This window comes from Paramormyrops kingsleyae, chromosome 19 (assembly GCF_048594095.1).
Source record: "Paramormyrops kingsleyae isolate MSU_618 chromosome 19, PKINGS_0.4, whole genome shotgun sequence".
In the NCBI taxonomy this organism is placed as follows: Eukaryota; Metazoa; Chordata; class Actinopteri; order Osteoglossiformes; family Mormyridae; genus Paramormyrops; species Paramormyrops kingsleyae.
The window spans coordinates 11687445-11971044 of NC_132815.1; the positions used below are offsets into that span (position 1 = coordinate 11687445).

Here is a 283600-nt window from a genome sequence, read left to right on the forward strand (position 1 = left end):
CATCCGGGCGAGCATTGGGGCTGGCTTCATCTACCCGCTGGTTGGCACGGTGAGTGGGCAAGTGGCGGCCCAGAACGTGGAGGTAGGGGGCGGGGTGCCCTTCATAACTCAGACAGGGGGGTCTGGTTCCTTGACCACTACGCCCCCTGCAGCTACACCATGCTTTTGCCTGAAAACCGTTATGATTCACGATTGAGCAGCTGTGGAGGGCCTTCAGAAAGGTGGGATTTTCCCATCATCTGGCATATATAACAACATGAGCCTTTGAACCTGATTTAGTATGTTTTCATGCTGCTATCCATCTATGGTACTAAATAAGAGGGGGAGAAACGGTCATGGGCGAGATTAGGGCTCCACAGAATGTGGCCCGTCTTTTGATGTTTCCACAGTTAATATTTAGCTACACGGCCCATTATTGTGGTTTCCCGAGACAGCAGATCTGCCGTGACAGCGTCGGCTGGAAGTGTGTGACTCGCGACGCCGGCCGCCTTTTACATGTAGCCGATGTCATGGCTTCTACGGCTGTCTGTAGGACAGCGCCCCAGGGTGACCTCCATCGCCATCATGCCCCACCTCCTGTAGCCAGATGACGCGGCTTTGGAAACACAGAAGACGTTAGACGTGGTTAGACATGGCCGTTCTCCGTTCCCCAAGTTGACTTCCGAGGTGGTCTTTAATAAAGCCACTTGCTTTCTGAAAACATTTACCCAGCCCTCCGGAGTCGGACCTGCCAGCTGGATCGGTTTCAGTTACATCAGTGTTTTCTTGCCGTCGTCCCCGTTGTTTTTTTGAGGAGGGGGTGCATGGTGGATTAGGGGAGAGGGATTCATAGCGATGACCTCAAACCATGGCCTCGGGTCGGGGTGGGGTGGGGGGCCTGAAGAGCATCCTGTGGAACATACTCCATAAGTGTGAGAGGAGACACGTTGACGTGCTGGGAGGGGACCGTTAGGCTCGACATCTGCTTGTTTATATGGCTGCACCCTGGCCTTTCATCTCAGGTAGCCCAGGGAGAATCTGCACGTTTGTGGCCCCCGGAGAACTGCCAGGGCCACTTTGAACTCTCACAAGCGCAGCTACAAAACCCCCCGTTCTGTGACTTGGGAGATTCAAAGGAAAGACTTCCGCTATTTACCTTGCATTGTTTCATGCAAAGGCTGAGAAATAGTGAGTTATGTTAGCGAGACCCAGTCAATGTGTTGGTGTTTTTTTTTACTCCTCTTCACGGTCGGATGCTCTGAAAAGCACAAGGGGTTCGACTTTAAGTTTAAACGTCCCACCATGGATGCAATATTTGTGCAGGTCAGGGAACACTAGTAAACTGCTTTTAAATGACTGTTTTTACATGTCAGGCTGCACCGCATGGGGGCAAACCGTCGGCCAGATAAAGCGTGATCACGGAGAGTGGTGCTGGTTATTTTCCCATTTAGCTTTGGGTACAGAATTCCTTGAAGTTTGATTTTGTTGGCCGTCCTGCTGTTCTTGAAGCGTGATTCCCAGCCTGTCTCCACACTTCTGCGTCCCACCGCGGCCCCTACGGCCTCAGCTTCATCTTCCTGCATCTTGTTGTGTTTTGTGTTAATAATCAGCAGGATGATGCCATTGACCGGCGGAGGGGGGGGGGGGGGGGGTTGTCAGAAGGGGAAGGTTTCAAAATTCCTCTCTCCCCCCACAGCCGCGTGTTCCCAGGTACACAGCAGTTTTATCGCCAGCCCCCAGCCTATTTTGGGCCCCCCACCCATGCCTCGCCCCTCGCCGCTAGCTGACTTCTGCCTTCACGCGTCTGCAACCCCCCCCCCAAATGCTCTCGGTGGCAAGGGGGGGTGGTGCCTCATCCAAGTGAGCACGGCTGCGACTTTTAATTAGCGCTGCTGTGGTTCTTATCTCGGCTGCGTGTCATCCTGACCCCCCAGGTTACAGTGCCCCCCCCACCCCTGCCCCCCAGGTGGGGGGATAATTAGATATCCACCCTTTTGTTTTTTTTTCCTGAGCATTCAAACCATTTGCAAAACATTCCCTGTGATATTCCTAACACTTTGTGTGTGTGTGTGTGTGTGTGTGTGCGCGTGTGGATTATGTTTATATTACATTGTGTGGACCAAATATCCCGCACAATGTGATAAAAACCAGTTATTTTGACGTTGTGGAGACCATTTTTCTATGACTGCAATATTTTTGAGATTTTTTGGTACTAACATTTCAGTGATAAGATTTTTTTTAATTTGAATATTTTTGTTTGTCAAGATGTGATAAACAATGAATATCAGTCTGGAATCTTTTTAAACTTCTTGTCCTTTGTCTTTTGTGATCCGCCAATTTTGGTTCACTCTGTTATAGGTCCACTAAGCCAGCTGCGGGTGTCATTTGTTATTGACTCTGACTCAGGGAAGGAGATCGAGGGTAACTGATTACTCCACACCCAGCGGCCCCTAGTGGGAATCGAACCTGAAACACGGGTCACGTTTTGATGCCCATCCGGCATCATTGTTTTATGTTGGGTTTGTAGGACAATAGGACTTTGTCTTTTAGAATAATACATAATGTTTTAGCTGGTAAAGCAGGTGGGCTTTCTCCACAAACTCTCTATGTCGGGCTCGGTACCCGTGGGGGGGCAGAATGCCCAGCATTTAGGCTTTAGCGAAACCGTCCAGCTAACCGGTGTTCTAACCACAGCTCATGTGCTGTTTGCGGCTGGGAGAACCGGAGGTATTTATATTGAAGAATATCTTTCACTGATTCCACGGAGCTCTTTGTCAGATTACCGTTTCATGTCAATACTTGGGGGTTTTAGCCAATGCTGCCGCGATCTTATCAGCTTCCCTGGAAGCCCGGCTTCCACTCACATGGCGATAAGATCTGCACCGCCTTCCGCCGAAACGTCAGCGCCGATGCTCCACGGAGCGAGCCTGTTTACACCTCAGCCCGTCCCTGTCCCCCGACAGGCCGCTGTGGACCCGGTTGGTCTGTTGTCTGTGGCTGTGTTTGGTACGTGCCAGCATGGCTAGCCAATGCGAAGCCGTTTTCTTTCCTGCAGCTCAAAACTATTTTTACATAATTGTGAGAACAACTAAAAAATATATGCGAGGTATGTACAATAGAAATGTCAAAGGTTTCAGACATTGTTTCCAAAAATGTAAAGGAATTTAGATGGTAGTTTAAATGAGGAAATGGCCACTCGCTATTGACCGAAAGGGTTAGGGGGTGGAGTTAAGGCGGGGCTACATATGCACTCTGCCAAACACTATTGTATGTTGGATTTGAATCGACAGAACAGAACAAAAAATTAGCGCAATTTACACAATGGGGCGACCGCAGCCTTAAATGGGCGTGACTGCTAATGGCTGCTGACAGGGAAGGTGGGGGGCCGCAGTGTGGAGGGTCGGAGAGGCTTGGTGGTCTGCCTTCCATCTGTCGGGGGTCCTCTCCGCGCAGTTAGGCAACAGGTCAAAGGTGCCATGTGCCCCACACCCCTTCCCCGCGCTGCGCTGTCCAGGGCAGCAGTGGGCTTGCAGGATGGTAGACCACTTGCAAGAACGGGAAACAGACTGTTCAGAGGGAAATAATTAAAGAAAGTTTTTAAAATTGGCAAATTAAAGTCAACTGACTGGTCAAGTGTTGTGCGGGAGAAAACGGGATGATTAGTCAAATGAAATTTAAGGATTAAAGGGGGGCATGTGAACAGTCATGAGTCTGGTAAACAAGCTTCGAGCCCCCCCTTAAAGTGACCGATTCCACCCCCATGAGCGAAGCTGAGAGCCCATGGCTGAGATCCACTGTGTCCTGTGAAGTCTCTCTTCTCCTATCCCCCATTACAAACCCGCAGTTCTAACTGGGAGCTTCTTGACCATTTTACCTCAGCCATTAATGATGATTGAGAAACACACCGTTACTGATGACAGATGTGTCCTTCCGTTGAACATCTGTGCAGTGCTGACCTTGGTGGGCCTTAAAGATCAGGTATTAATGGCATCATAAACCCTAGGAGATGTGACACACAACATGTCTGTGGAAAATTCAACCCTATTATCCAGATGGTTACGTGCTCACCTTGTGTCACTTGACTACAGGGGTCTTCTTTACCAAAAACCACACCAAAGTCCCCCAGATGACATGTTACACAGGGTTAATATTTGTCACTCACATCAAACCACTTCTGTGCCAATTCTGTTCCATGATGTGACAACGTAGCTTGAGGTCAGGCATTCAGGGGTGTCCATGCTAACCCTGCCCTGTTTCGGAGCAGGTTCTGGTGAAAAACCACATCTCCAGTTAGTTGGATTTATACAATAATATACAAGACCATTAACATTGCTCAAAGTCTAACTTAAACTCATATCTTGAGTGACAACATTGCTTATCTTTCATTTGTGCAAATTTCATCTTATTGCTGACCAGGGAACAGTCTAGAGATATTATATTTTCCTCGATAACAGATGTTTCCAAATTCCAGCTGGTTATGTATGCAGTCGAGCAGACGGCCTCTTACTGGATCTTCACCCACCTCATTCACACTGTAACTGAATTCTTCTTGTTTCTCGTCAATTATTGAACACCTATTGGGCTTCCTTCCCGCTCCAGCCACACCACTGCATTCATACACCAGGAGTTTATTTCCTAATGCACATTTCGCAGCTTTTTTGTAGTCATTGCTGCAGGCCAGTAAAAAGATAATGTTATTATTTTTTGTCTATAGACTTTGTCTTGTATTAATTTATAGGTTTTCTGTCAGGATCCTTAAGATCTGATAGACCATTAATTCTTTGATTTTTTATTTTGGACTTTTTTCCAATCATATCAACTTCTGTGCTGAACGCTGTCTGAAGGATATGTTTTTGATGACTGAACATGCCGACCATTAGTCGACCTCAATGACCTTTCAGTGTCTCAGAGATGTTCAGCATGATATGGTGTCCAGTGGGAAGAACCTAGAGCACAGACATGACCCCACCAGTGCTAGTGGCACCAGACCTGACTGCTGGTTGGTCGGTTTGTTTACATCACAGCAGTGTGTCTTTCGACAAGAGAAGTAATCTTTTCCCAGTCCAGTTATGTGGTGGTTCCCAGTTTGACTCTGGCCTTTTTGAAGACACCATTTCACATCTCAGTTAGTTTGGGACTGGTGCCGCTGCCAATCAGATTTCCCGGATTCCTCCTTCGCTCCATTGCTCAGACGAGACAGCAGAGGCGCCTGGCGCTCTCTGAATCACGGCGCGGTGATAAAACTCAATAACTGCCTGCAAGATCCCCCCACCCACCAAAACATGGGGGGCCTATGTGGCATGATAAGAGCAGGTGATTTCAAGGGAGCTCGAGTGTAGCAAACATTTTGGCCAGAAGAAACCCCCCCCTGAGTTTGACATTATCAGCAGTGCAGTTTATACTGTAAAGACAGTGATAGTGTTGATTTCATTCTTGGTTTCTTCATGTTAGTGGTGTTGCCATCATACTTCACTCACCTTCAGAAAGAATGAGTTTGCAGCTCATTCATTGGTATTAGTCGTTAAAAGCGTTGCTGTGCTAAAATCATGGCTGTTTTGGAGATGGCGATGGAGGGGCTGGGGAGGGCAGGTACACTGACCTTCTGTCTGGCCCACAGATGAGCACCATGCCGGGGCTGCCCACACGGCCCTGCTTCTACGACATCGACCTGGACCCAGACACAGAGGAGATCTCTGGACTTTTCTAAGAACCTGCCTCGTCGGTAAGTTCCAGACGCTCCCACATCCCTCCTGGACCTGTTACACAAATCCTTCCCCGTGTATCTCTCAACAAACCTGAATCTTTAACTATTCATCTGTGTTAGATGGGCTAAACCTCCCTCTCTGCTGACGTTGCATCACACCAGATGCTTCTGTATGAACTCAGCGATCGATCGTCTGGGTTTTTCAAGGAATTTAATGAAAGTTCTTTGTTTTTGGATGCTGGACAATGTCAGCTTCTTTTACCGCACCAGAAAGTCTTCTTGTTTAATTAAAAGCAGACCCCAGCCAGGATATTCCACCCTTCCCCCCCCCCCCCAGGGACATCAGTATGATAAATAAAAACAAAGACACAGAGTATGCAGGCAAAGTGGTTAGATGTGAATGGGCTGGCTGGGTGCGCCCGCGGCTCGCCGTCATTGGCCGGCTTCCCAAGCAGCATGTGATCGTCACCATGGCAAAGTCAGGGAACACGTGTTACAGACCAAAATCTCCCACAGTTTCAGAGAGACTCTCTGCCGTTCAGCACGTAATAACAGTGTTTTTCTCAGACATTTTTGTCACACGGATCTCATGTGTGGGTGTCTCTGTGCTCAGGTCAAAGGATTCATCCCTGTTAAACAGCCATTTCTCTCCGCTTTCCATTTTGATATTTCAGCTAAAAAGCAAAAACTGTTTAAATAGTCAGTCAAAGATATTGCAATGGCACAGACCCCAGGATCATCCTCAACCCTGTACTGGATAGATAGCATGGAAGACAGAAGAGGGGTGAATGGACAATGTATTTCTGACCAAGCCTTTTTTTAGATGATTCATGGTTGTATAGACAAGGCCACAGAGGCAGGCTTGCAGTTGTGGTATTTGCGGTGCCACCAGGTGGCGTAGTGGTTAGGGATCTCAGTCCCAACACTAGGAATGACGTGGTTATTCAGAAATGGTCATAAATCCCAGCGGAAAAATCCACCCAAATCACCAGAGAATGCAAAGCTGTAAGTTGGGTAACTTGGGTAAGCTTGATAAGCGTCTAAATGGCAAGGCGGTAGGCGAGTTCAGGACACCTGCTGGTGAGCGGCAGCACACTCAGCCAAGGCCAGTCTGGCCTGGAATCTGTCAGTTATTGGAACCAGGATTCTTCACCCGTGTGAATTCCCTAGGATGACAAAGGATGTTGTCTAAGCATTAGGGGCCGCGGGGCTATTTCAGTTACCAGAGACCCATACTATTCTCTATGATGGTGTGAATCACCCCAACCCACCTTTCCGCAGGGTCCCTGACAGGAGAAACAGAACCACAACACTACATAGCTCATCCCAGCCTCTTCTGGGGTGGGGGGTGACATGGACAGCGGCTTCATATCTCCTTTGTGTACGGGGGGGGAACGACAGACAGGCGTGTTCTCCGTCATCCCAGCAATCTGTCACATGAAAACACAGCCCCTGAAGGTCTTTTACAGTGTTCACCACAATGTCTTAACTGTGTGTGTGTGTGTGTGTGTGTGTGTGTGTGTGTGTGTGTTTTGGGGGGGTGGGGCTCTGGAGTGGTAACTACATCCTGTACCAGAGGGTTCTTATACATTTCTCTACATGTTCTGAGCTATTTACATAACCAGTGCTTATATTAATGAAACCTTATGCTTGTACAAATGTTCTTAGTTACATTTATAAAAACACTTTCTTTAATCCAGACCATGTGAATGAATGTCTGCTGTAGCTAGATACTAAAGCCAGGCTGCCTGCTCCATTTTTTTATTGACCTTAATACCAATAAGTACGTTAATAAAGAATTTTTGTTAATCCTGGAATTTCTGGTGTTTTTTGTGGGTAAATGACTGCTGGTTAGTATGGAGAAATGCATGGATTAATTTGCTCACGGACGTACGTGGGAAGCAGGGCATCATAAAGTAGGTCCTCTTGGCTGCTATGGAAACAGGCGAGGCTGGGTCGCACCCGTGTCAGGCGCGTGTCCGTTTTATGTGCCCCGCGGGCACGCGCCCTTCTGACTGCCCTGTTCGCCTTCCCTGGAAACGGGCACTCTTCCCGTTCCAAGGACAACACTGACCGCTCGCCAAAGCCAAGCTGAAAAACATGTCCCAGGGAACAGACCCAGCGTGTGGAAACTGTCAGCCTCCCTTTCGTGTTACTCAGTGTTTTGAAATATAATCAAATTCATTGAAATTATTTGTGTTTGATGACCAGTCCTTCTTAATTTATTAGTCTATTTGCATTGAACTAAAACCAAAATGAATTAGAAAAAAAAATCATACCTGTCAGTTAAAGATCCGATTTGTTGAAATTGCACAGTTCAGTACCAAGGACAGATCTCACATATGGATTTTACTCTTTGGATGTTAGACGGTGTCCAGGTACTAATTCTGTAATGTTGAAGACCTCAGGAATACTCGTCAAAGCAGCAATCAGTTCTGATCTGTGATCAGATCTTCCAGGTGCATGCTGGGAATGGCGGCACAAGTATTTTGTTATTCCCACACACAATGGACGTCCAGGCAGAATGTGTGTGTAATCCCTGCCTATTGTGTGGGTGCCCATACAGGCCATGTGAACCAAACCCCCCCCCCAAACCTTTCGAGGAAGTGCTTCGTTTGTGGATTCGAACCCCACCATTTGGCGCTGCCCCCCCCCCGAAACTAGTGAAAAGGTTTTTGTGTCCCACCTGCACCCCCCCCTCGACATTATCTACCCTGCCAATCAGAACGGTGGGGTTTGGCCCCACGAAGGGCTGATGGTAATTAGTTAGCATTATGCTGGTCAGGGTTAGCCCTCAACAAACCCAACAGCAGTGGGAACAGGGGGCCGGAACAATGAAGCGGCCTGTTCCTGCGGAGTGTTGGGATTTGTATTGTAATCCTAAGCCGTCTTTGGACTGGGCCTCGTCTGGATTCGAGGAAGGGATTTAGCCTCGCTTTGGCCCAATGACGGCCCCGAAGACTGAGCGTCCGCTGGAGTTGGGAGAGAGTGCTGATGTCAGCGGCCTGAGAGGGCTGCGGCCGCTGTGAGAGCTTCACATCCAGCGCTTAAACCTCCAGACCTGAGGCCTTGAAGCATACATTCTGTCCCAGCAGTGCATGTGGCCTGACTTCTGTGCGTCTCAAGCAAAAAGACTCACATAGAATCGAAATGGGAATGGCTCATGCGCTGGATGGTGAAGTGGACAGAGTGTCGGAGGCGGGCCGAGAATTCAGAGCGATAGGGGTAACTCCTTCGCAGGGCGTGCATTTGTAGGGAGCCGGCTATCCGCCTGGTTACACGGTTAAGGCCGGTCAGGCAGGGTGAAGATCACTCCTCCCCAGGGGTGTTCTGAAGCTCACAATCCTTTAAACTGCCACCTCCGTTTTCATCCAGAGAGCAGTGACAACACTGCCCCTCCCAAGAAGAACTCGGAGAACCGCTGTTTGGCACTGGTAACGGAATCCAGATGTGGGCCGTGCATGCTTTCCCCCCGAACCCCAACCTCAGAACGGCCTCGCTTCAACACGAATGGCGGATCAAGGCGCAGGCACAAAAGGTCCTGGCAGAGTAACAGCTGGAACATGGTAATTCTGGTCTGACAGATCCACTCTATAAGTCACCACACATAGCTTGGTTTGAGAAAAAGTGAAATAATAATGGATCTGATTGAAATGGAAAAACAAATTAACACGTTCCGTCTGCGTGTCCGCTATGTTTTTAGGGATAAGAAAAAAAACACTGGCCATAATTTGAATTTCGTCTTGAATAACTGGGTAATAGAATAATATCAGGTATCTGCTATCAGGAAACTGACTTAATTCACTGTGGCTTATTCCGGATCCATTTAGTCAAAATTTGCTCGGCGCCCATGTGGACTGGAGAGCGTCCGTGTTTTGCATGACAACCGTGACGATTTGACCCCGAGCGCCGAAGGACGCCTGTCGGCTGCTTCTCTGGCCGCTTTCTTTTCATGCTCCCTGGGGGCAGAAGGCGGGAATCGAAATGTGTGGCCTGATTCACGGAGAAGGAAGTTATTGTGTGTTTCTGGCGGCCGTGTCACAGCGGTGAATCATACTCCATTATCCAGCCAGTGACACATAGATACATATTCCGCGTCCCTCACGACATGACGGTCAACCCCCCACCCCCTGTTTCGGGTCTGAGACTGTGGGCAGAGGCACCTGGTATTCGTGCCAAAGGAAACTGAGCTTTGCAGAGAGTTTGGCGCCAGAGGTCAGTGAAATGGTTTCCTCTCTTCCTTAAGGGGACGGCAAGGCTGGTTGGAAATCATCGCGCGAGAGCGAAGGGTCAGTGACTCAATGGCACTTAATGGATACTTTGGCCACTTTCACATAATTGGCTTGTGTTATTTGCTACACATATTTTGTCTTAGTCAAGTCGATGTGTGTCTGCATACTTAACAAGAGGACTGACAGTCAGATCTCTCCCGTGTTTCAAAAATGGGCTTCTTTTAACTTCCAATGAAAGTCTAATCCCTCATCCCATAATTCAGTTATTGGTGCCCTGCGGGGTGGATGTGAGTCAGTGGGTGAGGAGGCTGCGCCTGCAATCGGAAGATCACAGGATCCAATCCCCAGGCCGGCTGACTGATGCTGATTTGGGCCCTTGAGCACGGCCCTTAACCCCCAGCTCCAGAGGCGGTGCACGCTGGCTGACCCCGCGCTGTGACCCCCAAGCTTACTCTCACCTGTGTAAGCGACTACATGTCTCATGGAGAGCACGGTGGTGTAAGCGATGGGGATCAATAAGATATCACTATTCTATTCTGCTGCTTTTCAGATACGTAATCCCAACAGAAGGTGGTGTGATCAGGGGCGTAGCTAGAAATTTTGGGCCCCTTGCAAATGTGCCCCCATAAATTTAGCATGACATGGGGGGGGGGGGTGGTACATATTGGGACCCCTACAAGGTGCTGGGCCCCCTGATTCTGCTGGGGTCTCCATGTCCCCCTGGGCATGAAGGGCAACACTGTCGCTTCACACCTGAGGATCTGAGTGCTGCTCCCGCCCTCTGCCTGGGTGGAGGTTGCTTGTTGTCACTGTGTCGTGTGGTTCAGCTCCATGTACTCTGGGTCCCTCTCACAGACCAAGAAACATGATTAAGAATCAAGTGACCTGTCATCCTGGCCAGGATGGATGGATGGATGGAATCAAGTCGATGTGTGTCTGCATACTTAACAAGAGGACTGACAGTCAGATCTCTCCGGTGTTTCAAAAATGGGCTTCTTTTAACTTCCAATGAAAGTCTAATCCCTCATCCCATAATTCAGTTATTGGTGGGTTGCGCCCAAGAAGCATAACCCCCGCCCATAATCCCTGTTCACTGGGTTAACGAGGCAGTTTCTTACATCCGTCATGCATGCTTCACTATACATACTCTGTGGTCAGGGCATATCTGCAGACAAAACCTTATTTGACAAACCAATTCAAATCTATAAAAAGCCGTTTGAATCTTGAATTAAAAGAAACCAATTGTAGCTGTAGGTGATTATGAAAACTGTATTTTTAACATTCAATGTGAAATAATACCCAGCTTCCATGCCTGTTTCACAGGTACAAGGCACCCATCCCAGTAAGCAATGGGCATCCCAGTAAGGTCAATGAGCAGCCTGGATGGGATGCCAGTCTGTCGCAGGGCACCCACAGTACTGGCAAAGCAGAGTCATCAGTTCAGCTAACTGTGTGTTTTTGGACTGCAGGATTAAACCCCCATAATCACAGCTGGGTTCAAATCCCTCTGACCTGGAGGTCTGGGGCTATACTGATAACCACTACACCCTCCCGCCACTACATCATGGGCTTTAATACACTATATGGGCACCCCTGTGAATTACACAAAATAGCTGACTGCAAAAGAAAAACAAAGAAAGTATGGTTTTTGGTTAAAGTATGGGGTTTAATTATATCTTTCTAAGTTACTGCAAAGTTATATTTTCTCTATGATTGTGTTCACGAAGCTGGTCTTTTACCTGTAGATTAACAATAGACCATAATCAGTATGTTTCCAATAAAACTGACAAAGTGGATGATATTGCTATTTGTTTTGTAATTAGGGTAGAAATGTGACCTTTAGACATACGGTGTAGGGGGCTACTGTGAGCATGCGGTAAGCCCAGCTGCTTTATAAACTGGCTGGGGAGTGTGATTCTGTGTGTGGATGTGTGTGTATGTGCACTGCAATGGAGTGGCATTCCATCGGGGTGCAGTCTGGCCTTCAGCCCTGTGCTGCCTGGGATTGGCTGCTGGCAACACTGTGCAAGAAAACAGCTTGGAAGACAGGTAGATGGATCTCACTCACTGGCTCATTAACCCAATGGAAACAAATAAAGTAACCAATTAGATTTTAGTTAATCTGACGCCAACCCCGCCCACTGCGAGTACTGAAGTCTCATTTTCTCATCACTGCATTGTTTCCCGTAACAAAACTGACCATCAGGATGTACGTCTTCCGTCAGATTCCCTGGTCGCTCCATCTGACCGCGCAGTAATTCAATAATCCCCAGTGAGCTATTGCAAAGCGCTGTAGCAGCTGCTGGTGATGCTGTAACAATTTTTCATTGGCTGCCTCCTTGTTTCCAAATGGTGACATCACTTCCTAGTTAACCGTGAACCTTTTCTCCAGAACTCCTCTGCCCGCCCGGAAACTAGCCGTTACCCCAACAGCCTCTTCAGTCACTCTCTGGAGATCCATGTGGGGCTGATATGAAGTCAATATCCAAGCATTTCTGTACTTGTTTTGCATTTCGGCTAAAGACAAAACCATCCATCATTATTCAAAGATGTCATCACAGAACTGTGAAACCTGATTTAATCTCCTGCTCAAGGGCTGTTGAGACGATATATTTAAACCATTTTAGCATTGTTTGCATTTTTGTTTTTCCTTATATACTTTATACTTTTTTCAGCTTATTTGGTTTTACTTGTTTGCTAATCGTTTGAAAGTAACCCTTAAGTCTGCTTCAGAAGACAGGTTGTATACACTGGTGTTTAAGGGCAAGTGCATAAGATAGGAAGTTGATTAAAATCAAGCATTCATATATACATGCTAAAGTTTTGGCTTCCGCGAGGGTCCCTGTTGCATTTCCCTTTCACCAAAGTACTTAACCTGAACAGCTCAGATGAAAGTCTCAGCTCTAAAATGGATTTTAAAAGCGTCGTAAACAACGCAAAAATATGTCTTGTCTGATGCCCTTAATAGGTCTGGTCTAATACGAATCTTAATACAATTTGCATGCGTAAATCAAAATTCTTATAATAAATTCTTATAATAAAAAAATCTGATGAAATTTTTGCAATACATTGTAATTAACTTACTCTCTGCTGGTTTGTATGGTGTTTAATGTCCAGACAATTCAGAAATAGTAATAATGTGTTATCCGCACATGTTTCCAGGTCCTCATTCTCGCTTGTCCTTTGATGCCGCAAGGCGTGCCAGTGACCTGTACATGTGATAGCGGCTGGGGGCGGGGGGGAGGCGGTGGTTTCCTAAAAGAGTTTGCAGGGAGCTCGTTTGCATCACTTGAGAGCCTGAGTATCCCTGGAGCGGTCGGCAGATACATTTCTGGCGGTGGGGATAAACCGTGTGCCTTAGACGTTGCTTTGTCTGCCGGACGGGGGGAGGCTGCGGTACTGAATCATGGGTGCTTCAGCCTCTGCGAGACGGAACGGCGAGGGTCCCGACGATGCGACAGCCGGGGATCAAAACGTGGAGGCGGTGGAGGTGCAGGAGGGGGAGGACGCCGATGCCAAGGTACGGTGCTGCGGGACAGGCTTTTTCTCGAAGTAATGCGCGTTTTGGAAGGAGAGGGGGGTCAAAATAGATGCCATTTAACATAAAAAGTCTGGGGCGCCTTACTGCTAATCAGATGAATTTAAGTGCATCCGATCTGCACTTAAAAGGCGCAAAAACATTTGCCTCTGCCCGCGTGATGCCTTAAAAACTGCGCCTCGGAATTGCTGTCAAAGCCCTTTCTGTGCTGCCAGCGGCGGTGCAGAAGCGACCATGGTGCCTTATGAGAGGCGGGTGCTGATTTTTTTTTGCATTCTTCATTTATTTATTTCATTTTATTTTTTTGCTGCGTAACGATAAGGAGTTGGGAGCACAACTCCGCTTCCGCAGTAATAAAAGGCGGATTTACGGAATTACAGCGGAGGTCAGAGAGGCAAACATAACCGTAAATGGAAAATAATGATCTTGATCATATGTGAAACGTTTATACAGCCTACCTATTTTCATTTACTCATTATTAATATTATTACTATTAATAACACCAATACTACTACTAAAAATAATATATTGGAATAAACATAGCGAAGAAAACAACGGATTTTTGTAACGCATCCTTGGCACTGTAACGTGTTGACAGATGTTTATCTGATCGTATTAGGCTACGGTATAGCCCGTGCATTATTTGTGTGCAGTGATATACTTTTTCGTATTTATAAATGGAACATAAAATAAACACACGAAAAGCAAGTTAAGTGTCGTCTTGATCTAAAAGTTTTTAAATGTGCTCTGTGTACCATGCAATACAGACGTGAACTGGGGGGGGGGTGAAAATCACATGGCAACACAAGGTATCCAGATCAACTCACCATAATTAATTAAGCGCTGCCTTGACATGTGGCCTGCGTGAATTAGGCAGTTAACTTGAAAAACACATTTCATGCAGCCTGTCAGTGTGTAAACATGAAAACAAACGAAAGCAGGTGGGCGGCGTATGTCATCGGAGCCGGATATCTGCAAACCGGCGATCAGGTAACGGGGATCCCGGTAGAGAAACGGCGCGGTAAACCTGCGGGACACGTTTGTTTTTGCCAAGGCGTCCTGAATAAGCCTTTTGTTGTGCTTGTGTAAAAGGACCGACTCCGGCTTCATCGGCTCAGCCTGCGCGTTTGAGATACTGAGCACTGCTTCAAAAACACGGACCTGTCTGACTACAAGCTTTTAGCTATAAACTTAATGATCTGCACCGTTAAAACTGGCAGTTATCCCAGCCTGTGCCTTCTATAACAGCTGCTGTAGTACGCATTTGCGGTTGGACATGTTATAAACAGCCATACAGCCCACTTACAAAATAAAAACAATTCTCATTTTAAGCACAGATGAACTGTTCGCTATAATTCCTTAAGTTAAATGGGCAAGAGGTACAGTAGAGGTCAGGCTATGTGTGTTCATAACCTGACAGTAGTTGTGTAAATCCAAGAAAAGACCCAGCTTCTGTGTGATCCGTGGTGTGAAATATTGAACTGAAACAGACAGCTGTAAGTTATGGCTCTAAATTGCTTCAGGTAAGTGTCAGTAAATAAATATCAAAAGATGATCCTGAAGGTCATATACGCCGTGGCAGAGTGTCTACAGGCCGTTTAAAGGTCTTTCCTTAGCAGGATGGAGTCTGAGTCGTCCCTAAGAGGAAGGTGTTCGTCGGAAATGATAGAAACGTGCATTTCAGTCGAGGGGTAGTAGAGTGTGGTAAGAAATGTCTAGGGTATTGGAGATGATCACTGAGCGCTAGAGGGCCACTTGAAATTTCAGCTTATCACTTAATGGTTATTTTAAGACGGGCTTGATTGCTTCTGAAGTGCATGCAACGGTGTTACTTAGTAAAGCTAATAGTTGGTTTCCACAAAATAATGTCGTAGTTCACTCATGGTTGTTTGAGCAACGGGGATAGTGCGGCATTATGGAAATTGCGTTTTTGTTTGTATTGTATGTACACTCGGATGTTTATAGGGTGAAGCTCATACTTGGGTTACGAAGGTGACGTCTCCCCAGTGTTGGTTGAAAGACTAATTGCCCAATAAGCCACATATCTGCCGGTTCAGTCCCCATTCAGGGTCGCAGGTGTAACAGCTACATAAGGAACTTTGGAAAGTCTGTGCCTGCAGGGGTGACGGCAGAGATGCGAACCCACAACTCGCTCAACTCTGTAGCTACTGTGTCATTTTGTGGGTTGTGAGTTTTTGTCGGGCTCACATTCCAGTGTGTTTGGTAACTGCTGGCTAGATTACGCCGTGTCACTGAGCACAAAACTGGAATTTCCGATATAACGTGATCAGGAGGGGGTGGGTGCCGTTGTTGCCTCACACCCCCAGGGTGTTACGGTTTGAAATCTCACCCCCGCTCTGTGTGCACGCCGTTTGCATGTTCTCCCTCTGTCATTAGGTGCCTCATGCCACTGAAATGCCCATAGTGTGTGTATATGTTTGCAGATGTTTGTATATGTGCCCAGACTTGTTTTGATCGCAGTGTTGACCAGAGCCTCTGGTGTAAAACACAATAAGGGTACATGCTTTAAGTTTACACAATTCCCAGAAAATTTTCACCGCCAGTCACAGCCTTGCTCTGGGTGAAGTGGTTTCCTCCCGCTGATTAGAGTGATGCCATTAGGCTAATTTGTGCCTCTGAATTGCTTGTGCTTGTGTGCGTGTGTGTTTCCTGTGACGGGCTGGCAGTCAGTCCAGTGTGTGACCCAACACTGTGCCCTGTGCAGCCTGGCATGGGCTGTCGCGCCCTCGTAACCCTAATCAGGATGAGCATTTGGAGCGTGGATGTATTCAGAAATGTTATCTTCAGTGACTAGAATATATTGCATTTGCATATTAGAATTAAAACTAAGGCCTTAACTTGGAAAAATAGCACCATTGATACCAGGTTGTGGCCAAGAATTCATTCCAGTCCATTACCGAAATAAACATTTTTCAAGCATTATTTTACAGTTTACAGAGAAAAGGAACAGTTTATTCTGGACAAAAAAGCTTCTTTGTTACTGTATTGCTAAACTTATAATTCTGAGCATTAGTAAACAGGAATGTCATTAAGAAAACATTGTTAAAATCTTATCTAGCTCTGATTTAAAGGAACCCAGGGTTTTAGCTTTCAGTACACTAGCAGGAAGACAATTACATACTCTAACTACACGCTGTATAAAGAAGTGCTTTCTCAAATTCATTTTAAAATGGCCGTGAGTTCTAGTATTTAAACTAATATTGAAATAGCCATTTGGCTGAACAGCATCCAGACCTGTTAGAATCTTATATACCTGGATCATGTCCCCCCTTAGTCTCCTTTGCTTGATTCTTGCTTTCCGAGTAACACCGATGTGTTTTTTAAGGGTGACCTTGTGGGTCTGTGGACAGTCTCATGCCTCTGGGGCTGTTGGCTTGATTGACTCCCCTTCCCTTCCAGGGAAGGGGAGTCAGTGAAGCTGGATATTCCAGCTTCCTTCAGCAGCAAAGGCATGTGTTTTAAGCGCGTTGATTTCTCTAAATTATCTGCAGCATTGTCCATCTGGATTGCTCTTCCAGAGGGAGCAAAAATGTGGACTGTCTGACAGGGAGCTTGGAGGGAGCAAAAATGTGGACTGTCTGGCAGGGAGCTCGGTGGGAGCATAAATGTAGACTGTCTGACAGGGAGCTCGGTGGGAGCAAAAATGTAGACTGTCTGGCAGGGAGCTCGGTGGGAGCAAAAATGTAGACTGTCTGACAGGTAGCTCAGTGGGAGCATAAATGTAGACTGTCTGGCAGGTAGCTCGGAGGCAGCAAAAATGTGGGCTGTCTGACAGGGAGCTCGGAGGGAGCAAAAATGTGGGCTGTCTGGCAGGGAGCTTGGAAGGAAAAAAACGTGGCCCAGCTGTGGGTCCCCGAGGAACGGATTGGGAAATGCTGCCCTATTATGAATCCAAATCTGTGCTTCCTCTTGTAGACTCCAAACTCACCATGACTCTACTCTGGACCACTGATCATAGAAAATGGTGTCTGTTATAGGGACTTTTTGCTTTTATTCTGTTTTATCTTTCATTGCAACTGCAGTGATTCACCATGGAATGTACTGCCTGACGCTGAATATTAAATATCTTTGCGTGCCAAAGTTGTGACTTTGGTGCGAATTGCTAGGTGGGTGTTTCTAATTAAGGTTCTAATTTTTTTACGGATGATGTGTTGGGACCGTGGAACAGCCTGGTCCAGTGCAGGTGTTTATCTTATACAGGGCCAGTAATCATTTAGATTAACGAAGTAGGAGTGTTAATCCATTTCTGCCATAATACAGTTATTACTTCTGCCAGGCCTTCTAATGGGCGAATGTCATAGTGATCGATCAGATGGGCGTGGCTTAAAGCAATGTTTCTCAAACCCGTCCACGGGGCCCCCAGACGGTCCACGTTTTTGTTCCCTCCCAATGCCCTTGGATTGCATGGGTCAGCAAGTCGTGTTAGACGTATGCAATGTGTACAGGAGGTCACATGATTTGTAGCTCACTTATGCTGGAAGTCACATGACTTGTGGTTCATTTATGCAGGATTCCCCGCAGCGAGAGTTCAGTTGATGGGTAGAGCACATAAACACAGGATATTCTTGAATCCTGCATCTGTGGTACGCTGAGGTGCTGATTGTAGTGTCGGGATTAAGGATTAGGGAGTGACCCATGCTGAAGACCATAACCCAAGCTCTTCATGCAGTTATCCTTTGGAGCACTGTCTCCCAGTCTAGTCCTCAGAGACCTGCACGTTAATAATGTGGACTGTCTGGCAGGGAGCTCGGTGGGAGCGAAAACGTGGTCTGACTGGGTCTCCGAGGAGCGGATTGAGAAACACTGCTTTGGAGACAGGCATGCTGTCAAGTTCTGGGAAATGGAAACTATTCCCAATTCTCCTGTCCTGTCCCTGTTTGGGTCTGACGCTGCCAGATGGTCAGAAGCTCAGCGATTCACATTCTGGTCCTGCTAATTTAGAGAAGTTAATAAGTAATATTATGTTACATATGATGAATTATGAAGTCATTGTTAGTATTTAACTGTGTTGCATTGTAAATGAGTTATGAAATGAACGTGAAATCACTCAGCATATCTGAATTTATAGGGTTTTTTTCCCCATTAGTGGTGTTAAAAACGCTGTTATTTCCAAGGCCCCAGAAGTGCTGTTTTATCAACACACTTAGGGTTGACCGCTGTAGCTGGGGGCCGTGCGGAAGTGAGGCCCACACCTTGGCAGTTCTGATCCTGGCTGAGGCAGTCCGGGCCCTGGGTCCCAGGCATGGACCCGGCAGCGAAAGCGTTAGCATGGCCGCTGAGCCGTGGAGCCCTTCGCTGGAGATGCAGCCGATAAACATCCTCTCCGGCGGGCTGAGGAATGCGAGAAATTCCCCTCTCGCTGTTGGAAAGTAGGTCAGTGGCATCGCAGTGCAGCACTCTTGGATGGTGCGATTTGGACGGCCCCACTTACCTGCCCCGTCTGCCTGGGGACCGCTTTGGCTCTTAGGGACACCGCAGGCGGTGGATAAAGTGTCCCCCCATTTCTCTCTTCGTTTGTGCCCCGAAGGACCTCAAGATTGGAAGGTGACTCCTGATTTGGCCAATGACGTTGAACTCCACTTTTGTCACTCGTAGAGTAGCACTGAACAGAAACAATACCCTTTATTGGATAGAGATGCATGATGGGGAAAAAATCTTTCTGAAGACACATCAGGGCTTGGTTCTGATTGATTAATCGGTCTTTTGCTTTCTTCTTAATGGCTGTGCAGTTGAGTGTGTGTTGACAGTGCGCACCATCTTCCCATCAGACACAACGGACTCTCTGGATGGGCAGAGTAATCTTATGTAAGGGAGTTGCGGGTTACGTAATAGGCCACGATCACCGTCGGCCCAGAGTGCTTTGAGGACCAGCCCGAACCTGTGGCAGGGGACGGGGGCCCACCGGGGGCTGGCCGCACGCAAACAGAGAGCCCATTGAGGGCGGGCATGTCGGGCAGCCCCCTGGGCAGAAGGGGGCGGCGTGAGCGGGGCGGGCTGGGACAGGAAGCCAGAGGCTGGGGGCCCCTCACCAGCCTTTGTGGGGGGGGTTGTGGGATGAAGGGGGGTGGCCTTTGGGGCCTAACAAGGGTGACAAAATGATGGATCAATGGGGACATTGTGTCCGGGACCAGAAATAAAGAGGGATGAAGAGACATGAGCATTTGTTTCTGAAAGTGAAATCTGTCCAGGTCACGCTGAATAGAGAGCAATGTAAAGGGCTGCAGGGGGTGGAGCCCCCACCCCCCCGGCCTGTCCTCAGGTAAGCTGATGGCACCCAGTCACCGCGCCTCAGGTTCAATAACAACCGCCCATGACGTCAAGCCAAAAAACAGAAAAACGATGATTTTCCTCAAGACTTGAGGAAAAAAAAACATTGTTGATATTTGTGGAAGACCAGATAACTTCCTGTTCCTGAATTAGCATGAAGCTTAATCACGCGAACTGATAACCGTGATGGCATACCTCACAAAGTATCGGGGATGAAATGAATGCCCTATGCTATGAGGAAGGAAGAGATCCTACTCTTGTGGAGTTGATCTACTGCCCAGATCTCATTGTCACCTTTGCAGTTATCAGCTTATTTGGGCAGCGTTTAATCAGCCTGCTATGACCATTCAGGTAGCCTGTGTCCCTTGCAGAGTTATCAGCTTATTCGGGCAGCGTTTAATCAGCCTGCTATGACCATTCAGGTAGCCTGTGTCCCTTGCAGAGTTATCGGCTTATTCGTTCAGCGTTTAATCAGCCTGCTATGACCATTCGGCTAGCCTTTGTCCCTTGCAGAGTAATCGGCTTATTCGGGCAGCGTTTAATCAGCCTGCTATAAAGACCATTCTGCTCACCTGTGTCCCTTGTGGGCCATCAGCCATTGCTGTGATGTTGCCCTCTCAGCCCCAGTAGGAAAGCAATGGGAAGAAGCTATAGCTTGTTTCCCCTCTCTTACGACCTGCTGACAGAACCCCCACCCTCCCCAAACCCCCACTTTGGCAGCAGAGGGGGGACCGGTTTATTTGAGGATGAGCTGACTCCTTCTGATTCCATTCCTTGTTGTCCAACCTAATGAGATCATCTTTTAGTCATGGGGGTAAGTGAACTGTACAGAATAAATGCGAAAAACAGCAATTAGAGCGCAATTAGGGGCGGTGGGGGTGGGGGATGTTCAGCGCCTGCCCTTCAGAAGCCAGAATACAGATGCGGATCCGGCTGGTTCTGCTCAGGATGGGCAGCCCCACCCGCTGCCGTCTATCATTAGATGTGAATGAATATTGCATGAAAGAGGACACATCGGGGATGAAAAAGGGGGCTGTTCACGAGCAGTGCTGAGTCTGTCTTGGTTTATTTCTGGCACTTGCCCGCCCCCCCCCCCATCCTTGCTCTCTACCCCATATTGTTGTCTTTTACACAAGCAGAGTGGATGGGTAAGTGCATTGAAAGGGGCACTGGTATAAATAAATCCTTAATACCAGTACGGACCCTTTAGGAAAGAAAGACACATTGTTCACGGCGATAGTTTGTGGCTGGGGTCCAGAGAAGAGGGCTTCTGCTCCGGACAAGCTAGAAGATTATGATTCTCCAGGGCCATATGGACTGCCTGGTATGTGTGTGTGCACTTCCATCATGAGTCTGAGTACGAGAGCTCGTGGTACCCAGGTCAGCCTCCTGCCTCGGTCCTCGACTGACAGAAGTACCACAGTCAGCCCTGGAGAGACGTCTCAAAGCCGACCAGTGAGCAAGAGGCAGGTTAGAATATCCTATTCAGACTCCATGGGTTGGGGACAAAGGCGTGGTTGATCAGGAACGTCCCCAGAACGTCCCCGTTCCTGTGTCCCTTCTCTGCAAGGCTGCCGTTTGATGTGGTTCTCCGTGCATCCAGGCTGTGGTTGCCTCTGACTGTGGCCTCAGTGAGAGCCTCGTCCAACTCCATACTCAGCAAAAGCAAACAAAGGGGGATTGGTTTTCATACTTGGAAAAGAGGAAGTGGGTTGTGAGAAGAGTGTGCTAAGCATTTTTTTTGGGGGGGGGGGTGTTGTTAACCATGCAAGTGTTCTGTTTTAGCAGCTAGCAACATCGAGACAAATCAACTTAGCTGTGTTTACTCTAATTGTTTACAAAGCGATCAGGGCAGTTTTATAAATGATGTTAGCTGTCTTGACACCCTTGATGCGCCTTCCCACTCTTGTTACTTCCAGCATGGAGCGTGTCTTCACAGGAGATCCGTCCATGGATTATTTAGTGCTTGAGGATATACCAGAGAGATACCAGAGAGATACCTGCATTCCCAGCTGAGGACGCTAAAAGCTCCTGGGCACATGGTTTGGCTGCAGCTTCGCGATCCTGGTTTATGTCGTGGATGGAATTTATTGCCGTGATGGCTTTAGTGCCCGCCTTGCAGGAAGCTCCACTTATTATTCCTGAGACATATTAACGGTTACCGATGTATTAATTGTCTTGAGTGGCTCTAGAAAGACGTTTATGGGTATTTATGAAAAAAGAAAAAGGTTTGGCTCTTCCTGACGCAAGAGGAATCTTGGGAGAGAGGCAGGTTCCGTCCCGCGGAGCCGGACCAGAGACATGTGGTTTTGTCGAGCCCCTCTTTGGCGGCGATCTCAAACCACCAGTGAGGATTGTGCACAAAGGAAACGGACGCTTCATGCACATCCTGAACCGCTTGTGAAAACAGAAGTGCCCTGAACTCTCTGATTTCTAGGCAACTATTTATTTAAGCAAGTCTTCTTCACACTTAAATTAAATATTTACTTACAAATTGAAAGTTAAATTGTGAAAATATATGTAAGCAATGTTCATAGAAAATGACACGCATATATAAACCAGAAAACCTGTGATATACATTCAGAGCATACCAATGCGTTATTTTGCTATAGAATGTCATAGTATTCATTACAAAATATGCATATTTTGCGTATGCAACAGCAATTGAGATAGCATGAATTCTAATATACTGTATACAGTCTTAGGCAGTCAAAGGAAATGCTTAAAGCGATTTATCTCAGTACTAAGTGCATATTTGCTCAGAACAAACACACAATTTAATATTGGAACATATGTAAGTTAAGAGTAACACAACAAAAACTAACAAGATTTTCTTCCTTTCTCTAAAAAGTCACTGATATCTAGTTGGATGGCGAGATGAACACCAGCTTCAGGTGCCAAACCTCTCCTCAGGGGCACCTCAGCCGTTCCAAGTATTTGTTACATTTCACATCCAGCTTAATCAATTAACGAAGTCAATTATTGTTAAAAAGTCAGTGAAGTATCGATTAGCCAAACGTGCGCTTGATTAGCTAAATGTGCTTCCGGTCGATTAAAAAAATACCTGGATGTATTTGACAGTCGCCATAAATACTGGAGGTTTTGAAATGGCTTAGCTGACACAGTTTGACAGACACAATGTCATAGTTATACACCAACATGAAGATCATTTATATGTAATTTTCTTGGACCGCCTAAGACTTTTGCACAGTACTTTATATGACCTGATTGTCTTTGTAAATAATTTATATGCCATTAGTGCAGTTTCAGAATTAATTCAGTACTGTTTTGATGTAGTAAAGTATAACTTCATTGGACTTTTCATCCAGGCAAAGTCCCACCCACATCCTGTACAGCAGAGCCATGCCCAAATCCCAGCATTTCTGGGTCTGGCTATGTGCCAGCGATGTTTTCTCATCCCCTGACACTGACCGGCGCCTCAGCCTGAGTATCCGTTTGGTGACGGGGTGCGAGTGCTCATGACCGAGAGAGTGAGAAAACGGAAAAGAACGCCATTCCCACAGCTTCAGGAAGTGGTCCTGGGAAAGCTTCGGATTCTTATCAGCCCTTTGAAGCTGCGATGTCAGTATCCGAGAGCCGGTACTGTGTCGGACCCACGTGCTCACAGAACGGGGCTCCGAAGTTCTGAGGCAGGGATCCGGTTCGCTTGGCCACGCCGCCCGTGTGACATGGTCGAAGGCATCTCCTGGGTTCACTTCCCAATGTGTGTGAGGCAGGTGCCTTTCGGAATGATTTCACCTTTTGGAAGAGGCGGAGCCACACCCCCCCACCCTGGTGTCAGGCTATGGGGTCAGCTTTTGATCTTGCTTTTAGCATCGTTTTATCCGTCCGAAGCGCGGGGAATTCTCCCTGACAGAGAGGCACCGCAGTCGTGTAACAGACTCTGGTGTCTGCAGCCCCTCAACCAGAACGGGCTTCTGTTCCCGAAACAAGGGGTCGCTTGTTCCCAGCTTCCTTTTGCAGGACCTTCAAAATGCACGGAGACGCATGGCGTGCAATGAGGCCGACTGGCGGCAGCAGTGGAGCTCCCTTCCTTTACCGATTCTGTCCATCCTCGTCTCCTGATCGAGCCACGCTTTCCGTCACACGTCTTTTAACTGAATGTTCCCGGGTGGGTCCGTGATGTCGGGTTCGAGATTGGCATGGTTTCACCTGTAGGGGCAGAGCGGCGGCGAGTGGTGTGATGTAGTGTGCTGGGGCGTGTTCCCGCCGCCCAGGCTGATAGTACCCGAGTGGTTCCTGAGTGCCTCTCACGCGGTGGGAGCTGGCTGGAGAGGGAGCCTGTGTTTTTGGTAAGGAACAGGGGGCTGTTTTTATTTTCATTTTTGGTCAGGAGCCCAGATCTTGACCCCCCCCCCCCGAGGAGGCCCCTGCTGTGGGCTGCGAGGGCCGTTTCCATCGTGCTGTGTTGCAGGGTAGTACTGGGACCAACTGCTGAAGTAAACTCAGGAGGTGACCGAGACCAAAGACCAGTTCGCTGGCCCATGAACGCCCCCTCCCCCCCCCCGCCAAGGTCGGGTATAGGCCCTCCCACCCCGAAAATGTTGCCTGACCCCCCCCCAGTCTTAAGAATCCTCAGGAAGCTGAGCTGTGTGAAGTTTAGAACCCATAGTCCTGCTGGGCCGAATTAAAATGTCCTGGTAAACTGAACAGAACTGGAACGGCCCTGGAAGCTGTTTAAAGTGTAACGTTTTTTATAAGAATAACATTCCCTGCAAAAAAGAAGAAAAGCTCCTTTGCATGTCAGGCACATGAACACTCAATTACGACGCTACAAATGACGACCTTCTGGTTCCTAGATGCTGTGATCTGCCATGAGCGATTTTTTTTGGGGGTGGGGGGGGGGTGGGTGAGAGATTAGTAACATAATTTGTTCAGGTCCTTGCTCTAATCAGTGTCATCAGATAAACCTTTTCTGTTTACTGTTTATTTGTGTTCTATAATCTATTTGTTTAAGCTTTTCTCCCCCTAGAGGTGGATACTTGCAGCAGCTCTTCAGGTTAGGAAGAGCGGTTTGAACCCACACCCTGCTGGTGATGGGTGTAGGTCTGCTTACCTGCTGTATCTGGCCGTGTACCTGTGCACCTGGCCTCGCAAAGGAGCTCTTAAACAGTACTTAAACCCCAACCCCCCCCCCCTTCCTAGCTCAGGTTGGAGTGTTTCATAGCCTTCCAGTAGGGCCCAGACTAGCTCAGCTAATGGTCTGCGCTAATGTGGGGAGAAGGGGCCTCCGCTGGGGATCCGGCACATTCCACAGATGGCTGATAAAACCCCTGAAGGTGTAAACCGATCTTTGGTGTGTCCGTTGAAAGCTGGGTCTAGGATGTGGCTTTTTCTGTGAGAACCTAATAAAACTGTATATATGGCCTGGATCTAAAGTGGCGAGCGGGGGATAAATGGCCATTGAACTGAACCATCTAGGAACCTCCTGGGGGGGGGGACTGGATGCTCTTACAAGTTAATTTTCTTTTCTTTTTTTGCTAGTATTTACAGAGGCATCCATAAGCGAAGGAGAATCGTAGCCTGAAAATGTGAATCAGCTAGTCTGCTTATCCTGTCTGCAGATTACATTACGATACATATTTGGCAGATGCTTTTGTCCAAAGTGGAATACAGGCGAAGCAAATATCACATTACAAACATTCATGCTGTCAAGAAGTCAACCAGCATAAGTGCGGCGAGGCTGAGCTTGCAGTGAACGTCCAGGTGCAAGTGTAAGCAGGACTGGAGCAGGAGATACACAGCAGTTTCTAACAAAGCAAGATTTGATTAGGCTGCCAAGGGCCAGGAGTGTAACGTAAGAGCATTTAAAGAACATAAGAGGCATCAGGAGATACAGGCGTCTAGATCTAGCAGACATACTGAACAGCTCTTTCGGATGGCAAAACACAATCCTTTTTTCAGCTTTTAAAGGTCCCTGTTGACGTCTCGGCTCAAAACGCGACACCAGGTCCTGCAGTTGTGCGGTTTGTTATTCCCAGTAATCCCGACTGATGGAGAGCGTCACATTGCGGTGGGAAAACGCCCCCGTGATTAATGGCACGTCTGCTGAGCGATGCACGTTTAGACACTCGCATGGTTCCTGGGGACCTGCCCTGGTGATGCTTTCTGGAATTCCACGGAGTGGGGGAGGGGGAGTGAGGGGGTGTGACTTTTGTAGGCCCTGATAATGACTCTTGTAAGGAGCCCAGTATGAAATCTTAATCCCCGTCGGCGATCTTTTGGATCACCTTCATCCTCCACGCTCATGAATCATAGCTCCTTGGAAACGGCCAAGTTTGTATGAAAGACGCCTCTCCGTAGCTCAGCCTTCCAGGTGGGCTTCTGAGCTCCTAGTATCCCATTTAGGCGTCCCTCACGCGGCGGGCGATTGCGTACCTAAAATGAGGTTCTCTGGACAATTAAAGACAACAGCTCACTGAAACAGAGGGTGACCACGGACAGCAGGAACTTGTTGAGACAACTGGCCTCATCCCACCAGGATTGAGTTCAGTGGTGCTGAAGGGTGTTATTCCAAATGTGTTTGCTTCTGCGGCCTGTTGCTGCACTCAATTTAAAGGCTGTGTCGTTCCAGGCAAGATCGGAAAGAAAGCACAGCAGAGCCCAAATAAGTACGAAGGATGCTTCTCTCGCAGACGGTGAGGTGCCCTATATAGCGCTCGAGACTGAAAATGGACACCGGTACTCACTCCTTTTTCTTATTTGCTGTAGAGGTGAGGTCAGAGGTCACGGGATCTCGCCCTGGTGCATCAGAAGCGGCGTTTTCACAGACTCCAGTCCTGCGGATGACAGTGGCCAAGCCACGCATTTTAATGGGCATAGTAAAGAAACTCTAAAGATGTTTTGACTTTAATGTGGTGTCAGCTGGGCCCAGAATGACATTTTAAATGCATCACTTTTTAAATGCCTTGTGAACGTGTGAACAGGATTCATGGCACTGGGTAAGGAGGAGGTGGATTCCATCATTTCATCAGCCATCCGGGACCTGTGAAGGAATTATGGGGATCCATCTGTACCACTTTGGGGGGGCTCTGGTATTGACAGTACTGCTGTGGGCTGAATCAGACCCCGTTTCAGGTTTGCAGCTGGTGGCTGGTGGCCAGTTATGGGATGGCAGAGCCAATGAATAGAACTGATTTGGCTAATAGGGATCAAGTGTGATTTATTGGTGATCGATACGGTGGAGAACTGAAGGAGGAAAGCCCACAGTGAGCAGGGCTGTTGGCCGGCAGCTTGGCTTGATGCAAACCAGAAGGAGGTGGGTTCAAACCCGGTCTGTGAGTGAATCTCCAGCACCGCATTTAAGTTGTATCACCGTTGATTGCGATTGACAACCGGCAGACAGATAGAGTTGCCGAAGGGACCTTCCCGCCACGGTTTACCCTCATTCACGCTGACAGAATTTAAAAGTACATAAAATACACTCTTGCTCTGAAACGTGTCTGATTGAATTTGCTGCTGGTTCTCACTAACCATGGCCGATAATAAAATCATGACCAGGATGAGCAAATTTAGAATTGATTGACCTTTTACCTCTATACTGTAGATCGAGCAGTGGAGAATCAGGTGCCTCACAGTGTGGACAGCAGGGGTACGAATGACAGCAGAACAGATGCCTCCCCCTCCCCCGGTGACACCCTGGTGCAGTGGGCCCTGAAATAACAAACAAATACTCACATGATGCATGTCACATTCTTGGGGGGGAGGGGGTGGGTGTTAAGTGATCTTGATGGTGCCTGTTTGGCTCCATTATTTGTGGAGTCAAGTCTAATCCAGCATTACTCACCCCTCTCTGGCTTCTTATGGGGACAGAAGCATTAATATTAAGGATCCAGTCTAAAAAGCTTTTACAGGAGGTCTGTCGTCCCATCTGGCAGTAAGTGCGTGTAACTTGGGCCCATTAGCTGCCTGAAGCCGGCCTCAGTCTCCAGGTGGCTGAGACCAAGACTCACCCTGTGAGCCTATTTTTCTGGCTGTGAGGCATCTTCTCTTGTTTTGTTCTACACCAGAGCTTCTGGTCGACACTGCGTCCAAAATGATTCTGGGGACACTGTCCAAAGATCAGAAACTCGCTGGACAATAGAGTCACTCCATGTTTAAAAGTGAAACAGATTCAGCTACGTTGAGCTTCAAGTTAGGCAGATGGTCATCTGCTGGCTTCGTTTAACCTGCGATAATTAATTCTCTGTCCACATTTAGTGTGGGTTGGCGCCCCATTCTGGGTCGTTCCCTGCCTTGTGCCCATAGTCTCCGAGATAGAATCCGGACCCCCTGTGACCCTGAATAGGAGAAGTAGTTTCAGAAAATGGATGGATGGATGGATGGATGTTGAGTGCTGGATATGGCATGACAGCTGGTATAAATGTATTCATATAATGTCCTGTATAAGATCCATCTTCCAAATGAATATCCTCAGCAGGGTCACTGGATCCCAGGCTGCACAAAGCTGGGTCACACCCTGGAAGGTCATGGTGTAACAATGCATTAATGTTAACACTAGAGGGCGCAATAGGCATAATCTCAGTTTTGCTTTGAGATTTTATTTTTGCATTTTGCACTGCAGTGTTGTTGCGAGAAAAAAGAAATCGTAAACAGCTGTTTTTATTTGTTGTATGTGCCTAAAGGGAATAAAGAAGAACTTTGAGATTTTAGTTTTTCTGTCTTATTTTGTTGAATATATTGTTAGTGTATCGAACTGTGAGCTGTGAATCGTCTATCGAACCGTATCACCGGTAGACTGTATCATTATAGCCCCCCTGGACGGGATGGCATAGGCAGGCACACACACTGTCACACGCTACGGGCTTTAGACTGCAGGAGGAAAACAGCATGTTGCCGATAAAAAACAAACAAAACAAAACAGCCATAATTGAGATGGGATTTGGTGGAAGGCTGCTGTTGCCCTGCACCTTCTGGGCCGTGCTGGAGAGGGTCGTCCACAAATCACTGCAAGCTTGGGTCCTAATAAACACATTAAAAACACCAAGTTGAGGATATGAGACTGGTTTAATGCGGCAAGTTACATTTCAATTTACTGTCTTATACTACAATGTCAACTGTCAAGTGACAGGAGGGGTGTGTATGTGATCATGAAGCCAGATTAACCATTCACATGTCATAGATTGACAACTAGTACAGTTATGCACTTTTTACCCGCCCAAAGCTATCATTAGTTACAAAATAGAAACCGTCAAACTGACTTTGTTATTCGCGGGCCTGTGATCAGAAGGGTGTTGGTTTGAGTCCCGTGCTCAGCAGAATAGCCACATCTTCGCTGAGCCCTTGAGTAAGGCCCTGAATCCCCCCCAAGACATGCTTCTGGGGTACTGGATGGACAGAAGACCCCAAGCTTTGCTCTGACCTTCGGGGGGGAGGGGGCTTTACATTTCATTTTAATTTATTTTTTAATTCCTGTTGCATTACCTGTACTGCAGTTCTGCACGGCATTCTTAATGCTAGCTGCTTTACAGACGCACCCTCCCGTTCCCTATGAACCTAAATGAATCTGTCCTGTAAACAGAGAGCATGCATTTCACACTGGGTCTGCTGATGTTACCCTCCAACCATTTGGTGGAGAGACTCTGCTCCCCTCTGCCATTATCTAATCAGCGGACGGCTCCTCTTCACATTCCACTGTAGCTGTGATGGTATGAAGTAGCATAGCTGAGCCCCCCCACCCCCCCCCCCCCCAAAACACACACACAAACCAACACCACCTTGCCAATGGAGCCACAATTCAGGTTGAGTGTTTATACAGCGTGAATGGTCTGGAAAGCTCAGTATGTGCCTCCACACACACACACACACGCGCACACACAGACTTGTACTCATATCTTTGTGGGGACTCTCCATTCATTTCAAAGGACAAAACCCAAATCCCAAAAATGACAACCTTAATGCCTACCCAGCTCTAACCATAGCCACAAGTAACCAAACAAAATACAACTCTTTTGGCATTTTTATTTGTTTCATTGCAGTTAAAGATTTTTATAAAAATGGTCCCCACAAAGTCAAAATAATAGGTATTTTATCACACTGTGAGGACTTTTGGTCCCTAAAATGTAATGTATACCTGGACAACACACACACACTTTTTTGGACAGTCTATGAATAGGAAATGGTTCATCTGACATCCCGCCAATTAAGAAGCCCCCCCCCCCGAACTCTCCACATACTTCAGAAAGTCCACGTGAGTTAGAGTCTGTCTGGATGTTTGCTACGACATCACATCAGCAGCATAGAAAAAAAATTGGATAAATACAGACTCGGGATCCATTAACTATAAGTAATTTTTGAAAAATGTATATAAGTCATTGTGAGTGTGTGTGTGTTTTTTTTGCATTCCATGGGAGGAGTAGTCGCCGCTGTGAACGCAGTGATTGCACTCTTGGCCTCACAGGGGAATGTTGTCTGCATTATTTTAGGGGACCTGCAAGGACGGCACAGAGGGACGGGTGCAGAACCGGGACTCGGGGCGTTGGCTGAGTCGCGAGGGGCACAGAGTGTGGAATGCTGGGAATGGCTGCCATGTCATGGGTGGGGCTAGGCTTTCTCTGCAGACTTCTGAGCTTATTAAGACCTCTGAGGGAAAAAGAATTCCATAATAGCACTCTAGGGATATAACGGACGCTTGTCATTTCATGTGGGGCTAGTGGCACAGGCCCCAGAGAGTGTCCAGGAGATAAAAACAGAATTGTGTGCCACATCCATTTATGTTCAGATGCCTTGGGTGTCTTTATCTTAGAACAAAAAGTAGTTCAGAATATTTCTGGGTTAAAACGACCTGCAGGGATTATGGAGCTGAGTCTTGTGTCTCAAACACCCCCCCCATCTTCTCCTCCTGCCCCCACCCCCCCTTCCCTGAACGCCTTCCAATCTGCGATCGATCCAGTGAGCATCTCATCTTCATTCCCGAAGGAGAAACAAGTCTCACCAAAACACAAGGTGCTGAGTCAGAGCCGCTGTGAACAGCAGGACTCCCTTGTGTGTCACTGTCCTTGTGCATTTTCCCCAGTTTGTGTAGATCTATATATTTTGCTGCTTTTCTGTGTGTTTCTCTGCGTATCTGTATTTCCTTGCTATTCTACACATTTCTGTGTGTCTGGATTTCTGTGTGCTTCTGGGTTATTTTCTGTTTCCTGGGTCATTCTGGGCCGTTCTATGCATTTCTGTGTGTTTCTGAACTATTAACTATTCGATGCATTTCTGTGTTTGAGCATTTGAGTTTCAGTGCATTTCCGAGTGCCTGAGGTCATAAAGGGGGTGGTTTAATGCAGCCAGCTTCTCCCTGGGGGTGGGGGGGGGATCAGTCTCTAAGCGACCCCCACTCCCCTCCCCCTGTAAGAGTGCCTGTTCTAGCCACACTGGGCTGCATACCAGCTCCACAGGGAGACCCCAGGAAAAAGCACTTCTCTCTCCCCAAGCCTGTAAATTGTAGTTCTGCCTCGACCGTCTTGACCCTTTGGGACGAGCAGCTCTCATTTCAGGCAGCTTTTAAGGCCCGTGTCACGGGAATCACGCGGGTCACGTTCAGCGGGTGGTCAGAATCCATTTCTTCTTGTGACTGAGCTCCTGGGCTCACCGCAAAGGCTTGGAGAATTTCCATCAGCGTTGGTTTTACATCTTAGCTGGGTCAGATCTGTTCACCGTGTGTCGTCCGCATTCGTGGCTAATGCCAGGCTTGTTTTTACTTAAAGTAAAACTTTTTTGTTTTTACTCTCCGGTCAAGCGAGGGTCTTGAGGGAGCCATAGCGTTCAGACTGTTACCAGAAAAACACCCCGTGTCTGGTTGAATGTTAAATCAAGTGCCAAGCAAGCAATCATCTCTTTATCTTCCATAAGTAGAGACCAGAATAAACGATACAGTGTTTACCAAACACAAGGTAAACAGCCACCATTGCCATGGATACTGTTGTCCCTAAGATGTCACATCTTGCCCTTGCAGCTCGTGCAGAAGAACGGTCAGATCTCCAGCCTGAGTGGTAAAACAGAAGATGGCACGGGGGACTTCAACGGCCAAGCTGGGGAGAAGGGCCCAGAGGAAGGTGGGGGCAGCGGGGGAGTCTGAGGAATGCTGGGGAGGGTGGGGTTCTGGGGCCTCTAGACAGTAAACGCGGTGGGGGGGTGGGGGAACCATTAAACTGAGCAGTGGACATATTTAACCGTGTGGGAGTTGGAGGGGGTGCCAAGCTGTCATGACCTCCTGCAGGGGGTGACTCTCCTCCCTCCAGGGGGCTTCTAACATGCCTTCATAGCTCATCATGTGATCCCAACACGCCCCTCTTTGCCTTACTGTGCAGCCTCTCCTTCCGGCACATTCTGCTTTCTAATGCTCATAATTGCATAATTGTATGCGACAGTTAATTAAACTGTTTGGTGTAACAATGCAGTTCCATAAACTGTTTGGTGTAACAATGCAGTGGCATAAACTGTTTGATGTAACAATGCAGTGGCATAAACTGTTCGGGATATTATAGTGGAGGGGGCCTGGCTTTGATGTTCTGTGAATGTGTTGCTGCTTTGATGTACATGCATTTTGTACTACAGGGCATATTTCATGAAGACCCACTTTTCATCGTATGTCATTTGAAAGCATGTAGGAGGCAGGTTGTAATAACTGAGTCTCAGGCGTATCGGAGAGCTGAGCTGGCATCATGGGTAGGTGAGGTGTTTGCTTAGTGGTATAGGACTGTGCCTGTGACCAGGTGGTTGCCGGTTCAAATCCCATGGCTGGAAGCCTGGATTCGTCATTGGATCCTTGAACGGGATCTTTAACTCTGTTTGTTCCAGGGACCGTCTGCCCCTGCTTTCTCAGCTGTGCGTCACTTTGAATAAAAGAGTTTGCTATATAAATAAATGTAAATGTATATGTGATGGTGGGGGCTGCAGCTGTGTGTGAAGGCTGGCTCATCGTTTCTGCTGATCACCCCCCTCCAGCGCTCCCCCCTTCTGGCCTAACTCGTCACACACATACCTTTTTTTAGTAGTCTGGCTGTAAGTACGGATTTTACATATTCATGGAGAGCGAAAAGGCACAAAGTAATGGAGCCATCCATCCCGCTCAGGGTCATAGGGGCCTGCAGCTGAACAGGTGGAGCTCTATGATTAAAATAAAGCCAGTGTGCGTTGCTGTAAGCCAGCAGGTTCACATGCATCCAGAGGAAGAACAGAAGGTGCAGACGGAGAAGGGATAAGTGAAGCCGTACCTGCAGTTTCAGGCTGTACTCTTCTCAAATGAAGCAGCTGTAACCAACATGAGAGCATCCATCCATCCAATATTCATTCCTCCATTTAACCATCCATCCATCATTCCTCTGTCCATCATCCATCCATCCATCCATTCTTCCTTCCATTATCCATCCATCCATCCATCCATTCCTCTGTCCTTCAGTCCATACATCCATTCCTCTATCCTTCCATCCATACATCCATCTATCCATGCATCTTCCAAAACTGCTTCTCCGGTGCAGGTTTGGGGTTAGCCTGGAGCCTATCACAGGAAGCACAGGGCACACAGTAAGTGGATGCCCAGCAGAGGACCTCCGGTCATCGTGGAACACACACTCACGCACACAATCACAGACATTTAGGGCAAATTAGACACACTAATCCCCTGCAAACCTGCACCAGGAAGTCCAGGCCAGCTGAGAGATCACCTGAAATGAATCCACGCTTAAGCCGGTCAAGGTAAACACAGCTTACCTAATCTCTGTGCAGCTGGTGGCTAGCAATACAGGCTTACATAATCTTGCACACGTGTGCTTAATTTACGTTGACGTCAAGCAGAAAAGCTCTCTCAGAGTACCAGTTGCTAAGACTCACAGAGACAACCCTCGAACAAACAAAAAATTGTTTTAGGGACGTATGAAGAGCTAACAATGAAGTGCGACGATGTTTACATTTTATAAGGCAGTATTTTCCTTTCTATGGAGACACAAATCCTTTTGCGGTTTCCTGCAGCTGTCAGTATGACACGCCATGCAAGCCAACAGCACAGGTTCACCAGGGTGCCGGAGAGAGCCTGAGGTCCAAGCAGGCCCGCAAAGCCTTTTCACTGTGAGTTCTGCATCAAAACTAAGAACTTGGACCAAGAATGCTTACAAGTATAGGTGGTGATAAGATTGAAATATGAGACACTGGCAACAGAGCCTAAAAAGTAAAGATGGGATATCAGAGGCAAACTCCGTACTGTTCAAAATAAACTCATTCTCAGTGATGAAGTACTACTTCACCGTAACCATGGCTACCAGCTGTTGCATGGTTACGTCAGTCTGTCAGTCAGCCATCGGATTCCTTCATCCATCTGTTCAACCGCTTACGTTATGAGTCAGGGTCACGACCCATTGATTTTCTTTTTATGGTCATTTTGCACAATATTGCAAAAATTTTAAAGAACAGTCAGAGAAGATAAATACAACTTGTCTCATAAATATAATATATTCTCTTGGGTAACCCTTAACAGTAACAAAACGACAATACAATCACTTATTAACCAAGCACACAATACTAAACTGAAATTTCTATATAATACACTATTCAGCCATTTTCCATGACTCATGATCTAATGCAGGGTGAATTTGTAGCCAGTAACACTGGACACACTGTACTGAATGCTACTTATGTTACTTATAGAATATTCGACTGTAAAGGAAACCCGCCGGATGTTTACGTTGCAGCGTGTCGTGTAGCTGATGCTCATATCTAAAGCAGCCCACAGATATCATGTGACTGGGTATTTTTTTACCGTAGTCAGTCATTCCAGCACTGAAGGTCAGGGCCCCCCCTGGGATGTAAATTGGCGGCATTTTGAGTCCGTGTCCTTCACCGTTCTGCCACCTGCTGCTCGTGAATGGAGCTCCTGGCACGGAAAACATCGCTCAACCGAGCCAAACCACGCTGACTTCATAATATTTAAAAATATCTAAATATTGAAATATTTCTCAAAATATTTTTAAAATCCATTCTTTCATAACTGCTTAGCCAGTGCAGAGTTACAGTGAATCTGGAACACAGGGTCCAAGTGTGTATGTACACACACATGCAGACACACACGCAGACACAGACGCACATGCACACACACACGCAGACACAGATGCACATGCACACACACATGCACACACACGCAGACACAGACGCACATGCACACACATATGCAGACACAGATGCACATGCACACACACATGCACACACATGCAGACACAGACGCACATGCACGCACACATGCAGACACAGACGCACATGCACGCACACATGCACACACACGCAGACACAGACGCACATGCAGACACACGCAGACGCTCATGCACACACACGCAGACACACATGCACACGCAAACACACACACACACGTTTTACAGACACTGATTCCTTTGAATCTGCAGGAAGATACCCATGTGTCCCTGAGATGAGACCCAATCACACAGCCCTGCAGGCATGAGGTCAGGGTGATGCTCTATGAACCACCATGATGCCTCTGAAAAAAGCCGCGCGTGCAGGCAGATGTAGCAATACAGCTGGAGAGGAAGCTCAGTCTGTACGGCAGCCCTGAGAAACCAGTGAAACCAGTGAAACGCTGAGTGAACCATCCGGGGCGCCATCGGAGGCCTGCTAACAGCCGTCTACAAGATAGTGGGAGAAATGGGAAAAATAAACCGTGGATTTCTTTACCAGTTTAGCAGCAGGAGGAAAAGCTCTGTCGCCGCATTCTTCACTTACCTCCCCCCCCCCCCCCCTCCCATTCCCATTACCATATCCTCTCAGGTCCTCCTTGTCCCGGGATCAGTTTAACTGGTTTCTGCCCAGCAGGGTGCGGCTTGTTGCTGCTGGTGAACGTGGGCAAGCTGCCAGCCTGCAATGCAGATGGTGTCACTAGCGCTCTGTCTGCATTTAAGACGTTGCCTGGCTGTTTTATTTTTCTTTACCATATAGAGCATTTACAGCTGACCTGCATGTATGTGGACACTAAACATCATGCTAATCCTTATTCTCACGGCCCTAAACTTGCTGAAAAACAATAGGAAAGCAAACCAGTGAAACGCTGAGTGATGCTCCCTCTTTAAAATTTGATCGTCCTGTTATTTTGAAGCCTGCTGCCAACAGCTGTTTTTATATCAGAGTCTAAGTTTCGAAGAGTTTGAAATTCAAATGACAACAGAACCATTGGTCTGGTCTTGATTTTTGGTAATGTTTGGTAATGTATACAAGAGCTACAGGACATAGAAACTACTGAATTTTTATAGGTGACTGACTGTGTTGCTGGACCATCGCTGATGCATAATTGGTGGGTAAACTTATCCTGTCATCACTGCCGGATGCCGATTTGTTGATGACATAATTATTGGCCAGACTTTTTGCCCATGATTGGTGGAAACTTATTGTTCAATGATGGTTATGCTGTCATTGGTGGATAGTGTTACTGTTTAGTCATCGCGTGAGAATGGGATCATCACTGATGATCAGGCCAGTGGGTGAACAATTGTTTAACTGCTCATGCCCTTTGACCTCAGGAAGCTTCTGCTCCTCTGAATGCTGTGCCAGAGTTTGCCAGAGGGCCCAACGCATGTCCGTCCGCTATGGTTCACATCGAAGATCTACAAAGAACTTTTCCTCTTCTTTTAAATTTCCTTTCCTGTAACCCCTGCTGGCCTGATATGTGGAGGCCTGGGGGAGTAGAGGACTGACCACCCCCCCCCCCCCCTAAAATATTTACCAGGCTTTGACCTCCTGGGCCAACAGGAAACAGGATTATTTAGTTGGTCATTTCAGGCAGACGGGACACCCTGCTGCGAGGCTTTGTAAACTGGAGGGGAGCGTAGCGTAAGATAGGAGTAGAATAGTCATCTGGCTTCATTTTGAAACCTAAACATACAAACCCTATTGCCGTGTTCAGATGCATTCTTCTGTATAGGTGATTATATGAAGCCAGGACATAGGAATGTCTGGTGTCTTCAGGAAAACATGAGACGCAAGCCAGGGTGTGTGATTTACTATGATCATTTAAACAAACGTTAAGTCTCCGCTGTCAGAAAGTAAGAGAAAGTGATCAGTCATACTCAGGGACGACACACAACGATAATCCAGGGTAGAGTGATTCTTTGAAGCCAAATCAAAGAAAACAGCTTGAGGGGTCCAAGGAGGTTCACCGAAGGCAGTGGCAAGACACGTCGAACACGTCCCGTCGGAACAAAGCCGGCGGTAGGGTGGGGGGGGGGGGGGTGGCCCTGCCATTGTGTGTGTAGCAGGTAGGGATATCGCATACTCGCCGTACCTGCGTGACGGAGGTGTTCCAGGAGGCGTAAATGGAGGAAGAAGAGTCTGCTGTGGGGATGTGGAGGTCGCGGGCATCACGGGACAGGAGAGCACGTCTCGCGTGCGATTTAACGCGAAGAGGAGATGATCATAAATAAATGTCACGCTGGCGGAGTCGGCTGTTCATATGTCCTTAAGATCTGCTCCTTATCACTGGGAAGGTTGGGGGGGCGGATGACTGGGGGAATATGGGCGGGGGGGGAGTGAGTCTGTAGATACGTCTCTGCGCTCTGTGAATTTAGGGCGGCTTTTGTTCTAACCCAGTAGGTGGTCTAGCGGCCTGACTCCCCACTGCTGTCGACAGATAAATAAAACACAAAGGGTTTTTTATGGGGGGGGGGGGGGCGTAACTGATAAAACAACACCTGAGGGGGAACTTCAGTCCAACCAGGGAAGGGGGGCCTTTGGGGGGCCCAGCTGTCAAAGCCAGTTTCGTATTTTCAGACTTAAAACTTATATGACAATGTGAAAATATTGGATATTATGTAGGGAAATGATGCCCCCCACCTGTACTTCAACCATCAGAGGTGGAAGTACGGGACTGATTGGGTGGGGGGGGGCATTACAGCTGACATGGGCCAGAAAGGTTGAAACTGCACACAGTGCATTTCACATAGTGGATGGATTGATAAACAGTGACTCCTACACACATATAAGTTTTATGTTACTTTTGCCATGAATGACCAAGAATAATTCACATTTGGGGGAGGGGATTGAGCTTGCTGTATGACATCATGCCTGATCTAATTTACTGGAGAGGATCCAGCTTCTCCTCCCGTCTGGAAAGGGAGTGTAGGGTGAGGGGGGGGGGTTTGCTTGGATTGAGAGTACCCCACCCTCTATCCCGCGCCGGCTGGCTCTGGGGAGAGAGGCGCAGCCTCGCCAGAAGGTTTCATCACTGCTCTTTGGACAGGGATGGCGCTTTTCCGCTGAGCAGTCATCCAAGCAGCTGCTTGCTGGAGCTCCGCCTGCCGTCATCAATCCGGGCCGAACTTCCTGTTATTATTTATTCAGATTGTCCAGGCTCAGATCAGAGGCGGGGGACCCGGCCGCAAAAGAGCACAGCGCTGGTCTGTTTGAAGGCAGAACAGCTGTTCGTGCCGGACAAGGAACGCCCAGCTCCATCCCTCAAACAAGCTGACGAGCGGTAATCAAGGATTCCGGAAGGATCTCCTGAACATTCCACAGGGCAGGTTTCCACTCAGAAATATTTTACTAGAAGTTTACTTTCCACGGGTTTGACTTCAACACAATGCTAATGAGCTTATTCCTGAAAACTTCCGGAACTTGAAGAGAATTTAAATTTTCTCAGTGGATAATGGGATTAAGCAGAAAATTTCAACACACTTCTTCAGGAAAAGTTGCCCAAGGATCACAATGGGTTTTTTTTTACCCGTTCGTTTAGAGGCATCAACATTTTTGCGGTCTCACACATTACCTATTTATACAGCCCAGTGTTTACTGAAACTCTTTGGCTTAATTACCCTTAAATACCCTCACTTAAGCTTCTCCCAGGACAATTGCCCTACATCTCCATTTTATTCATACCCCCTCCCTCCACCCTGTCTCCCATCCCCCACGACCTGCCCAGAGAGATGCAAGCCATCTCGCACTTCCCCTGACAAAGTGACCGCCCTTGTTTCACATGCATGTCCGTCTCTAAAACCAAAAAAGCTTCACATTCCAGTGGGGGGGTGGGGTGGGGTTGGGGGGGGGGGGGAACAGCTCATAGCTTAGCCATGTGTGACTCTCCCACTGACCCCATAGGAAGGAACCGCAGGGACACGCTGGCCTCCACACGTCAGCGCCGTCTAAGAAGCGGAAGTTTAGTCCGGCACGTCGCCGATGGTGCTGACTTCCTGCCCGATCCTAAGCCGCATTTACTGCGCTACCAGCAGGGCTGGGGGGCACGATCGTCGCTGGATACGGCCCTGGCCGTCGTTTCCTCTTCCTACTATTATGCACACATGGCCTTCCTGTCCGTGGCCGGCGAGCGTGAGGCCGATGATGTCATGAGGCGGGCCCGGGCACTCTGCATTCCGGCAGATGCATTGTTTGCGTCTTACGAGGCAGGGTGGCGTGGGACGGGATTGGACGCCACACGCATCCCAGGGGAACGCGGGAACGGGGTGACAGGAAGCAGCGGCTTCTCCGATAGAGATCTTGCTGGGAGGGGGCAGGGGGTGACCATCTGATGGGTCACCATCTCTCCTTGGACTAGACAGGGACAGTTGGACCCTCTGCACTTTTGCCAGCTGGTGCCCGATCCCAAACGCAGCCTCTCTTGCCTGCTGTCAGTCACTCTGCTCTGGTACTTCTCAGAAATCCATACTTTGTTCTATTTTCAGTCTCACATATGGGCTTAGACCAAACTATTTATTTGTATCTTCTGGGAAAGATGCTCTGTGATATAAAATACAAACACATCCCCTCTCGTGCCCCAGTTCCCTTCCTCCCTCACCTGCCACCCCGTCAGCAGAAGCGGGACCGCGGCCTCACACTGATGCCCGCTCGCGTGAATGTAAACAGCGGCAAGCAGGAAGTGCTGTGCAGGCAGCGTGCGGAACCAAGCCTGTCGATTCCTCGATGGAACATATTTCCGAGGCACAGAGTGAATCGCAGCATATACATGCTGGACAGATAGTTTTGTGTTTTTGTTGGTTTATGTTTGCTGCATAATACGATGTTTAACAATTGCCAGACTTTCAATCCAATTATAAATCCAGTTGAGCATGGTGTGTCAGTGAGCGGAAGGTCACCGGTTTAAATCCTGGGCTTGACAGTGATGTCACCATTGGGCCCTTGAGCAAGGCCCTTAACCCCAATTGCTCCAGGGCCTGGCAGACCCTGCTCTCTGAATTATATGTTGCTTTGGATCGAAGTGTTTCCTAAATAAATAAAATGTAAAAGATTTCAACATGGGAATTTGCTGCTTTTAAAAATACATTTTATGGACGTTTCTGGAGACTATAACTGTCTTTTGCTTGATGGAAGATCTGTCAGCATTCTTATTCACTCTAATCGCTGAACCCTTCAACACACCTTGAACATCACTCAGACGGGAATGCACCCGGTAGAGTTTGCAACAGTTTACTGCTTTTATTCTAAGCAGCATTCAGTTGAGAAAGCTGGGTCGACCAGTCCCAGTCCCAGGAGCGGTTTGCGGTTAGGGGCTCTGCTCACAGGCCTAACGGTGAAGTCGCTCTGCCAGCCTGGGGATTCAAACCAGCGATCTTCCAATCACCGCCACGCGTCCCAACCCACACGCTGCCCCAACTGAGCAGCTACTGGGGAGGTTTCCGTTAACCAAGACTGGCTTGGAAATGTCTGCCATAGCTGAGGGATGTTAATCTGGGAATGTCTGCCATTCCTGAGGGATGTTAGTCTGCGACTGGATGACATTCCTGAGGTGTGTTGGCCTGGGAGCGACTGGCGTTTTTTCACAACATGCTCATGGACTGTCAGGACCTGGAATTTACGCGGACTTTGTACTTAGATTAACCGACAATTCCATCCGAAGCAACTGTTCATTTTAGCCATTTTTTACAGCTAAAGATATTTTACCAAAGCGATTCAAGTTAAGTTCCACACCTATAAATTTCCACCACCCTTGGTCGTATGGGATTAAAGATCCTGATTCTGATTCTACCACCTCCTGCTCCTTGGACGAGAGCTACGCTTGAGATGTATGATCTGCCTCACTTCTATGTCACTTTTGACAACATAAATAAATGCAAATAATGAGGTCAGCTGTGCGCCCACTTGGCAACTAGCCCTAGCAACAATGTTAAAGGAATCTAGTCTGAGGTAATCGATCCATGCACTTACAGTTATTTAATCTGCCGACTTGGCCATCCGCAAACAGGCAGATGTTTGTGATTTGGATCTCGGGGAGTGAGGGACGCGCATGACAGGGAAGGGGCCCCAATTTCCCCCAGTGAGTGCTGGGATGGAGTTGCCGCCTCGTTCATTTTCAAGAACCAGGAAAACCTGTCCTGTGGGGGGCACAGACAGTCTTAATGCCCCCCCCCCCCCACACACCATCTACTCCTTGGCAGAGGATTGCGACCCCCCCCCCCCTCCAAAAAAATAAAAACTCCTCCACCCCAGCTGAAGCTAGGCTTCCAGGCCACATGGGGTGTTCAGACACAATGGGAAGGAAAGGGGGCGGGGCAAAGGCTTCCCTTTAATGATCACATGATAAGCTTTGTCACTGCGCCATAGACAGGCTCCGGGTAGGAAAGGGAGGGAGGGCCGGCCCACAGCTCTGCAACCACTTTCAACGGCAGAGAGCAGCTGAAACCAACAGGGGGCGGACGGGGGTGGGGTGGGGTGCTGTGTGGGGGGGGGGGAACCCCCACTAATGGCATGTATGTCAGTGAGGCAGTTGAAAAGCTGCAGTAGGTGGCTGTTCCCTCAGAAGCAGAGCCTGTCGCTGGCCGCTGCATAAGCTCGCCGTTAACCCTCCACCCTGTACGCCACAAAGCGGAGCCTGACGTGAGCGAGGACGAGGAGGAAGAGCACGCCGCTGGCAGCTGAGATCCTTAACAGAGCTTTCAAAATACTTTGCATTTTTCTTCTTTTTCACTGATCGTTGGGAGGAAGAAACTTTTATTTATCAATGTTGGGGACAATAACTCTCACAGGTAAGAGATGGTTTGATGGCACTGGTTTGATGGCACTGGGATGCGCTCGCTGCCGGAACAAGGAGATGCTAAAGTTTAGTGAGCAGATGTTTGCTGTGATTATCATGTCCACTGTAAGTTTGGCATAAGCTTTCTATATGGTTACTAAGTAGTTTAAAGAACAGCCGAGTTGTAACCCTAAAAACCGCAGCCGGTATGAAGCAGCTGAAGACTTTGGTGGCTTCAGGGTGTGGTTTATAGAAATGCTTTACAGCTCCTCTCCTGCACATCTCTGCTGCTTCTCTATTTCTCCGGCAGCCCCTTTGATTTATCAGTGTAATTTCTCAGGGTGACTTAAGGTACTTTTTAAATAGTTTTAAGTTTTAAGACTATTCATCTACGGCTTTGAGACCATGGAAAGTCACTAAACTTTGCATCCCTGTGGAATATATTATTAGAAGAGAATATCTTTTTTGTCATTGTGCATTTACAGCCTTTACAGCAACTCTATGTGCTTCTTCTACAAATGCTACATATTATATATAAAAACAATAATTATTAAAAAAGTGAAATTAAATGGGTTACTGCTTCCCTACATATTACATATATCTAAAGTCATTATTCCCACTCTAGATATGATATTTAGCAAAGCAGTAACCCATTTTATTTCACTTTCTAAACTTTAAGTCATTATTAAGTCATTACCGCCACTCAGGTGACAATACAAGCCTGTGTATGTACTGAAATGTGGAGAGGGAAGCCTGCTGTTCCACAGCGAGAGAGCGCACGTCTTAAACCTGCTCATCAAAGTTATGGTCCCACTCTGATGATGGATGATGTTCAACATACTCCCACCTTAAATCAGCCATTAATGACGACAACATTTAAAGACCATGTTTGGTCTGCCTGGTCTCTGGGGAACTGCCTGCTTGCCAGTTGGCGAGTGCAGTGCTGAATGTGTAATTGATTGTGAAATAGCGACGTAATCGAATCGGGGAGCCGCCGTGCGCGGGAGGGAGGCTCTGATTGTGGCTGTGTGTATAATCAGCTAATGCCAAGCCTTTGTTAGCATTCATTCATGATTATCTAACTGTATAAACAGGTAAAATGGAAGCTCCATATGGTAATGAAATTAAAACATCTTCTGTAAGCAAGTTTAGAGTGATGACACTTCTCAGGACCACACCTAACTGAGCAGACCTGCCCAAGTGGGTTCCTTCGGTACAGCCAGAGGCAAAAAAACGGCATGGGGCTCTGGGGAGCTCTCCCACGCGCCTCACTATTGTGGCGGTTTTCTGGAACCTCTGGTGTTCTTACTCCTCGCCCAATCGGCATGTTCGCTCTGTCGCCATCCTGTTCAGTCCTCGTTCGTGTCGCCAGCTGTTGCCCACAGTTGTATTAACGTCAGGGCAGGAATTCCTCCCTAAAGAAACTGCTGCCGTTTCCCTCATAATAAATATCAACTCCGCGGTCCATAAAACAACACGTTAATGAGCCCCTAGCTATTCAGATTTACCATCCGGGTCAAAGCACCCCCTTATCTCTTCAAAGTGCTGTTTGCTTGTTTTATAGTCTGGCTTCTTTAGTTTGTGTTCGGCTGTTTGCCTATCAATGGCCTGGCATAACAAAGTAACAACTATCTTAATAATGGCAAGTATGTGTAAGAGTGACTATGGCTTACAAGGGGGTGCTTGAGGGGTGGGGTCCTGCCTTGGTTACACTCGGGCGTCTAGTAGATGCCTGTGGGGAGGCGGCTGCTTTATAGCCGTTACTGCAGACTCTTATAAGTGTCTCCCACAAAGTTTTTTTTTTTTAATCGTGGTTTGCAGTAACCCGGCCGTGGGACAGCTGTGGTCCACCCCTGGTTCTGATACTCGTGGTAGAACTTGAGAACTGACTGGGCCAAGAACGGACACACAGGACAACTGTATCTGTGTTGTGGGGGGCAGGGGTGAGGACAGAGGCGTCTGCAGCTGTGATGCGGGCCGAGGGGATGCATTACAGAATGCCAGTGGTCCTCGTAAGGTTAAGTCCTCCAGTTTGTTTATCCACAGAGCTTACAGCTCCATGCCTTAATTGTTAGTTTGCCTGGATGTTTTGCTGAGGCTTAACCACCCGTCTGTGCCTTGTCAGTCAAACCACTGAGCTGCTTTCTGAGAATAATTCAAAAGCGCCTAAAGACGAAACTGCTGCCGCACCATGTGACCAGGGTACCTAACACCTATTAACCTTAGCTGGTTAACTAGGTTAACTAGCCGATCTGGAAGTTTAATGTCACTTTTAGCGAGAAGGAAACCAAACACTTATTTGTGTAATTCTTGTCTATTAATGTTGGGATAGGTTATGAAACTTCAAATTATAAATTTAGACAGATAATTAAACTATGGAACCAGAGCCCTCTATAAACAGCTGCAGTACCAGAAAGTGCTTTGACTTATAGGTGTGAGACTTAAACAAATATTTCAGGGATTACACTGTTTGAACATCACTCAGTGATTTCAATTATTAATTAAATACACATTTTTGCTGTTTGCACAGAACCTCTCAGATCAGTATTTCCTTTATAAGAATATTTTGGTTGCTTTTCAGGTTAAGGCTGAGGAATTTTAAGTGCAGTGTGGTGAGTGCCATTGTGCAAAATCACACAAAGGGTTCTATAGGGTTAAATGCTACAGAAAGGGGAAATGGGGAATATGGTTAGGTGTTAATTATGTGGCCATAGCCTCATAGTCAGTGGAGTGATAGACCAATTTGCGAATTGGTAATTGGTCGGAGATTAAGGATGTGTAAGGTGATATTCGGAGAATTTGTAATTGTGGAATTCTTGGAATTTGTATGCTTGGGCCGGGGGGGGGGGGGGGAGGTAATCAGAGGTAGGGGTGGGGGCTGGTCGCCGTGGGAACTCAGATCGAGACCCAGATGTGTTTCCGTGTTCTGTGGGGATTAGGGGTGGGGGGCACAGGGCCTAACAGTGCAACCTACAAACCCCACTGTCAATCGTCTTATGCCTCACCCCCCCACACCCTTCTGCCTCACTCAGAACACTATTTTTACTAGATCAGACTGAATAATAATCAGATTAATCAGAGTGCTATTATCCCTATCCAAACTATTATCATATATGGGCATATCTTGCTTATGGCATTATTGGTATGTATCTCTTACATATCACCTGTTTCTGACACCTTGATATACTGTACAACCAGCAGAGATTTAGTGGAGATGCATATTGTGTAAGTTACAGTGCTGTTCTCAGGACCAGATGGGTTTTGCCCAGAGTTCTGCTCAGTATGAAATCAGCCTGTGTGCCTGCATGTACACCAGTGTGTCAGAAGCTGGGTGTGGGAATGGCTTCCAAGTGGAAAAGGCAAGCATGAAATAGTGCAGCTTCAGCTCATGAAAATTTTAACAGCTCTGGACTTCTTCTGAGTATAGCAGAGCACAGTTCCTGTAGCCCCTGCAGTTACCTTTCCCACTCTACCAGTCAGAACAAAAGAGGTAAAGAGACACAAATGGCTCCATTGCGCATTCAGACCAAAGAGAAAAAAAGAAAAGAAAATATAACTAAGCATCAAATTAATATGCTTAGTAAGGAAGTGAGGAAGAACAACGAGTAAGCTATATAGTGTGACTTGTGATGACGTGTATTAGTAGAAAAAAAATCAAACTAATACTTAATTATTTCATTAAAAAAAAAATGAAATTATTTAATTTGTGGAAAAAATATGCAGCTTTGAATGTAACCGGTCAATTTCTTTCTTTTTTTTCTGTTGCAGTTGGTCAGGCAGACGCCGAGACTGAGAAGGAGGATGCGCCGGAAAATATGGAGGAGCTCAAAGGGGAGGCAGATCCACAGGTAGAGGTAAAGAAGCAGGAGGAGGAATCAGCTGGAACAGACGAGCTAACCTCAGTGGCCAAGGTAGGAGAAGAGGAGAAGTCAAGTGAAACGAATGAGGTGGGATTCAAGAAGATCTTCCGATTTGTTGGGTTCAAGGTCACACTGAAAAAAGACAAGAATGAGAAGAATGACCCCGTGCAGCTGCTGACGGTGAAGAAGGAGGAAGGCGAGGCCAGTGCTTCTGATGTTGCCGAGGAGGCTGCCACCGAGGAGCCCAAAGAGAAGGGTCTCATTGAAGCTTCCAAGGAGAACGGTGTTGTTGAGGAAGATAAGAAGGAAGGTGCTGAGGAAGAATCCACTGAGAAAGGCGCTACTGAAGAAATCGAGCCAGAGGAGAAGAAGGAGACACCTGAGGAGCCTCAAGCTGAGGAAGCGGGAGCTGAATCTCCCGCAGCTGAGGAGAAGGCAGAGAAATTAACCACAGATACTGAGGAGCAGGCCGTTGAAACAGAGGGACCCACCGAGGAAGTCACTTCTGAGAAAGAGAGCGAAGCACCAGCTGAGTCCCAGACCAGTCCTACAGTCCAGGAAACACAGTCCCCACTGAAGAGGTTCTTTACACAGGGCATCTTCTCCAATTTGCGGAAGAAGACGAGTTTCAAAAAGACCAAAGAAGAGGAGCTCCAGAAGGAAGTGGCCATCAAAGAGGAAATCAAGGAGACGGACGAGGAAACAACCGAATCCCCCAAAGAAGGAGAGGAAACCATCGAGGAGACAATGGCTGAAGCTCAGCAGAAAGAGTCGACCAGCACAGAGGAAAGCAAGGCTGAACTCCTCCCAGAAGTCCCAGATGCTGTGGTGGAACAAAAGGAGGATGAGATCAAAGCTGAGATTAATGTGGAAGCTGAATCTCCTCAGACCACCCCGGAAGAGGTTGCAGAATCATTGCCAGCTGAAGGTGCTACCGATGTCACATCTACAGAGGCAAAGGCTGAAAGTCCTGTTGAAGGTCAGGCAAATCAGGAGGAGGTCCTTTCTGCAGAAGTCCCCGCTGCAATCACAACGGAAGCAGAACTCCTATCCTCCCAAGAAAAAAACAAGGCCCAGGGAAGCCCATTGAAAAAACTCCTCACGGGGTCCGGATTAAAGAAACTTTCCTCCAAAAAACAGAAAGTAAAGAAAGAAGCTGAGGCCAAGCTGACAGAATCTGGGGAGCATGTTTCTGAACAGCTTCAGTCATCCTGTGAATCTGCCGAAGGACAGAAGGGAGAAAGCTCTCCTTCCTCCCCAGAGGAGTCAGTAGAGCACGTCATTGGGGAGCCCGGACAAACAGAAATGGCTCCTGAGAACGAAGGTGAAGGAGATAAGAAAAAAGACGGCATTCTTCCATGGGCCTCGTTCAAGAAGTTGGTGACACCAAAAAAACGTGTCAAAAAGTCATCGGACAGCGAAGATGATGCTCCTGAGAAACCCAAGTCTGCAACGTTGTCCTCCACAGACAGTGCTGTCTTTGTTGAAAAGCAAGAAGAGCCAAAACCTGCTGAGGAGGAGCAGAAGACCGAACCCTGCACAGAAGAACCAAAAAAGAAGATGGATACATCTGTGTCTTGGGAAGCCTTGATTTGTGTTGGATCTTCCAAAAAGAGGGCCAGAAAGACCTCTGATTCAGATGACGAGACTCCAAGAATAGAGGAAGAACAGCCAAAAACTGCAGAAGCACTGCTTGGAAGTTCTCAAGAGGCAGATCATGAAAATTTGACATCATCCCCTGAACAGGCTGGGAGTCCATCAGAAGGAGATGGAGTCTCAACGTGGGAGTCACTGAAAAGGTTTGTTACCCCACGTCGCAAAGTGAAGGCAGAGGACAAGGCTGAGGAGGCCACTGCTGGTACCACCTCTGAGCAAATGTCAGACAGTGAAATTCCCAAGGAGGAATCCTCCTTCTCACTTAAAAAGCTGATCCCTGGGCGAAGGAAAAAGAAATCGGATGGAAAGCAAGAGCAGGTCTCGTCCGACGAGGCGGGGAAATCTTTGGGTTCAGCCGAGGAGGACTCTGACACACCTGCTGTGGTTCCGTTATCAGAATATGACTCTGAACAAGTTGAGCAAGATAATATTGCTTCAAAGGACAATGTAGCAGCTACAGAAATGCCAGCCAGCACTACTGAGGCTGAAGAATCAAAACAAGAGCCCACAGTTCCAGAATCTGAGGGAGAGAAACCCATCGATGCCGTGCCAATCACTGGACCTCAGGTCAAAGCTGTGGCTGATGCTGAGGAACGACTACCATCCTGGATATCGCCAACAGCTGTGGCGGACATTCAAGAAACAACAGAATGCATAATTAAACAGCCACTAAGTGATATACCAGAAGAAGGGGACACCATAGCCACACCCAAGTCCACTGCCGAGGAAGCTTCCCATGATGACACCATAGCTGAGGACATTGTGGAATTAACTTCCGAGGTCACGACAGCTGTAGAACAGGTGCCTGAAGTGTCCTTCACAGAAGAAACAACAGAAATGGTTTCAGCAGTGTCCAGACTCACAGAATCCCCTGGTACATCTGGCGACACAACTCCAGTGCAGGCAGAATATGATATGGATAAGACAGAAGCCATACTGCTAGAAGCAGTACAGACTATAACCCACACAGAAAATGCCCAGTCCTTGACAATGACAGACTTACAACAGGAGTCTGTTGCTGTTTCAGTTACCGCACAAGTTTTGGAGTCTGCTACGAATGAGGAGGCTGTTATTCTAGAGTTGCATGCAAAATCTGAAGCTACCGCTCTCTGCACTGGCCTTAACTCTCAAGAAATTGCGTCTGCCGAGGAGAAGACAATGCAGGCATCTGTGGAGAGCATCACTGAAGTCGGCGAGGCTATATCCACAGAAGTGGTTGTTGAGGAGAAAGCGGAGAAATCTGAAGTAATGACGGTTAGAGAAGATTGCGTGTTTGTGGCTGAAGTCCAGGAGCTCAAAACAGAAGCAAGAGAACCAAAGCCATTGTCTGATGTAGAGGAGACTGCACAATGGGTGGAAGTACAGGTAGAAACTGTCAAGGGGATTCAAGACACTGAAGTTATATTAATGGGGGAGGTTAAACATATGCCAGATCATGAACATGCAGATATGCTGCAAGAACCGAAACCCGTTAAGGTAGCTTTGGTCAATTTAGTACAGGGCGCGTCTGAAGTTCTTGAGGAAACAGTAGTAGCAGAAAACACACCCAAAACTGAGACAGAAGGCCCACTAGATACAACAATAGAAGAATCTCTCAGTGCCCATATCGCCCACATTACTGAAGTCTCTCTTGTGAAGGCTGATGCAGTGCAGGAAATTGAAGCCATTAAGGAGGATGTTGCTGAGGCAGAGGTTACTCCAGTAGAAGTAGTGAACCAGTGTGTGATACAGGAAGTGACTGTTTCAATGCCGGAGCCCCCTACTGCTGAAATCTCAGATATCAAGGAGGCTCCCATTGCTGTGGTAGCACCAACAGCTGAACTGTTAGCCTCTAACGAGACAACCTGTGTCATTAAACCACCGTCTGAGTCCGTTCCTTCACAGATGGCAGAGGTCAAGGATGAGGTGGTGCTGGAGAGCGATCGTGAGGTCCATGTTAGTGTGACGAGCACAGAAATCCCAATTGTGGAAGCAGCTCTTGGAGTAGCGACAGACGTAGCTCCAATCAGCATCAGTACCACAGCTGAAGATGTGAGTGCGAAAGAAGAGGAACTAAAAGAAATGCCGGCGGAGCAGATTCAGGAAGCAGAAACTGTAAAAGAGGACAGCACAGCTGTTGCTGAGGCGGTCATCCAGAATGTCGACTTGAAAATGGAGCAGGTAAAGGATGCAGGAATTACTGCTGAGGACAGTGATGCTGTAACTCAGGTGGTGACCCAGAAGGTGGACCTGGAAGTGATGCAAACAGAGCAGAAAAAAGAAGTGGAACATGTTGAAGTGGATGGCACATCTGATGCTGAGGTGGCCAGCAAGAATGCATTGGATGACCTGTCAAAGCAAGAAAGTGAATCAGGGCTCGCTGAACAAGAGGAGGGAAAGGAAATGGTGCCAGGGAGTTCAAAAGCAGAGGAGGAGGCATCAGGTGAGAAAGGGGTCAAACAAGAAACAGAGGAACCCAAAGAGCCGATTCTCCCTGAGACGGTCCAAGAAGCCGTTCAAGTGGAAACAACCAAAGTTAGTCAATCTGAAGCCACGGAAAGCTCTGCGGTCCCAGCGGAGATTCATCAGGAAGATATTTCTGTCAAGCCTCCAGAGGAAATCAAACAGGAAATAGATGTGACAGCTCAAGAAAAAGAGACACAAACTCATGAGGAACATGCAGAGGACAAACATGAAAGTCTGGCAACCCAAGAAGTTGTAAAAGGAAAAGAAGAGAGTCAAGAGGGGGCCGCTGCTGTCATAGAGGAGAAAAAAAGCAAAGATGAAGTTCATGAAGCAGAAGCAGAATCACAGGAACAAAGCAGGGTAGCAGAAATGACATGTCAAGATGACAAAGCATCAGAGACTGTCCTACAGGAGGAGGTACAGCATGAAGACGTGCAAGTCCCCGGCACAGTCAAAGCAGAAACAACCGAGCAGACAGTGGTGGAGCCCATCAATAAAGAAGAGGAGAAACAAGCAGAAGAGGATCTGATTCAGGGTGCCACTGAGTTGAGTACAAAGGACGATGCAGTTCCTGTTCTCAGTCAGGATGCAGAGACCGCAGTTCCCAAGATGTGTGTGGAAGATCATGGCGATGGGACGGTGAGTGGAGAGCTAGAATCACAAGAAGCCCCTGCTGAGGATGGCATAGCCACAGAGACAGGAGATCCCAAGGCAAGTGATACAAAGGCCCAGGATGCATCCACGGGATGTCCGTTGGCCACAGATGCCGACTCCGTGGAGGCAAAGAAGACCATGGGACAGACGGCCATCAGCGGTGCCTCGGAGGTCGCCGGAGTAGTGATCCTGGAGAAGGCCAGCGAGCTGCAGCCTGTGTCGTCGGAGCAGACCGCCGCGTCATGAAATAGTAAGGGGCTGATCACGTGTTATGTTTAGAAATATACTTTTAAACTTCTAAATTTTGGTTCACACTGTTGGGTTTTATGGTGGAGAAGATGTTATTTGCAACGTTATGCATGTGTACTTGGAGAAGTACCTGTCAGAACCCCTCCATCCAGTCTCCGTACGCTGCCGTTAAGCATCAATGGTCCTTTATTAAACGGACCTAGCAGGCCAGCCAGATGAAAAAGCTTTTGTCCAAGGCACAGGTATTTAAGGGCCCCAGGATTTCAAAGCGGGAATTTGGCACTCGGCCACGTCTTTGTAGTCAGCGCTGATGGAGAACATGTGAGGGCAGGTGTAGTTGTGCCAAAAGACTGATCGTCCCTCCTCTGCCTCCGGCATCTGCGCTCCGCCATTTGTCAGACCTTGCGAGGAGATGGTCAGAGGCAAGGACAAGCAGGGAGAGATGCTGTTGTGTCACCTTCAGCAGTCAGGTGAAGGGAGGGGGGGCTTTTTTGTAACGTGCTGCCCAGAAAAGCTCAGAGCTTGCTTGCAAGAGAGAAACTATGCGGGTGGGGGTGGTACTGTGTTTGTAAACACAGGGGGGAATAAAGACGCTGGACCTGTCCGCAGTGACGTATACAGGGTAGGGGAGGGGGCCACTGATGCATGTTTGACGAATGCGAATGCAGCACTGCAGCAGACGGGCGGATGCGCAGGACCGGCCGGTCTGCGCCTGTGCGTCTCTCCTCCCCCTGCTGGGGGGTGGAGGCATGAGTCAGCAGTCTGTCCTTGATGCCGCCGCAGTGAGGCCCGAGGTCTCACGCATACGGATGTCACCTGGGCGGCAGCCGCAGCGTGTGCTTCCTGTGGAACTCTGCGCATGCTTTGCTGCATCTTTCACCGTGACTCGCGCAACACGCATAGCTTCTGAACAGACATGCTGATGTTTTTGTGTTTTTTTTTTCCCTTCTTCTTTTGCCCCCCCTTGCCCCCTTCCCCTGTCTCTCGGTAGGCCGGCCCGGAGGAGCGATTCCCTGCGAGAGAGGAGGGTCCAAAGGGGAACCGCGTGCCGGTTCTGGAGATATGCACTGACACTGGGCTCTGCCGTGCCTACAACTGAGCGAGTGACACCCCCGCCCACACACACACAGCTGCTCTGTCTCCCTGCCTGTTTGCCCACTCAGGGGGCTCCACCAATAGCTCCACCCACAGCCCGACGCAGTCCAACCCCGGTCCAGCCTGACGCTTTTCTCGGCTAGTGAACAAATGTGATGTATGCCTACTGTGACACCCCCCTCCTCAAAATTCCACTCCACCCAATTCTGCTGCCCCGTCTGCTTGCGTTGCTACGACTGTCCCGTGAGCAGAGTCGTGAAACACGTCTGTATGTTTCCAGAGCTGGGGGGGGGGGGGGGGGCACTTTCTTGTATATTGTATTTATATCTGAACTAAGCTGACACTCCCATCTGTTTTTGTATTTATATTATTTTGACAATGATTCCCAAAGCTCTCCTCTGCTGCTTTAAGAGCGTAAAGGTATTTCTTGTTTTCTCACTGAGGCTTCATGGTACAGAAGTGCGCTTTCCAATAACTTGATTTTGAAATACAAAAAAACAAAAAACAAACCCTGAGATCAATGTGAAGCGAGCGCCACCTCTGAGCGGCCGCATTCCGCGGTAACAGTGTGGACCGTGTGCATGAACTGTTCTGTGAACGTCAGCAGCTTCTCTCTGGCATCTTCTGATCCATCCAGTGTGCTGTAGGTTCACCCTGCTGCTGAAACGCTAGCGCCTGCTCTCTGTAAAGTAGTACGTCAAATTCAGAGAGTGTTTATTTCCTTGCCGATAGTGCAACACGGTAGAAAATATAGAATATAGAAAAAAAATCGTTATTCTTGCTATAAAGATTTTAATGTACACCATCCTCTTTAAAGGTTTTTTAAAAAAAAAATCCATGTAGATATATGTGCGCATCAGAGGACTCGGAAGTGTAGTTTAGCATTGTTTCAATAATGTGAAGGGGTATGTTTAAAGATTAAGCTTAGCGAGCGAGACACTGCGTTGCTGAAAAATGTAGTGGACCAAATTGTAACTGCATGGGTGTACAGATCACGTTGATGTTGGGGCTTGTGTACGTGTGTACAGTGAACACTGCACTCCAGTCTGCAGGTGAGTCCAGGCGTTTTATATGGGGGATTACAGGCGTAGCTGAGTGATCGATCTCAAAACAGCGTTGTCTGTATTGGGCTTGCAAGCTTTGTGTCACACTGGAAATGTGTGGTGCTTTTGTGCCCCCTAATGGTGACATATCAGAAACACCTTGCTGCAGGGTTTTAGACAGGATGGTGCATAGTCACAGGATGCATTCAAGGATAGACGTTAGGAATCTGTTCATACCTTGCACAGGTAACTGTCTCGTGTCATCTCCCACGCCATCGAGGTTAGAAGCTCACAGGAGATCCCAAATACACTCCTCCCACGTCACAGGCTGCATTTTTGACAGGGTTTGGAGCTCGTAAGCGAATCAGACTGTTATGTCATGGGTTTCATGAGGTAGCATCTAGCACCTGGCTAAGCTTTTGTACGAAGACGAAGATAGACGATGCCGCTAGCAGGCTGAACAAAGACAGCGGGGAGCGCTACCTCTGTGCTAGTTATTGTTCTGGTCGCGAGTTTAATAAAAAGTTTTAGCACAGAGATCACTGTGCAGATTGTGCAGAACGATGCCGTCATTAGTTTTCTAACTGTTCAGCTAGGCGAGCTGGCCCCGGTCAACCCAAAAGCCGCAGCGACCCGCTCCACCCTCCTCTGCGCCACCCAGCAGCCCCTCGCGTTCGACTTTCGACGTTCCTCACTCCACTCTGAGCTTTTTGTAACAAATTAAATGTGAACCTGGTAACCTTTGTACAAACTGTATACCTCTATACCTTAAATCACATTGTAATAACATCGAGTAACTCTTAAATATATAACAAGCATGAAATTAAATCCTGCCTTTTATATTTACATGCTGTTAATATGAATATGAAAATCATGTCTAAAACTTCCTTCCAATAAACTTAGCCTTACAGAACAGTGCCCTTGGCACAGAGTGCATTGTGGTCCATGGCATTACCATCCCTTCCAAACGGGCATCGCAGGTGTTTTCGAACCCTTACATTAGTACATGTAGATGGCGAACTCCCTGAAAGTCACCAGGGAACGGAAGGTTGGACCCAAATACATTTCCTGCACAGTATGCCTGGATTCATAGGATGCATCCCAAACCACGCACAGTAAAATCCCCTCTCCCCTGTATCCTTCCACCCAGCTGTCATGACAAATCTGGAATCTGATTCTTTACCATCGTGCCCCACCCCCAAAGCACTGTCCACCATATGTTAGGATAAAAGCCAGTGGCTGGACAATCAATAAATAACCCCCCCACACAACCACCACCACATTTCTGTAGTATTTAACGACTCATCATTTCTGATTTTTTTAAAATTTATTGACTTTTCCATTCTTCACCATGGAAACAAAGGAGACGGCGCACATTCCTGAGATCACAGACCACGGCGGGTGTCCTGACTGCTTTCAGACTTCGGGTCAGAGTGCTGATGACTCGTCCTGCCTGACCTGTGCGTATCAAAGACTCCGAAAAGGAAATTACAAATGTTGCATAAATAAGTCCAGGAAAAAAAAAACATTGATGAGAAATTCCTGCCCGTGAAAAACAATGTCTGGTCACACACAGACATAAGGCTCATTTTCACTCCCCTGAACCAACAGATAGGATAAGAAACGTTACACAAGCTGGGAAGCATATTAAAATGAAAACAATCAGTAGTATCAATTAAACAATGCCTTCACACAGAGTTCTTACATTAAATAAATATACGTTCCTTCGAGGAGACATGAAAACTGTCCGATTTCTCAGTGCTCATCGATTCCATTGTCAGGAGCTCAGACCGGGTCACGGTTAGGCGGCCAGCCACGTAAACCCACTGCAGATTAGCAAAGTCAGCCACCTCCGCCCTTGCCTGCTCCCACAACTGCCTACAACCAGATTTGCTAGCCGAAAAGCTGCTTATTGGGCAGACACAGATCAGTAGGTAAGTACAGTGTTTTTCCAAAAACCCGACCAATGAGGACACTTCTCCATTTCACTACCATTTTACCAAGAGGGCTCTGCTCACGTGACTCTGTTGGCCACAGTTTTAGTGCTTAAACGGGGGACAGTCACTCTCGCCAGCGGAAACCTGCATGCGGTGAAAGGGACTGAACACTACGGCACATAAAACGCCATCTGACAGCGGTATGGATGCACTAATATTTGTTCGTCGTGAAACACACGGGTGTTGAATTTAAAAAATAAAATTACACAAAACATCTACTCTATTAGACAACCATATTTCTACATAAAAGCAATATACAACTTCAGCAATATAAAATATATCTGGTAAATATAGTACTGTATATAAAATTAGGAAGGTATATCAAAAAAATATATGGGCATCGGGAACTGGAGCATATGACCAGAGGGTAAGTTGGCAAGAAGCACAACACAGTACAAGCTCATGGTACAAAATGTGTGCTTTCAGATCATCCTTTAAAAAAACAATAATAATAAATAAAATGATGTAACAGAGTTCCAGAAAGACCGATCGGACGCTGCAGCGGCCGAAGACAAACGTCCTGCAATTGGAGCAGTCATCAGAATGAATGTTGGCACGGGGGGAACAGTTCCTGTGCGGAAGGAACAGGAAGTTGGGCTCGTGATCAGGTCGACTTCCTCCCATCAACACGGCTGCGCGCCTCCAGAAATGGCATTTACCGTGACTGCCGGCTAACGAGGGGCACGGGCTGTTTTGTTTGTTTTAAGCTCTGCTGTCGGGAATGAAAGATTATTCCAAAATGCATCTCAATAAAACTCTACAAATTCAATGTAAAAATTACCCAGGTTTAAAATTACCGTATTTAACCAGTGTGTACATAACAGTAGTCATTTTACTCTGAAAATACACTGTTAAACAAGGGGTACAATGACCTAGAAAACGATTTCTCTTATAAATTGTCCTTCCACTGCAGTGATACTATTCTAGTGCAGATCATCATTAACGTCCTAACCCACCCCCAAAAAAAACCCTATGACCCAACAAGATGGGCGAGGCACAGCATACACTCCGCGTTTCTATCCTGCCCCCCCCCTTACACACAGCAGAGTATGTATGATGGTGTCAGTGTAGTGACCCGTTACAGGAGGCGATTGGATTTTTGTTCTGTCACAGTAGGGTGCTGGGTCTCAGTTTCAAGCAAATGGGTTCGAGTTTTAGTAGGGAGGTAAGGTGATGACTAATACGTTCAAATACAGATAAACCACCAGCTGAAATGGCAACTCCACCGTGCTTTTTGGTAATATTCTGCAGCAGTATTTGTTGGTAAATAGCTCATAGGCAAAACCCAAAAAGGTGCTCTTCAGCCTTGTGTATTCAAATCAATGTTTATGAAGCGTTCGGTATAAATTAAGGTATTGAGCATGTGCTTGCAATTTTTCTTTCTGGCTCTAGGGGGCGCACATCCAAAAAAAAAAACTTGCTACAAGAAAAATGTTTTCAGCTGAAAAGGCCCTTTGCTGAAAGTCACATTTAATCTACATTTTAGTGGAAGTACTGACCATGTTTCGCTTCAAAAAAAACAAAACAAAAAGGTTTACTCTGTTTGGCTGGTTCTATTCGACTAAGATCTCCTCGGTTTTGATGGCCGTTATGAGGGACGCGGTGTTCGAAGAGTCGGAACCTTCATCTTTGGGCAGCTCGTCACCCTGCATGCCGCCGGGGCTGTCCAGTATAGGGAAGCCCTGGGTGCTCTGGGAGAAGCAGAGATGTTTGATGACCTCGTTGGGGCTGGAGAACGTGGTCTCGCACACGTTACACTTGTATGGCCTGCCGGCGGCCAGGAAGAGTGCCTCCGGCTGGCCGTTCTCCTCGGCGCAGGGCTCGGCGCCCTGTCGGTCCTGGCTGAAGCAGACGTGGCGCGCGGCCTGGTTGGCACGGCAGAAGCTCTTCCCACATGCGCTGCACTTGTACGGCTTGCCGGTGTGGATATACATGTGCTCCCTCCAGTGGCTCTTCTGGATGAACTTGCGGCCGCATGTGTTGCATTCGTAACGACGCCGCTTCACCTCGCGGTCCAGCCCGCCGCTCTCTAGGTTGTCGATGTCAGCGATGTCCGAAGGGGGGGGCGTCTCAGCCTGGGGCTGGCCTATGTCGGTGATGGGCTGGGGGAGCTCAAGTTGGGGCTGGGGCGAGCCCATAGTGGGTTGGGGCGGCTGCTCGCTGTCACTGGCAGGGTCGCGCCCGGTTTCCTCCACCTCGGTTGGCGGAGGTGCCATCGCCGTGGGTACCGAGGCCGGGGCATGCAGCAGCAGGTGCTCCCTGAGGTTGCAGCGCTGCGTGAAGCGAGAACCGCACAGGTGGCACGTGTAGTGCTTGCGGAAATGGGCACCCCTCTTCATGATGCTGGGCTTCACGTGCAGGATGGCATTGGTGGTTGCCACCGTGGGAACGGTCGCCGTGGTGACAGCAGGCATCTCCTGGTCAGGATCATCCCTGGGGGACCCGTAGGCGCCGACGCCGGCCTCGGGACCCGCCGCGCCCTTCCCGTCCGCCAGGAGCTCCAGGTCAAAGGGCGAGGGCGGCCCGCTCCGCGAGGCCAGCCGGCCGGCCTGCTGCTCCGAGATCTGGATGCCGTAGAGGGACGCAGCCAGCGGCAGCGGATGCTCTGTGTGGGCGAAGGACGTCTGGCTGGCCTCCTGCAGCAGCGGGTAGGCATGCAGGAACTTGACGCCTTGCTCCAAGCGTGCCGGGTCAATGAGCTGCGGGGCCAGCTTGCCCGTGTACATCAGGTTGAGGAGGTAGCTGAAGATGTCGGGCTGGATGTCCGCAGGCTTCAGCCGCACACAGTCACTACGGAAGGCCAGAGTCAATCGCAGCTTCACAATGCACTTCTCAGGCTAATTCCCTTTACAAGCAATCCAAACATTACGCTTAAAATTCATCTCTCGTTTGCATTTATATTTGTTCACACTCACTCACACGTTGATGAATCCACCCCCTTCAACAAAGCAACACCCATCCGTGACAGCAGTGCCCCCTGGGTAGAGGTGGCCACTGGCGTTACCTGTCCTGGTGGATGAAGAGCATCCTGAAGTAGTTGGAGAAGGCAGCCAGCACGGCTTTGTGTGCTTTGAAGAACACGTCTCCGATGGCCACGGTGCAATCGCACAGGAAACCGAACTCCCTCTGAGCGTTGAGCTGCTGCAGGAGGACAAGACCATGGTTGGCCAACTCCATTCTTCAACCTGTTACATGGAGAGAGAGCGAGATAAGGCTGCTTCCTGTTACGCTCAGGGCCAGAGCTCAACGACCCCCCACCCACCAAGGCGACACACAAGGGGAAGTAAGCAGCCCTCAACCAACCAGAGAAGCGAAGCTCACTGTTCAGGTCTCCTCATGCACTATTCCAGCGTGCTCCCGTGAGTGCGAAGCACACTCACCCAGCCGAGCACATGCCCAGCGCGGGCGATCATGCTTTGCAGAAGTATGGTAAAGAGGCGCACAGCATTTAAAAGGGCTGGCTTGCGCTACTCGGAGCAAGAGCTGTTGGATGTTTTAAAGCACATCAATAAGTCTTATTCACAGCGCAGCAAATCACAACGTGGGCGCAGACTGAAGTGGAGTCTGAACTTGATTCAGCTTATCAACAAGAAGCAGCTCTTAACTAGGGTTTGAAAATATAATGCTGTTTGCTGCAGCCGTGCTCATTTGCACTATGTGGGTGTGAGGTTTACTCTGGATACTGCATGACTTCACAGCTTATTAAGCCACTCAGTCTCCTCCCTTCCCCCCCGGTCCTCCCAGTCCTCCCAGTCCTGCATGAAGTGTGTGAGAACTGAAACACGGACGGATCGGCTGTGTCCATGTAGCTGAGCACGGAACAGCCTGTGACCCCCAGGGCTCGTGAGACCATGCGGCTGGCACATGCATGTGGCGAGAGCACACAAGTCACACATCGCTCACTGGGTGCTTCAGGTGGGGGGGAAGAGGAAGGGGGACTTGTAAGCGAATAGCTATATGACCAGAGACCCACAGACACCGATCAGGACGGAGAAAGATGCACTTACGGACATTTACCAGCTTAGTTTAGCAGTTTCACGTCATATTTATAGTTCAAAACTACGAACAAACCATAATTCGTTAAAAAAAAAATCTGTCAACAATTCAAAAGCCAACAACTTCCACAGTATCACACACTTGACAGAAAAAAAATTGACAATAAAGACATGATGTTCATTAATACTACTATGACAGATACTACTATGACAGATTTACCACACCAAATGGTCACAAATTCATATAGAAATGTGGACTACCTCTGTAAGCTAATTCCTGAAATCTGTCAAACACAGACCAACAATGACTGTTTACACACACACAAACACACACACACACACACACGTTTGTATTCATATCTTCGTGGGGACCATCCATTCATTTCAATAGGAAAAACCCTGTCACAGCAATGACAACCTTAACCTCTACCCAGCCCTAACCTTAACCATAAGTAACCAAACAAAATACAAGACTTTTGGCATTTTTAGTTTTTTGATTGCAGTCATAGATTTTTTTAAAAATCGAGATCCTCCTTGTGGGGACTCAAAAAATGGTCCCCACATCATCAAAATAACAGGTTTTTATCCCATTGTGAGGACATTTAATCTCCAGAATGTAATACATACATGACCCACACAGACACACACCTATTGGAGTCATCACTACCCTTGCTATTCTGGGGATTTTACATCCAATAAATACTAATAATCGGATAAACTCAGTATCAAGTTATGAGAGAAGGACCGAGGGCACTGATGAACAGGCAGATGGCAGGATACCTTACAAGGGCATTTTACCATATCATCTTCACAAGGTGCGTGTTTATCTAAAACTTTCATATGTAATCTGGGAGGTGGCTGATGAGAAATTACCCAGAACTGCCAAAGACTACCATGCGTGTTACCTGTGTTGTTTACAACAGACATCAGAGATGGGAGGATCTCTCAAAACTTGGCTGGCATTCACATCGCCAAGAGTGAACCGTGGTAGACGTTGAGGGGTAAGACGAAAACAAAAACACATCGCGCCTGATTGAAATCTGCCATGACCCAACACTCCAAGACTATCCATGTTAGCAAGGAAAGGCATCACATAGAAACCATACTGCTATACAGCAGAAACCCACCCCCGGTCCCTCCAGGAAATCCCTAGACATCTGTATTTTGGGGATTTAACAACGGGTTAAAACAACAAGACTGCAGAAAGCCAAATTAAGACGTCTCATGAGCTTCCTGCCACCGACTTCAACTCCCCTCTTTGTTTTCAAAGCTCAGCATATTTCACAATGTGTTTTGTTAACTTTAAATTGATATCGGACGAAAGCCCGTAATATATTGTAACCCGCCCCTACTCCTAGGTCATACCATTAATATTATTCGTTCCTGATTTTTACATTTCAAAACAAGATTAATGGGGCTGTGTGTAAATACGCCCAAAACATACGGATCTGCTTAAAATGTAGATTCCAGAGCATGTCACTGGTTATTCTGGGAAAAAGCCATGTCTTGAGGGGGCAGGAAGGAGGAATCCAGCGGTGAAGGAAGAGGCAGGAATTGGGAAAGGGGAAGGGGGTGAGCTGACGTATAACCCCACGGGGGTTGAGATTCACGTCGCCATCCAAGGGTCACCTCTCCGGAGAGGGGAGGAATGTATTTTTATAAAAACTATTGAGAAGCCGTGCACTCTTGCTGTTTATTATTCCCGCTCAGGATCCATTCCAACTACAAAAGGTTAGGGTTTGCTTATTCCGCCATGTTCAATCCCTCCCTCCCCCTTTCCGCGACCAGGCTGCGGAGCCCAGCACAGGACAGGGGTCAGGATCAGGTCAGTTACATAGGTAGGTGGCTATGAAGAGCTTACTGGTTCCCACATCAGAAGCTTCAAGTCCACATATCAAACTCTGACCCCACGGCTGCCATGGCAACCATGTGACTGACTGCCGCCTTGCCCTGAAGCCTGGGCACCGCTTACATTAGTTGGAGTTAAGCACAAAAAACAAGCCCTAGGGGATACAGAAGAAATGACTAAGGTCTAGCGATGGCATTGCGAGTAGGACTGTAGCAAACCAGTATTATGATTAATGCTAATACACTTCCCCTGTATCAATACAAAGGTTACATAATCACGTGCATCATTAACACAAATATAAAACAGTGACAGGCAGCTGGGAAGTGTCTGAGAGCTTACCATGGTACAGACGGTGGACTCCATGCGTAACTTTATTACAAAGGACGGGGTCAGTTAAGTAAGTTTTATTTAGCAAAGTCAACAGGCAAGAAAGAATCCGGGAACAAAACCACCAGACAAAAAGATGACAATTTTAATTTAAACTCAAAACAACGGCTGACCTCTCCCATACATATATTTATATATATTTTAATTTTTTTTACACGTTTTGAGGTTCACAACAGTTTTTTTAATTTGGTGGCATAGCAACTCAGTGGGTAACAGTGTTGACTCACACCTCCGGGGTTGGGGGTTTGAATCCCACGTCCGCTCTGCGTGTGTGTGGAGTTTGCATGTCCCATGTCATGTGGTTTCCTCCCACAGTTCAAAGATAAGCAGTGGGTAACAGTTAAATGGCACTACTGAATTCCCTGTAGAGAGAGAGAGTGAGTGAGTGTGTGTGTGTGTGTGCGTGCGTGTGCGTGTGATGCAATAGACTGGCATCCCATCTGGGGTGTATCTCTGTATTGTGCCCTCTGCTGCCTGGCATAGGTTCAAGACCCCCTCCTAATACCCCAGCCAGAATATGCAGTCAGGTGAGGAATGGTCAAATAACTTTTTTAAGTAAAGACAAATTTTAAGCAGACCACCGCAAAACGTAACATGACACCACGGTGATTGTTCTAAAGTAACTCATAAATAATTTAACAAACCACAATGTGGACACACGGCTGAGCTGCTGTCATGCATCTTTTCGGTCGCATGCAACTGGCAGCGAGCTGGTGACTTTCTCTGCGCGCTGTGAAACCAGCCGTTACACAGAAGTGGGAGCTGCTCTTAACAGAAAGTGCTAGTTTTGGAGGAAAGGGAACATAAACGAAGTGCCCAAGGAGTGTATGCATATGTATATTTACGTGTGTGTGTGCGTGCGCGCGTGTGTGTGTGTGTGTGTGTAAGAAAGGCCCGCCCCCAGCGGAGACACGTGGGTCAGACAGCTCTCCCGCAGAGTAAAACCACTTCCGCAGTGCGCTTGCCTCACAAACAAAAAATAAACCGACCGAGAACCGACACATGCACGCCTTCGCTCAGGCTCGCTCGCTCTCTCTCTCTCTCTCTCTCCCCCCCCCTCCCTCCCTCCCCACCACACCGCCCCTACCCCAGCCACCCACCCCCCCTCCTCGCTTCCCCACGGCACAAACTGTCCGACGCTTTCCCGGTTACGGGTCCGCTTCGCGTCGCCGAGCCCCTTCCCCAGCGAAGCGGGCGAGCGGTTCCCAGGCTTCCCAGCCACCACTCTGAGCCCGACGGCCGGGAAGGCGGCAGCGCGGAGCCGGACGGACTGGAGCCCCCGCGCGGAACGGACACACGCGCGCACACACGCACGCACGCAGGGGGAAGGGTGGTCACCGAATGTATTTTTAAACTTCAAAGTGGCTGAAACGCTACCAGCTCATTTCAAACAAAACAAAGATACGAACGGTGGCGGTTGTGAAAGCGCGGCGGCGGCGGACGCCTCACCTCTTGCGCTCTTCTTCGGCGTGTCGCTGTTTGTTACCGGGGACTTGTCCGCTGGGCTCGCAGCTGCTCTGTTCCTCTGAACGCAGCATTGGCGGCGATGGTCGTCGGTGTTTTCCGGTCGCGTTACGTTACGATCACATGACTGTCTAAATCACTTAAAAAACAGCAGTTGTAGAGCCCACTGTCCCGGACCCTTCTCGCGCTCGCCTGCCTTTCTCTCCAAATCTGACTCGCGTTTGCTGCTGTTTTAGGGGTGCCACCATGTGAATAGTTACCCGGCACATACTTAATGTAGCCAAAGGTCAATATCGGCTGCGCTGCAGTCGTTTGATTTATTTAATCCAAGTGATCGGGCATGTAATATAACTAGACCGATTTGGGAAGAAAAACAGCCGCGGGTCAGAGCCCAGCCCACCCCCATGAAAAAGGGGTTCACGTAGGCTTGTATAATTTACCCGGTTAGTTGTAAACAAGCTAAATACAAGCTGCACGGTGACGTTAAGATAAAGCGTTTTTAAGCATATTCATGATATGCAATTATGCATGTATTTATTTGTGCATACATTTTTGTCGGCAGAATTATAATGCTAAATAATGTGTTTAATTTAAACTTTTATAATTTTGAGCTATTAATTGCGAGGACGTATCACACATGTTGAAAGCCACCTGGTTTGACAAGATGTTTAATCAGAAAAGCAAACTATGTATGTGTATGTGTGGTTTCCGATTAATTTAGTCAGAAATGTGTCTTCCCTTTAGTTAATCTAAACACCACATTTTCACATGGGAATTTTCCCGTGACCAAGTGAAAATGTACAAGTGTAAATTACAACGAAAATCCCAGTGCTGAAACAGTTTTGTTTTCTAACCAGTTCAACTACATAAAGGTGTTTCGTGCGTGTAAACGTATACCGTAAATGTTGAAAAGCTTCTTGCGGTCTATAATTTCACATTTAGAATAAAGGAAGTTCTCGATCGTTTAACGGACCGACGCACCAAACCTCTAATTTCTTGCGCGGCGCCAAGGTACAATTTTTACTAAAGGATCTACTTAATTGAAGACAGTAGCCTAATAAAACGAGGTTATAAAATCTTCCGAGAATCCGACCAGTCGGTAAGCGAAGCCTAGCTATGTTGCACGAAACAATAGTTGAATTCATAAACTAGTTAAGGACCAGTTGTTAAGATTTTAGTGGGTATTAATAGTTTAGCAATACAGCGCACATTTAATCGCACATGAATACCGACTCTGCGCTGCATTGGTGACCTGGGTGCCATCAACGATGCCATGTGCGAGGAGCTCCGAGCCGCGACGGAGATCTGCTCTCCCTCCCCTCTCAGCCTTGCAGTTTCGCCCGGCGCCGTTGTTTGTGGAGAAAACACTGCGTGGGCACATTACAGCGCAGTTTCCCGACATTTTAATATTTATATCGTTATTTAAGCGCATGTAAAAATAAAAAAAATACCAAACCGAGTAAACCGCGTATGTATTTACGTTACCGTTAAAAATATAAAACCAGTTTAAAGTATTTAGATGTAATACTTTGTCGTTTTCGCTTTTTTAAGTAGTTTTATTTGGCAAATAAAAGTCGATTCAAGTCACCCTACCGTTTGTCTGATTGATATCTGCTACAGTAGACCTACAACGCCTAACCTCAGCCAGAAGACCTCAGTGGAAAATGAAGGCCCGGGACACTGCGAAAACTTGATCCAGCCAGTATCTTCATAGATATTTTTTAAGGTTTGTCAGAACGGGTTCATTCTCGTTTATCCCAAGCTTGCAATGGACTCCTAGTTGATCTAGTTGTTTGATTGATTGCGCTCTTGAGCAGCTAAAACTGAGATTATATATATATTTAAATATATACACACACACACACACACACACACACCCCCGTCAAGACTAGATAATGGAGATAAGGTCTACTGTTTTAAACTGGAATTTCATATAGAGTTACCGATTCTGATACTGTAACAGCATGTACGAGATTTTATTTGTTTTATAAATAGCATAGCTACACTTGCAAAAAATACAGAAAGACATGAGCAACAGAATCAGACAGTACAGCACCAGGAGCACATACTGACATAGCCTAAGTGGTCAGACCTCTAGATCTCCCTCTCAGTAAAACCAAAACCATGGTCCACATCTCAGCTCTCCTTGATCTGCTTGTGCTCACTTCTCCCCTGTGTTAGAACTTTATCCCCAAGGCAGCGTCCAGGGCTGGAGAAAAACACCATTAATCAACAGCCAGTTTGTCAAAAAGTCACCAGGGATTTACAGGGCATGGAGTTTGAGGAAACACCTGCCCAAACGACAGCTTGACATGGGGAGGGGGAGGGACAGCTTGACTTTATCCGGCCACACCTGTGAATTAGCTGAGACACCACTCCAGGTGGATTCCACACTCAGAAAAGCAGGGGAAGTGGAGGAGAAGCCCACGCTTCAATCCAAATGGAAGGTCCACAACGCATTTCAATAATCTGTGCCAGCCTGTGGAAGTAAAATGACGGATACTGCCAGCGTTCTTCATACTTAAAATGAGTGCAGTATCTACATGTACTTGCAGTAATTAAACAAATTCCTAAATATACTCTTCTCTTCTAATGACCGCTGAAACGTGCACCCCCTGCAGCCGTGAAGAAGAATGTCCATCGGAGGGGGAGCTGATCAGAAGATGACTCTTGCAAGTTCAAACATTACCTACCGGGGGCAAAGAAAAGGAATGCTTTTAGGAAGATTGCAGTAGCATGGCAAATAAATCAAGCACCTGAAAGCACTCTTTGGTTTGCTGGCAAGGAGCTCAATCACACTCAGATATCCAATGAGGAAAGGGCTGAGGCGGGAAGCTGGATATCATAGCACTTGCCTGTGGTAAAGAAGCCGGCAGCGTTTGAACAGCACAACCCTTTGATTACATCACTGTTTTGCCACCACCGGGGTATAATCCATGCTTGTTTATCAATAAACTTCCTGTCCACAGACACTCCTCTGAAAACACCAGTATCAAGAACCAGAATGATTAACTCTATTAATGATGTAATGTAGTTAATCAATGTCAAAGTCCAGGCATGTCAACCCTTATGAATTCACTCTCAAAATGCACCTGACCCTTCCTGCCAGTTTTAGAGATGATTCTTCATACGCAGTTTAACGATCCGCTTCAGGTGGTTGGAGGAGCAGTGGGGTCACTGGCATCATGTGACTAATAACTGTGCTGACTTGTTCCATTATCCCTGTGACTTGTACAAATTGGCATGTTTTGGCCCCTATAATGTGGACCAGTTTGGTCAAGACAGGAAAGTCATTGTCATTCTGTGTATTTACAGTGAGTATTTGTTTGTTTCTGGTATAATGGCTATTTTTTTTGTCTATTTGCCCCATTGATCTTCCATTGTAAAGCCCTCTCCTGATCCCCAAAAAGACAACTTTGACCTCTGCCCAAGGTTCTGCCTGTTGAATCACAGTGTTTCACACACACACACACAGTATTTGGGGAATGGACCCGGTGACTGCCTTCCCCACCGAGCGACCAAGGCACCCTGCCACTTGCAAACATGACCTCCCGACCTCGATGGTGATGAGAATGACGATCATCCATTCCAGCCGCAGTCCGTGTTTCTCGCTCAAGTGGTTCCGCATCAGGTCCGTCAGCTCGGTGCAGTGCTGCAGCTTCTCGTTCATCACCTGCAACGATACAGCACAACGCGTCATGGCTGGAGCGGCGTACTGGGGGAACCCGCATCTGGGTCTGGCTGCACACCACTCTGCCCCCTACAGGTGGGCCACATGGTTCAGAACAGTTTTGTCTGAAAGCCCGAACGAGCAGTTCTTACAAACCACTTAAACAAAATAACACTATGGGTGAGAATTTGCAGCTAGACATGGGAGAGTCTCACCTTGACTCTGCGATTGATGCTGAGGAACTGGCAAGTCTTATCGTAGAGCTGCTCCAGGTTCTCTCTGTCCCAGTAGAAGTCGGGGGTGATGAGCAGGTCCGAGCTGAGGTTGATCCGATGTCTGTGAGGCAGAATGGGGAGAGGTATGTGCTGAACTGACGAGGATGGGAGACCATTGGGAGTTTGCCGTATTGTGGTCTTTGGGAGTTCTTACCGCAGGGCGAAGAGCTCGCCGATTTTTTGCATGACCTCTGCTCTGGACAGTTTCACTCTCTTCCCCGACTTGAGCATCTACTCGAGATAAATTCACAGGCTATGAATCTCAGCAGACGACTCTCCTGGTGGATTTAAATCCTGAATTTGTTCTCATCAGAGGCTAAATGTGGTGAGTGGACAGACCAAATTCTTTAACCTCCCCCCCCCCCAAACTGAATCTCATTTCTGAAACAGCTTCTCTCAGGTAATATCCAGCCTTATGTAGTCTTCCAAGAGGGTACGCTACAATCTGACAAGCATTACCACCATGGAAAACATACATCTTGTCATTGTTCTCAGACAAAGCAAATATGCTCAAATACGGCAGAAATGTGACCGATGCGTGTCATCCAACAAGCCTTTTGGGGATATCTTTCGCAGCTGGTGGAAGCAAGCATATTTCCGGAAGATGTGTCTTAAAATATCCCAATGCCTGCTGTTCTCATGAAACTGCTTAGGAAGTAACAAAGTGAGCTGGTATCCCATGAGGCCTAGTGCACCTACCTCAGGAATGGACTGAATCGAGTCAACAAAGTTGTCCAGAGACACCTCCCAGATGGCCAACTTCACTGTGACCCAAAAAAGGAGAAAAAATGGATCATAATATTAAACATAATACCTCCAAGTTAGACACACAGCTGCTAATTACCAGTTACCAACAGACTAATGTTACTAGAGGGAAAAATTGATCTATTATTGATGGAAGGTTTTGAACCCCCGAACCCTGGAATTCAGGTGACAGTTAAATATAAAATGTGAGCTGTGAACATCTGCTAATTCATTTGAAATTTTTGCCCAAACAGCATTTTATCAGGCTTCCAGTTCTAGCGATAAACATGAACAATGAATATCTAATGGGCTTCCAGCTGCAGCTAAAAGAACGATGAGCTTTGCACCTGCATCATACCCTTCTGCTGACCAAGATGCCCCCCCACAAAAAAAAAACAAAAACAAACTCCAATTAAAGTCTACAAGGACAAAGTGCGTCATACTGGGACCAGTGACGTCCCAACATGAAGACTGAGATCGCAGATCATATTTGAGTCCCAAACCTTCACAAAACCAAGAACAAAGGGACTCCTTCCCCAAAATTTAATGTCCCCCCCAGGCACCCCTCCCTGGTGCTGCACCTCTTTCACAGATGGGCTTAGCGTCTCCATGGTAACGGTCACCCCGAACAAGGGACGCCCGAGGATGGCGTCTTGCTTGAATGATGCCCCAGGGGCAGGCACCCATCCGCGCTGATCAATTATGTAAAAGGTTAGAACGCCGTGAAGCCGCAGACGGGGGAGGTGCTCAGCACCCCAGCTGTGCGAGAGGCTGCTCACGGAACTGGAGTGGACAGAACTGAGCCAATCAGGGCTGGAACGGGGCAGACCAATAACAAACCATATCTACACAAGGCCAAACCGTTTTAGCTGCGAGGTGCATTAGAGGAGCCGTTTCAAAGCAATAGTCGTAAAAACAAAAAGATTATAATCTCATGGCTCTTATCCACAGAAGACGAACAGCCCCCCCCCCCCCCACCTCACCCCAAAACGGTGCACCACCCCCCAAATCCAATTTACGGTCTTTACGCTTTTAATGACAGCGTTCTACAGCCGGACTAGGATCAGCTACATTTACAAAGAAGCCGTGAACATTCGCCGCTCGCCGAGGAGCACGTGAGGACAAGGGATGGCAGCTGGTACGACGGGAACAGAGAAGAAGGAGCTCCACCTGACAGCGAGAGCGCGTTGGAGAACGCGAACTTCTCCAGCACAGCCAGGTCCTGCTCCAGCTCGCTGTCCAGGTGGAAGCTCCCATGGTGCAGTTTGGAGCTCCCTCTGGGATGAAACACAGACCCACTGCATCAGCAGAGGCCCCGGAGACCCCAGGAACATCGGCCCAGTAATTCAATCCTGTGCTACACTTTTCGTACGGAATCACACATCAACAAAATGATGTCTGACATGACACTGAACCAATGCTTCATTTATACAAATAAATTTATACGAAAGCTATATATGTACAGAGGAGTTATTGTGATTTTTAATTTATAGTAGGTTTCATTGTATTACGTACATATAAAACCATGAGATGGATAAGCATTATGGGAAAATGGATGGTTGAATAGTAAACAAAATTAATAAATCATTTGTTAAATGTATCTAATTCTTGCTTACTATATACATGATTTTATGCATAAGATTTGAATATTGTGTACAAAAATGTACTTAAATATCAGAAAATCAGGAAAGGCTAGATGGCGACCAGTCAAACAACAGGCATCAAGGTAATGGATATTTTACAGCAGCTAACCAACATGGAGCCGGGTCTGGTTTCATCAGCTCGCTCATAGCTCCATCACAGCGAAACCGTCTTAATCTGGGTTTAACAGAGACTCTGAGCTGCGTAAAAAATTAGGTGAGAAACAAACCAGACAGGGCCGGCCTGGCACGGCAACGGAGAGCGTTCCGAGATGCACCTACGCGCCCAGGGAGTAGCCGATCTCCTCGTTCTCCCAGTGCACGAGGGCCACCTCATATGGCTGGATCTCGTGCTGCTCCAGGGTCCTCATCACCAGCTTCATCTGAAACGCAGGACCGCCAAGACCATGTGCCAATCGTGTCGCTGCATCTTGTGATTACAGTTATTAGCAAAATGCTATTTTCTGTGCAGAGCCACAGAGCAAAACCCATATAATTTCAACTGATTATGAGTCTAATAGTCCAAGTTTTTGTTTACAGAATAACAATATATGAAGTTTTGGTCATGCTACATCAGGGCTATTCAATTCAGGCCCCCGATTCCAAATCCAGGCCTTGTTTTCAGTTCTCCCAGGTAGTTAGTTTAATAATTACTGATTCTGATTGGTCAGAGGCTTCACACCTGGCTCACAGGTGAAGGAAGGCTGGAAAATCAGCTGGGCTCGGCCCTTGAGGACCGTGAGTTGAATAGCTCTGTGCTACATGTCGCCCTTGCGTTGCAAGAATTTAAACAGCTGTCGCATTACGCAAAAATAATAGCGACAGGTATCTTTTTAAAAAATGACATAAGACTTCAAGTAAACCAGCCTGACAATTGCAGGAAAAACCCAGTGCAAGTGTCTGTTGGACATCTACATGCCCAATGAGTCCTTAACAATAAAGAGTAATGGGACTGAAAGGGGGGCCCTTTCCACAGGCTTCAGCAAACTCACCGTCCTCTCCTCCACATTCCAGAAAACAACAGCACCTTCCCTGGGAGAAAAAATGGGGCCAGGATGCAATGATGGCGACCACAACCACTGAAGCTGAATATCATGATACCATATAAATTTCAGGCTCATAATCTCATCATCAACTCAAACTTACCGGAAGAAAAACATGAGCGGTTGGTCATAGGGCTTCGCTGCCATCTCCGTGCCCATGACGAGGACGTTGGAAGCATCTAAAAGCACAAACACGGAAGGGTCTCCATAAATATGACACAGCAGCTACAGTAGGAAAGTCTCAGCCATTGCTGGAGCATGAGCACACACACCTCTGGGAAAGTCTTTGACTTCAAAGAACCCGTTGGCTACCAGGTCATGACAGAGCGACGGTAACACGTAGTGGTCGGCAGTGGCAAATGCGACACACTGCATTACTTCCTATGGGACATGAGGACGACACATTCACAGAACTGCAAGAGGGAGTATGATACCCGCAGGGCTGTATTAGTAATCAACATATACTTCTACAATACAATGCAATTTTCAGTACACCAGTGAGATCATTACACTCACCCTAATATGCACAGTGTGTGACTTTACAACATTCATGTCTCTTGCACAGGTTAACTAAACATTCACAAAGTGGTTCTGAGAATTAATCAGATTATATCATAGGTTCCTTCAAATCGACACTCACAATCATAAAATCTGCTGAACGAATATTTATCTGAGGTCGAAAAGTATGCTCACAATCTGATTTTAAACATTACAGACACGATGCATGATTACAGACAAATCAGATCGTCTCAGCACTGTTTGGACTGTCTTGATCTCATGATCCCGGTTGGCAGCGCTTCAAGTACCGTGCCATCGTCCTCTTGGGCGGCTACATTGGCTCGGGATGGCTGCTTGGTCCTTGGTCCCTTGGGCGGCCTCTTTGCTGTAGCTGCTCCCTGTTTTTTACCCGGTAAGGACACGGATGTGGATTGTAGCCGCACGTTGAACTTTGAGCTTTGCGGGCAGGAGAGGAAGAACAGGTCCGGCCCAAGAAAGCATTTGCCTCGTCCTAGACGGGAAATGACGAGAGAGTCCCCACTGTATCGCCGATCGCCTGATAGGCGAACCCATGGCTGGGATTTTGCAGCCAGCGACACGACTGGGTGGCTCCAGGACGCTGATGACACCCGATAATGTGGATGGTGATCAAAAAAGCAAGTCTTGCCCAGGGACTCCCGGATCCGGGTTAGGGCTCTGCCAAACCTAATAAACATACCGCATCTAAACAGGGGTGAGTGTGATCTTAGTTATATGAGCACCACCACAAGTCACAGATTAATAACATTTATGCCAAAAGAAACACTGTCCTGTCTTCCACGGTCAGAATACCACAGTAATGGGATCAACTGGAAGGCGTGCCTCGATACAATATTGGGAGCTCAGTGCATAGGTCTGCAGATCACTGCAGCCAACTCGCTTCAAACTTAGCCGGTATTAAGCCAATTACAAAGAAACTGACCTTGAACAAGTTAGCCAGTCAAAGAGAGTTCATCCAGCCACATCGCCATTAATCACCTGCTGTCACAAAACTGACCACACGCATAGCTTTACCTCAAACAATGTGATTATTAACAATATCGACGTTCATTAATTTACATCCTATAGTCAACTAACTTAACAGTAAAAAAGAAAAGACGAGGCAGATAATGTAAGTACCGGAGAAATTAAATTTTAAAGCATCGACTTGTTATGTTTAAAAAGATAAGACATTTAACGTCGACGATTCTGGGGTATTATTTAAAATAAAAAAAAAAAACCTACACTAATGTGTGCCATAACACTACATCCATGCCTCCATCGCTGTGACCGCTGTGTCCCGGCCAATAAAGTTTCATTTGAATGCTCATTGGGCTACTTCCGGGTTGCCAAGATGGCGGCGCACGCTTCTGTTATAGATGTTCCCTGGTCTCTCTCTGCTAAATTTGTAGGGTATGTGCCTGCATTACAGTTTGACACAGCACAGTATAACACTGGAGTGAATGTCCGCAATTGTGCATGGGGGAAATTATGAAAATAAGTTGTTGTGACCAGTTTTACATTTAAAGTAGCAACATTGAGGATCTTATTACGTTAAGCAAGTATTTAAGTTGTGACAGCTAATTGTTCTGTTCATTTTTGTCCATTATATATATCGCTGTTAGCAGTAACCATTTCATTCGCTGACAGCAAGTTATGCCAGTGAACGTCTTCTACGCGAAATATGTGTTGAACGTTTATGGCCGATTTGAATGTTAGTGTTGCGTGTGGGCTAGCTACTAATTGTCATTTTCCAACCCACAGGTCTTTTGCATACATGACAGTGAAGGACAGACTGCCGACCATTCTTACCAAAGTAATCGACACCATCCATCGAAATAAAAACAAGTTTTTCGAAGAGCATGGAGAGGTGAGGATATTTTTAATCTGTATATCCGACAGTTTCCGTTTTGGAGAAGGAATCAGCAATTGTGTAGAATACGGGAACATTGCGTCATTGCTGTCACACTGCCAAATGTAAATCATACTCCTTGTACAGGTGTGATCTAGAATCTCAAAATCCTGTTCAGCTTTATCTCCTTGATTTGCTGTCACATATGCCATCCTACAATGTTTGTTATAAATTACAATGAAGCATTCATCAACTGGTAAATATTCGAAACTGTTCATAATATATCTTGTCATGGTATGAATTTTATCCAGGAAGGTGTCCAGGCAGAAAAGAGAACAATTTCCCTCTTGTCCAAACTAAGGAATGAGCTACAAACGGACAAGCCCATCCTGGAACTGGAAGACGGGATGGCTGATACGGACCTCTGGAACCAGTATCTGCAGAAGCAGCAGGAATTATTGGACAAGCAGGAAGCTCCCAGCTGGTTTAAATCCCCCTGGCTTTACGTGGAATGCTACATGTATCGCAGGATCCAGGAATCCCTTCACTTAAAGTAAGCTGCTCGAAAATATAGAGGCCCTTAATGGGGGTGGTTATTAGGTGCAGATTGCACCCCATTTTGCATGCATTATTTTCATGGTTTTTGCAGTGACTGCCAATAGTCCTTGCTGCTACTGTAGGTTTGGGTGTATCATTTTTCCCATCAGTACTACAAATTGATGTCATCCACCCAAGTAGGACAATGAGGTTGCACTTGATATTAAAACCTAATGTATTGGTGTAAAAATGTTATATGAAGACATGCATATTGGCTTTAACTTTTTTCCCTGTGTTCTGTATATATGATGCAGTAATGTATTACAATACACCCACGTAAAGCATGTGAAAGGTGCTATATAAAATGCATTGAATTGAATTTAGTTGAACGTAGTATATTACACCTGATCTGCTGTGAAGACTGGCTGTTTTTGAGGTTAACGTTATTTTTTCTCTTGTTGCCTCCAGTCCCCCAGTCAGTGATTTCGACGTGTTCAAGGAGGCCAAAACGCAGAGCTACTTTGAGTCCCAACAAGCCATAAAAGCCATCTGCACACACCTGCATGGGCTGCTGGAAGGCGTAGAGGGGCTCCCCGATAGCCAGCTTCAGGGGCATTTCCTTCAGCTGCTGCAGGTCAGCACTGACTGGCGATTGGGGAGGGGGTCACTGCCAGTGACTTGGGAAATTTTTGCTAACAATAGCGTAGTGTTTTTGTTAAAATACCTTCGAATATCATACCTTGTCCAGAAGGGAGAGTGATTCACTGCTGTCAAGTTAAGTATGTGTCTGTTACTTGTGTTTCTTGGGTCATTTGGTTACTTTAATGTCTTGTATTCTTTTTTTTAAGGTGTCCTTATGGGGAAACAGGTGTGACTTGTCGATATCAGCGGGTAAGGAGAACGCCCAGAAATGCAGCCCTATTGATTCACTTGAAGAGCTGAAGCACTTCATCTTGGTGGATGACTCCAGCATGGTCTGGTCCACCCTGATGAACAGCAACATGTCGGGGGAGAAGCCACAGGTGAGGGTGGACTTCATCCTGGACAACGCAGGCTTTGAGCTGGTCACTGACCTGGTCCTGGCTGATTTCCTTGTGTCCTCTGGACTTGCTCGAGAAATCTGCTTCCATGGGAAGTCCATTCCATGGTTTGTCTCTGACACCACCAGGAAAGATTTTGATTGGACCATAAAGCAGACATTAGCGACTAATCACAGGTGGGTGTCCTGGTGTGGTGCCCGATGGCAGAAGTACATGAAGGACGGGGTCTGGTCCTTCCACAGCCACCTGTTCTGGACCCTCCCGCACGAATTTTGCGACATGGCAGCCGATGCACCTGACCTGCATAACTTCCTCCAGCAGTCACATTTGATCCTGTTTAAGGGTGATCTTAACTACAGGAAGCTGACCAGTGACCGGGCTTGGGACCACACCGTGCCCTTCCAGAAGGCCCTGAGGGGATTCGAACCTGCACCGCTCTGTAGTCTACGGACCCTGAAGGCCAACGTGCAGGTGGGCCTCCCTCCGGGCCGTGGGGAGGACCTGACGGCCCAGGAGCCTGACTGGATGACCGGAGGGCGGTTTGCTGTAGTACAGTTCTTCTGCCCCAGCAATGAGCAGCAGAATCCTCGCAGGAAGTGATGGAGTCTGACAGACACAGGAAGTGCAGCAAGGAAGTGCTGACACGCACAGGAAGTGATGGAGTCTGACAGACACAGGAAGTGCAGCAAGGAAGTGCTGACACGCACAGGAAGTGCAGCAACATGGGAAATTATCCTCGAAAGCATTGTATTATGTGACGGCACAAAATGTCAGTGGCTAAATCTTACTTACTACTTATCACTAGTATATGTTTTCAATATTACAGTAACCTACATGCATAATTCTATTGCTTCAAAGATAAATTAATTCTTTCATTTTAATTGCACCATTTTGATTTTTTTTTTTTTGTGAACGTTTATAAAGGTTGCAAAACTGTTTTCTTAGTTTTTATCCAATCATGAGGTTTAGGGGTTGAAAATTGGCTGACTGTACCAGTTATTTGGTTGAATCCTAAATCAGTGCTTGAAGTACTGTTACTACATTCGGCACTTTGGGTGGCTGGTCGTGGAGCTGTATGTATCTGGCTGTGATGGTCCCCACTGAGGGCACTCAGCTGGGGCCGGAATTGCAGCGCAGCCTTTAACAAAGTAGTGTGTCATAGGTTCATGGTGTCAATAAAGCAGCCTAATAGTGATTTCCGGGCTCTTAAATGGTTTATGTTCATCCTGTTTTCTGACTTCATAAAAAGCCTTCATGTTGTGTAGTAGACCGGAGCCTTTGTAGTGTTTACGGACATTTGACTGCTTTTCTTGGATCTACATGTATGTGTCTTGTCCGTCATGTAAACATACCGGGAAAACATTTCCGATCAGTTATTTAACCACTTTTTTTTGCTGTATTTCTGCTCTGGGACTTGAAATGCACTTTGTGGTGGCTGTTCCATAAGCACACCACATGTGAGAGTTTAAAGTGACAACGGTTTACATTTTAAATTTAAATTGCTGACACAACAGGGATACTGCAATACTGCAGTGATTTGAGGCTCCTCCCACTTCGGTGATGGTGCTGGCTGTCAATAACGACATGTATGCGCTTTTCCTACTAATAAATTCATCAAAATTGTTCATGAGAGTCTTTATTTTCGTAGCAATGTTTGTCAGTGATACTTGTCAGCCCAGTAATCCCTGGGATTAAGTGGTAATTTCATTGTGTTCATTTACAATGTGCCCTGTGATGTGCCGGCTTCTTGTCCAGGGTCTCCCTCACCTTTTGCTCTCTCATTTACCATGAAGACTGACTGAGGAGGCCCATCAGCGTGGACCTTTAGCAGGCAGGGTGACACGCTGCTGGCCAAGTGTTTGACCAGGGCCTCGACCGGGTATTCGACTTGGCATATGATGCTCTCTTCTCACGGTAAAACACAGTAGCGGGGGGCCATGCCCACAAAAAGGCGTCGTTGCTGCCTCCTTTGGAGCTTCTGGCGAGACACAGTGGATAAAACTGGTCTGAGCGGATGAACTGAGCTCAGGATGAGAAGGAATGGCTTTGCAGGTAAGACTAAGGCCTAAGTCAGTGCTTCTCAACCCAGTCCTTGGGGTCCCCCAGACGGTTCCCTCCCAGCCTAGCTTTGTCCAGGGGTCTCCAACTCCGGTCCTGGACAGCTACCGTCCAGTAGGTTCTCTATCATACCCGGCTTCTGATGAGCCACACCTGTTCTCAGGTAAATACCAGGAGCAGGTGTGGCTCATCAGAAACCAAGTGGGACAGAAAACCTACTCCATCAGCACACTGAACCTGAATAAAAGGGAAATACCCGGCAGACTGAACAGGAAAAACTGTCGACAAACCAAATTAATGTTAAAATCTGGACAATGGCCAATTTTCTTATTGTAAAAAGCACAGTTCATAGAGCCCTCTCAAAAGGCAAAAATTGTAAATATAAAAAAAATAACCACAAAGGACAGCACGTACATGATATGTGTGTATATTCAATGCAAAGAAACAAAGCGTTAGCAAACTGTACAGAGATAAATAACCACTTTCATTATTACATCTTTACAGTTTCATTACACATCCAGTGATTGAGTCATACATCCAGTTACTGCCACTGGTAAAAGGTACCGCACTCATAGACCTACAGAGGACTACCAGTGATTGTATCTCAAAGCAAAGATTATAATTGCATGCCAAAAATAAACGTAAAAAAATAATTGCCATATATAAGCCATTTAAAATGTTAATTTAAAAAATCTTCAGCCCCTATAATTGAGTAGACAGGTTTTCCCTTGGGTGAGACTGTTGCCGTGGTAACGGCTCATCCCATGGCAGGAAGTGCAGGCCGTGTGACAGGCCGTGTGACAGGGCGGCTGACAGCGCGTGACCGGGGCGGTCCGCCCCCTCTGGGCCTCGCTGCAGAGAGTAATACTGTGTGACTCCGTGCGGACTGAGCGTGTGTGCGGCTCGCTGGATCGTGGCGTGACAACACCGACCGCGGCTAATGACATGGCGCCGCCTTCCTGTGATCTCAGGAACATGGTTTGAAGACTGCAGCTGTGGCGGCTGTTGGAAGTTCCCCACCTCACCCCCCTCCCCCCCCCCCCCCGTCCCCCAGCCACCACGCTCATATGGGCGGCGGCCCGTTGGTGTAGCGTAGCATGGGGTGGAAGGAGCGGGCAAAGTTGTTGGAGAGGGCACAGCTGTAGTCCTCTTGGGTAGCAGGCACCAGACAGGCCAGGGCCAACAGCAGTAAGAGGAGCAACTGCAGGGGCAGGGCGGCACGCAGGACCCGCAGCAGGAAGGGCACCGCCCGCGCCTCACAGCGGGACGAACCGGACCCAGAGTCTTGGGAAGACCTGCTCAGACAAAACAAAAGCAAAGCCGCCCCCTCAGTCAGGATACACGGCTCCTAGACCTGACCTCCACCTTGATCTGATGTCAGCCTGGCCTCCCTGTGGCGTCACGGAGACGGCTACGTCGCCGTAGCGACACACCGCATTCTGTCGCTGATATAATAAGCGTTTCGCTTTCCCCTTTAGATCTGGACGTAGACTGTTTTTTCCCCAGAATCAGAGACACGTACAACTCAAGGGGCAGAGACTTCAGGCCTTAGAGCACAGAGATAAGCAGACACAACATAAAACAGATTACAGATTTTTATCTGAAAGACACAGCTGTAAGAGCCCTTTAATTTTTTTAAGTGACCCCAGAAAGAATTTCGGTTTTGAAAAAAATATTGGCTTTTATTTGCGTAATAAATTAATTTGTCTCGGTAAATATTATGTTTCCTGAATACTGAAATGTGTATTCCTAATTTCAAAGCCGTTTCATTTCTCCAGGATGTTGTTGTGATCAACTGAGTTAACTGAGAAGAGAGTAGAGGAGAGGACAGAGGAGAAGGAGAAGAGGGGAGAGGAGTGGAGAAGAGGACAGAGGAGAAGGAGAAGAGGACAGAGGAGAAGAGGGGAGAGGAGTGGAGAAGAGGACAGAGGAGAAGAGGGGAGAGGAATGAAGAAGAGGACAGAGGAGAAGGAGAAGAGGGGAGAGGAGTGGAGAAGAGGACAGAGGAGAAGGAGAAGAGGGGAGAGGAGTGGAGAAGAGGACAGAGGAGAAGGAGAAGAGGGGAGAGGAGTGGAGAAGAGGACAGAGGAGAAGGAGAAGAGGGGAGAGGAGTGGAGAAGAGAGGAGGAGCCTGTTGCCAAATGGGACATACAGTATTCAACACAATGCTACTAATAAAAGTGATCAAATGACCTAAACCATCTCCAGGCAAAGCACTACCAGTGATTTTCAAAGCTGATCACCCTGTAGCTGATAGGCTTAGGACAGCAAAGTGGGTGAAACAAAAACAAGTGAGTGTTATGCTCAGCTTAACCCTTAAAGTTATCCTAAATCATCGGGCCATCCATCCCATCTTCAGTAGCACTGTAGTTCCTGTTGCCATAGACCATATAAAACTAACCACCTGTCTGATAAGAAGGATGTTTGAGGAAGAGGAGGGAGGAGGAAGAAATTGCTGCAGAAACAGTAAATTTGCTGTAGGTGCTGCTGTGTTTTGTGTTGGAAGTGCGTCGCCACCTGGTGTGACGGCATGGTACTGCAGGATGGCTTTTTCTTTTCTTATTGGAGGGCAAAGATGGACAGGGAAGCACGCGAAAGCGCAATCCAGACAGGATCGTCAAGCAGCTAAGGACAATGGAAGCAAATAAAGTCCGGGATCAATGATGAAGTCCCAGCAATAAGTACATTCCCAGGACACCTAGCAGAGACATGGAGCGTCTAGAAGTGGGGAAGATGATGGAACTGACAGGCACGACCCTCAGAGGGCCAGGCACTTCCTGTCTGCACAGGAAAGCTCATCTAACATCTACCCTTTACTCTGAAGGTCAGGGGCTGGGGGGGGGGGAGCCCAGATTTGGATCGTGTGCAAGTTCCATCATCTTCCCAGGAGTTCTAGGAACCAGGAAAGCTGTACCTGCGGTATGGACGGCTGACAGGGGGTCCCAGCTGTAACACCCTACATTTGCCCCGGGGCTGTTTGCGATGAACAGGGGGGTAAAAAAAAAAGTACATGTTCAGTCCAGGCAAACAAAGGCAAGCTACTGATGAAAAAAACATAAGGCAGCAGCGAAATTAAATGAGTCCAACAAGGAAACAAGGAAATTGACTTTTCACACTTTTTTTTAAAACTCTTACTACTGGTTTCAGCTCCCATAACTGTAATGGCTAATTTCCCTAATGGTGGATTTAACACTAGAGCTGAGCAATTCACAATTGATGTATCTCAGCAATACAACAAAGCAATACATTCAAAAAGTAAAAACTGCGTGTCTGGGTGAGTATTTAAATTTTGTGGTTAAGTACGCTAGAAATGATAAAACCGCTGGCATATTTAAATGGGTCAAACACACTGTAACACCTTTGCTGGGTAAAGTGTACAGTCTTTGCATCGGCAGCTATGAGCCCAAACGGCTTGTGACCTGTGACCTTGATGCACAGTGTCCTTCTGATGGATCGGCTATCCAGACTACTGTGTTTTTCTTCTACGGGCTAAATGAAAAGCCAATGTTTCTTGTCCATCAAGTTTTACAATGAGCTACATGGAACTGGTGAATATAACCAGTTCAAAGGCGATCTTAAAGAGTTGGTATCCGTGAAAACAGTAAAGGTAACCAAAAACAGAATTCCTGCGAAACTGAGGAAAGAGAAACTAAATTAATTAATGCAACTGGAGAAGGATACGGGCCGGGGTGGGGAGATCGGCAGCTAAGGGTGGGGGCAGCGTGCATGCAGATGGGGGAGGGTGGGGAGGGTTAATGGAGTGTTTGAGAGCTGTCCTGGAATGGATGGGGAGATGCTGGCCTCAGACCAACAGCACACGTAGGTGACATATTGATTTGGACATGGGACCGACCACCATGGGAGGGTACAGTACCGATAGGCCCTGAGTCGGACTGCTCCGCCCAGGCTGGGCCGCCCCAGAGCCAGAGGTGTCCCGCTCGTCCACAGAAGACCACGACGACAGACCCTGGGATGAGAAGAGGTGGAGAATCGGCTGTTATGGGGACCCCTGCTCTGCCTTTACCCACTCAAACGCAAACTGATTTGGTGAAAATCTGACAGTGTCATTAATCAATATTTCGTTCTTTTTTTCTCCCAAATAATCTTACAGTTACCTAAAATACAACATTTCCCTACAACGTTTCTATGTTTCCTTGTAAGGATACTTTGAGAACCCAAAGCCCCACTTAGGAATTCAGTCTGTCCCCCCCTCCCAGACGGACCACGCCCCCTGGGACTCTCACCCCCCGCCGCAGTAACTCCTCCAGCTCCTGCAGGTCCTTAGTCACTTCCTTCAGGAGCAGCTTGAGCCGGTTGCTGATGACGTGAACCTTCTCGCCGGCCTCCAGGCAGTCGCCACCTTGCGTGTGCACCAGCAGCTGCATGGACATGTCCTCCAGCAGGGTCACCTTCTGCTGCGAGTCCAGCAGCTCTGTCTGGATTTGCTGTGGGACACGGGTGGGGATGGAGGGGGGGGGGGGGAGTGACCTAGCTTTGTTCATGGTGACTCAATAACACGAATTACACACATGATAGTTTTATAGCATTTGGTGCTTTGCTTAGGAGACCCACAGGAAGTCACCTTCTGGGACACATCGTTAACAAGATGGTCGCGCGTACAAACAACCAAATCTATCTACTTCATTTTCCCTCCACAGTGGCATGCTCTCATTTGTTGAAATCCACCCCTCGCACATTTTTACCCTGCACCTTAGCTAGCAGTAGCTGCACTACTTGTACTGGCCAGCAGTGGGCAGCATTTATGCACTAGCAGCCGCTGGCAATGAGCGAGCACCAAGAAGGAATTACAGTCCAAGGGGAGACTGACTCCCAGGACCTTGACTTTTGAAGAGAGTCTGGTTTTCTGACACACTTTTCACTGCTTTCTGACTGTACAATGACGTGGCCAGTAATACCCAAAGCAGCGGACCCTTCACCACACGGAAAGATCGCCGATTGCCGCTAATCACTGCTTGTTGACATCTGATCTCTAGTTCGCTCAAAACATCACCGACATAATCGTCCGCCAATTGAATTAAAACATAATTACGATTCATTTATTAGAGTGGGGACACAGAATCTTGCCAGTCGTTCAGCTTGTAAGAGCGTCACGCTAATGGCTCCACTTCTTTCGGATTCGAACGTCACGCATTTCACAGCTCTTAACGGAGATTAAAACCCAATGAAATGAGGGTCAGAGTGTGGGAAGAGTGTGCAGGTCAGGAAGCACTAGTGTTTAATAATGTGCTCTGCGAGTGCTTAACTGCGCTGAATGATGTAGCTTTCATATTATTTATTTCTGTAGTTTATCCAGTACTGGGTTGGGGGAGTTTGGAGCCTGTCTCAGGAGACACTGGGCATGAGGTAGGGCGCCCTCTGGAGGGGATGCCAGGTCATTACAGGGTTCACACAAACAATCAAATAGTGAAGGCAATGTAGACAGACCAGTTCACTTTGGACTGCAGGCAGAAAGCCCATGTGAACATGGAGAGAACTCCACACAGAACCGCAGGGGGCGGACCCACCATTTATCAAATGAGACCGGCAAGGACCATTTATTTTTTTCCAGGCCAAAGTAGATTGTAAGTTTTGCAGGAACGCTGACCATAATGTGACCAAGGGGCTTTGACTGCAACGCGACCACCCTGAGCAGGACGTACCCTGAGCACGCCGTGATGCTCCAGGAGGGTGACCTGGTCCAGGCTGGCATCGATGGGAGTGACCTCGCTCCTCCGGCGATCGATGTTCTCCAGCCACAGGAGCAGGCCGTGGCTCATCTCATGGAAATCCTGCAGGAGCAGCACAGCGGTCAGCCACAGTGGGTCACATGTTACAGCTCACAGCCAATGAGGTGTACCCATAAGGCCTATCTGCACTCTGCCTTTGGTATGTTGCATATTTTAAAATCAAATCAAAATCTAACCCAGGTATGCCATGTATTTTAAATCAAACCAAGCTACTAACATCCAACTAGACTAATTAACTAATCAGTCTAATTAATTAGTCGAATTAGAGAATACTATTTTCAGAGATTTTTTTTTTTAATTTTTAATAAATCATCCACATTTGATTTTAAATAAAGTGATGTACACACTAACTGAAATTTGGATTTATTGTACACAAAATCGGTGGTGTTTGTTGGGGCTCCTGGGGGGGGGGGGTCACTCACATGACAGTGCATGAGGGCTTCCTGCAGGGACTGGCGCCAGTCCTCCAGGGAAGTGCCCAGCCGCTCCCAGAGCCCGTTCATCTCCGTCAGCCGCAGCTGGGCCTCTCCGACCTCCTGGGAATCGCTGGGTTCTGATTTGAAGAGCTCTGTGGCACTCAAGTTGATGGACAGCAGGATGGGCTTGCGGCTGTCGACTGCCTTCTGCAGTCCCTGTGGGCGGGAGGGAGGGAGGCGGGGCTACAGTCAGACAGAAGGCTAGATTGGGCATCTGGCTGTCAGCAGAGCCAATAGCTGCGAGGGACAATGGAGCAGGACAGGAAAAGGGGGGGCAGGGAGTTCAGCATGCAGATGTAGGTCCTTGAACTGGCTCTAGCTCCAAGGTGGAGCTATTTATAGTTGGCACGACATGCACGTCCCACTGGCCGGCTGACCCACATGCCTGCGCTCCCTGCCTCTCCATGGCTCCTCATCCGGCAGGAAAGCAAAAGCCTGCAGATCCCAGATGGCCAGCAGCTCAAACCGAGTGAGTGGAACAGCTCCGTTCTCACCTGGGACGGCGGCAGAGCTACTCCAAACTTTGAACCGTATATTAATTAGATAAAGTCGTCTCAGACTAATTCAGCTCAGCGCTCAGAAACACCATCGCTCCGCTTCCGTCCATGATCGCGCACGTTTTAGAAGTTTTCGGTCCAGTTAAGGTCGGAACGGAACTGATCCGAGGCGTCTTTGCACATGACCTCAAAACTGCACCCTATGGAATCTCATATTTTTATTCAAAGTCAGCTTTAAACATACAAAAGGCCAGTTCACATCATTCACTAATAATCCAATACACCTTCCTTAGCCAAAGTCCTTATACTGAGTAACTTAGACGGGCTTTGGTCTAAAATGTCTATAAATTAACAGCAACTGGAAGATTATTGGTGTAATGTTACAGTTACAGTTACAGTATTATTCCTGTGAGCAGCTCTTTAGCTACTTGCTTGTAACATGGAGGCCCAGCACGTCTGGGAGGGGCAGTCAGGTGACCAGGGATATTTGTATCGAATTGTTTCACCCACGCCTCCTCGTCTGTGATTCATGCATTCTGCTCAGCTCTCTTTCACTAAATCATTGCCAGTCCACAAATCCACAACCTCCCCGTTTTATTTTCCTGTTGCCCCCGAGGACCCAAATTTGATACATGCACCCACCCCAATGCCAAACTGGAGTTCTTATTTTTAGCTGTACATTAGAGTCGTTCCTTCTTGGGCCCCCCGTCTATCTCTGGGGAGAGCTTCCCCAAATAAACATCTCAGTCCGCGTCAAGTCAACACGTCGCTTTATTCCATTCATTGTGCAGACATAAAAAAAACAGGCTAATGCAGGGAGTCTCGACCTCTCTGTAGATGGACAAAAGTGACTGTGACTAGACTCATCTGTGTTCATGGAAAAAAACACTATGTAGTGTTTAAAGCTACGTCTTTAAACTTCATGTCTGTGGTAAAAAAAAGAAGCATTTTGATTGAAAATGTCTGTCAGAAGTTGCCATGGCAAAGATCTAACGTGGCGAAGATCTAAGGCTGACGTTTAATGCAGGTCTGTATAAAACAATAAACACCACCCCTGAAGCTTATAGGGCTTTAACACAGACCACAATATTCAGGGGTAACTTCTACCCCCTCGCCATTAACTGGTTCAAGAAAAGCTAATTGCGCTTCTACACTTTCTGTGTCATTTATCACAAGCCGCTGCTGCTAGTTCTCACCATGTTTTTATCGTATTTGGCATTATGGTTTACAAAGTATGTCGAATTTAATCGTATTGTGTGACAATAATAATGTTGGATCTCAAAGTTGTGTGTTTGGGGAGTTATAGATTAAAGCACCACATAGTGAGACTACAATTATAAAGCTGAAAAGGTTTATAGGTACCACAATAAGAGTCCATTTTGCCATTTATAAATGGTGGTAGCTCATTAATAATACAAAAAAACTGTTATAACCTAATTATAAACCATTCTTAAACTCTTTATAAGGGTAGTCTTATTGTAAAGTTGTACCGGTTTAAATATTAAAAACAAACTCAAACTCAAACTCAAAGCCCACCTTGAGTTTCCGAATGCGCAGCTCGATGTCGTGGATGTCCAAGCTGCGGTCCAGCCTGCGCAGTTGCAGAAGTTCCTCCTCCGCTTGATGCAGCCACGACAGCATGCTGTCGAGGTCTGCGTGCAGCTGCTGCCACCGTTGCAGGTTCTGCTCCGGGCTCTGGGCCTGGGCCTGAGCTTGAGCCAGCTCCCAGCGCTCGATCACACCTGTTGGGGAGTACCCGGTAGGGGGCACATGGGTACATGCAAGTGGATGACCTCATCAAGGATTATGATGTTGGTCCTCAACCACGCAACCAGTGAGGTTTGGCCAGAAATGGTCGAAAAGGTTGAGGTTGAGGCTTACAGTAAAGCAGGTTAGCAGGAACAGGCACCAAACCCAGGCTTACCTGGCATCTGGGACTCAGTGGTGTTCAGGTTGACCAGGCCCAGCAGCTCGTCCTGGCCATCACTAAGCTCACCGCCCATCCTCTTCATGGCGTCGATGTTGCTCCGGCACTCTCCCATCAGCCTCATCTGCACACGGCAAAGCCTCTAAGTCACCAAACTCCGGACTGACTGGTCGCTCGACACCTGATGTGTTTAGTGTCTCTTGAGCCGACAAGCAATGTGTTGAGCGAAAATCTCAGTGTTGTTGATTTTAACTACACGCCGATGGCCAAGGCAGAGTCAAGCCGATGGATCAGCCTAAACTGTAATGAGGTCCTGAGATCAGCGTAGTGGGTGGGGAGGGAAACTTACGTAGCCCGTGTAGGAGCCGCTGAGGTCTGGGCTGGTCGGGGTGCGGCTGCGGAGGATTTCGTCGGCCTCCTGCAGGTGATACTGACCACGTGTTCCCAAGGCATCTGGATCTCCTGTGGAGGTACAGCAGCATCATCACATAAGCTCATTTGCGTTGATGCAGCCACTGACTACCGATGCTGCCACCAAAAAGACTCATTTCATGTCACTGAATCGAGGTGAGGACCTTCAGAAATCCCACCCTCCATTTGCAGGAAAATATGACCAAGGACCCAGTAATCAACATGGGTCATGACCAAGTACGATTCACATGATGTGTTTGATCTGTTTTTTTTAAGGAATCCTCCAATTTTGTCCCTCACCTCAACAGGATGGGACCTTAAGGCATAGACAGCAAGAGGTTTACTCAACGGCAAAGCTGTGGTGGCCTCCACGTCAAGGAGATGATGGACATGCAGGTGTTAGGGCGGGGAAGGATGGCAGGGAGACAGGTGACAAGTGGGCATGCAGATGATATGGCGGGACAGTAATGGCTGCCTCTTGCTCGCCTACATACCAACCAGCAGGGAGTGCTGTTTACTGGCATGCTGCAAGTGATCATTTGCTTTAATATGTAGTCAAGTGGGCTGGTTAGAAACCCTGCTGATTAGTGGATTTACATTGCAGGGATTAGCATGCAAATGCAGGTCATTCACACAAACGGTTATCCTTCGCTATACCAGGGCATGCCGTCCCTAATTGCCTACCAGTGGAGGACATCAGAGTCCTTTCTGTCAGTTTGACATAAGCCTCTGGGCTCTCGGGAATCACTACATCTGGAAAGAAGGAAATACAGATGGGATCTGAAGGAACATCTGAAGGTCTGGAGAACCCATGGCTGAGAAAAGCACGATGACATGTCAAACCTTCGGTCTGTAACACCAGCATAACATGAACAGCGCTGCCTTATGAACACTAGCGGCTGTTTATGTGAAAAAAAGTCCTGGATGGGTCTGCCTGTGCTACAGTATAAGTCCTTTTTTAGTGGGTGGGATCAGTGGGTGTTTTGGCTAACCCTTCTTAACACTTGCATGTGGTCTGCTGTAGTTTGAACACTAGACACAGCCCTTATCGGGTGTGGAGATTCAAGCTACTGTGTGTGGGTGTTTTTTTTTATTTCCCAGCATTCCCTGGGGCTGACCTGAGATTGCAGCTGCCCCGTGGAGGAACTCCAGATCCCTGTCCTGGGAACCGCCCTCCCGCTCGGTCTCCAGGTCATAATCGTGGTCCCACTCCAGCGGGATAGAGTCCACGCTTGCTGGGGTGTCTCTCCCCGAGGGCTCCGCATGGGATGCCATCACTACCGTAGGGGAGCAGCCGGAAGTGGCCAACGGGCTTTTCCTAAAGTTGTCGTTCCAGCGCAGAGTGACATCGTCCAGATCCAGCTCGTGGTCGGAACCAGTGTGCTCGTCGTCCGTAAACTGAGGGTCAGGTGACACATGTAATGATGCCCACATACTCCACATTAATGCAACTAAACAATGCTAGCTGCACATTATGGGATGGCAGCCCCAATGCCGAGCTACAATGACACCTCAGATGTTCCACATGTGAAGGACTCATAAGCAGGTTTCTTACCGGGAGGCGGGTCAGCCTCTTGTAGTAGCGCTCGACGCGGCCAAACACCTCCTGGTAGTACCTCTGCAGCTCCTCCAACTCCTCCTCGATGACGGTGGCGTCCAGGGGCTCGCTCTTCTCTATGAGCACCTCCCCCTGGTGGAAGACGTGCTCCATCTTGCTGGTATTCAGGGAGATCTCCTGCTGGAATGCCTGGGGAAGATAAGGAGTGGACATCATTCGGGGTTCTTCTGGTGAGGTTTTGGCTCCTCAGGATGCAAGGTGAGGATCTTCACGTATGTCCCCAAGATGACGAGCCTCACCTTGAGCTGCCGAATCTTGGCTTGAACGTCACACTCTGAGAAGTGCTCAATGTTGGTCAGTTGAAGGTCCATCTCGGTCAGCCACACCAGGATACTGTCTCTAGCTGCCTCAAATTCTTCCCTTTGGCTGATAAAGTGCTGCAAGATGCAGGAGATACTCAGGTGACCAATGCGATTATGAATTCCAATCAAAAACATTTAACAGACCAGCAGTGATAGTTATATAGAAGGTACAAGCAGTATGATGCCTGAATGTGTGAGGTGTGTGATTACATGCATACAGGATTGTGTGTTGTGGTTTTAAGTACAAACATGTTGGCCATGGGTGCAGGTACAGATATTCTAATGCTGGTCTATGTGAGTGCAGGTACAGATATGCTAATGCAGGTCTACATGGGTGCAGGTACAGATATGCCAATGCAGGTCTATGTGAGTGCAGGTACAGATATGCTAATGCAGGTCTACGTGAGTGCAGGTACAGATATGCTAATGCAGGTCTACATGGGTGCAGGTACAGATGTGCTAATGCAGGTTGACATAGGTGCAGATACAGATGTGCTAATGCAGGTCTACATGGGTGCAGGTACAGATGTGCTAATGCAGGTTGACATAGGTGCAGATACAGATGTGCTAATGCAGGTCTACATGGGTGCAGGTACAGATGTGCTAATGCAGGTTGACATAGGTGCAGATACAGATGTGCTAATGCAGGTCTACATGGGTGCAGGTACAGATGTGCTAATGCAGGTTGACATAGGTGCAGGTACAGGTGTGAGGTACCTTGAGGCGACGAAGAATAGAGGCCGCCCTCTTCTGCAGGTTATCCCACCGCTGGTTCCCATCATGCACCATCTGGCGCAGACGGGAAGAGGAGTCGGTGCGGTTCTCCCGGGCCAGGCGCCGGTACTGCTTGTTGATGAGCTCTAGTTGGGTCAAGCTCTCTTGGACCTGCCGCTGGAAGGCCTGTCCCAAACACACACACGCAAAGCGAAGCTGACCATCCGTAACACTCTCAGCTCCAGGACGACAGCAGAAATCAGTGCAGTGCTGAAGGTCACAATGACCTTGAAGTATCATTGTAATGACTAGAACTGTGCCTTACAACATGGGTTTAGTGTGGCTTTTCATTTATTATCTGGTGTTGGGGGCTTGTTCTTGCCATCCTTGATTATGGGACATACTATCCCTCGGGCACAGCTGGGAAAAAGCCTTATTTCACCCCAAAACCGTGATGCCAAAGATGTTCACGGTCCATTTATCCATGTGCTAGTATAACCTTCATGCTAATTAAAGATGACCACCGTGGGGGCTTTCCCTCCCCCGTCTCTGTGGAAGGCTGCTTAACTCTTTCTGGATTCCACCGATCCCCTCCCCCCTCCCTCAAGTTGGGCCATGGCTTCTGCACCTCAAACTTCTTGAGTTCTTCCTTGGCCACGGTGTAGAGCACGCCCGAGGAGTTGGGCAGGGCGGCCGTCCTCTCCGACTCGCTCAGCCAGCTTTCGAAGCGCAGGAAGTCGTCCAGGAACTTCTGCCACAGCCTCCCTGTCTCCTCGATCCTGCGGGAAGGCGCCAGTGGACAGACACGTGTGACACGGGAATATCAGCAGCCACTACCCTCCCTACACTGACCCCCCTGCCTGCCCCCGCTGTCTGATATGAGGGGACAGCTGCTATCCTCCTGTTATTGTGGAGACAGGCTGGCGCAGAAGCCAAAATATCACACACACACACACACACACACAATCCATCAGACAGCTGTATTTATCAAATAGCTGCTTGCAAACTCTTTCTATATTGCAGCGCAAGCAAACATTTCAATATTTCCACAACCCCACATTCTAATTTCTTTACTTTTTATAATTTTCTTCTAATTATTAGTTGTTTTTCAGGATGACTCCATTCCTAAAGCAACAAACCTATAAATACAGGGTATATACGTTTCCTTATTTCAGTAACTTCAACTGCCCTTATTAAGAGTATTGGGGATTCAAACCAGCAACCCTGCGGTGTCACACTCACTTGAGCCTTCTCTCCATGGACATGGCACAGATGCTCCTCCAGCGGCGGTCCAGGCTGCGTGTGGCCTGCTGGATGGACTCGCAGTCTGCCTCAGTGGAGTAAGCATCACTGTCATGCAGCAGCACCTCGCACAGGTTCAGCACTGATGCCACGCCTGTGCTGTGCTTCTCGATGTCCCGCTGGAGCTCCTGGGGAACCGGAGGGGGGGCACCTGTCAGCGGTCAGTCCCTCTCCCACATCCCCAATGGAAAATCCCCTCAACTGGCGGTTCTGAACTGACTCCTTGCCAGTGTCAACACTGAGGTCTTTCACGGCTGTTTTTCTTAGCGTGTTTATCTGAAACTAAAATGATTAATCTGACTGCTAATTAGCACATATCTGTTGTCTTTGGATAAACAAAACAGCAGGAGTCAGAAAAGATTTTTACAGGACGGATTTGGATTTGAATTTTCCGAAGGATCGCGGAGTGGATGGTTCAGATTACACGGAAGATTTGCGAAATGTCTGAAAAGGAGCAAATCTAGTCTGCCAGTATTATATACATTCTCTTTCCTACTCTGTCAGATCAGCTGGTCTCAGGACCTTCCGAGAAAAATCAGTGAATTAAATTTACCTAACTCTCTCCTATTAAACAGAGTCATTTTGTTCAAATGCGAGCTTGGCATGGTGACGCCGACTAGACTGCAGGGAAATGCAGATCAGGGGATGGTGACTGACTGTGGGACACTGACAAAGTGACGTGTGTTTGCGGTCTAAGGGTCTCCTGCTTTCCGAGTCTTGAGTGTCAGCTTCAACATCTCCAAATGCAAGTGTGATACATCATAAGCTGAAACAGCAGGAGGATACTGCCTAGTGACACTGACCATGCATGACGGCCCAGGTGTGGTCGTTCATCTATGCCTGTCAGTGTGTGCAGAGATGTAGCATGGAATTCTGGGTCTCCTGACAAAATGTCACCTTAGTTCCTCTCTGTACATTCTGCCAAATGGAAAGGGGGTCCCCCCCCGTCTGGAGCCCCATAAAACACTAGCCCCCCCCCCTCCCCCACCAGGCGATGACCCTGTATATGTCATTACTCGTGTCTGCCACCCTTTATACTCATGTCTGGCTGCTCAGAGCTGTTTGAGTGACAGATGACGGCACCTAATTTTTTAACTTTCATCCTCTTGCAAAGCTGCTCTTTTGTAGAAGCCCAGCTGGCTGTAACTGAACTGAGTGGACTTTGCTAAAAGACAACCGGTCTGAAAAAGGAGAAGATTGGAGAGGAAGCAAGAGAGAGACCTCCTGCTCATTCAGGGCCATGACCTTGACGCTGCTTTGCTTGGGCTAGTTTCTCGTGTTAGTTTGTCCTTTCATTTTGCCGCTGTGTTCACACTTCAGCCAAACTGCAGCTGACCCATCCCAGCCCTCCCTCTCACCCCACCTCCTCGGCCAGCCCCGCCCCCCTCGGATCACCTCCTTGGCCTTGCCTGCTCCCTGCCCCTCAGCCCACCCCCGGCCCCTCGGCCTGCCTCCTCACCTGCTGCTGACCCAGCTTCTTCTCGATCTCCTGAGCGTCGCAGGTGTCGTAGATGATGGGCCGGGCCAGCTGTGTCTCCATGTGGGCCAGCCAGGACTTCAGGCTGCTCATATTCTTGTCCAGCTGCTGCATGGCCACCAGCGTCTCACGGAGCTTCCTCACCCTGCGTGGAGGCGCCGGTGAGGCGGGATGCATAACGCCCCCCCCAGGCCCTCAGCTTCAACCCCTGACCCCCCACCTAGTCACACTACTCCTGCACAGTCCCTATCTCATCATGGCCACGTCAGCAATGCTACTGCCCTGCACACACACACGCACACACACACACACACACAGTAACATGACGAGAATGCAGATCATTCACACTCTCTCTCAAACAGGTTTCCAGAAAGCAGAATCAGACTTTCTCTGAGACACACAAACATAATATATCTCAGCTGCAGCTCAGTTTCAAACAGTGTTTCCCAACACACACAATGCACAGAAGTATACCCAGTGTTAACATTCACAATCACACACACACACACACACACACACACACACACACACTCAAACCATTAACACTGAAGTGTATCATTTTCCCATTTCTGATGTTTCTAACCCAATCAGACTCACTTTCACTAGACAAACTTTGATGTAAACAATCTCAAGCATTACCTTGTGCAGTGAAGCCAGTGTACAGTGTTAATGACAGCAAAGTTCACTGGCAGGCTAAGCACTGGTACAGTAAGTAATCCCCACCCACCGTGACAGCTACTAAACCCCATTTCCAGGGAACTTCCACTCTTCCATTTCTAATATATCTTCTAATATGCATATAGTTGGTTTAGGTCATATCATTGTGCATAAGGTTATAGCACAGGAAGGTTATAGCACAGGAAGGTTATAGCACAGGAAGGTTATAGCACAGGAAGGTTATAGCACAGGAAGATTATAGCACAGGAAGATTATAGCACAGGAAGGTTATAGCACAGGAAGGTTATAGCACAGGAAGGTCAGGCAACTGTAGCATGTTTATTTTTTGAAAAGTTTCTGATTATCATTGTTTATCTAGCAAAATATAGCAAGAAGGGAAATTTCCCAAACCAAAACTCGCTCTATTTTCATCACTCGGGGCTCACAGGAGTTAATGCAGCCCGAGCTGCATTTCACAGACTGACTGATCTTTTTCATTTTGTCACTTTCACAGCCAAAAACTGCAGCCTGGCCCCAGTGCCCCTACCCGATGTGCACTTTCCACCCGAACGCTGGGAATCAGCCAGCAGGCTCTGCTCCCTGCCCCGTCTGGAATCTCTCACTAAATTCGAAGAGCGTGACTGAGTATGACACTCTGTGGTCATGTAACTGTCTCAAACTGTCAGCAGTTGGGCAGAATTCTCCACATAAAAGCAGCACCGGCCTCAACGCCATCAGAGAGCACAGCGTGGCTTTGAAACGAACTGCAATCAGGACAGCCTCACGTGTACAGCGTGTCACTGATAACTGCGACACACGTGTCAAAGTCATCAACACTGCGAACAAAAACAAACCATCTCCCCAGGGTCGGACCAGACCACTCAGTAACCTGGGGGGGTGGGAAGGGGAGGACCTGAAAAATCACAACTCTTCCCACCTCTACCAACAAACAGATACATGCACAGCAAAAGCAGTGAGTCCCAAAAATATGGAGACACAGAAATCTGCTCAGGTAAACAGTGGACAGGGAGTTAGAATAGGAGTCACATGGGGGGGGAGGGGGGGGTTCAGTCAGCCTGCCTGGTGATATCGCAGTCACACTCCGGAAGATCCTCGTCCTCGTCGAGGTGACCTGCCATTTCGTCCCTCCCGAAGTCCAGAACCATGGATTCGGACCGGCGTGCTTTCTGCGAGCCTAAATGAAGTACCTACAGCGTTCCGTGTCGGAGCGAGCCGGCTCACAAGTGGCAGTCACCGGAATACTGCGGCACGACACTTGGAATGTTTTCGAGGGGGGGAACCAGCCCCCCCTCCCCCCACCCCACAGAGGGCTGGGGAGGGGTGACAAGTGCTCGTGTCGCTAAATAAAACGTACAGTCATTAGCATGTGCTGGTGAGCTGGCGGCATGGGACTGTGCAGGAGGAGCGGGGTGGGGCAAACACCAGACTGCCCCCTCCCCCCCAAATCTCAAACATATTTCTGCTGCAGACGTCAGAGACCAGCAACTGCTCGGTTAGGGTGAGACAACGACCGGGTTGTGTTGGTTTTGGGGGGGGGCAGGGGTTCTAACCCTGCTACCCCCACCCAGGAGCAAGTGACATGAACTCTCACTTTCTTCTAGGAAATGGGGGGGGGGGGTGCAGCTGTCAGAGTGGGATTATGTGAGGGGGGGGGGGGGGGCGGTCTCTGATGGCTCCTCTTCCTAAACTCTCCCGATCTCCACCCATCTTCCTAAACTCTCCCGATCTCCACCCATCTTCCTAAACTCTCCCGATCTCCACCCATCTTCCTAAACTCTCCCGATCTCCGCCCATCTTCCTAAACTGTCCCGATCTCCACCCATCTAACTTCTTTTGAAAACACTCTGGCCCTGAACAGGCATTTCATTCTAATGTGTAGAATGTGGCCGCCTGTAATCCATCGTCAAAGCACTTTATCTTTGGCAGGCTTCCTGGGGCCCAGGAGCCCCCGTGGCTGGGCTACACTCCCGATCGGACGCTAGTCCATCATGGCGCGGCTACACACAATCAAGCACTATAGGCAATTTGCAAATGTGAATTCGCCTAATTGGATGTTTTTGGGCTGCAGGAGTAAACAGGAGCCCCCAGAGAGAAGCGGCGTAACACAGTGAGGACATGCAAAGACAGAGCAACGGCAGGTTTCGAACCCTGGCAGGGTGACGTAACACAGCTAACACCGAGTCACTGTGCCGGCCTACAGCTATACACAGCACTGCAAGGAAGGCCAGTACAGCGCGCACACACACACACACACACACACACACACACACATAAATAAACATATCTTTATGGGGACCGACACACACGTGGGGACCACTCATTCATGCTAATGCTAATGCTAACTATGACAACCTTAACCCCTACCCAGCCCTAACCATAACCATAACCATAACCATAAGTAACCAAGCAAAATACAAGAGTTTTGGCATTATTAGTTTTTTCATTGCAGTCACAGATTTTTATTAAACTGAGTTTTCCCTTATGGGGCCAGGAAACTGGTCCCCACAAGGTAAGGTATACCTGGAGCACATACACACACACACACACACACACACACTCACACCCCCATTCACCTGAATGGCATGTGCTAGGACTTTAAAATTTAAAACATACATGGACAACATCCAAGCTCAAGGCTTGGACTGGATTCAGCTGCACAGCCCTGGAGGAGGGAGCCAGATGGCTACTCACTGAGTAATACCAGGTCAAAGATAGTCACCAATTAAGAGTCCCTTATGCATTCTAGCAGGATCATAATGACTGTTTCTGAATTAATATATGACAGTGATAAACAAACAGCCAGATATGAAAATAAATGAACGATGACAATAATTTTTGGTTACACTCTGAGGTGGCACAAACAACTTAGTAACTCAGTTACTACTCAGGTACAAACCATGAGCAAATATAGTAACTGCATGGAACACATAAAATGTCAGGATTATCGATGAACGAACATGGGATCAGTACCTAACTAACACTTAGTTTCTGTTTAATTAATACATTAAGTAAGAGTGTACTACTACATTATTTGTGCCCCCTCAAGTAAAGTAGAGATTATTTTATTTGTTATCTGTGTGTTATTTCTTGCTCTCATTTCAAGCTTCAGGAGATAATTGAGAACTTTGCATCAGCTTGCATTTCAAACAAAGGTATCCAATCGTGGCTCGCGTGGGCGGGGCATGTTAGGTTTGGGGGCGGGGCCAGCAAGCTCACCTGGCAGCGATGAGGTCGAGCAGGTGCTGCCAGCGCTCGTTGACTTTGCTGAGCTTGTTGCCGATCTCGGTGGCCTTGCCCTCGTGACTGGCCTTGGCCAGGCGCTCGCCCATCTGCTGCAGCTGCAGCCGGTTCTCCTTGGCCACGGCCATCTCCTCCTGGTAGTCCTGAAACGGCACGGGGGTCAACCCACGCTGATGATGATTTGGTGCAACTCGGTCCACCGCAAAACAAGAGCAGCTAATTACTAAATCGCTTAACATCTGTGGAATCTTCTGGAATTCCAGTAGCAATTGTCGAGTATAGCTTCTACCAAAATCCATGTTGTTTTGATGAAAAGTTCTTCCATGTTTTCCATTTTAACTAACAGTATTCTGAGAATATTCTGAAATTTTCAAACATTTTCAATATCTCCAGTATTCCATAATCCGTTTCTTGTTGATTACATGATGTTTAAGAAGAAACCATGTTCTCATCCTCCTGCATGTGCAAACAGGTTCTGCTGAGACACCAGACTGTGGTTTCTGAAAGACAAGCACGCATGCGTGCATAACCACACGCACACACACACGCGGCATCCATGCGGCCTGCCTGCTCCCTGCACCCACCTTTCTCAGCTTGTCGATCATCTCCTCGATGCTGATGTCCCCGTTCTGCGAGACCTTGCTCTCCATCTGAGTCAGCCAGTCACAGAGCTCCTTGTGCTTCTCGCTGAAGATTGCCCACTCGTTCAGCTTCTCATTGACCTGCTGCCTGCGGAGGGCTAGCTGCGGGGGGGGGGGGGGGGGGGAGCAGGGATGGTACACTGTAAATGGATAATATCATAATTCTCTGTCATTTCTAATAATTTAGTCAACTGCAATGTATCTCACATCCGACTAATACAGAACTTACTACGTTAACTTCAAATAGTAATGCTACTATTAAACTGTCATGCTGAATTCATTTTCAGTCAATAACAGAATGCATAATTATAATGTTATCGACCAAGCTGTTAACCATTATTACTGTTGTTGTATGCGGTTTCATTTACATTTGCGTTTAACACATTCGGCTGACGCTTTCGTCCAAAGTGACGTACAACCGGGGCAAACAACACATTGTACTGTAAACATACGGCTGTCAAGGAGTCAACTACGCGTAACTGCAGCTAGGCTGAGCTTCCAGTGAATGACCAGGTTTCAGCTGCATCCTGATGTCTAGAGCATGTAAAAACCAGGAATATAAAGAAAAGATGGAATAAGAGGGAAGGATAAAGAGGGATAGAGAGATGGAGGTGTACACTACACAGACGATGCTCACCTGGGCTACATTAACAGAGAATGGAAAAAAGGTTAGAGCTACTGCAGATCGCACACCCGCTCTGTTACCGGGGAAACGGCAGCCTGGCTACGTAAAACATTCTGCTATCAGAGCTGGACAGAGAAATGTCTGCAAAAAGTGCCTCTTCATGAATCGCGTAAACGAAGAAAAAAAGACATTAAAAAAAGGCCGCATTTGATGTACCAGGCAGATTTACAACAGCCGCCGGAAAAGTCTTCACCGCGGCAAGGCGCCTGAAACTGCAACCTCGCCGGAAAACAAAAACGGCTCCTTGCAGACCCGCAGAGGGACGCCGGCCGGGCCGGCACGAAAACGGAAACGGCTCACTGTGAAGCGGGGGGCCCGTTACCTGCAGTGAGGGCCGTCCTTCATGTCTGCAGTCGCCACTGTGAGGCCACCACCGATCTCTGCTTCAAGCTGCCGCGGCCAACGATGCCTGTGGCCCCCGCTAGAGCCGTCACGCTCACCCACTCGCTCAGGCGGAGCGCCGGATGTGTGTGCGGCTGTTGCTCTACATATCCTTCCTCTGCTTTAGTTTTTTTTCTTTCTTTCTTTCTTTCTTTTATCGGGGGCGGGGGGGGGTTATATTTTGTGCTATTTCTCAGCCTGAGCAAAGGAGGACTGAGACCAAATAGGGGCCGGACTGACACATTTCATTCACTGAGTCAGATGCCATTTAATTGGCGTGGCAGCACCCCACTCTGGCCACAGTGAGAATTACAAACTAAAAAAAAAACAAATGTCACAGAATAGATGGTTACATACTGGATATATAGAATCTAAATGTGTGCTGGAGGTGAGTGGATGAGATATTTGTGTGTTGGACGGATTATAACTGGGGGGAAAAGCTGGAGCTGGGGTGGGGGGGGATTTACCTGATGGCAGATCTCCTCCCACTGGCGGTGCAGCAGCTGGATGCGCTCCTGCATCACAGACAGGTCATCCGTGCTGATGCCACTCAAGAGCGCCCCCTTCAGGAGGCCCAGGTGTGAAAGCTCCTCTGTCCAGCTGGCCAGCGTGTTCTCCAGCTCCTGTGCAAACACAAAGTCTGTCAGCAGGGGGCAGTGCTGACTTTGCTGAGCTTTACAACAATATATATATATATATATATATTTTTTGTATTAACACTGATACACTTCAGGTCTGTAAAAACATCCTACTTCTCCTACATAACATTAAATTTTTGTTGTCTTTTCAATCACCTGATTTTCATATGCATTTCATACTACTATTATCAGGAGAATAATCAGCTAAATATACTCAATAATAAAAGAAATACAGCATAATACTGGCATTACGGATGCCGTGCATGGCTACGGACTTTAACACATCACTGTCACCTTGCAGCGGATCTGCTCCGAATGCAGCGCCTCCTGGTGGTCAGGTAGAGGCAGGGACAGCTTACGCTTGAAAACGCGCAGCTTCTCTAACGAGCCTCCGATTCCCTTCTCACATCTCTCCCAGTCCTGCGATCGACACACACACACATAGAGTCATCAGATCATCCGTGCTGCACGGTGCGCAATAAATTTCCTGCTGCAGTAGTGTAGCTGGTAGACCAACATGGTAGGAAGCAGGAGGAGCAGTATGCACACACACACACACACACACACACACGCACAGACACACACACACACACAGAAAGACATACACATGTTGGGTAAACATATCTTTATGGGGACCGCTCATTCATTTCTATGGGAAAAATGCTAACGCTAACTATGACAACCTTAACCCCTACCCAACCCTAACCATAACCATAACCATAACCATAACCATAACCATAACCATAACCATGACCATAACCATAACCATAACCATAAGTAACCAAGCAGAATACAAGAGTTTTTGCACTTCTAGTTTTTTCATTGCAGTCACAGATTTTTATTAAACTGAGTTTTCCCTTATGGGGACCAGGAAACTGGGCCCCATATGAGAAAAAAATGGGTATTCATCACGTTGTGGGGACATAAGGTAAGGTATACCCGCTGACACACACGCACACACACACACACACACACACACGCACACACTGCCTGCCTGGTCACTTTGAGGGCCCTTTTTATATCTGCTGAATTCTTCTCAAGCTCCCTGCTGAAGTACCACTGCATTCCCCCCCCCATTTAACATTTTAGCCCAGTGAACCTGATGCATAATTCATGCACACGCACCTCTCTATTCACACAGTGCTCCTCCCCCATCTCCGTTCATCTCCCATAACACTGTGCCCCCCCATCTTACAGTCGCAGCTAATTCTGAGTCATCGTCGACCAATAGGAATGCAGCGGGGATGCTGTGTGTGTGTGTGTGTGTGTGTGTGTGTGTGGGGAGGGGGGGTAAAATGACCCTGTTTGCCTCCAGAGGGGGCCACAGGGTAGGGGGGTGAGCCCACCTTGAGCATAGCATCCAGCTCCCTGCGGCGCTCGTCCAGCCGGGTGGCGACGTGCCTCCAGCGATCCTGCACCTCCGTCAGCTCCGCCTGCAGCTCCGCCTCGGCCCCGCTGTCCACCGACAGCAGCAGCTGCCGCGCCGCCTCCACAGCCAGGATATAGCTGCCCTGCTGCCGGTGCAGGGCCTTCTCCTTCAGCTGAAGGGACGGGGAGCCGTCAGCAGGGGGCGCCACTACATGTCCGCACAGCATCATACTGGTAAATGTTTGCCAAGCTTGGTTTCAACTGGATGAAAGTAAAGGCTGCCCCAGTCACTGTCAAAAAAAGTTTGTACCTTTGAGGATACGATTTATTATCACTGGGGCTGTACCTTCAAGGGTCGACCAGTTGTACCACAGCTGTTGGACTCTGCACAACAGTTTTGTACCACTGGGGATGCAGTAATGTTGTTTGTACCTTGGGCAGCAAAACTGTACCAGGACTGTCCCCTTTTTTCTGACAGTGTAGGGAGCGGGAGAGTCCAAAAGATGTTTACTGTACTGTCTTTACTTAGCAGCACTGAGGTGAAGGAGAGTGGGGGCTTGTAGCCTGGTACAAATCCCAAGCAGCCGGTAAAAGCTCCTGTAGTTCAGCAAAAATGTTCCTGTAGTTCAACAAGTAAGTAGTGCTAACAATGTAAAGGTTATGGGTTCAAATCCTGCATTTATATTGTAGACCTTCGCTCTACAACAAATTGGATAGAAGTTTCAGATAAATAAAAGGACATGCTCACACACCACGGGCCACTCGGAGGCGCCAGTGAGCTGAACTGATTGTTTTTGGACTGTAGGAGGAAACCAGGATGCTCAAAGGGAACTCATTAAATGAGGAAAATGCACCAAGCGCCACACGCGCATTCTGGCAATTTGCGTGATTAATAAGCGCAAAGGACTAAATGCGAAATTTACAGTGTTAACCACGCCACGCTAACAAGCCTGAGCTGAAAGGCCCTCGGGGGGTCGGCGGGGGGGGAGATAATCTCACCTGCACCTCATCCAGCAGGCAGCGGACCTGCTGCAGAGGCACCGGCGCCCCCTGCTGGGCTTCATCCACCTGCTGCGCCGCCTCCGTCAGCCAGCCGCGCAGCTTGCGGGCCATCTCCATGTAGCGCTGCCACTGGCGCAGCAGGCTGTCGATGATGCCGCGGCGCTGCTGGGCACGCCGCACCACCCCGTGCCACTGGTTGCTTAGCAACGCCAACTTCAGGCTAAAGTCGTCTCTGCGGACCAGCGACACAGAGGTGGTCAGGAAGGGATGGACCAGTGACACCACAGCATATGTCAAAAAACATTGGGATAGCTAAGCTTAATTTTTTTCTATGGACTGAAGGGTGGGGTTACCTGTTGTTCACCTGTCCCTGCTCCAGAAGCCGCTGACCGTCACTGATGATAGAGTGGAGGACCAGCTGTCTGCAGAACATCTCAGCCTGGAAGATCTGCGCACACGTTTGCACGAGTTACGCTTTCACATCTGCGCACACGTCTGCGTGTCATCAGGTGGTCCCGTGCTGGAGGAAGCGTGTCGGTACGTGTCCACCCCCACGCCAGCCTCCTACCTCGTGGGCCCTCTGCTGCTCCAGAAGGCTCTGGTAGTTCCCGGAGATCTCCACGGCCAGCTTCTCCTCCGTCTGCTCCAGGAACTCCATCCAGGCTTCGCACTTCTCCAAGAAGCTCTGCTGCTCCAGCAGGAAGGCCTGCAGCTTGCTGCACGGAAACGATGCACAGATGCATCACGGGGGGGGGTCCACCATATGAGGTCCAAATGCGGCGGAGCTGCTGCCCCGGGCCCAGCTCGGCCCCTACCTGAACCTCTCGGTGGCCTGTGCCGTGGTACTGGCCCAGCTGCGGTTCAGCCTCTGCACCCGCTTGACCTCAGCGTCGCTGAGGGGCAGCTGGTAGCCGAGCTCACTGAGACGCTCCAGGTCGGGGGCCATGCTGCTCAGCCTGAGCATCTGCCCCTAGGGGGCAGCACAGCAAACACAGTGGGGGTCAGTCCCAGCCTGAGCTCCGACTCGGAGACCCAAATGAATCAGACCTTAATGACTGAACTGATCAGTACTGGGTGACATATACCAGATGTCAGATGTCATCTCTTTACATTGTAACCTCAAAAACAATCAAGGTTGCTTAAATTTATTATTATTATTATTATTATTATTAGCAGGAGCATGAGACTCATTGAGATTTATGAAAGGGGAGGGTATGTCTTTATTAGGGGGTTCTGATGGAAATGGCCCACATTCCTTAAATTAATTAGTGTGCATTTATTTGGGGAGGGCTACAAAACATTTTAGGGAGGCTAAAGCCCCCCCTAAATGAGGCCTAACGACACCCCTGCTTATTAGCCCTAGGGCTGCGGTACCTTGAGCTCCTCCATACGGGCCTGTATGACCGACAGCTCGGCAGTTCCGCTGGGGTCCGGCGTCTTCAGAACCTGTCCTGCCTCTGCAACACAGCGGTCCAGCTTGTCTAGTTGCTCGCTGAAGTTCTGATAGTCCTGCACACCAGCCTGGGAGGTCAGACACGCAGTGTAAGCTTGGGGAAGGGTATCGGAGCTGGCCAATCAGGATGGGGGGGGGGGGGGGGTCTGTACCTGTAGCACTGCCTGCTGTTTGACGAGCGCCTGCTCCACTGCGGCCAGGCGCTGAGCCAGTGACAGGTGGTCAGACTGCAGTGTCGCGGCTGCGGAGGTGTCCACCTGCCTCCTCAGCTGCTCCCCCAGCTCCTGCAGCACATGCAGGGACTCCTGTAACGGCCGATGGGCCTGCAGCAGCTCCTGAAGAAAGATCAGGACACCTGTCACCGATGGGTCTGCTGTACAACACTGATACCAGCTGATTACAACCTGAGCTGGAAATTTCAGGTCCAGGAAGTAAAAATCCAGACCAAGATTTTGTTTTAACCAACCAGTTGAGTACTCTGTGACTGTGACTGTGACTCTGTATACTCAACTGGTTGGTTGAAACAAAATCTTGGTCTGGATTTTTACTTTCTGGACCTGAAATGTCCGCCTCTGATTCTAACACGGCTGTGACCAAGAGGGCTACTGTTTAACTCCAATACTTAAATTAAATTATGTGACGTTTAACGGTGTCAAGTTGCTGCCAAGAACCATTCGTTTGGAATGCTGACACAGAGGTGGGGGGCTTGTGGGGGCCGTGGGGTGGCCCCGTTCCCCAGGGAACCTCTCAGTCTGTAAATCTGCATCTGTCTGCCTCTGAAAGGGGCTTTGTTAAGGGGAGACGAGCTGCATTCGCGCAAACGCAACGCGCACCATTCGGCCACCAGAGCAGGACAGCCGCTACAACTACCCCAACACAGCTGAAAAGGGAGGGGGTGGGGGTGGGCATTTGTCAGGCGATCGCCATAGCGACTGGTGACAAACACTAGACTGCCATTCAAAAGCCGTTGTGGTTTTTTATGATCACACTTTCTAAGGGAAGTTCTGAGAGATTCAGGAATGGGTGACCGGGGCACCCTTGGGCCGCCCCGAATGAGGACGGTGCAAACGGCCCGGCAAAGCCGTCACCGGGCGCTTGTCTCACTCACAATGCACTGCTGGACCCAGGATGACACCTCTTCGTCACCGGCGTCCTTGCTGTCGGCGGCCTGAAGCAGCTGGTTGGCACGCTCTTCCTGCCGCTGGACGGCGGCCGCGCTCTGCCCGTAAAGCTCCTGGTACCGCCGCCACAGTTGCTGCAGAGCCTTGCTGCTCCTCAGCTGTTCCCCGATCTCCTCTAGCAGCCCGTTCCACCTGAAAGAGCTCAACCCTTCAGCGAGGTTCTAGCTTCCATTCGACTGCCTTTCTGGCACCCGATCAAATGCTAACCCAACATGCAACCCTCACCCACCCAGGCCTCACCTCAAATTGACGTCCTTGAGGGCGCCGTTGAGAACGTCAGCCACAGCGGGCTGGCATTCCTTCAGCAGTTGGTGCGTCAGGGAGCCAAACTTCCTCAGACTGTTCTCTTGCTTCTCCAGCTCCTCCTGGAGGTTCTATACCGCAGCAGAGCACAGGGAGTCCATCAGAATCACATGAGTATCTCTTTATGAAGGCACCGAGGCAGGCCAATGAGGCAGGAGGCTCAAATATGTACAGCTGAGGAGGCTGACTGGATCTCCTGAAGTACAGAACTCGCCGTGCTCTTACGGTACCTGCAGATTCTCCACCTGGACCATCACAGCCTCCGGGGAACCTGTGAGGAGACGGAACCGGGACACCGAGTACCGTCCCTCCATCAGGTATCCACTGATCTCCTCAGATGCTCTCTTGTAGAGGTTCCACTGCTCCAGCACTGACTTCAGGCTGATCTTCAGCTGTCCGGTCTGAAAGGGTACAGCCATTAGGAGCTACCCGAAAATCCCCTGGTGACAGCCGGTTGCTGCGCTAATGCAGAAAAGCCTACCATGTGATCTAGGTTAGCCCATGTGTGATTGAGGCTTTGGAGTGTCTCTGTGATGACAGTGCAGATCTCCTCTCTCTTGTTCAGTATGAGGCCGTGACCTCGCTCCTCCACCTTCTCCACATCCTTCTCCTTCTCCCTGATCATTTCCTCCAGCTCCTGAGAAGGAAGCAGTAGGCGGTGAGGGTGAGACGGATCACGTCGCTGCAGAGTGTTCAGTAACAGTTTAAGTTTGATGTCACAGCAGTGTTGGGTTGTTATGATCAGGAATCAAGTGGCTCTCCATGTTCTGGACCAGAAGGCTAACTCTTGGAAATGTGAAGCAGCCTTTCTGATTATCGTGTGGGTTTGTGAGTCCTTACCTGGCAATCTTTGAGGGCATTCTGGACAGAGGCCAGGTCCTCTATGCGGTTCTTCTTCTTAAGCTTCTCCTCCTGAGCAGCAAACCACGTCCTCAGGGTCTGTAGGCTGTTCTCGTACTCCGTCCAGGACTCCAACAGACCCTCCAGCAGCTGGATCTAGAAATCAAGCACATAGAAGTTGGAGCGGCATGCGTGCGACCTCACCGCATGAAACAGGCTGCACGTGTGCACACGCAAGCAGAGACCTTCTCGGTGATGCGGCCCTGCAGGACGTGCCAGCGCCGGTTCATGGCGCCCAACTTCTCGGCGAAGTCGGTCTTGTCACTCCGCTTGCTCTCCACGTCTTGGCTGCTGATCTGCAGCACGGACTGGTTCACGAAGTCCACCGTCAGCTGCTTGCAGTTCAGGTCGATCTTAAACCCCTGGAAGACCACATCAACCTGTTGTTACCTGTCTGACTGCACATCATGGACCACTCTGGTTGCCTGTCTGACTGCACATTATAGACCACTCTGGTTACCTGTCTGACTGCATATCATAGACCACTCTGGTTACCTGTCTGACTGCATATCATAGACCACTCTGGTTACCTGCCTGACTGCACATTATAGACCACTCTGGTTACCTGTCTGACTGCATATCATTGACCACTCTGGTTACCTGTCTGACTGCACATCATGGACCACTCTGGTTACCTGTCTGACTGCACATTATAGACCACTCTGGTTACCTGTCTGACTGCACATCATAGACCACTCTGGTTACCTGTCTGACTGCATATCATGGACCACTCTGGTTACTTGCCTGACTGCACATTATAGACCACTCTGGTTACCTGTCTGACTGCATATCATAGACCACTCTGGTTACTTGCCTGACTGCACATCATAGACCACTCTGGTTACTTGTCTGACTATGCTGTAATAGCAAGATAATCAGTGCCAATTGAAGTTTTTTGGAGCTCAAGGAAAATACCACCACCACCCATCCTAGGCAATTTGAACCTGGATTGCTAATTGGCACCCCCTCAAAAGATGGCACCCTTGAGGGCACCCTAGGTGGCCGCCTATGTCACCTAATGGGCAAATCGCATTTTAGATATAAATTCTCTGCTACTCCATGGACAGAGGGGTTACCTTGTACTTCTGGAGATAGCTCTGGATGGCCTCTGACCCCACGGCCCCGTCGATCTTCTCCTCATCCTCCTCGATCACATTCTCCATCAGGGAGATCCAACTCATGAGCTCGGTGATGGCATGCAGGGACGCCAGCTTCTCCATCTGCAGCTGCGGAGGGACAGGCACACGCACGCCATTTTACCTCGACTCCCCCGTACGCCATCCTTTCCCACATACAGAAAACGCGACCGTGTCTGTGACAGGCAGGGTGGTGAAAAAGCTGCTTTACATGACAGGATACAGTCTGAGTGAATCAAATACCAGGAGCTCCATGGTTTAACACTTCAATGCATTGTTCATATGACGTGTTTTCTTGGGGAATTTTCAAAGTCCTGGATAAACCCTAAATTTTATTATCCTTATTGTTTAGCTTGATGACTGTACATAGAATATTCCGGAAAAGAGGACTGAGTATATTCCTAGGAGACACTATTCCTTTCACAGCCTGCTGTCATAAAGTAAGGACACATTTTTTCACACATTCATTTACCTTATATTACTCACTGGGATGATGAGTTGAACCTCTCATTTTGGACACAATGTCACGTAAATTAAAGATCAATTTGCTCCTGATATGCTTAGAGCTAATGAGGTTCAGAGAGATAACCAATCAGATTGTAGATGAGATGGGTCCAAGCAACCAGAGGAGGAGCGACCAAGACATCTCATTGGTTGGTTCTGCCTCCTCTAGTTGCAGAGTCACCTCCTCTACAACCTGATTGGTTATCTTTCTGAATCAATCATTTTGGGAGCCTCCTGGTGGCCCGCTGGGTTGTGCCCCCGTCCCCGGCCGTTGGGTTCTGCCCCTGGGCCTGGGTGAGCTGGAGCGCTACCTGGTGGAGCTTCTCCTGCACGATGGGGATGCGCGCCAGCAGCTCGGCCCACTGCGTGTCAAGCCGGCCCAGCGCCGCCCGCAGCACTGCCGTCTCCGCCTTCTTCAACCGCAGCAGCTGCCCGCCGGTGTACAGCACTGAGGCCTTCAGCGAGGACTTGGCATCCACCTCTTTGGAGAACTCCTTTTGGGAAAGGTGGGGGAGAAGGATGAGTGAGATACTGGCCTGGATATGACCCCACCGAAATGAAACATGAAAGGTAGTTGGGCCCCCACCCTGACCCACCAGGAAGGCGTACAGGTGGTCCCGGACAGTCTCCAACTCTAGGGGAACCGTCACTGACTGCGTGGACCAGAACTCCAAGCGGTCCAGAGCCGATCTCAGCCATTGGTTAAGCTCAGCGGACTCTGCCTGGTACCTGAGGGTCATGTGACGAACACTCATTAGAAACACAGTATTGGTGACAGGTATGGGGGTTATACATTTAGGCTCGTAGCATATTTCCATGTCTCAGGCCACAAAGGATCTGCTGACTTCAGGTGCTGAAGAGTGGACAGGGTGAACACTGTGAAGGGTCTCTGCTGAAATCAGCAAAATCGTGGATCTCTGTTCACTGAACGCCAAAAGCATTTTTATATTTTACAATCTCAGCCATCTTTGTGAGTTCAGAGAACATTCCTTTGACTGTAATAGATGGATGTAAAGTACTGAGCAAAAGTCTTAGGGCAATTAAAGAAAATGATGGTTAAATTATCTTCATGTGGTTGATTTACAATCCTCTCCTAAAATCACCGCAGTATTTTCAGCAATCATCCAACACACCCATGTATTTTCTGACTCGACCACTAGCTCACCTTATTTGGCTAATAAATACCTCAATTCATTTTCTTCTAGTCATCCAGCAAGGTATCAGTCACATTTTGGAGACAGAAGCAATTCCTCTTATTCTGTTTGTTTGCATTTACATAAGAACATAAGAAATTTACAAACGAGAGGAGGCCATTCGGCCCATCAAACTCGTTTGGGGAGAACTTAACTAATAGCTCAGAGTTGTTAAAATCTTATCTAGCTCTGATTTAAAGGAACCCAGGGTTTTAGCTTCCGCTACACTAGCAGGAAGACTATTCCATACTCTAACTACATGCTGTGTAAAGAAGTGCTCCCTCAAATTTGTTTTAAAATGTTCTCCCACTAATTTCCACTTATGGCCACGAGTTCTACTATATAAACTAATATTGAAATTGCCATTTGGCTGAACAGCATCCAGACCTGTTAGAATCTTATAGACCTGGATCATGTCCCCCCTCAGTCTCCTTTGCTCAAGGCTAAACAGATTCAGCTCAGCTAACCTCTCCTTATAAGACAAATAAGATTTGTTTGCTAATGTTAAATAGTTTTTTTTCCTGAGTAAATATATATTTACTACTTAGATAAACAGCTTTAAACATTCTCTTTGACTGCCTTTTGCTTAAAACGTCACAGTGGGTGAACTGTACCAATAGCGAAGCCTCTGAATAAATGCTGAGTATGTATGTGACCTGGGTGTGATGTGACCCTGGAGTGATGTGGCACTGGCATGAAGTGACGCTGGGGTGTGATGTGACCTGACCCCGGCGGCCCCTGACCTGGCCCAGTGCCTGAGGGTGGAGTCCAGGCGGTGCAGCTCCTTGTTGACGCGGGTGGAGCAGCTGAGCCAGTGTTCGGCCAGTTGTGTGAGCTGGGCCTCCAGGCCCGAGCAGCTCACCGTCAGCAGAAGGCGCTTGCCGTCTTCCAGGGCCTGGTACAGCTGGGGCTGCCTCTGCGCCAGGCCTGCCTTCAGCCGCTGGAGCGGGTCATGGAGGGGGGGGGGCAACAGTTAGCAAGCTGGAGTTCAAGCTGGAGGATTGTTATCTATCCATTCTGCTCAGTTTGAGCTCTTGATGCTCTCATGTGACACCCCTCTCTGTCTCTCTTCACTGGCCCCCCATTGGCCCTCACATCAAGTTCAAGTCCTTACTGCCGTATTGCAGGGCTTTAATGAAGCAGCCCCCACCTCCATGGAGGTCCTCATGGAGACCTACAGCCCGTCTCGGGTCGGCGAGCTAACACTGCCTGCAGATCCCTCCACCACCAAAAAATACGAGGTGTTTCTCGCATGGTTCCTCAACGGTGGAAAGAGCCACATCCACATCCGGTCGCCCGTGTTCCTCTCAGACTTGCAGGCTGCACTTATACCTTGTTGAAAGCTTTGGATGTATCTATCGTATCTAAGGAATGGGGTGCAGAAAGGGAGGACCTGGTACCTGGTACAGTGCGATCCTTTCAGCCAACCTTTCCTCAGTCTCTTCTACCAGGCCTACAGTGGGGATGCTGGCCTCCACTGCCTCCAGTTGCGTAAGGAGGGCCTGGTACTGCTCCTCTAGCAGGGTCCACGACTGTGGGGGTGAGGGGGCAGCATGCATTAGCGCACCGAGGAAAAGAACAGGGATGGGGGTCAGAGTGTCAGAGCATCCAAGGGCGGACCTCACCTCCAGGACGTACTCGAGCTCCACGCCCCGCTTGTGCGCTTGCTTGAGCACCCCTTGGGCCTGCGCCAGCGTCTCCTCCAGGGCCTGGTTCTCCCGGGGCAGCACAAATCCGCCAATTCGCCGGAAAAGCGTCTCCGTCAGGATCATGTGGGACTCAAGCCCCTGGAAGAACTCCTGTGGAGGGAGAAGCCAGGATGCTAAAGTATGCAGTTCATACCAGACATTCAGTGCGTAATCTGCTCTGTAAACAAGGGGATCAAGATATATATATATATCATATTAATATATATGATATTGTTAAACGGTATGATTAACAAATTGCACGGCACGGCTCCCCATATTCCCGGGCCCACCTTGTGCTTGTCCAGTACATTCTGCACTTCGTCCACAGAGCTGGCGATCATCTTCTGGTCGGCGGCCATCTTGTCCTGGGCCGTGTCCAGGAGATCCACCAGGTCCTGCAGCGCCTGCTCGCACTGGACTTTCAGGGCCAGGTTCTGGTTCAGCCCACTGCGTCGCGAGCCCACCAGATGCACAAGCTCCTCGTGGGCATCCTGTGGCAGACAGCAGGGGATGGGGAGTTCTTACAGTCAAGATCACCTCTTCCATAAGCGTCATGAGAGGGCAGCACCAGCAGGGCAGTCCAGTGAGGAGCATGAGTCTTTATGACAAACTGGTGATTTTACACTGTGTGACAGCAATAACACTATAGGTACACGGGGGTACATTGAACCCCCATCTCCCCATTTGGCAAATTGACTGGTGTACACTAACACTATGTGACAGCACTGACTGGGGTACACTAACACTATGTGACAGCACTGACTGGGGTACACTAACACTATGTGACAGCACTGACTGGGGTACACTAACACTATGATAACACAGTCACTTCAGCAGTACTGACACTATGCAGTACACTAATCCTGTGTTACAATGTGTCTGTACAGTGTGGAGGCATGGGCGTAGCAGTGTGTTTGCACTGTGCGGAGACGAGTACGTGACAGTGTGTCTGTGCAGTGTGGAGGCGCGGATGTGACAGTGTGTCTGTGCAGTGTGGAGGCGTGGACGTGACAGTGTGTCTGTGCAGTGTGGAGGCGCGGATGTGACAGTGTGTCTGTGCAGTGTGGAGGCACGGATGTGACAGTGTATCTGTGCAGTTTGGAGGCGCGGATGTGACAGTGTGTCTGTGCAGTGTGGAGGCGCGGATGTGACAGTGTGTTTGTGAGCTCACCTGCAGCTTGAGCAGCTCCTGGGTGCAAACCTGGTCAGGCTGGAGAACCTCTCCCCTGGACTTCAGCTCCACCATCCTCTGCTCCAGTTCCCGCACGCTCTCCTCAGCCTCCGCGATGGTCTGTGGGGGAAGCGGGACATCAGACTCACGGAGAGGAGGAGTCACGGGGAAGCAGGGGGGCGATGCTGTATCTGCGAATGACTGCTTACCTCGGCCTGTTTGGGGGCCGGCCTGTCCATGACCTCCGCCAGCCTCTGGAGGGCGTGACGCTTCGTCTCCGCCAAAGCTGTGAAGAGCAGCCGCAGCTCTGTCTGGAGACGGGAGAGACGGCGTCGCATCAGTGTCACTAAGCACAGACTACAGACACGAGTATCAGTACCAATTAGCAAAGTCTACAGACAAAAGAGGTAGCATTAGCACCAATTAATAAAGCCCAGAGGCACAGGAGATAGTAATATTATCAATTACCCAAAAAAGTTAGCATTTGTACTTTTATGACAGATGGAAGGTCATAGTCACAGTGGCAGGCAAACAGACAGACTGACACTGCGGCAGACAGACATACAGACTGACACTGCGGCAGACAGACATACAGACTGACACTGCGGCAGACAGACAGACATGCATGAACTAATCCCACCTGGAAGGAGCTGAGCTCCTGCAGCCTCCTCCTGGTCTCCTCACAGCGCTGCTCCAGCACCGAGTCCAGGGTCTCCAGCCGGACATGCAGGTAGTCCAGTGCCTCCTCCATCGGAGCCTGCGCCTCCTTGCACAGCCCCGCCGAGTCCGCCACCAGCTTCCTGCTCCGCCCCACCTCCTCCTCCACCTCTCGGACATCCTTCCCGAGGGCCTGCCGGATTGGGAACACGTTCCTCAGTAGCCTGACCCCCAAATCACTGCAGAAAGTGCTCAAGGGTACGACAGCAAATTTCCCATTGGATCCGCCATTCCACCACCGCCTATGGGACTCCAGGTCCTTTGGGGGGGCGGGGAGCTCACCTCCTGGTTACACAGCTGAGCCTCGGCGCCCTCTGCCAGCAGCACGTGCCCGGAGAACAGGCTGCTCTCCACATCGTCCGTCCAGGAGGAGGCAGAGCAGACAGCTGAGTACAGCTGTTGCTCCAGTGACCTGCCCCTCTTCTCGGTGACCCCTGTCTGTATACAGGAGACATACATGAATCAGTGAACAATTTGGAGGTGGGCGAGGCTTCTGGAGGTGGGCGGGGACAAGTCCGCATTAGTACCAATGAGGAGGCCTCCTGGAGAGTGTCGTTGAAATCTTCAAACAGAGTCCTGATGGAGGACTTATCCAGAACAGAAGGCTCCTCTTTGTAGACGGAGCTGGGCGTGCTGACACTGCTGGCTCTGCTGTACACCTGGAGAGGCGACAACACGGTGGAAGATCTCCCAAAGCTTCATTATGATAACAAAACACATGACTGTATGAGCATGGGGGGGGGGGGTCATGGATCTCCAGGGGCGGGGCCAAGTCAGGTGACAAGCTGCTTTCGCTTGCACTCAGTTACCTGTGGAATCATCTCTCATCAAGCTCCTCTGCCACATACACAGCGATCCTGAGCCACCAGCCCAGACGTTATTGGCATTTACATTTAAATCCGCAGACACTTTGTGCCACTAGGACAATCAAGCCCTAGACTTGACTCCTGTTCACTGACGTACACGTGAGGAAAGCTTGGGGTCAGATATCAGGGCAGCTGGGCTGGAGGGTCCTGCTCAAGGCCCAACAGGTATAAGACTCATCCGCCAGCCATGGGACTTAAACCCATAACATTCCAGACACATGCATACATCACTAACCTGCTGAGAGATATAATCCCCCATTACATTCTTTCTTTCATGTAGTCCAAATAAGGTCCCTGTTTCTACTTTGTGACATCATTTTACACAAATCTCTCTGCTGTCCCAATGGGAAAATGTGACAGCTATGTCAAACGTGAGGTTAAGAGACAGCTTAGGACATGTGTCTCAGCCAGCTACTGGAGGCAGTGACCCGTACCGGCATGCGATGGTCCTGCTCCGCCGTGTTCTGCAGCAGCTGTAGTTTGGTGTTCAGGTCCCTGCTCAGGTCCTCCCACCTGTTCCTGGTTTGGTCGGCCAGCTCACCCTCTGCGTGCTCAGGAGGAATGCTGCCCAACACGCTGCAGATGGGGGGGCATAAACACCGCAGTTAAGACAAGATATCAAACAGTTAGATGAGAATACACAGCACAGTCACACTGAACACAGCACAGTTACACTGGAACATAGCACAGTTACACTGGAACACAGCACAGTCTGACGAAGTAGACCAGTATTACCACTGGGTCATGGCACAGTTAAGGTACATCACCCGTAGTCAGGATATAGTTGTGTTAGGGTGACACTGCGCAGAGTGAGCCCAGAGTAGAGCACAGGTGAGGGATGATTACAAACAGGCCTCGCTGTGCTGGTGGCATGAAGCAGGTGGGCATACCCCGAGCCATTGGGCGTCATGAGCTCCTTCCCCAGGTCGGCCACGGACTGTAACACCTTCTTCTGCTCAGCCAGCTGCTCCTCCAGTTCCTGGAAGGTGGAGAGCACTTGTGAGTCACACCACACGCTACTCTAACGCTATGCTAATTCTATACTTATGCTATGCTAATGCTACCCTAATGCCCCCTGAGTGTCTCACAAGCAGGGATTCACTCGGCTCGCAGCAAGTGTGCAAAGCAGACCTCCAGATCTACATATCAGCCAGGTTGGCTTCCTGCCACCCAGAGCACCAACACACCTTTTGCCTTTGTAGGCTGTCCTGGTGCTGCTGGCAGCGTGTGGACCGGGCCTGGGCTAACCAGTCCTGTACACTAGGGCTCTGGGAGAGCCCCGAGTCTGGCTCGCTGATCTCCTGTTCCTGGAGGGACCCCTGTTGGGAAGACGGGTCACGGGTCAGATATCAGAAACCATAAAATACATGCAGTGTACCTCCTAACCATCAGATGGCACTGCTGCAAAATGTATAAGCTGCACAAAGGAGACAGCTAGATATCTGATAACAGCAGAATCCAATGTTTCTCTGCCAGGGTATACAGGAAGCATTTCTATAATTTTATTGGTGGGTAGCCAAGCCTCTCAATGCTGGCAGAGTCACTGAGTTCATGAAGCAAAACTATTTAATAAGCCAAAGCCTGCCTCAACAATACTTCAGTATTGACAGAATCACAGACGATCCATCACAGGGTTCATATACACACACACAATGGGCAATTTACAGATGGCAATTAATGTGACTGCATGCCTTTTGGATAGTATCCAGAGGAAACAACACAGAGGAACAAGCAAGGTCCACACACAGAAGTGGCATTCGAACCTGCAACCCTGGAGGTGTAAGGAAACAATGCTACACACTGTTAGGGTGGCTACCTAATTCATCTCAGGAGGGACACTATGAACTACTTCAGGTTTTACCATCCTGAGGTAGTCTGAGACACCGATCCTCAACAGGAGACTCTAATACACATTGTAATGGGGTACGTTTTCTTTTGGACTTCAGTATCAAGTCGAGTCAGGTGTGGAACATGTCCGGGCCCCCTGGGAGCAGCTGAACGCAGCTGGAACACAGCACAGTCTGACGAAGTAGACCAGTATTACCACTGGGTCATGGCACAGTTAAGGTACATCACCCGTAGTCAGGATATAGGATTGCCTCTTCCTGAGAGGCTGCTGGGATTGCTGTAGAGGCTGCTGGGGCTGCTGGGATTGCTGTACTGTTCAAGCCGGACGGGTTGTGTTGTGTGCCTGTTGAAGCGGTTGATTTGATTTGAATTATCTGTAAAGTATATTTGAGCGTTTGTGTGCCAGCACGGTTACGTGGGTGGTTGTTGTTGTTTTTATTTTTTACTCTTATTTTTACGTGTGTACTTGTCTGTCCTTGTGAGTGTTACCGACAGCCGCGGGCGCGAGTGGCGTTTCTGTTTGCGTCCTTCGCATCAAACACCCGCGGGTAATATTATCGAACATCGGTAACATTAACTCTAAAAGGTCAGTTGCTCCGGAGCTTTGCTCGGTCGCCGGTCGGGGCCGGGAGGACATTTTCCACTTTTTTTCCCGCTCCGGCAGTAGCCTGCTTTGAGAGGGTTTTTGTGGTTTTTTGGCCTCCCTAGAGCAACTTCGCTTTAGTTTAAGCTAAACGTGGTTCAGCAGGAAGTTAATCTCGGGTAAGTAATTGTAAATTTGGTTATTTTAAAAGTTAAATTTAAAGGTTGTTATCGCTGACGCTGCCGGATAATTTATAATAAAGTACCGATTTAACGCAAGTGTTAATTTAGTGTTTTAGTGTACTCGGCACTCTGTTTTAACTATACGTTAATTAGATCAACTAAAAGTTTATATATTCTCTATTAATATACTGGGCTGGGAGTAAAGGACGGGAACATAGTGAGTTAGGTAATTATGGGGCCAGCTCAGTGTTGTGTTTGCAAGATGTTTGCCCTTCTGGATGCTTGCGTCCAGTCGGACTTCGTCTGCGAGCGATGTGGGTTAGTTGACTCACTCATGGTCCAGGTTCGTGACCTAGAGGAGCGGCTGGCTCTCATCCAGCATAGCAATGAGTTAAAGGAGAGAGTTAATACGCCTTCTAGGGAGACTATGTGTACGTCACAAGCGGGGAGGGGGGAGAATGATGAACAGGTAGGTCGAGAGAGCTGGGTGAACGTAGGTCGTAGAGGTAGAAAAGGACGTACACAGTTCACAGAGGCGGCATCACCTGAAGTAACGGTTTCTAACCGCTTTCAGGTGCTTCCAGCTTTAGAGCCGGAAGAGACTGGGGAGGCAGGTGGGCCCTTGGGCACCAAGGAGCCACCTAACCCTAGTAGGAGGGAGGTTGTGGTAGTTGGGGATTCAATTATAAGAGGTGTAGATAGTTATGTGTGCACCCGTGATAGAGGGTCCCGTACGGTGTCTTGCCTGCCTGGTGCCCAGGTAGGGGACCTTCCAGATCGAGTGGACAGGCTTTTGGCCCCAGCCGGGGTGGATCCAGTGGTCGTGGTGCATGTTGGCACCAATGACATAGGAAAGGGCAGAAGGGCTGTTCTGCAAGATAAATTTATAGAAGTCGCGGATAAGCTCAGAAGCAGAACATCCACGGTGGTATTCTCTGGAATACTTCCCGTGCCACGTGCAAGTCAGGCAAAATTAGCTGAGATAAGGGGATTAAATGCGTGGCTAAAATGGTGGTGTAGGAAAGAGGGGTTCAGGTTTATGGGGCACTGGAAGACCTTCTGGAACAGGTGGGACCTGTTCAAGCCGGACGGGTTGCATCTGAACCATAGGGGAACCAGTGTATTGGGGAGGCGTATGTGCAGAATAGTTGAGGAATGTTTAAACTAGGGACTGGGGGGGCAGGGAGGTCAGTTAAGAATTTATGTGGGGAGAGACGGAAAGCCCAAATAAAAATTAAAAGTAGACACTGTAAAAGGCCTACCATTAGTGGTCTGTATTTGAATGCTAGGAGTATTAGAAACAAAATTAACGACTTAGAGGCTTTAATTTCTTCAGACAATTACGACATTATAGGAATAACTGAAACATGGATGAGTGACAATGATGGTGATGAATATAATATGGATGGTTATACGTTGTTCCGTAGAGACCGGATAGGCAAGAAGGGAGGTGGTGTTGCAGTATACGTAAAAGAAAACTTGCAGGCAAGGGATCTCACTGATAAAAATAAAAATTCAGAAGCTGTATGGATCAAACTTGATGCTAAAGATTCAAATGGCCTAATTGTCGGGGTTTGTTATAGGGCACCTAATGTGGCTGTAGAGGAAAGCAGAATATTATATGATGATATCAGGATTATGAGTAATAAAAATGATGTGGTGGTTATGGGTGATTTTAATTTACCTGGGATACAGTGGGACACAGTCTCTGGCTCTTCTGTAAATGAACTTGAGATGGTGGAATTAGTACAGGATTGTTTTTTTACTCAGTTTGTTAATACTCCTACCAGGGGAGAAGCCCTTCTTGATCTCGTTTTTTGTAATAACCAGGATAGGATTGGAAAATTAGAGGTTTTAGACCCATTGTACGGTAGTGATCATAACATGGTTAAATTCGAGGTTAATTTTAGTGTCCAAAGAGCAAAGTCTAAATTAAAAGTATACAATGTTAGGAAGGCTAACTTTAATGGTATGAGACGGAAATTAGAAACTGTAAACTGGACAGAGTTAAATAGCAAAACAGTAGAAGAGGCATGGGAATTTTTCAAAAGCACATTGTTGCAAGTGCAAGAGGACTTCATACCTGTTTCCAGCAAAACTAAATCTAGGAAACGACAACCAAGGTGGTTTACTAAGGAAATTAAGAATAAAGTCAGGAGGAAAAGGGCTCTGTTCCACAACTGGAAAATAACTAATGATTTCAAAATCAAGCAGGAGTATCTAAGTCTACAGGCAGAGTTAAAAAATGACATTAGGCTATCAAAGAGGGATGTAGAAAGAAAAATTGCATTGGAGGCTAAGCATGACAGTAAAGGTTTCTTCCAATATTTTAACTCCAAGAGAGCACTAAAAGCTGAAATCACTAATTTACAGGATAGTAAGGGCCTTATAATTGATAACGAAATTGATATGGTAAATGAGTTTAATGATTATTTTTCAAGGGTGTTCACAATAGAGAACACAAGTAACTTACCACCAATTAATACGAATACAGCATCGTCTATGACCAATATATGTATAACTGAGGTTGATGTGATACTAAGCCTAGCTAAACTCAAAATAAATAAATCACAGGGGCCTGATGGCATCTTACCTTTAGTCTTGAAAGAGATGAGGGATATTATTAGCCAACCTTTGACTTTAATATTCCAGAAATCGTTATCTGCGGGTGTGGTACCATCAGATTGGAAGCATGCTAATATAACACCCATATTCAAAAAAGGGGATAGAAGTAATCCGGCAAACTATAGGCCAATCAGTTTAACTAGCATTACTGGAAAAATAATGGAAGCTATAATTCAAGTGAAAATGGTAGATTACCTAGATGCAAATAACATTATAAAGGATAGCCAACATGGATTTAGGAGAGGTAGATCCTGCTTAACGAATCTGCTTGAGTTCTTTGAGGAAGCTACAAGTGAAATTGATCACAAAAAGGCCTATGATGTGATTTACTTAGATTTCCAGAAAGCCTTTGATGTTGTCCCCCACAAACGGCTCTTGTTAAAGCTTAAAGCTGCAGGAATTTTAGGAACTGTGGCAGCTTGGATCAAAAACTGGCTAACTGATAGGAAGCAGCGAGTAGTTATTAGAGGCACTATGTCACAGTGGGCCTCCGTTTATAGTGGGGTACCGCAGGGTTCAATTTTAGGACCACTATTGTTCCTAATTTACATTAATGATATTGACACGAATACATACAGTAAACTGGTTAAATTTGCAGACGACACTAAGGTGGGCGGGGTAGCAGATACTAATCTAGCAGCAGAGAGGCTCCAACGGGATCTGGATTTAATTAGCGAATGGGCTGATACTTGGCAGATGAAATTTAACACAGATAAATGTAAGGTAATCCATGCAGGGAGCAGAAATATACAGTACAGATATTTTATGGGTTCCACTGAAATAAAGGTAGCTGATTACGAGAAAGATCTCGGTATGTATGTTGATGCTTCCATGTCCCACTCTCGCCAATGTGGGGAAGCAATAAAAAAGGCGAACAGAATGTTGGGTTATATCTCTAGATGTGTGGAGTTTAAGTCAAGGGAGGTGATGTTACACTTATATAATTCCTTGGTAAGACCCCACCTAGAATACTGTGTGCAGGTTTGGTCACCATACCTCAAGAAGGACATTGCTGCCTTAGAAAAGGTGCAACGAAGAGCTACGAGAATGATTCCTGGTCTTAGAGGAATGTCTTACGAGGAGAGGTTAGCGGAACTGAATCTGTTCAGCCTTGAGCAAAGGAGGCTAAGGGGGGATATGATTCAGGTCTATAAGATTCTAACGGGTCTGGATGCCGTTCAGCCAAATGACTATTTCAATATTAGTCTAAATACTAGAACTCGTGGCCATAAGTGGAAATTAGCGGGAGAACATTTTAAAACAAATTTGAGGAAGCACTTCTTTACACAGCGTGTAGTCAGAGTATGGAATAGTCTTCCTGCTATTGTAGTGGAAGCTAAAACCATGGGTTCCTTTAAATCAGAGCTAGATAAGATTTTAACAACTCTGAGCTATTAGCTAAGTTCTCCCCAAACGAGCTTGATGGGCCGAATGGCCTCCTCTCGTTTGTAAATTTCTTATGTTCTTATGTTCTTATGACTTAACACATTAACTGGCTGTACACGAGTAGGTCTGTGGCACAGACGGCTGAGACAGTGGGCTGCCGCTGGGACGGTTAGGGAGAACGTTCTGGCACTGAGCAGCGCAGCGAGCAGAGGTGGTATGATAAGCTGAAACAAAGGAGATAGTGACCCTTTGTGATTGGGGGCGGTGGCAGAAGTTCCCCTCAGTGCTGATCCAGGGGTGGGGGAAGCACTCAGCACACACACACTCCCAGAACTCCCAGAATGTCATCCCAGTACACATACTGTGCTTTGCCAGGGTCACCGCTTCCCTAAGGCCTCAGAGTCACTGGCTGCCTGTTAATCACTGCCAGGTAACCAACAGGAAGTGGATTAATCTATTCAGTCATGACAGAACACTGACAGACGGAGAGCCTTGCTCTCATTGGCTGACAGTAGACCTGCCCATGTAAGACTCCCCCAATTATATCCTCTGCTGCTGGTATGGATTTCCATAATTATGTTGTTAATAAAAACAAAAACTATTTTGGTTTGATAAAAGCTGCTAAAACCATGTGAATCAGTTATTCAGCCACCTTGGTCTGGGTACAATAATTGGATCACAAGAGATTAGCAGTTATTTGTGACATATAAATGAGCATCACGGCGTTATCACAGCACAGACGTCAGAGCTTGGTCTGCTAAACATGGTGAGGATTTGGAAAATGACTTTGACTTGCTGCTACATCGCCACAGGCAAGGAACACACACAGACACATGTGAGCATGCGTCTGATACAGCGAGGAAGAGAGGGGCATCTATCAATTAATGTGCTGTTTGCCTCACTGATACATTGCTTTAGACAAAAGCGTCTGCTAAATGAAATGAAATGTATCACCGTATGATATTCAGGTCACAGAATACAAGACACGCTTCCCCAAAAACTAAAAGTGCAAACGATTATTCTTTTTTTCTTACATCGGGAATGTCTGATCTGTAAGGCCCTTAATGACTGAGTCAGCCAGAGTATAAAGAGAATCAAATCAGGAAGATTTGAACGGAACAGGAACAGGAAATGGACTGAGGGGAGCTCAGGCAGCAGGAAGTGAAGAAAAACCTGGAAAGGTGAGATGAGGAAGAGGGTGATGAGGAGCAGGGAGCCGGACCCACCTGGATGCTGACCTGCTTGTCCTGCAGCATCCTCTGCAGCTCCATCAGGCTCCCCTTAAGCGTGTGCAGTTTGTGGGCCAGCTGCTCGGCGTCCCTGCGCGTGTTTGCACGCCCCTCCAGCACCAGGCTCTCGCTGTGCACCGACAGCTCCGCCAGCGACGCCACTTTCCGCTCCATCTCCAGCAGCATGTTCTGCAGCAGCAGGAAGAGGGAGGTCAGCTGAAACGTGGCGCCGTCCCCAGAGCTGCGGCCCGCCGCCGGGGGGGCGCTCACAGGCCGGGGGGCCCGGGGCCCGCCTCGCCGGCTGCCGCACAGGCTCCCCGTCCTCGGTTCCACGAGCGCCTGCTGCTTTTGGATCCTCCCACGCCCTCACGTAGTGGAGGGGCTGTACACTACGCTCCCGGCCTAAGCCAACGCTGGAGTGCTTTTCCAGGCTCGCTCTGCCGCTGGCCACAAAGCACCGGCCCCCGTGGCTCCGCCCCTTCCATTCACACGCCAAAGACAAGAACGAAGGGCCCATTCAGCAGCCCTGAATGGACAGTGTCCATGACACACCCCCCCCCCGTATTCTCTGATATGCATATAGGCCCATCCCGCCTCCTGAAAACAGCCCGCCAATCTGGTCCCACGGCTCAGCCAGGCCGCAGACAGACGTCCTTGGCCAAGGCCAGATGGAGATCAACCTCATGGAGACACGGGGCTAATCTGCTTAGTAAGCTAAGCCCTGAACCCCAGGACCTGAGCTCTGAGGCCGGGGACGCGGCCACTCTGGGCCAGTTCATCCCGTAGCAGGCTGGCATGTGACCCCAGACAGAGGCTAACAGGGGCCATGAAGCAGGGCTAACATTCCCCCTGGCGATGCTCCGTTGGCATAGCAACAAAGTCAGGAAAATGCTAAGGAACTCCTCCCAGGAGAAGGAGGACGGCGTAAATCTCCCCTCACAAAGACAGTGGCCCGGGTCCCTTTCAGGGTGACACTTTGGGTGTGTGCTGTGACCCCCCCCCCCCTTACTGTCTCCTCTCCGGGAGACAGATACTTCTCAGGTTTTTCAGAATACCTACAAAAGCTACTGTATGCTTTTTTGTGCTGGGGTCCATCTGAATATCTCATTCTCATTTCTCTGTTCAGAACAAATTTATTATTGTTATTGTTGTTACAATTCTTAACTTACGCGTTCATCGAGAGTGACTAAGTTACCAAGGAGAGGGATATTTACTTGAGCAGTTTAGTTACCTTGCTAAACAACCAAGTTACCAATTACCGACACGCAGCCGGTATATGTACCGATTCCGAAATTCAAAAATATTAGTTCGGGAAAAAAAAGCATGCACAGAATGAGTACTCCTGATTGGCTGATTGACTGTGAGGGGGCGGGGCTGTCACACCTGCTAGACAGCGTATGAGACGCAGACTTGAGGTGTGCAGTCAGGGGGGCTGCTCACCTGACAGTCGATGAGCTGCTCCTCCATGTCCATGTCCTGGGGGTGTGGCTGCAGGGCGGCGCTCAGGGCGGAGCTGAGTGCCGCACGCGTGCACAGCAGCCAGTGGTCCAGCTCATCGGCCTCGTTGCGGTATCTCTGCAGGGCCTGCTCCTGCCGCTGCTCTTCTAGCTGCTCGCTCAGAAGCTCCTGTAGGGGGCGCCAAAGCGGCACCCATCAGACCATGCATTTTTTCTTCTTCATTAGCAACCTCTGACGTTCCGGTTCCTTAAGCAGTTCCCAGCTCGCCTTTCTGACCGAACTTGACACTTATTTCCGGTATCCAGGCTACGTCTCCTCCTCCTGCCTCCAGATCCTTCGAGGACGGCGCACACCCCCCAAATAAAACCCCCACGAACGGTCAACGTCATGCCAAAAAGCTAGACAGCTCAGAATAGTGGACGGAGCTCTTCATAATCCAGTTATCTGGACACATGTGGTTCTTGTGAAGAAAGCAAAGCGGCCGCAGATTTTTAATTCAAAGTCTGGAACCATATCTTGCTTTTGTTCGTGATTTTAGCCCCGTCTCCTGACTTGCAGAGCAAGGAGCTACATATCAGCATTAGCACCCACACGCAGGAGAGTAGGGAGGGGGGGGGGGCAGACTGAGTGGAGAGACGGACTGTGAGAGGAATAAATGGGAGTGATGGGGTGGGGAGGGGGCAAGACTAGCTGACTAATCAGCCTCTACAGTCAACCCCAGATAGGAAGACTCAGTTCCTCACCACGGCGGGGGGGAGGGGCTTTGAGGCCCGGGGGGGCAGTGGATGTGAACTACAGAGAAACCCTTCTTGCTGCTTAGACAAGCCACGTCAAGCCGAGTCCTAAAATTACAGTCGTTATTCTGGTGGGGTTCTAGCCTGACAGCAATGTCACTGCTGATATTTACCGAATCAGTCCCGATAATGAGAGGATTGTGAAGTGGAAAGGAAGGGGCTGGGGGATGGAGAGGGGGCCCTACCTCCAGGAGCTGCCTCTTTCCAGATGCCTTCATGCGGATGGTGGCCATCCTCTCGGCCAGCACCGTCAGGGTGGACTGCACTGCCAGTTGGTCGGCTGAGTCTGCATCGGGGCCGTCCACCGCCAGCTCCTCGCCGAAGCGCAACTGCAGATCGCTGATCTCGTCCTGGAGCATCAGGATGTCATCCATCAGGGCCTGGGAGGGGGGGGGTGCAGGAACGGGGGTCACGAGGATCACTACCAGAGGAGTAACATTCCCCTAAAGCCGTGTCACCGTAAACAGAGGCCGCTTCTCAATGACGGGCAGAGTGTGACATCCTGACGTATTGTCACCGTCAAATTCAGGTATAATATCTCATTGATACGACATCATATTCTCCAAGCTAGTGATATGATAAAAAACTGAACAAAAGTAACATTCACTGAAGGAGAATTCCACTAACAAACAAGACACGTGAGAAAATGGCACCTTTGACATGAAGACCATATTGCATACGTACATTCGATCTTAATGGCCTAGATTGATCTTTCACCGTGAATCTAGAACATTTCCTAAACCCCAGCAGATCAAACCCCCAAATTCTCTTTCGCCCACTCTCTCCGCTCCACTGGGCCGGAAAGGGGGGCAGACCTGGAAATTCACTCCACTCTTCTCTCTGCGTATCAACTCTAACCCTGCTAAACTGTATATTACTGTGATTTACCTCACTCCCCCCACCCTCAGGCCTAACAGGCAATGTCCTTCAAGAACCAGACTTGCTGCTGATGGCCATCCCTAGCGGTGGCCTTCACTTGTCGCCCTCGATGACCTGAACGCCCTCCTTGATTAACCACTGGCATCATTTTTCCTGTGCTGACTCATCAGACTGGAAACCAACTGGACCACATCCTGATGCAGAACCGTGACCGAGTAGCTGCTGACTTCTCATCACCCTCTTCATTCCTCCTGGTCTCCCACTGCACATCCCGCTCTCTCTCCTCCTTGAGTCTCCTGCTCTAACCGTTCTTCCTTCTCCCATAGTTTCTCCTTGTTTCTTGATTGGTCTCTTCTACCCTTCCCTCCGTTGACCAATGTCTGTTCCCTTGATGTCAGTGAAGTCCCCAAAACAATTGGTACCCCTTCACCTCTGGCTCTCCAGGCATCCATGGAAGAAGCTCAGGATGACTGAGAGGAAGTGGTGGAAACTTGAGACTTGTGAATCTGAGGGTCAATCACTTATCTTCTACTAACATCACTGATGCTATAAGCACCTTCTAACCAGACACATGTAAATTATTTGCCCCCCCAGCACCCAGCAACCTGACTGCCGATGACTTTGCCACATTCTTCCAGAAGCACAAGTTACTCCCAGCCAGTCTTCTGCACTCATCACCCACCCCCCCAATTTGCACAGACTCCAGCTTGGATCACCAACAAGGTCTTCTGGGCCCCGAGGGGTAAGAATAGATGTCCAGCTATCCTTTGCTGGCCACATTCCAGATCAGATGTTAGTTAACAAAATATCCAGTTCAACTATTTCAGGCACTTGACTAGATGACTAGACTACTATAATGCTTGACTGACAGGCAGGACAGCATGTGCTCTTAATCCACTGGAGATGATTCACAATGAAGCAACACATTTGATACTCAACTAGCAGAAATGCTCTCACGTTACATTTCTCCTCATCTCGCTCTATTTTTATCTCTCTTTATTTTTCTCATCTTTATTGTCACCCTATAGTCCTTGGTGCTGCTTTCCAGCGCTGTTTATGGAAGAGCACCTACCTTTGCTCATCAAGCTTAAAGTTCCAGCTTGTCCCTTTTAGTCAGTAAGTCAACACTGCTTAGTGCCTCTATCCCCTCCATTACGCAAAAATAATTCTGATTACTAAGTCAAATGAGTTCCACTCACGTGGTCAGCAGAAACCCTCTTAGCCTTTAAGAAATGCCTCAAGATACAACTCATCTGACCCCTGACCTCTTCTGCATTTTCATTGGCTTTCTCTTAGTTATGATCTCTTGGCAACACTAGTTTTCCTGCATTCTATACCTTTCTAGTAGGAACTTGCATGAAATTCAGCCCAATAGACACTTATACATATGCAGAGTGTGAAGGTAACACCATAAGCGGCTTCTCTGCGGACACCGGCAGATTCTTGAAGTGGGCTGGTCGATCCTGCAGTTACCCTCACCTGATGAGCCGCCATCTGGCTCTCGGGGGTCCGGTCTGACCCCGGTCCCTCATTTAACCGGACCTCCACGGACTCCATCTTGGTTGAGATGGACTGTAGGGCATCCTGGTAGCCCTGCTGCCTCTCCAGAGCTTCATACAGGGTCTTCTGCTTCTCACTGATCTGCAGAGGTAGGGGAGCTTGCACTTAGGGGGCCATAACTTTACCGTGGTTCCACTATAATACTCTGGTAGGTGGATGCCAATACATTTACAGTGCTTGGAGTTTTGTGTCTGATTCACTACTGTAAAATAGCTAAAGTCATATCTTTTTCTGACATCATCTAGATTCTGAGATTACAGCATAGATGGAGCAGTCCTACACCACAGATCAAATGAGTGCAACTTGTTTTTCAGTGAGATACCCACAATCATCCTGAATCCAACTATGGTCCTTCAGATCTCTGGCTGAACAATCATGCACGTCCCAAGAAAACACTGCTACACTCACCACATTCTTCAGTGTCTCCCAGGATTGCTGCAGGTCATCCAGATTGGCAGTTGAGATGCAATCCAGCGTTGATTCAAAGAGGTCTGGGGGAGGATCCCGGTCAGGGGAGGAGTGGCCTGGAGCTGCCTGTGGGTGGGTAGGAGAGAGTGGGGAAACCATTCTGAGATAAGATCCAGAGCTTACGGCTGCAGCAGCACTGAACTAGGGCAAAAGATTCCCAAACACAGCCCAACTGTCTGCATACCAGTAGGTCTTCTTTTATCTCAGCTACTCAATATCTGTTGATACTTTGTATCCTGTCAGATATACCCAAGTCTTATCAAGCAAGTGGTTTACGGTGAAGTACAGGCTGATAATGTGATCGACGTCTGACTGACACGAGGGATGCATCCTAAACTCTGACCGGTGCAAACAGATGAGGCCATGAGACTCTGAATGAGGTGGCACAGGCAAATGAAGGAGACACCTGGAGAAGATGGAGCTTGTGAGCGAGAAGACACAAGGAGACACGCACTTGACACACATTACGAAGAGGAGCGTCTACAAAGCGCATATAGGAGGCAGTCCATTGTCCCTGCTAAAGAGCAATCTAGGAGCACGGCTAAGCATGGGGGCAGGGCAGAGGTGAAAGGTGAAAGGTGATTTCAGGGGGCAGCGACAGCTGTGGCTGAAGCTCTCCGGGACCCCTGGGATGTTCTCAGTGGGGCATTTCTCGGTAAAGATAATACATGAGGAAGTGTAGATTCCGTATTTGACCTGCTCTTTCTGGGAAGCTACAGCTTGGATTTTATGGAGAATGTAGGAATCAGGCAGGGAAAGGCAAAATAAGCCAGATCAACAGGGGAAAAAAGATATCATGCACGGCCACAAGGGTGGGCTGTACGACTTCACCTGGATTGACTAATCGCACTGCAGTGCTACAATGATGGTTGTAGAAAGTGAGTACAGAATAACTAAGCCCTGTGTGTCCCCACCCCAATCAGGGCCGACCCACTGCCTGCTGATTTTTATCTGTTTTAATTAGGATCTTAATTAATCATGGTGTCCTCCAGCTGTTTAGGCTGCATTTTTGTCAAATATAAAATCTTAATAGGGAATTTTCTAGAGGGTGTAATAAAAGTAGTAGTTCCTTTTGCAGTTTTGTTTATTTGCACCCCTTAAATGAATTCTAGGAAATGAAACTTTATAGCAGTAAAACAGTTACTGCTTCAGGCTAAAAAATAAACTGACATATATTGAATAAATGACTGTTTTGTTTGATTACCCATATTTACATACACAGATTGCAATTTCTCCTGAACAGGCAATTGGGAAATGCCTAAATGTGAGCCTCTGCCAGCCCATCGCAGAGCGCTGGACCACACACACGCGCCCATTACAGGCAAACTACACACCAGTTAGCCTAACAGCATGACTTTGGAGTATGGGAGGAACCAGCAGTTCCCGATGAAAACCCACATGACACTGGGAAAGCATGCAGATGCCACACACACGGCGTGTGTCATCTAAATGAGAATAATCAAGACATGACATAAATTAGCACATGCTGGCCATCCAGAAGATCAGGGTTGGGAGTCGCAGAGATAACTTATACGGCCGATTCCCGTGCCCACTGGACTAGACCGTGGCTGGAGCCTGGCAGTCGAGTAGGCCGAGGGCCCAGAGGGCGGTACCTGGTTGGGGGAAGTGTCAGCGCTACCCACTGGCGAGGGAGAGCGGCAGGCAGGCGGGGAGGAGATCTCGCTGTTGGTGCCTTCCTCCCCGGACTCCTCGGTGACGGGGGAAAGCAGCGTGTGACAGCGGCCTGCGGTCATCTGACCACGGGGATGGGGCGCATTAGCGGGGAGGGCGGACGGGCGACCCAGCAAGGCACAGAGAGAGAAGCGTTAGTGGCAGGGGGCGGGGGGGTGTGGGGATGGGAGGGTGGGGAAGAGAGGTGGGATCGGGGTGGGAATCAAGCAGGGACACCACAGTTAAGCGTTACCATATAACAGAAGCAACAAAAATATCATTTAAAAAAAAGACAGGTGAAAAATCAGAGAAGGGTTTGCGAGAGCAGAACACCAGGAACGCGACAGCGGTGTGGCTGGCGGTCACTGTGGCGGTAGCAGAACACCAGGAACGCGACAGCGGTGTGGCTGGCGGTCACTGTGGCGGTAGCAGAACACCAGGAACGCGACAGCGGTGCGGCTGGCGGTCACTGTGGCGGTAGCAGAACACCAGGAACGCGACAGCGGTGCGGCTGGCGGTCACTGTGGCGGTAGCAGAACACCAGGAACGCGACAGCGGTGCGGCTGGCGGTCACTGTGGCGGTAGCAGAACACCAGGAACGCGACAGCGGTGCGGCTGGCGGTCACTGTGGCGGTAGCAGAACACCAGGAACGCGACAGCGGTGTGGCTGGCGGTCACTGTGGCGGTAGCAGAACACCAGGAACGCGACAGCGGTGCGGCTGGCGGTCACTGTGGCGGTAGCAGCACGCAGGAGGCCGTGACTCTTACTCCTCGCCAGAGTGGTTAGTATCCCCGTGCGAGAGGTGAGGAGAGCGGCACTCTCAAACAGCACGGAAGCCCCGGCCGGTATCTATTGCCGAGATCACAATCGTGGCCGTTGTGTCTCTCGGTGTGAGCCTGCATCCCGCTGCTCGTGCTCGATCAGACCGGCGAGAAAAAGCTCATGCCGTGAATTTAAAATTAAGCCACAAAAAAGCAAGCGAAGTGCCGAATAACGACGGCATCGCGATCCGGCTCTCTGGTTGCTGGGAAACCACCACGTACTCGCAGCCCCAGAGCGTAGCCACGCTGTTGCTGCCACATGATGCAACACCGTGGCAATGAGAATCCTGGTGCGCGGCCGGGGGTCCGTCCCGCTGTAAAAGGACACTGGAACTCGGAGCGGGATACGAGAGCTCGGGGAGGGATAGAGTCCTGGCAGAGGTGCACATCACCGTGTGAAGGGTGAGTAAGAGAGAGAGAGAGAGAGAGAGAGAGAGAGAGAGGGCGGAGGGACTCTTACCATCACCACAGGGGGGGGTGTGGGCAGGGCCTCGGCGTCCAGCTCGTCCAGTCCCTCAGAGAGCCCCTCCACCTCAGCCACGGTCAGCAGCATGGTGGCGTGCTTGGCCTTCACCGTTAGCATGTTGCACTTGGAGTTGAGGGTGGCGATCTGCTCCTGGTAGCCCCGGATCTTCTGGGCCAACTCCTGTCACGGGCACAGAGAGGCCGGGCGGGTGAGAATCAGCCTGAGCCCAACAAAGCCGGGGCCGGATGGCGGGGGGGGCGGGGTGGGGATGGGTTCTGGGCGGGCCTCGGGGCAGAGCGGGTCGCTGCCGTCTCCGCGCCGTCTCTCCAGCGCACGAGGAAGCCAGAGCTCACGTCTCCGCCTCAGAGGCAGCAGCCAATCAGCTCGCAGTGACAGCTGGGACACGCACCATTCCCGGCAGCCCGGCAGCGCCTGCAGTCTCACGCCGCCCGCTGCGTGTTTGGCTCCGCCGGTGAGAGTTGTGTGATCTCAGCACAGCTGCCTAGCCCGACGCAGAAAATACCTCCTCCTGCTCCCCATTTCCTCCCCCTCCCCAGATGCCGAGAAGACTCTTAACAATAGAGCACAGAGGGCCTCGCAAAGGGGGGGGGGCGTGACAGCTCATATTACAGCCTTGCTTCGAGTGGAGCCAGGCCCCGCCCCATTACTCCTCCAGATGGCTAAGCCTCCCCACAAGTGGGTCACGTGACAACTGGAAAGTGAGAAAGCCAAGCGCAGCTCTCCACAGACCTTCGGCGGCATGCGCGTTTCTTGGCAACAGCCAATCAGCGGCCTCGTTACATACCACGTGAAGGTTACTTTTTGAAAACAAACTGGAGAGGATACAGAAAGCACGTATTATTAAAAAAGCGGATAAGGTACATACCTCCCCCATGACTATATAATCGACATAATACACAAGACCAGACCTGCTGAAATGTACCAAGCATAGATCACATTTCCTAATAGAACAATAAATACTGTCAAATTTAACAGTCTGCAAAAGATACTTGTGTGATTCATATAATCGGCAGAACAATTGTGGTTTTAATGTATCCAACACTTAAAGTAATTCTTTGAACATTTCCGTGTTGACAGGTATGAGGAATGCGGAGTGTCTGCTCTCAGCTGGCTCAGGTTCACCGTACGCGACTGAAGGAAAATCTGACAGATAACAGCTTCAGTCTGGGCTCACGTGTGACACCATCTCCACAGCAGAGGTTAAAAACGACACGGAGCGACTGTGCCTACGGCGACTCTGAAGGCAATTTTCTGGATATCGGAGTGAAAAAATTAATTACAATAAAACATTCCACATCTAATTAGCAAAATGAACATTTTACAGTCTAATGTAAAAGTCATGCATCGCTTAATGACGGGAATATGATCTGAGTAATGTGTCGTTAGCCGATTTCATCATTGTGTAAACATTGTAGAGTAAACTTACACAAAACTAGGCGGTAAACCCCTACTATACACCTAGGATACATACTATAGCCTAGTTGATGATAGAAATGCAGTATAGTAAATACATAAACTAGTGATACATTTTATCATTATCAAGTATAATGTGCTGTAGATAATTGTACGCACTATACTTTTATACTACTGGCAGAGGAGTAAGTTTGTTTAAATCAGCATCACCACAAACAATGCGCAGTGAGCAATGTGCTGCGCTACAGCGCTACGACGCTACGACAAATGCGACGTTACTAGGCGAGAGGAAATTTTCAGCTCCATTACAGTATAATCTTATGGGACCACCATCATTACACAGACTGTATTCATATTTACATGTACATATCTTCAATATACAAATGAGTATGGAGTTATTTTAAATTTGAAGTATTGTTATTTTTTACAGTTAGCTCTGCAGTAATTTTCCAGTTAGTAACAGCTACTAACACGCATCAGTAAACTGTAAGCAGTGAAAAATACTTGGACCACAAATTGGTCTTTCACCATCTGTCGTCCAGTTTGCACTTCTTCTCCTTCTGGAAGAGGGTGTGTGCCACCTAGTGGTAAATGGTAGGTATAGACGGCTGGTATATCTGGGTGATCTATAGGCCAGATCAGGTGATCAGATTGTTCTGTGTTTGAAGCTCCCCGCTGACGTCCCATGAAGGCCCGCACCCTAAACATTCCCCCGCATGGCCCGTTTTACCAGTGCAACCGGGACGTGTTGACATCAGCGGTGCAGGTATTTGAGAGAGATTCAGGTGACCCACAAGCATTCCTGGGCAGAGGATCTGAGAGACCGAAACGGCAACCAGCAAGTCTACATAGCTTAAGGCAGAACTGCCGCTTTCGCAGCCGTAAATCAATCAGTCAGCAGACAAGGTGGTGCTTTGACGGCGACGAGCGAGACACTGGTTTATTTAGCTTTCACCCTCAGCATGAACGTAAGGCACAGAGATACGGCCACCGGCACCACTGACCTCCAGGCAGACTTTCAGTCTGTGGGAAACTTAGCGAATTCTCAAAATCACCACAATGCACAAGATTCCACTGCAAGGCAGACTGAACTCCACCTTGCTGCAAAGATGCATGAAAAACTACAAAAGTTGCGAGTGGGAAAGTGAAAGCTTTTAGGCAGCTGTAAAACTCAAAAAAAAAGGGTTCTGTTGTCAGTCCCTGGGGAGGGCGGACATTATCTTTACCTAAGAGACTTTTTTGGAGAGCAGATCTTCATCTGAACAATGCTCATAAGAAAACACGAGCCCGTCCTGGGGCTCACCCAGGAGGACACAGACGCAAGTTTGCTTTGTGGGACGGTACCTCGTGGTGGAGGATCTGGGCCTGCAGCTCCTGGATGTTACTGGTGGAGACGGGTCGGTCTTGAATGACACGGTGCGCTTCCTCGATCAGCCTCTGGAGGTGACGCACTTCCTGCTCGTACTGCTCGTACTGCACCACGGCCTCCTGGGAAACGGCAGCATAACGGAAGGGCAATGGCAGCACAGGAAGTGTGGCGTGGGTGAGAATGAGAGAGCGAGAGCGAAAGAGTAAGACAGAGAGAGAGAAACAGAGAGAGAGAGACTTTGTGTGTAAGCATACGTGAGATTCAGTCATCTACTTGTGGACTTATGGTGTGTGAGTGTGACTCTGTGGTGACGAGTGGTGCCCCCTACCTGCAGAATGTTGCACTGTTGGATGGCAGTGTGCTGCAGCTGGCTGGCCTCCTGTGCCAGAGCCAGGGCAGTGCGGCAGATTGGCAGGCTGGTGACGGCCTCTTCGGGCACACGCAGACCGCTCTGGCACGCCTGCACTGCCTGCACCTGCTGCTTCAGGCCCTCCATGTCTGTGAGCAGGCGCTGTGAGGGCAGGAATACTTCTTATGGCCAAGCCTCCTCACAGTAACACCACGCCTGCTCACAGTAACACACACCCTCACAGTAACACCACACGTCTTCACAATAACACCATACCTCCTCACAGTAACACCACGCCTCCTCACAGTAACACCACACCTCCTCACAGTTACACCACACCTCCTCACAGTAACACCACGCCTCCTCACAGTAACACCACACCTCTTCACAATAACACCATGCCTGTTCACAATAACACCACACCGCCTCACTGTCTCACCACGCCTCCTCAGAATAACGCTATATCCCCTCACAGTAACACCACAATTCCTCACAGTAACACCACACCCCCCCGTAGTAACACTACACCCCCTCACAGTAACACCACACCCCCTCGTAGTAACACTACACCCCCTCACATTAACACTATACCACCTCACAGTAACACTACACCCCCTCACAGTAACACTATAGCCCCTAACAGTAACACCACACCCCCTCGTAGTAACACTACACCCCCTCACAGTAACACCACACCCCCTCGTAGTAACACTACACCCCCTCACAGTAACACTACACCCCCTCACAGTAACACCACACCCCCTCACAGTAACACCACGCCCCCTCGCAGTAACACTGTATCCCCTCACAGTAACACCACACCCCCTCGCTGTCACACCACACCCCCTCACAGTAACACCACACCCCCTCACAGTAACACCACGCCCCCTCGCAGTAACACCGTATCCCCTCACAGTAACACCACACCCCCTCGCTGTCACACCACACCCCCTCACAGTAACACCACGCCCCCTCGCAGTAACACCGTATCCCCTCACAGTAACACCACACCCCCTCACAGTAACACCACACCCCCTCGCTGTCACACCACACCCCCTCACAGTAACACCACGACCCCTCGCAGTAACACTGTATCCCCTCACAGTAACACCACACCCCCTCGCTGTCACACCACACCCCCTCAAAGCAACATCATATCAATGTCAATGTCACCAAACTCCATCATAACAGAACGCCAGATCAATTAAAGTAAATAATCAAAACTTCATTAGCATAAGCACAGTTAGTGTTTCCAAACTGGGCCTAGGTGATACAAAACGTAACACAATCTCTTAACTAGTTCTGATCGATTGAATGACTTCTTACAGATTGAGAGGTATTAACTAACACTTAAATTCTTGAGATGAAGACATAACCCACAACTTCCACAGAATACAAGAACTTATATCTCTGTTATTCTGACTGTGAGAGACTGACATTTACTGAACACTCATCATACTTACCAAAATCAGAACACGCCCCCAAATGTGACTGGATATTCCCTATTTTAAGCAGGAATCCCTGCCCAGTACCTGTCTCTGGGCCAGCTGCTCCTTCAGGCTGAGTCGGGCCAGCTCCGGGGACGTCAGGGTCCCTTGGGCCGATTCCAGGGCCGCTTGCAAGTCCCTCACCTCCAGCTCCAATCTTTCCATATCCTGGGGAGCCGGAAGAGTCACATGACACAGCACACTGAATGAAGCTCTCGGCTGTAATAGTCAGGCTCACCCATTCAGCCTCAGGCTTTTCATGTATCCTTTTACAGATGGTTTATTACACTTCCACTTCAGACAAGCCTGCAGGGATGCTGGGTTTTACTGATATATGAAGAGAAATGGCTACAGAAACTTAAAATTACCCATAATGCTGAGAGGGAAAGGTGAGATGAATGCTTTAAAACTGACATAACTGGCTATGACACAATGCTAACTGGGAAAGGCTGGGCAAATGCTTTAGAACTTACACAATTACCAATGATTCACCATTCTGAGTAGGAAAACTTGCAAACAATGCAATATTATTTAAAAGGAATATAGGGCATAAATGAATACTGCTAGATCTATCTCAAAGAGCTTAGCTGGGTGGTTCTCAGCCTCAAACCGACAGGCAGAATTAGCACCATGCTGCCACTCAGATCCCACATTTCTGCTAGATCTTATTAAGAGATTATGAATAAAACCCAGGACACCTTTTTAATTCACCCTGACTGCCCACAACTTTTGGCAGCGGCAGTATGTGTTAATTCATGGTCATGTGACTCAGACGATGCCTAATACAGCAGATTCTTGAGGAATGTGACTTTGCATAATGAGTGTACAGACAGCTGGGAACAGAATGCTGACTGCATGGTCCAGAATATTATATGTATTGGTGCAGGATGTTCAAAGTGAGGGTCCAGAATGTTGATTATAGGGTGCAAGATGTTTGTCGCAATGTGCAGAATGTTGACTGCAGGGCACAAGACATTGACTGTAAGGTACAGGAAGCTGACAGTACGACGGGAATTCTGAATGTAGAGTTCAGGATACTGACTGTAATGTGCAGGATGCTGACTACAGAGTATATGATGTTGACTATAGAGTCCAGAATGTTGACAGGAAGTTGACAGTAGGGGCCAGTATGTTGACTGTACAATTCAGGATACTGATTGTAGGGTGAAGGATGTTGGCTACAGGGTCCAGGATGTTGACTATAGAGTCTAGAATGTTGACAAAATGCTGACAGTAGGAACTAAAATGCGGAATGTAAGGTGCAGGACGTTGGCTCTGAGGTACAGGATGTTGCTCACAATGGGAACTAGTACATAGACTGGAGGGAGCAGATTAACTGTGAGGATGATTCCCCTGAGATCTCAGGGACCATGTGGACTGACTCTAAGGAGCCAGCGCTACCTTGGCTGCATCCTGCAGGCTCTGAAGCCGTGTCCTGATGTTCTGCTGCAGCTCCTCCGTGTGACGGCCCAGCTCGGACACCTGCTGGTTCATGGCCTCCGTCTGCAGCACCTCCGACAGCAGGGCCGCCCGCTCGGCCATGGTGTCGAGGTTCGTGTGGAGCTCCCGGGACTCCTGCAGCACCAGCTGGTGGCCCAGCCAGAACGAGACCGCGGTCAATCACAGCTCGTCAGACTTCAATGTATCCCGCATGCAGCAAGAAATTGGATCGGCAAGAAACTAGATTTGGAGAAAGTGCTAAGGAAGTCTGTTGAGAGTTAGTTAACGGTTGGCCACTACAATTATGGATATGTGCTCCCTGTAGGACCTACCTGGTAGGTGTTTATCTGGTCCTGCAGCTGAGAGGAGGAGCTCCAGATGAGGCTATCCTTCACCACGGCCTCGGCTCTCTCTGTCCAGGCCATGACAAACTCCAGCATCTCGCTGAACTCGTGTACGTGGGAGGCAGCCTGAGGGCAGATGTGTATTATCATGTATTTATTTATATCAGACCGAAAGAAACATTTCCTCATGCATATAAATGAGCTTCAAAACAGTTGAGTGAAGGCACGGTCATTACATCAGTTCGGCCAAATAAATAAGAGTCTTTTCCTTATGTCATACTTAAGAGCATGCCTTGTGCTGGTTTTTTAATCATTCAGCCAATCATTTCTTTTCTTGCAACCTCAGTTTCTTAAGGACCTCGCCACCAGTTGACCAATTCTCCAACACGCCAGCTCTCTCTGCGGCATCCCGGCCAGCTTACCTTCTTCAGCCGTGCAGTTCTGTAGTCAGCCAGGCGTCCGGTGTGGTGGTGGATCTCCTTCAGCTTGGTGATGGCGTCCTTCAGCTGCTTGGATAACGTCGGGTTCTGCTCACCGAACTCTTGGACGGCGGCATCCAGCTCGGAAAGGCTCCGGCCGCAGCTCTCTAGCTCTTCCTTTAAGGCCTGAGACGAACACGGAACAGACTCTGCTTTGGCTGCTATGTGGACCTTTTCATGCTCATCCCAGGTATCGCAGCAATTACACAGCAGCTGAACAAACTCAAGTTCTTTACAAGATCTCCAGAACAAATCCAGTATCTTCACAAGATCTATTGACCAAACCCAACATAATTACAGGATCTAATGAACAAATCTAATATCTTTACACGATCTACTGAACAAACTCAATATATTTATGTGATCTCCTGAACAAACCCAACATTTTTACATGATCTACTGAACAAACCCAAGATGCTGCCTGAGACTTCAGCCTACATCCTTCAACCAAAAATCAAGTTCATTGAACACTTCCCAGTTGTACTTATTGCTCTGCTATCTCAATATTTCTGCCAGTAAGAGTGGGAATAATGCGAAATAGTGATGAAACTAATGTTGGTAAAACCAAGTCAAACAGTCAAGTGGTGCACGGGGACAATCAACCAGTTTGAAGGTGAGGGATTTCGAAAGAAACCAGCAATTACAATCTTCTTTGCACTTGACCCATTATGTCTCACACACTGCCTGCTCACCTTGGTTTCTTCTTTAGCCTGAGAGATTTCTGGGGCCTTCTCCTTCAGCTTGACAGAGATGATCCTCATCTTCTCCGAGATGTCATGGATCCTGCAGCTGAAGTCCTCCCTGATGTCTTTGGTTCGCTGTATTTCTCGCTCCCTCGTCTGCAGCTGTAAACAAGTAATCCATCAGAAAGCTGAAGTGTATTTTTTAGTGGTTACTCTATCCCCCTTTCATTTACCAGTGTTAAATTCCAACGGGGTTGACCCAGAGACTGAATAAAACTACAAACACACCCGTCAGGGGTTTCAAAATCTAATTTCTAACTATTTTTTCATGAAGATTTCACTCTTCCAATTTCTTTTCATGTTGATGTGCTGAATCACATGATTGGGTCAAAGCAGTAATTTTCCCAGCCAGTAGAGGGCAGTCTGTGGTACCTGCTCCTCCAAGGAGCCCAAGGTCAGCGTCACCTCGGCCAGCTGCATCGAGATCTCAGAGGGAAGGATGGTGTACAGGTCCAGGTACTTGCTCTGTTGCTGCTCCGCAATCCTCTCCACGTTCTGGCGGTGGGAGATCAACTTTCCATGCAGCACCTACAAGACCAAGATTGGCATTTAACACTGTGCTCAGGTCATACGGAGAACATCACCTATAGTGCCTCTATCTGATCTGCCTTCTTTAAATGAAAGCGTCACAGTTTTAATGAACTTTTAATTACTTAATACATCCATCTATCCAACCATCAATCGCAGGGAATAACCCAGGATGAGGTAACAACCCATCACAGTCCTGAATACATCCTCATGTACATGGGCATCTTAGAAAGCACAGGGCACATGGCAGGGAATATTCTGGATGGGATTCCAGTATCTCACAGGGAACACACCCACTCCCACACTATGCACAATTCAGAAAGCTTCCAGAATAGAGCTGCAGTTACATCATTAACTATTAATCACACTGTGATTCTTCATCCTGAGCATTTTAATGACTGTGCATCAGCTCCAGCCCCTTTTCTGACACAGAGAAGCAAAGCTAGCACAGATGTATGGATGCAGGCCGGCAGCAGCACCTCCAGCTCCTGCAGCATGGAGCCCTCGTCAGTCGCCAGGCCAGGCAGCAGGCCCTGCGTGTCCTGGATCCAGGACTTCACCAGGCCCAGCTCACGCTCCACCTCCTCACGTTCCTGCAGCTCCTGCTGCACCTGGGCCCTGGTCCTTCGCACCTGCTGCAGGAGGCTGGAGACAGGACAGGCCATTATCAATGTTTAGCACACTGATCCTGGGGGTCGGGATTTGAACTCAACACCCTGCGATGCTCCAGTTTCTACATTCCAAAGCATTATTATTAGTACTTAGCAAGGTGGTGATCGGTGTGGCATGTGACGTGACCGAGGTAATGCTCAGCCCTCTAAATGGGCCACTGTCACAGGTGATTGCCCACCTGTCATATCGCTCCTGCATGGCCCGGATCTCCAGCAAGCTGGGCAGCTCATCCTCGCCGGACAGGGGCGTGGACACGGGCGTGGTCGGGGGCGTGGCCCTGGGCAGGCTGAGAGCATACTGGCGCAGCAGGGCGAGGGCGGAGTGCTCCCGCTCCACCTCCTGCGCGAAGGAGTCGTGGTACTCCAGCAGCGTCTGCAGGCCTGCCTTGGAGGCCTTCTCCACGGAGCCGTCGGGCACGCGGCTCTGAAGATCCTCTGCCACCACCAGCACTTTCTCCATCTAGGCCAAGGACACACAGACTTAAACATGTACACAGCACAGCAACCTCACACACACATAAACACACATACGCACACACACAGTCCACTACTCATATCTTTGTGGGGACTGTCTATTCATTTCTATGGGCAAAACCCTAATGCCAGCAATGACAACCTTAACCCCTTAACCCTACCCAGCAAATAAAATACAAGTCGTTTTGCCATTTTTAGTTGTTTGATTGCAGTCACAGACTTTTATATAAATTAATTTCTCTTTGTGGGACCTGAAACAATGCAACCCACAACATCAAAATAACAGGTTTTTATCACATTGGGGGGATACTAGGTCCCCACAATATAATACATACATAACCCCCCCCACAACCTGCAGATATACCAGCACAGTGAGGAAGCTGGGTGTCTTCACACACTGCGGATGTTAAGCATCTCTGTGCCCCAAGAACACATCCCTACAGCTCCACATTCATGTTAAGTCAAATTTTCCAGTCTGTTTGCGTACCGTGCATCAGCTAAGTCATATTTCACACTTACCATGACCAACACGGCATGCAGACAATGTAACTGGCAGGCTGGTAACTAAGTCGGCTTTATTTAAAAAAATGTTCCACTGAAGTCAATGTTAAATGACATTGTAAATACAGATACTGCATCTGAGAGGCTGCCACTAAGTTACATGACTGTTTAGGCGTCATGCCATGATCTCATTTCCTCTGAATGTCACAGGAAGCCTGTGGGAACTCTGGAGCCGCTTGTGCAATGTTTTTCCCAACCCGAGCTTCCATTACATCATGCATTTCATGATGGGGGGACATGATCCAGGTCTATAAGATTCTAACAGGTCTGGATGCTGTTCAGCCAAATGGCTATTTCAATATTAGTTTAAATACTAGAACTCGTGGTCATAAGTGGAAATTAGTGGGAGAACATTTTAAAACAAATTTGAGGAAGCACTTCTTTACACAGCGTGTAGTTAGAGTGTGGAATAGTCTTCCTGCTAGTGTAGCGGAAGCTAAAACCCTGGATTCCTTTAAATCAGAGCTAGATAAGATTTTAACAACTCTGAGCTATTAGTTAAGTTCTCCCCAAACGAGCTTGATGGGCTGATTGGCCCCCTCTCGTTTGTAAATTTCTTATGTTCTTATGAGGTTTTGTGTTGCTTTCGGGTTCCTGAAAGCTAGGCTAAGCTAACATTAAGAAAACACCTTGGCAAGGAACCACATTTTCGTAGAAAGTTTATTGCAGATAAGAAGAAAAAACGCAATCTGTGATGCACTGCAGATATAAGAGTAACAGATTTTGTGTATAAGGATTCTGTTGTTAACCTTAAAGAATCGCAAAGGGACATCACTCCATCACAAAGAACACACACACGGTGGGCTGGATTTGACCTTTGAACCCAGGAAGTGGAAGGCAACAGTGTTACACACCAAGCCACCATGCCTCTCTTAACAAACATGCTAAAGGCAGTACTGTCTATGGTATATGACCAAGCCACCATGATGGCACAAGGCCAGGCTGCCCCCAAATGAGTACCTTCTCCCGGAAGTTCCTCCACTCGTGTGCCGTGGCCTCCAGGATCTTCTCCTGGCCTCGCGCCACGGTACGCAGCCGCGTCCAGCGTTGCCTCGCCGCCGCCACCGACCGGCCGATGGCGGCCCTGCTGGCATCGCTGGCAACACGAGCTAGCATGGCCGCACGCTCCTCCAGACCGACCAGCCCGTCCTGGAAGCTGTTCACCACCAGCACCAATGCCTGCAGTGGAGATGACGAGCTCAGATATTATCTCCGTCCTGTGAAGTCCTGAGCAGACATGGCTTCTTATCTATTTATAATAATATGGACTTTAAAAATAATAATAATAATAATAATAATAAATTCTGGTTAAATGTTTTTCATTTAACAACGCATTTCCTTCCTGGAACAAGACACGTGAAAATCATAGATCACCAATCTCCAAAGCTTCCTGTCTCAGTAATAGTCCCACCTTGTGCTCTTGCAGCTTGTCCTCTGCCTCCTGCCAGGTGGCAGCTTTGGCCGTGGAGAACTCCGCTAGCTTCAGCTCTGCCTCGTTCATCTGGCCGACCACCTCCTGCCTGGCGTCCTGGTAGGTCCTCCACTGAGCTACACAGCTGAGGACAACACAGGAGTCAGAGACTGTCGCTCTACTAAGGGGACCCCACCAACAGCCTGACATTCTGGCTCCATAAAACCCTGATGATCTCTAGTTAATTTCACCATTCCCCACATGACTGCGTCTGTGCTTTCTCTGGTTCCAGCACCTACAGCTTAGCACGTCTCCATTAGATAATCTTCTCTGTATAAAATGGCTTTTCAATATGCCGAAGTGTAATTTCAATCCACGTCACTTTCCGTTTTCGTAGGCAACAAATGATCTTCAAGTTTCTTGAAGCATCCCTAACCTGTTCAAGACGTCCAAGTGATCCTGCAGCTGGGCATTGATCTCCTCTCCCCTCTGCTGTGCCACTGCTGCCTTCTGCCTCAGCAGCTCGCTGGCCCCGGGGCCGACTAGGGACTCCAACCGGACAGCCAGTACCTCCAACTCCTCCAGGCGGCCCAAGAAGCCGTGCTCGGCCGCCGCGACTTCCGCTTGCCGCTGAAGGGCCTCCTCGCAGCTCTCCACATCTACCCCGAGGCTGGCCTCGTTCAGCAGGGCCTGGGCCTCGTCCAGCCACCCGCTGGCGGCCTGCATGGCTGAGTGGTGCTCCTGACATAGCGCTGCAACCTGCTTCAGCGTGGCCTGCGCAGGGGAAGAACTGAGCTTATGGCCGGAAAGTTCCAGAACAGGATGGTCAGTTGCTCAGTCGACAGGTACTTTATTCCTAAGCTATTTCGGTATTTTACAGTTTTACCCATTTATACTTTGGTATCTCAGTATTTGAAGTTTACACATTACCATGTTCAAAAGTTTCATTCATGGATTTATAGCTTGAAACTTAGTTTAAACTGATCCGGTAGGCTTGGGTGGTATGACAGTATTACGGTATAGCCCAGTATTTAGAAATCCTGATGGTATTATTTTTAATACCATAAAAAATACAGACGCTCCTCTTTCTATGAAACTGATGTATTGTGTTGCACGGTGTTAGTGGTGATTGAAGACTCATCGAAGGTTAAAAAAAATAAAAACATAAGTTAATGAATAACGTGCATGCGTAGGTGAATGCCACAAAAACTTAAATGCGCCGTGAATGCACCGTAAACTGTTGCAGCCTGCACAGCATACGTGAAACCTAGCGCACATGATCTTCTAACTCTTCAAGAAGAACTAGTGCACGTGATCTTCAACAAGAAGTTGCCACCTAATGAGACCGTTTAGACTATCGCCGATTCCGTAGTTTAAAGTAGTTTGTCATGTATACGGCATACGAGGGTGAAAAGTCTAGAAGGTATGACGGTATAAAAAAATTATACCACACAAACCTATGATGCAGTTAATATCAAGATACCTAAATTAAAACATTTATTCAAGAAGGATAACAATGATCAATAAATGAATAATTCAAGATGGGACTCCAACCACTTAACACTTCGAATGACATGGTCAGTCTGATTACTGAGCCTCACCTGCTTATCACGAATTTCTTGTTGGACTTCCCCCTCCATCCTTGCTATCTCCACCAGACTATCATCCACGTAAGGAGGCACCAGCTCATTGACACTGTTGTACTTCTGCTTCTCCCTGCTGCTCAGGGCAGCCACAATCTTCATCCTGGACTGTACCTCCTCCTGCACCATCTGCTGCTTTCTTATCTCTTCCTGCACCTTCTGTACTTTCATCTCCCGGACCATAGTTACATCTAAGTTGTCCTTTACTTGCTGGAGCCAGTCCAGGGTCCTTCTCACCTCTGCTTGAAAATCTGCACTCTCCACGAAGCGGTTCTCACATTCCGTAATCCGTTCTCCTACCGTCGACTGGAGGAGCTGCAGCTGTTCCTGCCACGTGTTTGCCTGCAGTCTACAGGCTTGGTGCTCGGCCTGGTCCAGGTGAGGGGTGAGAGTCTCCATCAGCTCCACAACCCTCTTTAAGATAGAGCCAGCGCCCTGGAGACTTCCTGTCAGGGCGTGGAAGTTCTTCAGTCTTTCCTCCCCCGGCTGAGTTTCAGCACTAACTTTGGCCAGCTGGTCTTTTGCAGCCTTTATCTCAGAGTCCAACTGCATGGCAAGAACTTTGTGCTCTTCAAAACATTCCAGTGTGCTGTCCAAACGTGCCACTCTCTGTTCGACAAGCCTCTTCAGTCCATTGTGAAGACTCACCAACTGGGCCATCTCCTCGGGCCTCCAGGGCTGACCCGTGCTGCGGAAGCCCTCTTTCTTCTGGTTCAGCTCATTGACGGCTAGGCTCAGGTCTGCCAAGTCACTAAGGAGAGACCTATAATCATCCCGAAGCTGGGCGATGTCTTCTGCCTTCAAGCCTACCGGTTGCTTCCCCAAGAATATGAACTGGTCCTCAAGTTCCTTCAATGCCTTGTGTGTCACTTCAATGAAGGATGCATAGTCCTTGCGGGAAAGAATGGCCTGCTGGATTTTTTCCCGTTTTTCTTTAGCCAAAGCTAAAATGTTATTGTACTGCTGTGGGAGAGCATTGAGCTTTTCATCCAGGTAACAGTGGTCGACCTCGTTAAGAGTGGGGAGTATCTCCTGCCCGGCTCTCTGGACGATGAGCAGAAGATTCTCATATTCTGTGGCCTGCTCCAGTATCTGCTGATATTTCACAAGCTGCACGTGCAGCTCCGCGTCACCGTTCATGAGGTTAATTTCGGGAAACGTCACAATATCTGCCTGTTTCAGCCATTGGCAGGTTTTATCCAGATCCACCTTGAAGTACTTTCTGGACACGAGCATCTTCTCGAGCTCTTGCAACCTTTGGGTACACTTCTGCAGCGCCATCTCGAAGACATTCTGCAGCTCCTGCAGCTTCGCCGTGATCTCCACCTTCTCATCCTCAGTGGCATCCTTTATCAAATCCCGTCCCTGGGACCAGAGGGAGGTGAGCTCACTTTGGTAGGCCCTGAGGCTGCTCTGGACACCGCGACACACCCTGACCTGTTTGCTAAGGTCATCGGGCAGAAGGGCTATGTGATCCTCAGCTAATGCCTTTCTCTCATTCTGCTGGACCCAGGTGGTGGCCTGGCCCACGGCTAGCAGAAACTGTGTTCTCTCTGTAAACGCTTTGCTCAGATACTTCCTCCGCTGGACCACCTTTGCACTCAGGCTTTCCACCTCAGCCTGAGTGTCCGAGATGAGCTGCTGTAGTCGCTGACGTTCGTTCAGGCCCAAATGGGCCAGCACTCTGTCCGCGTCTGATACAGCCTGGACTAGCAGCAGCTGCTTGGCCTCCAGCTCGCTGCAGACGCTAAGGTGGTCAAAGAGGAAGCTCTGAGCCAGCTCGGGGGGTGGGCTCATCTTCATGGCTTGGGACAGGGCCGGTTGCTGCTCTTCTGCCCACTCCCGGGCCTCCCTCAGCCTGGACTCCACCTGGTTCATGTCCTCCAGGGTGAGGGCAGATTCCTGAATCTTCTTCTCAATGAGGCCCTCCAGCTGGGCCCAGCGCTGCTCAAAATGGCTGACCTGCTCCTTTACCAGCTCCTTGTCATCCAGATTCAGCCGCTGGATGACCCTCTGCCTGTGCTCCTTAAGTTCATCCAGAGTGCTCCTCTGGTCCTCCAGGGTCAACGCCAGCTTCTTCAGAGCCTCTAGATGATCTGAAGAACTCTCAGTGTCCGTCCTGAAAAGCAAGCACACAACCAAGATCTAATTCAGAAGAAGGCAAGAAAGAGAAATGAAAAATCAGCAATGTAAAAAATTAGAAATGTGACACAGAATCCATGCGGATGAAATGGTTCCATCACCACCTAACATAGCCTATTTTAGCAGGGGAAGAATGACGCCACCATTAAAATAACTGTCGATGAAAATGAATCTGTGAGCTCACCTGGCCAGGTTGTCCCACTGCTTGGACACCTGCTCAAACAGCAGCTCCACAGTGTTGATGCAGTTATGGTAGTCCTGTGTCCTCCTCAGATCCTGCTCTGTTTGGCCCAGCTGCTCGTCGGCCTGCTCACACAGCTCCAGCCAGGTGCAGCTGAGCCGCTCCACCTCCACATGCTCTGGCGAGTTTAGCCCCTCTGTCAGCCGGCTCACTTTCTCCGTCATCCGAGCCAGGGTGCTCTGCTCCTCCTGTAGCCGCAGGCGGAACTCCTGTAGGGCAGAGGGGTGACTGTAGCTGGGGCAGCAAAGCTGTGGCTGACATTACAACTGAATACAATTCTGGCCAACTCGGCAATGCCTTGCTTATTATGACGCAATCAGTATAATCCGAATATCATGAATTGCCCCAATGGAAAGGAATCTTTGGAAGGAAAAGTCTCCTACAGCCTCTGTCTCGCGGGAGTTCTACGTACACAGAAATATTCTGAGGGTAGAACGAAAAATGATTGGTTCAGAGAGATAACCAATCAGATTGTAGAGGAGGTGGGTCCACACCCAGGCGTGACACATCACGCATAACTACTGGCAATTTTGCAACTCTAATTAACCTCAGCATGTTTTTGGACTGTGGGGGGAAACCAGAGTACCTGGAGGAAACCCCACAACTCCACATGGAGAACATACAAACTCACACTACATACATGGAACCGCGGCAGAGACTCAAACCCCGGTCCCAGAGGAGTGATGGAAAAGTGCTAACCACTGCACCATCGTGCCAGTCCCGCTATAGAACTTTCAGTTCCTTATTTTTTACATATTTATTATTTTGTTACTTTTATGTCTTTATTTTTTCATAATATTTATTATGGCAAAGTTCACCACCTTTCATTTCACTACAGGTAATAGCTGTAAAAGTCTGACTTGCATGCGACAAAGAAAACCCTTGAATCCCTTGAACTGAGCCTTGGGTTCTTATAAGGTAAAGCCGACCAGTACCTGCGTCTGAACCACCACGTTCTCGGCGATCTTTATTTCCAGCTCGGCCGGCCTTCTGCTGAGGTTCTGCAGCTGCTGCTCCATGTCCTGGAAGTGAGTTTCCAGCTCAGATCTCTGCTCCTTGATCTCCTTCCAGCTCTCAGCCAGGTCCTGGGAGTCAGACATCCTCTTCTCTATCTGGAAAGGGAGTCACAGCGGGTCTGAGCTACGCTTGTGCCGGAGGACCGTGTGCAGATCTTGAGGTAGACCTCTGGAAGACGTCCCGTGGAACGAGGCCGTCGGTTCCACGATGAACGGCTGGACGTCGGGCTGCTGGCTCACCATGAGCTTGACCTGCTGGATCTTGGCTGCTGTGTCTCTCACCGCTTGGTCAGACAGGTCGCAGACCGAGCAGACCAGGTCCAGGTAGGTGCTGCCCTGTTCCTGGAGAGCTCTGTCATGCTTCACCTACGCAGGTAGCAATATATCAATCACTCAATCAATCAATAAAAGTACAAGCATACAGATATACTATGCAGTGAAATGTTTGCGTAGTTCTAAGACTGAACAGGAAATGTATAAAGTATAAAGAGACAAGACATTAAATGATAAACAAAAACAACAGTCATAAATATCACAAATATGCAATATTCATTCAATCGCACATTTACTTTTTTTCTTATCTATACAGATTTGATGAACAGGATCTTTACTTTTTGCTGAATCAGTAAAAATCGTCAACTGACTAATTAATGCTGCCAGGATTTTTGCTTATAAGCTTCAGACTGAGAAGTTTGTCATTAAAAAGGTAAGATATAAAGCCTTAGATTGCTTGTTCCTTTCTTGAGTGAGATTATTACCTGTCATTGGTTACATCACTACTTCCCATTGGATTGTGGGAGAATGAGACAAATAGTGGCTGGCAGTGCCTAACAATCGCTCATTGGAAATTTACTTACACAAAAATGTTCTGGGGGCAGAACGAAAAATGATTGGTTCAGAGAGATAACCAATCAGATTGTAGATGAGGTGGGTCCAAGCAACTAGAGTAGGTGTGACCAGCCAATCAGATATCTTGCCCCATTTTTGTGCAAGTAAAATTCCCACAACCCTAAGAATCACACTTATTTTCTTCCATTTGCTAAAACCAAAACTCATATTCCACAAACTTTAAATAATATGATAAATAGCTTGTGTCACAAATGCAAATGTCATAAAATAATATTATCCTGAGGCAAAGTTCATTTATCATGTGACTTTGGTCTGCTCCTGTTCAGCTGGAGGTGGCTGACCTGCTGCAGCGCCTCCTGCAGGCTGACGGGGGCCTGTGCATGCCGTAGCTCCTTCTGCACCGAGGCCAGCCAGGTCTGACATTGCTGCAAGGTGTCCTTATGGCTCACGTGCTTCTGGAGCTCGCGGTCCAGGCTCTGGTACACCTACACACACACACACACACACACAAACACACACAAAAAACAGACCAAGTACTTGTCACTTCTTAGCACTTGCTGCTGGAAATCAGGATCTGTCCAGATGAAGACTTGGAATGTATCATCTGGAGAATTTACAATGGACCACCTGGCTGGACTGGTCTACAATTGAACATCTGCAGAGCGTATTCACAACCACAGAAAGTAATGCAGGATTTAATGCCAGCCTACACACTCACACTGAAAGTGATACCATTCGGCACCATAAAGCAGGATGTAATACCAATCTGTTACATTATGGGTAGTGAGCATATGGCTGTGAAGCTGTTTTTCATAAGAATGGCCCAGCGGATGGGGTGTGGGGGGTGCCTGTTGTTGGAGCACCCACCCGCTGGGCGGTGCTGCAGATGGCTGAGTAGCTGTCCCGCGTGCCCTGCTGGTGCGCATGGACCTGCTGCCGGACCTTGGCCTGCAGATGGTCGCTGCAGCTGGCCACCAGGTCGTCCCCTAGCTCCTTCAGGCTGCTCAAGCGCTCCTCGAAACCAGCAATCTCCTCCATAATGGCCTACATGGAGAAGAAGATGGGGCTGGGGATTAATGCGGGGACTGGAGGCTGGCTGTGCTGAGAGGGAACGAGTTTTTTGGCAAGCCAACCTTAACTCGCCTATTAAGTAACTTCCTGAAGAGATCTGAGGTATAAATAGAGAACTGAAGAAGCACAGACGTAGAACTGAATGACTTTTATAAAGCAAACACAAAATGTATTCATCTTGCTGTCCCTCTCTCAGCAGCCAATAAGATCCAAGGATTTTCATGCATCGGGATTGGTCATTCATGACCGGATGGGTGGTCACATGGGTACGCATTCAGCCAACTGGGCGTCACCTTGTGCGCGGCCAGCTGCTGCGTGGCCCCCTCCATGCTGCCGCTCTGGGCGGGGTCGAACGCCACCATGCGGCTTGACATCTGCAGCAGCCACCTCTCCACCTCCTGCAGCTCCAGGTTGTAAGTCTCATGTTCCTTCACCTGCTCCGCCAGGCCGGCCACGTGGGCCTAGCGCACAGACACAAGGTGGCGTTAGTGTGCCCCCAAGGACATGCGATCCCAGCCAGGTGAAGCTACATGGAAATGTACATACTGTATGAGCCTCGCTGACCATGAGGACAAAGCAGCTTTGAGGTCTAATTCACAGAAGTGGCCACCAGGTCATCCCCTATTATTACTTAAATAATACAAAATATACATCAAATACCTCACAGAACAAAGACTGTAGACACTTTTATCAGGACTATTGAGAGCTTGGCTTTGCAAAATACAGACCCCTGGAACTCTACAACCTCAACAGTTCAAATACAGAGAATAATGCAGTAATTTTATGTATGATACACGTACTTTAAGTACCCCCTCTGCACACTGTTACCACCTCCATCCGTGTCCACAGCTGGTTCTACCTCCCCCATGTCCACGTCTAGCCCCGCCTCTCTAACGGGTCGGGATGCTGTTCAGCCAGATTACTATTTCAATATTAGTCTAAATACTAGAACTCGTGGCCATAAGTGGAAATTAGCGGGAGAACATTTTAACACAAATTTGAGGAAGCACTTCTTTACACAGCGTGTAGTTAGAGTATGGAATAGTCTTCCTGCTAGTGTAGTGGAAGCTAAAACCCTGGATCCTTTAAATCAGAGCTAGATAAGATTTTAACAACTCTGAGCTATTAGTTAAGTTCTCCCCAAACGAGCTTGATGGGCCGAATGGCCTCCTCTCGTTTGTAAATTTCTTATGTTCTTATGTTCCCCCATGTCCGCCCCTGGCCCTGCCCCCCCATGCCCGCCCCTGGCCCCGCCCCCCCATGCCCGCCCCTGGCCCCGCCCCCCCATGCCCACACTTGGCCCCGCCTCCCAGCACCTACCCCAGCCATAGTGCACAGTTCCTGGAAGTCAGCCTGCAGCTTGGCCACGTCCTCAGCGACGGAGGAGTCTCGCACACTTTCCAGCAGCGACTCGCCCTTCTCCACCACGGACCTGATGGCTGACTCGTGCGACTCCACCGTCTGCTGGATGGTCTGCGGGCAGATGGGGCCTGTGAGATGGCCTGGAGGCTTGGGGCTCAGGGTACACTTGCTCTCCATGTACAGGACCACACCTGCTCAGTGTACCATCAGCTGTGCTTGTATATACCCACAGCTATGCCTGTTTAGGTTATTTTCCCTTAATTGCTTACCTCTATTTATAAACCCTATTTTAAGTCCCCCCCACCTGTGCTTGGCCCAGTTAATTCCCTGATGTATGGCCCTCTGGGTATGCTCCTCACCACCCCCCCCCCCCCATGTATAAGGTCCTGATTCTCCTCTGTATGTTACGGCCCTGAACCACCCCCCCATGTATAAGGTCCTGATTCTCCTCTGTATGTTATGGCCCTGAACCACCCCCCCATGTATAAGGTCCTGATTCTCCTCTGTATGTTATGGCACTGACATGCCCCCTCATATAAGGTCCTGATTCTCCTCTGTACGTTACGGCACTGACATGCCCCCTCATATAAGGTCCTGATTCTCCTCTGTATGTTACGGCCCTGAACCACCCCCCCATGTATAAGGTCCTGATTCTCCTCTGTATGTTATGGCCCTGCATCACCCCCCCGTGTATAAGGTCCTGATTCTCCTCTGTATGTTACGGCACTGACATGCCCCCTCATATAAGGTCCTGATTCTCCTCTGTACGTTACGGCACTGACATGCCCCCTCATATAAGGTCCTGATTCTCCTCTGTATGTTACGGCCCTGAACCACCCCCCCATGTATAAGGTCCTGATTCTCCTCTGTATGTTATGGCCCTGCATCACCCCCCCATGTATAAGGTCCTGATTCTCCTCTGTATGTTACGGCACTGACATGCCCCCTCATATAAGGTCCTGATTCTCCTCTGTACGTTACGGCACTGACATGCCCCTTCATATAAGGTCCTGATTCTCCTCTGTACGTTACGGCACTGAACCACCCCCCCACGTATAAGGTCCTGATTCTCCTCTGTACGTTACGGCACTGACATGCCCCCTCATATAAGGTCCTGATTCTCCTCTGTATGTTACGGCACTGACATGCCCCCTCATATAAGGTCCTGATTCTCCTCTGTACGTTACGGCACTGACATGCCCCCTCATATAAGGTCCTGATTCTCCTCTGTATGTTACGGCACTGACATGCCCCCTCATATAAGGTCCTGATTCTCCTCTGTACGTTACGGCACTGACATGCCCCCTCATATAAGGTCCTGGTTACCTTGTACTTGGCCAGCTGGGCCTTCTTCTGATAGAGCTCCACCTTGCGCTCCAGGGGCCAGCGGAGCGTGTCCCGCGTCTCCTCCACCCACTGCGCCTGCGCTTTGTATTTGTCCAGGAACTCCTTGGTCAGCAGGAGCCGCTTCTCCAGGCCGCCGTGCTCTGCCCGCAGCGCACCCAGCAGCTCCTCCAGCTGCCTCAGCCGCGCCCCCACCTCCCCCCGCAGCTGCTCTGCCTCGGCCTCCCCCAGGAAGGAAACGGCCTGCTCCGTCTTCTCCCGCATGGCCTTCAGGAAGCCGTGTCCCTGCTCCACGTCCCGCTGTAGGGCCTGTGCTCCACACAGAGCTCCGATTCAGTCATGATCACTCATCCCGCCATGCAACATTAGCATTACGATTACACTGCACGTTACACTGTTACATCGTACTGCCTACGTATATATTATTGTACTTAGAATTGTATTCACGGTGTTACTATAAGCACCTTAATTTGCATTTGTGATTTGATTTCTTTTTATCAGTGGCTGGAAGGACATGCAGAATAAGATTTTCATTGCATAGTGAAAATGATTATTTACTTTGCATACTGTTTGACCGTAAACTCTAGAATCCTGAATGTTCAGTTTTATAACATTATAACTCACACACTTAACTACTCAGCCCTAACCTTAACCATAACAAAATACAAGAGTTTTGGCATTTTTTTGTTTTTTGATTGCAGTCACAGATTTTTATGAAATTCAGTTTCTCCCTGTGGGGACCGTTTTTTTGGTCCCCCCAGGGGGAAACTGAATTTTATAAAAAAAAAGGTGAAAATAACAAGCTTTTATCACAATGTAATGTATATCTGGGACCCCACCCCCCCCCCACACACACACACACACACACACACGCACAGAAAATGTGCAAGTACTGCCGGCTCACAGAAAATAGCAGCTTAAATTAGCCCCTAGAGCAGAGCATGTAAATTTGAAAAGTGTTCCATTTACAGTCTAAGCACCATGCCAGAAATCGTGGACCAAAAAAACGTGACAAAGAAGCTGCTTCAGAACATCTGGGCTGCGTCTCAGGGATCTCATGAAGGGGACGGGCTTTGATTACCGCGCGCCCGTCTATCCGCACGCCCGTGGCCAGGCTCCGGGGGATTCCGGCCCTTTCTCTCAAGCTCAGTGCCTTTGAAACCCGCCAGGCTGCGTATTTCCCGGGGCCGGTCCCTCCAGCGCCACGGGTCGGGCCAATTATGAGCGCTTAACAGGGGCCGTGCTGACGTCCTGTGGACGGTTCAGACGCCCCTCCCCCCACTGCACAGGCCGGGGGTCCGCTGAGTGATATTGGCTAGCTTTCATGAGAGAGAGCAGTCTCTGCAAAGACCTAGGCCACACTCAACACCTCCTGCCAGGCAAATGGGACAGCGGGCCCCTCCTCAGCTGGTTATCGCAAAAAAATGTGTAAATGAGCTGATGAAACACTTTGATGTGCTCTCAGGTTGCCCCTAGTGGAGAGCTGTGTTCTGTCCAATCAGGACACAGCTGCATCGTTTAGCCATATGAGCCAGATTTATGACCTAGCGGTGAAAGCCCCGAGCCGTTACCACAGAGGGAGGCGAGGTGGAACGGAAGGCTGGGGAGATGGCGGATCGAGCCACCTTGACCTGGACAGCCAGCGGACCGTGTTTTACTGTGATTATTGTGGGACATGATGTGAGCGTACAGCTATTTCCCAGTGGGCTCCAGGGTCCTGCGTGCCCTTTACGCCTTCGAGATTCTCAGTCCCCTCCTGCAGTGTGACGGACAGGTCGTGAGGGGTAGAGATGGGGGGGGGGGGATGGGGGGGGGCGGGGGGAGCTACCGCCATCAAAGGGCTTCCCCCCTCCTTTGTCTCACCGCAGGGATTCCTGAACTCCCTTCCCTGAACGACCGCCCCCCCCCTCTATGCGCTGCATAGAAGCCCGATCGATGTCCTTCCCCTCCACGGCAGGTGAAAGCGCGGACGCTGCGACCAGAGGGGGGCGCTGTGCGAGTGCGAGTGTGCAGGGGGACGTGTGGGCAGTGAGCCTGACATTATTCCCCACCCACCCTGCCCCCAATCCCCCCCCCCCCCCGTGGCCAGGGGCTGGAGGAGCTACCAAAGATAACTGCTCACCAGGTGTATCTGATATCAAATATCGATTCTCAGCCACCTTATCTTCACACAGATTTACTGAATCCCCTTTCCTGGGCTCAGCGACTTAATTTCAGCAATTTTTACAAAACAGCTCGAGTTTTTTTCAGATTTTCTACAGCGCATCAATACAAGGCCTGCAGGAGAAGAAGCAATCCCCTCATTTACTGGTGCCCCCCTATGTCCCCCCTCCCACAGGCCACCCTGGGGTCCAGCCCACAGTATCCGTACCTCCAATTTCTTCATCTTCCTCTCCATGGCAACTCGGTCTACCACGTCTATGCTGATGGCCGCCGCGCGGAAGTTCTCCTGTGCCGTGCAAAGCCAATCAGAGAAGGTGCTGAAGACACTCTGGGCCTCGTTGATGGTACGGATCTCATCCTGCAGCTGTTTGATGCTCTCCTGTAACAGGTGCAAGACAGATTCCACCTAAGCCAATCAGAATGAATTCTGACATAATTAATACATCACCAGCCAACGGGGGCCTAATTAGATGTGGGGAGTCTCACCCTAAGCCAATCAGATGCACACTCACTACACCCATACATCATCACAGGTCAGACTCGTTATGGACCCACCAGGGCCTAATTAAATGCAGACAGATTTACTCTAAGCTAATCAGATGCAAGCTCATGTACTCCATACATCATCAGAGGTCAGCCTTACAGGCCCAGTGATGCCCAATCAGATCCACTCAGACTCACTAAGCCAATCAGATGGACTCACGTGAACGAAGTGTTGCCTAAGAAACACACGTTTACCGTTTTTACCAAAGATAAGAATTCCAACGGACAAAAAAGGATAATATAAAAGCAATTTACATGAGCATATTTACAGTTCATTTACAGTTTTTTTCCTAACAGTGGAATGTAGATAAGGACAGTCTCTCTCTAATGTGTCATATTTGCATTTGTAGGTGATGATGGAATTAAACAGTTGGGTGGCGCTTTCCAATGGACAGGGATACTTCAGGGACAAAGGGGGCCTTTCCACGGAGCACTCAGCTGAAAATCCAATTTCGGTGCAGCGGCACCAATTAACTCTCGTCGGCAAATCCGCCGAGGAGAGAGTTACGGCTCTTGAAAGAGAGAGAGAGAGAGAAAAAGCGCAGATGTGTCTACTCCGCGTGGCATAATCGCTCGCTTCTCCGACGTGAGGGGGGGGGGGGGAGGATGGGAGGAGGTGCAGCTGCAGGTGTGAAACTCAATTCCCACTTCTGCAGCGACCCCCACCCACCCAGCACAGGCCGAGCACTTAATTACAGGGTAGGCCGTGGTTTTGACGGCAGTATCGATTTTCTAGCGTCCCCATAAAAGGATAAAGAGGCACCTCTCGGCTGTCCGCCCCCCCCCCCCCCCACACACACGGAGCTCCTCTCTCCACTGGCGTACGTTCTCCCCCCGTCTGTCTGCCACGCGTATCCCATTAAACGATATTCCGACATCAATAGCATTTATTTGCCAATTAGCTGGGGGGCGGTACCAATGCTAACAGGGGCTAGCGAGCCAGCTCAGGAAATGGGGGAGGGGGCCTGTTTGATGGGCACGACCTGGTTGGCAGATGAACGTCGCGGGCAGCTGCAGGGAGCCCAGCAAAGCGGCCGCATGATGTAATCTGCTCAGATGGCGCTTTTTAAACCCAAAGGTTAAGCCCAAATGCGGCAGAATTGCATGGGCGGACGTCTGTGATAATGGAGTCTGACGCAGTTGGGATGGTACCAGCCGCCCAGCCTTTAATGAATGGTGGAAAAAGAGTCACCGCTGATTAATTAACTATGCGCTGACTTTGCATGCATGATGCACTTGTGTGTTGTGTATCTTTTGTGTGTGCTTACCTGTTGTGTGTGTGCGTGTTTCATCAGGAAAGGATACTTCAGCAGAAATATACACATTAAAGATAAGAACACCAGACTTTATCATTTGGATTAGATTGTTCAACGGGAGTATCACCAGATAATCTGATTTAAGGCAATTAAATAAAGACAGAGATGCCAAATTAAAGCAGAATGAGAATCTATCACATGGCATCGATACCTTTAACTACATGAACATCTGTAGGAGCTAAATACGCAACCTACTGATGAATCCTTCATTCATTAAAGCTAATTAAAAACTCAGCTTGGCACGAAAAACGCTCTGCGACTCCTTTAAAGTGAATATGACGCTAGAGGAGATGGCAGTGCCTCGCTCTGATGGCAGTGCCACGCCGTGATGGCGCGGTACCAGGCCTCACCGTCAGCTGCAGCAGCAGGGTGTGGTAGCGCACGGTGAGCTGGGCGGCCTGGGTGCTGGATTGGCTGCTCACGTGGGCCTCATCCAGAACCTGCTGGGCAAGCGAACCCAGGCCCTCGACCTCCTCCTGGAAGCCCAGCGCCTCCTCCTGCAGGCACTGCACCGGGGAGATGGGAACACGCACAGTGTCAGAACATCAAGGCTTCATAACCAAACAGAGTCAGAACCTCAAGACAGACTTTTCATTATTTTCAGAACTAGACAACAATGTAACTACGATCTCCTTAGACAGAAGTTTCTGAGCTCAGTAAGTCACTTGTAACTCTGTACTCATTCAGACATCTACAGCTGTTCATTATGACTGGTCTTTGCTTCCCCCCGCCCGCCCCCCCCCCCACCCTAAATCCCCAACCTTGAACATCTGCAGCTGCTCCTCCTTGGTGCTCTTGTCTGACTGTCGATGGGTGCGCGGTTGACCTTTGGCCTCCATGCCAGTCAGCCACTGCTCCAGACGCTGGAACTGGTACTCCACCTGCCTCAGCCTGTTGAGGGCGCCGGTGTGCTGCGTACGGGCCTCGGCCAGCCGGCTCCGGTATGCCCGCCAATCCTGCTGTACGGTCTCCAGGGCGCGGTCCTCGATCTGCGGCAGGCCCCAGGGTACGACCCGCTCCCGGCTGCCGAGCACTGAGGCCAACAGCGCCTGACCCTCAGAGCAGCGCTCCTCCAGCTCCTGCAGAGGAGGCGCAAGGTTATGCTCCTCCTCACACTCCCGCTCCATTGCTAGCTGTCCTTCTCTCCCTCCCTGGTTTTTCTCTTCCTCCCATCCTTCCCCTCTTTCGCCTAGTCCCACTCTCCCTCACCCCCCCACTCCTCTTTCTCTCCTTCTCTCTCTCCCCTCCCCCCCTCCTCCTCTCCTAGGGCAGACCTGCATCTGCTGCAGCGTGTTCTCCAGGGCTTCTACATCGCCCTCTAGGGCTGAGCAGCAGCCCAGCTTCTCCTGCTCCTGCTCCAGCCAGTCTTCCAGTACATGCAAGCCGCGCTGGTACTCCTGGTGGTCCAGCACAAGTTCCTCCGCCCTGGACACCGCTCCCTGGGGGACACAAACGCAACCCAGTCAGCATGGAACCACCGGTACCGCTGGGCCTGACCGGGTCGAATCTTCCCCGTGATCTGCCCGTACTGTACCTTGGCCTTTTCTTTGATGGTTGCATAGCGTTCTTGCAGTTCTTGAACCTCCAGCTGGGTGGCGCCGTGCTCGACCATATTAGCGCCCTTTGCTGCAATGGTCTCCAGCGGGCTGAGATGACTTATTACCTCCTCGTACAGGAGCTGAAACGCACATTAATTCACATTAATCCATATGCATAACACACCATCTACACCTCAGATCCTAGCTGCTTCATTAAACTATGGACTGGGAGAGCTACTGGTCCTAGTAAATCACACTGATTGCAACTTGATCCAAAATTGCAGGAATCCATAATAAAGAAAGTTTGACATGTCTGATCTGAACAGGTCATATCGACCACAAAACCCAAGGTAATCTAAATGAGAGAGGACAGGGACAGTGAGGAAGGTGGGCGTGGCATTGAGGGGACATGAGGACAGGGTCATTGAAGAGGGGGATGGGGCACTGAGGACGAGGCAGGAGAGAGGGGACATGAGGTAAGATGAGGATGGGGTAGTAGGGGTAGGGGCAGTAAGGATGAGCATGGGGCAGTAAAGACAGGGGCAGTGGGGACAGGCACAATAGGGACAGGGGCAGTAAGGACAGGGGCAGTGAGGACAGGGGCATTGGGGACAGGGGCATTGGGGACAGGGGCAGTGAGGACAGGGGCATTGGGGACAGGGGCAGTGAGGACAGGGGCAGTGGGGACAGGGGCAGTGGGGACAGGCGCAATAGGGACAGGGGCAGTAAGGACAGGGGCAGTGAGGACAGGGGCATTGGGGACAGGGGCAGTGAGGACAGGGGCAGTGAGGACAAGGGCAGTGAGGACAAGGGCAGTGGGGACAGGTGCAATAGGGACAGGGGCAGTGAGGACAAGGGCAGTGGGGACAGGGGCAGTGAGGACAGGGGCATTGGGGACAGGGACAGTGAGGGCAGGGGCATTGGGGACAGGGACAGTGAGGGCAGGGGCATTGGGGACAGGCGCAATAGGGACAGGGGCAGTGGGGACAGCGCTACAGTGGCAGTAAGGAACATTACCTTAGCTCTGCCGAGGTTGGCGGTCTTGTCTCTCATCTCAGAATACTGCTTGTCAGTGCTGCCCAGGGCCACCTCCACTGCCTCCATCCAGCCCATGAACTGGCGCACGTCATCCTGGTAGCTGGTCCACTGGGAGAGAGCCCCTTCCAGCTGGCTGCATTCACACACACACACACACACACACGTTAGCTGCACAGGCAAACCTTTATAAGCGTCTCCCCGCTGGAGATCCCAGCTCCTCTTATTCATAAGCATGTAATCCTGGTAGGTGGGGGTCAGCCCCCACTGTCACTAGTGTAACTCTACAACAGGGAGCTTCACACGGACGTCCCACTGAGAAGCCAACTGCGCTAGGCTAACGGCTAAAGGTGAACAAAGCATTGAAAAAACTGGGACAGGCACAATGACATCGTCACTGACACTGCACTTTGGAGTAATAATGCTAATTATGTTGCCACATGGGTGAGGGAGGCACATATACACATAAAGAGGGTAGAGCGTTCCAATTTGAATATGGGGGGCAGTGTCTGAATGTCTGAGCTGGGGGAGTGAAGGCATGATGCTCTCACCTCTTGCACTGGATGGATGCGGACAGAAGCGAGTCCCACGAGTCTTTGAGGTCCTGGATTTGCTTGCGGATGACGGGGACTCCCTCGGGGGAGGTGTTCCTCTGCACGGACTCCCCCCGCGTGATGAGCATCTTCAGCTGGATCTCCTTCTCCTGCTTGGCCGCCAGCAGTGCCTGGAAGGGCCGGCACGGGGCTCAGCAGAGAACACGTGGCGGGCGGACACTGCAAAGCTCTCGGTCACGTCACTTAGCCTGCAGTTTCTGCTGAAGTCACTTAGTGAATGAATTCTTGGCACTAAAACTGATGAGAAAGTATCAGCCACAAACAGGTGTGTAAATGTTTTTCACGCCTGGAGGTTACAGACATGCTGGGAATTTTAATGGGATGTCAGGTTCTAGATACGGGTCTCTTTGTCTCAAACACAGAACTAGTTCTAGCTCATCGGTCTGGGTCTGACATGGCCACCTGCTTTCTCGCGTAGAATCAGAACTCCATCTCTGGCACAGCGTTTCTCAACCCGGTCCTCGACGACCCCAGACGGTTCACATTTTTGCTTCCCCTCAGCTCCCTGCCAGCAGAGGTGGAAAGTTCCTGAAGGTGCAAATCCAGACCATGGTTTTGTTTCAACCAACCAGTTGAGTACTCTGTGACTGTGACTCTTTAAACTGAACTGGACGGTTGAAACAAAATCTTGGTGTGGATTTATACTTTCTGGACCTGAACGTTCCACCTCTGCCTGCCAGACAGTCCACATTTTTGGGGAGCAGGGAAGAAGCAAAAATGTGGACCGTCTGTGGGTCCCTGAGGACCGGGTTGAGGAACACTGTTGTAGAGGTACCACTCAGTTTTCATGTTAGTCCCGTTCCCTGGTGTCTGGGGGGGGGGGGGGTCCTACCTCCAGCTTGATCATCCTGCGGTCCAGCACGTTCTTGTCTGCAGTTGGAGAGCAGTAGGTCTGCAGTGCGAGGTTGGATTCTGTGACCCAGCTCTGCAGTTCCCTCAGGCCCTGGGAGAAGAGCTGGTGCTCGCTGACGATGCGGTCGATGCGCGAGGCCTTCTCCTACAGGGGGGTAACATAGCTGCTATTCAGACACCCCCTCACATCTCCTCAGACTGAGACTCTCAAAAAAATACATACCTCACCTGTCAACCCAACACACTGCAGAGGAAAATCCAAAATACCTTTTTCGACAGGGCCTCCCTAAAGCTGATGTAATTGTCCTGAACACACACACACACGCACACACACACACACACACACACAAACCGACCTCAAATAAACTTTACCTTGCAGCTCAATAGGAAGAAGCAAGGACCTTATCAAAGTCCAGGGGAAATTTTCACACTGCTAGACTCTCTATCTTTAAAATTTCTAAAGATTGCAGTTACAAAATAGGTCTGCCCCCACCTCAAACCCCCTACGCAGTTGTGTTTCTCTTCCTTCACCAGTGCCCACACTGCCATTCCTTTGCGTTCCAGTTTGAATACCTCTGTCCTGGGCTTAAAACCTCAAATAAGAACTCAACAAAGCCGGGCTTAAAACCTCAACAAAGCTGAACATCAGTCAGCACACTCATAACAACAAAACCATAACGGCAAGTATCTTCTGTAAAAACAAGCAGACAGAAATGTAGACCATTTTGACATTTTATAATTAAACCCCGTGGCCTCTCTCCTCCACTATTGGCTGTTTAAATGGCACCTCTGCTCCATGTGGGTGTGTGTGTATGTGTGTGCGTGCGTGAGCGTGTGTGTGTCTGCAAATTGCACACCCTCCCCGTGTTGTGCGGATTTCCTCCGGGTGCTCCAGTGTCCTCCCACAGTCCAAAGAGAGGCAGTTAGGCTAATTGGTGTCTCTAAATCACCCATATTGTGTGTATGTGTGTGTATGTGTCTGCGCCCCAAGATAGACTGGCAAAGACATGCGGTCAGGCTAACTGCTGTCTCTAAATTGCTATTTCCGGAAAAGCAGCTGGTAGACAGATAGATGGGAAAATGTGTCAAATTAAGCTGATTAATTTCTGCAATCAAACTGTACTTATACGTATTAAATGCTTATTCTGGAGCAGTAATTATTTTACTGTCATCAACCTTCTGCAGCCATTATTCATTTAAAGGCTACAAATAAAACCGCAAAATGGACATTTGCTTCTATCGGACCTTGCTGAAAATTCCCTATAAGGAATGTATGAACATCAGTGACAAATTGCAGACTGAATTTAGCTAACAGCTGGATGAAATCGGACTAATTAAGCAGTTAATTAAGAAGAATAAAAATCAGCATGCAGAGATATTGACCCTGACGGAGGCTAAGGTCCTCCAGGCTTGAAAGATTCATTTTAGGCTCGCTGTGCGATTAGAGCAGAAAGCAGAGGAGGCCACCACATCCACCTCTCTCCATCATCTAAAGCAGCAACGTCCTCCTTCCACCACGTTTAATTAAGCATCGCCGAAGAGCAAGTTTATTAATAACGGGAATCTAAGGCGGCCGCCGAGTTTTCGCTTGTTAACGCGCGGCAAACTGAGATGACAGCTAATTAATCAGGCAGAGCTGCTTGCCGGATGTAACGGGGGGGGGGGGGGGGTTCTGCGACACATTTCCAATAGAGCAGACGAAAGGAGGCAAATCTAGCCCATTTGCTCCCTCCCTGAGAGACAGCATGGTGTGAAAAGTAAATACATTCTGTCCAGAATCTACCACATAAAATCAAATCAGATAAATTATTAATATATTTGTGTATTATTTATAGCACAGGTCTGTGGCTTAAATTCCTCCAGCATGATCTATAACCTTACCTGGGTAAATGCGTACATGTGTAAGCCCCATCATATCGTAGCTTAGCCAGTTAGCCTAGCACAGAGCTTCGTTAGCATGGCTGCTACGAAAGGCCCAGGGGCAGCCGCGGCCACCCTTACCTTGGTCAGGTTGCTTAGTGCTAGGTACTGCGCAGAGAGCTGGGAAACGCGGTGCATAAAGCCCTTCCCGGCAGCCTGACCCTCCCAGAGGAGCTGGGCTTTCTCCTTCAGCCGGCTCAGCTGACCCTCTTGGGAGGCTACTTCCTCCAGGACAGACTGTGAAGCACAAGCACGTTAGCGGTGGCGTGTTAGCGAAGGCGTGTTAGCGTCAGTGGGCCAAAAGAGAAGCATGCTTTGCGATGGGCAGTTTGTTAAGCCGGGGTGGGGGGGGCAACACTGGCAAAGGAGGCGGGATTTCATGAGCGTGGGTGAGAGGGAGGTAAAGGAAGACCAGGTCACGGGATGGAAGGAGGGACCGGCGTAGAGGAGGAATAAGATGTATGGAAGAAGAAGATGAAGGCCAGACAAACAGATACACAAAACAGGATGAACGGGGCCTTGTGGGTTGGGTTGGGGGGGGGTTGGGTGTCATCATCTGTTCGATTTTCCATCTCATCATTACTGATAATGGTGTCACACCCGGGGAACGGCGTCTCCATGGAAAGCCTTTGTTCAGGACGACTGAACACGATTAGGTACAAGTCAGCACTTCTTAGACACCGACTGTGTCCAAAGTCGCAGATTCAGCTGAAGCCAAGGAGAAATGCAAGGGTACGGAAAAAATATGATTTATTTATACCCCAATTCGCTGCTGGCAGGAGTCCCATAAAATGCGTTACCTGGAATATCCCCGAAGGGCTTTATGAAAACCGTGGACACATTTCCGTGAGGAAACCCTCCGTTGTGTTTTAAAATCCAAATAGTGAGCAGCCATCAAAACAATACATTCTTTTCCTAACTGTGCCATAAAATATAACTGAATTTTGTCAAGGCGTTTACTGAACAGCGTCCAAAAGGTGTATGCAGGTTGCTGGCCACTCAAACAACACGGTTATCTCCCAAAATCCAACCCAGTTCCAGTCCAGCTCGTTAACTGCTATGACCCCTGCTGATCTTTAAAGAAACTGAAAAGCACGTATAAAACTCTAGGCTTTTACAACACTGGGGGAATGATGGAGATGCAGGGAGTGGTGGTTATGGCAAAAGGAGTGATGATAAATGGGTGGTCCAAGTGCCGCCCCCTAATGGTGAGAGTGAGTACCTGCAGTTTTAGCAGTTCCTGACGCTTGGCTGGCAGGTCGTGTAGGCGAGTGCTGCTCTCTAGCACAGCGCTCTCTGTCCCCGTCAGCCATGCCTGCAGCGGCTCCGCGCTGGTCTCCAGGTCCTTTATCTGGGCTTGCAGGTTCTGTAGTGCACAAGCACATGGACTCAGTGTATGTGCACATATGTGTGTATTACAAAAACAGCTGCAGTGTTTCAGGGACAAAGGATGCCTGAGGGTGGCGGGTAGTTAGAAGCAAAGCCTTGGTCGGGTACCTGCAAAGCTATTTCCCTCTTGTGCAGGTTGGACATCAGGCTCTTCCAGTCATCCCTGGCACTTGTCACCTTGGCCCGAATGGTGTCCACCCGATCTTTACCCACAGTGCTGCACAGCAGCTCTCCATTGACCACCACAGCATCCAGCTTGGTCTGTCCCTGCTCCTTGTCATTCAAGAATTCCTGTGGGTGGGGCCACAAAGAAAAAAAAAACAATCAGCAATGAAATTGTGGAATGCAGAATAAGCATCACGATTACTACACCTAGATAAGAACCTCCTATATACAGCAGGTGATCTAACATGCCTGTAGCTACTGCAGATGCTCTGATGTTCCTGTAGCTACAGAACTTGCTCTGAAATTCCTGTAGCTACAGCAGGTACTCTGAAGTACATTTAACTACAGAAAGTGTTCTGACATTCCTGTAGCAACAGAACTTCCTCTGACATACCTGTAGTTCCAGCAGGTGCTCTGGCGTACCTGTAGCTACAGAACTTGCTCTGACATTCCTGTAGCTGCAGCAGGTGTTCTGACGTACCTGTACTTTGAGGAGGGCAGCCGAGGCTTCAGCGATGCTTTGGGGCACGTCGAAGCACTTGGCAGTGTTGATCTTGGTGTTAACCAGCCATTGCTGGAAGTCACGGAAGGCAGTGCGGAAGCGTTGCTCCAGAAGCTTCTCCTTGTTCTGGCACTCCCGAGCGGCCTGAAGACTGAGGCTGGGTGGGGGGGCGATATGACACCACTGAGTCTCTCTTCCATTTTATTCCACTGCCTGGCTAATCAGGGCCAATCCATCAGCTGCACCTCAACTGTCAGATTTCTAAAAATCCTGGTAACTAAACAACAAAGTACATTTTTTTCCCTATGAAAAATGCAGAATGAGGAGCAGCATATTTAAAAGGCACAAAGACTAAGGTACAGCCTGACATCAGAGGAGCCAAAGGGGCAGGAGCACCATGCAGGTGCTGGGGGGAGGGTCACATCACAATTGGGGGGGGGGGGAGACGACAACGAGCGCCGGCTCCGAGGGCTCAGCAAGGCAATTACAGATAAGAGTGCACACACGCGCTCAATCGCACGTGCACACACATACACGCATAAGCACCACAGCTCTACACGCTACTCTCCACACACAGCCCCCAGCCTCGAAAACAGACAAGGGGGAGACACGGTCGTGCTGTGCACCCACCACGACCTCTGACCCCGGCGCTCACCTGTTATACTCTTTGATCAGCGCTGAGACTCGCTCCGACTGAGCGCCGAGGTCCCGTGAGAACCGGCACAGCTCATTTAATTGGCTCTTCAGGTTGTCCGTCACGGGCTCCATACCCAGCAGGTCCTCCAGAGTGTCCTGACACACAGAGACCGTCAGACACGCGTGTCAGATCGCTGCTCGCCTTACAGACTCCCCCACGCTGGGTCCCGTCTCCCCATTGAACCCCTCCCGGCTGCTGGGACGGCATCCTTTAAATTATTCATGCAGCCTTGTTACGCCGTGGAGGGAAAAAAAAAGGCAAAACAACAGGGAAGGAAGTCCGGCTTCCGTGGAACGAATGGCGGGAATGTGTGAGAGCCGTGATTTCCTTATAAAGGCTTCTGGTCCGCTTCCTCGCTCTGACGGATCTCAGCTGTGAGCGGGGACAGCTGCAGGAAAGATCAGGCAGCAGAGAGCCAATGGCGTCAGGAAGCGGGAGAGTCGGAAATGCAGGACATGCGCTCGGCAAACGAGGCCGCTCCGAGACCGCAGGACACACAGAAACACAGACACGGGATCTGGATGTAGTGCCGGAAATATCCAGTGCTTGTTTGTGTAAGCAGGCTCCCGAGGGAGGGGGGAAACCCGCGGCCCCGGGTCCGTGTGGAGGCGCAGACGGCGGGCAGGGGCATCGACGCTGCGCGGGAACGGCACCTACCTTCGCGGCGTGCCAGCCCTGTGCCAGCTCCTCGCTGCCAGTCCTCCCCTCGGTGGGAAGCAGCCGCCGGCCGCAGTTACACAGACGCTCTTCGAATTCCCGTAGCTCCTGCTCCAGCTGTGCGGCCAGGGCGCGGAACTCGCGCTCGGAGCCGTCCGCCTGAGCCAGAGCGTCGCGGAGGCGGTCCCTCGCTCGCACCACCGCCCCCTCCCACTGCTCCCAGGCTCGCTGCAGGGCCCCCGCCTCCTGGTCCGGCGGCTCACCGCCCGCCCCGCCTGCCAGGGTGTACTCCCGCGCTGACTCCGCGCTCCGCTGCACCCGGCGCAGACGCTCTCGGCCCTGCTGCCTGGAATCAATCAGCTCCTGCCGCGGAAAGTTGCCACGGTAACTGCCACTGCCACAGCCTCAGACCCAAGCTATTCATGGCTGCTGTGTTTTTTTTTTTTTGTTCCCCTCCACCTCCTCCCCCATCCCTGCTCTCTCGCTCTCGCTGTCTGGTGGGAAATATGTGAGTGCCGGATCACAGATGGGGGCTGTTAAAAAGGTATGTATCTTAAAATAAAAATAAGCAACTACATTCTTGTTCTTGTTTGCTTGGTCTGATTTGTTTTTATTCTCAAAATTAAATGCCACTGGCAACACTTTCCAGAAAGAACCTCAAATAATTGCATCTTTTTACAGAAAATATGGAATTATGGGGAATTCCTTAACCCCTTCTCGCAGAGCAGGCGGCCTGTACTGAGTGCCCCAGGTCAGAAAGATCAGCCGCAGTGGTCACATTCCTCACCTGCACTTTGGACAACTTCCCCTGCAGGGAGGCGGAATCTCCGGAAGGCTCCGCCCAGCGGTGAAGCTCCTCCCTGGCAGATGTCAGCCAATCAGTCATGTCCCGCACGGCTTCGGCGTAACGCTCGTGCTCCTCCAGCATGTTTGTTGCCTGCCGCACTTTGCCCTGTGGGCCACATACACATACACACACACACACACATACACACGCACACACACACGCACACACACACATACACACACAAACACACAGGTTTGTAATTATATCTTTGTGCGGACTCTCCAATCATTTCTATGAGGAAAACTCGAACATGACAAACTCAACCCCTTCTCAGCCCTAACCTTAACCATAGTTACCATAGTCTTTTGGCATTTTTGGTTTTTTAATTGCATTCACATATCTTTGTGGGGACCTGACAAATGGTCCCTTCAATATCAAAATCGCATTGTGGGGAACATTTGGTCCCTACAATGTAATATAAACATAATCCACACACACATACACATATACATGTTAAGAGTAAGTAAACAAAACACAACACACGCACAAATAATACACCATAATGGGTAAGTATCAAACCGGCACATACATATCAGCAGTGAAAAATAAAATCCACACACACACACACACACACTCCAGTGGTAAAAAAGAAATACCAAACACATACATAAATAGGCACACATATTTAACATAAGTTAAAGAAAATAACACATAAATATACGCACCAAAATTGGTAAATACCAAATCCACACAGACTACCTCAGACCATTATCAGTCTCTGGAAAATCCCAGCAGCACACACACACACACACACACACACGCACACACACACACACACACGCAGGCACTGTGCTCGGTGTACGCGGTGACTAGTGAACGAACACAAGCGCAGCCATGAGTACAGATGCAGCCTGGCAGGCACACGAGTCGCACGACCGTGGCACGTTTTAACGAGGGCCCAGGATGCCGTCAAGTGTGACTGATTAAAACGCGTCCGGAAATCTTCACCCTGAGGTCACCGCTCTGCGTGGGACATGCTAATGGAGCCCAGAGCGATGTGGAGGGGGGGGGGGGGGTTAAAATGACCCCCCACTAAGTGGTTCCTGTAGACCAGCACTCCCGTCCAATGCAGTTACCTTGACGACGTCGGCGATGCTGTGGAACTGCGCCTGCATCCCGGTGCAGGTCTCCTCCCGGAAGGTGGCGTCTCCCGTCTTGGCGCACAGCTCGGCCGCCTGCTCCGACAGGCGCGACAGCGCCCCCTCGTGGCCCTCCACGTCAGCCAGGATGGCCCGCAGGCGCTCCAGCTGCACGGCCTTGTCCTTTAGCCCCGGTGGGGGGGGCGTGGGCGCTCCCACCTCCCGCTGCACGGCTGCCATCCACTGCAGCAGCTGGGCCTCGCTCTCCTGGAAGGAGCTCCACTGGGCCATGGTCCACTCCAGCCGACTGTGGGGGGGGGCACATACACACACACACACACACACATACACACACATAGAGAGAGACACACACACACACATAGAGACACACACAAAAACAGGAAGGCACAGACAGACACAAAGCCATATGGTTACACCACATGCAATCACATACACACAGGCACAGATAAACACACACACACACATTCAAGAGAAAAACAAAAAGGGTCATCAGAGTCTGTAGCTCCCCATGACAGGTGGTATCCATCTGACACAGACACATGCACGAGGAAACATTTAGAGGGACACACACTTGCGCACAGACACACAGTTATGCACGGCCAGACACACACACGTGCAGACCTACGCACACTCACGCTCAGTGCCAATTACCCTGTCGCACCTGCCCCGGCCCCCCTGCGCGCCTCCTGCGCACCTCCTGCATCTGGCACGTCTGCCTCGCACGCCTCCTGCCTGGGCTTGCTTACATTTTCACACTTTTACCTCCCTGCTCCTGATTGGATGGCTGGTTCTGGGCCCGCCCATTACAGGAGGAGCCCACAGATCCCCCGAGTCCCACGGGCCGCTACAGTCGCATGTACATTGCTCAACACGTCATGTGAAGGCAAGATCTTTAAAGCCCTGCGGCGGTATACAGTACCCCCTTAAGGGAGTATCGATACAGGATTCTGGGGCAGAGTCGGGGGCGGGGGGGGGGTAGCAGCTGCTGAAGCCCCCATTCTCTGCCCCCACCCCCACCTCCCAGCATCTGGACACTGTGCCAGTTAGATGACCTACATCTCTGCGCCAGAGCTGCTTCTCCGCTCCCCACTTTCCCCGTCGCAGGTCCGGAAGCGGCGGCCCCGTCACCCCCGTATCCATGGCTACATCGTTACCGGCGGTGACGTGCAGCTCTCACCTGTGGCAGCTCATGGTGGCAACAAGCAAAGAGGCCCAGGCATCCTTCAGGTCCCGCAACTGGGAGTGGATCTCCTCCTGCCCCGCCTCTGCCCCACCTCCCCTCAGGAGCTGCTCCGCCTTCCCCTCCACCATGTTCAGCTTCACCTCACCCTCACCCTTCAGCAGCAGGATGTCCTGTATAGAAACCGCAAGGGGTGGGGGGTCACCTTCCCAACTAAATTCACCTGCAAAGACCATCCGTCTGTCTGCTTGCCGACCTGCACGAGTGCCAGCCTCTTCTCCAGCGCCCCCTTGCTGCCGGTGGTGCAGTCGAGGTCGGTCACTCGCTCCTGCACGCCCCTCAGCCAGATCCAGGTGCTCTGCAGCGTCTCCTCGAAGGCCTGACGCTCCTGCAGGCTCAGCTGCCGGCTGCGCAGCTCCTCCCGCAGCCGCTTCAGCAGGGTCTGGTGCTGCGTCTGCAGCTGCCCCGCAGTCCGCGCCTCGCCGCCAGCCCCACGGCCACCTTCGCTCAGGGCCTGTGCCTCGTGACATAGCCGTTCCAAGGAGTCCCTGCAGAGGGACAATCACCTTCCATGTCACCATTAAGTGAGACATTTAGTGCCATAAAGAAACATTCAGATTTAGACCTCTATAATGCCTCTCAAATTTTAGTCCCACCTCCCTAGTTACAATGCCCTGCCTCTAGAGCCACACCTCCCTGATTATAATACTCAAACTTTCTATTTATAGCCCCACCTCTGTTAAAAATGACCCCTCTCTAGAGCTCTGCCTCTCTGTTTACAATTCCCCGCCTCTCTGTTAAGAGCTCTGCCTACCTGTTACAATTCCCCGCCTCTCTGTTTAGAGCTCCGCCTACCTGTTTACAATTCCCTGCCTCTCTGTTTAGAGCTCCGCCTACCTGTTACAATTCCCCGCCTCTCTCTTAAGAGCTCCGCCTACCTGTTTACAATTCCCTGCCTCTCTATTTAAAGCTCCGCCTTCCTGATTACAATTCCCCGCCTCTCTGTTTAGAGCTCCGCCTACCTGTTTACGATTCCCCGCCTCTATATTTAAAGCTCTGCCTCCCAGTTTACAATTCCCCGCCTCTCTGTTTAGAGCTCTGCCTCCCTGTTTACAATTCCTCGCCTCTCTATTTAAAGCTCCACCTCCTAGTTTACAATTCCCCGCCTCTCTGTTTAGAGCTCCACCTCCCTGTTTATAATCCCCCGCCTCTCTATTTAAAACTCTGCCTACTTGTTTACAATTCCCTGCCTCTCTGTTTAGAGCTCCACCTCCCTGTTTATAATTCCCCGCCCCTCTATTTAGAGCTCCGCCTACCTGTTTACAATTCCCCGCCTCTCTGTTTAGAGCTCCACCTCCCTTTTTATAATTCCCCGCCCCTCTATTTAGAGCTCCGCCTACCTGTTTACAATTCCCTGCCTCTCTATTTAAAGCTCCGCCTACTTGTTTACAATTCCCCGCCTCTCTCTTTAGAGCTCCGCATACCTGTTTATAATTCCCCGCCTCTCTATTTAGAGCTCCGCCTACCTGTTTACAATTCCCTGCCTCTCTATTTAAAGCTCCGCCTACTTGTTTACAATTCCCCGCCTCTCTCTTTAGAGCTCCACCTCCCTGTTTATAATTCCCCGCCTCTCTATTTAAAGCTCCGCCTTCCTGATTACAATTCCCTGCCTCTCTATTTAAAGCTCCACCTCCCTGTTTACGATTCCCCGCCTCTATATTTAAAGCTCCACCTCCCTGTTTACAATTCCCCGCCTCTCTCTTTAGAGCTCCACCTCCCTGTCTATAATTCCCTGCCTCTCTATTTAGAGCTCTGCCTTCCTGTTTACTTTGTCCACCTAGACTGATAACTGAGCCTTGGCACCAGGAGCCATTCCCTCCCACCAACTAGAATACAGTGAATGCTGCATGCGATGCACTATTGCAGCAATATTGCATCATCCGATGTATGACCCGGGGTGGTTTACAGTGGTGCCTGCAAGTTGAATCCAGGTGTTCCTGCCTGGGTTTTCTTCTCGTATTTTTTTTAATTCCCAACAGGATAGTTGGTGTCATTATTATTAAGTCCTGTCTGGATTGCGTTTCCGCAGAATGTTCTATCCCATCTTCAGGTTTCTTTGTGGCACGTTTGTTTTAGTGATATACTGTGCCTCATGCTAACCTCTCCTTCAGAAGCTCCCTGTGCAGCTCCTCCAGCTCCTCCATCTCCTCCCTCCCAGACCTGGGCTCCTGGCCCTGTCTCGTTAGCGCTGCAGTCATGCCATCTTCCATCTGCACCAGCCAGCCCTTCAGCTTCTCCAGCTGGCCTTCAAAGCTGTGTGGGGCAGTTCAGATTAAATCGATTACCCCATGATTCCACTGTTAGAGTATCTCCTGACTGGAAGACTCCAGGTCATTGGGCCGAAACATGGATCCACCAGCTCACCCGCTCAGCTGATTTGCTGTCTCCTCCAGGGCCTGCTGGGCCAGGCGGCATTTCTCCACAAAGCTCTCCCAGTCCTGTTGGCTGGAGGAGAGCTGCTGCTGCACCTGTCCAGCACTGGCCTTGGGCAGGTGCAGCAGGTGCTTTTCCCCTTCCTCACACAGAAGGGTCAGCCTCGTCTCACCCTCCTCCGTGTGCTCTAGAGCCTCCTGCAGGCCGGGAGGACAAATGCTCCCCCGTTACCACATAATCCCAACATCTGCAAACGTAGCAGTGTGGATGTAAATCTGTAGAACCCAACACCCATGGCTGCAGAACAGCCTGGCCCAAGTACCTTCACTTTCTGCAGCTTGCATTCCACCGCTGCTGCGTCACCCGATTGGTCAGAACAGTCCTTTACCTCATCCTTCAGTTGATGGAGCCAGTTCTGGAATGTTTGGGCCAGCTCTGTGCAGGCAGAGACACAGAGCATAAACAAGTTCACCCTCACTGGCACATGTGGGCATGCTCGGGCAGAGAATCCAGTCCCTAAAGACCAGTAACGGGCCATTATTTGGCAATAATTCCTGCTTTGTTAGATCAGAGGCAACTGTCAAACAGATTGGCTGATGACCAAGGACTGTCTCATACTGGCAGCCGAGGTCCTGTTTGGCAGGAAACTGCAGATGAGACACAATGAACCCCGCGGGCGGGACGCGGCATCTCACCGCTGAATCTCTGCAGCAGATCGTCCTGTAGGGAGCCCAGGGCCCGGGAGCAGAGCTGGTGGGCCGCCTCGTTCTGCCTGGCGAGCTCCGTTAGTGCCAGCCCAAGCTGGGCCAGCTCCTCGGAGGGGAAGCGCCGGCACAGGGCACCCAGGGTATCCCGCATAGTGTCTGTGCTGCTCCTCAAACCCTGAAGCTCCCTCTGGATGTCCTGGCAGATACAGGCGTTACACACGGGTGCCAGATGCCTACACCAGGCTCATATGCCGCACAAATCATTTATGCAAAGTGTTAAATAACTGGTTCATAATGTAATGAATACTACTTTGGGGTTGAGCCAGATTTATTATCTAAAGAGAATTTTAGCCAGTCGTTTGGCTGCATGAATTACTGGACCAGATGCTTTGCTCAAGAAGGGCTCTTTCAGGACTGCGAGTCTGTGCTATTGGCCCCCATCCAACCTGTACCTATTAAATGTAAATAGTGAGATGATCTAAATTTTTATCTAAAGGTACAGCAGTGGCCTGTCCTTTTGGTTAGAAAACCACTGCTTTTATAGCGTAGTGTTGGTGGGTTGGGATACCTTGACTCGGCAGATCTCCTCTGGGTCCGGCCCGTGTGGCAGCGCCGAGAGGGACTCCTCCACTTCCTTCAGCCGCTTGGTCCCCTGGGAGATGAAGTCCTCTAGCTCCTGCTTCTGGGACCGGAATTCCTTCACCGTGCTCTTAGCTTGCTCGGCGAGATCGTGGGCATGGTCCAACTTCTTCCTCAGGTCGGCCTCCAGGACCTGACCAAAAAAAGCAGTAAAGAAGTCAACGGGCAGCAGAGTTTTTTGCATATTCCTTTAAGAGGCCATCAGAGATAATAGAGAGGCTGGTTTGGAGGTCACCACCCACCTGCAGCTCAGATGGGATCTCCTCGTTGCCTGTGAGTTGCTTCAGTTCCGACACCTTCACCTGCAGCTCCTCCAGCTGCCGCTCTTTGCTCTCCATCTCCATCTGGAAGAAGATTGGCTGCCTTTCAGCCATCCAGAAGTGTAGCAGACCTAACGCCAGGGGGAGGTTGGTCATGCGAGAGTCGACCGCAGGTGCGGCCCAGGGTCCTGACCTGTAGCTGGGAGAGAAGCTCCTCTGCGCGCTGGCTGTCTGTCAGGCTGCCGAGGGTCTCGCTTAGTTCCGCTGCGACGCCGCCGGCCCATCTCTCTATGTCCTCTGTCGCTTGCCGTAGCTCCTCCCAGAGCTCGGCACTCCTGGTGAGACGCTTGATGTTCTCGTCGATCTTCTCAGATATCTGAGGGGATGTGAGGGGTATTTCAGCATATCTGGATTTTTTAATTTACCTGACTGTTTTTCTCAAAGCCACTTACGTTATTTTACAACTGTAATTCAGTTTATGTACAGAAAAATGGTAGTGCAGGAGTACCCTTGTGAATAGTTCATGGGAATTTTACTTACACAAAAATGTTCCGGACAACTAGAGGAGGCGAGACTAACCAATCAGATGTCTTTGACTCCTCCTCCTCTAGTTGCTTGGACCCACCCCCTCTGCAATCTGATTGGATATCTCTCTGAACCAATAATTTTTTCTTGTGCCCTCAGAACATGTTTGTGTAAGTAAAACTCCCATGAACTTGCTAATAGCTATATATAACACATTTAGCTCAATATAAGAGCTTGTATCCAAAATAACAGCAGTAAGATCGATAAAGTATAACATCTCACTAACACTGAAGAAAATTAAAATGTAAAACAGGACTATTCTTTACAAAGTTTGTAGCACCACTTTCCTCTAAATGGAACCTGAATTAACCAACAATTCCCTTGAGGGCCTCATGTACATGAAAGAATGACCAGCAGGTGGAGCCACTCACATCAAGCCAGTGGTCCACCACAGCTTCCAGATCCCGCCTTAGCGCCTGGGGCTCGCAGTCGGGGATGCTGGTCAGCTCGCCCAGAAGCTGCTTCCCTCTGCTGGTGAGGAGGTCCAGGTCTTCCTGGCACAGCACCATCTCTGCCTTCGCTGCCTCGTGCTGGAGGGCCCAAAGAAGGACCGTATGAATGAGTCACACTGTCAGCAATATCTCCAGTTTCAAAAGTACATAATATGAAGAATAACTCTATTTATTGAACGAGCAGGTCTTTCAGACTTTATCAGAGCCAGTGAATGTTGAGTTCTGACCCGTGACAAAGCTCTCCTGATGTCCTCTGCATCCTTCAAGGCCGACCTGATCTCTGCCACGCCGCTCGCTTTTTCCGCGATGCCCCCGATAGAGGATTTCAGGCTCTGGAACTCCCTCAGGCCGTCCACTAGGAGGCAGCATTGGCCCTGCCTGCGGGGATTGATATTTGGTAGGAATACACAAAGGAAAGCAGGGAAATATGTGCCCGCAACACGCGCACAGGTTGAACTCTGCTGTCAAAATGCACAAACGTCCACTTTAAGCTGAGTACTGCCTGCTTTTTATTTCAGCTGTGATATATGGAGCACATGAAGGAAGTCGGACTGAATTAAGACTGCAGCAAAACAAGTTCAGCTGAAGCAATGAGTCCTTTCTTATATCTCTAGTCCCTGGACCATCAACCCAAATTAATTTAAGTTTTACGGATGGGGAAAAAACAAGATTTTAACTCTGCACTATCTTTAGACGCTCCACGAGTAACGTTTCCAGGTCAAGTATAAATATTATGCAGGAATACTGCCCATTTGCCGAGTCTCCAGCTCAGCACGACATCCAAAGAAGGGTGAGGAATGCAGGCTAAGATAAACAAGCAAGGAATTTGTATGAGTGTGACCTAAAAAACGCAGGAAATGCATCCTTGCATTAGTGTTGGAGTTCAAGAAACTATTCTAACAACACCAAAGCTATGGCACAAGACCAAAATGTGAAGATGGGCAATTTAGGAGACTGAATGCTTTCAGGTTTTTGACCTCCCTTGTCTCCCTTTGTTCCTAGCAAGAGGTTTGCGCATGGGGGTGCAGACGGAGTAACTCCTTCACGCCTCTCACCTGTCCGACACCAGCTTCTTGGCATCCTCCCAGGTGGCCTCCACAAGGCTGACCTCCCTGAGGGCCTCCCCCGCCAGCTCCGGGTCTCTCTGGGCCAGCTGCTGGCCCCTGTCCTTCAGCCACTGCTCCTCGTGCTGGTGCGAGTGTAGCTCCTCCTCCAGCTGATTGTAGAAGCGCAGTCTACCAGAAACACGGCGAGCAGCAAGCAGCCAATCAGATATGGGTTTTAGTCAGATGCAGGCCAATCGGGTACAAAGGGTAACCTGATGGACCAATTGGATTTAGTCCGATTCGGTCGTACCTCTGCTGGAGGGCTTGGAGGCTGGGCTCCTGGAGGCCATGCTGCCCGGCCTTCTCCTCCACCTCCCGAAGAGTCGTCAGTAGCTGTTCCTTGCGCTGGCGGAATGTGGTCCAGAGCGCCCCCAGTGCCTCCGCCTCGCTCTGTCGAGTCCCCAGGAGACTGTGGACGGCCTCCATGGATGCGCCCAGGGCGTCGGCTAAAGCTCGGCAGGATGTTCGCGGACCTGCCCCGGCCTCGCGCAGCTGCCAGCGGGCCTTGCTGAGGCTGCCGTCCACGGCCACCGCCTGCGCCTCCAGGCTCGTCAGCTCGCCGGCCGCCGCCTCCAGCTCCTGCCTGAAGGCCTCACTACGGGCCCTGTCCCAGCTGCCGGCTCCCTCCAGAACCTGCCTCATTCCCTTCAGCAGCCGCTCCGCTGCGTCTCTCCCTCCCAGAAAGGCCTGCAGCTCGCCCAGACAGTGCCACCTCCTCTCCAGCAGCTGCTGCGCCTCCACATAAGGCTGCAGGCAGTCCTCCCGCCGTCCCACCAGGAGCGGCTGCTCCGCCGGCTCGCACACTGCGCTCAGCGTCTCCGCGAGTCCCTGCAGGCTCTGCTTTGCCTCGGCCTTGCCTTGCAGCGAAGACTCCCCCTCCTGGTGGACAACCGACCGAACACAGCTGATTAAACACAAATCAATCAGGTGTGATGGTTAATTGAAACTTGCGGGCCTATCACACACTGTCCACAGCCCTGCGTCGTACCTTGACCTGGGCTTCAGCCGCCCCGAGGTCCCTGATGTCCACGTGGGTGGAGTCGTGCAGGCCGGCCAGGAAGCTCTTAGCCCACTGGGAGAACTCGAGCAGGGCGTCCTCAAGCCGTCCGACCTGTTGCATATGGGCCTGCAGCTGCTGGATGCTGTGGGGGAAGAGGTCTCACGGTCAGGGTTAGGTACCCCTCTGATTGTCAGCCATAACTTAAACCCGGTCAAATCTGAGAATTAGTTATACCAATTTAGACCTGCTTAAACTAAGTTTAAAGTATTTTTATAGCTGCCTAGGGCCCAATTGCTACAGGGGCAAACCCCCCCCCCACCACCCCGATTAGTGAAATCTGTGGAGGGGTATACCCCCCCAAAAAACAGGTAGATCCGGCCCTGGTTTTAGATAAGATATTAAGTAGCAAAGAGCTACTGTTTTGCTGCCCCCCCCACCTGCTGGGTATAGCCTCGGACTGTGCCCTCCACCTCTCCCTCAGTGTCTCCAGCTGGGCGGTGAGGTCCTCTGCCTGTTCTTCTGATGCCGTCGGGCGCAGGGCCGCTGCCAGGTTCAGCAGCTCCCCGTGGGCAGACTCCTGGGCCGGGACCTCAGCCTGCAGGTCCTGTATAGCGGGTGACATTTAGCGCTAATCCAGGCATAGGACGCTAAGGCTACAGCGGATGCTGCATCATCAATGATCTGGTGCATTGAAAGTTAATCAGCAGGCTAAATACTAATGCTACAGCCATCGGCTAGATGCTAATGCTACAGCCATCGGCTAGATGCTAATGCTACAGCCATCTGCTAGATGCTAATGCTACAGGCACCTCCTGGATGCTAATGCTACAGGCACCTCCTGGATGCTAATGCTACAGGCACCTCCTGGATGCTAATGCTACCGCAATCCCCTAACTACTAAAGCAACACCCACCTCTCACTTCCTAAAGCTACAGCCATCCCTCAACACAGCATCACTGCTCATAGAGGTTCAGTAAATATGGGTTAGCTTTAAAGCTATTCATCTGACACCCTTCGCTCAGCTCAGCATGAGCATCTTTTTTTGGTGATGAGATGTTAATGTGCGACATGGGTTGACGCAGCTGACCTTGGTGATTGCGAGCCCCGCTTACCTGGAGAGCTCTCAGCTGGCTCTGCAGCCTGGCATTATCCACAGGGAGGAGATGGACCTCTGAGCTGGAGGCAGCCTCTCGCTCCTCGATCCGGGACTGGAAGGCGGAGCGCTCCTTCTCGTATCTGCGCGGGACAGGCGACAGGCTCATTACACGGCAGGAGTGGGACCGTAGTGGGGCACGTGCAGACGGACCTCAGATAAGCGAGGTCCCCCTGTGTCAGCGTTCAAGCCGTAATCACAGTCAGGCAACGCCTGTCAGTGCAATTATGGATGAGGCTGGGGGGGGCATTTTGTGATGTGACCCCCACCCTGTGCCTGTCCATGAAGGACACAGACGGGGGCACAAAGGGGCTGGCCTATCTCTCCCAGCCACGCGACGCAGCATTTAATCCCCCATAGACTGCCCTCCGCTGCCAGCTTACCTCTGCCACAGGGACAGCAGCTCCTCCAGCTGCACCTGCTTCTCCCTGGCCTGTAGGAGGCGCTGCTCGTGGTCACGCTGCAGCGAGGTGACCTCCCCCTCAGCCTGCTCCCGCTGGGCTAGCCGGCGGGCACTGCCCGACAGAGTGAGCAACACTGCCTTCAGCTGCTCCAGGGACTGGGTCACGTCCTGTGTTGGCAGGAGGGGGGCAGAAGGCAGAAACCCACTTAGTGTACATGCACTCGAACCCGGCAATGCACTCAACCACAGCAAGGCAAAGCCAGTTCACTTATACAGCATTTGCTCATACACAGAGGTGTAAGTGTCACAGAGTGCGTGACAGAAATAAGAACAGACATAAGTTAAAGCAAATACATAATTCAAGTTTAAGCATGTAAGAGAGTAAAAGACTACAAATGTCCAAGATCATTTAATGAAAATGAATAAAAAGCTGTAGCGAATAAAAGAGTTTTCCGTCTTTAAGCTGACTATTGTTACAGCTGCGCAGTATCTAAACTAACCCTCTCACCATGTTTAGCTTTGGTTTGGCCATGACTAGCTGACCCAACCGATATAAGATACCTACTAGACTTGTATTCTTCGAGCATCTCGCAAATATTTCTTGGTCCTAAAACATGTAATGACTTGTAAGCAGTGTATGTTAATGTCACTTCTCTGATTATCCGGAGCCAGCATAAGGACACAGACATGTGGCGCTCTGATCGTCACGTGCACACGCACGGCAGCGCCGGTTTACCGTGTGCTCCTGTAGGGCCTGGTAGGCGTCCGACGACGAGCCGCACGCAGACACCGGCCGCTGCAGCTGCTGGCCCAGTGTGCTCATGGTCGTCCGCGCCTATCGGGGGGGGGGGCAGACAACGTCAGTATTGCTCGCAGGCCACTAAGAGCAAATGTCATGTGTCACTAAGCCAGTAAACACGACACCCTTTGTGTGGCAGCACCAAGAAAAGCCGGACTTAGCGCCAGGGGTGTATATGGGCGGGGGGGGGGGGGGGAGGCCACAAGGGCATTGAAAGCTGCTTAGTGTCTGGAATGATCCTTCCCCAGTCAATGACCATTTCAAAACATTTCATTGGTAAAGATGACCCCCCCGCTGTATAAATTATTACCGCTCTTATCTCTTATGCCCCCCACTTCAAAAACTCCCATCGGTATTTAAGATGATTGCAAACCAGAGATGGTGGGGGTGGGGGGGGAGCGTACCTGTTCCAGGCTGTCGTTGAACCTCTGCAGCTGGGACTGACTCTCCTCCAGTTGCTCGTCCCATCGCGTCACGCTCCCGCGGAGCTCCTCCCAGTACCGGCCCATCCGCGTCAGACGGGCCTTGACGCGCGCCGCCTCCCCCGCCGACAGGAAGCAGCCCAGAGCCTGGGACTCCGCCTCCAGCTGGGTCAGGGCTCCTTCCCTCTCCTGTAGGCCGGCTTCTGCAGACTAGATCACGACCGGGAGAGAGACTCTCTCAGGCTCGCTGACAGCGACGGGAACATATTCCTGACTCCACATTATCGGGAAAAAGTACTACTGCGCGCCCTGGCTGGAGAAGATGGAGAATCAGTGGAAACCTTGGCTCCGATTGACAGTGAGGAACTTCACAGTTGTAAGTCAGTGAGATACTGCCTATGAATGACTGCAGAGAGAGACTGTCCTCCTTGGCTGTTGAAAAGTGATGATCTTGACAAGCATGCGCTCCCCCCCCAACCCCCCTCCCCCTCTCCCCGCGCATGCTCTGCTGACTGGGAACCCAGACCTGAAGTTCCCATACCTTCACAGTACTTCTTTGCAGATGTAGAGGTTCAGTAGAGGCAGCAAGGGCATCGAGTTCCTTCTCCCTCTCGCCGATCCATGTGGAGAGGACCTCAAATTCATGGTCAAACTTCTCCCACTGAGTCACCGCTGCTTCTAAGGTCTCAATGCTAAGGTTAGAAACACAGGAACCTTGCAGTCAAGGGAGGAGTCATCCCAAGACACGGTGAAAAGTGGGCGTCAAGTAGGGGGGGGACTCACTCTTTCCTCAGCCTGGCCCCCACACGCTCCACCTGCTCCTTGACCTCCTGGGCCCGATGCTGTAGCCGCGTCTGGTTCTCAGATCCAAGCTGGATCTCTACTGCCCTCTTCAGGAGACCATCAGTAACTGCAACCTGCTCCTCACTCTGTCTGTACAGGTCCTGTGCACAAAAGGACAAACAGTTAAGCCCAGGAACCCGTGTTTGATTTTCATGGCACCTCCCACATGTCCTCTGAAATTTGCTGGGTTAAGCGCAACAAATTCAAGTTTCAAGGAGTCATATTGTGTCAACCCACCAGGTGGCAGTGTTGTACACACCTTGGTTTGTTTCAGCTCAGCCGACATGCTCTCCAGGCTGCTGAAGGTGAGCTCCCTCTCCAGAGCAGAGTCAGCACGGCTCACAAAGTCCTCCGCTGCCCCTTGCTGGCTCTCCATCTCCTGCCAGGCTACCAGAGTCTCCTGTGAGTAAGAAAATTAGAACAGATTACCGACCTTGATAGGTCAGAAAAGAACAGATCAGAAAAGAACAGACACACCAACACACATTACTGACAGCAACAAGGACGAATAAAATAGGAGGTGAACATAAACACACAGACACAAAAAGCAAAGACAGCATGAAGATAAAGAAAATAACCAGGGGGAACGAACTAGAGGTCAAGGAACACAGATATAGATGTTATTGACAAGCAACAGGCGAATCCATGATAGATCAGTCATCTGGGCTAATGAACACAGACACAGAAAGATCAATGTTGGAGGCACAGTCACAGATCAATGCTAAGGCACTAGATAATGCATATAAATCTATATTAGAGAGAACGCGGAAATGAAGGCACCTCTCGCCTGCATAGTATTTCTATATCAGCTCTAGGTTGAGACCCAACTCTCAGTGATGAAAAGCTGTACAGTGGGCTCTGTCTGAGGTAGACTGTGACAAGATTTGAAAGGGAGCTTCCCTTTCTGGAGGCAGGGCCCAGACTATCCAGCAGAGGGAGCTGTGATAACGGTCATGTGCAGAAAAATTGGCTGGGCACACATGCATAAGCTGGGGTGGGATGGGGTCACCTGTAGGAGGCGCTGCTCCGTCTCGGCGGTCTGGCCAGCGGCATGGAGCTCGTCCTCCAGCACCTGCAGCTGCTGCCGCAGCGTGTCGTCCGGCTTCCCCTCCGTCTGCAACTGCCGGCAGCGCGAAGCCAGCTGCTCCGCGTCCTTCCTCCTGGCCTGCAGGCGCATCATCTGTTGCTGCAGACGCAGACGCAGACGTAGAAAGGCAGCGGTAAGTTTGTGGGACAGCACAGAGCAGACGCAGGGACAGGGCAGACACAAAAAAAACCCAATGTGAATGTGCGAACGAAAAGACGATGTGTATGCAAGTACAAAGGCAGAAATACATTTAATGTAGATAAAGGCAGATGCAAAATTAATGTAGTCAGAAATGCAAATTGACTACCCCTCCCCTGCAAATGCAAACACCAGTACAGACGGAAAACAGACACAGAAACAAAAAGCAAACAAGTGAACAAACACGTCCATGGATGCAAAACAGCATAAACAGCTGCAAACACAGACTCTGACAGATGTAAACTTATTAATAAATGCATGCAAGTAACAGCAAATCACACGCCGTAACAGTAACGCAACATGCTGCATGTGTGCGACCAAACAAGCTGAACTGGGCCTTCGATTTCTCCCATTAATGATCCCTGGAGCACCCAAGAGGACCTCGATGCCAGGGATGCATCCATAATGTGACCTTGGGTTACGAATCATCTTATGTAAATGTATTAGGCCTCAGGCCTTTAATAGATACGTATAAATTCCCTTTGCTACTCTACTCCAATCACGATGCAGACGGTGTTTCTGTCCAATCAGAAGATGGTTAGTGTCCAGCCGAGGAGGACGGGGCGTCCATCAGCACCTGATGGGTGAGGAGATGCTGCTGGGCCTGCCTGACGTCCTCGGAGTCGAGGGCTGCGGAAGCCGACAGCCGCACCTCCTCCTGCACCTCCTGCAGCTCCTCCAGAGCGTGCTGGATCTCCACGCCGAGCTGAATGCGGTTCCCCACCATGGACAGCACCTCCTCCAGCTGCAGAAAAAGAATGAATCTGAGCTTCGCCACATGGTTGGGTTTCCATACCCGAGGCTGCTCCAGGGGATGGTCTAGCCCAGTCTGGAGGTCCTCACAGGGACCGATAACGCTGACTGACGTTCCGGAATCACAGCGGCTGCTTTCAGGCAGCCTTTTTCATGGTCCTGGCCCAAAGTGTCATTACATCTTGCAACTTCACATATTTCTAATCGACAAGACCCATAAATCAATCCCTACAGTCCAATTAGTGGGAAAGCTTTATGGAGGCCGTACAGAAATCGTCCCCCCTTCAACCCGCTTATGGGATGCAGGGATTGTAAATCAACAGTCAATTCAACAAGCTCTCTGCAGAGTGCTGGGGTGGGGGGGGGGGGTGATGGCGCACCTCAGGTAGGGAGGAGAGTAGGGATTTGTAGTCCGCAGAGAGCTGTGTCAGGGCGCTTTGCTGTTTCAGCGCCTCGCTCTCGGAGCAGACCTCCAGCAATGCTCCCAGTCGCGCCTCCAGCCAGCACAGCTTCTCCTCCTGCTCCTCAGCCTCGTGCTGCAGCTCCTGGAACACAGGGGGAGGTTGGCGTGGGGGGGAGTCACCCAAAGTCAGTGGTTAGCAAAATAGTTTAGGGCAAGTTTGTAGGTTCAAATCCCAGCAGGAGCCGTGTGTCAACGTTACAGGTTTGAACATTTCCAGTGAAACACTCCGCTGTGAAAAAACACCATATGCCCCGCCCATACCCCCCCCCTCCTGTACGCAGAGCGCATACTCACTTGCACCGCGTCCTTCACCTGCCCATGAACGCCTGGGTCGCCCGCCTGTCTGCGCAGCTGCCCCAGCTGCTCAACCTTCGATGAGAGCCAGGCCGCGAACTCAGAATATCTGGACAGGATTGATATAGATATTTACATCCGATAAACATCAGGCCGTTCAGACTGTTTACACATTGCGGTCTGTTGCCTGCAGGCTAAAGCGATGTATACTTTATATTTTTTATATTGTTTTTCTTGATTCCGCATATTTTCACTGTAAATTACTGTACAGTGAAAATGCGACTGATTTACTATAAGCCTGTAACTTGTTTGTAAGATAGGGGTGAGGTATAGAGTATTTCTCCCTCTTACAGGGCAGCCTATGGGGATGGGGGGTGGTACCCCTGCCACAATGGCTCCGCCTTCATCCCACCCTCACCTGGTGCTGAACTCCTCCCACTTGTCTGGGTGCTGCAGCAGCTTCCGATAAGTACTGTCCACCTGCTCCATGATTTTCGCCAAGGCCACCCCCGCGCTCTCTGTGGTGCGGCGGCCGGAATCGTCGTCCGGAAGATTCTGGCACAGGTCCTGCATGTACTGAAGCCTCTTCTCACACTGGGTGCCTCGCTCGCCAAAGAAAGCCTAGAAACACACACAGCCACTGAGATCAGAGAACTGTTTCAAAATGATGTCTCTGTTCTCTTCTTCCACAGAATCCCCTCCGCGGTGAGGCCTCGCAATTAGGGCACGGACACCCGTGATCTTAGTTATTCTGCTCTGGGCGTCCCCTCACCCGGTGTTCCCTGATCAGCCTCTCGCTGCCGGCCCTGGGCAGGGCCTCTTCCTCCCGATCCAGCTCGGCCCGGCACTCCTGCAGGTGCCCCATCAGCCACTCACGCTCCGCCTCCACCCGTAGCCTCAGCAGATGGAGCGGCGCCTCAGTATGGACGTCCTGGGGAGCACAGCAGACAGACATGCCCTTCCGTCACCCAGGGCAACAGGCAGAGAATACGCCAGACCAGACCTGGGCAGAAGCTGGTCGTGGGCGGGGCTATTTTTATTGGTCCAGGTGACCATGTTCAAGTCTATGAAGATAAAAAGATTTTTGCCCAAAATTTTTCTTCTAATTAACAGAGTAAAAGTCCACTATTGTAGCTTTCAAGAGAAATAAAAATAATCAAAAATAATTATGACTACCTAGGCCTGCACCAGACAAAACAGGAAGTCTGGACCTGTGTTTTCACCGTGCCATTATTATTTATATGGTAATTATTCGATTATGTAAGAACTGTAATTTTCCTCTACGCGATGTCATTCTACCTACAGTTATGAAAGTGATTAAAACTGAAAATGGTTCAGCAGGTCAAACATAATATTTGTGTTCCACAATGGGTGTATCAACACAAGGCACAATAAAATTTAGCCAGCAAAAACTGACCGAAAGCTGGAGCGCAGAGAAATGAAATGGGAGAAGATAGAGTCGAAACAGTGTGGATCTCCATGTTGGAAAGCCGTGTGTGTGCAGGGATCGTCCCGCATAAAAAATACTTCAAAGGGGGGTCTAGACTCCCGAGGTGGCCCCTACCTTCCACTGCCTGTGCAGTTTGTGGACGGTCTCCTGCAGGCTCTGCTGTTCCTGCTCAGGCAGGATGTCTGTCAGCTCGTCGCAGGCCTTTAGGAAGGCATTGAGCACGCGCTGGTCCAGCTGGCCAAAAAACACCTGCAGGGGTGGAGTAGAGGAGATGAGAGACCGGGCGTCTGGCGCCAGGTGACCGTAGCGACACGGCCAGACGCCCTGCTGAGGGCATTACCGTACCGTGTGCTTCTTCAGCAGCTCTTCTGCGTTGCCTTGTTCCTTCAGTGCAGCCTGGGCCACCTTCATCACCTTCTCCAGCTCGGCGTGGGACTCGTCCCACCTCTTCCTCAGGCTGCTGTTGGCTTCCACGTGCCTTCTCCACTCACTGGATTCCTTCTCCATAGTCTGAAGACCAGAAATACTCCTGCAATTAATCTCTGGTGCGCCCCCTATTGGCCCCAAACTCCTCCATGCTCAACCGAGATTATCACCTGATGACTCTTATCATTTCTTGGGAAAGTAACTGAATGCATCAAAACCTTTCCTGTATCAGAGCCAGAACCAAAATTAGAATAATTTCTGTCACCTGACCTAAGCTGGTGGAGATTATTATCGGCAGAGCTTGCTAGCATTGGAGACACCATGACATGAGACAGCTAACACTTATTGCATAGCTCAAACAGGACACAGGACACACAACAGAGAGGTGTAAACACAAGATTAATATAGCAATTTGTGCAAATGACAAATTTCGTCAAGTGGAGTAAATGCAAGGTATGAGTTTAATACAGTAGTTTGTGAAAAATGAAGTAGCAAAGTAGTCAAGTTTAGGTTGTATTTCAGCACTAAAAGTTTATTTCTGGGGCATCATATTCATACAATGGTTATGACACAAACCGTCATTACTGGACCAATCCCACCCGTTTGCTGATAGAAAAAAAAGGTTTTCTCCTTGGATCAATCTCACCCATGATGCAAATAGGCTCCACCCACAAGCCAATCTGCCAAAAATGAGACCCAAACTGCCTCTACTCATGGACCAATCCCATCTCCAAAATAACCCAAACATGTTCCGCCCATGGACCAATCCTGTCTCTACACCTATCCAAACAGGCTCCAGCCATGGACCAATCCTGTCTAAACATTAGGGCTTCATCGAGTAACTCGAATAACTCGATTACAAAAAATCCTCGATGCAAATTCTTTGCTTCGATGCTTCGTGTAATCCGCACGACTATGTACTGCTTAGTGATCAGCGTGTTTCACTCGGAGGATTATTACTGCCGCACAGTTTGTTTACGCTGCATTATGTGTAGCAGGTTTGATTTTATGGCGCAATGGAGGAAAACAGGGAAAATAGTGAGGAAAGTCAGAGAAAAAGATGAAATATGTCCAAAGTTTGGGACCATTTCAAACAAAAGATAAGGGAAAATACTGTACAGTGTGTCCACTGTAAAACCGAATTAGTTTACCACAATAGCACAACGTCAATGATTCAACATCTCAACAGAAAGCACCCAGTCCATGCATCCAGTCCACAGAGCGGAACCAATACAAGGTAAGCGCGAGCGTTTCACTCACATTTACGGCTAAAAATAGACCTGCGATAGAAACGTATTTATGGGCATATGTGTGAATGAAAAAATTATAACAAGATTCAGCCCAAGCAGCCCCTGTTTTTCCTCAACAAAAACACTGATAACACAACAGCAGTGAAAATGATGCTGTCGTACTTTAATTAACACGGAGCTGGAGCCTGTCTATACACTAACAGTTCCGTTACAGAGATGGTGAACTCAGGCGAAGTGAAGGAAAACAACAGCAGTGCTTGTAATCGCTACTAAAGCTTTATTGGTAAAGAGCTGGCGAGAGTCCTTAATCAAACCAGCTGTTCAACACGCTGAAAGGTGAAGAAAAGCCATGTTTTCAGCTGCTCCCATCCACCGCCGTTTGTCTTCCACAGCAGCAAGGCTACAGTAAAACTATACAAGTTAAAATAGAAGCTGTTTGTATGCAGATAAACTGTTAGCTTAGTTTGACACAATATTTAAATTTGGTAACTTGCAGCAGGCTGACAGCAGCCGTCAGACTTTGTCACAGTGATACCTGCAGCATGCAGGGGTGAGTCTAAAGGAGAGCGTGGGGTGTACTCAACTAGATCTATTTCAAGGTGTTAATATTATTTTGCAGATTTAGATTAATATGAATAATATTACATAATTATAATAATGTAAATAATATAATATAAATAGCAAAGTGCTTTCTGTGTGTTCCGGCAACATCTACACCATCAGAACATCTATTTTCTGCAGCAGGAAACATTGCGTCAAAGCGGAGGACAAGCCTCAGTTCTGAGCATGTTGATATGCTCACTCTTCTTCATTGCAACCGCCACTTGCTCCTTTAAAGGCTCACACACACACACTCATTCTCTAACACACTTAAACACACACTCACATTCACTTACACACACATGAACATGCACACACCATTCCTACCTCATCCAGGAGATACAATCCTGTCAGAACTTTTTTTTATGCCTCGTATAAATGTTCACGAATACAAAGTAAAGTAAAGGCCATTTTAATTTATGCCTTAGTTTAAGATATATGTATACCTTTTTTCAGTAATTTTATTTGACATTATTTTTTGCATGTAAAGTGTTTTCTTTTTTTAAAAAACAAAACAAATATGTACATAAATGTACTATAAGGGTTTAGTTCTTTTGTCAGTTCAATCATTAAAAATGTTCCTAAAAAGGAAAACCATGAGTTTAAGGGACCTGCCTATTTTTTCTTTTTTGAATAGTTACTATTGCTCTTTAGTAAGACAAAAGCATTTCTTATCCGATTACTCGATTAATCGATAGAATACTCGATTACTAAAATAATCGATAGCTGCAGCCCTACTATACATCAGTCCAAACAGGCTCCACCCATGGACCAATCCTGTCTATACACCAATCCAAACAGGCTCCACCCATGGACCAATCCTGTCTATACACCAATCCAAACAGGCTCCACCCATGGACCAATCCTATCTATACACTAATCCAAACAGACTCCCCCCATGGACAAATCCTGTCTATACACCAATCCAAACAGGCTCCACCCATGGACAAATCCTGTCTATACACCAATCCAAACAGACTCCCCCCATGGACCAATCCTGTCTATACACCAATCCAAGCAGGCTCCACTGATGGACAAATCCTGTCTATACACCAATCCAAACAGACTCCCCCCATGGACCAATCCTGTCTATACACCAATCCAAACAGGCTCCACCCATGGACCAATCCTATCTATACACTAATCCAAACAGACTCCCCCCATGGACAAATCCTGTCTATACACCAATCCAAACAGGCTCCACCCATGGACAAATCCTGTCTATACACCAATCCAAACAGACTCCCCCCATGGACCAATCCTGTCTATACACCAATCCAAGCAGGCTCCACCGATGGACAAATCCTGTCTATACACCAATCCAAACAGACTCCCCCCATGGACCAATCCTGTCTATACACCAATCCAAACAGGCTCCACCCATGGACAAATCCTGTCTATACACCAATCCAAACAGACTCCCCCCATGGACCAATCCTGTCTATACACCAATCCAAACAGGCTCCACCCATGGACCAATCCTGTCTATACACCAATCCAAACAGACTCCCCCCATGGACCAATCCTGTCTATACACCAATCCAAACAGGCTCCACCCATGGACAAATCCTGTCTATACACCAATCCAAACAGACTCCCCCCATGGACCAATCCTGTCTATACACCAATCCAAACAGGCTCCACCCATGGACAAATCCTGTCTATACACCAATCCAAACAGACTCCCCCCATGGACCAATCCTCTCTATACACCAATCCAAACAGACTCCCCCCATGGACCAATCCTGTCTATACACCAATCCAAACAGGCTCCACCCATGGACCAATCCTGTCTATACACCAATCCAAACAGGCTCCACCCATGGACCAATCCTGTCTATACACCAATCCAAACAGGCTCCACCCATGGACCAATCCTGTCTATACACCAATCCAAGTAGGCTCCACCGATGGACCAATCCTGTCTATACACCAATCCAAACAGACTCCCCCCATGGACCAATCCTGTCTATACACCAATCCAAACAGGCTCTACTCATAGACAAATCCCATCTCCCAAGTCAATTAAATTGCTTTTATCTATGATATTACTGTAGCGTCCCTTCTGGACCATGAACTTGCATCTGTCGGGTCACAGGCCTACGTTAGTCTTCGCTGCTCAATTACATTTCAAAAGAGCTACAGAAACCCATCAGCAGGACCCTGGGGGGGCTGCAGGGGCTCCATGCGGGAGGCAAATTCACCAAACCTCAAACTGGCTGCTAATTTCCTTCACAGCCGTTTCATGTGTTTTAATATTAATTAAACCCCATTATTAATGATAATTTGCAGGCTGAGTGAGGTCAACAGAGGGGGGGGAGAATTAATTTGGTAGCCCATGAGGGTAACTCTGGTATGGGTGCCCCCACGCCACAGCGGAACAGAAATGTTCCATTAGGTGGTTCTAAGGTCTCAACATATACTAACATGGCGTTTTTATGCTGCAGGATGAGCGCAAAGGCTCCCCCCCCCCCCTTCCAGGCCCAGGAGACTCTTGCCTGCAAGGTGGCCTGCAGGTCGCTGACTCTCTGCCGCAGCAGTGCCGTGTCGAAGCCCTGCAGGGCTCTGCTGGAGCCCACGGTGAGCTGCAGGTCCTGCTGACTCTGCTGCACGGCAGCTAGGCTCTTTCTGCCCATCTGCTGGAGCGCGGCCAGATCCTGGGACACGGGTGGGGGGTGGGGGGTGGGGGGGTGAGGGCATAGCATGCATTGTGTGGCCAAGGCCGGAAGCATGGCGGAGCACGAAGAATCAACAATGAGCGCATGAAATATCATTCTCCGGTGCCAGTCCATTCACATCCTTGTGCCTACCTGCCTCTCAGTGCTGTGTTAATATTTCTGCATGGGCAAGGAAGCCTTCATACATTGAATTTATTTAACAGATGCTCTGGATAAAGGTGAGGTGCACCTCTGTCTTTGGGAGAACAGGGTCATGAGGTTGTTGGAGCAATTAGGGGATAAGGGCCTCGCTCAAGGGCCCAACAGTTACATCACCCAGCCAACATTGGGAACTGAGCCAACAACCTTCTGATCGCAGGCTCAGCATCCTAGCCTGCTGAGCCATATACCCCCCCAGAAGAAGACACCATCCTGTATGATTCTGTGAGGTTCTAGAGGCTGACACAAGGGTCCCCATGGAGACCACCACACATCCCGGAAACCTTTACCCACTAGCCTGTCCATCAGATTACAATCCATGCCATTCATCTTATGTCGAGGCCTGGATTTGGAGCTGAGATATCTCCCGGTGCCACAGGCCGGCTGTGACTGGGAGGAGGCGCTCGCTAAACCGATCGTAATCAGGCCCCGCAGACGGTGACCCTAGACGTGCTAGCACTGCGGCTAATCCGAAGCCTTTGTCCCCCCTCAGGATCCGGCTTATGAACACCGTACTTGCATAAACTGCCTTCCCCAGTTGCCAGGGGCGCCCGCTGTTTAGCCGAAGCCGGCTCGGCGGGGTCTGAGACGCCCCCTGCTGCCAGTGCCATGCGGCTTAACCCTGTTTCTCCTTTCAGCATTTAAGCTCCTGCCTCCGGCTACCAGCACACCCCATTAATTACCCTGCATCAATCAGTTCTTAACTGATCCCTCCAATATTTAACTTCTCATTAATAAAAAGGCACCAGCCGTTCATGAATGTAACGAGCGTTTGTCGGAAATAAGTTTGATGTAAACATCAGAAGTGCCTCAGATGCAATACAAGATGGGGATGAAGGGAGGGGAGGGGAGTCCCCCCCCCCAGTCCCATGTATCCATGGCAACACTATCTGCTCACCTGACACTTTTGCTTGATGTCTCCGGGCGCATCCAAGTCCCGGGACGCTGTGATGCTGCTGGCCCTCTCCACGGCCTGGTAGAAACCAGTGATCTGCTTCTCAGTCTCCTCCAGGCTGGGCAGGAGGGCCTGGGACTCCCTGAGCAGGGGCAGGTGCTTCTCCCTCACCTGGAGACAGGGGGCGACAGAGAGCCGAGCGGGGTGAGACAGGGAGGGCCCTTTCATACCACATGCATGTTCAGATCTAGCCCTACATCTTTCAGGCTTAATTCTTTAAATAGCTGCACCAGTCTCATTAATTATATACAGTATAATGGCTTCCATGGTACACTGATGCATTATATCAAAGTTAGTCTAGACAGGCTAGGGAGCAGGCTTTCATTAATTGAGGACAACCGAAAAATCGATGCAAGCCAAATTCTGTGATTCACTATTCTAATCAACAGGCTCGTAGCCACATAGAAGCTCAGAGGGCAGCCAGAGTACAATGACTGCCGCCAGGGTGGGGTGGGGGGGGGTTGGAATGTAAAGAACACCTTGCTCAGCTGCTCCTTCATGGTCGCCATGGTGGCCAGCATCTGCTCCGCCTCCTTCTCTGGGCTGTCTTTGGTGAGCAGCTGAGCGCTCCGGGCGGCTGCCTTGTACTGCGCCTCCGCGGCTGGGAGCTTCTGCCTGATGTCCTGCAGGCGTCCAGAGGAGAGTTTGCAGGAAGGCCGGCGCCAGCGGCCAATGACCGGCATGGAAACTCAGGGATGGCTACCTACCTCCATGTCCTGGACAAAGGCTCTGACATTCAGGAAGGACACTTGCACTGTGGAGACCATCTTGTCATTGGCCAGCTGCAGGAAGTCGTTGAGGGAGGAGACCCCGTCTAGGTAATCCTTCCTCATCTTGTCCACCTCATCAGCCCGGGCATACTGTGCGGCAGGAACATGGTGGTGAATGAGGCAAAGCCCACTTTTATCATCGCAGCCAAGCCTCTTTGGGTTTTCTTGGGGAATCTATTACGACAGTGCTTCCCAACCCGGTCTTCGGGGACCCACAGTCGGTTCATGGTTTTGCTCCCTCCCAGCTCCAAAAGTGTGGACTGTCTGGCAGGGAGCTCGGAGGGAGCAAAAACATGAACCGACTGTGGGTCCCCGAGGCCCGGACTGGGAAACACTGAATTCCGACAATCACTGGGATGCAAATATCTGACTTCTGCAGGTTTTGCTGACTAAGTCTGGTGATATCCCTTCCTATCCTGACCTAGACTTCAGTGAAATATTATTGCTCATATTGTGGTCATTGCATGGCTGGTCTGCCTAATGCTCGAAGCCATGATTTAAAGCTGAACAAATCCTGGTGGAAATGACCAACGATGTCATCTCACGTACACTGTCTCTATATCTTCTCCTCTCCTCTGACTGAATCTGACAGTCTCTGCTTGAATATGACAGATCCAGAGGGTCAATGAGGTAATGATACACTATCTAGGAGGCCTTCTAGACCACGCTGAAGATCTCCCACCATCTCAATGCAAGCAAGTTTCTCACAGTTAAGTTATGCAATGATGAATATCTTAGAGACCTGCTTGACTCTGACGAAGAGCTCCCTCCACCGTCCGTTCAGCAGGAGCAGTTGCTGCTTTAACTCCCGGGACACCGTCTCATCGCACGTCTCGATGAGGAAGTTGCCGGCGTCGTTCATGGCTGCGTGCTGCTCGATCCAGTGAGCCAGGTCCCGGAAAAACTCCTGGAAGCATTGGGAGACGTGAGGACGGAGCTCTGAGGTCGGCAGGGAGACGACGTGCCGTTTTTCGGGGTATGGGGGGGTGGGATTACCCGTCTGGCGCTCTCGGGTTGGTTGATCGTGCTCTCGGCGTCATCCAACCAGGCCTGCAGATGGGCCACCTTGCTGCTGTACCTCTCCCAGTTGGACACAACCTCCTCCAGCATGCTGCGCACGCTGCGCAGCTCCACAGATAGCTGCTTCCACTGAGCAGACGTGTCACCCAGGAAACGGCTCACGGCCTCCTGCTCCTCAGCTGGAAATGAATAGATAGGGCGGTGTTTTGGGGGATCGGGAGAAGATGGGGTGTCAGCAGCTCAGTAAGACTCACATCTCAGGCCCCAGATGAAGGAACGGGTCAAGTCATATTAAGTCTGCCCATCTATCCATCCATCCTTTCATCCATCCATCCATCCATCCATCTTTCAAACAATTATCCAGTAGAGAGTTGCAAGGCCAAGGAAACTCATGGTACAAGGCAGGTCGACACGATGGACGAGATACCAATCCATTGCAGGTCACACAGACACTAGGTAATGCCATTTAACCCAACATCACGTCTTTGGACTACAGAAGGGAAACCAAACGATTCACGTTTACTCCACACACTGTCAGAAAACAAGAGTACCAATATGTGTCACTGGGGCTGTACTATCAAGGGGAAATGTACCTTTTAAATACAGAAATGAGGAACATTTTTGTACCATTGATGGTATATTAATGCTGTACCTTGGCGATGTTCCTCAGAGTCCTCAGAGTTTCTGTATCTTAATAGGTACAATTAGCTACAGATATAGGGTACAACTGGCAGACCCTTGAGGCTACAGCCTCAGTGACAAGTAATGGTACAAACTGGTATTCTTTTTTTCTGACAGTGCACAGACAGTAAACCCCCATCCTTGGAGGAGTCAGTGCTCTTCACTGTGACACAGTATGGCGTGTATGAGAGGTGTGTCTGATTAAATGCGCTGTGAGGTCCACACCCTTGCGTCCTCCTTCTCCCGCTGTGGATCTGGGTCACAGAGCTGTACTGCTGCAGGATGATTCAGCACGTATCTTCCGGTGACATTATGTACCTTTTCTTGTGTGTGTGTGTGTGTGTGTGTGTGTGTGTGTGTGTGTGTGTGACAGCGGGTGCTTCTGTCATTCTCTGTTCCCTCCACACACACACAATGACAAACAATTTTTACAGCACAGTATACCCAAAAACATCCACTTTATCTGCTTGTGTTTTGCACGTGACACCATTTCTCTGTTGAACTGGGACACAAACCCAGTTTATATAACTAAAACTATATAACTACAGCAGGGTAGGAGAGTGACTCTGCTGAAACCGGAACCACCAGTAACCTCAGTCGAGCATCTATAAACTCAGGCAAACCAGTAAAGTCAATCAAACAATCCATAAAATCAAATCAACCACCCATAAACCCAACTCAACTATCTATAAACTCATTTGAACCATCAGTAAACTTACCTGTGATGTCTGCCTTCACGTACAAATCAGCAGACTGCTTCAGAGCTTGGTAGGTTGTTTCGTACTGCTCAAAGAACTTCTGCCCCTCGATGATGGACTGTTTAAAGATGGAAGTAGAGAGTGAGCATTCTGAAAAATCACGACTGCCCTTGACACAATACATGCACCTCCCTCTAAACAGATATCCTCAGCTGGAATATCTAGTTACTCAAATACATTCCCTCCTAAAGCTTCTGTCTTTTGTCAGGGGTGGAAATTTCAGGTCCAGAAAGTACAGATCCAGAGGAAGGCTTTGTTTCATCCAACCAGTTTTGCATAAAGAGTCACAGAGTACTCAACTGGTTGGCTGAAACAAAATCTTGGTCTGAGTTTTGGACCTGAAATTTCCACCTCTGCCTTTTGTGCATGGATGTACCTGAAAGCAGGACCGTAGCCAGCTGTGAGGTCACTGAGGTCCGAATCTCAGTATTTTTTAAGAGCTAAAAGCCAAATAGATTAGGCACCTGAAAAGATTAGGCAAACTAACACTTCTCATAACTAATTACTTAATAAACAGCTTATGGAAGGAACGGTATCAATAATATGACTGACGAGAGCCACCTCTGGGTTCCCACCCTCACCATAAGGACACCAGACGAGGCTCCTTAAACAAGTCATACGCTGCCCCTTGGCTTCCCAATCTCGGCCGCATCTTATTCAGGTGGGCCGGGCCTGGGGGAAGTCGGAGCAGCGGTGATGGGGGCGGCCCCAGATACTTACAGTGTAGTTTTCCAGCAGCAGCTCCACTGACTCCCGACGGCCATATTTGATGATCCAGGACTTGAGTTTGGACTCGGCCAGCACGAGGAATGCCAGCAAGCGGTACTTCAACTCCCAGAATTCCAGTTTAGCCAGGTGGACTTGAGATGACGTCGATACGTAATTGAATCTATTGGGAATTAAAGTGAAATGAGAACATTGTCTGTTTCTGTGCCTGGCAGTGTTGCATTCTGGGTTAGGGTGCACAAGTGTGTCCCCCCAGTGCCCATGTGTGACCCCCCCCACCTCTCTGCCATGTCCTGCAGCTGCTCGGGGGGCACTGAGACCGCGCTGACAGAGCGATCTCTCTGGATCTGCTGGAAGGCCCGATGGTGCTCCTCTAGGTGAGTCAGCAGCTCCTGTGCACGCACACGCACACGCACACGGACACGCACACCGCAGCACAAACACACACGCACACCGCAGCACAAACACACACGCACACCGCAGCACAAACACACGCACACGCATACACACAGGTGTAAGTGCACCAGGCTAATATCCACAGTGCATAAAGTCACCAGCCTGTCTGACTTGCCACCACACACTATAAATCTATAAAACAAAACATTTATAAACTACACGTTAAAATTTTATATGTAGTTTTATCTATTCTCATTCTATTATTGTCATCTATTCTCAGTCATGCACCACATAATGACGTGTCAGTCAACGACGGACCGCAAATACGACAGTTCCTAATTCCTAATGCCTAGTGACTTCATAGCTATTTTAAGCAGAGGTGGAAAGTTCAGACCCAGGAAGTACAAATCCGGACCACGATTTTGTTTCAACCAACCAGTTGAGTATGAAGAGTTACAGTCACACAGTACTCAATCTTGGTCCGGATTTGTACTTTCTGGACCTGAACTTTCCAGCTCTAATCGTAACATTGTATTGCAGCGCATTGCTCTCGTGTTTGTGGTGATGCTGGTTTAAATAAACCTGCTGCACTGGCAGGTGTATAAATGTATAACACATACAATTACGTACAGCACATAATATTTGATAATGATAGTAAAATACTGGTTTATGTATTTATTATGCTGTTCATTTTTATCAGCATTTAGCCTATACCACAGCTTAGGTGTGTAGTAGGCTGATCCATCTAGGTTTGTGTAAGTATGCTCTACGCCTGATGACAAATTTCTCAGAGTGTATCCCTGTTGTTAAGCGACACGTGACTATATTTATAAACCATGGCATTTTATACTTCTCTTTCTAAATTTCTTTAGGCTTGGTGCTGAAATGCACAAGCATTTATAAAGCATTAGAGTCAGCATAGGGATGAACAAACCCGACCCCCCCCCCCCCCAAGCCCTCCCAGGGGTCCTGCCCTCATCCGGTACCTTGTGCTGGTCCAGGGTGCGCCGGACTCCATTGGCCGTCTCCTCGTGGTTCTGCTGGACGGGGATGTCCTCCTTCAGGGCCACCTCGGCCCGGTGCAGCCACGACCCGATGTCACCTAGCGGGCTCGGAAGACCTGTGTCCTGTGCCAGGTGCCAGTTCTGAATCTGCAGGAACCCGACAGTGTCACTCGCTGCACCGTGGCACGCCGGCAAAGCCTGCTAGCTGCACGCTACGGGCTAAAGCTTCGCTAGCTCCTAGGGTGAGGCTAACGCGTGTTTAGCACTATGGCTAAAATTCAACGCTACAGCTAAACGTTCCCGCTAAGGCTAAACCTCATTAGCTGCACACGAAGGCTAAACTCCCACGGGAGTGAATCTCACCCTGCGGGGAGTCTTTCTGCCTGTCTCTTAACAAAACCCTCTCTGTTCCACCCCCCCGCCGCCCTCTCCCCGTTGACAGGGGCTGTCCGTGTCCCAATTCAAGCTCCAGTCAAACAATGGGGTTGGACTGCTCCCAGGGCACACTGTATGTGTAGAAGGCCCTCTTGTTTGCACACAGTGTGAGAGCAGGAGGTCTCGAAGTCTACTTTAGTGTAGCAAGTCACAGAGTCTGTGAAGGAGCTTACAGTGAGCAAAGAGAAGATCGCTGTGTTTGAAGAAAACCACAGAGGCCTGGATTAGAGGCTCCTACCTTTCGATAAAGACCATAGAGTCTACGTAAGAGTTTAAAGTGACATAAGAAGATCACTGTGTCTGAGTAGGAACATAGAGACTTGGATTAGGAGCTCGAATCTTTGACCTGAGTCAGTCCCCACCCCAAAGTGTGCAGCCCCAGTGTCTATGACGCGCCCATAGCATTTTGTCGGACCCGTGCAGCGTTTAGAGTGCGAGGTGCGCCTATGAGCCTCACGTTGGAGGACACGCGTTCCCACGCCTGCTTGACGAGCGCCTGATCCACGGTGAGCTTTCCGTCGGCCTGCCAGGGCTTCAGCAGAGCGTCCGTCTGCTTGCGCCAGCCCTCGTACTGCACGCAGAGCACCTTGAAGGACTGCCAGAAACCGCCGGTCAGGGCTCGGACATCCACAAGCCCTGACACACATGCCCACATGTGCATGCACAGGTCGCCGCCCCAGCCATTCACCTGACCCAAGCCCCGCCTACTGGCCACGCCCCTTTGGGAGCCTACCTGGTACTTGTCGGCCAAGCTGCCCTGTGCTTCCTGGGCACGGGTTACTTTCTTCTCCAGCTTATCTAGCCCAGCCTTCGTCTCTCTCAGGACCTTCCGCTGTTCTCTCTGTGCACAGGGGGTGGGACGAGCACAGCGTTAATCCCGCCCCTCTGTCGGATTCGACAGCCAGCAGCCTATGACATTCCAGTCTAGGCAGTCAAACGGCATGCCAATCAAACCGCCAACTCAATGGCCTCAAATAAGAACCTAAGAAGACGTCAAGTTGGAAAATAGTGGAGTCGTCGTTTTGAGGTTTGGTTCAGCTCTGGGTGCTTTTGAACTCCACACACAGCAGAGATTGAGAAGCATGCTCAGGGACACAGGCTGGTCAGTCTGAGGCCTGCCACCAACCATCCATTAAGACCAAACCACTGTGCTACCCGGGTTAAAGGGAGGCATTACAAGCAAGCAGAGATACGATGGGGCAAGGCCATAAAGCCAGGAGCATCATCAGCAGACATTATCTATACCGTTGCCTTCGACTGGACATACCTCTAGCATCTGTTTAAGTTCTCGAGGACCAAGCGCAAACTGCGAAGGAGAGCGAGGCACAGAGAGGGATGCAGACATGGCATTTAGGAGAGAGAAAGAGAGAGAAAGCAAGAGAAAGAAAGAGACGTGCGGAAAACGAGGCGGTCAACAGGGGGCGCTGCAACCAAGTATGACACCAGCACACAATACAAGCAACAGAGGAGAAGAGAAGGGACCTTTTTGGGCTTAAATCAGCCTGCCAAGCAATGCTGTGTGGGACACCCAGAAGTGCAGTCCTGCCCCATCCATCTTTTGACTAATTAAGCACTGGGGGGGGGGGGGCGGCTGTGAGAGGTGATATTGGGTTGGGCGAGGGCGGGGTCTTCATTCCAGCCCCTCCCACGAGATTCTGGGTGGGAGGGTGACGGAAAGCACCTCCCTGACCTCCCCCTCCCTCCAAGCTGAGCCTTGAAGCTGAAGCTTACCTGCAGGCAGGCCAAAGAGAGTACGTGAGCTGGGGCGTGGCCAAGAAAGGGCTGGCGAGGCACAGGACAGGCAGAGAATGGAATGGTAATCAAGGGGGGGGGGGGGGGAGGTGAGAGAGAGAGAATGGGAGAGGGAGACAGAGAGAGAGAATGGGAGAGGGAGAGAGGGAGACAGAGAGAGAAAGAGAGAGTGGGAGACAGAGAGGTTCTAATGATCCATCAAGTCCATAGGCAGTCAGAGAGGAGAGAGTGACCCTGAGATGAATATCAGCATGAGGGTCAGATCTGCTGTGTTGGACGAGCTCTGGGAACCTCAGACTTAATGGATCTCATCAGGAGCAGCTTTCGAAAAGAGACACAGGCATGTGACCCCCCCCCCCAGACAAACCAGTCCAGGCCCATAGGCCAAGGGTGCTTAGAGTTCCTGCATGGTCTGAAACACATCCCCTCCCGGGGTCCAGCCCAGCGGGGGACATGCATCCCGCTTCCAGGGTACGCTATGGGCCCCATGTGCCCTCAGCACAGCAGGGATCTCGAAAGGAGGGGCTGGGCTGTGGTGGCACAGAGGGGACAGGGCACCCTGGGTAACGACCTCCAGACAGAAAGGTCATCGCAGGATTGTTTGTTTCTGTCATTATGCCAAGTATTAATTTAGGGTCAGGGGCAGCACAGGCTCAGAAACGAGTGCCACCAGTTCCAGTGACGATGGACATTTTGCACGGGGGGTGGGACGACCTCCTTAGGCCGGTCCTGGTTAGGGGTGGAGGGGGGGAGGCCATTTGCTGCAGCCAGCCGAGAGACACGGCCAAGCCCTCCACCCCCCCCCCCAAGAAGCACGGCAGGATGATATGGGGGGGAGGGTGGCGTGACAAACGGCTAAACTCCCCCAGGACTAGACCTTGCACTCTGGTCCAACGGCAGTAAAAGTCTTGGCACTTCAGAGCTTCCAAATGGGAATGAGACAGACCTTCTCAGCTGCTGGGAAACAGGCCTAACAGCAGGCGATAGGCCTGCACCCAGCAACGCGGTTATCTCGGCACCGTCTCCTTTCACGTTCATCTACTTAGGCTGCAAGATCAGACCCAAGTTAATTAGCATCACACATGTTTAATTGTTAGGCACAAATCTGTACCCATTCTGAACAGAACCAATGAATGAGAAATTGCTGAGTTTGATGCAGAACCTGGATTAAATGTCACTTTTTAGCACCTGGAGAGTGAAACCTGAAGCCTTTACCTCCTCCGGCTGCCCCTCGGACTCAGCGCTGTGCACGTCTGGATAGTGCTTCAGGAACTGGGCCACATAGGTCATGATGGACTTATCGTCCGGTTTGTCCACGTCCACATCTGAGGAGGAAAGATGGAGGAGCTCAATCCCATGGCTGCCGGGAGCAAAAGTAAATAGCGAGCACTGCGACACGCCAGCGTCCGTTAGATAGCAACGTCTTCTAACAAACGCCAGGAGAAACTGAGACGCTTCTCCTCAGGAAGTTGATGTGGACAGTACCTTCCGGGTCGAGGAGACGCGGGATGCCCAGCTTCTCCTCCGCCAGCGTGAAGGCCTCTTCCAGGTTCTTCCGGTTGCTCTGGGCCCGTACGTGCTCCATGTCCACCAGCTCGGGCCGGATGGAGTGGATGATGGCGTGGAAGGCCACCCCACTGCGCCAGCTGGGCCCAAAGTCCTTCACCTCCACGCCCAGACGCCTACAAGTGTGCAGGCACACACGCAGACACACATATACACACGCAGACACACATATACACACGCAGACACACATATACACACGCAGACACATATATACACACGCAGACACACATATACACACGCAGACACATATATACACACGCAGACACACATATACACACGCAGACACATATATACACACGCAGACACATATATACACACGCAGACACGCAGACACACATATACACACGCAGACACACATATACACACGCAGACACACATATACACACGCAGACACATATATACACACGCAGACACACATATACACACGCAGACACACATATACACACGCAGACACACATATACACACGCAGACACACATATACACACGCAGACACACATATACACACGCAGACACATATATACACACGCAGACACACATATACACACGCAGACACACATATAAACACGCAGACACACATATACACACGCAGACACGCAGACACACATATACATACGCAGACACACATATACACACGCAGACATACGCAAACACACGTTAGTATTTTTCGGAGTTTTGTGAAAGCCGCAGACGACACAAACAATTTTGTAACTCATAAATGCATAAAATATATGTACGGTGCTGGTTTGGAGGACGCAAAGTGTGTTTACTGCAGCCTCTCACATGATATCGCACAGTGATCTCTGTATTCGCATTTATTCACCTCGTTCGCATGTTTGTTTCGCTCACCAAGGGAACCCAAAAATTTGATGCTGTTTTTGCAGATCGTGGGGGGGGGGGGCTGTGCAGAGTCGACTACAGGGGCTTTTAGCAGAGGCAGTGCTGTGTTGCTGTTTGCCGCGTGAACATGTGTACGCCCGGCCCGGCCCGGCCCTTACGCGGTCACGTTGCACTGCACCCATTTCAACAGGGCCTTCTTGGCGTTGCCGTGGACCCTGGTCAGCACCTTCTTCTTGACGGGCGGGCTGGCTGTGTCCGAGCTGCCCAGGCTCTCCATGGAGGAGGTGCTGCTGGACAGCGACTGCAGCATCGGCAGGTTGCTGGTCAGCTCCTCGATCTGCAGGGGGCGATAGAGAGAGGAGGTGGGACGTCAGCATGGGAGAGGCAGAGCTTGCACAGCCAATGAGGGCACGGCGGCGATCAAGGATGGGGACTCGAGTCCTAGGAGGAGTCATGCTGTAAAAACCTCATCTGAGCAGAGTCAGTGTCAGTAACCAGTAAGAAGACGTCAAGACCACTAATCACTCTGAGTAGATAAGCAAGCGTAAGGTTACCTGGAAGTAGAGGATGATGGTCCACATCAGGCCCAGCACAATGGAAGGCCGCCCATCCACAATGTCCGTGGCATTAATGTTGACCAGCTTGATCTGTGGAAGGTGTTAAATCTTTAGATCAGATCATATGCGAAATGACACTTCGGGGTATTAACAGATCCCATAACCTGGGATACACTGAATGGATTTTATGCATGAGTACAATTCCAGTTAGCATCTGGCTTATAGTAAATGAAGCATGCTGGTTACCATTATCCACTAGTAACATTATAAAGATATTACAGCATGCTATACAGTTACTCCAAGCGCTCATTGAGTAGAAGTACATGGAACAGAGAACTCAAATATCCAAATACAGACTGTCGCCAACTCACGGCTGGGTTCAGTTCGGACAGGCAGGTCTTGCGTCATAATGGACGTATGTTGGAATAGGATGATCGCTCTGATTTTTAGGTGTAAGAATGAGACTGGGATATTTGTGTGAAACTGGGATAGTCGCGTATGTGTATATACGTTTACATTTTTTTTTAACTTGGGCCGTAAGTGCCAGTCGTAAGTTGCATGGGGTGTAAGTCAGGGACAGTCTGTAAAAGTATAAGGACAGAATAACATGCGTGTGACATACAAAGGAATCACAGGTCCAGTCACACATCTGCACCCACAGAAACTACAGAGCGAGAGACAAAAGTGTATGCAGGCGGTAGATATACACAGGGAAGGTGAGGAACGCGCACGTGTGACATGCGGAGGCCTCGTGCACGGGCGGAGTTTACAGACAGAAGCGTGCAGAGGCTCGACAAGCCGGTGAGTCGTCACTGACCGGAGATCCCCTGTAAGCGGACTGTCGCATGGGTGAGGAGAGATATTACAGACACGTCAGAAACGGGAGCGGAGATGAGAGGACAACAGACAGCCACCACCTCACGTACCCCCTACAGCGACGTGACGACCTGCAGCTTTCCTCTGGGGTTAATAAATACCCCTCCCTCCAGCAACAAGGGGGGGTTCCAAAGGGTGCTGGTTTTATTTTGATTTTATTTTAATTTAGCAGACACTTTCGTCCAAGGTGATCTACATTTTTTTTGATAAAGCAGGATCAGGCAGCCGAACTGGAGGTTAAGGGCCTCGGTCAAGAGCCCAACAGGGGAACCACTCTGCCAACCCCGGGATTTGAACCAGCAACCTTCTGATCACAGGCAGAACTGAGCTGGGTCTTTGCAGAAAAGGCTGAAGCCCTACATGGAGTCTTGTGTTTTTAACCAAACAGCAGCTGCAGTGAAATTTCATTAGAAGGGGGAGCTGGGCCGGCTCTGAACACAAACACGTTCTCCCCCAGGACGCGATCCAGCAGATGTGATTACGTACCCGCCTCCCCTCCAGGAACTTGAGCGCCGTGCCGACGTTGGACACCCAGTGGATTCTCCTCAGCTGCCGGCCTTGTTCACTGGGCTGGGGAGGGGGCCGGGGAGGGAGCGATAGAAGGGAGCATTAAGCAGACAGGTCGATACGCAGCAGCGGGTTTTCTTCATGACTTTAATACATCTCTGAGGAAACCACGAGACAAAGAACTTTAAAAAAGACATTCTCTTTTTCTATAATGGTCCCATCACCACGGAGCGCTTGAGGGATACAGAAGCTTCTCAGATACTTCTCAGTATCCCGATAAGCAGGATCGGCAGTACAACAGATCCACCCTCTATGGATCCGAGAGACTCACCAGCTTCTGGCCCGACAGGACCTCCAACAGGGCTAGCAGCTTCACCCCATCCTTGATGTCCTCGAACAGGTCGTTCACTACAAGGGGGGGTGTGCGCTGTGGGGGGGAAGGGCCAAAGACAGTCGTTACTAATCAGAGAATAATGGCTAATGCACACTCATTTAATCACTTATTAATGCGGCTAATGTGCTTAAGAAGCGTGATGTTCTTCACGCAAGTCTGACAGGCTCTCTGTGTGACTGACAGCTGAGTAGCGCTTGCTCAGAGTACATAACGCAGCAAGCAGGCCGTCAGAGCACAAAGACAACACAATATCACAGACAGTTTGTAGAGAATAACACAGAGTATACAGAGAATAACAGAGAGATTATACAGAAAATAACACAGAGCACACAGAGAATAACACAGAGTATACAGAGAATAACACAGAGCACACAGAGAATAATACAGAGTATACAGAGAATAACAGATTATACAGAAAATAACACAGAGCACACAGAGAATAACACAGAAAGTAAACAGAGAATAACAGACTATACATAAAATACCACAGATAGCACACAGAGAATAACAGTAAATGTGCAGAGAATAACACAGAGAGCACACAGAGAATAACACAGAGATTATACAGAAAATAACACAGAGCACACAAAGAATAGCACAGACAGTATGCAAAGAATTACAGAGAGTATACAGAGAATGTCATGGAGATTTTATAGAAAATAACACAGAGAGCACACAGAGAATAACACAGAGAGTATACAGAGAATGACACCAGCAGTATACAATTTTGATGCAATTTCTCTCAAAATCTGAACACATCCAGAGCTTCACCCATACGATGTGTCTGCAAAATCAGGTGTCTGAGCTGCCCTTCTGCTATCAGCACACACTGCTGCTTCTGTTTTGCTGAGATCTGATTAGTTCCGGATTTTCACCCACAAAATGGGTTTGCAAAGTTTAAAAATGAACGATGAAATACTTTTTAGTGGCAACGAACATTCATTCCCATCCAGGGAGTACAATAACACTATGAGGATAACGCAGGCACTATGCAGGCAGTACAGTGATTACACAGTGAATACACAGAAAATACGCAGGAACAACACAGTGATTACACAGTCAGAATACAGACAACATCGTTATTACATAGGCAGTATACAATAATCACACAGTAAATACATGGCAAGTACACAGTGAGTACACTGCAAGTACACAGCGAGTACATTGTGAGTACTGGGGCTTCACTGTGGGTGAGTTGCCTCCACACACGCTGTGACATCGGCTTTGGCAGATAAGCAGAAAAGGAGGGGGGCAGACACCCCATTACGACGAGCCCAAGTCTCTCTCTGGCTCACACGCACATATCGCCCCCCCCCCCCCGACCCCCCCGCCTCCTCCTGACAGCGCATTAGGGATCTCCCATAATGCCGCATCACGTGACGCCATTCAGGGGGTTTAAGCGACCACGAATACCAGCAAAGTACATTTCAATCCCCGCTTCATTTAGAGATTAAAAAAGCCCGTTTCAGAAGGATCTGTCAAAGCTGCTGTCTCCCACTAACGGCTGAGCCAGCGCTACCCCCTCCCCCCCCCACACTCCCCCATTCCCCAATTCCATACCAGCAAAGCCACACCTTCTGCCTAGAGGAGAAACATTTAAACAATAGGAAACACACTCAGGGGAAGACATCAGCCATTCATAACTAAATTAACTATTCATAAGCTATTTTTATTCCCCCGGAAATTCACCCCACTGACCCCTAGCTCATAAGTGGCATTTCCATATAAACACGCTGTCTCTGAGATATTAATAAAATCTACAGCTTTTAGGGAGTGCAAGTCACATTTATGATGCAGTGATAGAATAAGCGCAGATGCTGATGCTGACGCTGAGTGTGTGTTGATTGGCTGAGAGCGTGCACGTTGGCTTTATGGCGGATGGCTGTTTTCACTGACACAGGCGCCGTGCGACAAAGCATCGCATTGGGAGTCTGCCGATCCGTGGCACTGCGACCGATTCGACGCGGGGCGGGAGCATGCCTGAGGGCTCTCAGCGTCTCGTCAGCGCTGTCACCGGCTCTGGGTCATTAACGGGACGAGCTGAGATTCCCATCAGAGCAGCCCATAAATCGAGCCTTCACCCGGCCTTATAGGAGAGGCTGAAATTCAGACCGACGGCGCCCCCTAGCTACTGAACTGGAGTGCATCACCTGGCGAGATGCTGGAGAGCTTTTTCTCTGGCCCAGACTCTGTCATCATTCGCACGCAACAGGCTACAGATACATGCCCACAGATCAGTACTACATTCACCCTATTAGAAAAACTGCTAATCTGCTCCAATATTTGACTGGCATCCCATCCAGGGTGTCCCTTGTCTTCATCCCTGCGACTCCCAGGGAAGACTTCAGAACCACTGCAAGCTCATACAAAGGGACTGAGGTCTGAAACAGTGCCCCCTGCTGGGCAGGACAGATAGGACACCCGTCACAATTCCAGAGAAACCAACATAACTTGTAAACACCTTCCACACATTTCACACACACGCCCCTGAAAGCACAATCAGACGGCAATCTTAGAGATAATGCAGTATTATTCTCCGCTGACTCCAGCATCCATGACTGTGAAATTAAAAGCCAGGGAATTTTAATCCCGTTCCCACAAATCTTCCTCGCTTCAGGGTTAGTTACTCTGATCCATTCAGCGCCGTCTGGCTTTTAACCAAACAGCATAAAATAGGTGATGAGATTTCGACCGAGAGCAATTTGTCTCAGTGCCACAACAACGATTCTCCTGCTGGGATCTGAACCAGCAGCTATTGGTCATAGGTCCACAGGTCCAGAACAGAAGGCTCTGACACGTCTGTCAGTGCATTAACCCTATTAGGGGACAGTTTTAACTGTACAAGGTGACCACACTGCTCAGACCCGGCCTCCTGGGAGCAGGAAGCAGACCATTAGTTCTGTTGCTCGGCGACCACGGGAGCAGGGGGTACGACGGTCGATATCACCTCAGTAGCAGATAACGAGCAAATGAGACGTATCCATTTATCCTGCCCACAGAGCAGGCAATAAATTAACTTAGATGGAGTGATTTAGGGTAAGAGGAAAGTGTGGCTTTCATTCATTGTTCAGCCTGCCAATCACGGGACATTATAGCAGCCATCGCCATGACGATCTCAAACTCGTGAAATGGGAGTGAGATGGGGGAACGATAGCCAGGTAGCCTTTTCACATGGGGCTGTCTATTCGCTGGAACCCTTCGGGCAGGAAAGCGGGCAGATCCAGAGAGGGGTGGGGAGTCTAACCAGGTACAGAAGTGACACACAAGGCAGCCAATACTGGAAAGTCAAACAGACGCTGGGGGCTTTTCTCAATACCAAGAACACGAAGACCCTACTTGTGGTCTTGTCAAGACCAGTCTTGCTAACTTGCCTCCCAAGAACGAACTTGGGGCGCAATGAATAATGAGACTGGTCTCGTTCTGTGAGGATGCAACCATTGTCCTTGATATTTGGGGCAGAGCAAGACCAAAGTCCGGGGATTTTTACCTTCCTCCGTACTTCCTAGTATTGGACCTGGTCTCCGGCAATGGAAGATGACGTAAAACGGGTTTGCGAGAACACAAGTACGGTCAAGGGTGCATATTGAGAAACACTCCCAGTCTTAAGAAGGAACATTAGTGGGGTGTGGCCTTGAGCCACAGGGCCTGGGAGTGTCTGGGGGGGGGGGGGGGGGAGTAGGACAAAATAAGAACAGATGAAGTAAATGAGTCGACTCATCACCTGGCTTCACCCCAGCCCAATAGACTCTCCCCCCCCCTCCCCATTTGCAGCAATCAGACATTTCAGTGATGTACGGCTCAAAAGGCTGGGGCGCTGTGCCTTTGATCGGAAGGTCGCTGCTTCGAGTTAGGAAAGTTATTTTGCTGATTGGCCCTCGAGAAGACCCTTAAACCCCCCTCTGCTCCAACTGTCAACTGCCCATCCACAAAAAAAAGTACATCGCTTCGCAAAATAAGCATCTGCTAAACGAATAAAAGCGAATCATCACACCGCCAGTCCTGGCTTCGCCTTCGAATTAATGTCCAGCTCGCCGGAATCGGGGGCGACGGGCCGCAGAAACGAAATCAGATCGAGGGGCCGTATCGTCTGGGGACAACATCTGGGACAGGGATGGGGGAGGGACCCACGGCTGAGAGAGCGGGGATGGGGGCAAGGGATTAAACACGCCGAGCAAGGGCAGTGCGACGTCTGGAATGGATGTGATGTGAAGGGGGGGGCACATGGCTGGGTGATGCCAGGCATGGGGGGGGGGGGGGGGGGGGGCACATGGCGTAAGCGAACAGCACCTTCAGGCTTAATAAGCAAAGTTTGGATAACTGCATAACACCACCGCAGGAACCTTCTAAGGCGTAAGTGCAACATACTCAACTATTTGTTTATACATATATAAATAATATAATCTATACACAAAACTGGGGCCAGGAATCTGTTCTAAGTTTTGTGTGCGTCTGTGTGTGTGTGTATGTGTATATAAGCATGTGACTGACACACATCAGCATGGATCCCTCAGCTGTGGACCTGTGGAAACCCCAGGAGCAGGGGGATTGGGGAAGCCGTCTAGCCACATCCAGAGAGCCCGGCCGCTCGAGTTTAACATGCTGCATCGCAAACCCTGACGCCGACGATTGGGGGCTGGGGGCCTCGGCTGAGCCGAACACAACCAGGTTCAGTGACTTGCTCATTACGTGCCATTGTGTGGCCATGTTGCTCATGACCTCTCCCATAGCCTGGGACCACGCCCACATACCTGTGATCCCGCCTCCAACCCCATGTGACCCCTCCTCCACGACTCACCAACGCAGCAGTGCCTACTCGTTCAGGCCAAACTGCCAACCCCCACCAAAGACAAACACAAACAGACACAGCAGCACATCTGACCTACTCTCTCCCTGCCAAAAGCGCTAATCCCTCCCCAAACTGCGCTGTGGCCATTGTACTGAGAACAGAAGCCCCGGCTCAACGGATTCCGAGCTACTTAGGTCTGCAGGTGTGTCACTGAAAATGCAAAATGCAAGCGGACTGAGACTATGACTGAGACTATTTATAAACACACCGTGTGTCTGTGATGTCTGTAAAATTTAATAGTCAAGTGTATGACACACTGTATCTGCATCATAACACTGTATATTTTTTACACAAACTGTAGTGTCTGTAATGCACTGTAACTGCATCATTTTTTAACACAAACTGTAGTGTCTGTAATTTACTGTAACTGCATAATTTGTAACACAAACTGTAGTGTCTGTAATGCACTGTAACTGCATAATTTGTAAGACAAACTGTAGTGTCTATAGTGTACTGTAACTGCATCATTTGTAACACAAACTGTAGTGTCTGTAACGCACTGTAACTGCATCATTTGTAACACAGACTGTAGTGTCTGTAATGCACTGTAACTGCATCATTTGTAACACAGACTGTAGTGTCTGTAACGCACTCTGTGACCCCGACAGCTCCAGGAGGACGAAATACTAGCCGGAAACACCGGCAGATGTTGGGGTCTATTGCATACAGTAAAGTAGGTGAAGGCCAGAGGGACACCCGGGGTGTTCGGGCTGCCTGCAGCTCCTCCTTACCTTGGCCAGGTGCGAGTTGATCCATTTGGTGAAAGTCCTTTTCTGAACTGCCTCTTGTTCATCTGAAGGCAGAGGGGAAAAAAGCGCATCATCAGCAACAGGACAGCCACCTCAGTCACGACAGCCTTTGCTCTTTGATCTCCTGACACATCCCACCTCCTGACTTTCCCCGCCTCCACGCTCCGTCTGGGCACGGCTCACAGCGGTTTGACATTTTGATGATCTTTCCAGAAACAAGGCCCATCCTGCCTCTGAATGGAGAGCTTGTACTGGCTCTGCAGTGTGGCTGACAGATATCTCCGCACACGCTTGGGTTTGTCCCGCATCTCCAACCGCACACGCTACTGTGCCAAACCCTGAAACACCGCACTCTTACGGTCCCCACAAACCACGTTCCCGAAAAGCTCCTTTAAGCACAGCATTTCTTTTCTTAGAGAACGAGGGTAGAACGTGATATTCAGGTCAGAGAGCCGAAATATTCCAAACACAAAGCTCAAAGCCAAGGCGGAATACTTGGATATTTCACATTCCACAATGGAATCTAATCATAAAACGGCTGCAAACGTCTAACAATGAACAATCGTTCATGAGAGTCTGGAGGTTAACGCAGGAGCTGCAAGCAGCTCTGTAACACAGCAGGTTGACAGCTCGAATTTTTTACAAAATTTAATTTTGATATAGCGCCTTTCATAATAAGGCACTGCCGAACCATATAGAGCTTAACAAAGATTTTTGCTAAAAAACAGTAAGAACAGTAAAATCACTAACAGCAAGCCTACCAAAGCCTAACCTTTGTCCAATTCGATATATTTTACCGCACAATTTCTGGAAAGCAAACCAGTGGCGTGCATCACTGAAATAAATTTCTATTTCAAAATTAGTCAATTTAGCCTCTTGAAAACAGGGTTTGACTTGCCCTCTGTGAAGGATCTCAAGCTGCCCCTCCCCCCCAGTATGACTGGCAGCTCAGGACCACGCCCCCCTTGTCACAGACAGAAGCACCCTATGTGATTGACAGCTCAAGACCCCGCCTCCCTGGCAGACATAAAAGCACCCCCCCACACACACAATGCATATTCCCAGACTTTAGTTTTGTGAATTAATGAAGTGAGTTCTGAAGAAACATGAGCTATTGATAGCCCCCACCATCCACCCCCCCCCCACACACACACACCAGACCTCACACCCCCATGTTGCTGAGTAACTTCAGACAGATCAGGCCAGACAGGAAGCAACATCTGGGTGTTCAAACCTCCAAGGGACCCACAATTCTCATAAAGAAACACACACACCCCCCCATGACCCCCCCCATCTCCCAATCCCCACCCCCCACACTATCCCCTGGCATCCAAGGTAATCTCAGGCAGATAGTGACATGAGGTGCAGCGCATGGTCGCTTCCCGCCTAGACACAGATCACACGTGTGGGCGGACAGGCAGCATTTGGCTGAGTTCAGAGTGTCAAACGCGGTGTGGAGACTCAGTATCCAGCTTCTGCTGTCTACCTGCTGTCTGCCTGTCACACATACAGAAACAGAGATACACAGACACTGAGATACACGCGCAGATGCACAGACACATTCACTGACGCACATACACTGACGCACATTCACAGACACACAAACACAGACCCTGCCCCCTCCCTACCGCGGAGGTACTGGTGGAAGCCCGTCACCAGGCTGACAGACGTGCTTTTCCTTGTGGCCATGCCGGCTTTCCTGGCCATCCCAGATGCTCTGCCCTTCACGCACCAGCGAGGCAGCGCCCCGCGGGGGCCGAGGAGGGAAACGCCGCAGCGGCGCCCGCAGGGATCACACCCCCAGCACAATGTCCAGACGGTGAACCCAGAATAACACGCGAGTGGCTACACGACTGCAAGCGGACGGCCTCACGCCCCGACTCGCTGCCGCGCTCTGCTCTCCTCTGCCAGTGCGCGCTGTCCCTGAGCTCTCATCCCCCGCCTCCCGCAGCCTGCAGGAATAATCCGCTTCCCCCCGATCGGCCAATCAGCACGGAGAGAGCCTCTGATGTCACGGTAAGCTGTGTTTACGGAGCAGGGGTAGCCTTGGCAGGACACACACACACAGAGCACGGACACACAGGATGGGCCGCCATGGGACCGAACCGCTGAAGACAAAAGTAGCGTTCTTCCAACAAGGCAAGATTACAGAGCACAGAATAGCTACACTTGTGTGCGTGTGTGCGTCCGGGTGTGCACGTGCGCGTGTGTGTATGGGGGGGGGGCTTATGTTGGAATGTGGCATGCATCATCACACACACCCCATACTGGCGTCCACTGGATTCTCAGCCAGCAGCATCAACAAAGAAATGAACAGAGAAACCTTTATTACTTGTGCAGCCCCCCCCCCCCCCACCGCGGCTCTACATCACCAGAACGTTTCCATTTATCAGCGTCATTAATAACTCATGCCAGCTGTCACATGCCGTCAGCCTGGTCTCTGTCTCTCACCCCCAGCTCGACCCCCTCCGGGCCCCTTGTACCCTCCTCCAGCGTGTCAATCACGCCCATCAGCCATTATCGATGCTAATTATGCGATCCAAACGATGCTCTCAATCGGAGCCCAGGCCTCGTGGGAAAATGCAAAGTGGCCTTGTGCTGTTTGGGGACCAGCTCTCTTCCAGATTGAAAAATAACCGGCATTCTTCTGTTTTATACATAATTTTCCAGTAATTTGTAAATTACTAATGCTAAGATTAAATTAAAATGAACTCAATAACACATTATGACTATAGCAATAAAAGCTTTCACAATATGCTTAACAAAAGCCAATCGTTTTTTTTAAAGAAACTGATATAGTGCGATTGTAAACAGGAAGGAAGGAAGCAAGGGGCCAAAGGGCAGAGGTCAAACTCTTGGGGGCTGCAGGCATGGGAACATGCTGGACAAATGCTTATGTTGGACCCTTGTAAAATTCTGTGTTGTAAAATGGTTGTGTTGATTTGCACGGCCTGCTGTCTATATGCACTGTCCTGAAAGCACTGCTTTCTGGTACTGTAACCCCTTCACATTTGTGAGGGTTAGGGTCAATTTGAGAATTCGGATTTGGCCCCTCTAGCCTCTAACAATAGCAGTCTGCTAGCCTGAGCGATAACATAACAAGCCTAATTATTGCCAATTTCTAAACAAACAGTACTGCTCTGCATCCTTTGAATGTCAAATTACTCTATCATTAAAATCAAGCCCTTTTTACATAATATACAAACAATCTAACCTAAATTACGGCCCTGTAAGTTGCTACTGTACGCACTGGAAGCACAACGTTTTTGGACTCAATGTTCAAAATGCAGAATCAATGGCACTGAAACGTTTAAAAGACACTGCGAGAAACATAAGATCCCACCGTAACAGAGAGAGCTGACACATGAGTGAGGCTGATTGCTAAGACAAAGACACAACACATACCCAGGCCAAGACTTTTAATATTATAGATATAACATGCACTTACACTAACAAATATTATGTATTACTAACATGTATATATTATGTGATTTTATGTGATAAAATCACTTTCAGCATTGTTTTTGGCTTACACATCTTCTGCGAGTTCCTGCAATCTTTCAGCAAAGCATTCCCGTCTAGTTGTTCACAGCCAATTTGCGAATAATCAGAAATGCCAATGTCAAATGCATCAACGTGAAGATGTCACTGCATTATTTGCACTGTGTCATTTTTTCTGTCATTGTTGTCTGCTATTGTTTATCATTTTTATTTTGTTACCAACACCTCCAGCTTTGATTCCTCAGTGTTTGTCATTAGACTGTTCTTTGTTCTGTCTGAATCGCAATTTCATTTCACGTGCGTGAAATAACAATGAAGTCATTTAAAGTGACCAAATGTGGCGGCCAAAACACGCAAAAAAATCGCACATGAAGCCGTTAGGAAAATTATCCGTCTGTCCATTTACCATGACTGCTTATCTAATCCAGCAGTAAGACTGCATTTATTCATGAGCTAGCGGCGTGTGCCATAGGCCAAAGACGTCAGTGAAATCAATGTATTTGAATAAATGACAATAACTCTCTTGAAAGCAAACAGACGTCTTGTTTTCTTTTGTACAGGGCAGGATGCTGGGACATACTGATGCAGGGGGCGGGGGCACGGACCACTACTACCCGACCTGCAGACTGGGACAGGTGTGCGAGAACTGTCCGTGGTGCTGAAGCAGGAAGCCTTGGAATGGGTGGGGGGGGGGAAACCTGCATCATTTTTGGGTTTATGGGCTTCAGGAGTAGCACCTGAAATGACTGTGGTTTATGTCAGAGGCTTTGATGCCAGATCCGGCTTTGAAGTGTCATGGTGCAGAGTGACCTTCATCGGGATAAGTGGGTGGAGGATGGATGGATGGTCCGGTGGCTGAGTGCTGGAGGGTAGTAAACTTGCCTTTAAAATATTACGGTACCAAATTCTGAAACTTCAGAATGTGAGGTTTTAGGTTTAATTCAGCGTATTCAGTTCGACTGTTCCTCGTCCTGGCTTAACCAAACACAGTTGAAGCTTTTCCTCTGAAAACAATTTTAAAAAGCACACAAAGCACAGAGGAACGCGGGGGAACAGAGCTGGGGCAGCCTTCAGTTTCACGCGGGACGGCCTGGGGGCGGGATGCACACGTGGGCACGTGCGCTTCTGGCCAGCGCCACGACCCGGGGGCGTTTGAAGCAAACGTGTCCCACCTGGCCCTCTCAACAAACTCCGCCGTCTAGGACCTTGCCCGCGGCCATGACCGCGCGCATCGCGGCTTCTCTGCACTTCTGCATTCCTAGGGGAAGGCAATGGGGCAGTTTGGCAGAGACGGAAATCAAACAGCCTATCCTGTGGGCTTAAAGGCACGGCTCCTCCTCGGCGATCGATTCCTGAAGATGTCTGGGAACGCAGCCGTGAGGAGCTCGAACTCCGCTCTGGTAAGAAGAAAGCCAAGGAGCGCCACCTGCTGGTCGTCACAAACATGAGCGTGACAGATGCACGGCGGTAACGGCGGCAAAAAACAGTTGGCAAAGCTGCGATTTCTCTTGTTACGGCTGAGATCAAACAGAGTGCGGCCAAGACAGGGAGCAAAATAATCCGACACAGGCCAGACTGCATGGCTAAGCGCTGTTAGCTTAGTGCTATGCGGCGGGGAGGAACATGGCCGATTTCCCCACTGCACGCCTTCGCTCGCTGTATCTGTTCCCCCATTTAGCTCCTGATTTCCCCGGGGATGCTCATTTCCCTTTCAGCTTCCCTCATCCCAGTCTCCACCCCTTAACGATGCTCTCCATAAATCTGCCCTAATTGATGCCCCGCAGTAAGAAACAGGTGTTCTCACAAGGAATAAAGCTCGCAGGTTTTTTTTTTTACCTATCGCCATAGCAACCCTGCTGCCTAAAAGCATTCCCTCTGAACCCCCATTAACGTCTCCACCTCCCTGTCCCACAAATGAAACAAAAGGGAGTGAAGGTAACACATGGCTACCTTATACTACCACACCTTCATCAGCATAAGGGGGTTTTACCAGCTGCATCCCGCATCAAAGACACGCTCAGGTCATGGTTACGCGCAGGTCAAAGACACACACAGGTCACGGTTACGCACTGGTCAGAGACACACACAGGTCACATTTATGCACAGGTCAGACACACAAAGGTCATGGTTACGCACAGGTCAGAAATATACTCAGGTCACAGTTACACACAGGTAAGAGACACACACAGGTCACCGTTATGCACAGGTCAGACATGCTTAGTTCATGGTTACGCACAGGTCAGAAATATACTCAGGTCACAGTTACACACAGGTAAGAGACACACACAGGTCACCGTTATGCACAGGTCAGACATGCTTAGGTCATGGTTACGCACAGGTCAGAAATATACTCAGGTCACAGTTACACACAGGTAAGAGACACACACAGGTCACCGTTATGCACAGGTCAGACATGCTTAGGTCATGGTGACGCACAGGTCAGAAATATACTCAGGTCACAGTTACACACAGGTAAGAGACACACACAGGTCACCGTTATGCACAGGTCAGACACACAAAGGTCATGGTTACGCACAGGTCAGAAATATACTCAGGTCACAGTTACACACAGGTAAGAGACACACACAGGTCACCGTTATGCACAGGTCAGACATGCTTAGGTCATGGTTACGCACAGGTCAGAAATATACTCAGGTCACAGTTACACACAGGTAAGAGACACACACAGGTCACCGTTATGCACAGGGCAGACATGCTTAGTTCATGGTTACGCACAGGTCAGAAATATACTCAGGTCACAGTTACACACAGGTAAGAGACACACACAGGTCACCTTTATGCACAGGTCAGACATGCTTAGTTCATGGTTACGCACAGATCAGAAATATACTCAGGTCACAGTTACACACAGGTAAGAGACACACACAGGTCACCATTATGCACAGGTCAGACATGCTTAGGTCATGGTTACGCACAGGTCAGAAATATACTCAGGCCACAGTTACACACAGGTAAGAGACACACACAGGTCACCGTTATGCACAGGTCAGACATGCTTAGGTCATGGTTACGCCCAGGTCAGAGACATGCTCTGGTCATGTTGGTGAGGTTGATGTTTTATTTATCACAACACATCCATGTAAAGCACTTTGGGACAACTCTGTTGTGAAAGGCACTATATAAAGCCAGCTCACTCCTCTGGCTTCTTACTGCACCTCCCCAGCTCACTCCTCTGGCTTCTCACTTCACCTCCCAGCTCACTCCTCTGGCTTCTCACTGCACCTCCCCAGCTCACTCCTCTGGCTTCTCACTTCACCTCCCAGCTCACTCCTCTGGCTTCTCACTGTACCTCCCCAGCTTACTCCTCTGGCTTCTCACTGCACCTCCCCAGCTCACTCCTCTGGCTTCTCACTTCACCTCCCAGCTCACTCCTCTGGCTTCTCACTGCACCTCCCAGCTTACTCCTCTGGCTTCTCACTGCACCTCCCCAGCTCACTCCTCTGGCTTCTCACTGCACCTCCCCAGTTTACTCCTTTGACTTTTCCCTGTGTGCCCCTTCCCACGCACGCACCCTTATTACAACCACAGTCATGACTGGCCTCTCCTCCAGTGCATGCCTGGTCTCTCCTCCAGTGCATGCCTGGCCTCTCCTACAGTGCATACCTGACCTCACCTCCAGTGCATGCCTGGCCTCTCCTCCAGTGCATGCCTGGCCTCACCTCCAGTGCATGCCTGGCCTCACCTCCAGTGCATGCCTGGCCTCTCCTCCAGTGCATGCCTGGCCTCTCCTCCAGTGCATGCCTGGTGCAGCACAGTGGCATTACCCTTCCTGTCCAGCAGGGGGGGTGTGAAGGGCAGGAAAGCGAGATGCGGCGTGATGAGCACGCCCCCCAACCACCGCGGCAAATGAAGCGTGTGCATGCGATGTGGTGACAGAGCCACTTCCTGGCAGGGGCACGGAGGTACCATGCGCCTGCGGCTGGCACAGCGCCACTCACCCACCATCTCCCGGTGCACCCCCATCCCCAAGGCCAGAGTTCAGCTAGACCCATAACCCCCCCAACACCCCACAATTCCCCACTGTGACCCGTTTCATCTGGGCCCCCCGCCCTGTAAGATGAGTGCGTTTTGAAATGGGGTTAATGTGCATTTAAAATGCGCTGCTTAAATGAAACGGATATCGCCCTCGGCAACGCTGCCCTCCGGCGCCTCGCATGTGCAGTTCTGTCAGCCACGTGACGCACATTTACCTTGGAGAACAGAGTGCCTCTGGCAAGCCTGGAGTCCCAGAATAAAACGCATGGCTGTGGGCACATGGCCCCCGTGATCCCAACCCACAGGTGGATCACTGGGCACATCTGGCAACCCTGCAGTCACTAAATAATAGCATGCACCAGGCACCCAGCACTCTCAATCAGCCCCACAGGTGGAGGATCGCTGGGAATACCAGAGCACATCTGGCAACCCCATGCTACATGGATGTGCACATTTACTCCCTGATTCCTGTCTCCTGGCTGCAGCCACAACATTCTTGAAGTGCAACGTCGCACGCGTCGCTCCCAAGGCGGTGGAGGGAGATGCAGACATGGTACGCGGTGCCTCGTCTTCGCCCTGACAGGACACCCCCCACCCCCCCTTCCGCCACCTCGCTGCTCATTGTCACCAACAAGGTTTCATATCTCCCTCATCCACACACGCCACACGCACAGACAAACCCACGGCCGGAGCCACGCCCCAGAGCGTGTGAGGGCTGCCATGGCAACACAACCCAAATGCCCTGCGGTTTCCGTCTGATGGCTGGCCTAGATGAGGCAGCGGCCCACTGACTGATTTTGCCCTTCTCTAGTACAAGGCAGGTATAATATAGAAGTCAGTAATAAAAGCTCTGTGCATGTGCACTGTGGGGCAGCTCATGTACAACTAGGTGGTTTCCTCTTGATTGGATTTGCATGATGTTTATTGAGCTCTGAAGATCTCCAGATCCCTCATTCTGAACGTACATCAGTCTGACCCAGAACTTGCACCAGTCTAACCTGGAGCCTGCACCAGTCTGACCCAGAACCTGCACCAGTCTGACCCGGAACCTGCATCAGTCTGACCCAGAACCTGCATCAGTCTGACCAGCTCGTACCTGACCAGCTATACTATACCTAACTAGCTCATACCTGACTAGCTTTACACTACCTAACCAGTTCGTAACTAACCAGCTTTATTCTACCTAACCAGCTCGTACCAGACCAGCTTCACTTTACCTAACCAGCTCATACCTGGCCAGCTTTACTCTACCTAACCAGCTCGTACCTGACCAGCTTCACTCTACCTTACAAGCTCGTACCTGACCAGCCTTAATCTATCTAACCAGCTCGTACCTGACCAGCTTCACTTTACCTAACCAGCTCATACCTGGCCAGCTTTACTCTACCTTACAAGCTCGTACCTGACCAGCTTCACTCTACCTTACAAGCTCGTACCTGACCAGCCTTAATCTATCTAACCAGCTCGTACCTGACCAGCTTTACCCCTACCAAATCAGCTCGTACCTGACCAGCCTTACTCTACCTTACCAGCTCGTACCTGACCAGCTTTACTCTACCTAACCAGCTCGTACCTGACCAGCTTTACCCCTACCAAATTAGCTCGTACCTGACCAGCCTTAATCTATCTAACCAGCTTGTACCTGACCAGCTTTACTCTATCTAACCAACTCGTACCTGACCAGCTTTACTCTATCTAACCAACTCGTACCTGACCAGCTTTACTCTATCTAACCAACTCGTACCTGACCAGCTTTACTCTATCTAACCAACTCGTACCTGACCAGCTTTACTCTATCTAACCAACTCGTACCTGACCAGCTTTACTCTATCTAACCAACTCGTACCTGACCAGCTTTACTCTATCTAACCAACTCGTACCTGACCATCTATCTAACCATCCCACACGTGTCTAGCTGTGCTGCTGAAAACCCAGTCAAAAACCCATTTCCTTGGCTGTCTTTCTTTCAAGCCTTCTGATGTGATGAGTTGCCAATCTTGCTGTGTGTAATTAACATACTGACCGAACACTGGAGTGTCTATTGTCTGCCAGCTTGTTGTAATCACTGTGTTAAACACACACCCAACGCTTTCCTACAACGGTAAAAGAGTCAGTCTTATTATAAAACAGTGTGTCAATTACTGCTGCGTGACAATTACCGATTAATACGGCACTTTGCTGAGTGGTGTGTAAAGGCTGAATACACCATTTCACAAAAGGCATTAGTAAGAACACCCATGGCTGGGGGGGGGGCAGCTTTACACAAGGCGCTCCCGGGTACTGTGTGGCTTAGTGGATAAACAGCACGGTCTGGACTGGAATCTGTTCCTCTGTCTCCCTGCCAGCCTCCCCCTCCCCCCCCCCACCACCACTGAAGCCCCAAAGTCACCTTCCCACACACAGACGGGGCGTGGGGAAGAGCGCGAGAGGGACTGATGCCACTGGTCTCCCAGAAGGTTCTGGAGAAAAGCCCTCAGCTCAGAGAGAGAGAGAGCAAAGGGGGGGGGGGGGGGGGGCTTGTATGACTCCTTTACCACTCAGAAACGAACACTGGTGACAGCAGTGGAGACAGACACATGGCGGGTGGGGGAAGGTCCAGGCTGAGGGTGCCCACACTGCACGCCCGGCTTCTCGGCCATATGGCATCTCTAATTGGCTGGCCACGCCGCTCGCCACTCCGCCACAAGCGCAGCGAACACGCCGCATCTTCCCCCCATCTGCATTCACGTTCCACCTCTTCTCTTTCTGTGACCACCCTGGATGGAGTTTGTTTACGCTTCAGGGGGAATCGTCCCGCTCATTCCGACTTCAGGGGTGCTCAATTATGGCAAGAATGCAAGATTTAACACCGCCAGGCGAATAAGACTTTATCTTCCATCGGCTTGCCTCTTTCTAGAAAACCCCCTTTTTTATATTTATGGATTCCAGCAATTATGCATGAGTCATTATTGAAGTGAGCAGACAAAAGCCCCTATTGTTATACAGGCAACTCTGATGTACCGGCTACAGACAGGCCGGCCCGTGCGGAGACGGTAGCCATGGAAATGTAAAGGAGCACGGGGCTTTCCTCCGCTGCTGCTTATCAGCTCACCATCCCTCTGCCGGAACGCTGCGCAAGCCTCAGGGCAGAGGAAGGAAGAGGTGTTGGCGTTTCGGATAAAAAAAAACGGCACGCGACAGTCTTCCATCCTCCGACTACGTCCCACTCTGGCTTTACATCTGCCTTTCGTGGGATGCTGGCGATGTCACCCCTGCGAGTCGTTAAATGAGCAATCTTATAAACCATATTTGCCGGCTGTCCCTAAACGCAGTAGCTAAATCGGGAATGCGGCCTTCAGCTTAGCGTCAGGGCTGGTGTGAAATCCTGGCCAATCGCGATGGCCGAATTGTAATTCCGAGCGCGTGGCCGGCGGACGCTCTTCAGACGCCGCGGAGATGTTTCTGCAGGGAGACGTGGACGCCGGTCAGATTCAATTTGCCGCGAAAGTGGCCGCAAACAGGAAATTCGCCGCAGAGCGAGAAGAGAATAGAGAGAGAGCAAGACGGCCGGGCTGCTTCCTTCCTAAAGGACAGTCACCATGGTAACAGGGCCCCAACATGACGAAACACTGAAAGAACCGGCTAATTTCAAAACTGCCAAAGCCACAACGGGGGACCCTGCGTCTAACGGGGCAGGCCTTCAGAAGGGCAGGCCGCTCTGTGTTTTGCCTAAACGGCGTTGGATGTAACACTTCAAACATGACCAACATCTGTAGTTTGACATCAAAGCCTCGCCTACGAAGGACCGTGAACCTTTTACAGACCGTAAAGCGATGGTCACAGACTCATGAGGAGACTAAAGAGTCCAACCCAGCTCTCCTCTCTGCGTTGACGTTTCGCAGTGAACGTTTCGGGCCACGACGATGCAGTGCATCAGTGCTTTTGGTTTTTAGATGATACCACTGGTTCACAGGAGATAACAGCACCACTGCAACCTGCAGTATAAATAATGAATCAAGTGTAACTAATATAAAGACAATTTTTAAATAATCAATATTAAAAGGAATAGTATATGAAGTCACATTATCGGTTGTTATGAGACAGCACCAGTGTGCAAATCAGCAACCAAACAGTTGTTTGTCGATTCTTACGTCGATTGGCAGAACAGCGGAACGCTGGGTAACTCAAAAGATCTGACTTAGGCATGGTTTTTTTTAATAATGAGAAATGCACTGCACTCACTAAAAAAAATCAGAAAAAAGGGTTCACTGGCACCTGAGGGACAATACAGAAAAACACTGACACAACCGCAGGGTAAAGGAGTTTCGCGCGCCTCTAGAAATGCCGCCAAGCTCAGCTTTGTGGTTCATCACTGATTAAACCTTCTGAAAAAATAGCTGAAAATACTGTTAAAAAAAAAAAAAAGTTCAGTTGCTAATGAGTAAACAGAAACCGATCAAAAATAAGACGGGACTCTTATTTGTATGAATTGATCAGGTTTGTTACGGCATGTTTTTCAGCACAATATCACGGCGTTTGATTGGGGACTCAATCCTAACTGTGATTAGCTGAAGCACGGCAATTTAGGGCCATATAAAATAACTGGGGAAAATGCCAACAAAGAGTGTTGTAGAAATGGCTTCACTCGCGATTACAGAAATGGGAATTGCTCATCAAGCTGTATGCAAAACAGGATCATTTTAATTCAAACAAGGGCCCAGTCACAGGTGACTCACTTCCTGCCGGTAGCAGGTAATTAAGAAACGAGACGACCACGGGGCGAAGTCTACAAACGGAAGGTAAGAGAGTCATCTTTGTCACCCCAAGGTGTTCCTGATCACCTTCCCTTTGCATTCTAATAAACAAAATATGCAAAAAGCAAAGATTCTTTAAACATGAAAAGTCAAATATACCTTTGATTTTAGCTATTTGAATATTCTTCTGAAATGTATTTACCCCCTTCTTCAGAGGGCAGATTTACTTTTAATTTACTGAAGAACAGATCAATGCATTAAGTGAAGCCACTCCAACACTGCGAACCGCCATTATGGCCTAACAGTATCCAGACAGACAAGCCATGCCGTTATGAGACTGATGTAGACGAACAAGACGTCTTGACTAACTCGATTAAAAAAAATAAAAACAAAAATGAAAACCAGGCATTGTCGCTTGCTGGGAAACTTAACCAAGGTCAGTAGGGAACTGCGGGCTCAACTGGAGAGAAAAGACAAAAGCAGTAATGGGGCAGAAATGCTGGAAAACGTGGAGCTCTGTACAGCCCACCTCAGACCGGATGCAGGATAAGCTCATATTCTGCAATGATTCTTTTTATGAGTCATTTAGCGATTTCATCTCATCCCAGTCCTGTGTAACAATGTGGTAATACTGCATGCTGCTGTTGCCCAAGCCCCTGCCCTTCTGTATATAAACTGTTTAGCTGGTTAAAGAAGCTGAGGACTGAAAACAGGAAATGAAGAAACCAGTGAACGGGTGCACCAGCAAACGTCATGTACTGGAGCCAATAGCAATGGCAGGTGAGGAACAGTCCTGAGTGCCTTGAGGGACCTGCCTGTCATCAGCGGACCCACCTCTGGCCATGATCAAATACAGCCGCTAGTTCCCATCACGAGGGGGAGGAGCTACCGAGTCGCCTAACGCCAGGCCGACGTTAGTAAAGCGGACACGTCCAATCAAATGCCATCCCACACGGACACGTCCAATCAAACGCCATCCCACACGGACACATCCAATCAAACGCCCTCCCGGTGAAGGGGCCGGGGAGCATTCAGTTCATGCAGAGGGCTAGGCTGAGTGCTGTTGGCCGCAGTGACAGCTGAGCTCAGTAGACCCGCCTCCCTGAGAGAGACTCTTACGCTGACACCAAAGTCTGACCTCTGTTCCCCCGGACAGAACGGTAGTCTGAGCGGAACGAGCGGTACGGCGATACACACAATCTTCAGTCACAAAGCAGGAAACTAACCAATGAAGAACTACACCTCCACCCGTGCTGCTAATGTCACTGATCGTTTTCATTCAAACCGTTAACAAACACGGAACAGAGGGCTTTAGTAATTATTGTGTGATTTTGGGGTCGTAACCCAAGGAGTAGAGTGTGTGCATGGAATCAGAATGCATATGTTTGCAAATACCTGTGTGTCCTGTTTACGTTTCTCTCCGTTCTGTGTGTGTGTGTGTGTGTGTGTGTGTGTGTGTGTGCATGTGCACGGACTTGTGCCTGTCACCATGCATCTATGCATGTGAGTGAGAGCATGTCAGTAGGAAAGACAATGTGTGTTTTTGGGTGTACAAAGTGTGAATATGGGTAAGAATGTGTGTGTGTGTGTGTGTGTGTGTGTGCGCGTGTGTGTGTGTGTGCCTGCGTGTGCATCACTGATTGGTACATGCCAAAGTGTACACGCGACAAACAGAAAAGAGCTGCATCGACCACACGGACAGGAAGGGCAGGAACCGGCGTCGTGCTGCATGACTGCTGATGCGAGACCAATGAGGCTGGGCCGTTGTCCAGGCCGCCAGGACCCTCTCCAGGGGACCAAGGTCAAGAAGGAGCCCTTACCCGCCTGAACAGGGCCTTTCTGCAGAAGCACAACACCCTCCCAACGCACTGTGACTTATTTCGGCCAAAGCGCCGCTCAGTAATAACAAAATAATGCCACATATCACCCCAGGAGGGAGGCAGGAGCAAAGAGCTTATAAAAAACATTTCTGCGATCTTTCAGGCTTGTGGTGGTTTTTCTCCAAGGCTCGCTGTGTCGAGCCGGAGGTGGCGTCGGCTGGGCAGCCCGGGAATGAGCTGAGAGTCACCTACCTTGCAGCCTCTGCATCACATTGGCAATGTCCCTGGAGGACCTCGCGAACTGCGACGGTGAAGCCATGCCGCATCCCCAGAACGCTATGGCTCTGTCAGATGTGCAACATTCACGCCACTCTTCTTGTAGCGCGTAGCTGCCTTCGCTACTTCCTCCAACACGGCATCCCAGCCGCGACCGCACGCTCCCTCTCTCTCCTGTACACCCTCTCTCTCTCTCTCTCTATCTCGCTCTCTCTCTCTCACTCTGGTGCAGTCAGAGCTCAAGGGCGTGATTCGTTGCCGCGTGCCGGCCAATTGGAGGAGGGCTCTCATGAAGCACACCTGCTTCTGACCAATGGCAGGCTCCCTCTCAGGGCCTTGTCGAATCTTGGCCGTCGCGTGGAGCTGAAAAACAAGCACTTTGGTGTCAGTCTGCAGGAATCCATATCTCAAACTAATGCGGGTGGCGGGGGGGTTTGCTGATCAGCAAATTAAGAGCAGTGTTGTGGGTGAAGCGAGTGAAGGCTGGCATCAGGACCAGCACTAACAGCCCCCTGGTCCTCCAGAACTACACGCGCCTTTAAGCCCAAAGGACATAGCTCTGAGGCTTGATGCATGAAATGAAGAGTCATACCAGAAACAAATGAGATTAGCTAATGATATATCAAACCCCTGGGCCACCACTAACAGCTGCTCCTGCTTACTCTAAAAGGACTTTTAAGTAGAAAAAGAGAAGCTTACTGTGGTCAACACAGGAAAAAGCTGAGAATGCTGCATGCTGACATACTTCCCTCACAAAAGCAAGGGTACTCATATCGCCATAAAAATATACCTGCCAGTCATAAGAGATTATATATATAATTCCGTCTCTAAGCATTCATGACGGATGTAGGCTGTTCCCCAGCTCTGCTAATAAAGCAGCCTCATAAAATCTTTATGGAAAGCAGCATTAAAATGGGCTGCTGTAAGGCCAAATTGCTTTCTTAAATACGACCCTCTGAGCACTACATCACGCCTGTCCGGCGTACTGGACGCCATCCAAAACGCAGGTGCAAAACCCTTTCCATAACCCCAGAGCTTTTAAAAGCACACTTTTAGCGCTTCAATAATTATAAACTAAAGACTGTGTGCCATAAAGCTTTTTAAGAAAAGATCTTACCCATTGCAAACTTGCTGGAACTGGGTGGTATCCCTGAACTCGTGCGTCTTGGTCAACCACAGTTATTATTATTATTATTATTATTATTATTATTACTGCAGATGGAAGCGCCGTGCTTCATCGCGGTGTCCCCTCATCCTACACTGCGTTTTTCATTATTAAAAAAAAACATGCATAAAACCTGAAACTATCGCCCATTCCCGCGCTTCCCTATACGGGTTTGTGAATTTAACAGAAGCCTACATCCGACAGCGGGTCGGGATTGCACTTCCACAGGGCGGAGCCTGCCCCGCTTCCCCGAGTCCTGGCCCCGCTGGCGAACCGCTGGCTGCAAAGGCGGAGATACTCGCGGGGAGGGAGGATGTCTTGCAGCTGTCACCCGAGGAAGGAGGAGAGGCCGGTGCTCGGCGCGGCAATGCCGGGAGCGCTGCACCGCACCGCGGGGCCGTGCGGGGAAGCTGCGAACAAGCGTTTGCATGCTGCAAAAGACTCACATACAGTGCGTTTGCATGCGCTATAAAAGACTCACATACAGTTTCCTTAATAAAAGTGCATCTTGTTTATCGACTTGTTTATTTATTCGGATGTTTGTTTATAATTTAATAGTAGAACAAAACGAGAATGGAAATATTTGATTTTAGACGCTTATTTCATTCATTTGAGAAATTTTACATTTTGGTTAAATAATACGCCCGATACAAGGGCAGTATTTTCAGGCTGTTTACACAGCACTATGGCAATGGGCTGACGATCGCGCCTATATTAGATTGATGATTTCATAATGCAGCGCGGATGTGGTTTTAAATTAGACGTTTAGGTCTTGATTGCGTTGTATACGGATCGAGACAATTTAAGATGCACCGCAAGCCACCGAACGACAGGCACCCATGCCAATACTACCATCACTCTGCTCGGTCAGCCATGTGGGGAATCCCTTGGATTAATAGTCAAAACAACACCCCCATCCCACCTGTCAGACTTTAGTGCCCTCCATTAGGAGAAGAGATTGTAAATCGTATTTAAAAATCACCGCCTGTCAATCTCTGCGGTTCGTAATGGCAATCTCACGTACGTATTATTTGTCTTGCTATTACGGCAAATGTTGCAGTTAAACGTCACGATGTTTCAAGGAGAATGTGCACACTTTTGCAGTTCTTTTAAAAAATCAGATTGATTTTTTCCTGGCTTTGTAGTTATTGTTGATTTTGTTCTGAAAAATATCTGTACCTCCGAGCAGAGGTAATGCTGATATTATAAGTGGACTCTTGCGCCATCTGCTGGTTAATTGGTTTAGCTACACCATCGATGTGATATTAAGGTTGTCGCGCAAAGATCCTGGTGGATAGGTTTTTGTCTTTAAGAAAAGTAACTTTATATCGATCTTCCATAACCGCTTATCCAGCACAGGATCACCGTGACCAGTTCTGTCACCCCAATAAGCAGCCGCCTATGGCGTCCTCTTCTGAAGAAGGGCAGACTTAGCGAGCCAATTTCACTTTGTCGCTGGCAGTGAAGCCTGGCTGGGGCACTGCGTGGGCTTCGCCAGGTACTATGAGCGAGCCAGCAGCTGGCATGTTTTTTCATCACTGATCAGGCACGAGTCGGCAAAATGTACTGAAGGGGACCTATCAGCAGAGATGCTGGGCCCATGAAATCACAACATATTGGGCCCTCAATCCAGACTAATCCAATTGCATCACAAACTTTTTAGGGCCCCTAAGTCAAGAACCCTTAAAATCATGCTACCCCCCCCCCTTCATGCCACCCCTGCCTATCAGGAAGGTTGTGCTCATGGGAGTTTTACTTATATCAAAATGTTCTGAGGGCAGAAGGAAAAACGATTGGTTCAGAGATATAACCAATTAGACATGAAGTTGTGGCTCCTAATAATAAACTGTTACCTGCGACAGACCCAGACGCGCCCTCAGTGTCCAGCGCCTGGCCGGCAGTGACACCCCAGGCATGTGAGCCTGGGGCGGGGATCTGCTCTTGGCCTGGACCTCCTGCGAGCGCCACAATGGTGGGAAGTCCCGGCCAAGGCCGAACCCCGTCCCGCCTCTGGAAAGAATGTCAGCTCGCCAGACGCGCTTCTTATCAATTCTGCTGTTTTCACTGCAATGGCTAAGCAAGGACGGTAAAGGTGATGTCCTTGGAAGAGGCTGTGAGGAACTTCACCTTCAGCTGCCCCCACCCCACCTACATGTATGTACTTCTGAACACTGAGGGGAACGTGTAGTCCCTGTGACTCCACCACCCCCCCCCCCCAGAAGATCTAAATCTGCACCAGCGGGCCATTAACCTGCATCCAGAGCCAGCCTGACCATTTTCGGGGCCCTAAGCAGAATTTGATTAATGTGTTTGTCATTTATCATCTCTCTTCCCATTCTGACAGGCTACAAGATGGGGGGCCACCTAGTGGCCACCGGGCCCTAAGCAGCCGCTTAGTTGACTTCTGCATTTGTTTAGGCCTGCCTATATCCTTATCTATAGGTTTAGAGTCGTTCAAGGCCAGGGCTCTTCAAATCTGGACCTCGATTCCAAATCCAGGCCTTGTTTTCAGTTCTCCCAGGTAGTTAGTTTAATAATTACAGATTCTGATTGGTCAGAGGCTTCACACCTGGCTCACAGATAAAGGAAGGCTGGAAAACCAGCAGGGCTCGGACCATAAGGTCCATGATTTGAATAACCCCGGTCTAGTATAAAGGTACCTGTTTATATTAACCCTTACCCAACTGAATATTTGTGTGTGTATTTTGTCAGGGGACAGTAAGTTCCTATGTCACCTGTCATCTGGTGCCATCTGCCATGCTTCTCGTGGTGACCCCAAGTGAGAAATCCTCAGTGACATGACAGCAGAAGGAAAGAGTCGCCAGCATGTTTATCTTCCCAACGGCGAACGGCCCAGCAGCCACCGGTGACGAAGCCGGGGGCCACATTGTCTCTGATAGCTGAGGCCTGAGGAAGCGTTGGGAGAGGAAGCGGTGACGTATCCCAGGACTCCTGCTCCGCGCTGATAAGCTGGCCGCTTGCTAAATTAAGTGGAAAAAGCAGGAAACGCGATGGCAACATTTCCGCTTCCCGAAGCACAAACACAGCAGCCTGCCCTGGAAAGGGGCTCTTTGTGTGCTCGCTGTCCTGGGAGTGATGGCGGGAGCCCCCATGTGAATCGCGATCCGCCCTGCTAAGTCCGCATCCCTGCAGGAATAATGGTTCAGAATCAGACGGACTTCCAGTGGTATTTTCCGAAATCACCCTTCACCGGTGAGCCTTTCCAGCCGCTCCTCACCAGACGGGCATCAACCTCCCTACGTTTTCTAGAATTAAAATTAAAATTGTTTTCAAATGGGCACATTTGCAAAAGAATACCTTTTCTTTAATTAGCTTTCATAAATTGATTTACTTTAATGTCAGCTTTTCATGATAACATGTTGGTGGTTATGATAGTCCTGTATTTTCAAATTGTTCACAGTAACAGCATGTTTGAGTTATGGTGACAATTATTCATGGTAGCTCAGTAGGTGTGGAGCGTTAGTGGTATAATCAGCTACAGTATTTTTGATTTTGATGCATGACACCATGATGTCTTTGAGGACATTGTGTACCCTGTGCTGAGATTTGCAGACTGCAGCCCATTTTCAGACAATTGCAAATTCTTCACTGTTTTCTCATTGCATCATTTGAAACACAACTGCAGATTAACGGCACCATATCATTCGCTGGAACCTTTTAAATATTCAAGCTAAAGCCAGGGTTTTATTTGGCTTTGTTTTTCTATTTTTTTGGTCAGGTATTCTAAGAGGAACACACACACACACACACACACACACACCACACACGCAATTACTAATTGCAACATTTTCAGGAAGTTCGTCCAAATCACTTGATTGTGATTAAACAAACTCATTACAGAGAACTGATGATTTCAGATGATGCCAGGCCATGAATTTAAGTAACCATTTTGTACAAGACTCTGGCTGACCTCAAACTTTTTCCCAGGGAAAACTATGCCACACTCTGTTTGCAAGTGTCCATCTGCAGTATTTAGGCTGTGTGGGTCCTTGGTGCAGTACTAAGTTAAGGGTGGGTCCTCAGTGTGGGTCCTCAATGTAGTACGAGGCTGTCTATCTAAATGTGTGGGTAATCAGAACAGTACTAGAATGTCTGTTTTGTGGTGTGGGACTTCAGTGTAGTACTAGGCTATCTGTTGGAGGGTATGGGTACTCAGTGTAGTACCAGGCTGTCCACTGGAGAGTGTGGATACTCAGTGTAGTACCAGGCTGTCCATTTGAGGGTCTGGGTACTCAGTGTAGTAACAGGCTGTCTGTTGGAGAGTGTGGATACTCAGTGTAGTATCAGGCTGTCCATTTGAGGGTGTGGGTACTCAGTGTAGTACCAGGCTGTCCATTGGAGCATGTGGGTACTCAGTGTAGTACCAGGCTGTCTGTTGGAGAGTGTGTGTACTCAATGTAGTACCAGGCTGTCCGTTGGAGCGTGTAGGTACGCAGTGTAGTACTAGGCTGACCGTTGGAGCATGTGAGTACGCAGTGTAATACCAGGCTGTCTGTTGGAGAGTGTGTGTGCTCAGTGTAGTACCAGGCTGTCCATTGGAGCATGTGAGTACGCAGTGTAATACCAGGCTGTCTGTTGGAGAGTGTGTGTACTCAGTGTAGTACCAGGCTGTCCATTGGAGCATGTGAGTACGCAGTGTAATACCAGGCTGTCTGTTGGAGAGTGTGTGTGCTCAGTGTAGTACCAGGCTGTCCATTGGAGCATGTGGGTACTCAGTGTAGTACCAGGCTGTCTGTTGGAGAGTGTGTGTACTCAATGTAGTACCAGGCTGTCCGTTGGAGCGTGTAGGTACGCAGTGTAATACCAGGCTGTCTGTTGGAGAGTGTGTGTACTCAGTGTAGTAACAGGGCTGTCTGTTGGAGAGTGTGTGTACTCAGTGTAGTACCAGGCTCTCTGTTGGAGAGTGTGTGTACTCAGTGTAGTGCCAGGCTGTCCATTTGAGAGTGTGGATACTCAGTGTAGTAACAGGCTGTCCGTTGGAGGATGTGGATACTCAGTGTAGTACCAGGCTGTCTGTTGGACAGTGTGTGTACTCAGTGTAGTACCAGGCTGTCCATTTGAGGGTGTGGGTACTCAGTGTAGTAACAAGCTGTCCGTTGGAGCGTGTAGGTACGCAGTGTAGTACTAGGCTGACCGTTGGAGGGTGTGGGTACTCAGTGTAGTAACAAGCTGTCCGTTGGAGCGTGTAGGTACGCAGTGTAGTACTAGGCTGACCGTTGGAGGGTCTGGGTACTCAGTGTAGTACCAGGCTGTCTGTTGGAGAGTGTGTGTACTCAGTGTAGTACCAGGCTGTCGTAAAACAGGTTGCTCGATCCAGAAACGTGTGGCAAAATTGTAGCATGGCTGCCTGTGGATTTTCAATGTGTTAGTTGGTGGTGTTAGCATACCAAGTAGGCTTCAGTGTTCAGGTTAAGGGCTGGCCCTAATGTTTAAACCCCACAAAGGTTTAATGTTCCACTGTTCTTCTTGCAGACAAGCTGATCCTGGCCTTCTGCCTGTCCATACTGATTGGCTTCTTGCTCGGGGGCCTGATTTATGTCTTTATGACCTGGATGTCCCGGCGTAGGGCATCGGTCCGCATCACCCGCAGACCGGCTCGCCAGTCCCGCTCCCTGGGCCACAGCCTCCTGCACAGCAGGCCCGCCTTCGCCCGCACCAGCGGCTACGACCGCCGCAGCAACAACAGCCTGGCCAGCGCTGCCTTCAGCTTCCACCGGCAGACCTCCCTTGAGCAGGCCGACCCGCTGGGGCGCGAGCCCAGTTTCTGCACTTCCACCTTCCACCCTCTGCAGCAGTGCGTCTCAAGCACCGATGCGGTGCAACACGGCGGCCACACCTCACCCACCGCGGCGCCCAACTGCACCCCTCCCCAGCAGAACTCCTTCTGGCCTAGCAGCAGCCCCCGGGGCCTGCACATGACACAGACATCACTCCCTGTGCATAACAGTGTCATCCGAGCCTTCCAGGAGTCACGCACCTGAGAGGCTTCCCAAGGCTGTGCAACGGCAAACATTCGACTTACACTTGATTAAACAGGGGAAAACCCCGTGGCGTTATGTGGATTCTATTTTATACGCTGCATTTACACATGGAGCCTCGCCTCATTTTGTATTTTCATACGGCTGACAATAGACCATGTCATTGGTGCACAGTCCAATGAGACAACTCCAACTGTGAAAGATGTTTGCCACATACTGTACAGACTGTTCTACTGATGCATTAGGATAATTATCCATTCAAATGTATACTTATTTAAGCAATGAGCCTTGCACTTAAGCGTTATATTGGATTCCCTGTGCTGTGGTTCGATTATACGCGATTCATAATGTAAGTTGCTGTATGAATAAAACAAAACTTTTATTCAGCAAACTTTGTTTCTTTGTGATTTGTGTTCCTGCACAGCAATGTTACATTTCCCAATCCGGTCCTCAGGGTCCCACAGTTTGTCCATGTTTTTGCTCCCTTCTAGATCCCTGCCAGATAGTCCACATTTTTGCTTCCCTGGCAGCTGAGAGGGAGCAAAAACATGGAGCAACTGTAGGTTCCCAAGGACCGGATTAGAAAGCATTGCTGTACAGGCACACTCATTGTGCTTTCCAGACTTAAACATTTAAGCACTTGTTTAAATGTCTCATAGTTGTGAGTCCACATGTCCTACAAGAAATCATTACACTATGACTATGCAGGGGGGTTACAGCAGGCTGGTGACACTGCAAAGAACCTAAGGAGTGATCCCACACATTTTGACAAAGTCAATGTAGTTCTATGGTTGCAGCTGTCTACTGTCACTGTTCCCCTCTTCCCTTGGAAATGTGTCGTCATGGAGTCCACCAGGAAATCTGGGCAGACAAATGTCAAAAAGACATCCACACACATCACATTTTATTTTCCCTGATCACATGTACAGCTAGGCGAGCTTGTCTTTATAAGGCTGAAGGTGATAGCGATCATTTTATTTGAACTCATTTATATTGATATTTATGAACGTGAAAGGATACAGTTGTTTAAGATTGTATGTCGTGTTTTAACCATAATTTTTAAAAGAATAATAATTAAATGAAAAAATATTTTTTATCAGTAATTTTTTTTATCAATTACTAGACATTTTAGGGGACGACATTTGAATTCCAGGCGACCCCACGGTTGAAAAACACTGTCTTATATAACACAATTACAGATCTCTGAAAACTTTCACTTGGACACGCACTCAAGCAATATTATTCTATCGATAAATACGTAACCAGTATCAAATTTAATAAAGGTAAACATATACCGTGTAATTTTTCGCAGTGTATTATAGTTTTATTTTTAATGCAGGCTGAAAATTTTGCGCGGCTTCATCAGAACAGGGCGGGGCCGGTGATTAAAGGCGCACCATGACGTATGCGAGAAACTTGTGCCAGTGACGTTAATTTCGCGAGACACGGATCCGAGTGCAATGTTTTCATTTGCAGCCCTGACAGTTCTGGGTAAAATGAGAAGGTAGTGACAGTTGATCGCTTTTGTTTATTGACATGCCTGGATGAAAATACAGTTACATGTAGATACGCCCTACAGATAGCGTAATGTCTTGTAAAATCGAAATAGTGTCCGCCTTGCATGCGTTACATTAATCTCTCGTGCAATTTGCTCGGCTCTTCAGTTTCACGTTTCCTATAGTGCTATGCAGCTGAATAGGTGCTAACAAAACCGAAGGAAGGTGGGTGTCGACGCACCGAAGCAGCTCGGTTTTATTTGCACTACCGTTTAGCTCTCTTCTAACAACAAGAACTAACTCGATCTTGTTTAATAAAGGATGGCTTCGGCAGCACTTTGCATGATCCGCTGCAGGAGGCTAAGTACAGCTGGTCCGGGCGTGAAGAAGGCATTACTGTGGAAGGACATTAGTAAGTTAAGGGAAGGGTGGGTGGAGGAGTCGGGTTTTATGGCAATTTACCGCAGTTCAACCAAAACATCGACATGGACATGGAGATTCTCTTTCTCCTGTTTTGCTTCCAGGGAAAATTGCGAAGGTGACAGGCACTGTAGTGCTCGGGTGAGTCACGAATGACGAGAGACACGAATGACTCTGATACTCTGTTGTTTAATGCCCGGTCGGGGAAAAAAAACATAAGTTTTCAACATAAGAGGATGGAGTACGACCATATTGCAATATGCAGCAGCTCTGACGCCGAACCCTTTCACCTGCTTAAATAAAACCCAGTCTTGCAGGAAATTCTGTCTGGACAATTCTGAGAAGCCGGTTCAGAGTTTGGTCTGTGTTTGCATGTTTCAGGGGCTGTGTTTTCATCACCTATGAGTTGGTTGCTTTAAGCAAAGCCATCTCCCTTGACACCCAGGCGATACTGCAAGAAAAGAACAAATCGTACATCTACCTGAGCACCCCGCCCTTGAAGGACCAGGAAGGGCTTGCGACAGGTGACGTTTTTTCCTAACCTGGTTAGATACATAGGAAGTGAGGCACGTGCCTGCTTGTGGAAAGTGAGACAGGAGTGCAAATGTCCTCTCTTTTTTTTTTTTAAATAACTTTGAATTTCAATATTTCAATATATTTCTTTCTTCAATATATTGACTCTATGGCCAACAGATTCATTATTATTTTATTGTCAGTTCATTTAATAAGTAGCAGCACAAGACAGTAATTGAATTTAGTGATCGGTGGTCACTGTTGACATACCACAGCACACAACAACAAAATGTGTCCTGCATTTAACCCATATGTGACGTCGTGACATAGCAGGGGGCAGTGCCTGGGGAGCAGTGCTTGGGGGCGGTACCTTGCTCAGGGTACCTCAGTGGTGCCTTGCTGGTTGGAGATTCGAACCAGCAATCTTTCAATTACTAGTGCGCTTTGCTTCCCTAACCATTAAGCCACCACGGCCCGCTAAGAACATGGGTACAAGGGCACAATAACAGAAAATACCGGTAATGAACAATGCAAAATGACAAATCCGCAGTACGCTGACATTTCATAAGTGTTGCCTGTTATAGCCTAATAATATTCAGTGGTGTGACGAGATCCTTTAATGATGGTTTTCTATAGTGCGGTTGAAGGTAGATGTTTTTTATGAACATCTCTCTGGACATGGAGACGTGTGTAATCCAGTGAAGCCCCAGCTGCACGCGCTCAGTGTCCTGTCACTGGACGGTAACTTTCTGTTCCTGCTTCTCTCATCCTGTGCCAGCACCCTCAGTGTCTGTTGCACCCCCTCGCTTCCGGCGGTCACGGTGGGGGTGTCCACAAGCCCTGCAGGTGTTGCCGGCCTGCTGCCGCATAACTGTATGATCTAGAAACCGAAATATCGCATCTTCCTTAAAAAAAAAAAAAATCACAAAAGGCCGCAAGTGGCCAGATGACGTTTCCAGAGTGAGTTCTGAGGCTTCTTTCTTGGTACATATAGTGATATATGTAAATGTTGAAAAAGTGGGGAAATTGATAACCAAACACCAAGAACCATTTAATCAAGGGTTTTCAAGGATTAAAGAAATGTATACAACTGCAGTATTGTGTGGAAAATAATTTACCACAACTCCCAATGCACTGTGCAGTTTCTGAAGGTGTAAAGTTGTAGATAGTTTTCCTTCTTTGTGTGGCTTAAGTCTGGTGAAGTCATATTTGTATAAGCACGCGCGCACACACACACACACACACACAGACACACACACACACACACACACCCCCACACCCACACCTGTATTCATATCTTTGTGGAGATGGTCCATTCATTTCTATGGGCAAAACCCTAATCCCAACAATGACAACCTTAACCCATACCCAGCCCTAACCTTAACCATGAGTAACCAAACAAAATTTATTGCAGTCACAGATTTTTATAAAACTGACTTTCCCCTTGTGGGGACCAAAAAGATGGTCCCCACAATGACAGGTTTTTTTTATCACATGCTAGGTTTTTTTTGTTGTTGCCTTTTTTATGTTTTTCCTCGTGTTCACAAGGGTTTCCTGCTCCAGTTTTGTAAGGTTCATCTTATACAATGTAAGCAATTATGGAAAATAGATGTATGACATTTGAATTGTTGGGAATGTAATTTTTGACGTTAGATAGAAGACTAGTTTTTAAAGTGGTTTTATATTTGTTTGACAAATACAAATTTTAAATACAAATGTTTTTGATTTTCTGTGAAAACTTGTAATCTTGAAAGTTCCATAGTCTTTGTTTTCAGGAATATTATCATTTAAGTTGGGGCTCGTAAAGAGTACATGACAGACTGCTGGTGTTGTTTAGTCATTGATGTTGTATTCATATTTCTCACGTTTTGTACGTTTATGGCTCAGGTCTCACACATAAGGCCAGAAAGGAGCTTCATAAAGCTGCGAGACGATTCCTTGAACTATCATCAAAAATTCTTCTCCGACCCCTGGATGGTGAGAACCTTTGTGTATATGTACACTTTTTATTAAAACATATAAGTATGACAGCGAATGGGTGTTAACTTGTACTATTTGAATATATTTGAAAGTAGTATAATCTATATTAAAAATGGTATCTTCCTGCTATACTTTCTAAGCGTTTAGCTAATAATGAAATGGAGTTTCTTAAAGACATTTAAGTAACCTTAAGTAACCAAAAAAGCTGGTTCTCCTCTGGTGGGGTGTATGTCAGGACAGACAGAGACAGAAGAGAGTTTGGGTGGAGGGGGTTAGACCAGGCCCTGGGGTGGGCCGGCCCTATCTCCACACGTTTGCGGGTCCAGGAAACACCTGTCCCTGCACTTCCCCTGTCGTTTCCTCCCGACCCCGGCTGACACGCGGCCCAGCCTCAGTTGCCGTGTGCACATGTTCTACTCTGCCGATGCCTCTAGCGGCACGAAAACACGGTGCCTCTGATGCGGCAGTAAGGCGTTTCTGCCGTATTATGGCCACATGCTTGTGTATTTCACAGCTTTCATAATATGATAAGATGGCCGCCTGCCATCAGCTGGTTCCACGTTCCAAATTATCTTCACATTTTTCACGTTACTGTCCAAAGGTCTTCAGAAGAATAATCCAAAATGGTATCCTCTGGTGTCACTTAGTGTCACATGCTGCTGATATACTGAAATGGCAGAGAAATTTTGACATTGCATAGATTAGACGGTAATTGACACTACAGCCTAATTTACTTATACATGATAATACTAGCTTGCAGGATAGGTTATGTTTTGACCCTTGCCAGGTTTTTGCACGATCAATAGTAAAATACTATATTAGCATTGTTCATGTGCTAATATGTAACGCTAATAAACATCCAAAATTTAAACCTCCTAGTTTGTGTTTTTTTATCATTTGAAATTTCTTTCAATTCAATACAGTTATTTATGGAAATATCTAGCTGTGCAAAGAGAGTAAGATTGATAAAAGTAGAAATTGATAGTGTGTCTGCAAAGAAGGACTTTTGTAAATGTATGTGTTAAAATATGCGATTGTTGAGAGATATTTCAGGGTACAAATTTTTAGAATTGGTGCGCGTGTGTGTGTGTGTACGCGCGCATTCGTTCCCATGACAGAGCACCTGAGCCGGCTGGACGCGGAACCGCACGAGTGCGCCCTCTGGGTGCTGCTGAAGAAAGCGCGGTCTAGCGACCGGGCTGTCAGGCTGCAGGCGGCTCAGGAGCTGGCAGAACATCACCACTGGCAAGGTGAGGCAGTACTGCCTGCCACAGGCAGGGGGCGATGCCCTGGCCGCATGCCTCACTTGGTAATAAGTCACAGCTGTATGTAGCACAGAGCAGAAGGCACAGTGTTTAAAGACATGATTAAAAGGTGCTTAGTGACATTAGTACCTTCTATCAAAGATGGAAATATGTGTAAAGTTAGATTAGCTTCAGGTAAAATGTGCCACTGTGCATGTGTACACTGGGTATACATCTTAGTTTGCATTTACATTTACACGCCTCTGTGTATGTTTGACACACCTGTGTGAACGCCCGCTGTTACACGCTGCTTTCTGCCTTGTGATGAGCTTCTGCACACTGGTATAAATTACTGTGCACCACCCTTTTCTTTTCACCATCGGATGACAAAAAAAAAAACACAATCCTTTGTTATAATAGGCATTAGGGAGGCTGCGATTCTGGCCATTGTGACCTCACCCAGTCATGTGAGGATATTTCACGCCTGTCTATGGGTAACACTTGGGTAATGGCAGGTGAAGTGTGTGTGTGTGTGTGTGTGTGTGGGTCATGTATGTATTACATAGTGGGGACCAAATGTTTCCACAAAGTAATAAAATCCTGTTATTTTGACACTGTGGGGACCACCTTTTTGGGTCCCCACAAGGAGAAAATCAGTTTTATAAAAAAATCTGTGACTGCAATGAAAAAACTAAAAATGTCAAAACTCTTGTGTTACCTTTGGTTATTTATGGTTAAGATTAAGGTTAGGGCTGGGTTAGGGGTTAAGGTCGTCGTTGTTGGGATTAGGGCTATTCTCATAGAAATGAATGGACAGTCCCCACGATGATATGAATACGAATGTGTGTGTGTGTGTGTGACAGACTACCAGTACAGAACTGCTGCCCAGGCCATCGATCAGCGGACCAGCATCGGCTTGGCCAGGACCCCTAATGTAGACCCTCGCTTCTTCTTACCGTCACCCATGCTCCCTGGCCTAGAAGATGTGAGTTTCTCCATGTTTATCTGTGATTTTTTTGACCTTATGATTGGTTGGGTGGCAGTGGTTGACACATGGTTCAGTGTGGGGCTACAAGAATGATTCCTGGTCTTAGAGGAATGTCTTATGAGGAGAGGTTAGCTCAGCTGAATCTGTTCAGCCTCGTGCAAAGGAGATTAAGGGGGAACATGATCCAGGTATATAAGATTCTAGCAGGTCTGGATGCTGTTCAGCCAAATGGATACATTAATATTATTTTAAATACTAGAACTCGTGGCCATAGGTGGAAATTAGCGGGAGATCATTTTAAACTGAATTTGAGAAAACACTTCTTTATCAGCGTGTAGTTACAAGTATGGAATAGTCTTCCTGTTAGTGTAGCAGAAGCTAAAACCCTGGGTTCCTTTAAATCAGAGCTAGATAAGATTTTAACAACTCTGAGCTATTAGTTAAGTTCTCCCCAAAACGAGATTAATGGGCCGAATGGCCTCCTCTCGTTTGTAAATTTCTTATGTTCTTATGTCAGTCCTGCCCATCATTCAGTGCCCTCCGACTTCCACCCCTACTTCCCGCCCCCAGGGAGTCTCGCCGGAGGATGGCCTGAGGCGGCTGCTTGCCTCCCTACCCCAGTCGGAGGTGGACCAGTGTGTCCAGTATTTCACCTCGCTGGCGCTGAGGGAGAGCAGCCAGTCACTGGCGGCACAAAGAGTAGGTCCCCGGCCCTTTCCATCGCGGGTTTGATGGACATGGTCCTGCATGTTAGTGTTTGAATTCCTGGCTTTTTAAGATTCCAGTGAGGTTTCAATTCGGTTCTGTCCCCATCCATCCATCCATCCATCCATCCATCCATCCATCCATCCATGCCTTTATTTCTTCCTAGTTACTCACTCTCCAGACTCTGATTCTGTGTATATGGATGCCTTTAGATCATGTCTCCTTGACCCAGGCCTGGGGTGCCAGGGCACATTCTAGATCTTTCTGAATATGGATGTGACGTACCTGTGCCTTAATGACATTAATCAGTCCTTCTCTCCACCCCTGCGATGCCGTTATCTTCAGGCTCCATAGTTCCTAATCCTCAGCCTGCAAGCTGTACTGTATGTCTCACTCAGCCTGACTTGGATTTCGTTGCTGTGTTTCAGGGTGGGCTGTGGTGTTTCGGGGGCAACGGGCTGCCCTATGCGCAGAGCCTGACCACTGTGCCCTCTGAGAAGGTGGAGTCCTTCTGCCTGCAGGCCCTGGTACAGCACTCCAAGGTAATACCCCCCACCTCTGAGCTTAGAGCCTCTTCAACCATCAGCAACTTTCATGGGCATATCCTAAACTATTAGGGAGCCGGTAATTCCTTCAAGAAGTTATCAGCAGATGATATGTGGAGCTGTTTAAGGAACAAATCCTTGATGGGATTTGTTCTGCCATATTGGTGAGTAAGGTGACCGGCTCACAGACACTTGGGGGAAAAAGACTAAGGTGGTACCAGTCAGTATCAACACTAGATTGTCCATGAGTCATCTCATCTTTCTGGAGAGTTCTGTCTGCCATGATGGGAGAACCAGTGGAGATAACAGCATAAGCAAATGACAGATGGTTTTTACAAAATTATAAGCAGTCCGAGAAACTAAGCTACATATAGATTATGTCAGGGTTACAAATTGTTGTCGTGATGTGAGTGGATGACTAGAAATGGAACATCTGCTCAGCATGTTCTTTCAGGATAATGTACATCTTCTGGCCTTAGCACAATCTCCAGTACAGAAGCCAAAGAAAGTGTTGAGACGACTCTTGGAAATTACGGAGAGACTGTTTGAGTTTGCCTGACTATCAGACACTGGTAGCCGAAGGAGAAAGGTTGGGAACCACTCTGGGAAGAGCAACGACAGGTGCCGCCTGGGACTCCAACTGGGAACATTTTGTTTGTGATTCTTGTTCCAGAACCTCTGTGACACTATCGACCTTCTCATGGTGACCATTTGAGCTGCAGGTTGCTTCAGATGGAATGTTTGCTAGAGGAAAATTTGCTACTTTAGCTTCCTGTGCTGTCCTTCTGTTCAGTTATGGCGGTTTTCCTGAAGTTGGAGTCCATGTGTGGAGTGTAGTTCTTACAGTATGAGGTTATCTGGTGGCTCTTCTCTCTTCCTCCAGGTCGTGAGCCACTGTGAAAACATCGTGGCCAATGGTGGCCTGCAGCTCCTGCAGCGGGTCTTCCAACTCCGCAGCGACTCGCAGAAGATCAAGAGGAACGTGGTGCGCATCATCGGGAACCTGGCCTTGAATGACAGCCTACATACGGCCATCGTCCAGTCTGGTAGGATCAACAGCTTCTGTCTCCTCTCTCCTGGGGTTTTTTTCCTAAGCAATCGATAAATGTAGATCAGAGATGAAGATGATCACAGGAAATACTGTAGCAATGTGGGAAAATGATTCAGCTCCGGGTCTGATTGGCTGTCGGTATGTGGGGGGGGCGTGGCCACCGTGTTGTTCCACAGGCTGGTTGTCCATGCTGGCGGAGGTGCTGAAGTCACCACATGTCATGCAGGCCTCACACGCAGCCCGTGCCCTGGCCAACCTGGATCGGGACACCATTCCTGAGAAATATGAGGACGGCATCTATGTCCTGCACCCACAGTGCCGCACGAGGTACAGGTCACATCATGTCACATGATGTCACATGAGGTCACATGAGGTCACATGATGTCACATTATTCAGCCTGTCTTTGCCTTACTGGGCAGACCTGGATTTCAGTCTTTTCAATAAAAGGGTCCAGTTACTCCTTATATTGTCATTGTCTCTTCTAGTTCAGCTTGATGGGATCTCGCATACATTCAGTTCAATCGTACCTGCTGCCGTCTTTCCTGCTATGCCCCCCCCCCTTCCACAGCCAGCCAATGAAGGCAGACGTGCTTTTCATTCATGGCCTTCTGGGAGCCGCCTTCAAGACGTGGCGGCAGAAGGACCGCGACCTCAAAGTGGAGGACGTGTCTGCGGAAGACAGAGAGCTCTATGCTGAGTGCTGGCCCAAGGTGAGCTCCTGTCACTGGGGGTGGGGGCTGGGTGATGTCCGAGATTAATATCAGCATCATGTGTTGTGCACATGCATTTGTCCCATTGTATTCAGTATTTTCAAAAGCAATGTTACTTTGCAATACAGGTCTGGTATTTAGAAATCTTGGCAATAAAATTCACCAAGCAGAGTGGCGATCCTCATTATGAGATTCACCAAACAGAGACCATCTCTAAGTTTCGCTGAAACATTTTTACTCTGTCATAGGAAACAAAACTTAGCAAGCTTTGTAACATTCCTTTTCAGGATTATCTAATAAATGTTAAATCAGTCTAAAGTTTACTGTCGCTCCATCTGCATGATCTCTACACGCGCTCTCTGAGCCGAGAAATTTAACAAAAGTGAGTGAAGAGCAGAAAAATGAACAAGAACTGATCACCAAAAGACATTTGCCTTCCACTGTATAGAAATATTGACAATATTGAGCAAAAGCAAGTGCAACTTTATCTCACGGCAACACCACCAGCCTATCTGACGGACTCTGTTGGTAGATAATTTCTGTTTGGCTATAGATTTTTTGGGTACAACTCCTTTTTTGCTGTATAAATCTCACAGAAATCACATTGTGATGTTTGAATATTGTCCGATATCGCAGCTCTAATTGTAACCTTTCCCTCAACTGTAAGTTTACATTTACATTTACAGCATTTGGCAGACGCCCTTAGCCAAAGCGACTTACATAAGTTACTTTGGATAAGAGTGCCAGATAAATGAATAAAATGTAAACGGTAGGTTGAGAAGCTCGTGTTTAGAGGTGGACGCTATCGATCTAGGGGTGCGATGATGGGAAAAATCTCCATGGGGTCATTTTTTTATTGTCGCCCCGCTGCCTGTGACGATGAGTGTGTCACTGCCCCCCCTCAGTCGTGGTTAGCTGCGGACTGCCCCAGTCTGAGGGTCCTCTCCGTGGAGTACGACACCCATCTGAGTGACTGGAATGCCAGGTGTCCTGCTGAGAACCAGAGGTCTGTCTCCACCCCACCCCACCCATTCCCATATGCTTGTGTTTTTGCGACTTTATCTGCAGATGCTCCCCCCATCTTGTGTCGTACACTCTTAGCTGGGGGCGGCGTGTGGCTCAGTGGGCTAAGCCTGTGTGCCTGTAATCAGAAGGTCGCCGGTTCAAACCCAGCCTGAGCAAGGCCCTTAACCCCCAGCTCCCTGGGCGCCGCTATATTTATTTATTATTATTGCGTAAATAGGCCGTTTCCCCCCCCCTCTCTACACGGCATCACTCTCTGTGCCTGTGTTGTGCAGAAAGTCCTTGGCGTACAGAAGCCATGAGCTCCTGAACAAGCTGAAGATGGCGGGCGTGGGGGACAAGCCTGTGATCTGGGTGGCCCACAGCATGGGAGGTAAGGGGGGGTGGGGGATGCACCTGAGGTATTATGGACATTGTTCTTAAACACGTTATCATCAGGACTTCAGTTCAGCTGTCCTGTTGAGGAAAGTAGCGTGAATCGGCGATATCTGCATACAAAACGCTCAGAGTTAAATGCGGATCCCATCTGTCTGCTGTGGAGCTTAAGCCCAGTCTCATTATGCTGCATTTATTTACCTCGGAGGTCGGAACTGGGAATGACGTCACACACGAGTTAAATGCGTTCCAGCACAAGTCAGAAAGCCATTTAACGATACCAGGGACCCGCTTCAAAAAGTAAAGATTTCTTGCTTAGCTGGACAACTTGTCGGATTTATGGTACCTCAGTTTCCCTCAGTTCGGTCTGCATGTTGACTGATGTCACACTCTGACTGTCCAGGTAGGGTGGAGAGCATCACTAACTTACCGCGTGCTGCTTAGTGTCACCTGCTTAGACTACAGGTGTGTGTGTGTTTGCGTGCCTGAAATATTAATGTCGCTTCATGTTTCAGGTCTTCTGGTTAAGAAGATGCTCCTGGATGCCTCCAAGGACCCTGCCATGGCCCAGCTTGTAAAGAACACCAAGGGCATCATGTTCTACAGCGTACCCCATCGGGGGACTTCGATAGCCGAGTACTCCGTCAACATCAAGTACCTGCTCTTCCCCTCCATCGAAGTCAAAGAGCTCTGCAGAGGTCTGCATTCTCGTGTTCTGCTCTGGCTTGTTGTCCCCCGGCGCCCTGTTTGGTTCCCCGGGTGTTTTAGAGTGGGGGACTAGCAGGGAGGGGGTTTGTGGCCGTCCCGCCTTCACTGTCCCTCATCACCCTTCGCCCAGATTCCCCGGCACTGCAGGAGCTGAATGACGGCTTCCTCGGCCTGGCCAGGGAGCATGACTTCAAGGTGCTGAGCTTCGCAGAGACCTTGCCTACCTCCTTGGGCCCTATGATCAAGCTGGTTGTGGTGCCGGTGCAGTCGGCAGGTGAGGCCTTTGTTGGTGGGGGGGAGGTTGCAGGATGCAAGTAAACCAGTTGGAACTAATAAAGTAACCAATGAGAGGGACACTTTTACTCAGAGACGTACAATGAGGAATGCAGGGCCTACACAGCTATTTTACATGGGGGCTAGAGGCCCATTTCAGCCTCCTTACACCACCCAATTATCAGCTCTGTTTGTCACATCATTAGAGTCCAGTAACCACCACGCCACCCAGTGTCCCTCAGTGAAAGATGTCTGTGTGCTTCCTGAGTTTATCGTTAATGTCCCACTTGGTTTCAAGATCTGGGAATCGGTGACCTCATCAAGATGGATGTGGATCACCTCAGCATTTGCAAACCCGAGAAGAAGGATTCCTTCCTGTACAGGCGCAGCGTGCAGTTCATCGAGGACACGCTGGGGAGCAAAGTCATCCACTAGCTTCCCCGTCGCTGCCTGTATACGCACTGATGGGGGGGATCTTTCAGTCTTAACCACAGCTATGTTTAGGAGGAAAAAGTGTGTATGAAAAAAGTCAAAATGGGGAAAAAAATTAATGGTTTCAATGCATTCTGCTTGGTCATTAACACATGAGCAGCTTTGTTCTTGAATGTCTGAGGATGAGTTTTAATGTCTACAAAGAGGTGGATTTTCGTGTGTAAATAAGATTATCTAGCATTTTTTTTTTGTTTATTTTTTTTTACCTGTGTACAGTCATGAGGAGAGTAATTCATTACAGCATGGTGCTCAAATTCACTTCAAAGCTCACATTTAGCAGTGATATGCTGGACTGCCACATGCTGTGTGTGAGCAGTGTGGAGTCTTGCATGTACACAGGTGTGAATGTGTGTGCCAACAAGGCCATCTATAGCTAACTAGCTGCTGAGTCTTTTGCATTGATTCGCCTACCGATTGTTTTATTCGCCGAACCATCGTTGTACTGTCTTACCATCCCAAATGTACTTTGTATGTTTAGATTTAAACTAATTTGTACCAGTCATCATTTTAATGTATAATAAGCACTAACTTTTCAGTTTTGTATTTGTGTTAAATTACTCTGACCTATCTTGTTTGATTTAACTAACAAGAATTTGCACAATAAACTGCGTTTTTTTTTTTGAGCAACAAAAAATTTTGTTCCTAATTTACATAAATGATATAGACACCAATATATACAGTAAACTGGTGAAATTTGCAGATGACACCAAGGTGGGTGGTGTAGCAGATACTGAACTAGCGGCTCAGCAGCTACAGCGGGATCTTAATTTAATTAGTGACTGGGCTGACACCTGGCAGATGAAATTTAACATAGACAAATGTAAGGTACTCCATATAGGGAGCAGAAATATAAAGTACAGGTATTTTATGGGACCTACTGAAATAAAGGTAGCTGATTATGAGAAAGACCTTGGTGTGTATGTTGATGCTTCCATGTCTCATTCTCGCCAGTGTGGGGAAGCAATAAAAAAGGCCAATAGGATGTTGGGGTACATCTCCAGGTGTGTGGAGTTTAAGTCAAGGGAGGTAATGCTAAGATTATACAATTCCTTGGTGAGACCTCACCTAGAATATTGTGTACAGGTTTGGTCACCATATCTTAAAAAGGACATAGCGGCCTTAGAAAAGGTGCAGCGTAGGGCCACAAGAATGATTCCTGGTCTTAGAGGAATGTCATACGAGGAAAGGTTATTTGAGCTAAATCTGTTCAGCCTCAAGCAAAGGAGACTGAGGGGGGACATGATCCAGGTCTATAAGATTCTAACAGGTTTGGATGCTGTTCAACCGAATAGTTACTTCAGCATTAGTTCAAATACAAGAACTCGTGGCCATAGGTGGAAATTAGCGGGAGAACATTTCAAACTGGATTTAAGGAAGCACTTCTTTACACAGCGTGTAGTCAGAGTATGGAATAGTCTTCCTGATAACGTAGTGCAAGCTGAATCCTTGGGTTCCTTTAAATCAGAGCTAGATAAGATTTTAACAACTCTGAGCTATTAGTTAAGTTCTCCCCAAGCGAGCTCGATGGGCCAAATGGCCTCCTCTCGTTTGTATAGTTCTTATGTTCTTAAAAGTAAACGTGTACTTTTCGTCAGGGTTGTCGACAGTAGGATCTGTGATCGCGTGATGAATAGCTTGGCTGTTGGGTACGATTTTTTTTTCTCACCAACGCGAAAGAAACGCGGTCCTTTTAGTCCCTCTATGTGACCCGTCCTACCCACAATGCTAGTCGCAGGTTCAGCTTGGGGGTCTCGATGACAAGCCGGTAGCCAGCTGAACATGTAAATAATATTTCTGTACCATAATTTATTATCTCTACAATGTTGGTAACAGAAGTTTCTCTGTAGTTTAGTGGTAAAAAAGCATTTCGAGATATCTAAAATGAACGAGTTAGTATTATCAGACAGTACGGACGATTATCTAGCTACCTGAGGCTAACTTGCTTTATTTTGCAGCAGTTTTAGCAAAATTTTCTACATAACTAGTAGATTATTTTACAAGCCCTGCACGATATTTATCGATAGAGTGGTTGACTGGTTTGTCGGCTCGGTAGCCTTCCAGTGCTAGCCAGGCGATCTTGTTTGTCGTCTTCATTTCTCATTAACTAATTTTATTCGTTTCTTTACATTTGTTTTCAGCCGGAGCAAATTAAGCAGCTTTTCTCTGCAGTCCGGTGCGGATATTCCCAAATATGGTCAATGTTCTGAAGGGGGTTCTTGTTGAGTGGTGCGTACAGCCTACTGCCTTATTTATTATTGCAAAACGTACGTGTTTAAATAAGGTTTTGCTCAGCGTACATGTTAAATGAGCTATTTTAAACAACTATGAGAATCATGGCGTAGTTGTTTCTTTAAGTATTTGAATTGCTTCCCTTTACCCAAAGGAACATCATATTTTTTAATAAACTTACTCATACGGATTTTATAAAAGAGTTTCAACTAAGGAGACTACTGGGACCATTTTTAGTGTGTTATTTTATTTTGAAAAAAATCACGTAATGGAAAATTTCCATAGTGCCTGTCATAGCAATGTTCCCACAAGATGCGTAATGTCTTGTCATAAATAAAGCCGCAAGTCGGAGACGGGAGAGCAACAGACAGCTGTTTGCCCTGGGTGCAGGGGGGAGAACCTTCTTTGTAGAATGAATACTTCATCTTTTGTGTAGAATGTTGATGGAGCTCTGACTGTGAGTTTGTTCCTTACCCCTGTGAAACAGTGACCCTGCAATGAAGCAGTTCCTCTTATACTTGGATGAAACCTCGGCCCTGGGGAAGAAATTCATCATTCAGGACCTTGACGACACGCATGTCTTCATTCTGGCAGAAGTAGTTCAGATTCTTCAAGAGAAAGTAGGGGAACTGATGGACCAGAACTCATTTCCCATTACCCAGAAGTAAAGGAATGTGCTTTACAACAAGGAAGAGCTCCTTTCAGAGAGCATGGTTTTTTCCAAGTGGAAATCTTTATGATTTGTGGTTTGCGCAGTATATGAGCTGTGTTTCTCTCTATTTCTGTATTGATGCACTGTACCATTTTGGTCATCTTCAGTTGGATAGTGTATTTAAATTAGTTTTTTTAAAATGAATTACCCAGTTGAAGTTTGGAATATAAAATCAACTACCTATTGTGGCTTTTTTACAGCTACACACAAACATAATGTTCATTACTGTCTGTTCATATGTGTTAAATGAATTAAACACCCAATGTTTTAATTTTGTTGTCTGTTTCATGAATCTTATTATTGGGAAGTTTCGGGAAATGTGACACCCTTTGAGGTATGTGAGGGTTTACAGTCAGGAGGTGCATTACCTACAGCTAGAAAATGCAGCAATACAAAACATCAAGTAAAGAGGATTCTTCTGATTCATTTCAATTGTCTTTATCAAGTCTGTCTTGTACCTATACCTAATTACTCTATTTATGAAGATGTTCACGTGCAACAAGCTGCTTAGGTCAAATCATTATCCCGTAACATTATCCAATACTTTGTCACGTAATAACTGTTAGTGTTTAATTCTATAGAAGTTATTTTGTCTGGTCATTTGTACTCATTAAGCTGCGCACTGCAATTTCTAAATCTGGATTAAATCTAGCAATGATGGTAGCTTGGTAGGTCTGTATCGCAATCCATTTTTGCAGCTGATTTTTGTTTATTTTTCATTTAATTATAGTCCCAAAGTCAGTGCTATTTTAAAATATTGTGGGTTATTTTCTTGCAGCTCATTACCTTAAAGTATCAAATGCTGCCGTTTCTAATGTAGAAACTGAACTATAAATAGTACCAGAACTGCTGACTGTAACTATAAATTACGAAGTGCTGGTTTATTTAAAAAAAAAAAAAAAAAAGGTTTTACATATACTGACAATATCTACTCCGCTCAAAAGAACAGTGCATTTTTCCTATTAACCGGGTTTGTGATATGGCGACCGACAAATCATGTGACCATCACGTGACCCCGGAGTGGGCCCAGCAGAGTGGCACCAACACAAGAGACGAGAGGTAAGCGATTGATTGTTATTCAGAAATATTTTCATCAAGTATCTGTTAATTAATTCTCCCTAACCTTGTTTCGCTGCATTAACGATTTGGTTAATTTAATTCCGCTATAATTACAGAAATTATGTTTCTGAAATCCCTGGCGATATACCGTAGCATTCTGGCTATTGAAAGAAGCGTAAAAACGGGATTTTAAATTAGCAAGCCAGCCCAGCTACCAATATATTGCGCTTGTGCACAGTAAAAGTGCCGTTTAATGAAATAATACATTACAATTCTTAAAATTGTACCATTTTTATTTGTGTAGAGAGTAAGCAAGCTAATCATATTTAGTATTCTCATCTTCACGGTGTGGATGTTTTATCTTTCAATAAACATTTTCTAAATTTGGACTAAATCTAGCAATGATTGTTAGCTTAGTAGATCTGTATTCGCAATCCATTTTTGCAGGTGTTTTTTTCGTTTGTTTTTCATTTAACTACAATCAGAAAGGCTACGGCCTGTCCGAACATTATTATTAAAATTATTTGTGAATGTAAAGTGCAAGACTAGTTGCTGCAATATGCTGACAATTAATATTTGAGGCCGATTCTTTCTACGGGAATTTCACATAAGTCGCTAATTACACAGTTTTTTTGGTTATGCAAAAATATTATGGTTCCTCTTGATGCGATGTCGGTTATCATTTATTTACTATTGTGCAGAATCCTTGTTGTTAGATTCTGTTTAGATCAGTGATACGTGTTGCTTTACACTTGTGTTATATTACATCGTCCTGCCTTAAATGACCCAAAACACTCAAAAGTCACGTACTCAAAAATTCTAGCTATATCAACACGTACGCAGGGAGATCAGTAAAGCCTGGTCGGCTCATTGGTTTGGGCTGTTAGCTGAACGATATACGCTCGTCTTTTGACATTTATCGTGCGACGCTTTCGCAGGTCTAGAGGCGTTTTAGTTGATTAATGCACAAAACAAGTGGGGTTGTCCCCGATTATCATTATCATTATGGTCGTCGGGGGGTCTTTCCCTACTACAGGTATAACAACCAGTAATGTTTTTGTCTTGTCACAGAACGCTCGAAGGGATTCCCGACGCTGATTGGTGGCGAGCAGGGTGACGTAATGACGTTGCCAAGCGAAGGGACATTCCTGCGGATGGACAGTTGACACACTGTTTCAAGTTGACTTGGACAGGGCGGACATTGACACAGCAGGCGAGCCGTCCAGGGACGGATAAGACAAGTGCTATCATACACAGGATGTTGCCTGGGTATTTTTTAGGCTTAGATTTTAATCTGCTGAACATCTGAGATCGAATTCAGCTTTTTGTTTAGCAGCGTGAGACAAGCTCGGTTGCCAGAGTGTTCAGGTGCAATTTAAAGGATTTGGGAACCGCGAGGACAGGAAAATCCAGGAATTGTTTTTTTTTTTTTTTTTTTTTTTTACGTCATGCACTGTCACTAAAGTGTTTACCTCTGTCAGTTACTTATTGTATGAAATCAAGATTCCTATCAAGTTACTGTCAGCTTTTAACTGTGCTTTTATGGTCAACTGAATGGAAGACTGTACATTCGCATAACCTTATTTGCATAGCTTAAGGTTTTCTAGATTAGTTGTAAAAAATTTGCCATCGCCTTGAATTTTAAAAAATCAACAGCTGACAGTAGGTCATCTAGAGAAATCCCAATGTCTTCGCGTAATTAGGTTTGTATGCTGGGATCCTTGGTAGATGTGACTTTGCTACATTTTAACGCATCAGAATGACCTGAATAGTGTGCCTTTTATTTATGCAATTTTTAAAAGCTTCTGTCAAACGTCTCTGCACCCATAAACTCTCAGTAGGAAGCCGTCTATCCTCTTTGGATTTAATGGAATGTTCTCAGGCATTTTCGAGTTCGATCATTGCTCTGGGTAGACCCTGAGGTGCTCGGTTCGGCGTGGCATTCGAGTCGTCTGGGATATCCCGGCTTATTACTATGCAGCGCTCCTCCGCTCGGGGTGCCAGCACTGACCCGGTCCACCGCAAGCGCTAAGCCAGTCACGCCGAGTTAGGCTTATAAGACAGATCTTTCCCCTGCGGCTCCCTCCCACCACTTGGGGGCCCCGGTCACTCAAGGAGGGATGTTCGCGGCGGTGGAGCATGGCGCCGTTCTCTGCAGCGACTCCAATATCCTGTGCCTGTCCTGGAAGGGCCGCGTGCCTAAGAGCGAGAAGGAGAAGCCCGTGTGCCGTAGGCGCTACTACGAGGAGGGCTGGCTCGCCACGGGAAATGGGAGGGGGGTCGTCGGGGTCACTTTCACCTCCAGCCACTGCAGACGGGACCGGAGCACGCCGCAGAGAATCAACTTCAACCTGAGGGGACACAACAGCGAGGTGAGAGAGTGATCAGTCTTCCAGTCGCTTAACCATTACTAGTGAGGTTACATTTTTACTGTTTGCTCTCAGCGCCAGGCTTAATCACCCTGGTCCAGTAAGGGGACTTAAAACCCTACTACAGTGTCTAATAATGTGTCAAAACCAGTTTTACATTAAAGAATGTGTATGATTTATACATGAAAGGATGTCAAATACTGATTTTAGACAAAAGTGTGATTTGTGACCAAAAGCTACTGTGAAGAAGTACTAACTGGTTTTGCTGTTATTAATGGATTCCTATTATTATTTAGTCAGTGTATAATGAAATATTTTTAAGACATATGATTACGTTTTTAAGGCAAATGCGTGTTAAGTGTTGGATGGTGGGACTGTGTAGTCAGTGAGAGCAAGGTGCAGCCATGGAGAAGCTAACATGCGCAGGGGTGTCACGGTGCCTGCTGAAGCTGACATACGCAGGGGTGGCACGGTGCCTGCTGAAGCTGACATACCCTCGGGTGGTTCGGTGCCTGTTGAAGCTGACATGCGCAGGGGTGGCACGGTGCCTGTTGAAGCTGACATACGCTGGGGTGGCACGGTGCCTGTTGAAGCTGACATTCGCAGGGGTGGCACGGTGCCTGTTGAAGCTGACATACGCTGGGGTGGCTCGGCGCCTGTTGAAGCTGACATGCGCAGGGGTGGCACGGCGCCTGTTGAAGCTGACATGCGCAGGGGTGGCACGGCGCCTGTTGAAGCTGACATGCGCAGGGGTGGCACGGCGCCTGTTGAAGCTGACATGCGCAGGGGTGGCACGGCGCCTGTTGAAGCTGACATACGCTGGGGTGGCTCGGTGCCTGTTGAAGCTGACATGCGCAGGGGTGGCACGGCGCCTGTTGAAGCTGACATGCGCAGGGGTGGCACGGCGCCTGTTGAAGCTGACATGCGCAGGGGTGGCACGGCGCCTGTTGAAGCTGACATGCGCAGGGGTGGCACGGCGCCTGTTGAAGCTGACATGCGCAGGGGTGGCACGGCGCCTGTTGAAGCTGACATGCGCAGGGGTGGCACGGCGCCTGTTGAAGCTGACATGCGCAGGGGTGGCACGGTGCCTGTTGAAGCTGACATACGCAGGGGTGGCACGGCGCCTGTTGAAGCTGACATGCGCAGGGGTGGCACGGTGCCTGCTGAAAAGCGTCCCTCTCTTGGGCTGCACACGGAGATCGCATCCGGTCGCTTTTCGCCCATGAATCCTTCTGCCTTCTAAACGCTCCATTTGCCTCACCATGTTTTCGCGAATGAAACTGCTTAGGTTAGCAACAGTCACTCCGCCCTTATTGTATCTGCTTAATAAACTTGGGGGTGTGGACGGCTTACGAGGGTTTTGAATTTGGGTTAGAGACCCCAGATCCCCTTCCCCCGTGACCCTGATCAGGTTGGATACAGTACATGCATGGATGAATTAGGGTTAACATGAGGACTACCCTAGATGACCCCATGCTGGATAAGCAGGGGTAATGTGGATGGATGGATGGATGACCGTTTTCTCCCTGCAGTCCATTTGCAGCTGTCCCTTCAGGGTGCCGCTGCCCATCCTCGCATGTAGAGTCCGCCGGACTGCCTGGGGCTCCTCGCGGTGTCTTGCCGTGCGCGATCAGAGCTTTGCTCTCACAAGCTTGCCAGAATTGGCGGGCTGATGGAAGGCGCCTGTGGGACCCGCATCTTAGCCCGCGTGCTATTGCAGGCCGACCGCAATGGCGGCGGGCCACCGAGGCAGGGGAAGGGTCCATCTGGGGGCATCTTCTTGCTGGAGTGCTGTTCCCTGGGTTCTGGTCCCCTCTGGATGGGAATTTAACCAGCACTGGATTATAATTAAAATGAATGCCATTCCTTTTTCAGTAATTAATCTCTATGCTACTCTAATAACTTAATAAAAATCAGTTCTATTCAGTTCTAATAATCAAAGTAATTTATCTGTGTGTGTGTGTGTGTGTGTGTGTGTGTGTGTGTGTGTGTGTGTTATTACATGGGGACGAGATGATAACACAGGATGATAAAAAGCTGTTACTTTTAACTTGGGGGATATTTACTATAAGGATAACCTCAATTCATTAAAACCGGTGACTACAATCAAAAAACTAAAAAGCCAAATGTCTTGCATTTTATTTGGTTACTTAAGGTTAAAATTAGGACTGGGTAGGGGTTAAGGTTGTTATGGCTGGGATTAAGGTTTTGCCCGTAGAAATGAATGGATGGTCCCCATAAAGATATGATTATGTGGAGTTTGTGCGTGTGTGTGATTATATCGCCCAGCTGGTATGTAAATGTCATTTCGGACGCAGAAGTCATGCAGGTTGTACGTTCATATGCAAAACAATGCTGTTAATCTTTCCGTGCCACTTAAAAATCAGTTGAAGTGTGAGGGTTTGGCCTTATCTGATTGGCTTGTCTGATTGCAGCTGCTGATTAGCTGCAAGAGGAGTAGGACAGGCAGGTTCCGGGGGCAGGTCAGCCAAGGCATGTGCCTGCATTATGAATTCCGTGTTTCTGGGTTTCGCCCCCTGCCAGGCCTTCTCTGTCTGAGAGATGTCCCTGTCCTGCGAATGGAGAGCATTCTGTATCTGCAGCCTCACTGGGGGTGGGGGTGGGGGTGGGGGGGCAGGTAGTCTACCTCCCCCTTTGGCTTCTTCTGGCCTCACTGCAGATGCCGGCCTGAGGCTCTGGTTTACATCATCGTCCCCGATGCACTGGCGGCAGTCCGCTGGTTGTCACGCAGATGCTGGCCGTAACCGGGCAGGACCCCGGAGATGGCATGGATGGCTCGGCCCCTAACGCGCTGAAGCTCTCGTAGCTGCCCCCCTTCCCCTTGCGGGTAATGATGCAGGTTCCTAAAAGTGTGGCTCATACCCCGTCCCTCCTTTGCGCTATTTAAATACGCGGAATGTCAAATAGAAGCATCTTAAAACATCTTTGCGTTTCTTACTTTCCACAGTCCAGGTCAATGTGCCCTTTAATTTTGTCGATGAACCAGATGCTTCTGAGATCAGCATGTTTTTTCCTCCTTTGGTGCAGTAATATCTCTTAAGGGGAAATTCAGTGTCCATTTGTTTACATACAAGTTCTGTCCCCCTGCTACAGTGCATGACACTGTTCCCTCTGCATCACTGGGACACTGACTCTCTGTTTCTGCCACTGGATCAGGCGGAAGTGAGCGCCCTTTAAATAAACCCTAAGCCTGTTAAACCACAGCGGCTCATGGTGTGTGTGCGAGCATGCATGCGTGTCAGCCAGACCTAAAGCTCTACATCAGAGTTTCTGCTAAAGTGAAGCAACTGAACTGGAGTTATTTGTACAGGTTACGGACTGGTTAAAATGGTGGTAGAATAATAATAATGACATTTTGTTAACAGAAATTTTAATGTAACAAGGCAAAGCCATCTTAAATGGAAAAAATAGACATTCATGTATGTTCCATACCCCCATTTGACTTTATTTGGACAGTGTAGTAAAATGTACTGGTCATGGTGTGTCTAGAGTTTATTGGTCATAGATGAGCACACAGTGAGGTCACTTAGAACATGGCTATGGCCACTCTGAGGGGATGGCTGTGGTTCCCCGATGGCTTAACTGCTTTTACTCTAAGCGTAAGGCTGTGGTTCCCCAGTGGCCTGACCTCTCTTACTCTGAGCAGATGGCTGTGGTTCCCCAGTGGCCTGACCGCTCTTACTCTAAGGGGATGGCTGTGGTTCCCTGATGGCTTAACTGCTTTTACTTTGAGCGGAAGGCTGTGGTTCCCCAGTGGCCTGACCGTTCTATGTGATGCCCGTAGCAGGACGACAAGCACCAGAGCTGGGTATTTTCGGACCAGGTAGTAAATGAGCTAAATTAAATTTTTGACCTGTGACTGCTAACACTGGGCCTGTCCCCATCCTCCCCCTGTAAGTCTGCTTCTGTGGCTGCTTATTGGTGCAGTGACCACAAGAAGGCATGGAGGGGGCCCACTGGGCGCTGCGTCACATGGCATCTGGGAGCTCCCCCCCTCAGATCGCTTCAGTAGTTTGGCCCACTGTGTGGTCAAGACCCTTGACTCAAACTGTCCAAGCATACAGGAGATCGACTGAGTGCTTCTGCTCTCCGAGGGGTGCATCAGCATCTATTCTTAGTGTCTATTCTTAGTGTCCTCCTGAACTTCGACTTCTGCGATATTTACGCTGCCGGATGTTCTCAACGAAGTAAGTCAGGTTGAGTTTCTCGCCTGGGGTCCCAGTTGGATCTCCTCAGGTTTCAGGTCTTGCTGGCACGGTTGATTTAACCAGCTACTTGCTGCCGTACAGCTTGAGCCTTTCATCAGAGGTCCAACCACATCTCAGACTTTGACATCACATCAGAGTTCCCTGTTCTGCCCAAATGGATCAGACAGTAACAAAATAAAGCTTGATTAATTAAGATACTAAGATTTTTTTAGCTGTGTATCTGTCATTCATGTAGGTTAGAAAGGTTTAGTTAACATGATTAGGGGTATGGTTATGCTTCAAGAGGGTGTGGCCACAGTCTTGAAGGACTATGATTGGTAGGTGGGTGGGATCTTCTGCTTGCTGCTCGGCTGAGGGGTGTGGTTGTCTTAACGGGGATTGCTTTTCCATCGCAGGTGGTGCTGGTGCGCTGGAACGAGCCCTTTCAGAAGCTGGCCACGTGTGACACAGACGGCGGTATATTTGTGTGGATCCAGTATGAGGGCCGCTGGTCGGTCGAGCTGGTGAATGACCGTGGAGCTCAGGTAAGGGCTCTGCTCGCCTCAGATTGGGTTTTAATCGTGAGGCCCGAAACGGAGCTTGTCCAGACTACCAGTTCCAGCACGTGAACATTTCATCTCTGCCCCCTCAGGTTAGTGACTTTACCTGGTCCCACGACGGCACGCAGGCCCTCATCTCCTACCGGGACGGCTTCGTGCTGGTGGGCTCGGTCAGTGGCCAGAGACACTGGTCCTCTGAGATCAACCTGGAGAGCCAGATCACGTGCGGCATCTGGACGCCCGACGACCAGCAGGTACGGCCCGCCCAGGTGGTGGGTTTGAATCCTGTGGCTGGCAAAATTAACGTAGCAGGACCTTAACCTCTGCTGCTCCAGGGTCACTGGCTGACCGTCTGATCCCGCGCTTTTCTCACTTGTACGTAACTTTGGACAAAAGCATCATGTGCACTGGACTGGTCCACAGGACACGTCACCCTGTATCACGTAAAGTCAGTCGCCAGCTAAAGACCGTCCTTGAGAACGCATCCATCGCGGGGGTCCGCGGGGGTCCGGAGCCTACGGGCACAAAGCAGTGAACCACCCAGGATGGGGCACCAACCCATCGCAGGGCACAAACACCATTCACACCTATGCATAATGTGACAACTCTGATTTAGCTCAGTTCAGTTCAGTTTTATTTGTGTAGTGCATTTACATTGTCTCAAAGCGCCTTACATCATCCCTGCCCCATGCCCTTAGTGAGAAAGCCAGAGGTGACAGTGGCTAAGAAAAACACCCTAGAAGGACGAAACCTCGAGACGTAAAGAAGGAGCTCATCCTCCATGGGCCAGCAGGGGAAGTCAAATGAACAAGATGGCAAAGTCGTAACGCGCAGGGTCCATATTTTAGCATTTGAGTCTCAATACGGAGGGCAGGCGGGTGCTGGGAGGCAGGTACTGGGAGGCGGGTGCTGGGAGGTGGGTGCTGGTGCTGGGCAGCACACCCCAGGAGGGGTGGGGGGGGAATAAAAAGTGCATTAACCATTAGCCAAAGTAGGGGGGCAGTGCAGTTTACCTTAGTACGTTTTTGGACTGTGGAGGGAAACTGGAGACCCTGGAAGAAACCTCACAATGATGAACCAGGGTGGAGACTCAAGCCCTGGTCCCAACACTGTGAGGCAACTGTACTAACCCTGCACCACCATGCCTTTGCACCACCATGCCCCCCCCCCCGAGGAACATGGTCCTAAGGGCCTTCAAATCTGTTTCATTAGCTTAAGGCGCATTAAGACCCGTAACATGAAGCCTGTTACAGAGAGAGGAAAATGTTCAGCTTGCAACCAAGTGCAAAATCTGAACCCTAAAACTTGTGGAAAAATTTAACAAATACATGTTTTATTACAGTGTTTAAGGAGAGAAATATCTGAGACGATATTTAAACCATGTTTGTCGTGGGTATGTGAACAGAGTCGTTATTGACCCTTGCATGTGAAATTAATTTTTCCGACAGAGGTAGTGAGACTGGCTGGTTTTTTAAGGCCTCAAGTTTACTAATTGGTGCTTTGACTAATTAATGTTTGCACACTTCTGTCTCTCACATGCCAAGCTAAAATGTTAAGGATGGGTATTTGATGGGGGGGGGGAGGGGGGGTGTCAGAAAGTTCTGGGCAGCTTGGGCGCTACAGAGAACAGTCGATGTCCGTTCCCGCAGGTGCTGTTCGGCACGGCAGATGGCCAGGTGATCGTCATGGACTGCCATGGCCGCATGCTGGCCCACATTCTTCTACACGAGTCGGACGGGATCGTCGGCATGTCCTGGAACTACCCCAACTTCCTGGTGGAGGACAGCAACGAGAGCGACACCGACTCGGATGATTATGTTCTGCCCCAAGGTAACCAAGCACAGCCCTGAGTACATTAGATTGCTACCCCTTAGAAATAGTCGTTGCCTGCATTGTGTTGTTATATAGCGACATTGGTGTGTGTGTGAGTGTGCGTGGTCACACATTAAAGTTTACCTGTTCTGCTCAAGTTATGTCTTCATCATGATGTTTTTTGAGAGTTTTTGGACTGTTCACGTGGTGATTGTCATTTAGTCGCATCAGTTACTAATAGAAAAAAAAAGCAAATAGGAGGTTAAATTTTAGTAAATAGTAAGGTCAAATTGAAACCACGATGGAGACTTGACTCGGACTCTAATTTTGTGACTCATGAGCATCTCTGACTAGGCATGTGCGGAGCTGGCCTGTGCTGTGAGCCTGGCTTACATATGGTGTTCTTGGTAATAAGCTATCTGATTAGCAGCTTCTGAATAGCAGCCTTTGGATAACATCATTCAATCGGCAACCTCCGGTCAGCATCATCCAATTAGTGGACACTGGTTAGCAGCCTCCAGTTGGCATTGTTCATTTTGCAGCCTCTGATTAGCAGCCTCTGATTAGCAGCCTCCGGTTGGCATTGTTCATTTTGCAGCCTCTGATTAGCAATGTTCATTTAGGGGCCTCCAGTTGCCATTGTTCAGTCAGTGTCTGGTTAGCATTGTCTGTTTAGCAGCCTCTGACTAGCATCATCCAGTTAGCGGCCTTTGATTAGCATCCTCTAGTTAGTGTCCTCGGGTTAGCATTGCTCAGTTAATAGCCTCTGAATAGCAACTTCCAGATAGCATCATCCACTTAACAGCCTCTGATTAACAGCCTTCAGTTAGCAGCCTCTGAATAGAAGTTCTCTGTTAGCATCATCCAGTTAGCATCCTCTGGATAGCGTCCTCTGCTTAGCATTGTTCAGCTAGCAGCCTATAATTAGTAGTCGTCGAGTAGCATTGTCTGGTTAGTTGGTCTACTCTGAACTGGCTGCAACCATGTGAGCATATCAGCACCAGGAACAAAAGCGAATTCACAGAGGATTTCCCCTCCGGCCGCGGTTGAAAGTTCGCCGGCAAGGCTGGCTGACGTGGGCCCGTCTGCCCGCTGACAGCAGTAGTCCAAGGTTAGCTTGCTTGGAAAGGCAGTAGTGAAAACCCAAAGACTCCCAGATGCCTTCAGCTTGACAGCTTGAATAAACTTTTGTTTTGGAACCACAAAAGGTTACTGTGCTGAAAAGAGCGAGAAGAGGAAACGCCGCATGATGCTAAGTCGCGGTGTTTGCCAACAGAAGCCTGTGCTTGTCCTGTCTTTTCCCCCTAGCTTGCTGATCCGAGTCGGACTTCATAGCAGGGTGGAAAATCCCGACTTGATAGTCTTCATTATTTTTCAGTATGACGATAATCTCTCGGATGACCCCATAATAGAATTAAAATGCCTCTTTGCAGTGCACCACCTAAAGCCTCTGCTGACTGTCAGCTTCACATCTGGGGACATCAGCCTGATGAACAACTACGACGACCTCTCCCCCGCCATCATCCGCTCGGGGCTCAAGGGTAGGTGGGCCGGCCACTGGGCCAGGCGTGTCAGGGTACCCGACTCCTGGGGGGCGGCTCCTAACCTCTCTGTCGGCACGCAGACGTCGTGGCACAGTGGTGCTCCCAAGGGGACCTGCTGGCGGTGGCCGGCATGGAGAGGCACGGCCTGACCTCCGACCCCACGTGCGCCCCTCCATTGCCCAGGAACGCCCTCGTGAAGTTCTACAACATCCACGGAGAGCACATCTACACGCTGGAGACGCCAGCTCAGGTGGGCTCCTTATCCCACGTGAACTGTCATCCACATGATTTAGCTGATGTGGCTAATTTAAAAACATCCGCGTCAAGCTTATCTGTATAAGCAGTTTGACGATGCCGTAGCCTTGGGGTCCTGGAGTCGGTGACTCTTAGCAGGCAACACACTGTAGAAACCCAGACCAAGGGATGTAAGTACAGCTGGAACTTAACCCCATGTGCTCCTACCCTCTCCAGCGGCCCATCAGCACCCTGTGCTGGGGCCACCGGGACTCGCGGCTCTTCCTGGCGTGTGGGCCGGCGCTGCACGTGGTGCGGGTGGAGCACCGGGCGGCCAGCCTGCAGCTACTGTGCCAGCAGGGCATCGCCAGCGCCCTACGGGACGAGAAGGACGTCGGCAAACTGACCGTGCCGGCGCGACTCTGCGCCTTTGTCTCGGCGGCCTTTGCCCCCACCATCAAGGTGAGGTCCGGCACTGGAGCGCAGGTCTGCTGCGCAGTGACCGCAAACCGACCAAACGCCGACCACATGCTGGCCAGATGCTGGCGTGAAATCTCATGTTGACTCATACTGCCAACACATTAAGCGGGACTTTCCCTTTAAATACCCAGTTACCATATACTCCCGTTGGTCGGTGGTGTTATAGTTTTGTTTTTTTAGTTTAGTGTTTAATTTTATATTATTTCCCATTTTCATTTGAAATACAGTTTCGATTCAGTGTGATTTTACAAGTTTTATTTTTAAATATATGTTCCTCTTTTGTTTTTATGTATTTTAGATTCAGATTAAGTTTTAGTATTTTAGCTAATTTATATGTCTGATCTTTAGAGAATCCTGCATGAATGCATAGTGCACATTATGTGCTAATGTCCCCAAGATCGGCAAAACATTTTCCAGGTATTATTAATGATAATCAAAAATAAACAAATCATTACTTTAGCAAAATAATAATAACAATGGTAACGGAAATTATTTGGCGTTTGTTTTTATTTCATTTCCGTTAGTTTTGGAAGCAGTATTTATTACGGAGCCCTTAAAGGTTCCCGTGCAAAAAAAATTCTCGTGTGCATGACTTGTGGGCAAGATAATCTCACTTTCGCGTACTCACGACTTGCATTTTATTTTTTTGCACAGGTCCCTTCAGGTGCTGCGTAATTTATAGTTTTCACTTGGTTGTATTTTTAAATGTTATTTTCGTATGTTACTTCGGTTCAGTTTACGAAAATGTTTTATTATAGTTTTAGTTTTTGTTAACTCTAGTAACTCTGCTGTGAACTACCTCACATACCCCACGATTTGCTTCTGACCCTGCACCCCCGCCCCGCCCCGCCAACGCAGCCGCCCATTCCGGACCCCAACAACATGCGCGACTTCGTCAGCTATCCCACGACGGGTAATGAGCGGCTGCACTGCACCATGAAACGTACGGAGGATAACCCCGAGGTAGGCGGGCCCTGCTACACCCTCTACCTGGAGTACCTGGGCGGCCTGGTGCCCGTCCTCAAGGGCCGGCGAATCAGCAAGCTGAGGCCCGAGTTCGTCATCATGGACCCCAAGACCGACGGCAGGGCGGGTGAGCCCCCTTTCATGTTTTGGGGCCTAAACCGGAACATTGTGGTGGCCTTGTTGGGTCCCCCCTGGGATGTGCAGTTAGTTTTTCACCCCAGCATGGTTCATGCTTCAGATGGATGGGTGTCTCTTCTGAAATAGGCCACCCTGCCCCCTGCTGTTGGCTTGGGGAACTGCGGCTATGAGTGTCCTTATAAGGCTCCTCCTAATCACACTGGGCTGTCTGTTTTTCAGACGAGGTATATGGAAACAGCTTCATCTCCTCCATGATCGACAGCTGCAACTGCTCCGACTCCAGCGACATCGAGCTGAGTGATGACTGGGTCGGAAAGAAGTCACCAAAGATTTCCAGAGGAAGCAAGTCGCCTAAGCTACCCAGGCAAGAACGTTTTTTTTTTTCTTCAAGAACTATTTTCTGCCATTCTCATTTTGCTTGGGGAAGGGAAATACAGCTTGGGGTGGCATGGTGGTGCAGTGGTTAGCTCTGTTGTTTCACACCTCTGGGACCAGGGTTCGAGTCTCCACCAGGGTTCCATGTATGTGGAGTTTGCAAGTTCTCCCTGTGTCGTCACGTCTTTCCTCCGGATACTCCAGTCCCCCCCCTCACCCCGCCCCCACAGTCCAAAATGTTCCCATAATTAATAATTTACTATGAACTGTTATGCATTTTGATTGATGCATGCTTTTGCAGACCGATGTTTATATTAATTATTCTCTCTGTAGAGACTTAGTCTGTCCCTTTACCAACAGGATCAATATTGACCCGAGAAAATCTCCTAAGCTTTCCCGAGCGACACAGGAAATATCCCGCTCACCACGGTTACCGATTCGGAAGCCCTCGATTGGCTCTCCTAGTCTGACACGCAGGGAGTTCCCACTGGATGACATCATTCAGGTACTGCCTCTCTGCATGCCTGCTGGGTTGAGGGCATCTCCATCCGGTCCCAGCCTTGCCTGTTTGACTTATTTCCTTATTCCTCCTATTTTCAGTATTTATTGAAACTTTTGGCTGTTGCCAAGGGGGTTTAGGGTGGGGATTGTTATGGACACGTGTTTTACCACCAAGGCTACGATCTGTACCTATGGGAACTTCTTTGCTTTGCAGCATAATTACCTTGCTCAGGTCACATCCAACATCTGGGGAACGAAGTTTAAGATTGTGGGGTTGGCCTCCTTCCTGCCCACAAACCTAGGAGCAGGTAAATCTACGAGCACCGCACAACACTCGCACAAGCTGTTGCGGGGTGCGACCAGAAATCCGTGTCCGCACTGTGCCACAGGGGTTGTGACTAAAGCTTATATTAAGGGTGGGGTGGACCATTAGATTTTTTAAAATGTTAGGGGGGATCGGTCGCACGGTCTGGATATGAAAATACAGGACATCACATTCTATATTGGTTCAAAGTGGGACACAACATTTTATTGTTCAATAGGGGATGACAGGTGGCAACTTTACATATAAAATCATTTTTTTTTTTTTTTGTATTACTTTTTAGTGGAGGCCCCTGGGCCTCAGTTTGGGTAAGCCCATGCATTAAGGCGCCCCTGGCACTGAGGCATATAGCCTTGGTGATCTCTGCTTTGATCAAATAGCCATTGATATAATTTCAAGTTCTTTGCATTTGTCGCAGTAATGATTGTTACCTGTGGGCTGTGAATTATACAACCATCTGACAATATCCTCTGTGCCATTCAGTCATCTACAAGACAAGCCTGCTCCACCTCCAACCCCGGCAGATGACCATCTACCTACCGGAGGTGCGCAAGATCTCCATGGACTACATCAACCTGCCTGTTTTTAGCCCCAATGTCTTCAGTGAGGATGAGGATGATCTGCCAGGTATGAAGTCCCTGCCAGTTGGCTTATATTGCTGAACCGCTGATATTTAGGCATGATGGTAAATAGTACATTTTCATTAATTGTGAGGGTCTAAAATCCACATATTATTTGTGCTTTGTGTAAAGCAGCAACTGCAATACAAGTAGTAATAAAGTAGATATGACTTAAGAGCCCATTTTGCTTATAATGGTGTTGAATTTATTTTTCCAGTGACGGGGCCTTCTGGCGTGGCAGATGACAACCCCCCATGCACCGTTAACATCCCTATTGCCCCTATTCATAGCCCTGCCCAGGCCATGTCACCCACACAGAGTATCGGCCTAGTCCAGTCTCTGTTAGCCAATCAGAACGTTCAGCTTGACATCTTGACAAATCCTACCGCGACTGCAGGTGTGGCAGGTGTCTCAGACCACAATCAGGACACAGCACTGACAGCTCAGTATTCAGTGCCCACGAGGTACTCCAGTCCTGGGCAAGTGATATTTGGGGGTCTGGAGATGGGACGTCTCTTGGTTGGACCTCAGCAGCAGCAGCAGCAGCAGCAACAGCAACAACATTCTCAACATCATCAACAGCAGCAACAACAACATCCGCAACATCAACAGCAGCAACAACAACATCCGCAACATCAACAGCAGCAACAACAACATCCGCAACATCAACAGCAGCAACAACAACATCCGCAACATCAACAGCAGCAACAACAACATCCGCAACATCAACTGCAGCAGCAACAACATCCGCAACATCAATTGCAGCAGCCGCAACATCCGCAACATCAATTGCAGCAGCCGCAACATCCGCAACATCAATTGCAGCAGCCGCAACATCCGCAACATCAATTGCAGCAGCCGCAACATCCGCAACATCAATTGCAGCAGCCGCAACATCCGCAACATCAATTGCAGCAGCCGCAACATCCGCAACATCAATTACAGCTGCCGCAACATCAATTGCAGCTGCCGCAACATCAATTGCAGCTGCCGCAACATCCGCAACACCAATTGCAGCTGCCACAACATCCGCAACACCAATTGCAGCTGCCGCAACATCCGCAACATCAATTGCAGCAGCCGCAACATCCACAGCATCAACTGCAGCAACAACAACATCTACAACATCAGCAACAGCAACATCTACAACATCAGCAGCAGCAACAGCAACATCCACAACATCAACAGCAGCAACATCAACAGCAGCAACATCAACAGCAGCAACATCAACAGCAGCAACATCAGCAACATTCACATCAACATCAGCATCATCAGCCGCATCACCATCAGCACCAGCATCAACAGCAACAACATCCACACCAACATCAGCAACAGCATCAACACCAACTTCAGCAGCAACATCAACATCAGCAAAATCAGCAACACCAACATCAGCACCACCATCAGCAGCAACATCTACATCAACAGCTGCAGCATCAACAACTGCAGCATCATCAGCATCAACAACTGCAGCATCAACATCACCAGCACCAACAGCAGCCACACATAACTCAACAGCTGCAGCACCATCATCAGCAACATCCACCCCAGCAACAGATTCAGTCTCAGCAACATCAACAGCAGCAGACGCACCAACAGTTTCAGCAGAATCAACAGCAGCTGCTGCAGCAGCATCAGCAGATCCAGCAGCAGCAGCTGCAAATCCAACAGCAGATCCAGCACATGCAACAGCAGCAGCAGCAGATCCAGCAACAGCACCAACAGCAACTGCAGCAGCACCACCTGCAGATGCAACAGCTTCAGATTCAGCTGCCCCCACCACTTCCTTCTAGCCAGCCCCCATCTTCTTTGCATCAGCTCCAGGGCACGTTGCAGCTGCCCCACCCCTCCAGCGACCACAGTACAGATCGAGGGGAGCATGAACACCTGCTGAAGGTCAAGCCGCTGCGCTCCGTGCCGCAGCTCGCTGATGGCGATGCCTTGGTTTTTAGTGCCCCCCTGGAGCTCAGCAAGATGAATCCGCCTCCTCCCTACCCAGGCACAGTAGCCGGTGCTGTCGCCATGGCAGCAGCCTCCACCAACCCTACAGGTGTGGCAGCAGCAGCCTCTCCTGCTGGTGCCTCACCTCTGCCGGTAGACCTCTGCCTGAAGAAGAGCGAGTTTTCACTGTACCCACCGGCCCCACCGTACCAGACTCCACTGGGCTATGAGAGAATCACCACATTTGACAGCAGCGGCAATGTGGAAGAGGTGTGCCGGCCACGCACCAGGCTTGTGTGCAACCAGAGCGTGTACACGCTGCAGGGCCCAGGCAGCTCTGCCACCCTGAGGGTCACATCCTCCTCTGAAGGTAAGAAGGTGCAGCTCCCATATACATCTGCCACACTCAACCGGCTCACAGTGCCACGCTACTCAATTCCAAGCGGGGACCCACCCCCGTACCCCGATCCTGCCAATCAGACAGGTTCTGCGCGAAGCCCCATACAGCGGATAGACAGCAGCCTGATCCATGCTACACTGCGGCGAAACGGCAGGGAGAGGGATGTGGTAATCAAGGCCTCCCAGATGATGGAGGCCCAACGGACCTTACCTACCAAGTCCAAGGCCAGTGCACTAGCAGCCTCCTACCAGCAAAGGACCGCCACAGCCTTGTACACGTGTAGCCAATGCAGCAGTGGTGGCACTAATGGAGGAGCGACTGCAGCCAGTGTTGGTGGGGGCAGCGGGATAACCGGGGGGACCATCATTCGACAGGACTTCCCAGTAGGGGCTGCGGCTCAGCACAGCACGGTAATGGTGCACTCTGGCAGTGCCTCACCTCTCACCTCTCAGTCCTCGTACAACTTGCTGAGTTCGCTGGATGGCAGCCGGGACCGGACGGACTACGTCAACTCAGCCTTCACCGAGGACGAGGCTCTCAGCCAGCAATGCCAGCTGGAGAAGTCTCTGCGCCACATGGCCCTGGGGGAAGTTGGCCTTACGGTGAAGCGGCCCCCGCCTTACCAGTGGGACCCAGCTACTACCGAGGAGATATGGATTCCCCAGGATCGGGCTACCCTTTCCGCACCCCCTGGGCCCCATAAGCCCCCACCGCTCTTCCTCGGGCCTGCCCCACACGTGGACGTGTCCCGGCTGCCATTCGTCCTCTCGCCTAAGTCCCCTACAAGTCCTGGTGGTGCTGCGGCCTTCCAGGCTGGTGGATATCAGGTCTCCATACCCTTCCCTACAACCCCCAATCCATATGGTGGGCCCCAGCTGCAGGCCATGCCACCTCCCCCTCAGTCCTGCTCCCCCAAAGAAGTTGTGACACCCCTGCCCTTTCCTCAGCAGGACCCTGCCATAGTGATGCCACCTGGGTATCCCCCAACTCTGGCCTGCTGCCAGCTGCCCCCAATGTACCCAGGGGCCAGCTCTTGCACTGCTCTTTCGCTGCCCCCCATTGCCCTGCATCCTTGGAACCCCTATAGCCCCTGCCCCCCTGTGCAGAATCCCTCAGGAACCCTGCCCAGTAAGTCCCACCTGGTTGTAGAAAAGCCTGTCCTCCCACCACCTCCCCCAGCTGAGCTTCCGAACCCCACAAGCCCCCCAGAGGCAGTGGCAGCTGCAGCAGCAGCTGTGGCAGCAGAGACTACAGACAGCTTCCAGGAGGTGCTGTCCCTGAGTGAGAGTCCGGTGCCACAGAGATCCGACAAATTCGGAAAGAAGAGCCGCAAAAGGCTAGATAGTCGTGCTGAGGAGGCCAGTGTGCCTGCCATTACGGAGGGAAAGGCAAGGAAGGAGGGCCGCGTGCTTGGTGACTTCAACTCACTCATCTCCAGCCCCAGGCTGGGCCGGGAGAAGAAGAAACCCAAGAACCAGAAAGAGCAACAGAAGTCCAAGAAGCTTAACAAGACTAATGAGTTCCAGGATAGTTCCGAGAGCGAGCCGGAGCTCTTCATCAGCGGCGATGAGCTCTTGAACCAGAGCCAGGGGAATAAGAAGGGCTGGAAGAGCAAGCGCAGCCTACGCACGGCCAGCGAGCTGGATGACTTCAAGGGCCGCAAGGCCAACGAGAAGGAGGACCGGGGCTTAGGCAGCCAAGGCTTTGTGTACGTCATGGCAAACAAGCAGCCACTCTGGAATGAAGCCACGCAGGTTTACCAGTTGGACTTCGGGGGAAGGGTCACACAGGAATCAGCCAAAAACTTTCAGATCGAGCTGGAGGGAAGACAGGTAAGGGGGGATTTTATCTTATATCCAATGACTCATAGTAAAACGTCAAAAATTCTGAAACTTTTTTGCATACAACTTTGGGATTGGCCTTCCATCGGTGCAGACACTTATCTCGTTAATAACTCAAAAAGTATTTGATGGATCTTTATCTATCTTTGCAGACACATTGCATAGGTAAATATCTGGAACTGATCAAATTTTGAGACAAATCACATCAAAAGTGAAGTAGTGCTGCCTAGTGATAGCAAAGAGACAGGCTATCATTAGCGTGATAACTCAAAAAGTATTTGTAGGCACATTTTATGGGTGAAAAACTTGAACTGATCATATTTTGAAACAAATCATAACAAAACTGAAGGAACATTGCTTAGTGGCGGCAAAAGGAAGGGTGACCGCAGAAAACACGACATTGAACATGATAACCTCAAGAAGTATTTGAACAGCTATGTAACATTTTGTTTTCAAACTCCATTTCCATTGTTACATGAAGTGAATATACACTGATCTCCCTGGAACTTTCCATGCACCATAGTCGCCAGCTGAACCATGTTTCTCCATCTCCTCATCTCAACACTTGTAGGTGATGCAGTTCGGCAGGATCGACGGCAATGCCTACATCCTGGATTTTCAGTACCCGTTCTCAGCCGTGCAGGCCTTCGCCGTTGCTCTGGCCAATGTCACCCAGCGGCTGAAGTGAGCCTCCACCTTCTGCTGGAAGAGATGGGCACCGTGATGTGGAAAAGCCATTGTGGCCAAGCTGCTGTACCCAAAGCTGCAATGGAGTGTGGGATGGGTACTTTGGATGTTTAGCAGGTGATGGACGTGTCATTTTCGGTCACCTTGTGGGACACAGGCTCCTCTTTCCGTGGCTGTTTTGCGGATAGATGCTGGCCAGGCTTACAGGGGCCAGTGGAATTAGACTGTCCTCGTTACTGACTGCCTTACATCATTTGATTTGTTTCCTATGAATACTGTTAGTTTTTTCAGTCTGGTTTTTAAAACACAAAACAGTAATACTTGAAAATTATGAGTCGCTTACTTACAGACCTTACGCGTACTACTGGGCACTGAAGTCGTGAGCTGTCTGAAAATATCAGAACGTTGTGGTTACAGTTTTTAGCTTTACTCTAAACAGGTCACGTTTTGAACTGAAACGTTATGCATCTTTCAGAATTTTTGGGTCAGCGATTCTTTCGTTTAGGCCTGCTGGTTTAGTGGTTGCAGAGCGTCAAAGATGGACATTAAACAACCATTTTGAACTTTCGAAACTGAACCTCATGATGTTTTTTTTTTATTATTATTATTATTATTATTTTTAAGGTCCCGAGGGTAGTACTTGAAACAAAAAAAGAAGAAAGTAATGTCAAAGATGGTCTTACTTTTTTTTTCCTTGGAAGGTGTGAGTTTGCAGAATTTGTCTGGAAATACAGCTCAGCACATTAACACACGTTTCACGATTTTGTTTTAGTGAGATCTATTTAATTGTGTATTGTCCATAATATTTTAATTGTAGTGGTAGGTAGTCCTTTACATTTATGTAGCATTAAACAATCTTAGTACCTTGTTTACAGATGTTTTTGGGGGAGACAGGAGGTAAATTAGCCTGTTTTATTTGAAAGGTAAAATGGTGGGATGGAAGTGTAGTAAAAACTAGGGTTTGGTGCACAGTTGATCTGGACTGTGTGGAGGAGGTGAGCAATTAGGAGATAGATTTTCTGATACTAAGCAGCTGCCACTTCTGTGAAGTGATTTTGTTTTTTTTTCTAGGCACATTTGACTTGTCTTTCTTGACATGTAAGCAAGGTACAGGGGTTGTATGTTTCACCTGTCATTTCACCATATAAACACTTGTCAAATACCATTGTATCATTGTAATGTGCCTAGCCCATGAAATTCAATTGAGAGGATGTTAAACGTATAACTAATATGACCTTTATATTTCGTAATTGATGTGTGATTGAGGCCACGGACAACTGTAGAGATAAACCTTAAGAGCAGTTGATGAAAGCCCATAAAATGGACCGTTTCGGACTACCCGGGAACACTGGTTTTTAATTTGCATAATGTGTCACATTGTTCCTTACGGCGTGCTGCCAGCTGACAAGGTGTCCAGGTGCTCGCGCTTCGGGTCACATGACGTGCCACTCATTCGTGGCTGTTCTTTGCCGTCCGATCCTTTTCCCTGAGCCCTGATCTGAGATCAGCGTTATTAGGTAATGGGGAATGAAACGAAACACAGTGGAGTAAGACGAGGGAGCATTTCAGAGAGATATCAGACTCCGCAGTGTTTTATTAGGTGTATTGAATCATTTTGTTTCCTCAGGTTCATGCTTTAATACCACTGGAGATCAGGAAAGCAGGGGGAATGATCCCTAAATCAATGCCAAAGGCTGAAAACTGTCAGGGGCATGAAAGATCTTTATATGTGCCGTGTACTGAAATGCGCTTAAATAGATTTATGTATCGCCAACATGCCGACTGACCCCCCCCCCCCCCCCCCCTCGTGTCATGTGGTACCCAGTTCCATTCACTGAGGTCCGCAACCCAACCTCAACCCGCTAACCACAACCACGGTCCTGTGTAAACGAGTAAAATGTGCCATTATATGTTCTTTTGGCATCGCATTCCCTGCGTGTTTCTTGGTGGCATCGCATTCCCTGCGCGTTTGGTGGTGGCTGGTTTTACTCCCGATCCGGCACGGCACGCTGGATGGGCATACACGGTGCATTTCTGGGCTGTGCGTCGCTCCATGCAGAACTGTGCGCTGTCGTGTTGGGATCGTACTTCACCATACAAGAGCTTTCTGATGACATTCTGTGGGAGAGTATCAGGCTGACCTGAAGGATTTCTTTATTTTATTTTAATTTTTGTTGGAAAGAAAAAAAGTCTTGTCATGTTTGTGATAAATGAAGCAAAACGTCTAGCAATTCAGTGTAAGCTTTGCGGCGAGGAAAGGACAGACTTTCATCCGTATGTTCGTTTGCTTTCGTTCCCCAGATTGACCATTTTAGTTGTGCAATATTTCCGACAAAGCTAATTTCTTTTGCTGTTGCATTCTGGCACTACTTTTTACAGGAGAAAAGTGGACGTGTAACGCGAACATCTCATTCATATATTAGTCTTCACATTTTATTTATACGGATATCTTATGATAGTTGATGTATATAATTTGTGGATTTGCTGAAGAGTTCCTTGTGTTTAAACGATCTGTTACCAGTGTAATGTGGGGGGGAGGGGTTGACTTTGCCTGTTGTGTAAGACTGATTGGGACGCCACAGGAAGAAAATTAGTTGACAGTGTGTGCTTGAGTGTAGTACTTTAGTGTAGTTACACAGGACCTGTCTGTCCAGTAAAGTCTGTTAGTGTCCATTGTGAGGTACACCGATCCCAGTGTTATATCTATATATACAGTAAATATATTGCTTTTGTCAGCATGAATGCCAAACCATACGATTTTCTTTTTGAGAGTGTTCGTTTTACTTTTTCTTCATTTTTAAGTAGTGCATATGGCACGTTCACATGACGGTTGATAATTTTGATTTTAAGGCAACTTTTACAATGACGTTACTGGTTTTTGGATTTTTTCCGCTATTGACAGCCTAAAAGGTGAGCTGCGTAAGAATTAAGGTTACCTTATTAAAATCCAACCGATGAAGTAATCTGTACTGGACAGTGTAGAATGTGGCATTCATTTGATATAACCGTGCTTCATAGATGTAGGCTAAAAGTAAAATACTTGAAAAAAACCAAAATAAGTTTTTTTTTTTGTCAGATTTGATAACTGAATGTTATAGTTTGTGTTAATAAGGCATGCCATTTAAGTTATTTCGCGGTTATGTATGTTTTACGTTATTTTAGAAAAACGTGATGGATGGTAATAAGCATGAATTTGCTGTCGGTTTCAAAGACACAGGCTGCTGTGGCTAAATCTGGAAACGGCATTTGTGTTTGGTTATAAATACATTGTTTTTTTTAGTTTACTAGAAGAGCGGTCATTCACATGAATAAGAAGTTTTCTTTGTCTTTAAACCGTTTACCCACAATGCACTTGGGTTGGACCAGGCTGTAGCTGGTAAGGGGGGAGGGGGGTTGTGACTCTTGTGGGGTGTCCATATTGATGCTGACTTTCTCCATTTGTAAAGTACTGTCTGATAAAGAGGAATGCTAAAATGTCCTTTTTGTGTTTTCTTTTCCTTTTTCTTCCCAATATGCAGACCTAAAATGGTACAATTATAACTAATGTAACTGGCAGGTGCCAGGTTTTGTATTGTACTGTAAAACGAACGTTTTGTTTAATTGAGTTTTGTTTGTTTCCCTAGAAATGGAGTTGTCAGTTGTTCAGCTGTTGCTTAATAAAACGTGCAGGTTGATAATTTCTCCTCTGCATCTGCGTCTCCCTGCCATGCCAGGACTTGTGCTGAGGCTAACTGGAATTACCAAATTGATTCAAGAATCAAGAGATTTATTTGTCACATACAGTACAACATGCAGTGAAATGTATCTCTGAGTCACCCTTATTTGGCTGTGCAAAAACAGAAGAAAAAGGTAAGAAGTAAAGTAGGAGTAAAAAAGAAAATTACAATATATAAATATAATCTATGGAACCAAGTGTATAACCTAAATATACAATCCAAATATACTATCTAAAATCTAAAATATAGTGCAATGGTGAGGATGTACAGACTAAAGTTAGTACAGTAAAGTGAACATGTGCCGTATATGTGCATTCCAGTACAAACATACATAGTGTAGACAAGGACCAGAATTATTTTGAATTGAGAAGCCTTATGGCCTGGGGGAAAAAACTCTTCCTGAGTGTCTCTGTCCTGGACATTAGGCAACGGAACCGTCTGCCTGAGTTCAGCCTGCGGAACAGACAGTTTGCAGGGTGTAAGGAGTCCTAATTATCTTAGTACCTCTGGACCTGCAGTGTTTTTTGTTGGTGTCCAGCAGGGAGGGCAGAGGAGATCTGACACGACGCTCGGCCGCCCTGATCACCCTCTGCAGGGCTTTGCGGTCCTTTAGAGTAATGTTCATGGTCAAGATGCTCTCCACAGCAGCTGAGTAGAAGGTTTTTAGGATCACTGGAGTGACCCTAAATCTCAGCTGCCTCAGGTGGTATAGCCGCTTCCTCGCTCTGGTGACCAGAGTGCTGACATGTGAGTGCCAAGTGAGGTCCTCAGTGAGCAGAACCCCAAGGTATTTGATGTTGTCAACCCTCTCCACTGGAACACTGTTGATCTGGAGGGGTGACAAGGAGCGCTGCTTCTTCTTGCTGTAGTCCACTATCAGCTCTTTAGTTTTGCTGACATTCAGAATGCCCATAGGTGTGCGTGTGTGAGTGAATAGTGTGTGAGTGTGCCCTGCAATGGGTTGGTGCCGCATCCTAGGTTGTTCCCTACCTTGCGCCTGTAGCCTCCAGGATCGGCTCTGAACCCTCTGTGACCCTGCATTGGACAAGCGATTGCAGAAAATGGATGGATGGGTGTTCAGAAGATCTGTTTAGGTAGCTCTGCTGGAAACCACTGGACCAAGACCATAGGACCAAGCTCGATACTGGGGGGGAGCACAACTTAATTTGAATGCAAATGTATATTTTCTTTTCTTTGGGGTGGGGGGTGGTTGGGTCCGAATGAAACTAAATTAAATATTGGGGATACATGTTCCTCCATTACCCAACTATATAGGTCTACAGTATATGCTCTATAATATCAACATCTACGCAGCTTATTATTTGAGTCAATAGCTTTATAATCGTTTGATTCGTTGTAATTAACTGGATCTCTGACAGTAGGAAACACATCCATAACTGCATGCATATGCAGTACACTGGCACTGGGAGCTTGGATTTCTGTAAGCACAGGGGACAAGCGAGGAGAACATCTAGCTAGTAAATCACACACTCACATAGGCTACGCATTCACACTCAGGATCGCACACAATGCGCAATGTAGAGTCACGGTTCAAAGGACAAATAATGCAAAAGGGGCGGCTCCCGCGCGCAGGCATGTTAACGATCTGACGCTTTAAACGGTCGCAGCGCTATCCGAGGTGCTGAAGCTCTCACGTGACTCCGTGCTCCCAGCCGCCGGCATTTCCGTCTCCTCCATGATTCGTTAGTCTGTCATTTCGTGTGCACGGTTGCAAAGGTTCGCCTGCCGTCCTATTTAAACGAACGGACAAGACCGAAAGGAATACCCTCAGTCCGTCCTCTCAGCCCTTTCCTTTTCGCCATTACTTGGGCGAGCCATGGACAGAATGGACAGCGACTACGCCAGCTTCGAAAACCCGCTTTTCAGGGACCTTAAATATTTCTGCAAGAAGATTCAAGAAGCTTATGAGGAATTAAAGGAAGACCTCACACCATACAGAGATGATCGATTCTACAGGTAAAATTATCCATGTGTAATTGGAAAAGAGGGCTACGTTTATTGGCAACATTTGAAAAATATGCATATGTGCATTGCATAACCTGCAAAACAAATTTTCGTTTGTGCATATGGTTTCCATATTAAGATAGACGCAGTATGTGCTACAGTGTGAATGTATTGATGACCTTTCGTAGGTTTAGCTTTATCATATGCCTACAAGATTTAAATCCCTCAAATACATTAGGAGTAATCTTTCGGATAAATGGAAAGCAGCATTATTGCAAAGCATCAGCTGAAATCGGTGGACGTGATCGTCTTTATACTAAGAGATTCCGCACGTCGCGAGTTACTCCGTTCCATGTTGCTTTACGTGAAGAAACACCTTAGGAAGCAGAGGTATGTGTGTGTCACCTGTAAAATCGGACATTTTATTAACCTGCCTGCTGACCAACCGTGAAAACATATTCGGGGGCGCAGAGCACGCGAAGAAATATTAAGCATATTCATACCTGCAATACAAGCGCCTACAACTTATGTGGGTGTAAGTATATATTTGTAACAGTACTAGGAATGACTAAAATTGTCAGATTAAAACACCCCTATGGAATCCATAAGCTACTGTCCTGACCAAAAGTCAAGATGGAGGTACAGCACTAGACAACATGCTGACAGTGGCTATGCCAAAGCCTGACAGCTCTAAGATTGCGGGTTACTATATAGCTATTTGAATACCTTCTCTCCTGAGTCATGTTTCCTCCAACAAAGAAAATGCAGGATTTTCGGGAGAGATGGTAATTGTATGTTTTTCTTAGTGTGCTAGCATGTGTTGCGATGGACTGGAGGTTCACACTAACTTACTCCTTTTATCCTACACTTATTGAGTAAAATGCTAATGTCATGTGACCCTGAACTGATACATTATCAAAAGGAGAGAACTTCATAAATTAGTGTCATTCCCGTGTGTATTGCAATGATTTGATAGTTAGACACCCAATAAACCCAAAAACTGTAGAGAACGGGCAATTTGGAGTAAACATTTGCAGAGATTTACTTTACGGTAAGAAGGTTTGGTGGCATCTAGACAGGTACTCCTTGAATCACCTGTAACAGGAGGTGCTGGAAAGGGAATCAGAGTGCATGATACATAATGAGGAGCTGGACAGATGAGGTGAAATGTTAGTTACAGAGTGTGCTTGGATCTGGAACAGAGGTTGAGTTTGTGGCGGTGAGGCAGAGCTACAACTATCTGGATGCAAACAACAATCTGTCTGGGAAGGACTGAATTCCCAGAAGCCCACTGAGACCTTTACCATATTGCATTGTGCACCTACTGAATGTATAAGATACAAACAACCATGGAGTTTGTTACATAACCCAGACCAAAGAATATGTGCTTTAAATGTTGGAATACAGGTGGCCTAGTTCAGTGAGAAATTGAACCATTCGGAGGAACATGCATGAAGTCAAGTGACCTGGAGAATAACTAAATCCGAATATGAAATAGAATCATGTGCCTGTATGTTAGTAAAAGTGAAACCTAAACTCTGTGATGATTATGTTCTTGTCTCTCTGATTAGCATGAATAGAGTTTATATACTGTAATGATTCCCCCCTTGAGCTGCCACTGATGAGGATCAAAAAGGGATCAAAAAGGGAAGTTGGTCTTTTTGATGTTTGTTACATCCTTCATCAAATTAATTGAAACAAGGTGTTGCGTCTATATGCAGACCAGTTGACCACAGTTAAGACGGACATCGCAGTCACATTAATTCATACTTATCACCTTGGGTCCAGATTTAGGACCTGGTGGAATGATAAAGATTGTATGGGAATAACCCAGGATGGGGAGCCAATCCATCGCAGGGCACACGCGACATTCATGCCACAGGGGAATTTGCCAGCTCCAGTTAAAAACTTGTTTTTGTACTGTGGGGGGAAAACCCCATAACAACATGTGGAGGCGCCCGAACCCCTGAGCATTCACTTGAATCAGATATGGATGGCTGAAGAACAGTCATACTACCCAGTTCTAACCCCACCCGAGCAGGCCTGCCAGTCCGTGGGCATAGAGCCTCCTCTGTCCATCCACTCAGTCATACCACCCAGCTCTAACCCCACCCGAGCAGGCCTGCCACTCCGTGGGCATAGAGCCTCCTCTGTCCATCCACTCAGTCATACCACCCAGCTCTAACCCCACCCGAGCAGGCCTGCCACTCCGTGGGCATAGAGCGTTCTCTGGCCATCCACTCAGTCATACCACCCAGCCCTAACCCCACCTGAGCAGATCTACCAGTCTGTGGGCACAGTGCTTCCTCTGTCCATCCACTCAGCTCTAACCCCACCCGAGCAGGCCTTCCAGTCTGTGGGCACAATGCCTCCTCTGTCCATCCACTCAGTCATACCACCCAGCCCTAACCTCACCCGAGCAGGCCTGCCACTCAGTGGGCACAGTGCCTCCTCTGTCCATCCACCCAGCTGTAACCCCACCCGAGCAGGCCTGCCACTCAGTGGGCACAGTGCATCCTCTGTCCATCCACCCAGCTGTAACCCCACCCGAGCAGGCCTTCCAGTCTGTGGGCACAATGCCTCCTCTGTCCATCCACTCAGTCATACCACCCAGCCCTAACCTCACCCGAGCAGGCCTGCCACTCAGTGGGCACAGTGCCTCCTCTGTCCATCCACTCAGTCATACCACCCAGCCCTAACCTCACCCGAGCAGGCCTGCCACTCAGTGGGCACAGTGCCTCCTCTGTCCATCCACCCAGCTGTAACCCCACCCGAGCAGGCCTACCAGTCTGTGGGCACAGTGCCTCCTCTGTCCATCCACCCAGCTGTAACCCCACCCGAGCAGGCCTACCAGTCTGTGGGCACAGTGCCTCCTCTGTCCATCCACCCAGCTGTAACCTCACCCGAGCAGGCCTACCAGTCTGTGGGCACAGTGCCTCCTCTGTCCTTCCACTCAGATGGATAGCGCCAGACCACAACAGAAGTAATTTAATTTTACCTTTCCTATAGAACAGGTCTATATATTGTCCTTTTATTAAACAAACTAAATAGCCTTATGTTATTTATCTTATTTACACATCAGCTTGTCATTTTTGTCTCTACAAAATTATGCTCTGCTCTCTGTATCGCGCATGGTGGACACGTGCGTGCACACACAGGTGAGCACACTCCCACCAGGGCACAGAGAGCATGCATCGGAAAATTTGTCGCATCAACTACCTGAAAAGCAGACAAAAATGAACAGGGTAATAAATACGTTTCACAATGGGATTTTCTGCTTTAAACTATCACTATTTTAAGCTATCAGCTATCACTTTTAAAGCCTAACAGTTAATGTAATTGCAGGGCAAGATAAACATCTGCAATAGGCTGCAAGGAGACCATCTTGCAGCCTACATGTGGATCTCGAAAAACGGGCCAGATGTTTCTGACTTCCCATATCAAGAGGCTCTAGAAATGTTCAGATACTCTGCAGTGACAAAAGCTGCAAACTTTGTGGATAATTGTCATAAAAAGAAATGTTCTGATGTTTAGTTCAGTTGTTATATTGACTGCTGTCATTAAAAGAAACACGTGAACACCATGAATCCTGTCGGTGTCCGTCTGCCCCCCCCCCCCGAAAAAAAAGCTGTAAACCTAGGGGAAACACTGCATGTCTGTGTGACAACTTGTTTCAATTAATTTGCAAAAGGGTATATGTTGGCCAGTTGCTAACAATGGTCATTCTCAATAAATTGGTTGTTTGAGTCTAACCTGGGGTGGTGCAGTGGTTAGCACTGTTGCCTCACACCTCAGGGACCTGTGTTCGAATTTCTGTCAGGATTCTGTGTGTGGAGTTTGCATGTTCTCCCTGTGTTTCCTCTGGGTGCTCCAGTTTCCCTCCCCCACAGTCAAAAAACATGCTGAGGCTGATTGGAATTGCCAAATTGACCATAGGTGTGAAGATGTGTGAGTGTGCCCTGTGATGTGTTGGCCCCCATCCTGAGTTTGTGTTCTGATAGGCTCTGGACCCCCCACAACCCTGAATAGGGCAAGCGGTATCAGAAAATGAATGGAATTGAACCCTGGATTTTTTTTTGAGTTTTTACTAATTTCATTTGATTTACCAAGCATACGTCAATATAATGTACACATCACTGAGTGAAAATGTTACAGAGATACAATCTGGTTATCTGTGGTTGCTGAAACCTTTTGACGGTTCTGTTTATGAAATTAAGAGCTTTCACTCACAACACTGAATCACATCTTTTAACACAGCATCGAAAAATGCCAAGACTGCTAGCACCATTTGCTATCCCAGGGGAATTAGTAGCTTATTTAGCAACTGACATTGAGTTAATTACTTGTACTGTAAAATGTCAGCTATTTTAATGCAAAGCTAATGTTACAGCCTCCTACTAATGACACGTCTACTTAACGATTGGAATGCAGATGACACGTGACATTGTCTACTCATATATGTGAAAAAAACAACAGACCATATTCGTGTATAAATATTTATAATAGATTAACTTTATCATGCTCTAGAAAAATACCATTCCTGCTGCCAAACATGCTTAAAGCGCTCCAGTGACAGTGCATCCCGATCTTCTCCCGAAGGTTATTTGCGGATGCATTTAAAGAGGGCTACATTTTTTCGTCATTTAGTAAACATGGGTGGGAAAGCAGGCGACATGAACAAGGCCCGCAGAGACAAACACGCGACCCCGCCCCCTCATCATGTGACAGGGCATGGGCCCGCGATGATGACGTTGCGTATCGCGCGCCGCCTCGTCTCTGGAATGCGGATGTAGCCGTGCTTGTCTCCAAGCGGCTCGGAGCTGCGGTGGTCATCTCGCCAACGTTTCGACTTCACCGGGCCGATGATTATGGATCGGTGAGTTAGAGATGCTTCCGAGGCGCCGTAGGAAACTAGTTTTTAAAAAATCTTTTCAAGAAACAGCCGATAAGTAAGCTGACTAAGAAGTTTACAAACTTCCTCTCCGCCATATGTTCTAGGTGTGATGCATATGTGTGTTTTTTTTCGTTTAGATAACATTTTGTAGCCTGTCATTTGGCATTTTCTTTGTCTTATCTAGAGTGGGGTCTATTTGCATTTATGTGGAGTGTATAGATTGCTCGCAAGTAACCCTACAACGCGGGGGAGCCAGATTCTGCGGACAACGCATTCTCGTTGTTTCTTTGCTCCGTGTGCAGCAAAACATGGGCGGTCGACTGTTTATATACACGTGTGTAACCACTAAACATCCTGCTTTACTTTGCAGTGATCCGGCATTCCCCCAATCAAAGAGTACAGTTCCTGCCGATCTATGATTGGTAGCAAAATTATGTGTTATACCTTGCGTTTTGTAAATAGTATGTCTTGTACTCTTTAAAATATTTCTTGGCGTTGTAAGCAAAACTATAAACCACATTTCTGAGCCGCGTAAGTTAAGATCTCTAAGACGTGCAAGGCATGATCTCTCTTCGGGCCAATATCATAGTGTCACTTTATGAATTTCACTTCAGACTAGCTAACAGCGAAGTCTTAATGTGAGCAACTAGTTTCTGATGTTTCTGCCTTTGTCTCTTGCAGGCTGGCCCCTATGCGCCTCTACACCCTGTCCAAGCGGCATTTTGTCCTCGTCTTTGTGGTTTTCTTTATATGCTTTGGCCTGACAGTCTTCGTTGGTATAGCGGGTAGGTACTCTGTTTTGTCTCTTTGGATAATATGGATAACATTCAGTGCTCTCAAACAATTTTTAGGCCAGCTCATCTAATAAAAGACTTTCCAGTGTAGTTAGATTTGTTTTTCTTTTTCTTTCCATCCCCCGCTGTCAGACTGCTCCCTGCTTTTTATGACCTAGTTCGTTTTGAATGTATGACAGATTGGAGTTTGTGTTGCTCAAGTGAGCAATTACTCAAGTGTACTTTACCCCATCTCCCCATAGCCATTATTCCTGAAGTAGTGAGACACATTACGGAGTGTGCGCTGTCGATTCTGGTGCCCCTGGTGTGAAACTCGAGAACACCACCCCCACCTCCCCGAGCCTCCGCCTGCGGCTGACCTTTGTTTGAGGTGGATTGAATCTGTTGTGTTGGAGCTAGTTGGTGCGATAAGGCCTGGCTCTTTATCACCAGCAGCACGTTTCCTAAGAAAGGAAGTAAACTGCTCATTTCCGGGTGTCTCCCTGCTAAAGCAGGCATTTGACAGGCATTTGTTTAGCTTTTGTACCACGCAGGGTGGATGACTGTTACCAGGCAGTGCTGTCGAAAAGGACTTCTCATTTGGTGGAATTTTTGGGAGAGTGTGTTTAAAATTCAACAGGATCCTGACTGCTGTCACGCCTGTTCACCCACGATGTGTCTGTCCTTCTTTCCACGCTCTCTAGTCCATGAGTCTGAATCCTGCCTTGTTTTTCCCAAACGAGTATGGCATGCACTAGGATGAGCATCCAGCAATCCATCTGGCACTTAGCTGAGTACTGAACACCAGTAGACAGTGTCACATCCAGTGTCAACAATAAAGTTATGAATGTACCGATCCATTTTTCGCCCGCAGTCTTCTCCACGTAACATCTTTCACTAATTTGATTCTGCTATATTAAATTCTAAATTCCATATTTATTCTTGTCGCCTAAATATCATAAATAGCCATCTGATCAGCTCTCAAGAGGGCCCTTATGGTCATGTCCAGAACACACTGGATGGATTGTATCTCTCAGCTGGCTTGGAAATGTCCGCAGATCCCTCATGAGAAGCTAGGGGTGCTACCAAGATTTGGAGATGGATGGATGTAAAATCTCCATTCTAAAAATAATTATGATGGGTATAAATGGAAACAGTTATAGAGACACTGCACTGTATTAAAGGTCTGGAAGGTCGTTAGTGGTGGATTTTCTTTCTGTTTTCCTTTAAATCGGAGCGCTCTGTTACTGCTCTTTCAGCTGCCCCCTTTGTGTTGATGCCGACACAAACGCACATGGCTGTGCTGTCAGCCCCGTACTCCTTTCCTCAGAACATTGGCTAAATATCTCATGTCCCGTTCTCTCTCTGTTTATCGACAGGCCCTAAAATAATTGAGGAGTACAGTGCGACCAACAGTTCCCATACCAAGGTCAGACCACTGTCAACTTCAAATATATTTACTCATGTTGTGGTTTTTAATTGTTATATAGTTACCATGTTTAAAATGGTATGCATGTTTTATAGATGTATATTTAAATATTCATATAAAACATAGAATTGGGTAGCACAGTGGGTAGCCTGTTGTGTCCTACCTCCAGGTGTGGGGGGGTTTGAATCCTGCCTCCACTCTGTGTGTGTGCAGTTTGCGTGTGTGTGCAGTTTGCGTGTGTGTGCACCCTACGATGGATTGGTGCCTTGTGCCCGTGCTTCCTGGGGTAGGGAGCATGGGGAGCCTAGAGCCTGTTCTGGATAAGTGGTTGGATGGATGGATGGATGGATGGATGGATAATTTATATTCTGCCTACTTTCAGACTGGACCTTTCAGCTTGCAGTCTCTGCCTTTATCTACCTACAACCAGCAGCTGTGGCTCACATGTCAGATCCAGCTGGAGCATCCCAGTGGTGAGGATTCTTCCTGGGCATTCCTGTAGGGGGCACTGTTCTGAAGCACACACCCCTGAACTGGCACAGCAGGCCCTGTTTTGCAGAAACATGGAGTGATAGATGGAGCTGAGAGAAGCGCCTGAATTTCCTGCTTGGGATTTATAAAGTCATGCTTTTTGTTTATCAAACAGCCAATCAGTCAATCATGTCGTGATGCCCCTGTTGAGAGAATCTGGTTTCGTGAGGGGCAGAGAATTGATGAGGGTTAATCTGGAAGTGGGAAACATTACAAGGATTGTCAAGGGCGGAGTCTGGATTGGAGGGGTCTCAATATGCCCAGTTTGCAATTGGGAGGTTCTGTCATGGCTGTCGCCTTTCTGGGCGGGGCTTCACTCCTGCCCTCCTCTATCCACAGGGGTGGATTACAGTCAGCCGCTGGAGATCAACGTGGAGTTGAAAGGGGTAATGCAGGATGCCAGCGTTACCCGCATCAGCAGCAACGTTCACCAGAAGTCCCGCATCCTGCACTGCGGGGCAGTGAATGTGCATCCGCCGGTGAGAGTGCATGTTTGAGTGTCCGTATGCAGTCAGACTCTTTACAGCAGTGATTCCCAACCCAGTCCTCAGATACCCACAGATGGTCCACATTTTTGCTCCCTCCCTACCGGGAGCTTAAATATGCACTGTCTGCAAATCCCCAAGGACTGGATTTGGAAACACTGCTGTAGACAATTCAAGATGGTATTTCAGTACCTGGGTATATACTGGTTGCCATGTACTCGTCTTCATTGTCTCTTTCTGTGACCTGTACAGACATGTGATGAGATCATCGTGGTGCATCTGGGCTACCTGAATTACACTCGGTACCATGTCAATGTCAGCTTCAAAGGCCTGGAGAACCTGACCTTTGGCATCCGGGAGGTGACCTTCATGGTGAGGGCGGGGTCCGTGCTGGGGATGTGGGGGGGCATCCCATCTGTATTGCTTTAGCCGCTGATGATCTGCTCCTCTCCTCCCGGTCCGCAGTGGAAGACCTACAACCCGTCCTTTTCCCAGGTGGAGATCTGGTTTCGCTTTGTCTTCGTGGTGCTGACATTTGTGGTCACGGTAAGCGTGGCGACATGGAGGACGTATCGTGGACACGCTATGCCGCCGCAGCGTTGGTGAACGGCATGGGGCTTTCCTGTGTGTGTTGCAGTGCATGTTCGCCCACTCCCTGAGGAAGTTCTCCATGCGGGACTGGGGCATCGAGCAGAAGTGGATGTCCATGCTGCTGCCCCTGCTGCTCCTGTATAATGGTAAATTGCTCCCCCACCCCCTCCCCAATCAGACTGGACAGCTTGGGAGTCAAGTGTAATTCAGTTCTGTTCTGTGAAGTCTCATGATTGTTTTACAGAACAAGGTTTATCAGTTTCATAAGTTCATAATGTGATGACATCACATATTCCCAGCTGAACTCGCCGTTCTCTCAGTGCTTTTGCTTTGCTTTGTCATAACGGCCACTTATCTGTCGTCCCCTTCCCCAGACCCCTTCTTCCCACTGTCGTTCTTGGTGAACAGCTGGTTCCCCGGGACGCTGGACGCCCTGTTCCAGGCAGTGTTCCTTTGTGCCCTGTTGCTGTTCTGGCTCTGTGTTTACCACGGTATCCGCGTTCAGGTATCACATTGCTGCCTGGGGTAGTCGTGACCCCGTGGGATGATTAACTCTGTGTCAGAGAGATGCTCAGCACCCTTATTATTCATTTCAGGGGGAGAGGAAGTGCATGACCTTTTATCTGCCCAAGCTGGTCATCGTGGGCCTGATATGGTTGTCCTCCATAACACTGGGGATCTGGCAGACGTGAGTCAACACCCCCGTTTCTGGCTGCGTGTTGCACTGTCCCAGCCCACTCTTTGCTGTTTAAAGCTAAGTCATTATGGTACATCACCCCATGTTAAGGTGGAGACTAGATGGAAAGTGAGCCTTGCCGTTATTTTATTAATCTAGACACCTTAGATGATGGTGGGTGGCAAACTGTATGCAACCCCATTTCCAAAGAAGTTGGAACGTAAAGTGTAAATAAAAGCAGAATGCAATGGTTTACAAATCATATAAACCCATATTGAAAATAGAGCAAAGACAACACATCAAATGTTGAAAATGAGAAATATAATTGTTTTATGACAATTTGTTTCAAAACATCTTTTGCAGGGTGAATGAACTGCATGACCCCACTTACCAGTACAAAGTCGACATTGGGAATTTCCAGGTGAGCGTGAAATCCATGATGTATGAGAGGGGAACCGAAGGTAGAAGCTGCTGTTGTAAATTTTGTTTTTTGGTTTTCGTCATTGGCTTTGAGCTTCTACTAATTGCTCTCCTTATGGGTCCGTTTCAGGGCATGAAGATCATCTTCCTGGTGGTGGTGTCTGTGTACATCCTCTACCTGATCTTCCTGATCGTCAGAGCCTGCTCAGAGCTGAAGAACATGCCTTACACTGGTAGGAGCTCCCTTTCCTTTGCCGTTTGAGTCCCATCCACCGTGAATCCATGTTCCTCCCTTAAGATGTTTCTCCTTGTTTTGCCAGACCTTCGGCTGAAATTTCTGACTGCGTTGACCTTCATAGTGCTGATCATCAGGTAAGCTTTACCTGCGCACTGGGGTGCTGTTTGTGAGCCCAATCTTCCATCTATAATCCAGCTGTTGATATAGTAACTGGTCACAGGGAGCCTGGAGCCTATAACAAGGAGCACAGGACAGAGAGCTAGTAGGCTGTAGAGCCTATAGAAACACACTATTAAAGTGGGAGTGAACTCCATATACTTAAGAGTTGGGGCAGGATGGAAATTCCCAGTCATGAAGATATGAGGTGACGGTTTTTCCCCACTGCACCACCATGCCACACAATGAACATCGATTCATTTGGTGCTGTGTTGAGTAACACTGTAGCCTAGCACTGGGTGTGGGTTCCGCACTCACACCTGTCTAATGAACCTCTTTTCTCATCTAGCATGGTCATCCTCTACTTGAGGTTTGGCGCCAAGGTGCTGCAGGACAACTTCGTAGCTGCTCTCTCCACCCACTACAAAAACTATATCCTTCAGATCCTGTCCTTCAAGGCATCTGCTGTTTTTTCCCCCAGGCGCCTTGTTCGCCTATGACGTCCTGTTTCAGTTGGAACGGGGTGGGGGGGATGTTTTTTTAGAGATGAATCTCAGGATTCAGTTCTTTTTTGATCACTCTGTGCTGGAGGTGTCCTCCTTAACACGGTTTCTACCAGCCGAGTTTCTCTCTTTCTATGGGTTGCTCAACTTCTACCTGTACACTCTGGCTTTTGTGTACTCGCCGTCAAAGAGCGCCCTCTATGGTAAGTGTGAATACAACCTATGTGTGAATACAACCTATGTGCGTCAGATATGGATGTTACAATGTTGTTTATCCTTGTAGTTTTTTTGATCAAACTACTTCAGAACTAATGCATGGCCTTTGGGCTCTAACACAACCTGTGCTTCTTGTCTTGGACCCAAAGTGTAACTAAGCATAGAACTCAAATGATGAGAGTGCTGTACAAAGTGCTGTTAATCTTAGGTGATGATATTCAGGGCAGTGTTACTGGGCAGTTGCCAGCCAGGTGAGACAAGGGGCAACTCATCTGGATCTGGATGGTCACAAGAAGTTACCCACTGCCGATTTTTAAAGTTTTTCAAATAAAAATGTGTTGCCCAATAGCATGGGAAAGTTTCCAAGCAACATTGCCCGGTAACATTGCCCAGAATGTTCCTCCGTGTATCACGTGTTTCCCAACCCAGACCTCGGGGACCTGTAGACAGTCCACATTTTTGCGGGAGCAGGAAGGGAGCAAAAACATGGACCATCTGTGGTATGTTAACAAATGATGTCCTTTACAGACTCGCAACTGAAAGATAACCCTGCCTTTTCCATGCTGAATGACTCGGACGATGAAGTCATATATGGGTATGTTCATGTTTGTTCTTATTTCAGTTTACCTTTCCATATTTTTGTCATCCTGTTGTGGTTTTTAAAAATGTAGTTCTCTCCCCTACCTCCCCATGCAAAGGAGCGATTATGAGGAGATGCCACTCCAAAATGGGCGGGCGATCAAGGCAACATCAAAATACCAGGACGAGACCGACAGCGACTGAGAGCGGCCAGCACCCCCTACTTGTGAGCGGCGCCATGACATGCATCATGCATCCATCTCCAGAGCACAGCCGCTACTGAGAAAATGTCCTGACCCCATCTGTGTAAATACTGTGTGTAGTTTAAATTAAATGCAAATTATAGATATGTGTACATAATATTTTAAAAACCCAGTTGCCACTAAATGTAAGTAAAAGTATTAGTGATGCATGAGCTGAAGAGGGCACTGAGAGGGAGACCATGGACACTTGAGTGAGATCTATATATCATTTTTAAATTTTTTCCTTTTTTTTTTTAGTACAGATGAGAATACAAGTGAAAGGTCAGTGTATTTTGGGAGTTTAACATGTACAGTGTATATACATATCTGCTGCCGTTTTAAATATGTATGAAAATATGTTGAAGTAACGTGCAGTTTTTTTTTGTATTCTGCTTCCTATCCAGCAGATGTGCGGACCATAGTATGGTTGCTGGTTTGAAGGCCCACTTTATTTCCTTTATTTTCACCCAAATGCATAATACAAACCCAGTTTTGCATGAAGCTATAAAGAAAATGTCACTTGTTTGGGGTGTTATTGTGCATTCCTGAGACAATAGAAAAAAACAATCACATTCCTTAAGTCATTTTAAGTAGTATTTTTTTGTCTGTCAAATTAAGTAAAAAAAAATCTTACCTGTAATTTTGCAGTGTGAGACCTGTTCACTTAAGCTAAATGCAACATTCAGGTAAAGTGTGACATTTCTCATTTAATAACAGATATATCTTATGTTTGTATATGAAATGTATAATTGCCCTTAAATCATTGCTTATTTTCAGTACTACAGTGTTCTGCTCAGTTTAATCCTTGTTATCCTAGTTTTTACTTATTGTTTGGAAAAAAATGCATGTGTCCATTTTTGGGTTCTTGTACACTGGCCTGCTTCCTGCCTGGTTTGTAAGGCTATGTATGGGTTGGTCTCTTCAAGGTGCCTTTGAGGAAGTTCAAATCTGCATACCAAAACGGTCCAGTATCTTTTCTGCTTATAATGTCCGGTTTACAAAATAAGCTTGATGTAGATTTTATAGGGGAAAGGGGAATTTTTTGTGGCCAGTTGTGAATTCTACACAGTACCTGTGTTTTCCCCCACCTTTTGGGGAAAATCTCAGTCTGGAAGAAACATTGTGCCTTGTATGATTTTGATATGTACACATATAGGTTTGGTAAGCTGTATTGTACATAATATTCTGTTTACTTTCATGGAAACAGTCAGCATGCTGCAATTATGCCACATTTTCAAAGGACATTGTTCCCTAAAGGTTACATTGCCATTGCAACCCCAGATAATCTTAATAGCTGTAAAAATTACTGTAAAGGTTCATGATCTGTGATTGTAGCAAACTGAAGTCACTATGGAGATTCCAGTAACAGAAATTGGCAACAACTTGTGGGAAAGGTGTAATAATTTATTCAAATTGTAATAAAGAAATGACAGAGTTTTAGCAAGCTGATGTGAATGTAACACTTTTGGATCATTATGCAAAGCAAACAGTTGATTCGACAGGTGGAGACGTAACTCCCAGGCTTAAATTGCCAGGCCGAAGACGCTGACAATGCAATACATGGACTTATTCTCCCACCTCACTGTGCAGCTTCCTGGAGGGAACAAAAACACGCACAAAAGGTAAATGCAGTGGTCTGTGTACCGCTATCCAGATGGGCCTCAATGCATCGCATGCCATTCTATGTGTACGGTCTGTTAACTTACCACATACTTTCAGGGGAATATTAAAAACCTATTAGTTTATAAATGTATGAATGAATATCATAGTTATAACAAAATTTGGGGTGGTGCAGTGGTTAGCACTGTCGGCTCACACCTCTGGCGCCTGGGTTCAAGTCTCTGCCAGGGTTCCATGTGTGTGGAGTTTGCATGTTCTCCCCGTGTTGACTCCTCTGGGTACAACACGCCCCACAATCCAAAAACATGCTGAGGCTAAGTGGAGTTACCAAATTATGTGCATCTGTGATTAACTTGTGTGAGTAACATTATAATGGATGGCACCCCATCCATAGGTGTGAATGGTGTGTCAGTGTGCCCTGCAATAGGCTGGTGCCCCATCCTGGGTTGTTAAATGGCTAATACGGGAGAATGTTTTCCTAAATGCTAAAAAGGGTGACAATGTATCATTTCTGGAAAACATTCAGTACAAATATCTTCCAACTAAGACTGAGCACCTGACATATGGACATCCCTATTCAAATGCCATCCCATCACAGGTAATTAAGGGATATCAAATAGCCTAACTGGCTAAACCTGCATGACAGAGAGAACATGCAAACACGCATAGCGGAGATGGGATTCAAATCCCAAACAGTACTACCCAAAGAGGCACTGTGCCACCTATTAAAGAAATGGATCCATAATAATGCAAGGCTCTTATTGCTGTTGTATTGAATGCACGTACAGCTCTACAAAAAGCACCGTGACATACGTCCCACCACGAGCACGCTGTACAGGCCTCATACCATCAGTGGTGTTGTCCCAGAAACAGGAGCTGGCAGTCTGCAGACCTGCCCCGTTCTTCTGCATTATAACACAGGTAACTGCAAGCCAGAAATCCATAAGCAGAACTGTTACACGTAAAAAGGAAAGACATCTGAAAGTAACCAGGAAGAACAAAACTGCAGTGGTAGCTGGCTTACCGATGTATTTGAAGGGCTTTCCCAGTTTGGTGAGCTGACTCAGACACTGCTCCACCACGTTAGTGGTCCACTGGTTCACCCTACTGTGCTGGTAGGCATTGCCTCCTATGGCTCCCTCTACTGACTGGAGAGCAGATACCCCTTAACACTTTGCCTGCTCCAGTAACTTTACACATATTTTACTGCACAAACGATAGACAGCCGCAAATGCGGGAGGTGGGGCCCAATTGCAGTTCTGCTTATTTGGTTATGTCTTGGAAATCTGAATAAAGAACTATCGCTAACAAACAGATGTACTCCCAGGAAATCGTGGTGTGGGAAAACCATGCCATGAAGGTAAAACATAATAAGCAAATACGCAATTAATATTAATAACAGAATTATTGTTAAATCGTACCTCCTTAATGATGGCGCTCACTTCATCTACGACAAAGGCAGTCTGCAGAAACAGGCGAACAATTAATTATTAAAATGGTGGAAGTATACCGGTTACGCCATCCAGTATATTCATGCCGGGATTTATATTTAGTTAGTTAATGGACGGTTAGTTAGTTAACCCTAAATTAAATGAGCAGATCCATTCAGACCCATAGACTAAGTAGCTGCCGGTGTATTACCCAGCCAAACATGAATTACCGTGAAACAATCACCTTGAATGCCCTCTAGTTTGCCAAAATAACACTGACTAAAAATGCGATTATCTGTTTACAAAACGAAGACATTCAACAGCTGCATTTCCTTTGATCATTAACACGCCGAAGAATATGTGCTACAGCACCCCGAAATAAACAGTCAAATAAATAGCCTAACTTTTTCAGTAGTATTCCAAAAACATACAGTTTATTTAGATAGATTGCGTATGTTGTATTTTTTTTTTAATCTCAAGTTAGCTTATTTCAGCTCCATGGGGACAGTCGGTATTCACAAAAAAACAGCAGAACAACCGTTTACACAACACTTTCAAAAGTCGAAATCCTTATGTAGGCTGCCGTTAAATGCGTTTCCGAACAAATCCCACTAAACTGTCCAATCTACTGTCCGTTCGTCAGCAAACTTAGCAAAGAGCTACCTCCTCTCCGCTCTGAAAGTCGTCCATGATGCTACCGGTCGCTATGGGCGCAGTCCGTTCTGCGCATGCGCAGCCTTTCTTTGTCCAGGCTGTCAGTGGACGGAGAGCAAGCACGAGCTGGGCGGTTTATACGCTGGACACCCACCTGACGGCTCCGGTCTGTGCAATAATACTCATATTTCTGAGCGTTAAATGTGTAGCTGACTGATTTAGACAGTTATTACTGAAGACATGTTCACTTTATGACTGACATTTGGGCGAAAGAACAGGGAAAATCAACTCTACACATTCATAATGACATCGGCCTTGAACACATCCACCGATAGGAGGTGGTGTTGTCCAACTTATAACCTTAAGTAACGAGAATTACAGTCGGTTCTAAACAAACAAACAAACAAATAAATAAATATATAACAAAGTAATTAAAATTTCTTTAATTTAATCTATGGGATACCGTTCCTATAATAATTCTTCTGATGTTCCGAGTTTGTCGATTTGATTAATTCAAAAGAGTTAATTTAGGCCTAACTATTAGAAGTTATGTTATTTTGTAATATGATTTTTGCCGTCGTATTCCCGAAAAAATATGTTTGTCATGGGTGGGGCATTACTTTAGCTACCCTGCTGATCTGTATTACAGGATAATACAGTTTTATTTCTTTGTTTTTTGCTGGTTTTTACGGGTTGAAAAATAACATGAAATAAGCGTTCGCCCTGCATGTTTCTCAAAGTTACTCTAAAGAATCAATAAACTTTTACGACAGTAAATGTGATTGGAAGAAATAAAGAAAATACTAAATAAGCTTCGCTTAATATAACAGAGGGGTTGGGCGGTGAGGTACTGTAGGACACAGGCAGTTGTAGAATAGCAGTGTATCCGAACCTCTGTCCAAAATGTTGTCAAGACAGGTTCCGATAGGGTTTACGGTTGTACCAGTAAAGGAAACCATAGACAGGGTCAACTTGTGTAAATTTAAAATATCCTGTTTACTATAAAGCAGCTTAAACGCAATTCTCTTATATTAATACACACAACTAAACTACAGGATTACTGTGTTAGGATATGCATTTAGATCAGGAAGATCTACAGAATAAATACTTAAGAGACATTTTATGTAATGTTAGTTAAAAATAAAAAGTGCTTTTAATTTTTGTTTTTAATTGGCGGTAATTTTATTAGAGGCTGACTGAAACTTTAATGAAATGAGCAACTTTCCACATAATGTGTTAACCTAAACAAAGAGGTTATGCATAAATAAGCTAATTCCATGCCTCCCCAGGGCCAGTGTTACCCCCCCCCCCCATCAGTTCAGTGTGTCAATCCATATGTTCTTTCAGTTGGTGACACTAGCTTCGCCTCCCGCTTGCCCCACCTCCACCTCCTCTGCTTCTGCGAGGGAGGAGCCAGCTGACCCGATAGGCCAGGAGAGGTTTTAGGGAGGTGCCTGCTCTTGGTTCTAACCCGACAGTTAATTGAAGGTGACATGAATTAAAGAGTGTGCGTGTAGCGTCGTTTTGTGCGCGTCTGACCCCGGCCCGGCTTTCGACGCCCCCCTGAGAGTGCCAAGCTGCATTATGGATGACCGTCATTAGAAACCTGATGAGCTGCGTCGGCCCTTGGCCATTTCCCGGGAAACTCTAATCCGGGGGGGCGGGGTGATGACACAGCCCCATCACGGAGCACCTCCAGTTTCATGAAGACTGTCGCTACGTCATAGGCGATAGCAATAACACGATACTGGGGGGTTGGTTCCACACCTATAAAACCTAAACTACATGGTTTAAATTTAACACTCAGAAGTAAACTTCTAGCACTCAGCTGAAGACATCTTAAAATCCGTAAACAATAAATGACAACCTTGACTTGTCGGAATCTCAGAACTCATAGAGTGTCGCTTACACTTCACCCAGAAGGTCATCATGTTTTATTCAACATTAGATTAATGTCTGACGGACACTGATGCCTGTGTCGATGCTCATGGGTTATAAAATAAACCGCCCCAGGAAGCCATTGAGCATTTCCAACCTGATAGTAGCCCTGTGTCATGTTCTGCTTACAGTGAAGAGCCCCATTCACGATGGAAACCCAGAAGTAATGTTTCTCACAAGCCTGCCTATCCTGCACTGTAGCCTATAGGAGGTGCAGCAAGAGAGCACTAAGGTTGTACTGTTTGCTGATTCTGTAGCTGTGCTCACGGCCTCTGGCTTAAATATTCTATTTTATAATGACACTGCCTAAATAGCAGAAGCGTTAGCCTACAGAAGCGTTAGCCTACAGAAGCGTTAGCCTACAGGAAACCAAAAATCAGTGGGTGGGTATAAAAAGAAAGAATATCATAATATTTCAGTTATCCTGAACATTTATATCACTAGAGGTTATCATGCATATTATCAAATCTTCCTGCTATTCCGTTTTCCTGCTTTATCTTAGGCCAAGTCTTACTGACATCTACCTCCATGGATATTAATGTGTCTGAAGGAGCATTAGGTTGCCTGTTGAACCTTGGTCATGACTGACCGCTCAGTACAGCAGTTCCTGTCCTTATTCAGCATCTCGGCAAGTTGGGACAAGTCTTAGTAGCTTTTTAAGTGCCACGTGCACATGGATACAATATAAAAGTAGCTAGAAATGATTCACCCAAGGTGCCCCAGCATCATTATTGCTGGTTAAGTGGTTACCCACAAACTGGTGAATTTAACCCTTTGCTCCAATTTCCTTGTTCACGATTGATTTTCTCAGGCTTTCTGGGTTTAAAGGAGTGATATCTGCCCCCCACCTTGGGGTTCGGTGAAACCCATTTTGTCGAGAAGAGTTGATCCCTGACTCGATCCTCTGCTTCGTGGGGACGGGGTAATACGTGCATGTTCAGTGAAAGAAAACCTCCTTTAAAATGTAGGTTTCCTCGCCAGTGAATAAAAATAATGGCTATAATTTCATTTGTTTAGCATTTAATGTGGAAACCCGTGCGGAAAGAGGCCACGTTAATAAAAAAAGATG

At 48.6% G+C, this 283600-nt stretch overlaps 12 protein-coding genes across 43 annotated transcripts in view; 8 read left to right on the top strand and 4 right to left on the bottom strand.

The window, feature by feature from the left end:
• The window catches only part of mthfd1l (methylenetetrahydrofolate dehydrogenase (NADP+ dependent) 1 like), a 39277-nt gene extending 31785 nt beyond the window's left edge, over positions 1 to 7492 (top strand). For all 3 annotated transcript variants that reach the window (XM_023836965.2, XM_072702752.1, XM_072702753.1), the window contains 3 exons: positions 1 to 49; positions 5597 to 5701; positions 6965 to 7492. The exon at positions 1 to 49 is cut by the window's left edge and continues 104 nt beyond it. In XM_023836965.2, the coding sequence (XP_023692733.2) occupies positions 1 to 49; positions 5597 to 5686 (139 nt within the window). In that variant the 3' untranslated portion in view covers positions 5687 to 5701; positions 6965 to 7492. The remainder of the gene's footprint in view (positions 50 to 5596; positions 5702 to 6964) is intronic.
• A 5687-nt stretch (positions 7493 to 13179) lies between these two features.
• On the top strand, positions 13180 to 53617 carry akap12b (A kinase (PRKA) anchor protein 12b). Of its 2 annotated transcripts, XM_023836522.2 has the most exons (4): positions 13180 to 13435; positions 31707 to 31806; positions 45471 to 50567; positions 51558 to 53617. In XM_023836522.2, exons 1-3 carry the CDS (start codon positions 13322 to 13324, stop codon positions 50561 to 50563), a joined length of 5307 nt encoding a protein of 1768 aa, XP_023692290.2. In that variant the 5' UTR covers positions 13180 to 13321; the 3' UTR covers positions 50564 to 50567; positions 51558 to 53617. The 2 variants fall into 2 exon arrangements, with proteins under 2 accessions (XP_023692290.2, XP_023692307.2); XM_023836539.2 differs by lacking the exons at positions 13180 to 13435; positions 31707 to 31806 and adding an exon at positions 41418 to 41715.
• A 395-nt stretch (positions 53618 to 54012) lies between these two features.
• On the bottom strand, positions 54013 to 64162 carry LOC111856745 (zinc finger and BTB domain-containing protein 2-like). The gene is made up of 3 exons (XM_023836953.2): positions 62382 to 64162; positions 57706 to 57886; positions 54013 to 57491 (listed from the first exon to the last, which is right to left on the bottom strand). The coding sequence occupies exons 2-3, from the start codon at positions 57876 to 57878 to the stop codon at positions 56255 to 56257; spliced, it is 1410 nt and encodes a 469-aa protein (XP_023692721.1). The 5' UTR covers positions 57879 to 57886; positions 62382 to 64162; the 3' UTR covers positions 54013 to 56254.
• A 194-nt stretch (positions 64163 to 64356) lies between these two features.
• rmnd1 (required for meiotic nuclear division 1 homolog) lies at positions 64357 to 71602 on the bottom strand. Of its 12 annotated transcripts, none has more exons than XR_002841131.2 (13): positions 71530 to 71592; positions 70575 to 70989; positions 70041 to 70149; positions 69872 to 69947; positions 69718 to 69757; positions 69008 to 69108; positions 68256 to 68362; positions 67041 to 67105; positions 66496 to 66572; positions 66282 to 66402; positions 65953 to 66069; positions 64750 to 64875; positions 64357 to 64605 (listed from the first exon to the last, which is right to left on the bottom strand). XR_002841131.2 is itself a non-coding variant. In XM_023836331.2 (12 exons), exons 1-12 carry the CDS (start codon positions 71556 to 71558, stop codon positions 64858 to 64860), a joined length of 1275 nt encoding a protein of 424 aa, XP_023692099.2. In that variant the 5' UTR covers positions 71559 to 71592; the 3' UTR covers positions 64357 to 64857. The 12 variants fall into 12 exon arrangements, 7 of the variants coding, with proteins under 7 accessions (XP_023692099.2, XP_023692080.2, XP_023692087.2 ...); XR_002841129.2 differs by adding an exon at positions 65252 to 65373 and having other exon boundaries at positions 64357 to 64875; XR_002841124.2 differs by adding an exon at positions 65252 to 65373 and having other exon boundaries at positions 64357 to 65085.
• Positions 71596 to 75338, top strand: armt1 (acidic residue methyltransferase 1). Of its 2 annotated transcripts, none has more exons than XM_072703144.1 (5): positions 71596 to 71697; positions 72049 to 72154; positions 72448 to 72689; positions 73142 to 73307; positions 73522 to 75338. In XM_072703144.1, the coding sequence occupies exons 1-5, from the start codon at positions 71639 to 71641 to the stop codon at positions 74311 to 74313; spliced, it is 1365 nt and encodes a 454-aa protein (XP_072559245.1). In that variant the 5' UTR covers positions 71596 to 71638; the 3' UTR covers positions 74314 to 75338. The 2 variants fall into 2 exon arrangements, with proteins under 2 accessions (XP_072559245.1, XP_023692126.1); XM_023836358.2 differs by having other exon boundaries at positions 71673 to 71697; positions 72498 to 72689.
• Positions 75339 to 76804: 1466 nt separating this feature from the next.
• On the bottom strand, positions 76805 to 218130 carry LOC111856664 (nesprin-1-like). 10 transcript variants are annotated; one of them, XM_072703134.1, is made up of 147 exons: positions 217907 to 218130; positions 216766 to 217152; positions 202446 to 202507; positions 196806 to 196901; positions 196454 to 196537; positions 195909 to 195929; positions 195089 to 195181; positions 194693 to 194871; positions 193616 to 193812; positions 193346 to 193455; positions 191646 to 191684; positions 191112 to 191219; positions 190836 to 190973; positions 189926 to 190090; positions 188823 to 188935; positions 188538 to 188706; positions 187779 to 187875; positions 186355 to 186557; positions 186101 to 186265; positions 185296 to 185448; positions 185068 to 185211; positions 184532 to 184699; positions 183256 to 183414; positions 178827 to 178991; positions 178596 to 178730; positions 177804 to 177962; positions 177450 to 177652; positions 177032 to 177140; positions 176655 to 176819; positions 176099 to 176266; positions 175246 to 175422; positions 174496 to 174636; positions 174177 to 174337; positions 173935 to 174085; positions 173376 to 173603; positions 172909 to 173007; positions 172153 to 172340; positions 171729 to 171852; positions 171054 to 171220; positions 170605 to 170758; positions 169867 to 170495; positions 169566 to 169745; positions 168738 to 168888; positions 168430 to 168588; positions 167667 to 167849; positions 167456 to 167557; positions 167143 to 167346; positions 166563 to 166770; positions 166190 to 166302; positions 165859 to 166064; positions 165595 to 165747; positions 163691 to 163982; positions 163432 to 163607; positions 162231 to 162540; positions 161095 to 161259; positions 160308 to 160670; positions 159609 to 159745; positions 158933 to 159110; positions 158395 to 158577; positions 158120 to 158263; positions 156979 to 157134; positions 154958 to 155122; positions 154063 to 154235; positions 153494 to 153647; positions 152473 to 152616; positions 152213 to 152377; positions 151700 to 152017; positions 151289 to 151444; positions 149288 to 149458; positions 146899 to 147225; positions 145531 to 145683; positions 144504 to 144671; positions 144007 to 144183; positions 143481 to 143624; positions 142531 to 142656; positions 142210 to 142386; positions 141218 to 141483; positions 138850 to 141010; positions 137685 to 138022; positions 137249 to 137393; positions 136798 to 137016; positions 134982 to 135262; positions 134611 to 134776; positions 133976 to 134131; positions 133553 to 133705; positions 132804 to 132986; positions 132370 to 132507; positions 131999 to 132184; positions 130643 to 130765; positions 129090 to 129272; positions 128737 to 128880; positions 125953 to 126138; positions 124613 to 124753; positions 122940 to 123065; positions 122451 to 122612; positions 120278 to 120472; positions 119281 to 119466; positions 117838 to 118029; positions 111175 to 111306; positions 110878 to 110966; positions 110422 to 110563; positions 109649 to 109780; positions 109404 to 109559; positions 109045 to 109254; positions 108614 to 108715; positions 108405 to 108524; positions 107524 to 107724; positions 107171 to 107344; positions 106946 to 107077; positions 106289 to 106485; positions 104949 to 105081; positions 104664 to 104846; positions 103789 to 103938; positions 102898 to 103074; positions 102653 to 102808; positions 102294 to 102449; positions 102043 to 102213; positions 101750 to 101883; positions 101437 to 101641; positions 100481 to 100663; positions 100250 to 100396; positions 99691 to 99845; positions 99444 to 99591; positions 99229 to 99323; positions 98873 to 99107; positions 97852 to 98046; positions 96800 to 96925; positions 96335 to 96490; positions 94745 to 94903; positions 94137 to 94303; positions 90225 to 90387; positions 88706 to 88893; positions 88092 to 88242; positions 87467 to 87649; positions 86687 to 86824; positions 86385 to 86576; positions 85948 to 86227; positions 85514 to 85582; positions 84768 to 84880; positions 84416 to 84542; positions 84028 to 84233; positions 81941 to 82150; positions 81432 to 81560; positions 80016 to 80216; positions 79646 to 79738; positions 78686 to 78744; positions 76805 to 77066 (listed from the first exon to the last, which is right to left on the bottom strand). In XM_072703134.1, exons 2-147 carry the CDS (start codon positions 216830 to 216832, stop codon positions 76835 to 76837), a joined length of 26316 nt encoding a protein of 8771 aa, XP_072559235.1. In that variant the 5' UTR covers positions 216833 to 217152; positions 217907 to 218130; the 3' UTR covers positions 76805 to 76834. The 10 variants fall into 10 exon arrangements, with proteins under 10 accessions (XP_072559235.1, XP_072559236.1, XP_072559233.1 ...); XM_072703135.1 differs by lacking the exons at positions 216766 to 217152; positions 217907 to 218130 and adding an exon at positions 204092 to 204351 and having other exon boundaries at positions 117850 to 118029; XM_072703132.1 differs by lacking the exons at positions 216766 to 217152; positions 217907 to 218130 and adding an exon at positions 204092 to 204350.
• A 2870-nt stretch (positions 218131 to 221000) lies between these two features.
• Positions 221001 to 224344, top strand: myct1a (myc target 1a). The gene is made up of 2 exons (XM_023806891.2): positions 221001 to 221167; positions 223448 to 224344. The coding sequence occupies exons 1-2, from the start codon at positions 221113 to 221115 to the stop codon at positions 223954 to 223956; spliced, it is 564 nt and encodes a 187-aa protein (XP_023662659.2). The 5' UTR covers positions 221001 to 221112; the 3' UTR covers positions 223957 to 224344.
• Positions 224345 to 225374: 1030 nt separating this feature from the next.
• serac1 (serine active site containing 1) lies at positions 225375 to 237272 on the top strand. 5 transcript variants are annotated; one of them, XM_023807039.2, is made up of 18 exons: positions 225379 to 225457; positions 225618 to 225674; positions 225770 to 225861; positions 225974 to 226010; positions 226251 to 226393; positions 228270 to 228359; positions 229481 to 229612; positions 230470 to 230591; positions 231129 to 231293; positions 231728 to 231841; positions 232728 to 232890; positions 233072 to 233222; positions 233465 to 233606; positions 234512 to 234612; positions 234905 to 235002; positions 235520 to 235702; positions 235843 to 235986; positions 236284 to 237271. In XM_023807039.2, the coding sequence occupies exons 3-18, from the start codon at positions 225771 to 225773 to the stop codon at positions 236418 to 236420; spliced, it is 2013 nt and encodes a 670-aa protein (XP_023662807.2). In that variant the 5' UTR covers positions 225379 to 225457; positions 225618 to 225674; position 225770; the 3' UTR covers positions 236421 to 237271. The 5 variants fall into 5 exon arrangements, with proteins under 5 accessions (XP_023662810.2, XP_023662806.2, XP_023662808.2 ...); XM_023807042.2 differs by having other exon boundaries at positions 225375 to 225674; positions 225974 to 225987; positions 226315 to 226393; positions 236284 to 237272; XM_023807038.2 differs by having other exon boundaries at positions 225375 to 225674.
• An 863-nt stretch (positions 237273 to 238135) lies between these two features.
• Positions 238136 to 239689, top strand: gtf2h5 (general transcription factor IIH, polypeptide 5). 2 transcript variants are annotated; one of them, XM_023807043.2, is made up of 3 exons: positions 238136 to 238258; positions 238616 to 238703; positions 239194 to 239689. In XM_023807043.2, the coding sequence occupies exons 2-3, from the start codon at positions 238669 to 238671 to the stop codon at positions 239372 to 239374; spliced, it is 216 nt and encodes a 71-aa protein (XP_023662811.1). In that variant the 5' UTR covers positions 238136 to 238258; positions 238616 to 238668; the 3' UTR covers positions 239375 to 239689. The 2 variants fall into 2 exon arrangements, with proteins under 2 accessions (XP_023662811.1, XP_023662812.1); XM_023807044.2 differs by having other exon boundaries at positions 238214 to 238366.
• A 677-nt stretch (positions 239690 to 240366) lies between these two features.
• Positions 240367 to 263156, top strand: tulp4a (TUB like protein 4a). Its single transcript, XM_023806924.2, has 15 exons — positions 240367 to 240477; positions 241549 to 242849; positions 247471 to 247599; positions 247707 to 247868; positions 249264 to 249444; positions 250860 to 250967; positions 251051 to 251220; positions 251442 to 251666; positions 252543 to 252777; positions 253008 to 253152; positions 253524 to 253668; positions 253879 to 253972; positions 254470 to 254613; positions 254824 to 258779; positions 259360 to 263156. Exons 2-15 carry the CDS (start codon positions 242598 to 242600, stop codon positions 259474 to 259476), a joined length of 6063 nt encoding a protein of 2020 aa, XP_023662692.2. The 5' UTR covers positions 240367 to 240477; positions 241549 to 242597; the 3' UTR covers positions 259477 to 263156.
• Positions 263157 to 264793: 1637 nt separating this feature from the next.
• tmem181 (transmembrane protein 181) lies at positions 264794 to 278333 on the top strand. 2 transcript variants are annotated; one of them, XM_072702701.1, is made up of 17 exons: positions 264794 to 265168; positions 270732 to 270835; positions 272203 to 272252; positions 272635 to 272725; positions 273123 to 273262; positions 273521 to 273640; positions 273734 to 273814; positions 273906 to 274005; positions 274234 to 274364; positions 274456 to 274547; positions 274899 to 274956; positions 275086 to 275188; positions 275276 to 275327; positions 275699 to 275781; positions 275966 to 276055; positions 276597 to 276663; positions 276767 to 278333. In XM_072702701.1, exons 1-17 carry the CDS (start codon positions 265029 to 265031, stop codon positions 276849 to 276851), a joined length of 1587 nt encoding a protein of 528 aa, XP_072558802.1. In that variant the 5' UTR covers positions 264794 to 265028; the 3' UTR covers positions 276852 to 278333. The 2 variants fall into 2 exon arrangements, with proteins under 2 accessions (XP_072558802.1, XP_023662784.2); XM_023807016.2 differs by lacking the exon at positions 264794 to 265168 and adding an exon at positions 269906 to 270032.
• dynlt1b (dynein light chain Tctex-type 1b) lies at positions 278273 to 280711 on the bottom strand. Of its 2 annotated transcripts, none has more exons than XM_023807018.2 (5): positions 280603 to 280711; positions 279931 to 279972; positions 279534 to 279657; positions 279357 to 279434; positions 278273 to 278483 (listed from the first exon to the last, which is right to left on the bottom strand). In XM_023807018.2, exons 1-5 carry the CDS (start codon positions 280627 to 280629, stop codon positions 278413 to 278415), a joined length of 342 nt encoding a protein of 113 aa, XP_023662786.1. In that variant the 5' UTR covers positions 280630 to 280711; the 3' UTR covers positions 278273 to 278412. The 2 variants fall into 2 exon arrangements, with proteins under 2 accessions (XP_023662786.1, XP_023662785.1); XM_023807017.2 differs by having other exon boundaries at positions 279357 to 279461.
• Positions 280712 to 283600: the final 2889 nt, after the last annotated feature.

What these genes read in the sequence shown, in the direction of transcription:
- akap12b (XM_023836522.2), top strand. Translation starts at nt 13,322, where the DNA reads ATGGGTGCTTCAGCCTCTGCGAGACGGAACGGCGAGGGTCCCGACGAT. An exon ending in GGGAGGACGCCGATGCCAAG is followed by an intron (nt 13,436 to 31,706) that starts GTACGGTGCTGC and finishes TTGCCCTTGCAG; the next exon opens with CTCGTGCAGAAGAACGGTCA. An exon ending in GGAGAAGGGCCCAGAGGAAG is followed by an intron (nt 31,807 to 45,470) that starts GTGGGGGCAGCG and finishes TTTCTGTTGCAG; the next exon opens with TTGGTCAGGCAGACGCCGAG.
- dynlt1b (XM_023807017.2), bottom strand. Translation starts at nt 280,629, where the DNA reads ATGGACGACTTTCAGAGCGGAGAGGAG. An exon ending in ACTTTCAGAGCGGAGAGGAG is followed by an intron (nt 279,973 to 280,602) that starts GTAGCTCTTTGC and finishes CTGTTTCTGCAG; the next exon opens with ACTGCCTTTGTCGTAGATGA. An exon ending in TGAGCGCCATCATTAAGGAG is followed by an intron (nt 279,658 to 279,930) that starts GTACGATTTAAC and finishes TCTGCTCTCCAG; the next exon opens with TCAGTAGAGGGAGCCATAGG.
- serac1 (XM_023807038.2), top strand. Translation starts at nt 225,771, where the DNA reads ATGGCTTCGGCAGCACTTTGCATGATCCGCTGCAGGAGGCTAAGTACA. An exon ending in TCTTCTCCGACCCCTGGATG is followed by an intron (nt 228,360 to 229,480) that starts GTGAGAACCTTT and finishes TTCCCATGACAG; the next exon opens with AGCACCTGAGCCGGCTGGAC. An exon ending in CACCCACAGTGCCGCACGAG is followed by an intron (nt 233,223 to 233,464) that starts GTACAGGTCACA and finishes CCCCTTCCACAG; the next exon opens with CCAGCCAATGAAGGCAGACG.
- tulp4a (XM_023806924.2), top strand. Translation starts at nt 242,598, where the DNA reads ATGTTCGCGGCGGTGGAGCATGGCGCCGTTCTCTGCAGCGACTCCAAT. An exon ending in TGAGGGGACACAACAGCGAG is followed by an intron (nt 242,850 to 247,470) that starts GTGAGAGAGTGA and finishes TTTCCATCGCAG; the next exon opens with GTGGTGCTGGTGCGCTGGAA. An exon ending in TGATTATGTTCTGCCCCAAG is followed by an intron (nt 249,445 to 250,859) that starts GTAACCAAGCAC and finishes GCCTCTTTGCAG; the next exon opens with TGCACCACCTAAAGCCTCTG.
- armt1 (XM_072703144.1), top strand. Translation starts at nt 71,639, where the DNA reads ATGGCGGCGCACGCTTCTGTTATAGATGTTCCCTGGTCTCTCTCTGCT. An exon ending in CTCTCTGCTAAATTTGTAGG is followed by an intron (nt 71,698 to 72,048) that starts GTATGTGCCTGC and finishes TCCAACCCACAG; the next exon opens with GTCTTTTGCATACATGACAG. An exon ending in TTTTCGAAGAGCATGGAGAG is followed by an intron (nt 72,155 to 72,447) that starts GTGAGGATATTT and finishes AATTTTATCCAG; the next exon opens with GAAGGTGTCCAGGCAGAAAA.
- gtf2h5 (XM_023807043.2), top strand. Translation starts at nt 238,669, where the DNA reads ATGGTCAATGTTCTGAAGGGGGTTCTTGTTGAGTG. An exon ending in AAGGGGGTTCTTGTTGAGTG is followed by an intron (nt 238,704 to 239,193) that starts GTGCGTACAGCC and finishes CCTGTGAAACAG; the next exon opens with TGACCCTGCAATGAAGCAGT.
- rmnd1 (XM_023836302.2), bottom strand. Translation starts at nt 71,558, where the DNA reads ATGGATGTAGTGTTATGGCACACATTAGT. An exon ending in AGTCAAAGACTTTCCCAGAG is followed by an intron (nt 69,948 to 70,040) that starts GTGTGTGTGCTC and finishes TTGTGCTTTTAG; the next exon opens with ATGCTTCCAACGTCCTCGTC. An exon ending in GGCGAGCTCTTCGCCCTGCG is followed by an intron (nt 66,403 to 66,495) that starts GTAAGAACTCCC and finishes TCTGCCTCACAG; the next exon opens with ACATCGGATCAACCTCAGCT.
- LOC111856664 (XM_072703132.1), bottom strand. Translation starts at nt 204,170, where the DNA reads ATGGCCAGGAAAGCCGGCATGGCCACAAGGAAAAGCACGTCTGTCAGC. An exon ending in GGAGGAACTTCCGGGAGAAG is followed by an intron (nt 135,263 to 136,797) that starts GTACTCATTTGG and finishes TCCTTGGCCTAG; the next exon opens with ATGGAGAAAGTGCTGGTGGT. An exon ending in CCCAGATCCTCCACCACGAG is followed by an intron (nt 126,139 to 128,736) that starts GTACCGTCCCAC and finishes TGCCCGTGACAG; the next exon opens with GAGTTGGCCCAGAAGATCCG.
- myct1a (XM_023806891.2), top strand. Translation starts at nt 221,113, where the DNA reads ATGGTTCAGAATCAGACGGACTTCCAGTGGTATTTTCCGAAATCACCC. An exon ending in TCCGAAATCACCCTTCACCG is followed by an intron (nt 221,168 to 223,447) that starts GTGAGCCTTTCC and finishes TTCTTCTTGCAG; the next exon opens with ACAAGCTGATCCTGGCCTTC.
- tmem181 (XM_072702701.1), top strand. Translation starts at nt 265,029, where the DNA reads ATGGACAGAATGGACAGCGACTACGCCAGCTTCGAAAACCCGCTTTTC. An exon ending in TCGACATTGGGAATTTCCAG is followed by an intron (nt 274,957 to 275,085) that starts GTGAGCGTGAAA and finishes GGTCCGTTTCAG; the next exon opens with GGCATGAAGATCATCTTCCT. An exon ending in TTCATAGTGCTGATCATCAG is followed by an intron (nt 275,328 to 275,698) that starts GTAAGCTTTACC and finishes TTTCTCATCTAG; the next exon opens with CATGGTCATCCTCTACTTGA.
- LOC111856745 (XM_023836953.2), bottom strand. Translation starts at nt 57,878, where the DNA reads ATGGAGTTGGCCAACCATGGTCTTGTCCTCCTGCAGCAGCTCAACGCT. An exon ending in CTCTTCATCCACCAGGACAG is followed by an intron (nt 57,492 to 57,705) that starts GTAACGCCAGTG and finishes GGCCTTCCGTAG; the next exon opens with TGACTGTGTGCGGCTGAAGC.